Genomic DNA, 226,145 nt, shown 5'->3' with positions numbered 1-226,145 from the left:
TAAGCTCGTTTCGTTATAATCCTAATTAAATATTTAGGTTTACTCTATGGCTGTATTTACTTTTTTGCTTCCTCCTCTATCTCTATCACCACCTCAAACTCCATCTCAATCTCTTTCCACTTCTGAGTACGCCGCCATCCTTATCACACTTCCCGTGCACCTAATTCTGGGCTTCAGATAAGCGTTGGGGTCACTTGCCAAGGGTTAATTGCATTAAAGTTATGACAATTGCCGACAAATTTGATGCTTTTGGCCGAAAGCGAATAATGTACAAGAGGACAAAATCAACTCAACGGATTCTCTATTGTGCTGTCGCGAAACTAATTAGCGAAATACGCAAGCTTTATCTATTATCATATCGAAGTGCAGTATGAAAGTTAGAGAGAGGATACGCAATGAAATGGAATTAAATATTAAAAGTAACACAGCTCTTAGCAAACTGAGTTTAAAGGGTGCTCTTTGTTATCTTCAATAAGATATACGCTAACGAGAGATACACTACCTCATTAAAATTCAGATATTTGTGCATGTTTTTATGTTTTTTTTATACACGTTGCTTTTGGTTGACTATTTTGTATATAACATACTATTGTACTCTACTGTATAATATATTTTAAATTTAATATTATATTAATATGCCAAATATAGCCTTTCGCATAATTTAGTAATTTTTGGTGTGTCAATTTATTATAAATTATATTCTATATTATATTATTTAGAATATTTTTGTATTTTTCTGTGTACTAAAGACTAATAAGATGGACTAATAACAAATTAAATGTCATATTGTTCTGCAATAAATATACTAAATCATCAAGTACGCTCATTTGTTCTTAACGGTTTCTTTTATTATTTCAAAGAATGCTTTCTAAGGATATTTCAGAATATGAAGTATTTTAAATATAAGTGTTTCGTTTGAAACCATGACAATTATAGCAACTACGTTCAATGAACAAATTTAGTAATTTTGTCTGATACTTAAAGCGGTTTCGGATTTATTAATTTTAGTAATTAAAGGACAGAGAACATCAGCGGCACCTCGACAGTCTGGTCCCAGCTAGTTGTGTAATAAAACCAATTTAATCTGGACACCCTGAGCAGTGGCTTGGTATTGCAACTGCTACGCTGTGGCATGTTGTCTAGCATGCTTCTCATTTTTCCCTATCTCCTCCTTGCTTGCTGGCTAGAGCTTTGCTTTGTTGAGCTGAGCGTCTGCCGCACTTGAAGCAGCGCGCAATTTGTTTTAATCAACAAAGTCAAAAAGGGGCACGTAGAGCGGGGGCACTGCACAAAAATTAAATAAACTTTGTGTTGGCCCAACAATTTGCCCAGCGTCTAGGACCAGCAGAAGCAGCAGCAGCAACAGTAGCAACAGCAGCAGTGGCAACCACCGCTCCAAATGTCTGCGGCTTCATTCGGTCGCAGACAAAACGCTGACAGGCAGCTAAAACCTGAAGAGCGGAGGCAGCAGCAGAAGGACGTGACTGTCCGAGAACATCCACTGGCAGCTCCATCAGCTTCCCTAGGATGCCGACAAACAGTTGCAATCAGTTTCACTGCGAAATCCTTTAACTGTTTAATATTGCAACAAAATGAGAAAAAAATTATTCTGTGCTTGCTTTATCCCTTTGGACCATTGTCAGCAATGCAAACAAATTAAGCGAAATGAACTCAAATGCTATGCGTAAGTTGGCAAATAATTAGCGACTATCCACACAAATACATTCACACACCAGTTATATTTAGTCACTGTGAAGCGAGGCGAATAAAGCCATTCAAGCCCCGAAGGCCAATAAATGAGAAATTCCTAAGTTGTCCATAAATTTTCACAGCCACTTTGATATATGTCCACTGACCACAATCTGATAAAGGCCACAGAGATGTGTTGTGTTGCTTTTTCTTTTTGAAATGTTCAGCACATTGTTATTACACTACAATGGGGCATATCTAATTCATACTTGAAAATAATTACCAAAATTGTAATTGAAATTAATTTATAAAGTAAACGAAAAATGGAAAAATAAATAAATGACTTTAGTATTACAATAATATTTAAATAAATTGAATACCTGTCTTACTTTGTATAGTAACATATAATGATGAACTGTAATTTACGAAAAAAGCTCTAAAGCTGCTAAAGAGCATCAACTAGTCGCCGTAGATTCACATTTATAGATCTGTTGCCCGGCTGTTGTTATTATTGTGTTATATTGCCTTTCATTGTGTGTTATCAATAAAGCAAATTGAATTTGGAGCAGTACAAAAAGTGTCACTCAGGTCGATCAAGATAAATACCAACTGAGAAGAACAGAGCAGCGGGGGTGTAAAGAGTGTACCTTAGAAAGTAAAGAGAGAGACAGAGAGAGAGAGAGAGAGAAAAAGAGAAAAAGCAAACTTCAGGCTTTGTCTGATGCTTGATGAGCATGTGTCGAAATTGGGATGTTGGGAATTGTGGGCACATTAAATTAATGTATTTGATTGTCTGTTTGGCCCTTTGCATTGATAAATGAAAAGGTTAAGTCACAGGTCAAACTAACAGACACCCAAAGGACCCCTCCACACATCCTTCCACCCTCTTACGCACAAACGCACAAAGTTCATTGTTAATTTGTTTTGTTTCGTCTTTTTTTTTAAATGTAGACTGCGCACAGGAATCTGTGATTGTTACTGTCAGGCTTTTGTTGCTTATTATTTATCATCCAGTTTATTTCTGTGAGAATAGTCCTCTCCCTCTGCCCCTCCTGACAACTGACCTGCTACCAATGCAATGAATCACAGTAGCTGCGGCTCCAGCTCGTATTAATGTGTGTGTGTGTGTGTGGGAAGAAGCTTCCAGGAATAAACGTTGCTTGTTTCAATAGGTTTCAAACTACATGATTTATTATCCGCCCCCTATTGGCAGTGGGTGTGAGAACGGTGGGCGTGGCACCGCCCGAAGCCAACATTCGCCTGCTTGTACCAATAGACTAATGGCTGGCAAAAAAAGCGAGTGAGCATAAAAAACATTCAATCGATTGTTAACAAACTCATAAAACAAAGCACATGAAAAATTGAGGCCTCTTGTAATCAAAATGATGTAAACATGCCAATACACATACGAACATTGTATGAAATTATAATAAAAATTGTAAAATATTCATTCGGAAATGTGCATAACTATTTATGATATTAAATGTACAACAAAAAAATCATTTTCAATTGTAATAATCTTTAAAATATTGGAATTCGTGTTTGTGCGTAAGCTTTAATATTATATTATATTTTATATTATTATTTTCGAGTCGAATGCCTCAGTACTCTCTTTTTTCTAAAAATTAAATGCTGTATTAAATACTATATTTAATATAGTAAATAAATAAATAAATATTATTATTTATGTATAAGCGTTGATATTATTATTATATATTAATAAATTATAGTTTGTATATAGTTTACAACTTGCTAAATGTGTGTGATTTTGTTTTGATACTCGCTATCTATAGGGTAATACGAGTATAACTTTGTGCCGTCCGGAAATCTATTTAACAGGCAGAAGTAGGCATCTCCGACCCTATAAATAAATTATATAGATCAGCTTCACCAGCTGATTAGCCATGTCAAGTACTATAAGAGCTAAAAATATAATTTTTCGACAGCACTTGTTATGTTTGCCAGCGTGTCGATAAAAATCGAATAACAAACGTAATTGTGAAGCTAAAGTCAAGAGACAATAATAACATAAATATAGTATTTATGATTTCTAAGAATTTTATTGCGATTGGTTAAAAATTGTAAATGTTTTTTTAAAAATATTTCAGCATTACACCTACTGCAATGGGGCCTTAGCTGCGTTGCCTAACAATCTGGTATATTTTAATTTCTATGGTATATGTTGAATGTTATACTTTATCGATATACCATATAGTACTTTGTGGATCATCAGGTTGGTATATTTTAAAGATAATACCGCACTGTTTTGCTTTAGATATTTCACTGAATTCCAAATATACTATATAGAGTAAAATATACCAAATTGTCACCAAAATCAAATAACACCCTCATGCGGTTTTCGCCATATAAAATTATTTCTTAAATGACGTTTACAATTTTTACCTTTTCGCAACCAAATTTTTAGGCATCTTAAAAACTTATTATTGTATGTACCAACAATTACGCTTGCGGGTGATGATATGCGTGCAAATGCTTTAGAAAAGAAAATGTTGGCTCTATCTCTGATAATCTCTGAGATTCAGTGTTTCATACGGACAGATGGAAAGTCAGACTGAAATGGCTAGATCGTCTCGGCTGTGGACGCCGATCAAGTATATATGTACATATATACTTTATAGATTCAGAGATGCCTGCAGGCACAAAGTTATATCTTTTATTTACAAATTATAAATTGTATTAAGAAAAAACAGCTTTACTATATGTTAATCGTAATTTACTTAAGTACTTACATTCTATTGAATCCCTCCTGCTTTTCAGCTAACTTCCCTATGAACTTCCAATTTAAATCAAATCCAATTCAAATTAAAAAAAATCATTAAAATGGAGTGATGGAAATGTGGTCAAGTTGCTCTCTAAATACCGCAGATACTTGAGCACGCCCCAGAGCGGAGTCTTAATTAATTATTTTGATTACTTTTGCATTAATGAAAATGCAGTTCCCTCAACTCTCGTTTGACTTGCTCCGCTCAGCAGGCTCTTCAGTCAGTCTCTGTGCTGCTCGCGTAATAAATGCCAAAATGAAATTGCTCGTGAAACAATGCATTTCCGGTTGTCCAGAAGCCATTCCCGTTCACATTCACATTCGCATTCACACACTCGTACTCGTACTCGTACTCGCATTCGTATTCGTATTCGTATTCACATTGGCGTTGCTTCCGCTTCATCTTTTTTTTTCGCACCCAAGCTTCGATAAGCATTCACACGCCCCAGCTGCATTGGGGAGCGGGACGCAGCCGGGGAAGGGAGGAAGAGACGCCTAACGTCTGAGCATTGAAAACCCGTTGAAATTGTTGCCTGCTTTATGTTGTCATTCCATTAATTATCGTTCGTTATTTTAACTTTTAGCATAGAGCAGCCGAGCTTTTCTCTTTTTCTCTCCCACTCTCTGTCTCCTTTTTTTTGTTTCTTTGTGGCCATTGTGCGCCGTCTGCACTTTACAAATACTTCATAACATTGGACAAGCATTTCACATCTCTCACTCTCTCTCTCTCTCTCTCTCTCTCTCTCTCACTCTCCCATTTATTTTTTCCTATTTTTTTCGTATTTTGTGTTGCCAACGCCTTTTGTTTGCACATTAAATGGCGTCGGCGGCCATGTGCAATTGCCCTGCGTGTGTTAGTGCATAAATATATCTGTATATGTATCTGTGTCTCTGTGTGTGTATATGTGTGTGTGGCAGTTGGGGTAATGAATTACTAGCCACATGGTTTTTGTGTGCACCGCCCGCTGTCTCGCAACAATGACATTGCAATTTTTAGCCAACGCCAACAATGTCAGGGACAAAGCGCGAAAGGAAGGGAAGGGTAAAGAGAGAGAGAGAGAGAGATAGAGCGACTCAGACACGTCTAGAGCCCAAACTATGCGATGTTTGGGCAGCCAGAAATTATGCGACTTTAATTGCTCACAAATTGTTGAATGGCCCAAAATATATTCAAGGCATTCAAAAATCATTTTATAATAATTACAAAGTGCTGTCGAAATCTGTTATTATATTTCTACTGTTATTATACTCTTCACAATTAAAGAGTAAGTCAAAAGCAGTTAATAAATATTTTTTACAACACATGTTTTTTTATTTACTGCAATCATATATTATATTTGCATTTGTGTATTTTTTGTGTATTGCTAAGTAAAGCAACATTAAAATTCTATCTAGTTATGACAAAGGAAATTATTTTAAATGTAATAGTATATCGATATACCATATATATCATTTGGTATATTTTAGTATGTAGAATTTATTTTAAGAATAATACCGCACTGTTTTGCTTTTATTGAAAATGTTTAGCGGGTATCTCACAGTCGAGCAAACTCGATTAAATCTTTCGTATTATTTATTGCAATCAGTATTATTTGTGTATCGTTAGAGAGAGAGAGAGAGAGAGAAAAAGAGAGAGAGAGAGCATTAGTGCTCTCTTTAATTTTTTATTTATGTGACCGACAAAGGAAATTATCCCGCTTTATGAATTTTGATAATGACTGAGGGTGTTGAACTGAAACGAATTAATGTGAGTTTTAGATATTCTGTGTTATTGCACGTCTAGGATAATAAAATATTATGCAAATCAAAAATTGGAATTTAAATTGAATACATTGCATGCAACAGCATTTTGCTGATTTTTGTTAAATTCCTAGTTAGTAGGCAAATTTTGAGATAAACGCACAACAGAGTGTTCAAAAATATTGAGTTACCGATGTTTTTATGAAAAGTTGCATATTCATTGCAGTTGTATTTAAACTACGAAAAATGCAGATATATTTTTGAATAAAATTTACATATGAACGAGCATATTGAATCCTAGCAGCATATACATATTTTATATATATATCATTGATATAATCAATCACCATTTAAAGTAAAAAACTCGAAAATATTGTTATTTTTATTGCCATTATAAGTAATTGCGTTATTTTTTTTTTGAATAAAAGTTTCTTAAGTTTATGAGCATAATTTTTGTGCGGGTATCATAAATACATATTTTATATAACTCATACGCACAGTTGACATGATCAGTCAAGATTTCATCACACTTAAGTGTTTCTCCAGCGAGTGTTATTAATTATTTAAATTTGTCGCTGAATCGAAAGCTGCATCGCTGATTTTGCATTTATTAGGCGAGCATCATTAGGCGGAAGTAACAACAACCACAACAAAACAAACGAAAAAAACAGCTGCAACAGCTGCGTGGCAATATCGTTTAGCAACTTAGCAGACATCTTCTCCTTTGGCCGCAGAGCAGTTTCAATTTGCTGTTGAGGGCAGGTGTTTTCAACAGGATGCGAATATTGCACTGCCGAGGGAAGCAGATATGGTAAAAAGGAAAGGAATGGGGATGGTGGCAGGTTGGGGGGAAGGGGGAAACGTGGTTGAGCGCACAAGAAGCGCCGCGAGCAACGAAACCAAAACACGGCAACGAGATGACGATGATGTTGACGATGTGGTTGCACTTATGTATTCTTCATGTTTTCATTTTTTTCCATCTCTTTTTTGTTGCTGTTGTGTTTTGTAGTTGTTGTTCTCGCAGTTGGTGCGGTTATTGTCGTTGTTGTTGTTGCAACTGATGAGGAAATTGTTTTGAAAATTACAAATAGCAATAAAACAAGCAGCAAACATATTCACCCGAGGCATCCACTACATTATACCTAGGTACATTAACGTAGTGTATCATGTAAAAGAAAAGTTTTCAAAAGTAGTTAAACAACATAAAATATATTACAGAGGTTTGAGCTATTGTCGTGAGAATTTTGTTCAAATTTGCGCTCATTAACAATTTTATTATTCCATCCACATTAAGTCCTCTTAATGAAAGAAATGTATTACATATCTTCGGTCATAGCTTCGATCATATATGTACATAGTCATTAAGGAAAAACAAATTATATCAAGCAAGAAGGCTAAAAAAAGTGCAGTTTTATTTAAAATATCAAATACCAAAAATACTTATATTATATAATAAATACTATTTATTGCATTTTTATATAGTACTATATTTAAAATATACCATACAGTGCAAAATATACCATATCCCATATAAGTCCCGTAGTATGTATGCATTTATGCCCATGCAAAAGTTTTTCTTAAATAACTTTTACAATTTTATCTGATCGCCACAAAATTTCGAGAAAGCAGTTAAGCTATAGTTGCTATTGTATGTACATAGCTTCAAAATTACGCTTCTTATTAAAATATATACTAAGTAATATACTAAAATATACCAAATGTCATTTCTATATGCTACTACATATAAAATACAACACTGAATATAAATGAATGAATATAAATAAAATTGTAGTTATTGTTGAAATAAGAGTGAATGAAAATTTATAGCAATAAGTTGGCTGAAAGTTTAGTACAATAAGAAACAAGTAAATTATATTATTCCGCATGACGCAAGATTATTGATTTGTATTGATTGATTGTATTTAAATTAAAAATAATTATACTGTATATAAATATTATAAAAATTATAGTAAAGTTGACTTCTAAACTTCATTCAAAAGTGAATGGAATTTCTTCTGCCTTTAAGCATTTCCAAGACTTGGGAGATTTTTGCAGGACTTCTAAATAGTCGATAAAATGCTTGTAGGTGAAATCACCGAGGGATTTATCGTCGTGGTGCCTGTGATAGGTGCACAAGTCATGGCAGATGAACAATCGCCGAGATGGCTTTGATTTAAGGGACCCGCAGTGCTGCTTATAGATTTCAGTGTCATTATTACAGCAAATATTACAGAAGTCAGAGCTGTGGATTCAGAATAATTAGTGTTAGCAAAAAGATAAAATTTAGTGGCAATTACAGTCCATGTCGTCTAACCCTCTGAAACTCGGGATGTGCGATAACCAGATTGAGAACTTGATCATCTGTTGGCCGGCGTAATTCTATAATACCATTTCTTAGTAGAAGCGGAAAGCGAATGACCTGCATGACGGCACCAATATGCTCAGCCCTGGATGGCCAATCATGGGTTAGCCAACGAACGGCAGCAAATAAAACCTCCTTCTCACTGTTGACCGCCAGTTCATCAGAGTTGAGGAGATCACAGACATGCTCAGCGCATAATTCAATAAACTGAATACTAGAAACGAGGGTCAAAAAAAAGCAACGGATGCGATGAAGCATAATAGTGTCCAGTCCCTGTAAGCACTTGATTGAGCGCAAATCTAGCACGTCTTGAGACACGATATAAGCCCGATCATCATGGAATTCTTCGGGCAATTCCAGGCAATACCAAATCTGTCTGACCAAATGTTCGATTTCCAGAAATATTGCAGTTGACAGCAGATACGCAATGTTGCGAAGCTCCAGCAATTCGTTTGACTTTTTCATCCATTCACAAGTGACTTTTAAGCCTTTCCACGAAACTCGATCCTCGGGTAAAACAAGTTCGCATCGTCCCTTTGCGAGCTCCCTCAAAGCATATTTCGAGTGGCACAAAAACATGAAGCGATTGCATCGTAACTTTCTTGAGCCCAATATTAAGGTTAAATCATCTACAGCATTCTCTTTCCAACTCGATAGCATCAATGACAACAGCGATAAACGTTTCTCGCGTATACACTCGCTATTTATATCCCAAGTGGGACGTTGATTTCCGCCTTCGAACTCAGACAAAGCCAACAACGGAATGCTAGGTTCTTGTGGTAATTCTCCCACTTGGCTCGATGACTCTAAATCAATCATTTCGCGCTAGAACTGATAATTTTGATAGTAAGTATCTTAATATTATTGTTGTATTTTCATCAAATTAGGGCTACTAAGCAAAGTAGAAAAAGTGTGTGGAAAACAACAACTTTTGAGTAATATATGTCGAAAACTATTTTCCTTCACAAAACATTAAAACACTAGTATAGTTTATAATTCTAATGGCTAAACTGTTAATAAAATAGTCAGCAGCAGTGTATGCATGCTTGAAACTATGGGCTTGTGAATATCACAAATCTCCAAACGCACGTCTAAGTGGTCGTAAACATAATATTATATATAAACATAATAAAAATAATTTTGTTCATGTTTCTTAAAATGTTTAGAACCTAATAAGTAGAAAAACTCTAGTTGGTTCGTATATAAAAAGGGGTAAGTGCTATAATTGTAAACTAATATTAAAACAAGTAAGAAAGCTACAGTCGAGTGTGCTCGACTGTAAGATACCCGCTACCCATTTTTAGTAAAGGCAAAATATTGCGGTATCAAAATATACCATAGACGGCACAATGTACCAGATTGTCGGCCAAAGCAACTCAGACCCTAGTAAGTAGACGCTTTTGCCCATACAAAAGTATTTCTTTAATAACTTCCACAATTTTTATCTGATCGTAACCAAAACCTCTAGCTTTAAAAATAGGCTTGTTATTCGATTTTTTTGATTTGCGGGGGCGGAAGTGGGCGTGGCAAAAATTTTAAACAAGCTTGATCTGCGTGCAAATATAACAAATGCTGTCAAAAAAAAATTATAGCTCTATCTCTTATAGTCTCTGAGATCCAGTGTTTCATACGGACAGACGGACAGACACACAGACACACAGACTGACAGACGGACATGGCTATATCGTCTCGGCTGTTGACGCTGATCACGAATATATATACTTTATAGGGTCGGAGATGCCTCTTTCTACCTGTTACATACATTTCCTGTTGGCACAAAGTTATAATACCCTTCTACCCTATGGGTAGCGGGTATAAAAAGTAAACAACTGCCTTCTTGGCTTAAGATTTTTCCATTCTTGAAACAAGATTATAATCTTAAATTTCAAGAATACGCAATCTAGATTTTCGATCTTGATTTAAGAATAAGCTGCTTTGTTCTATTTTGACATACAAACAATCTTGATTAAAGATTTTATTCTTGATTTTAGCACGTTCTTTCTTTCTATATAAAGTGGGTAACTGATGTATCCACTGTAGCTCGCTACTCTGCATACATTTATAGATATTTGTTAACTATAATTCTATATTCATTTATCTGCACCATATCGCAAGCAACATATATTTAAACCTAAATTATATCTGTCTGATCTTTGTATGCTTTTGTATATATCAGAGCTTGTTATACATAAGGACTCTACAACTTATTCGAAATAAAAAAAATATAAATTTTGAAGACAATAATTATGTCAATGGGTACATTCTTTTTATTGTCATCTAAAAGTAAAATTGGAAGCTGTTCAATAAACTTTTTCATTAAATAAAAATGATATGGCCTACCTTGCTTTCACAATTATTTTAGAATTTGTAATTGTTTAACATAAAGTACTCCTTGTTATCATATAAAGTACTCCTTACTCATAGCTTGCTACTAAATCGTTACTCGTTAGTCAAGCACTCTACGCTATCGTAGTAAGTCCTTGTTACTCGTTTCAACATCACTTTATTTATTTAAATTTATTTGATTGATGAGAATCTTTTCTTATTTAATAACTCATGCAACTAAACCCATTCTTCAAAGGTAACCAAAACTCGAATATGTATGAATGTCTACGACATCTTATGTCTAAGCAACTCCATTCATACAAATGTATATACTATGTACTCGTTGACGAGCACATAACATAAATGGACAACTCCACGTTGGTCGCTCACATTTCGGCCAATTAGACGCACAATGGGCTCCAAATTATGCAACATGGCGCGACAAATTCAATTTGCTATGCCCCAAACACGTGCCCAACAACAACCAGATCAATGGCAACAAAAGCAACATCAACAAGAACAACAACAAAAGCAAGAACCAGCTTCGCACACAGACAGCAGCAGCAAAACAGCAGCCGAGCGACACATTGAAACTTGTTCAAAAATCCCTGGAGAAATTAGTTTGATTTATGTTGAGTTTCCGGTGCAAATAAATTGCCAAGTTTACAGCACTCGGACACGGGACTCGCAATGCCAACGCAACACATAATTGATAATTCGAGCGGCGTAGAGAGCGCAGACATTCGCTGGTGGTGAGTGCGAAAGAGAAAGCGATAGAGAAAGAAAAAAGAGAAGAGGTGGCGTATAGACAGAGAGGCAGACAACTAGACAAGCTTGACATCAAATTGACACTGAATGGAGTCATAATCGTGTCTCACTGAGCTTTAATGTCGTTCAAAGTAAATAAAAAAGTTGGCAAAACTTCATGTAGAATATTTAAATAAAAAAGTTAAAATAATATTAAATTGCGATAAATAAAAAAATAAAAATAACATATGCATTCAATGGAAATCCCATATTCTTCATTTCAATGCCGAGCATTGGTAACATTTCAAATATCAATATTCGTTTATCCCACATAAAGCACTTTTACGATATTGGATAAGCAAAATCACTTTAATCTATTGGCCAAACCTGTCTGTCAAACACGGTAAATGGTTGAGGCAAAAATCAAAATCGATCGACACACGGCAAATGGAAAAACCTCAAAATCAATTAATTTTATTGGATGCCCTGTTTTTTTTCTCGACAGCACAAACTGAAATGTCATTGCGGTGGAAACTATTTCCCAATACGAATGAGCATTCGCCTTGCAAATTGCAAATGTCACCCGAAATTTATATTCAGCTAAATACGTAGTAAGTTGGGAATAAAGTGAAATATTGTTAATGTTTAAAAGGAATATTATTATTTTAATAAACAATTTTAAAATATTTCGAAGTGTAAAGAACTACAATATTTGATACCAGCTAAGTCCAACAATCTGAATTATATACATAAAGTATATTATATCACAAGGTCCAATCTGGACATCTGGTAAGGGCATATAAACATTGACTTCCGTTCTGTTGGCATTTTTCATGTTTTGGTTTTTCTACTTCGTTTTCGTGTTTGTCATTGACCATCTCGTCTGACATTGACAAAAGTGCAAAGGATTAAAAGTTGTGCTCAGGCGGCCAGGCCGGAAGGTGGAAGGACAAAAGCGGGCCGGCAAAAACTAACCAAAAAACACACTTACACAGACACACACACATAAAAGCACACAATACATAGGATACACAGATACACCTTTGTGGCCAGTCGACGTTACGAGCAAACTGCGGCTGAGTGAGAAATTGAAGTCACGTAGTTCTGTGCAAATTTTTTGTCCCGTTGACACTAAGAGTTCTTTTTTTTTGCTAAATATCCTACAATCGAAAAGCAATAAGGTATAATAAGCAGAATAATATGCATCTGATCGGATACAAGAAATTGTTTTATAGCAATACGAATTGAAAGATTATAAGATACTTATTTTTGCTCAACCTTCAAAATGAAATTTACAACAAATATTCTAAATGCATTTAACATTTTAATTCTTAAATACATTTTGAATATTTTTATCATAAATATATTTTGAACATTTGTTTTAATAAAATTCAAGAAATTTTATAGTTTTTAATTTAAATTAACAGATTATTAGAAACTTACTTTAATTCAGCATTTACAATGAAGTTAAATAAGTTCAAAATTACAATTAAACTAACAAATTAAAACTATATTGAAATAATCTCTCATTCGCTATATTCACACTTCTTAGCATATGTTTGAGCAAATTTTATTATAATCATTATAACTAATTTGTATGGTATCCAACATATAAATTAAATTCAAATTAAGTAGTCGTAAATAATAAATCCAAAAATATAAATAGACATTTGACTACTCAGGGTATCTAATGGTCGAGTTAGTCATTGTGAGGTCTTCTTCTCTTCATATCGTTTTTTTTTGTTGGCTGCCTTTATTTGGTTATGTTGATAAATTTAATTTTTGTTTAGTGGCCGCACAGTGATGTTATGCTGATTAAATTTGCCAACATTTACGTGATTTCAATGCGTAATTTATGCCATCTTTCTAGAATGCTGCGAGTCGAACCCATTGCCATATGGGTTAGCCTGGGTCTGGGCCGAAAACTTTTAATTAGTTTAGTGTCATCCGCCGTCATGAGGCGGAATCCAAAGCGTTGCCAGGATACGCTGGCCCACTTCAATGCCCAATATGGGATACCAAGCTTAGATACCATTTTATTTCACCCCCAATTTTTCTCTTTTTTTCTGTACTGCTGCCACTCAGTGGCTTGCATTTATTTACAGATGCTGTGATAAGAAGCGTGTGGGGTGTTAAACCATGTTTGCATAGCATAAAGCTGTTGCATACCATTAGGCGCTGGCTATTGAGGTTACACCAGAGTCTGCATCCGCATGGTTTACATTGAGATGTTATCTCAGATTTGCTGTTGGCGTTGCCATTTCCGTTGCCTTAGCCACACGCGGTCACTCCCATCCAATTAACAAGACGCCGTCGAAGGCCTGTCAACGGCGTGCAAAAGGTGAAAAGTTGCAGCGATATCGAAATGTGCCAAACCATGGCCAAATCGCGTGACTGTCAACCAGTAAAATTTCTACCAAGCATACTCTACAATTGGGTTCGCTACACTTTTAGGTGCATTATATCCTTTAAACAAAACAATTAATGTGATTGTCTAGTTGTCTGTACAACTTATATTTAAATAGTAGAGTATATAAACATCGACTTGTCTTTAGATTGGAAACTGCATTTCTTTTAGTATTTTTGCGTCTGGCTGGCTGAGAGCCCAATTTAATAGTTTTTCGATTTGTTGAAAGCAAACGCCAGAGCATAGAATATAAATTGTCACAAAATGCTGGCCAAGTTGAGAGGCGACGCACAGCAACCGCAAAAGGCTGACAAAGTTTGCTTGGAGACCGCTTGCAGAGCACTCAACTCCTTGGTCTTATCTTTATCAGTTGAAGGAAAAGCGCAGCCATCGCCGTTCTCTGTTCATAGTGTTGTTGTTGTTTTTGTTGCTGCTGTCGTCGTCACATATCGAGTGCTTAGGGCCTGCAAAAAGTTCGACGACTTGCACTTCTAGTTGGAGTTGTGGACTTCGACTTCGTCTTCGTCTTCGTCTTCGTCTTGGTCTTGGCGACTGGTCCAAGAACTATTGAAAGTCTCACGAATACAAACAACCGGAATACTTCCGTTTTTGCCGATAGCCCACGTCCCTATCCTCCCCCAACACTTTATCGATGCTTGAATCGGAGTTGTAAATAAGTTGGCATTGGGAGGAAAATGAAAAAATAATGTTCAATTGAATTCATTCGATTGCCAATGCGAAACGTCAGCAAGTGCGCCTTTAGCTCAAAAGCAGACCAAGAACATAATTATTAAGGCATTTTGAGTCAAACGCAGCGACTGACATTTTAAAATGCTCCATAAAATCTCATAAAAGCGCATAAAGTGTCTTTTAACAGCACTTGCTCTTATTATTGCAGTTCTTGTTGTTGTTCTTGTTGTTGGCCTTTAACTAGTTGTAAATATGCTCAACATGCACTCAATGAATGAAATGTGTGCACAATGTTGAAAATAGTTGTAACACCCCCCAAAAAAATAAAGAAGCAAAAAGTGGCGCCCACAAAAGGTCACCCCATTTCTGTTCATATACAGTAAGTACATATGTATGTATAAGTGTAGTTGCAATTCTTGTTGTCGTTGTGCATACGCCTGGTTGGCCCTGAGCAGGCAACTTGTACTACAACTTCCGCTTATATGGACACCACTTCAGCATGATAAATTGATGTTGCCGGTTGGTTTTAAAAACGTAAAGAAAATAAAGTACAACCAGTGCGGTTCGGCTTGAGCAGCAACAGCCATCCCTTGAGCTGAAATTCCTCGACCCTCCGCTTTATTATATTCGCACAAAAATATGCCTAACTATGATATTTGGCTGTCAATTATTTATTATTATTATTTTATTTGTGCTCAAAGCTGAGCATACCCGCATCAAGCAACGTGTCCGGTTACTAGTAATAACGCTGTGTTTGCTGGGCTTATGAGCATATGTAATTGCAACACAGAACTATCAACTATAGCACATCAACTTTCGCTAATAACTGTTTCCTTTATTTATTATTTCAAATGGTTCTGTCGAAATGCGCCTTTTTTGAGTTGTATATCAGTGAGCTTCTCATTATACCAATCAGCTCTTGTCCGCATGCTCACAAATCTAGTATTCTTTTGAATACAACCCATGTTATTTTCACTGCTACCCAAATACAGTCACACTGAAGTCTATCAAAACAAAAAAATGCATGGAAATGCAAAATTATTTATATTCTTAATATTTGGTAAGCATAATAATGTAATCCAAAAGGAATTGTATATATATTTTATGTATAATAGGACTTTGCGCCACATTGGCCAGCGCAGAGCTGTCCGGCTTGTTTAACGCTCTACAATATCTGGGGCTCAAAATACACTCAAATGGCACAGGATCGTCAGCTGCTCCCAGTGCAGCTCAAGGTCAAGGGTTGCGCGGTGGATGTCGTTACTCATTTGACTCGTACGCTTTGATGAGTGAGCGCCATACCTGTGCGCCCGGTGACGAGCACATTTTGCATCTGACAGAGCTGCCACAACAGCGCAAACCTCCCTTGTTGATAAGATGCCTGCAACAGGAATTAACTCCACAGTTGCATAACATCACTGGGCTTCCATTGGAGAAATTGCTGATCATGAAATCGGCCAAGGACATTGTCAATCTGCTGAAACCCATTGGTAATGCGACCAAGCGGCACGAATACGGCAGCTGTGTTGTCGTCCACTTCTGCACACGCACCAGCCTGGAGTGCGCTCGTGTGGCACCCGCCGTCAATCTCTTGCCTCATTTGTTTCCCACGCTGAAGGTGGCCTACATCGATGCCTTTCAGTTTACTCGTTTCAATGCAGAGTTCGGCATTGTTTCGCTGCCCACTTTGATGATCTTCCATCAAGGGCGACCGTTGATCAAATACGATCCGCCATGGCAGGATCCGGGCAACATAAGCTATGCCAAGTTCATAATGCGTCACACCAACATCAAATACGTGAATCCCAGGAGCATAGTGCCCGCGTTACTGCAGTACACCCAATACGGTCCACTGATCAATGTGCCCGATCGGCAGACCGATTTCTATGTGGGACTCTCATGGCTCTTCATTCTGATCTGTCTGGGAAACTATATGCGACGCACTTTGCTGTGGAAGCAGCTGGTGGAAATGGTGCAGCGCAATTGGCGTGAATCGGAGGAGACGCAAATGGAGATGGTTGATTAGCGCAAATGATAATTAAATAAATTAGATTATATATATTAAACTACGATTAAAATTTACTCTATATGCGTATTTTCGTTTAATTAAATTCACATAAACATTTACTTATATCTTAATTATTACATAGTATTTATGTTTGTATACATATTTATGTATTTATTGAATTTTTAATGTATTTGCGGTTGGAGAGGGGAGAGTGGTGGCTTCAGCTCTTCATCAAATTGATTTCAATCGCTGCAAAATTGATTGCTTATATTCTACTAAGTAATAGTTAACTAAAAGAATCTTGAGAATATTTGCAAAACGCCCAAATCCATATTGGTGCCGTTGCTTTAAATATTGTTTTAATATTGAATACAACTTAAAATTTCCATTAACATTGTATTGGTGTCGCTGTGTGTGATTGTGTGTGATGTCAGGGGAAAAACAAAGGATATCAAAAAGTGTTGACTGCCTGTTGCCGGCAGAAACTATTTCAATTTCTTACAAAATATTATAATTTCAAATGAGTTTTGTTTGGAAATTATATATATATGTATATACGATTTATGGATTGGTCAAGCCAAAAATTGTAAAGATCGCAATGCAGAATGTAATAATAAGTGTGAAATAATGTCTGTATGAATGTTTTATCAGATTTGTTTTTTTTTTTTATGTGACCAATTTGAAGTTTGGGGCTAAATTAACCGTGTGTTTGGGGGTGTAATGTTGCATAGGTATGCGTTATTCTATTATGCTGGTTGCTTCAAATAGCTTATTATTGAGGTTTGTTGCTCCGCTTCGCCGATTTGATGCGGGGCTCAGTTGCTTCTTCTGTTGTTCCTCCATTGCCATTGCCTTGATGATGATGGTGATGGTGCTTCAGACGCTGTTGACGGCGTGCGGCTGCGTGATTTGCAGCATAGGGATGTGGATGTATACTGCAGATGCAGAATTGCAAATTGACGAAAAGAGAGCAAAATATGAGCACATTAATAATTGGATTATACGCCACAAATAATGAAGAATATGCAAAACAAATTATGACAACGTAAGAGTTTTATAGAATAATAATACATCATATATATAATACTATATAAACATTCGTACACAGGCCAATTCGAACGTAAATTGTAAATGGTAAAATGATGAAAGAGAGCGAGCGCGAGGGAGCAAAGAGTGTTTTGTTATTCGGATGCGAGAGGATGTTTGTGATTGGTTGTGATCAAATGACTTTCGAGAGTGGCAAAAGCTGATTGATATGAGAGAGGTACGCAGTAAATGTGTTGTTGCAGTCCCTCGACAGACAACAAAATCGCAGCGGCAGCAGCAACAACAGCAACAACGTTTTAATTTTGATAGCGTCATTTTCGTAATCACGTTAAACGTTATAGTGGTGGTAGTCGTAGCGTAGAGATAATGTGCGTTACATTGACCAATTATGCGTTGCGTTGAGTTGGGTTGACTGGGTTGTATTGTGACGTAGCGTAGCGTAACGTAACGGAACGATGATTAGATGCGCAAGTTAAACGAACGAAAAACGTAATGGAATTTTTCAAAAGGCAACCAAAAATGCATAAGTGACAACTGAGATCTTCCATACATGTGTTGCTCTTTCAACTGGAACTAAAAGTATTGTTGTATAAACGATTCATAGGGGATCAGACTCTTAGGCTTACGTTATACACAAATAAGGCAATTGTGACACATGCTGATCACGTGTTCTCGTCGCCTCATTTGGTCATTTAAAAGTTACTTTACAAAGAATTTGTGTAGTAGTAGAGGTGGTAGTAGTAGTAGTAGTATTAAGTAGAGTAGGAGTAGTAGAATTTTTATGTACATAGCTGGGATTTGCTGGCGGCCTTACACGTAACATGAGGCGTCGCTTTGCTTTGCGTTGCGCTGCGGTGACGTAACGATGATGTGTGTTTAGCGTCGCAGGCGTTGATAATCTAGTCTACGATGCAGGCGAAGAAGACATAGTTGTGGATGTGGAATCGTCGCATAACGCCGTTACGGGTTAGTATTGGATGTGATAGCGTTGACGGTTTATCGCGTCTAACGGCACTGATCGTTGTTCAATTACGTTGTGGTTTGGTAGTAGTATATCATATATTTATATATAGGTTTATTTTATGTGTATTTGATTATTAATTGTGATATCGGTAGTAGAGTATGTGTAATTTGTCTCTACTTGCGATAGAAACGCGAATTATATAAACGCCAATCTCTGCATTTTAATTGAAATACATTATTATATAGAGAGAGGAGGAAGAAATAGAGCGAGAATTGTTAATTAAGATATAAATTTCAAAAACGTATTGTTTATCATAAATCTACGGCAATTATTATTTTTTTTTTTTTGTGATTGTTTTGATTTTGTAAATGTTTTTGAAGAAAAAGCGCAATTATGATTAGAGCCAAATAAAGTGCCGTATTAGGAAATAAACGTATAAACAGAGAGCAACAATTCTTTAATGTAGGAATTGTTGAAGTCGTTGGATCTTAACGGTTCTCAGTTTGGACTGATTTACAAATTAGTGTTTGCGGAAGCTAGGCAAGTCTCTGGGGCCTATTCGTGGGATAGTTTTAGATCATTTTGTTGTTGCTGGCTGCTGTTGATGTTGATGTTGTCTTGTTTTGCTTATGCGAACAAACCTTGGCGAGCCGGCAATGCTGTGACTAGCGCTGGAAACTGTGGCCAACGGTGATGACGAAGGTGTTCGCAGTGGGCGACGGGGCGTGGCCAAATGTTGTGCGTTACGCAGGTAGGCGCGACGCGACGACGACGATGCATTTCCGTTTCCGCCCAAATAGTTATTATTTGTAACGCCGTAGACTGTGGGTGATGACGGCGCTGGACTTGTGATAATTGCGGCGTTGCGATGAGGCGAAGATGTTGTTGCTGCTGTGTCGCTGTTGTTGTCGTCGTTGTATGGAATCGATTCGAAGAAAATTTAAAAGAGATTACAACAATACATTTGGCGAGTGTCGAGGATCACATTAATTGTGTGTTACTATTTGGTAGTAATAGAAGCTCCTTATGTATTACGTAGCATCGCAAAAGTATCGAAACGCGATTAGGATCTTACGCAGGACTGCAGTCTACGTAACGTAACGAATGCTTATGAATGTATGTGCATGAATCAAAAATTAAAATACTCAAATAATTTGTACATTGGTTGATAAAAAATGGAAAAAGTTGCAAATCAAGGTATATGTAGTAATTACAAATTGCTTGCCGCCTACCTCAAATTGTTCTCTTTTTTGATTATCTTTTTTGTCATTAGTTATTAACGTTGTTAGAATGTAAAAGCAGAAATTTATATTTATAAATATGCAATTGTTCTGTATTAGCTTGGACTCTGATATATATGCATTATGTTTATATATATTTATATAGATATATCTGTCTGATATAAATATATTTATTTGTATTCGATAGTAAAATATACTGTATGTACTTTTTGCTTGATTTAGTAATTAGTATATCTGCAAGTAAATACAAACGTTTAATTTAGAGAGGGTACAAAAAAGGGAACAGCCTACCTATAGCACCTAGATTTGTCTGCAATGGACGCCATATATCGATTAAGTCAACTAATTCAATGTATTAACTTCATCTAAATAACAATGTTCAAAAGGCCACAGCAGACAAATCCAGAATACCAGATCTGTTAATTAGTTATAAGGTTAACATACGTGTCAAGTGTCAAACGGAAGCTAAGCAGCTCACTAATTACCGACCCCCAAACACCTGTTAAGAACATTCATGCGTTTTCTGGTCGTGTCGAGTCGACTCACCTGCCGTGTGGAGCTGTTGGCGGCGCTGGCAATGCGGGTCGACCCGAGTGCGATGGCTCTTGGATCACACAATCATCATCATCATCATCATCCAGTGGCTCAATAGTTACAGTCGAACCGCTCGATACTGGAGCCTGTATAGCGCGCATGCCACCGCGATGACCACCATGTGGCATGACTCCACGATTGGCACGCGTTGTGAACTCGCGATCAAATTGCTCGGCCTCCTCCTCATCCAGATTGATGAATTCCTGACGCTCCTCCAACTGGCCAGAGCGTAGATCCTGCTCCTTTTCGATAATATGCGAACGCTCGCCAATATGATGGCCAATGGCCATTTTCTTCACACCTGTACGCGAATCCTGAACGGTCTTGCGTGTCTCTCGCACTCCGCCTGGCCCAGTTTTGGTGCTGCTACTAGCCTGATAGATCTGAGGACGTCCGTCCGGACCAGTTGATACGGTCATGACGTTGCTTTGGCAAAATGAAGCGCCATTAGTGGCGCCCATATCTAAATCATGAAAAAATCATCAGTTATATCACAATTCTAAAGCTTGCAGTTCCAAGTTATACGAACCAGCACCATTAAGCAAGCGATTGAAACTAGGCATTGGTGGAAAACCAAAGAGTCCTCCGCCCATAGGAGCCATGGCCTGTTGACTGCGTTCCATAAGGGCGCCCTGCTGGAATCCCGGATCAAATGGGGATGGAGCGAGCATACTGAACGGATCGGGCATAAAGGAATTCATCAAGCGATTCATTGACCGCATTTGCATATTCATTGCGTTCATGTGATGGTTCATGTGATTGCTAAAGGGGTAGAAGTAAATACTTAATTAGTGAGTCTACCAATGCCAATTTTTTTAGAAGTATTAACTTAGGATTCATTTCTTGATTCTCGTTTATCGATTTCCTGCGAAGAGAATTTCCCTTTCGTTTCATAACGAATGTATGCCAAATATATTTAATAAACTATGGTGAATATTCCAAATATTGAAAACAGACAAACAAACATTACTTACAACATTGACATGGCACTGTTGACTACGATAAAATAAAAGACGTGATACCATCAAATGAATAATAGCGCTAAGCTACCTTGTTTATAAAAGCAAACAGCTGTTTTTCAATTATAGTTAGGTGGCAGCTCTGTTACAATAAGCTGCAATGGATGCGGTCGATAAAACTGCGAAGCAAAGTCATGTTTATAAAGAACAATCATCCGCCTTTCAATTTAATTTAAATAACCCTAACTGTATATATATAGTTGCATTTATTGTACTATGCTTTAATATTAAACATAGCATTGTCCTTAAAATAAGATTAGCAATCGAAATAATCGATTAATTCCGTGCACTTCTTTTTACGCTGGCATGCTGCGCACCCATACAAACACACATATACACATACACACACACTCGCACATAACAGCTAACGAAAATCTAATTTGTATGTATTGTGTAAACGCAAACGCACATAGCCATGTATATTAAGATTTACTTTTCATTGCCTAACGGAGCACCCTCACAAATAGCATGCATTTTGCAATTTCAACCGCACTATCAACACTTTTCAATGAACTTTAGTACTTGCACATAAGCACTAAGTACTCTTTACACGAAACTTTTCCACACCCACAGCACTCAACAGCGCATATTTTAACTTACTTCATGAATCCGAGATCATCATCAAAATCGCCCATTAACGCTCCAAACAATGACATATTTATTTAAAGTTATTTACTGTGTTGGCAATAATTAAATTGTAGTTTTCTGCTTGTTTTTACAATTTCACGAGTTTTCTCGAAGTCAATGTGACCGTTTGACAATGCCAGAAATTTGTAGAATTTGCGTCAAAAAAAATGCAACAAATACCATACCAAAAACATAAATGAGAATTCCGTAAAAATACTAAAACTCAAACTCAAGAGTTTAATTATTTTGCTACTGGAAATGAAACGTTTTAATTGATATTTAAAATTATTTTTATGAGCAAATTAATATAATTTGAACTAATATGAGCTCTTACACATCATTTTCGAAGCATGTTCTCTTAAACGACTTATCGATACGACTATCTAAATAAATGAGTATCGAATTTGAGTGATCCCAACCACGAATTTTAAAACAAATGATTGTAATGCTCAATTAGATATATTTATATCGAATAAAAGTAGATTTAATTTTTTGTAAAATAATTTGTTCGTTTGCTTTCTTCGATTGCAGCTATTAATCAACCCATTGAAGTTAATTCTTTATAGGTATGGTGCTGCCTGTTCTTCAATCCAAGCAGTGTGAGGCAATACACTGGTGTACACTCCGGGAAAACCTTCGCGGGCACAGCCAACGCCCCAGGACACGATACCAACTAAAATGCCATCTACAGTCAGTGGTCCTCCCGAATCTCCTTGGCAAGCATCCTTGCCTCCCTCCTCAACGCCAGCACACAACATTTCTTCCGTAATAGTGTAATCCTTGGTCGAATACTGCGCTCCACAGGTATTCGTGTCCATAATTTCCACTTGAACCGCACGTAGTAGGGATGGAAGTGCTTCATCGTCCTCTGTGCGCTTACCCCAACCACTAACGATGGCATATGTGCCCGCCTTGGTGGAGTCGACAGCCAAGGCAATGGGCTGTATGAGGCTGGAGTATGTTAGTGGCACAGTGGTTATAATTAAGCCAACGTCATTCACATGGGTCTTTTTATTATAACCCGTATGATAAATCAATTTGGTAACTTTCACACCCTGCTCCTCCAGATCGGCAATGGAATTCTGACCGGCCACGATGCGGATGTATGAAGCGAATCGTCCTTTGATACAATGAGCAGCCGTTAGGACCACTCGAGGAGCGTAGATGCTACCGCCACAAATGTGCAGCAACATATAAGTCTCCAGACGCACCGACACCTGGTACGGATAGTTACCTATATCCGCCTCAGTACCACCTACAATATGAGTACTTATGGCGGCACCATTAATGAAAACAACTAAGGACAGCAGCCCCAAAACGATTAATCCAAGACGCGACATTTCGCTGAACGAGTAAACTCAAAATGGCTGGATAGCGAATGACATAGGGTTTATATAGTCGAGGGCTTATCGCACCTCGCAAAACCCGAAATCGCGACAAATCCACGAATGGTTTCGGATATCAATAAAGGAATGGTATGATATTATAAAGTTTATGTGACCAACTCCATAAACAGGTTTTTGTCGGTAGTCTTTTAAAGAGAAATTCTTACCCATAATTAAACCATAGAACCATAAGCTCTTCGATAAGTCTTTTACGATACAAAAAACCTTAAACTGAAAAGTCACATAATTTGCACAAGTGGATTATCAGTAAGCTGATTCATATTATTTCAGTTACAATGAACTTTGATATTCTACCGAGATGTCTGTGTTGTACGCAATCTAATATTCAAAGCCTTAAACTTCCCAATAGATTAAAATCGTCGACGTTCCACTTAACACTGCAGAGATTTGTAATCTATAGTCTACCGGTGCGTGCCAACTTAGCACAATGATAAGGCATAATAACCCAGATTATTTATGTTTCCAATAAACAATCGATATAAACAAATAATGTGCCATTATATCGTAATTTTATATGGTAGCTAATTCTAAAAAGATTTCTCGTATGAAAACATAAAGATTACGTGGAACTCGTTCAACCGAACTTATAAAAATTATGAATCACAATCAAGTTAATGTTTGATTGACAACTATTTGAAGAGGTGGAATTATCATTAAATGATGTATGAGCTAAACAAAAAGTCGAAGGCTACACTGTTCAAAAAAATATTATAGCCAATAAGTTTTAACGAAATTCTCTATCTGAAATCAATAAACAATTTTACCTTCAGTGAGATAGATACGATATTAACCTGTTCACACAATTTAAATTAAAATATATGGACACTCCCATATTAACTATTCTTGCTGATATGACCTAAAATATATATTTTTATATTTTATGTAATTGCAGTTGATATTTCAAGATGCACACTAACATTCATAATTCTTTAGATACAATTGCTACTATTTTTAAAATTATTTACAAATACAAGATAAATTTTCTCAAATACAGTAAAAATCTCTTTGCCCGACATTAAGTGTCCTATTATTTTCATGCCAGAAATTCTCTTTAAAAATAAGTTAGTTTCAGGATTATGCGAATTTTACTTTGTTTTATTTTACGAAAGTTTTCTTCTTAAATTTAATTTATTCTGTGCAAATCAACAAACAACCATTTCTGCTAAATTATATTTATATTATAGTCAAGTTTATCGTTTTTAAATTTAGGAAACCGTTATATTGTCCATTCCGATCACATCCATATTAATCGAATACAAAAAAAATTTTTAGCAGTAAGCTTTATAGGTAAAGCTTTTTGGGCGATCCCCCTACAATTGTCAGATGTCGATAAGGCTAAGATAATGCAACCATAAAACTCAACGCGCCTTAGAAAGATTTATAAAGTTTCCATTATCTCTATTAATCAAGTTAATTGGATTGGCATTAACCTCTATAAAAAGCCCGATCTCCAACAATGTCATGTTAGTTTGTAAAAATGATTCGCATATTGATCGGGCTTTTCATAATCGGTTCATCGCTGGCAAACACCGTCCTCCGCAGCGATATTCCGATGCCAGACGGACGAATTGTTGGCGGCGAAACAACTAACATTCGCGAGTATCCTCATCAGATTTCCATGCGTTACCGAGGCAATCACAGATGTGGCGGATCAATTTATAACAGAAATACCATTGTGAGCGCAGCTCATTGTGTGAATACTCTAGCTGATGCTTCAAACCTGACGATCTACATTGGCACCAACAATATCTTCTTCCCTACTGGTTAGAAGCTTGCTGCACGGAAATTCGTCATTCATGAAAATTACAGGAAACTAAATAATGACTACGATGTAGCGCTTCTGTTCCTAGACGGAGAGATTGAATATAATGTGAATGCTCAGCCAATTGAATTGGCAACGGAACGTCCTGAGAACGATACTCCTGTCCTTGTAACTGGTTGGGGAACAACTACTGAAGATGGCAATTTGGCTAGCGACCTTCAAAAGGTGGAAGTAAACATTATCGAGAACTCAGCTTGCAAGTCCGCCTATTCCATTATGTTGACCAGTCGTATGTTATGTGCAGGAGTCACTGGCGGTGGCAAGGATGCCTGCCAGGGTGACTCTGGTGGCCCCTTGATCTACGAGAATAAGCTGCTGGGTATTGTGTCATGGGGCACAGGATGTGCTCGTCCAAATAAACCAGGCGTTTATGCATCTGTTCCTGAGTTGCGCTCTTGGATCGAGGAGAAAGCCCGGCAGAGTGAAAATTTGGGTATAATTGAGTTTCTGTGAAGAATTCTAAGGAAAAATAGAGCATACTAATTTACAATAAATACTTCTTAAATCATAAAGTTTTACTTTTAAATGTATCTACTATTTAATTGTAATCGGGTAATTTCCAAATATTGATATCTATTCGAATAACATTCCGCTTCGGGGGGGGAATTCACAAAATATTAAAATGTTAACGCTTATATAATATTGTTTATTGCATCTGTGAATTATAGACAATCTTAAAACTTGCATTGGTAAATACATTTTCAGACTTGAGGGATTGAAAGACTAATGGGCAAAATTCAAATGAAATACAGTAGAATCCGGTTATAACGACTCTGTTTATAGTGTCCGTCCGGTTATTGCGACGAAAACTCGATGGCTTGGTTGGTCCCCATACAAACTTATATGAAAGAGCCTCCGCTTAGTACGTCTACGCTTTTAGCGATAAAACGCTTATACCGACGACATTTTTCACAATTCAACTGGATATTGCGACGAAAAAAAATACAGCGAAATAATGCCAACAAATTTAAGTATTAAACGACGCTGTTAGAAATTTATGCATTTATCAGGGATCGGCACTCTTGCTTGTGTGCCTAGCAGCGACACGAAGGTTCTTACATTCTCACTACTCTCTGTTAGTTTTAGCTGACGCCTTAGCTTATGCTAAGGAGCAACCAGATATACGATTTGTTATGGAAAACCACGCTATTGAATTAAATTTATAAATTTGTATACCCGCTACTCATAGGGTAGAAGGGTATTATAACTTTGTGCCGCCAGGAAATGTATGTAACAGGTAGAAGGAGGCATCTCCGACCCTATAAAGTATATATATTCTTGATCAGCATCAACAGCTGAGACGATCTAGCCATAACAAGAGCAATTTTAAAGCTACAGCTGTGATTGTCAGCCGCAACAACTAAGAACCCTAGTAAGTAGGCGTTTTTGCCCATACAAAAGTATTTATTAAATAACTTGGACAACTTTCATCTGATCGCAACCAAATTTTGAGGAATCAAAAAGACTATACGATAAAATATACTAAAATTCTGTCTATTATAGCTTTAAAATTTCGCTTGTTATTCGTTATTATTTTTGCGAAGGCGGAAGTTGGCGTGGCAAAAATGGAAAAAACAAACTTGATCTGCGTACAAGCATAACAAATGCTGTCGAAAAAAAAAAATTATATAATAGCTCTATATCTTATAGTCTCTGAGATCTACGTGTTCATACGGGCACATGACACATCGGCTCGGCTGTTGACGCTGATCAATAATATATACATATGTACATATATACTTTATAGGGTCGGAGATGCCTCTTATGCCTGTTACATACATTCCTGCCGGCACAAAGTTATAATAGGGTAGAACTATTGGTAACTTTATTTATAACAATATAATGTATTCGATCAAATTTTCAAAAAAGTATAAGTATGTCGGAGAGTAAGTAATGCAGATTCGACACACTGACGTCATTGCGCAGCTGTGCGTGCGTCTCGGCACATTGCGTCGAGACGCTGTCGCCGAGTGTGGTTCGATGGCTATGGCGTAGACAGTAAAAGGATCGAGCGGGCAGTGTGCTCGTAGAATCGCCTGTGAGAGCATCGAAACTCGCTTCGCGATAATGAATAAACAGACTTCGGTAGAACAGACTCCGACATCAGAAGTGGGATTCGGTCCTGACCAAAATACTTCAAGGGATGTCTTCGCGTTGATAGAGCAACAAAATCGGAATTTTTTGGCACTGATTAGAATGCCAGCGAGCGAGTTGTGACAGAGTAATGAGATCTGTTTGCCGAATGTAGTCCAGACATTGCTGGTGTGGATGCCATGCAGTAGTCTGCAGCGGTCAACATAAATTTGCGAGAAAAAGTTATTAAGTGACAGTGCTCTTATAGTGGTGTTGAGTGAAGCTTTGGAGGGCTTGGCGGTCCAGTGGTTGTGTCAAATATGTTACCCTGGCAACAGTTTCGGCAATCGTTTGTGCAGCGGTATGAGACATCTGAGACGCCAGCCGCCGTCATTGTGAATCTTTTAACAGTCGTCCAAGCAATAGTGAAAGTTAGCCTGTTCTTGTGAGTTGTTGTGTGACAATACTGTGCACAAAGCTGCGAAATTTAAATTTCGATCAATTGCCATCGCGTTGGTTCTTGGACAGATGGCTAATTTCGATCGGCGTCTGCGGCGAATGGTACATACAACGCATGTAACCAATCGACGTGAATTGCAAGCGGAGTTGCAAGTGGTCTCAGCGCTAAGAAAAGTCGTTTTATATCAAACGGGGAACTAAAGGCCAAGCGTGCTAAAAGTGTGGGAATTAAATGTTATCAGTGTGAAAAACTTGGTCATGAAAAGCAAGACTGTAAAACTGAAATGAGTGTACAAATTCCGGCAACTGGAAAGGAGTAGCGATCAGAGCAGTCTCGTCATGGAAAGGCGAATGTAACTTGCTACAGATGTGAGGAGCCAGGACACATTGCCACTAATTGTCTCAAAGAAGTGGGAGTACTATCGGCAAATGGAGTAGAGCTGTGAGCTATGGTGTAGCCTCAATCGAGTATGCGGGTGAGAGATTTCCAATTACATTTCATTTGGAGCTGAGCGCTCATTATTTGAAGAAAGCGTTTTTTGTAAGTTAGTTGGTAAGAGGCGTTTTTCCTTGATAGAGGATGGGTAGCGCCAGTACTTACAGTGCCGCACAGGCTGAATTGGTATCATGTTTAAGGTTGGTTCTTTGGTTGTTTTGTTTTATTAATACCAGTGGAAAAAAGTGAAATGACACTAGTATGAAAAATAATATTGTAATTGGTAGAGAAATATTGGATCAAGGATTATTAGTGGAAGTTTCTTATGATAATTTGAAAATCGTTAAAACTAAAGTTGTGAACGTGTGTGAAACCGTTCTACATGCTAATTCTGATAAGATTGAGACAGAAATGCTCGGAAATTAAAAAAAATAAATAAAAAAGAAGTTTCAATATTACTAAAGCAATAGTCAATATTTTATATTGAAGCATATTAGCGGTTGCAATTTGTATTGGATGTTCTAGTCAAGGCAGATTCTCATTTAACATTCAAAATGTTTTTTCTTGAGATTGCATTGGTTATGGGATGAAGGCAGAGGAGATGCATTCAAGGTTGGAGAAGGTAGAGTTGCTAGTGTCGTTGATCGTAGGAACATGGTGGAGGTCGCTAGATGCGAGAAGACAGAGTTTGATAAGGGTAAGACTAAGATAATTTGCTTCTGTGTTGCTTAAAAACAGTGAGAGACAGCAAACAAAATTAGACCCACAGTTCAGAGGACCTTTTTTTGATGGTCGAGGTATTGGACGGAGACTGGTGCATTTTAAAGTCTACACAGAACAATAGACGTTACAAGTACCTACACGAAAGTTTGCGAAAGCTACCGGATGTGCAAATCACAGAAGAGTTAGATGTAAATCATAAAAAGAAGTCTATTGGAAAAATCTATTGGAAAAGTCTGTTGAAACAAAAGAGAATTCGTGAAGTCATGTGATTGGCGATGGACGAGAGTTGCTTTAGAAATGCGATTGTTGATTTCGTGAAGCCAAGAATTGGGCGATGGACGAGAAATATGGTTGATGAATTCGTGAAGCCAAGTATTGGGCGATGGACGAGAAATATGGTTGATGAATTCGTGAAGCCAAGTATTGGGCGATGGACGAGAAATATGGTTGATGAATTTGAGAAGCCAAGAGTTGGGCGATGTACGAGAAATATGGTTGATGAATTTGAGAAGCCAAGAGTTGGGCGATGTAAGAGAAATATGGTTGATGAATTCGTGAAGCCAAGTTTTGGGCGATGGACGAGCATTGTGGTTGTTGGATTTCGTGAAGCCAAGTTTTGGGCGATGGACGAGTAATGTGGTTGTTGGATTTCGTGAAGCCAAGTTTTGGGCGATGGACGAGCATTGTGGTTGTTGGATTTCGTGAAGCCAAGTTTTGGGCGATGGACGAGTAATGTGGTTGTTGGATTTCGTGAAGCCAAGTTTTGGGCGATGGACGAGCATAATAAGAGAAGAGAAGTCAATGTTTTTGGCGATTGACAATTTAATTTGTTTGTATTTAAAAGTTGGCTAATAAAAGCCTGGTTATGTATGTACTTTGGATTAGGAACTTATTAATGTAAAATTTGAAAATGTTTAAATGGAATGGAAATTAAAGAAATGGCTTATAAGAGAATATAACCTGAGATATGTTAAAGTAAAGTTATGTTATGGAAGACTACATGGATTTGAGATTATTTGACTGGGTTTTTCTGAGGAATTGAAATTGGAGGAAAGTGAGATTGAAATTGAGATAGTTATTATAGACACGAGGACGTGTATATGTCAGAATGGCCGTGTCGGAGAGTAAGTAATGCAGATTCGACACACTGACGTCATTGCGCAGCTGTGCGTGCGTCTCGGCACATTGCTGCGTAGTTGTAGGTGCACTTTGGCATTTTGGCAATGCGTAGTTGCTTGTGCGTTTCGGCACATTGTCAATGCGTAATTAAGAGTGTGCATGTTAGATTGCATCATTCTTCATTTGCGCTTTGTCGGTTGTCCGCATTTTGTCGCTTTGCCAAGTACAGTTATTGCGGGGCGACAGCGTCGAGACGCTGTCGCCGAGTGTGGTTCGATGGCTATGGCGTAGACAGTAAAAGGATCGAGCGGGCAGTGTGCTCGTAGAATCGCCTGTGAGAGCATCGAAACTCGCTTCGCGATAATGAATAAACAGACTTCGGTAGAACAGACTCCGACAAGTATATGAAATATCCTTGCTGATATGATCTTAAAAATAAAGTTTTATATTTGATGTAATTACAGTTCAAATTGCAACATGTACATTAGGATTAGTCTTGACATGACTACAGTCACCCAACATTTCACTTGAAACCGTCGCATTCTTACTAATTTGTGTTGTACATATTTACAATTTGTTTTATTTTTAGCATCCGAAAAAAAAAGTTTGGCCCAATATTAAGGACCTATGGCAGTACTCCAATTGATTTTTAACCGCTCAATAGAGTTTTAGTTGTAATATAAAAAAGAGCAAATAGAAATGATAATTTAATAAATAATTTATTTTCAAAGAAAAATTAGTTTTATCAAAATTTAATCAAATTTTCTTTTATTAAGTCGCTGACGACAAAATGATTTTTGTCCTTATTATTTTTTCTGCGTGCTTTGATTCACACGAAAACATCTATTTGAAATATCCATTGAAAACTTTACTCAATTTGCATTTCTGAAAATTTCTTCCGAAAAATTAGTTTCCGGTAATAAATTTCAGCTGAAAATTCTATCAAAGGGCAATAAAGAATATCTTAGAAAAAGTTTAGATAAAAGAAATGCTTTTTGAGCGAATTTTGAACGTCCTTATTTTATAAAAATTTCCTTGTTGCAAGCGAAGAAAAATTCTCTGGTACAAATAAATAACTAACTACATCTGTTTTTTAAAATATAATATTTATAGTAAAACTATTATCCTATCAATTTAAATTTAAAGAAACTTTTATATTGGCTATTCCGATGATATCGATATTAATCGAATACGACCCAGGTAAAAGCTTTGCAGCTAAAGCCTTTTGGGCGATCTCATTAAAATCGTCAACTGTCGATAAGGATAAGATAAGGCAAACATTAAACTTAAAGCGGTTTAGATAGATTTATAACGTTTTCATTATCGCTTTTAATCAAGTTAGTTGAATAATCATTAACTTCTATAAAAACCGTGAGCTCCAAGAATTTCATGTTAGTTTGTAAAAATGTTTCGCATCTTGATCGGGCTTTTCATAATCGGTTCATCGTTGGCAAACACCGTCTTCCACAGCGGTGTGCCGATGCCAGACGGACGAATTGTTGGCGGCGAAACAACTAACATTCGCGAATATCCTCATCAGATTTCCATGCGTTACCGAGGCAATCACAGATGTGGCGGATCAATTTATAACAGAAATACCATTGTGAGCGCAGCTCATTGTGTGAATACTCTAGCTGATGCTTCAAACCTGACGATCTACATTGGCACCAACAATATCTTCTTCCCTACTGGCCAGGAGCTTGCTGTCCGGAAATTTGTCATTCATGACAACTACAGGACCATTAATAATGACTACGATGCAGCGCTTCTATTCCTAGACGGAGACATTGAGTATAATGAGAATGCTCAGCCAATTGAATTGGCAACGGAACGTCCTGAGAACGATACTCCTGTCCTTGTAACTGGTTGGGGAACAACTACTGAAGGTGGCAATTTGGCCAGCGAGCTGCAAAAGGTGGAAGTAAACATTGTCGAGAACTCAGCTTGCAAGTCCGCCTATTCCATTATGCTGACCAGTCGTATGTTATGTGCAGGCGTCACTGGCGGTGGCAAGGATGCCTGCCAGGGTGACTCTGGTGGCCCCTTGATCTACGAGAATAAGCTGCTGGGTATTGTGTCATGGGGCACAGGATGTGCTCGTCCAAATTATCCAGGCGTTTATGCATCCGTTCCTGATGTGCGCTCTTGGATCGAAGAGACCGCCAAACAGAGTGAAAATTTGGGTAAAATTGAATTTCTGTGAAGAATTCTGAGAATAAATAGAGCATGTGAATTTACAATAAATACTTCTCAAATCATAAAGTTCTACTTTTAATTGTATCATAATTTACAAAATAACACGTGTTAATCGGGTAATTTGCAAATATTGTTATCTATTCCAATTATAGTCGACTATGCACAATCGAGGGATACCCTAAGGGGTATAAACAAAATATCAAAATGTCAACGCTCCTAAAAAATTTGTATTGCTTTGTGATTTATTGATTAGCATAAAACAATGGTAATTACATTTTAAAATTTGTAATGTAATATAAAATGTTGCAGTTGTCTCTTTATAATAATACCGGGTATAACGGGTATAAGTAAAGACCCTACATATCAACTGTTAATTCGATTAAAGTAATCGCTTAAGCTGTTATTTTCAAAAGTACCAGTAATCGCAATAAAGATTATTTTGTTATGTATAAACAGAAAAAAGTCACTTATAGCAGTTGTGAGAAAGCGTGATCTATGTCATAATTTTTATTTAAGGTACAACTATGCAATTCCACAATGATTTGTAGATTTAAAAATCCTGTTTTATGATAAAAAAAACTAATACATAATTTATATTGATTCATTTATGATATGAAAAACATGTAATAATCATTATTGATAAGCTGAAAAAAATATGAAAACACACTACCGATAAGGTAAAAGGTATAATAACTTTGTACCTTCAACAAATGTAAATAACAATCAGAATGAGTCATCTCTGATCCCATAAAGTATACATATATTCTATATATATATATATATATATATATAGCCGATGCAGCAGGTATCTTACAGTCCAGCACACTCGACTGTAGCTTTCTTACTTAATATTATAACACCTGATTAAAACACTAATGATTACAGTGCCTAAAATAAAGCTCTTTATTCCAATACAACTAGCTTTTGTCAGAGAACAGAAGCTTTTCTAGTTGCTCTCTCATTGTCAACAGATAATGGTAAACACAATTCGACAGCGGACAATAAACTAATGGTTTTATTATAGAATCGTTAGAAGTTCGGTAAAAACATATAATTATCGCTCAATAATCGTATACAGCTACTTGATGATAAAGCTGTTGCCGCTTATAGGATAGTTTAACGCATTTTTATAGCGCGCCAGCGACTTGTAGAGTTTCATTGATCCATGATTTGAAGCTGGCGACATATGTATAAACAGTTGGATAACCAGGGCGACCACAGCCACGTCCCCAGGAAACTAGACCCACAAGTTCCTCGTCAATAATCAATGGACCGCCAGTATCTCCTTGACATGCATCATTTCCACCTTGTGCAACATTTCCGGCGCAAATCATGCGTTCGGTCACCTCACCCGCTCCATAGATGCTATTACATTCATCAGAGCCAACGATGGGTACACTTGTTTGTTCCAGATGGGGGCTAGAAGGACCCCATTCCTCTCGATAGCCCCAACCAATCACCAGGGCGTTTCTTCCAGTCGCAGGACGTTCTTCGCGTACTCCAATCTGGCGAATTCCATAATAGGAGAAATCGAAAGGGGTATCCAAGATGACAACTCCTATATCGTAGTCAGCCGTATAATAATTGAACTGTGGATGGTATGTCCAGTTTGCGGCGGGATACACTACTCCATCTGTCCCATTTCGCTTATTCGCAGCACCAACTACAATTAATTTCGTGTCCTCCGTCAGATCAGCCAAACATTGTGCGGCTGTCACCACGGCTCGCTCAGAATAAATGATTCCAGCACATTCGTGAAGGTAAGCCGAGTCGTTACTTCGTCGATATCGCAGTGATACACAATACGGATGTCGTGCTATGTCCACCTGGGATCCATTCACAATGCGTCCCTCCGGTTTAACTTCAGTAAGCCAAACAAAAGTTGGCAATGTTGAAATAAACACAATCAGGCTAATCCGAAGAATGTCCATGTCTCGTATGGTGATTCGCATCTGAACAAGCGACCACCTCGTTTTGAACTAATTACAAATGCTGTATTTTTAATATTTTGCAGTTTTCTTGAGGCATTTTGTGCGATTATCTTAATTGCGGGTATTTCAGATAGTCCCGTGTACAGGGTCCGCAAGATAACATGTTGCAATACTGAATTAAAGTTAACTGAATGGCTTGTCCAAAAGAGATTAAAAATATTACGTTAAAAGAGTAACATCTAATGCACAAACTTTAAGACTTTTAGACTTACAACTTTGGCTCATAACATTAGAAATTGTAACAACTCCGTTAAATTCTAATTTGCAACAATTTACCTTTACCAACTGGCTTCTTAATCCATGTCATTGATACTTTAACATTTCAAACTAATCAAATCGCTTCGAGGCTTATCATTTGCACATAGCTCATATTATCGACCATTTGAAATAACCATAAGTAATAGAAGTTATAGCCAAGTATAGACAGTACCAGACCGTGGATTTTTTACACACAAACAAATAATAAAGCTCTGTTATTAATTCTTATATACTGTTGTGAAAATAAATGCAAATATCTTTAAAGGTATTTTGCCGATCTAATTTTGCAATATTCTTTTACAATCGTTACTGAATTTTAAGCTATAGAAAATAATATTTTTTGATCATTAGTAATTCTTTGGGTTTGATCATCGATTATAATGTATGGTTCTTGCTTTCGATATAATATTAAATATTCTTAGCCTTCAGCTATTGTCGGCTTAAATTTAATATTATAAAGTTATAATTTTTGATGTAGCACACAGTACGAAATATTAATATACAAACACAGAGATGAATTATTTTAAAATTATTTGGACGCGCATTGTTTACTAAATTATAATGTATGTATATATTAATTTACAAATGTAATTAATTATTTTGAGTTGAATAGATGCTCGTAATTTATTATTTTATTTATTTCTCCAATAATAAATATGGATTTAAAAATATTTCGATCGAGCAATCACCAATGAAATAATTTAAGTAAATAACAAAAAGACAATTAAGAAAGCTATGGTCGAGTGTACTCGGCTGTGAGATACCCGCTACCCATTTTAAATAAACGCAAAACAGCGCGGCTTTTTTAATACTACAATATATCAAATGATATATTTGGCATATATAGAACACATATAGAACATTCAAAATATACTATCGAGTTCAAAATATACAAGATTGTCAGCCAAAGCAATTAAGTTCCGTAGTAAGTAGGCGTACAAAAGTATTTCTTTACTAACTTCGAATATTTTTGTCTGATCGCAACCAAGATTTTAGGAATTACCACAGCTATAGATATTATGGTATATACTAATATTCGTGACACTAGCTTTAAAATTACGCTTGTTATTCGAGATTTGATCTGCCTGCAAACACAATAACTGAAAAATATTAATTAATATTATTATTAAATGTATCTCTTATATTCTCTAAGATCTAGGTGTTCATACAGATGGGCAGACAGACGGACAGAGTCTCGGCTGCTGACGCTGATCGAGAATATATACATATATATTGTAGATGACTCTCCCTCTTTGTCACATACCATTGCTGCAGTCACTAAGTACCCTATGGGTAGCGGGCATATGAATGAATGAACGTTTCATTATGAAGTTCACGACTTATCAATCTTCATCAAAGTAATCACAAATAATGAAATATTAGTGCATACTTTTAGGACTCGCAAGAAAGGTCTCTAAATAGCGTGTTGTCAAATAATTGATTAAAATTTTAGTTAGCTTGTATTGACCAGATTGTTAACTGTTGAGTTAATAATCTAAATTGGGTCCAAATGATGTCTTACACAATCACAATCCGTATCGATTTAGAATTCCCCCGTAATCGAAGAACCAGATAAGAGCCGTGTAGTAAATCTGAACGCAACTAATGGGCGCGAATTTGGCCATTTATTTGGATGACATGTGACAAATGGGAATTTTTTTTTACTACATATGTATTTCATGATTTAAGAGCAAGTGACCTTGGAGTCGAGCCATTCACGCAGATAAGAGACTCGAGCATACACTCCGGGATATTCGGGATGAGCACATCCATAGCCCCAGGAGACGACGCCATGCAGCTTATTGTCCACAATCAAAGGGCCACCAGAGTCACCCTGGCAGGCATCCTTGCCGCCCACACCTCGCACTCCAGCACACAACATGGAATCAGTGATAAGCCCGGCATAATCTTCGTTGCACACCTCGTTACTCACAATTGGCACATCGACAGCCAGCAGTTGATCGGAAGCTGTGCCACCTGAGCTAGTCGTGCCCCAGCCGGTGATGGTGCTTATTGATCCCGCCTCGACATCCTCACTTGCCAGCTCAATGGCCTTGATGGTAAAGTTATTGACGGGAAACGGTGAACTCAACACGAGCACCGCAATGTCATGGTCGTAGGTGCCAGGATTGTACTTCTCGTGCATGATGATCTCGGATACGGAGACAATGACTCCGTCGCTACCATTGCGACGACTGGTGCCGGCCACAACCTTGTACTGACTTGGAACGGAGGCAATGATGCAGTGCGCCGCCGTAACAACATACTTGCCACCACAAATTACAGAGCCTCCACAGATGTGCGTGAATGCATTTTGTGGGGAGTTGATGGCCTTGCGACGCAACGAAATCTGATGCGGATGCACAGCCACATGGGTCGCATAGCCACCCACAATGCGTCCATTGGGTGAGCTGCGGTCCTGTTGCTGGGCAGGATGCGCCCAAGCAGAGACCAGCAAAAGCGCGGTGGCCAGGCAGATGAAGAGCGGCGCGTGCATTATGTTTAACAACGGCTGAAAGACTGAAATATGCCAAATAGCCCCTAATCGATGGATTGTAAATGAAACTTATCAAGCGGTCATCGACGATTAGAACACTCTCTTGGTCATAAATTTTACTGGATACATTTGGTTGGTCATACAACAGAGCGATAGGGCCGAATGGCCGCCATCAGCTGGGTTAATTTATGGGTTCGCCGCTAGCTGTTCGTCTATCCAGCTCTGGTAATGAGGAACGGCTGCATACACACCGGGATAATCGGGCCTGGCACAACCCTCTCCCCAGGAAACAATGCCCAGCAATTGATTGTCAACTACCAGCGGTCCGCCAGAGTCTCCTTGGCAGGCGTCTTTTCCACCTCCGGGCACGGCAGCGCAGAGCATGCCATCGGTGATGGGTCGCCAAGTGTAGGGTGCCTGACATTCAGCGTTGTCCACCAGCGACACCTGAACCTGTTGCAGTTGCATGGAGGCAAGTCCGCCCTCTGTGGTTGTGCCCCAGCCAGAGACCGTGGCCACTGCGCCCGCAACCGGTCGCTCCTTGGCCACCTGAATGGTAGCTATCTTCTGATGTGTGCCCACCGGGAATGGCGGTGAGACAAAGATTAAGGCTATGTCGTTATCGGTTATCGATGCATTATATTGCTCATGGGGCAATAACTTTTCTGCACGTGCCACTACACCGCCATCCATTCCAGAGCGCACCTCAGTACCGGCAACAATCAGGAAATTCTCTGCCAAGCGATTGTAGACACAATGTGCCGCAGTTAGAATCGCACGATCGCTGATCAAGCAACCTCCACAGGTGTGTGCATAAGCGCTGCTGCTGCTAGTCCTTCTCCGTAGGGACACCTGGTAGGGCACGTAGTAGGTTGAGGTAACTTCGCCTCCAATGATGCGAGATTCCACATCCTGGCTGTAGCTGGAGTCGCAAATAAGCAGCAGTAGGGCGATAACAATACCCAACAATTTGTTGTCCATTTCAATGTTTGGTCATTGACTAACTGGACTCGTATTTTTGTATACATCTGCATTCGCAGTTTTACCGTCAGCTGCTATCAGCGCAGCAATAAATGTCTCTATAAATGACAGATAAGGCATTTGATTGCCAAGAATACGAGTGAACGGGTTTTGTAAGCAACATGTATCGCATATTGGCAGTATCAGCCGTGATAAAGAATTGATCTAAACTTCTGAATCATATGCGTGTATAAACAAGGTCTCACACCTGATCAAATGAGACATTAAGTGTATAGTATATTATATATATAAATATCATTTAATTTTAATTAACATTTGAGTCATATAACGGGATCTAATGTGATCTTCAAACATTATATTATTGAAACAATTGTATTATATTATATTGGTTTTTTACTTCCTTAAATATTGATAACAAAAAAAATTTAATTTTTAAGCGTTATCAATTATATTTCACAATTTATAAAATATACCATTTTAAAAAGTAATCTTCTTTTATGTACAAAATAGAATATATGAATGTGCCCACTGTGGTTACTAGAAGCTTTTCATTAATGATAACAGCAAACAAAGCTTTTGCAACAATGCTTTGGCGGGAAACAAACCATCAATCAACTCAATAACTTATTATTAAACTTATTTTTCCCTTATAAGCTTATAAAAGCTTACCGTACATTAAGTAATTAGTTAGTTTTATTATATAATAATGTTAGAGACAGTTCGTGAATTGTTATATCTGCTATCCATAGAAGGGTATTATAACTTTGTATGTATGTATGAAATGTATGGAACAGGCAGAAGGAGTTATCTCTGACCCCATAAACTTTATATATTCTTGATCAGCGTCAACAATCGAGACGATATAGCCAAGTCTGTCTGTCCGTATGAAACACTGAATCTCAAGGACTACATATAAGAGATAGAGTTATGCTTTTTTTCGACAGCAGTTTGTTTCAAATTTTTGCATTCTCACGTCCGCCTCACAAATCGACAAAAATCGAATAACAAGCGTAATTTTGAAGCTAGAGCGACGATTTTTGATAAACACAATAGCTATGAAATTCTTTTGTATAGGGAAAAACGCCTGTTGCAATAAAGTCTCACTTGCTTTGGCTGACAATCTGGTATATTTTGCACTCAATGGTATATTTTGAATTAAGTAGTCCAGTAATATACCAAATATAGCCTTTGGTATATTTTCAGTGATTTTGAGATATATTCATTTAGTATACTTTATAATTAATACCAATACCACAATGGGTAGCGCGTATCTCACAGTCCAGCATAGTCGACACTGGCTTTCTTACTTGTCTTCTTGGGCATTCGTTTATTTTAATAGATTTCTACAATTTTTCAGTGTACTCAATTATCCAATCCCGTAGGGTTGCAACATCGGCATAGACACCCGGCGTCAATGTTTGAGCACATCCGTATCCCCAGGAAACAATACCAACCAATTGATTGTTGGCAACCAATGGACCTCCCGAATCACCCTGGCAAGCATCCTTCTTCTTTTCATAGGCGCAAACCATTGTGTCCAATACGATGTCACCATATTTGTAAGTATCTGAAGCACATTCCTTCCACTGAACGATATAAACGACTACTGATTGCAGTACCTTGGGCAAAGTCATACACCAGAAGTAACACTTAGAGCCCCAACCAGTGACAACGGCAGCAGTTCCTGTCGGTGGCGTTTCCTTGGCCAGCTCGATGTAACGTATATCCTCTGTCTCGGCAACACTCTCGGCAAGCCTGAGTAGTCCAACATCGTACTGCAGGGTCTGGCTGCTGTACTTATCATTGTAGATTAGGCTCTCGACGGCAACACGCAATCCGCCTTCATTGTAGGTCGTTGAACCCAAACGCACCCAAATCTTGGATGCCTTCTGACCCTGTAAACAGTGAGCTGCAGTCACTACAGTATTGTGGTTAATCAAACTACCTCCACAGAAGTGGCTACCGCTTTTCTTTTGCAGGGAGACTTGGTAGGGATGAGCTCTAATTGTAGTGTCCTCGCCGCCAACAATACGTCCCTCACGCTCAAAAGGATTAGGTGCTACGCCAATAGTACCAGCCCAGGCACCAACTGCCAAGCAGACCTATATTGCTACCACTCGAAACATTATGTCAAACACTGAAAATTTAAAACTAAAGTGCTCATATTTATAGGTATTTCCATATAAATGGATTGTGAGTTCCACTTGACCATTTGATCTAGAGATGGAAGCATATGTTTTACATTGTTTTTAAAATTGTAAAAACTAGGAAAACTTATCCAATTAATTTTATAAGTACATACATCTTTTAAGATAATGATAACAACTAAGAAGTCACAATTTTCCGCATTTTTATATAACATGAATATTATACCCACCAAATCTTCACATGATCACGTTGCAAAATATCGTCAGCACTCGTGTCACGCACTCATCGTAAGTAATCTCTCAAGTAGAGTGTCCAGACAATAAATATTTTGACAGTATCAAAAAAAGTATAATAACTTAAGTTATGGCATTAGCATATATAGTATACGGTCTTAATTCTTGACTTCGACTATAATTTATTTGAAGAGCCCAACCCAATGCCTTATAACTCATTTCTGACTTGACTATCTTTCCCATACAACATTGTTATCTGCCAAAGGCACTATTTCAAATCGAAATTCGTATTTATTGTCTTTTGCTAAATCTCGGTACCTAAATATTTTATGGTCTATTGTTATAATGCCGCTATCTATTATAGCTCATTGAGTAAAACCTTTGAGTAATAGCTGGCTTTTACGCCAACGCCCATTCAGGCCGATTCGTAATAATATTCGTAATTTATTTATGATGGTGTCTGTCGAAGATACTACACATGGCATCAAGTACAAAAGTCCAATTGAGGTTACGATTTTGAGTTCCGTGTTTATCTTTAAAATGTACTCAAGTGATCATTCTTAGTTAAATGCGCACATCGAACCTTTATCTCATATTTAATTGTGCAAAAATTTAATTAAAAATATCAATTATCAGTTCGATTCTTCCGAATAATTGAAAAACAACCATGCCAATCTGTATATCAGTGTAAATTCGTAGAATAGTATAGTTGCTTAACTCTATAAGCGAATGAACTTAGGGATCATCGGTTCCATGTTTTAAGTCAAAAATCGCGTGATTTTGATATAACTGGATAATGGATTGGTCACTGAAGAACAAAAATAAAATATTTCTTCCACATGCCTAATTAGTTAACCTTAAAGGAAAGTTTAGATAAAGAATTCAAACCATTAGAACTGAATGAACTTTATGAATGTAACATAAATACAATGAAAACTATCTAGAAGTGTGAAATTTTCTTCGACTTAATAAATAGGAGTACTTGAGCAATGAACAATTAATCTTCGTCTGTCCAAGTCAGGAGCTAGCACATGCTCCCTATCAATAGTTGATTAGAATTTTAGTCAAACTGAATAGTCATTTAAAAACAAACATTTCTTATTTTGGGCGTGTGTCGCACTCGAAATTGATTAGATTAGCTCACCACGTAATGGTGGACATCATTTCATCATATCATATCAATAAGACTGAAGAGTTTTCGGTAACACGTTTGGAGAGTCCTCATAACAAATCACGTTGATATCTCTCGACCCTTTAAAACATGCCTGATGCTTCCCCTAGATTAGACAAAACTTAGACGTCATTGTCTCGGCATGTGACTCTGAACAAAAACAACAAATCATTTGCATGATAATCGTTTTATTTTAATATTATAATAATTTCATTAGATCAAATTAGATTGAATTGGCTGCACTGATAACCCATGAACGGAGAACAGCAACATCGGCATAGACACCTGGATAATTTGAGTAGGCGCAGCCAATACCCCAGGAGACAACACCAACGAGATTGCCACCAGATACCAATGGACCACCGGAATCACCCTGGCAGGCATCCTTGCCGCTGGCAGCAGCGCAGATCATGGTTGAGCGGATTGAGCTACCGTACTTGTAGGCAGAAGATCCACAAACGGATTGACTGACGATGTTTACGTTGACAAACTGCAGCTGGGCTGGGATGGAGCTGGAGCCAGAGGACAGAGTTCCCCAGCCAGAGACGGCAGCAGCCGCACCGTTCACAGGAGCATAAGTCGCCAGACTTATAGCCTTAATGTTTGAACTAAAGGACAGGGAAGAACTCAAACGAATGATGGCGATGTCGTTCACCATGGTGTTCGAGTTGTATCCCTCGTGATTTCTGAAAGCGGCAACCTTGCTGACAACACCACCAGAGCTCCAGTAGCTGGAGCCGGCACGAACCTGAAGGGTGGAGGCAGAGACGGATTGCAGGCAGTGGGCAGCAGTCACGATAATGTTGGCCGAGAAGATGGAACCACCGCAGGAGTGGCTGCCACTACGCTGGAGTGAGATTTGCCAGGGGAAGCTTCCGATGGTGGTGGCAGTACCTCCAACGATGCGTCCATCCACCTGAGGCAGGAGACCCTCAGGGACAGCAGCGCCAAAGGCGCAAGCAACCACTGACAACAAGATCACGAACTTGAACATTACGAACTTAGCCGGAAAGTGAATAGGTGTACATTGTAAATTGCGTGTTTTTATAGGAAACCAACCCAACAGTTATCAGTAGACAGTCTTTGGCGGGGATTACACACATTCTAGGAATGACAAATGAAAGACATTGAAGTTGTTTACATTGCAATTTAATGAAATAATTTCAAGGGCTGGTGACGGTGCTTAGATATCACGTGCGGTATCCTCGATCCATGAGTGGAAATGGGCAACGTCAGCGTAGACACCTGGGTATCTGGTGTCAGCGCAGCCATAGCCCCAGGACACAACACCTACAAGACGGTTGCCAGAGACCAATGGGCCACCAGAATCACCCTGGCAGGCATCCTTATGTTCGGCGTAGGCGCAGATCATGGTATCCTTGATCTTGCTGCCGTAGCTGAAGTCCCGAGAAGCGCATTCCTCACGATCGACGATTCTCAAGTTGACAGCCAGCAAATGGTCGGGAATATCGCTGCTACCAGAAGCAGTAGTGCCCCAGCCGGAGACGACAGCCTCAGCGCCGTTGCGAGGATTAGAATCAGCGATGCTAATAGCCCTGATGGTAGAACGGAAGCTCAAGGAAGATTCAATGCGAATGATGGCAATGTCGTTGATCATGGTTCTGGAATTGTAACCCTCATGGTTTCTGAAGGCACGCACCGAGTGCACGCTGCCACCTGAACGCCAGTAAGTTGTTCCCACACGCACCTTCAGTTGCTCAGCGGAGATTGACTGCAGACAGTGGGCAGCGGTGATCACAATGTCGTGCGAGTAGATCGAACCCCCACAGAAGTGAGATCCACTGCGCTGCAAGGACACCTGGTAAGGATGATCATCAATGCTCGTCTCGTATCCGCCAACAATGCGTCCATCCAACTGAGGAATCAGACCCTCGGGTACGGTACCAGCCAGGGCACAAGCGGCTACCGAAAGAAGAACCAAAAATTTCAACATGTTTTTTCTTTGTAGTCTACATAATCCCATGCCCACGCTTTATATACCAAAAATCTGTTCTCCCATGATACAATTGAGAACTAGATAAGTGCGTCTGTCAATCATATTTCATGAATTGAAAAACCTTGACCACTTCAAATATCGTAGGGGAATTTTTTCTCGGTTAACATGAAATCAATTGCAAACTTGAGATAATTCACAAGTTCTTTAGATAATAGACACCTCCGATTCGTATATAAGCGCAATCAGAATATCAAAATCACATTATACTTAACAAAATGTTCAAGTTCGTGATCTTGTTGTCGGTTGTTGCCTGCGCCTTTGGAGCCGCTATCCCTGAGGGTCTCCTCCCCCAGTTGGATGGACGCATCGTTGGAGGTACTGCCACCACCATCGGAAGCTTCCCCTGGCAAATCTCCCTACAGCGTAGTGGCAGCCACTCCTGCGGTGGTTCCATCTACTCTGCCAACATCATCGTGACTGCTGCTCACTGCCTGCAATCCGTCTCCGCCTCCTCCCTTCAAGTTCGCGCCGGCTCTAGCTACTGGAGCTCCGGTGGTGTTACCAGCAAGGTTGCCGCCTTTAGAAACCACGAGGGCTACAACGCCAACACCATGGTCAACGACATTGCTGTCATCCGTCTGAGCTCTTCCCTGTCCTTCAGCTCCAACATTAAGGCTATCGGTCTGGCTTCTTCCAACCCAAGCAACGGTGCTTCTGCCTCCGTCTCTGGCTGGGGTACTCAGTCTTCCGGCGCTAGCTCTATTCCCACCCAATTGCAGTACATCAACACGAAAATCGTCAGCCGTTCTGTCTGCGCTTCTTCTTCCTACAGCTATGGTAGCCAAATCCGTGCAACCATGATCTGCGCTGCTGCCAGCGGCAAGGATTCCTGCCAGGGTGATTCCGGTGGCCCATTGGTCTCCGGTGGTCAGCTTGTTGGTGTTGTCTCCTGGGGTATTGGTTGCGCTTACTCCAACTATCCTGGTGTGTATTCCTCTGTTGCTGACCTTCGCTCCTGGGTGGTCAGCGCTGCCGGCAACGTCTAATAACTTGAACGAATAAAAAAATGTTTTTCAAATTTATGATTCCTATTGTTTCAATTTACTTATAAAATTCGTCTTAAATCTCTCATATGTACGGCGTGAGCTCGTAAAGCATTTGCTTATTATTAAGATCTCATACATATTACATCTAGAGTCAATTGTTTAATTTTTAAACAACACTTTAATGGTGATATGAATTAAGTTTTAATAATATTTGTCTATTAGAGTAATATGTGTACGAGGGTTAATATGTATAATATAAGCCTGTAAGTTTTCAATTTAATTTATTTTTTTAATTTTTTAAGTCTTAGGTTATTTAATTTATTTTTAAATTTTCTGAAAATTAACAAAAATGTAAAGTAGTTTTTTAGTGAAGATAGCAGTAGTCTTTGCCACATATATTTATACCCGCTACCCATAGGATCGAATGGTACTGAAACTGTGTGCCGGCAGGAAATTTATGTAATAGGCAGAAGCGTCAACAGCCGAGACGATATTGCCATGTCCGTCTGTCCGTATTAACACCAATATCTCACAGACTATAAGAGATAGATTTATTACAGGACTTGTTATGTTTTCAGGCAGATGAAGTTTGTTTCAATTTTTTGTAACGCCCACATCCGTCCCACAAATCGATTAAAATAGAATAACAAGAGTGATTTTAAAGCTAGAGTCACGAATTTTGGTACATACAATAATATCGATAGTCTTTATCATTCCTGATTGGGTTGCGATCAGATAAAATATGTCGAAGATATTAAAGAAAAACTTTTGCATGGGAAAAACGCCTAGTTACTTGGTTTATCTGACAATCTGGCATATTTTGCACTCAATGGTATATTTTGAATCTATCAATATACCTAAAATATTTTTTAGTATCTTTTTATCTTTTGCCGGTATATTAAATTGGTACATTTCAAAATGAATACCGTACTATTTTGCTTTTATTCAAAATGGGTAGCAGGTGTCTCATAGTCGAGTAGCTTTCTTACTTGTTTTAGGATGATTGCAAAAGTTAATGTGAGTTAAGTTAAGTTAATTAAAAAAAACAACTTATACAAATCTATAATTTTTTATTGTATTGAAAATAAAAACTTGTAAACCTAAATAATTAATAAAGTATGTTCATAAAAAATATTTTATTATGAAAATACGCTATCTAATATGTAGTATATATATATGTATATATGTATCATATATCACTAGGAGCTGCAAGTTTTATAAATTTAATTTGTCTATTACAATTTTCTAGCAAAGTTCCTCTTCTTAATATTTTTATAAACACATAATCAAGTTTTTATGAAGATGCTTAACCACTATCATATATGTCATTCTCAATTTTGTAAGAAGGTACTTTGTGGGCAACATCGACTTTTATAGGTGCTAGCTTATTTTATTACCATCGGCTCCTCTGCATGTCGTAAACATAGAAGTCACAGCAAGGAGTCAAAGCGTTACTTCGATCTACAGATCCATTTAACCTTATTATAACAAGAAAACTTTGTTCTCCAAAGAAATATATCTCAAAATTGATTTCAAAAACAAGGTTGTTATTTATTTTGCAAAGTTCTTAGATATTGTTGGCGGTGTTGACAACCCAAGAGCGGAGGTCGGCAACAGAGGCGTAGACACCGGGATAGTTGGAGTAGGCACAGCCAATACCCCAGGAAACAACACCGACGAGCTGACCACCGGAGACCAATGGGCCACCGGAATCACCCTGGCAGGCATCCTTGCCGCTGGCAGCAGCGCAGATCATGGTCGAGCGGATTTGGCTACCATAGCTGTAGGCAGAGGAAGCACACACAGACTGGCTAACGATGTTCACGTTGACGTACTGCAGCTGGGAGGGGATGGAGCTAGAGCCGGAGGACTGAGTACCCCAGCCAGAGACGGAGGCAGAAGCACCGTTGCTTGGGTTGGAGGAAGCCAGACCAATAGACCTAATGTTGGAGCTGAAGGACAGGGAAGAGCTCAGACGGATGACAGCAATATCGTTGACCATGGTGTTGGAGTTGTAACCCTCGTGGTTCCTGAAAGCGGCAACCTTGCTGGTAACACCACCGGAGCTCCAGTAGCTAGAGCCGGCACGAACCTGAAGGGTGGAGGCAGAGACGGATTGCAGGCAGTGAGCAGCAGTCACGATGATGTTGGCAGAGTAGATGGAACCACCGCAGGAGTGGCTGCCACTACGCTGGAGGGAGATTTGCCAGGGGAAGCTTCCGATGGTGGTGGCGGTACCTCCAACGATGCGTCCATCCAACTGGGGGAGGAGACCCTCAGGGATAGCGGCTCCAAAGGCGCAGGCAACAACCGACAACAAGATCACGAACTTGAACATTTTGCAAATGTAATATTATTATGGCTCCCTGCAGGTGCTTTTATACTAAAACTAAGGTATTCACTATCTATTTAATTGCTGATTAGCTATGTATTTTATATCAAGAGAGAGATTAAAATTGTCAAGTTTCGAGCGTAGTCATGAAATACGTTAGTATATATGTATTTGTATATCAAAATTACAATAGGGAGATCATGATTATTAGACCTTTTTGGTAAGGGTAATTGTATGTAAAAGGCGGAAGGAAGCATCTCTTACCCCATTAAGTATACATATATGGGTAATTCTCTGGCAGATGTCACGTGCGACCATCTTTACAATGAAAAGAAAACATAAACTGAAACAGTTTTAAAAATTAGAATAAGTTATTCTTATAGCTCTGGATAAGTACTTAAATTGGATATAAGAATGGTTATTGATTTTTTTCTGTTTTGTTTTCTGTTCTGATAATTGCAAAAATTAACCGTCCATCTGTCCGCATTAACATCTATGTATATCTCAGCGAGCTGCTTTTTTAACAGTAGTCATTTGTGTTGTAGGCAGATTAGCTTGTTTTAAATTTTTACCATCTCCATCACAAATCGAAAAAATACGAATAGCAAGTATAATTTTAAAGGTAGAGTCAATTTTTCATAAATATAAAAATTACAACAGTTATGATTCCTGAAAATTTGGTCAAATATATCTAAGATATTATTTAAGAAGAAATCATTTTATAAACTACTTTTGCCGTCGTGTCTTCAATCATTTATTTATTTGAAATAATTCGAGTAATGGTATAGTCGAGGCAGCAAATGTGGCAAATTGCCACATATAACAAACATTAAAAATTCTTATATATTTCAGCGGATGTAGTTCTCAAGTACTACCAACTCTTACCTTCACTATTTTGATTCGTATACAAACTAAAGTATTATACAACAGTACCCGAGGCATGATATTTCGGATTAGAACTACTTGATAGAAAACACATACCTGTATCAGTATATCAAATAGATAATGAGCACCTAAATTTTAGTATAAAAGCACCTGCAGAGAACCATTATAATATTACATTTGCAAAATGTTCAAGTTCGTGATCTTGTTGTCGGTTGTTGCCTGCGCCTTTGGAGCCGCTATCCCTGAGGGTCTCCTCCCCCAGTTGGATGGACGCATCGTTGGAGGTACTGCCACCACCATCGGAAGCTTCCCCTGGCAAATCTCCCTCCAGCGTAGTGGCAGCCACTCCTGCGGTGGTTCCATCTACTCTGCCAACATCATCGTGACTGCTGCTCACTGCCTGCAATCCGTCTCTGCCTCCACCCTTCAGGTTCGTGCCGGCTCTAGCTACTGGAGCTCCGGTGGTGTTACCAGCAAGGTTGCCGCTTTCAGGAACCACGAGGGTTACAACTCCAACACCATGGTCAACGATATTGCTGTCATCCGTCTGAGCTCTTCCCTGTCCTTCAGCTCCAACATTAGGTCCATTGGTCTGGCTTCCTCCAACCCAAGCAACGGTGCTTCTGCCTCCGTCTCTGGCTGGGGTACTCAGTCCTCCGGCTCCAGCTCCATCCCCTCCCAGCTGCAGTACGTCAACGTGAACATCGTTAGCCAGTCTGTGTGTGCTTCCTCTGCCTACAGCTATGGTAGCCAAATCCGCTCGACCATGATCTGCGCTGCTGCCAGCGGCAAGGATGCCTGCCAGGGTGATTCCGGTGGCCCATTGGTCTCTGGTGGTCAGCTCGTCGGTGTTGTCTCCTGGGGTATTGGCTGTGCCTACTCTAACTATCCCGGTGTCTACGCCTCTGTTGCCGATCTCCGCTCCTGGGTGGTCAGCGCTGCCGGCAACGTCTAAAAACTTGAACTAAAAATAAATACGTTGCAAATATAAGTTCCAAATGTGTTATATTTTTATTCCTGACTGACAGACACATATACTGACAAAACGATCAACTCACATCCCAAACGGTAGATGCTAGGAGATTTTAATTTTTAAACAAAATACATTTTGGCTACCTTATTCCCTATTATCCAATTTTAAAGGGAATATGAAATAAGCAAAACCCTTCTACCTATAGGTAGCGGGCATATAAACTACACACTTGTACATAGTTAAACAATATTTACAAAAAAAAAACGTTTTTTATTAAATTTTTTACACAGGGATACACTCAAGCTAATAATTTTTGTGTGAGTGTTCTGACGCACAGTAAAACAAATAATCTGATCAATTTTATACTATGCGTATTGTTTTTGTTTGATTTACTATCAATTCTGATATAACAGATTTTAAAGAATTGATTGAAAAGTGGAAGCGATATGGCCTAGGCACAACAAGTATATAAACCCAATGATTTTCTATTTTCAACAGATCGTTTTGCGATATGTTCAAACTCGTGATCGTTTTGTCTATGGTTGTCTACGTTTTCGGCAACTCTATTCCTCATGGGCTTCAGGAACTATCAGTTGGCCGAATCATTGGAGGCACGGCCACCACCATTAGCAACTTTCCCTGGCAAGTATCCTTACAGCGTAGCGGCAGTCATTCATGTGGAGGCTCCGTTTACTCCGTTAGCATTATTGTGACTAGTGCCCGGTGTCTGCAATTCGTGCCCGCTTCCATCGTCCAGGTTCGTGCCGGATCTACTTACTGGAATTCTGGGGGTATCCTGCTGCAGGTTTCCGCTTTCCGAAACCATGAGGGCTACGATGCCAACACCATGGCTAACGATATTGCTGTCGTCCGTCTGAGCTCATCCCTGTCCTTTAGCTCCACCATTAAAGCAATTGATTTGGCCAATTATGCACCCGCTAACGGAGATGCCGCGTCAGTTTCTGGGTGGGGAACAGAGTCTTATGGATCCAGCTCTATTCCTTCTCAGCTACTGTACGCTAACGTAAATATCATCAGCCAATCCATATGCGCTTCCTCTAGCTACGATTATGGTAGCCAAATCAAGAACACCATGATCTGCGCTGCTGCCAGCGGCAAGGATGCCTGTCAGGGTGATTCCGGTGGCCCATTGGTCTCTGGCGGTGTGCTAGTTGGTGTAGTCTCCTGGAATTATGGCTGTGCCGCCTCAAACTACCCAGGTGTCTACTCTAATGTAGCTATCCTTCGATCATGGGTGATTAATGCAGCCAGTAATATCTAACAAGTTGTTTCAATAAAAAAATTTTTGCAAATAGTGAATTGATTATTTTAATAATTTTGAAATTATTATCATCCATTCTTTAGAGGTCCCCTGCAGTTGTGAGCACTAGCTCCCAGCTCGTAAATTAAGTATTTACTAAGAAAGCAGACCTACTTACACCACTAACCCTCGAGAAACTGTCATATCTTTTTAAGCTTGTCTTCATATTTTACCCGTTGCTATTTAGGTAATCTTATATATTCTCCACAAATTATTGTTGTACATCTTGATTTCAATTGATTATGTTGTCAGTTTTTATTTATACCTAGCTCTGCTCCATTCCTGTAACTGCCATACTTTCATAGCACTAAGAATGTTCTAGAAAAAAATTTTTTGTTTTTTAATTATGGAATAGCGAAATATTAAAATTCGTCTACGTATTTGTTGTTTTCGCGAGCTTACGCTTTGTTCCTAAATTATTTCGGCGATCTCTTACACTCTACCCATACTCATATGTTAAGAGACCTAGAAAAGTAAATAGATAGTTTTAGCTTGACCAATAGTCCCCCCTGCAGAACTGGAGGTATCGATTGGCCATGGAAAAGTGCTTACCTCGCCGATCACTACATGGGTTTTTACTAAAGTGACCCTATAGTAAACGAACGTCGAACCACCTAGTTAATAAATGTACGCGTTTTAAAGCATAAGTACAAAATAACGGCAAGCATCGCTTTTGTTTTTGTTATTTTGTGGAAAGGGCATACACAAGATTAAAGACAAAACTTCGATTACGCTTTACATCGCTGTTTGTTTACGCGTCTTTGTTTTATTTTGTGCTACTCTTTTGTTCAAACGTAGCTGTGTTTCCTGGCTGATGAAATTTTTGCAAGCATTTGAGTTGAGAAGTGCAAAGCGGATCCGTGATCAACTATTTGGTGAGTTGCTTAAAAAAAATATATGTATGTATTATATGTTTAATGTGTGAAATATTAAATAGTGGAAGTGGAAATTATGACAGAAACGTTATGGATGGGGTCCATTGGGTCTAATGTAAGTAGTTTCTTTAAAGACCCTAATATGTTGCACTATTTCACTAGTTCGTGGGTAATGGAGGCAGTGGCGATTGACCCTATTTGCGGACATTTCATACAAAAACGAAAATTAAAAAACGCATTGCTAGACGCCACTTTGTAAGTAGTGGTGGTCTGCTGGTAAGTGCTTATTTCACTAGCAACAAACTAGCGCTCAGAACTGCAGGGCCACTACCCATCTACAACATAAGTTAAGCATCGCGAATATTATATCTTATAATAATGCATGTAAATACTTATTGCCTTGACAATATGAAAAATAGCAGTAAGGACAAATTCAAACAATTTTTTATTTACAATATGTATAATACCCTTCTATTCTATGGTTTGCGAGTGTAAGCAATCGCAATTTATTATCAAATTATACTTCAGACATTTCTGAATGGTTCTTATATATTTCAGCGGATGTGATTTGTCAAGTACCGTCAACTTGTGCGTTTCTATTTTGATTCGTATATGTTTGTATGCATAAACCTTTGTATTTTTAGACTACGCCTGATGCTTGATATATTTAATTAGACCCTCTTGATATAAATACATAACTAATCAATAATCAAAAAGATAATAAACACCTAAGTTTTAGTATAAAAGCACCAGCAGGTAACCATAATAATATTACATTTTGAAAATGTTCAAGTTCGTGATCTTGTTGTCGGTTGTTGCCTGCGCCTTTGGTGCTTCTATCCCTGAGGGTCTCCTCCCCCAGTTGGATGGACGCATCGTTGGAGGTACTGCCACCACCATCGGAAGCTTCCCCTGGCAAATCTCCCTCCAGCGTAGTGGCAGCCACTCCTGCGGTGGTTCCATCTACTCTGCCAACATCATTGTGACTGCTGCTCACTGCCTGCAATCCGTCTCTGCCTCCACCCTTCAGGTTCGCGCCGGCTCTACCTACTGGAGCTCCGGTGGTGTTACCAGCAAGGTTGCCGCTTTCAGGAACCACGAGGGTTACAACTCCAACACCATGGTCAACGATATTGCTGTCATCCGTCTGAGCTCTTCCCTGTCCTTCAGCTCCAACATTAGGTCCATTGGTCTGGCTTCCTCCAACCCAAGCAACGGTGCTTCTGCCTCCGTCTCTGGCTGGGGTACTCAGTCCTCCGGCTCCAGCTCCATCCCCTCCCAGCTGCAGTACGTCAACGTGAACATCGTTAGCCAGTCTGTGTGTGCTTCCTCTGCCTACAGCTATGGTAGCCAAATCCGCTCGACCATGATCTGCGCTGCTGCCAGCGGCAAGGATGCCTGCCAGGGTGATTCCGGTGGCCCATTGGTCTCTGGTGGTCAGCTCGTCGGTGTTGTCTCCTGGGGTATTGGCTGCGCCTACTCTAACTATCCCGGTGTCTACGCCTCTGTTGCCGATCTCCGCTCCTGGGTGGTCAGCGCTGCCGGCAACGTCTAAGAACTTGAACTAAAAATAAATGCTTTGTTGAATTTTAACTTTCAATTGTTTTTTTGTATCCATTCTAAATCATATTTAGCTTTCAAACCTCCACTAGTTACTACTACTGATTTTTGATTTCAGAGTCACTTTTTATTTCTTATTTTTAAAGAAATATTCCCAAATAGGTAACATGGTAAACATTATTTATCTCAAATTAGTATTGCTGAAAAGAAAAGGTTCTAATATAGATACTCAGAACAAATTTATAGATTTCATTTTTAACTTTAGTTAGTTTTGCATTTAAAAGTGTGTTTTAAATACACTTTGCTCGCAGCTATAAATAAAATTCTACGCTTTTTGTCGCTTACGCCCCTTCATTTTGATGCTGAGCGATTCGACGATCAATTACGAGAGGGTCACTCTAGTAGGTACCCATTTAAGAAGTAGCGTAGCTTACAGTTCTAGCAAAATCAATAGTTATCTTTTAAACAAGAGTAATTACATCATTATATAAATTTAATGTTAATAAACATCACGTACATAAGTGTAACAAATTTAAAAATGGACTGGTTACTCAATTTTGTCTTTATGCTATAATCAGAAAGGAAAAACTAGGAAACGAGATTCTTTAAAATTTAATATGGTTTATATTTGTTTGCATATTATTCATAAGATGTGTTTCCACCATTCAACTTGGTCCTGAAAGGGTAAAGAAAATTCTGAAATATAAGTGATTACCTTGAACATTTATAGGGGGAAATCGGAACACATTAGAAATAATATAATGTTCAAATAAACAATGTTCATCTTACCCTTAAAATAGCTAAAGCATTTATAAAAATAACTTTTAGAATTAAAAAATATAGCAAATCTATAATATTTTGCATTATGTAATGTTCAACCTTTAATTATTAAAATAATTTTTCACTATTATTATCTGATCGTAAATAAATTGATAGATTTCATTTTTAAATTATTTCTAAAATGCGAGGTAGAAGAGCATATAGTAAAATTTAACATTAAACTTATTTACATAAAGGAAGCCGTTTTGTCTTAGAGCTTCAGAAGTAAATTGACGGTCACTTACGTAAGTATATACAGTACTGATACTTGTCTGTTGACACAAATATATAATACGCTTTTATACAAATATGTGGGTATGTATGAATATATATGTTAGAGTATAAACAATCGTTATTTAGTATCAATCATATTTACCAAATTTCTGAATGGTTCAAGTACCGTCTGCGCATGAATTCCTTTGTATTATTCTTATGTACATATGCTTATGTATTTCTAGACTACGGCCGATGCGTGATATATTTAATTAGACCCTCTTGATATAAAATATATAACCAATCAGTACCTCTAGAAAGATAGTGAACACCTGAATTTTAGTATAAAAGCACCTGCAGGGAAGCATAATAATATTACATTTGCAAAATGTTCAAGTTTGTGATCTTGTTGTCGGTTGTTGCCTGCGCCTTTGGTGCCGCTATCCCTGAGGGTCTCCTCCCCCAGTTGGATGGACGCATCGTTGGAGGTACCGCCACCACCATCGGAAGCTTCCCCTGGCAAATCTCCCTCCAGCGTAGTGGCAGCCACTCCTGCGGTGGTTCCATCTACTCTGCCAACATCATCGTGACTGCTGCTCACTGCCTGCAATCCGTCTCTGCCTCCACCCTTCAGGTTCGTGCCGGCTCTAGCTACTGGAGCTCCGGTGGTGTTACCAGCAAGGTTGCCGCTTTCAGGAACCACGAGGGTTACAACTCCAACACCATGGTCAACGATATTGCTGTCATCCGTCTGAGCTCTTCCCTCTCCTTCAGCTCCAACATTAAGTCCATTGGTCTGGCTTCCTCCAACCCAAGCAACGGTGCTTCTGCCTCCGTCTCTGGCTGGGGTACTCAGTCCTCCGGCTCAAGCTCCATCCCCTCCCAGCTGCAGTACGTCAACGTGAACATCGTCAGCCAGTCCGCGTGCGCTTCTTCTTCCTACAGCTATGGTAGCCAAATCCGTGCAACCATGATCTGCGCTGCTGCCAGCGGCAAGGATGCCTGCCAGGGTGATTCCGGTGGCCCATTGGTCTCCGGTGGCCAGCTCGTCGGTGTTGTTTCCTGGGGTATTGGCTGTGCCTACTCTAACTATCCCGGCGTCTACGCCTCTGTTGCCGATCTCCGCTCCTGGGTGGTCAGCGCCGCCAACAATATCTAAGAACATTGCGAAATAAATATCAACCTTGAAAATTTATATGCATTTGAGGTAGCTTTCAATATTCCCAAAAGTAAGTCATATCAAATTGAAAACAAGTAAGAAAGCTACAGTTGAGTGTACTCGACTGTGAGATATCCGCTACCCATTTTAATTAAAAGCAATATATTTTGCAATATTATTTTCAAAATATACCAAATATACTGCAAAATACTAAAAATATACCAAATGGTATATGTGGTATATCGGTGTAGTGCCGCATTCAAAATATACCATAGACGGCACAATATACCAGATTGTCAGCCAAAGCAACTAAGACCCTTAGTAAGTAGGCGTTTTTGCCCATACAAAAGTATTTCTTTAATAACTTCCAAAATTTTTATCTGAATGCAACCAAATTCTCAGGAATCTACTATAGTTATTACTGTACATACCAAAATTCGCAACTCTAGCTTTAAAATTACGCTTGTTATTCGATTTTTTTGATTTGCGGGGGCGGAAGTGGGCGTGACAAAAATTTGAAACAAACTTGATCTGCGTGCAAACATAACAAATGCTGTCGAAAAAAAATTATAGCTCTATCTCTTATAGTCTCTGAGATCCAGTGATTCATACGGACGGACGGACAGGCACACAGACACACAGACGGACAGACGGACATGGCTATATGTATGTCTCGGCTGTTGACGTTGATCAAGAATATATACTTTATAGGGTCGGAGATGCCTCGTTCTATCTGTTACATACATTTCCTGCCGGCACAAAGTTATAATACCCTTCTACCCTATGGGTAGCGGGTATAAAAATCATAAGCAAATTTTTTTATTTATTTTATTATTTCTTGCATAGACTAACAACATACACGTATTTATCTGAAAAGAAATGATTTCATATTTTGCTATATATAAAAAATAAATTATATAATTATATAAATTCTTTACAGCATAGAATATGTTGAATTTATCTATTTTTTCTTGTGAAATTTTCTGAAATAGGTATAAATAAATTAAATACAACATATAAAAGGAAAGACTTAAGCGTATACTAGGACTTTTAAAATCAAACAAAAAAGACAGACCGTTAAAAAAACGGTTCTCTTTTCCAGCTATACAATTGAAGTGATAAGATAAATGTGAATAATATTTCTATTTGAGCGTAATAAGAATGAAATATAAAGTTAGTATAAATAGATTCTGTTATTGAACTCTTTTAATTTTAGGCAGGTTTTCCCATCTTTCTATAGTATGTCAAGTCTCGTTCTTACTTCACAATCGCTGTTGCATTTCTCATGATAAAAAGATTTGAAAGCTTTTGATTACAATTAACCATGTAGATAATAGGACACCGAGTGCCCCTATAAAAGACCCACGCTTTGCAACTTAGAACTCATTGTACTTAGCAATATGTTCAAGTTCGTGATCTTGTTGTCGGTTGTTGCCTGCGCCTTTGGCGCTTCTATCCCTGAGGGTCTCCTCCCCCAGTTGGATGGACGCATCGTTGGAGGTACCGCCACCACCATCGCCAGCTTCCCCTGGCAAATCTCCCTCCAGCGTAGTGGCAGCCACTCCTGCGGTGGTTCCATCTACTCTGCCAACATCATCGTGACTGCTGCTCACTGCCTGCAATCCGTCTCCGCCTCCACCCTTCAGGTTCGCGCCGGCTCTACCTACTGGAGCTCCGGTGGTGTCACCAGCGCTGTTGCTGCCTTCAGGAACCACGAGGGTTACAACTCCAACACTATGGTCAACGATATTGCTGTCATCCGTCTGAGCTCTTCCCTGTCCTTCAGCTCCAACATTAAGGCTATCGGTCTGGCTTCCTCCAACCCAAGCAACGGTGCTTCTGCTTCTGTCTCCGGCTGGGGTACTCTGTCCTATGGATCCAGCTCCATCCCCTCCCAGTTGCAGTACGTCAACGTGAACATCGTCAGCCAGTCCGTGTGCGCTTCTTCTTCCTACAGCTACGGTAGCTCGATCCGCTCAACCATGATCTGCGCTGCTGCCAGCGGCAAGGATGCCTGCCAGGGTGATTCCGGTGGCCCATTGGTCTCCGGTGGTGTTCTCGTCGGTGTTGTCTCCTGGGGTATTGGCTGCGCCTACTCCAACTATCCCGGTGTCTACGCCTCTGTTGCTGATCTCCGCTCCTGGGTTGTCAGCGCCGCCGGCAATGTTTAAGAACTTGTTCAAATAAAAGAATACAATGATATAACAAATTAACTTGTTGAATTAATGAATGGCATGGCGTTTATTAGGGGTTGCATAGCACAAACCTCGCTTCTTGTGGATAACTGAAGTATAGTTCCATGATTTTTAGTCTTTTAGTACAACAACTTTGCGATTGGTTTGTACTTTTTAAAGGAAAAATTGGAAAGATCAACATAATGCACAATGGTCAATCTTCGTCTCATCTTTTCTTTGACAATATTTACATTTTGCGTAAATAAAGACGTAAAATAAACGAACACATTATGAATTCTTCCTATTGAATCATTTAAACAATATTTTGAAATTTATTTCTGTTGCAAAAGTTCCATTTTGGTTAAAACATTAAAATGTAAGTGTGCATTTTCACTTTCAAAGATAAATTATTTGTGTTTCATTTCGGAACAATATTGAAACAAGTAAGAAAGTTACAGTAAAATGAGAGATACCCGTCACCTATTTTCAATAAATGCTAAACATTGCGGTATTGTTGTTTATATATACCAAGCTAATATACTAAAATATATCTATTTAAAATTACTCGTGTTCTTTCAGTTTTTCGAATTGCGGGGAGGAATCTACGTACAAACATAACAAATACCATCAAAAAAAATTGTAGCTCTATTTTTTATAGTGTCTGAGATCTTGGTGCTCATACGGACAGACGGACATGGCTAGATCGTTTTGGCTGTTGACGCTGATCAAGAATATATATACTTTATAGGGTCGGAGATGCCTCCTTATGCCTGTTACATACATATTCTGCCGGCACAAAGTTATAATACCCTTCTACCCTATGGGTAGCGGGTATAAAAATGTGCATATTAATGTGTGATAAGATAAATGTGTTTCTATTTGAGCGTAATATGAATGAAATATAAAGTTATTATAAATAGATTCTGTTATTGAACTCTTTTCATTTTAGGCAGGTTTTCCCATTTTTCTATAGTATGCCCAGTGTCATTCTTACTTCACAATCGCTTCTGCCATTTTTAATGCTAAAAAGATTTGAAAGCTTTTGATTACAATTAACCATGTAGATAATAGGACACCGAGAGCTCCTATAAAAGACCCACGCTTTGCAACTTAGAACTCATTGTACTTAGCAATATGTTCAAGTTCGTGATCTTGTTGTCGGTTGTTGCCTGCGCCTTTGGCGCTTCTATCCCTGAGGGTCTCCTCCCCCAGTTGGATGGACGCATCGTTGGAGGTACCGCCACCACCATCGCCAGCTTCCCCTGGCAAATCTCCCTCCAGCGTAGTGGCAGCCACTCTTGCGGTGGCTCCATCTACTCTGCCAACATCATCGTGACTGCTGCTCACTGCCTGCAATCCGTCTCTGCCTCCACCCTTCAGGTTCGCGCCGGCTCTACCTACTGGAGCTCCGGTGGTGTCACCAGCGCTGTTGCTGCCTTCAGGAACCACGAGGGTTACAACTCCAACACCATGGTCAACGATATTGCTGTCATCCGTCTGAGCTCTTCCCTGTCCTTCAGCTCCAACATTAAGGCTATCGGTCTGGCTTCCTCCAACCCAAGCAACGGTGCTTCTGCCTCCGTCTCTGGCTGGGGTACTCAGTCTTACGGATCCAGCTCCATCCCCTCCCAGCTTCAGTATGTTAACACCAACATCGTCAGCCAGTCCGTTTGCGCTTCGTCTGCCTACAGCTATGGTAGCTCGATCCGCTCAACCATGATCTGCGCTGCTGCCAGCGGCAAGGATGCCTGCCAGGGTGATTCTGGTGGCCCATTGGTCTCCGGTGGTGTTCTCGTCGGTGTTGTCTCCTGGGGTATTGGCTGCGCCTACTCCAACTATCCCGGTGTCTACGCCTCTGTTGCTGATCTCCGCTCCTGGGTTGTCAGCGCCGCCAGCAATGTTTAAGAACTTGTTCAAATAAAAGAATACAATTTTATAGAGAATTAACTTTTTGATTTACTATATATGGTACTCATAGAAAGAATTTAAATACTCATGAACTGCACGTTTATGTGCTATAGGCTTATATTTGTATGACTCCTCGGATAACCTTTGCAATGTGTCATGCATGTTTCAGAATGGTTAATTTGAGGAGATCGATCTGAAGGCACAGTAATTATACCAATGAAGAACTTATTCTCGTTGCTCATTGGACAAAGTGGCTATTGATCTGCCGTTTTATTTGTAATAGAGGAAACTAAACATATTATTTATTAATCATCATTATAGTAAGATTTTATTTCGGTTGGCATTTTATGACTACCATATGTTTATTTTTTTACTTTAATTATACCCGCTACCCATAGGGTAGTAGGGTATTATAACTTTGTGCCGACAGGAAATCTATGTAACAGGTAGAAAGCGGCATCTCCGACCCTATAAAGTATATGTACTCTTGATAAGCGTCAACAGCCAAGAAGATCTAGGCTGTCCGTCTGTCCGTTTGAAACACTAGATCTCTGGGACTACAAGAGATAGAGCTATAATTTCTTTTATGGCATTATTTATGCTTGCACGGAGATCAAGTTTGTTTTAAATTTTTGCCACGCCCACTTCCGCCCCGCAAATCAAAAAAATCGAATAACAAGCGTAATTTTAAAGCTAGAGCTGCGAGTTTTGGTGTAACAATAATAACTATAGTATAATATTTAAGATTTCGGAAAATTTGATTGCGATCAGATAAAAACAATTAGAAAGTTACAGTTGAGTGTGCTCGACTGTGAGATACCCGCTACCCATTTTTAATAAAGGCAAAATATTGCGGTAATACTTTCAAAATATACCAAAAATACTTAAAAATACTAAAAATATACCAAATGGTATGTTTGGTATATCGATATAGTACCGCGCTCAAAATATACCATAGACGGCACAATATACCAGATTGTCGGCCAAAGCAACTAAGACCCCTAGTAAGTAGGCGTTTTTGCCCATACAAAAGTATTTCTTTAATAACTTCCACAGTTTTTATCTGATCGCAACCAAATCATAACATCATAAGGAATTACGACTACTATAGTAATTATTATATATACCAAAATTCCCAACTCTAGCTTTAAAATTAGGCTTGTTTTTCGATTATTTGATTTGCAGGGGCGGAAGTGGGCGTGGCAAAAATTGGAATCAAACTTGATCTGCGTGCAAACATAACAAATGCTGTCGAAAAAAATTATAGCTCTATTTCTTATAATCTCTGAGATCCAGTGTTTCAAACGGACGGACGGACAGACGGACATGGCTAGATCGGCTGTTGACGCTGATCAAGAATATATACTTTATAGGGCCGGAGATGCCTCGTTCTACCTGTTACATACATTTCCTGCCGGCACAAAGTTATAACACCCTTCTATCCTATGGGTAGCGGGTTTAAAAATACCGCAATATTTTACTTTTTTTCAAAATGGGTAGCGGGTATCTCACAGTCGAGCTCACTCGACTGTAGCTTTCTTACTTGTTAATATGCACTTTCCAAGTTAAATTATCTGTTTTTAATTTCGGAAAAATATTGATACAATTAAGAAAACTACAGCGAAGTGTCCTTAAGTGTGAGATACCCGTCACCTATTTTCAATAAATACTAAACATTGCGGTATTGTTGTTCAAATATAAAACCCTTATATTTTTTATGAAGTATTCTATATTCTAAGAATACTGTTAAATATACCAAATGTACGAGATTGTCAAGCAAAACAATTAAGCTGCAATTAGTATTTGGCACATATAATTATTTGTTGAATAACTTCAGGAATAATAAAAATATATGTATTATTGTGCATCCTGTTTAGCTTTCAAAAAACATACACTAGCTATTCGCGTTTGGATTTGCGTAGGCGAAAGTGAACTTGACTAATATCAAAAAAACCAAGCCAAGCATTAAAGCCTGTGCGCATTTAGACAATTAGATAACTAACGTTACAATGTCGAAGAAGCTTCTCGCTGGCTCTCTCAATTGTGGTAGCATTCTTTACTACGGCTATAAGCAATTTTTAAGTAATATTTTAGTTGGCAATTTTTTTTTTATTCAAATTTACTATTTTTATAGTCTGCCGCTTTCAAGACTAGAACAGTAACCCATGGGAAGATTGCAAAGACCGAGTCCAAGGGTTTTTCATAATAAACTATTGTGAGTGAAAACTTCAGCCTCCCAGCTCTTTCCGCTTGGCCTATGACAAATAATTATATATATTGTAAATAGATAATTGTAGTTTTCCTTTTCTTTATTTTTTGTGGGTTTTCCCATTAGTGCGTTGAGTGACGTGGTTACTTCACACTCGTCGTAGTCACTTCGAACGATAAAATGGATTGAAAGCTTTTGATTACAGACACTTATGCAGATAATAAGACACCAAGAACTACTATAAAAGTCTCACGCTCTAGCACTAGAAACTCATTGTACTTAGCAATATGTTCAAGTTCGTGATCTTGTTGTCGGTTGTTGCCTGCGCCTTTGGTGCTGCTATCCCTGAGGGTCTCCTCCCCCAGTTGGATGGACGCATCGTTGGAGGTACCGCCACCACCATCGCCAGCTTCCCCTGGCAAATCTCCCTCCAGCGTAGTGGCAGCCACTCCTGCGGTGGTTCCATCTACTCTGCCAACATCATCGTGACTGCTGCTCACTGCCTGCAATCCGTCTCCGCCTCCACCCTTCAGGTTCGCGCCGGCTCTACCTACTGGAGCTCCGGTGGTGTCACCAGCGCTGTTGCTGCCTTCAGGAACCACGAGGGTTACAACTCCAACACCATGGTCAACGATATTGCTGTCATCCGTCTGAGCTCTTCCCTGTCCTTCAGCTCCAACATTAAGGCTATCGGTCTGGCTTCCTCCAACCCAAGCAACGGTGCTTCTGCCTCCGTCTCTGGCTGGGGTACTCAGTCTTACGGATCCAGCTCCATCCCCTCCCAGCTTCAGTATGTTAACACCAACATCGTCAGCCAGTCCGTTTGCGCTTCGTCTGCCTACAGCTATGGTAGCTCCATCCGCTCAACCATGATCTGCGCTGCTGCCAGCGGCAAGGATGCCTGCCAGGGTGATTCCGGTGGCCCATTGGTCTCCGGTGGTGTTCTCGTCGGTGTTGTCTCCTGGGGTATTGGCTGCGCCTACTCCAACTATCCCGGTGTCTACGCCTCTGTTGCTGATCTCCGCTCCTGGGTTGTCAGCGCCGCCAGCAATGTTTAAGAACTTGTTCAAATAAAAGAATACAATTTTATAGCGAATTAACTTTTTGATTTATTTTATTTTTTTTATGGTACTCATAGAAAGAATTTAAATTCTCATGAACTGCACGTTTATGTGCTATAGGCTTATATTGATTGATCAGATAAAAATTGTAGAAGGTCCAATCGTTGCAGATAGGCCACGTACAAAAAACTACGAAACACCGAGGAGGAAATGTCATGGTCTGGAGCTGTTTTACTTGGTGGAGCATTGGACCAATTAAGAAAATATATGGAACTATTCAAAAGGAAGTCTTTCTAGATATTTTACAGACCCATCATTTAAGGTAAAGGAGTGTCCAGCACAGAGTCCTGATCCTAATTCGATCGAAAATTTGTGGTCGATAATGAGAAGATGATTGGGACTCTATGAATCAGTACCAGCAAGCTAGCGCGAGATGCAGCAACGAGTCCAGCACGAATGGAGATCTATTCTAAAAAAAATAATACAAAATTTGGTAGAAAATATACCAGAATGAATCAATATCATAATTACAAATAAGGGTTTTTGGACCAAGTATTAAAAAAAATAGCTTTTGTTGAAAAGTGTTCAAAATGAGCACAACTGAGTACAAGCGAGTTTTTTTTTGGTTTTTATTTCTTAATTAGTTTTTTTTGTTATATTTTTTATACGATTTTGTTCATAAATATTCAAAGAATAAACGCAAAAAATTTGGTTTCATTTACTTTACTAATAACTTTTGAATGCGAACCCAAAGTCAGTAGTTGCAAACATGTACTCAGATTTACACGCCAGGTAATTTGTACCTCACGAGTACAGTTGGGGACATTCGACTTTAGCTCTACTATAGCAAACGTATTTAATAAACATATCTCAATTTTTCAAATTGTTATCATTTGATAGAATGAATAACTTGTGGAAATACCTTTTGATTATGCCACATGAAATGACAAATGTCATTCGTGTTTAGTGAAAAGACCTTTAATGATAACATGTATTATAAAAATACTTTTTTTAAAGCGAAGTCAGTTATTTTTTGTAGCATAATTTAGGAATGTGCTCGTAGATTATCTAATTGATTTGATAACCGAAATGTTATTATCGAAAGTCCTCGATTATGAGATATATATTTTATTCTTATTCATAAAAATAATTATATAATAGAATAATACATAATTATATAATAATATTTTCTAATTATTTAAAGAAAAAATTTAAATTATACCGAAGGCTTTATGTGGTATGTCGATATACTACTATGTACATTCAAAATATACCATATAGTACAACCAAAGCAACTAAGACCCGATTGCAGCAGCTGTTCTTGCCATATCATTATTTCTAAAATAACTTTATTTAGTTTTAGCTAATAGCAAGCAAATTTTCAGGACCATAGTTATAAAAAAAATCATATTGCCATAAAGAAAAAAACAGTTTTTGGTTTAATATACCCGCTACCCATGGGGTAGAGTACTATAACTTTGTGCCGGCAGGCAGAAGGAGACATCTCCGACCCTGTAAAATATATATATTCTTGACCAGTATCAACAGCCAAGACATATATAGACAGATATCCGTCTGTCTGTCCATATGAAACACTATATCTCAGAGACTATAAAAGATAGAGCCATACTTTTTTTCGACAGCATTTGTTAAGTTTGCGCGCATATCAAGTTTTTTTTGTCACGCCCACTTCCGACCCCGGAAATTGATAAAAATCATATATAGCAATTATAATTCCTGAAAATGTGGTGGTTAAAATTAATACCGCACTGTTTTGCTTTTATTCAAAATGTATAGCGGGTATCTCACATTCGAGCACACTCGACCGTAGCTTTGTAACTTTTTTATACCCGTTACCCATAGGGTAGAAGGGTATTATAACTTTGTGCCGACAGGAAATGTATGTAAAAGGTAGAAGGAGGCATCTCCGACCCTATAAAGTATATATATACTTAATCAGCGGCAACAGCAGAGACGATCTAGCCATGTCCGTCTGTCCGTCTGTGTGTCTGTCCGTCCGTCCGTATGAATCACTGGATCTCAGAGACTATAAGAGATAGAGCTATAATTTTTCGACAGCATTTGTTATGTTTGCACGCAGATCAAGTTTGTTTCAAATTTTTGCCACGCCCACTTCCGCCCCCGCAAATCAAAAAAATCGAATAACAAGCGTAATTTTAAAGCTAGATTTTAAAGTTTAGAGTTTATTTAAAGAAATACTTTTGTGTGGACAAAAAACGCCTACTTACTAGGGGTCTTAGTTGCTTTGGCTAACAATCTGGTATATTGTGCCGTCTATGGTATATTTTGAATGCGGCACTACACCGATATACCACATATACCATTTGGTATATTTTTAGTATTTTGCAGTATATATGGTATATTTTGAAAATAATAACGCAAAATATATTGCTTTTAATTAAAATGGGTAGCGGGTATCTCACAGTCGAGTACACTCGACTGTAGCTTTCTTACTTGTTTGTATTTAAACGGATACTTTCTATAACTTGTCAATCTGAACAAATACATTACTTTCAGTGAGGCGTTAAAGTAGCTCTTGTGCGACTAATTTTATTTGTATAATTATTTAAGTAATTATTATTATGTGGCATTTCAATAAAAATATATCATTGGAAATTATGTAATAATCCCAAATGTACAATTAATTCATTTAATTGAAAAAACTTGTGACCATAAACGGTTTTTATGACTTGTATATTATTTTATACAAAGATATAAAGATATGGAATTAAATTTAGGTGCAATTCTCCATATTAATTTGTCATCAAGATAATCTGTCTCTTCTCGCAATTTTTATCTAAATTTCAATCAAAAAACATTTTAATTCAATAACTATAGTAATTAAGAAATAAGAATAACTCTTCATTCCCGGCGGTAATTTACTTACTTCATTTTGGTTTTGTGTGCCCTTTAGTATTCATGGTAAAAAAACTTTTTCTGGCTCTTATAGTCAGATCTTTGTGTTTATATTAAAATAAGATACCCATAGAGTACACATACAATATTATAAATACACAAAACCATAAACAACTTCACTATTAATCAAAAATATATAAACGGAATCAATTATTGAGCTATTTTGTTTTTCTGTGGGTTTTACCAGCATTATGTCGAGTGTCGAGTGCCACGCTTACTTTAAATTCACCATGACCACTTTGTATGATAAAATGGATTGAAAGCTTTTGATTACAGCCACTATGGAGATAATAAGACACCGAGAACCACTATAAAAGTCCCACGCTTTGACAATAGGAACTCATTGTACTTAGCAATATGTTCAAGTTCGTGATCTTGTTGTCGGTTGTTGCCTGCGCCTTTGGTGCTGCTATCCCTGAGGGTCTCCTGCCCCAGTTGGATGGACGCATCGTTGGAGGTACCGCCACCACCATCGCCAGCTTCCCCCTGGCAAATCTCCCTCCAGCGTAGTGGCAGCCACTCCTGCGGTGGTTCCATCTACTCTGCCAACATCATCGTGACTGCTGCTCACTGCCTGCAATCCGTCTCCGCCTCCACCCTTCAGGTTCGCGCCGGCTCTACCTACTGGAGCTCCGGTGGTGTCACCAGCGCTGTTGCTGCCTTCAGGAACCACGAGGGTTACAACTCCAACACCATGGTCAACGATATTGCTGTCATCCGTCTGAGCTCTTCCCTGTCCTTCAGCTCCAACATTAAGGCTATCGGTCTGGCTTCCTCCAACCCAAGCAACGGTGCTTCTGCCTCCGTCTCTGGCTGGGGTACTCAGTCTTACGGATCCAGCTCCATCCCCCTCCCAGCTTCAGTATGTTAACACCAACATCGTCAGCCAGTCCGTTTGCGCTTCGTCTGCCTACAGCTATGGTAGCTCCATCCGCTCAACCATGATCTGCGCTGCTGCCAGCGGCAAGGATGCCTGCCAGGGTGATTCCGGTGGCCCATTGGTCTCCGGTGGTGTTCTCGTCGGTGTTGTCTCCTGGGGTATTGGCTGCGCCTACTCCAACTATCCCGGTGTCTACGCCTCTGTGGCTGACCTCCGCTCCTGGGTGGTTAGCAACGCCGCTTCCGTTTAAGAACATTTGCAAATAAAAAGATACAATGTACATCCGAATTACAATAGTTTTATTAACTTTATTAAATTGTATCAGACTGCTCAGAGGCAGCCGAGTTCCACAAGCGATTCTTGGTCTTGGCATTAGCTTTGTCTTGCCTTGTCACTGGTCGCAGGTGAGCTGCATCCACAATGTCCCTGTAAGCAGAAAATCCGCACGTTACTAAACATCACAAGGTTGGGGGTCTAAAATATATTCACTTGAACTCCTCATAGTTTTGGGTATTATTAACTGCCCGCAGTTTGGCATCATTACGGAGATAATAAATTTCGTCATCTCGCAAACGCTGCAAGCAATCATCACGCAAGCGAAGAAGCTCCTCTAAAGTTATTATACCTGGTTCCGACATTATAGTAGAATAGTTAAGAGAACTAAATATTTTTGTTTTTATTTGTGTATTTTTGTACTCTGTTCGACAACTATTCCAAATGAGTTTGTTTATCAATAGTTGCCTGGGTTGCCGGGGTAACCCACTCGAAGGCGACTTTGCAAGCTAATCAATTAGCTGGCGATTAACATTTACAGCCCTTAAGCAGAGCGATAAGTCTTGCAACGTGCTGCGACCAAGGTGCGATCAGTTGATTTCTCAGCTTTGGTACGTGCACATCGTCGACATGGTTTATCGTTTCATCGTCCTGTTTATACTCCTTTGGTGCAGTTGCAGCAATGCGATTCCTGCAAGTACTGGCAATGGTCGTATTATGGGCGGCAGTGAAGAGAGCATATATAATGCCCCCTGGCAGGTGTCCATACAAGTCAGTGCACGTCATGTCTGCGGTGGCGCCATCTACAGCAAGGATATTATCATCACAGCAGCCCACTGCGTTCAGGACAAATCTGTGACATTAATGCAGGTGCGGGTGGGTGCCAATTACCACAACACCGGTGGCCGTCTGATTCCTGTTGGTGCCTACATGATTCATGAGCAGTACAACAAACAGTTCAAGTACTACGACATTGCTCTCATACGTCTGGCCACTCAACTCACCTACAGCTTGTCTGTAAAAGCAATTGGTCTGGCCACCGTAAGTCCTACAGCTGGAGCTAGTGTCTCGGTCAGCGGTTGGGGCTACCTACAGCCGAACGGCGCCGATGGCTTTGCCAGCAGTCTGCAAGTGGTGCAACTTAATGTTATAGAGCGGAATGAGTGCGCCTCGGCTAAATACGGTTACGGATGGGACTTTGTTGGTGACGAAATGATTTGTGCAGCAGCTCCGAATAAAGACGCCTGCACTGGGGACTCTGGTGGTCCGATGGTTTCCGAGAAATTGCTGGCGGGCATTATCGCCTGGGGATATGGCTGTGGTCAGCTCAATTATCCAGGCGTATATGTTGATGTGGCAGTTCTTCGACCTTGGATAATTAAGGCTGCAAATTCGATTTGATATATGTATTTTTAATCAAGATGGTTCAAAATTATGTTGATGTGGCAGTTCTTCGACCTTGGATAATTAAGGCTGCAAATTCGATTTGATATATGTATTTTTAATCAAGATGGTTCAAAATTATTGTAAAATAAAGTCCAATTTGTGAATGTATTTGAACTAAAATTTGAATTGGGTACAAAGGATAAAACATATTTGAATATTTAAAATATGTTGTGGAAAGTGTAAAAGTATTGCATTCTCAAACTACTTTTTATATTGAAATATTTATAAGAAAATATGTAAAACTCAATATGAAACCCTACAGAACATATCTGCACCTATGTATGTATGTTATGTATGTACATTTAAATGTTCATTCAAAATAATCAATTGCAGAAATTCCAAAATACAAAATCTTTAAATAGTTTTATAGACTGCATATCGCCCCACAGGTGGAATCGAACCACTTCGATTATTAGTCGACTACGGATTTGAAGTCCGCACCCCGGACCACCGAAGCTCAGCGGGGCACTCTAAATTCGTAAATAACAATATTTAAAAGCGCATCTTGCTTAATAAGCACTTGGGAATTACAAGCAATTCTCATAAAACGGGAAACAATTTTTTGAAAACCTTTTAACTTTTATTTAATTTAAGAACTTGGTGACAAATGCATTTGGAATGATAAACTATGTTAAACAAAAGTATCAAAATATATGGGAGTAGCAAAATACAAGGCATATTTAAAATTAATCTCGCTTATGAAAGCAATCGAAAACAGTTACAAGTCATCTTTAGTGTGACCCGATCCTGACTCGACCAAAAATTCAAACTCATTTGCGGGGCTGCTGTATGTGTGGCTGTGGCTTCTGTTGAACGGCGGCTGGTGGCTTATGCGAGTGAGCCACCTGCGCGGATGCCGGTGTAAAATCTGTGTTACCCTTCACTGGAGCACCGCTCACTGAAGCCGAATTTACATTGACTGGTTGCTAAAGTGGACGAAAAGCATTGTCGTTAGATCAATTCAAACTTGAATGATTGTTAACTGTTTACCGTTAGACCCGTGCAGTCTTCAGCATCCTTGGCCGGACGCTCGGACGCTGGTGCCTTGTGCTGCACAATACGCATTCCACCGGCCTTCACTGTAAGCAGAAAATATGACGTCAGCTAAAAATCAAAAATATTTGGACAGCGAACGCAATAGCTGCATACATATGTATATGCATATGTATGTATGAGTTTGTGTGTGTTTATCAGCAATTGGTTTTGAGGTGCTGCAAACTGATAAGATCGAATATACATACATATTGCCGATAACTTAAAATAGACCAATTAATTGATGCCAACGCAGAAATTAGGAATTAATGAATGAGTTAATTGCTGGACAGTCGATCAAAACAAATAACAACAGCAAAAGCTTCAACAGTTCATATACAAACTCATACATACAATGTAAAAAATAGCCGCTATTGCACTTACAAGCAGGTGGGTGTCCAGCCACTAGATTAGGTTGTTCATCAGCCATTGCTTCAAGTAATATGTACTAAAATAAATTAAAACTTTGATACAGCTCGAATAAGACTTTAAAAAAAAAAATCACCTCTTATAAGAAAAATATACGGCAGCCTGTTTTTTTGCGTTCTAATATATGACACGAATGCAGTTTTGTTAGTGATGTGTAGGTCCAAGCGCGATTAAGGAAAATATAGACGGTATGGCAACGCTACAAAATATAAACAAAGCTTAAGGGCTGCCAACTCACCATTAACTTTTTCGATACGACTACCAAAAATAACGGAAAGGACACAAGTATTAAACAAAAATTTTGACCTCATCTGAATGTATAATTCATTTAATTTTAAACATTTCACATTAATTAAATTACATCTTTGTTGATAGCCACTGTCAAAAACATCGATACATAAATTGTGCTATCAACGTTTTCCCATCTCTGATCCAACGATACAAGTTTCGCTGAATTCACCAAATATTTACATCAAAATCTGCAGTGTTAAATAAGAAAATTATTGTTCTTTGAATTAAAGACACAACTAAATTTAAAAATTTAGAATGAAAGATACTAAGGTAAGTAGTGGTATATTGTAATGTCCCAATCTAGAATTACATCACAGCTTTGCTCCAATTAAATCAATGAAGACTCTTGGACTTCGATTGACATTGTGGTTGTTGTTGCTGCTGATCGATAGAATGACAATTGCTTCTTATAACAATAGACCACTCAACCACTTACAGCCCTTCCCGCCGCTCAAGAATGACAATTTGTTGCGTGCTGCACGCGGCGAAGTTGTCGATCGTGTTCCCGTTTGGGTGATGCGTCAAGCTGGACGTTATTTGCCTGAATTTCAGGAATTGCGCAAGCAACATGACTTCTTTACGGTTTGCCGCACGCCGGAGTTGGCCTGCGAAGTGACCATGCAGCCACTGCGACGTTTTGACCTAGATGCCTCCATTATATTTTCGGATATTCTGGTTATTCCCCAAGCTTTGGGCCTAACCGTAGAAATGCATGCAGGCGTTGGCCCTGTTTTGCCTCAGCCAATTGTAACACCCGAGGATCTGAAGCGTTTGACTCCGGACGGAGCTCTGTCACGTCTCACGTATGTGGGCGATGCCATTACCATGATGCGACATAAGCTGGAAGGCCGTGTGCCATTGATCGGCTTCACTGGCGCACCCTGGACACTCTTGGGCTATATGATTGAGGGTGGCGGCAGCAAGACCATGTCCAAGGCAAAGGCCTGGCTGGCCAACTATCCCGAGGACACCAAACTCTTCTTGAATCTATTAACCGATGTGATTGTGGATTATTTGGAGATGCAGGTTGAGGCTGGCGCTCAAATGCTGCAAATATTCGAATCTTCGGCCGAGCACTTGAGCAAAGAGGAGTTCCTTACATGGTGCGCTCCCTACTTGAAACGCATACGCGACGATCTTGTGGAGCGGCTTACCAAGAAAGTGATTCCCTTGGTTCCACTTGTATGTGCTAGAATCTCTAAAGCTTTTATCACAACAGTTAATTGTATTTGGTTTTTTAGACACTTTTTGCCAAGGGTGCCGGACATTCGCTGAAGGAACAAAGCGAGCTGGGCTATGATGTCTTAGGTCTGGATTGGACTGTAGATCCGGTAGAAGCAAGACGTCTCGTTGGCCCCAACATTACATTGCAGGGCAATCTGGATCCACAAGATATGTACCGAGATGCCGGTGAGCTGCGAACTCTGACCACTGAAATGGTGCATAAATTTGGAAAGTCACGCTACATTGCAAATTTGGGACACGGAATTACGCCACAAACGCCAATTGTTAGCATGGAAGTGCTTGTGGAGGCGGTGCATCAGGCGTTGTAGATAACGAATAATGTTGAATGGCATGTTTTCTATTTTGTATTTATATAATAAACACATTTTGGCCTTGGGTTAGTATACAATCTTTAAAAGAATCGAACATGGAACATTCTATTCTGCCGGTCATTCGCTTAATGTGTTATCGATAACACTTGAACAGCGTTGAATGAATACTATAAAAAATGCTATATGAATAACATTAATAACACATTTTGAATCGTGTTTAAAATGTTAATTTAAACTATTGATAAAATGGAATAATAATAATAATCTATATCTGTTGTTCATGCTGAATCTTGTCACATATCATCAATGTGCTGCCGAAACAGATGAGTAGTGTGCCAATTATTATGTCTACAACAAAAAGAGTAAATTAAAAAAAGAATATTTTTTATGGATTAGTTCACTCACTTTTGCCGGGTTGTTGTTCGCCTAGCAAATATCCAGTTATAGCGGTAAAAACAAAACTTAACGAGTTGGCGACTGGCACGGCTACAGTAATATTAGCACTTTGCAAAGTCCACACATACAATAAACTTCCACACTGATTTAATCCAAATGGTATCCAGTAACTTAGACGTGATCCAATCATTCGCAGCTCTGCGAGGAAATTTCTATATCTAGAACCAGTGTCTACGATAGTTTCGATTCCCTGGCTCCCTAGTCGAATAAACGGGTTTGTCACACCCCAAAGCAAGCCAACGCTCAACAGTTGCACTATAATTCAAATTATAATTTAAATTAAATATATATAGAAGAAAACATTTTTTACCCGCAGTTACTAGCATTGTTTATTTATTTACATTGCGGCACATCAGCTGTTAGTTGTCAAAATCAGCTGTGAACTACAGGGCTGCATGTGGCATTGTTGACCAACACTACTTGTTCCAACTGACGTTGCCAGCACTTATCCAATGACAGATTCTTTTACGTCAAACTTTCATTTCCTATAGGTGGGTTTTTTGTCTATTACCCGAAATATAATCAGAAAACATCGCAATTTACGCCTTTAAAAATGAATTGAAATGTATGAAAATCAATGTTACACATACACGTGCAGAGTTGGCTGCCTCAATATAATGGGGATATCAACTCTTATTACGATTAACCGGCGTCCAAAAGTTGCTCTTGTGTTTTGATATTTCATTTTGTGTATTGTATTGAACGGACTTAAAATGAATGTGTATTGTTTATTGAAAACAGGATATTGAATTTGCACTAGCGAAATGGCAAAGACAAAGGGTGAGAAACGCAACAAGTCGGCGATCAACGAAGTCGTCACCCGCGAGTGCACAATTCACTTGGCCAAGCGTGTGCACAACATTGGCTTCAAGAAGCGTGCGCCCCGCGCCATCAAGGAGATCCGCAAGTTTGCCGAGCGTGAGATGGGCACCAACGATGTTCGCATCGACACCCGCCTCAACAAGCACATCTGGTCCAAGGGTATCAGGTAAATATATCACGAACTATCCCCTCTTATACCCCGAAAATAACATTTGTGTTTTCAAACAGATCGACGCCATTCCGCGTTCGTGTGCGTCTTGCCCGTCGCCGCAACGACGATGAGGACTCACCCAACAAACTGTACACCCTGGTGACATACGTGCCGGTGTCCACTTTCAAGAATTTGCAGACGGAGAACGTGGAGTCAACTAGCGACGATTAAGCAGGAAAACAGATTACACCCATAACGCCGCTAACGAAAAACGTTAATAAAAAGTAATTTTTATTTAGAAATAATTGCAAGTTTTGACAACCAATTTTGTGGCTTAGAGCCTAGTGAACTGTGGAGCCACCACATAGATGCCATGCTCATCATTGACCAGCATCAGTAACAACTGCTGATGCCGTTTCGAATGCATCTCAATTGGCTTCATAAATTTTGCCACTGGCAAAGTGGTATCTCCAAGAATCTGCTGGAAACCGGCAATGCCATTGTACTGATAGATGCGCAACGAATGCATCGGCGACGCATTGGATAAGCACAGCAGGAGATCCTGCGATTGCTGTAGCTGCATAAAACTCAGGTGACGCTGTTGTTCAGACGTTGCATCCAAATCAAAGACTTGTTCCAACTGGAAATCGATGAAGTTGTCAGACCTAGGAAGAGTTGGACATTTACTATTTGCGATTGCATATTTCGATTGTTTAGATTCACCTGTAAATATGAATGCCGGCTGCTGGTGATGCAGTAAGAATGGCCAAGTAATTTTGCTTCTGGTGTCGAGCAACGGCTATCTGCTTAGCTTGCGTCAATGGCAATCTTTGCTGCAACTCGCTGCTGCCATTTGTGCATAGTCGCCATAATTCCACAGCATTGTATGTATGCAGCGCCACAATCGAATCCTTGTTATTAGCGACCGTTACCAACTGTTTCACTTTCCGTGTTGAGATCACATGCTGGGACTCGATACTGTCATCGTTTCCGAGACATTGGATGACAAGTGATTCGTTGGCGCTTTGGGTGGCCAGACAATCTAGCGACTGCATCTGCAAGAGGCAGATGTATGTCGAGTTATCCGCCAGATGCCCAAAGCGTTGTCTCCATTTCTCCTGTGCTGTCAATAATTTTAGTTGTGAGGCGTCTGCAAAGTAATAACAGCAATTATATTGCGGGTGTTATGGGAACAACAACACTAATGTTTTCGCATCAGTGTTGCCGAGTCTAGCTGTTTTTAACGGAAGAAAAATGTACTTTCCTTTCTCTGAAAGTGTTAACATGAAGTTGATTTTGTTGCTTGTATTGTAAACAATAACAATATCTACAGCTTTAATGGAATAAAGCAAATATATGTTTAGTTCAAGTTTAAATTTTGTTTTATAAATCTAGTCAAATTTAACGAATTGCTGAAAACAAAAATTTTCACTTTCTTTTTAAAAACATAAAGTTAAAAAATATTGCGTTGAACAATAGATAATTATAATATTAAACATATTATAACCTAACGTAAATAATATACATTGCGATGATAAAAACAAGTAAGAAAGTTACAGTCGAGTGTGCTCGGCTGTGAGATACCCGCTACCCATTTTGAATAAAAGCAAAATATTGTGGTATTTTTCAAAAATATACCAAAAATACTAAAAATATACCAAATGGTATATTTGTTATATCGATATAGTACCAGATTCAAAATATACCATAGACGGCATAATATACCAGATTGTCGGCGAAAGCAACTAAAACGCCTAGTAAATAGGTAAATAGTAGGCGTTTTTGCCCATGCAAAAGTATTTCTTTAATACCTTCCACAATTTTTATCTGATCGCAACCACAGGAATCACAATTACTATAGTTATTATTGTATATACCAAAATTCGCGACTCTAGCTTTAAAATTACGCTTGTTATTCGATTTTTGGCAAAAAATTGAAACAAATTTGATCTGCGCAATTAGTTCTTGCTTCTGCCAGTAAGCTTGAAAGGGAATGAAAATATATATAACTAATATGAAAATATATAAAAAAAATATAAATCACATTACAAAAAAAAAACAGTATGCATGTATTCCTCGATTGAGATTTGAACTCGCGCACCACAATATGTTGTGCTTGCAACCTATTGATAGAGCCAACGCAGTCCTTATGCAGGCGCTATGTATTTAACTCTAAACATCTAAGACACGAGCCATTGTTGTCGTGTTCATCTTTAAACTTCACATGCATACACATACCAATACAGGCGAGCATGTATGTAGATACGTATACGAATACACTCAAAAGAAAACATAGCGGTCTTTTTGCTCACACAAAAGTATTTCTTTAATAACTTGGACAATTATCTGATCGCAACCAAATTTTCACGAATCACAATTACTATAGGTATTATTGTATACACAAATTTCGAAGCTCTAGCTCTAAAATTACGCTTGTTATTTGATTTTTGTTTATTTTCGGGGGCGTAAGTGGGCGTGGCAAAAATTGGAAATCTCTTATAGTCTTTAAGATCTACATACATATGTGTTCATACCCTTCTAAACTATGGGTAGCGGGAATAAAAAAGCCTAAAAAAGCTTTGGGTTTTCGATAGAGTTGAAAAATGTTATCGAATATTTTGTTGGACAATAGATTAATTTCCCTTTGTATTCCGTTAAAAATAATTGTACATCAATGATTCAAATGTTCAATTGATCAAAACAGATGATATTGACATATATATTATAATTAATCTATAATCTTGCGAAGTAACATAAAATCAAGCAGATTACCGCTTTCAATTACCGCATGATAGCAACAGGGCAGATAAGACGAAATTAAAGTTGGATTAGTTAATCTTCACCATCCAAAAGCAGCTGCATTTAGTGAGTGAGCAACAAAGAAGGTAGATTTAAAATGCTACGTCTTTTTATCGGACTGCTCTGCTGGGCAGCAATCACAACAGTAGCTCCCTCATCCTCTTTCGGCTGGGGATATCCTTATAGAAGGAGCTCTAGCTCAACAGCATGTCCCGCACAGAAATGGGGATTCAACAACAATCCAAATTATGTTGTGCTTGCGACCAGCAATCCCAGCAAAAAAAGCCAATTGCTGCCCATGGTGATAAACACCTGGAACTTCACGGATGCCAATGCCTTTGCCTGGCGCATTCTCCAGCAATCAGAGGGCGGATTGGGACAGACTCGCAATGCTGTAGTCGAAGGCTGCACCAAGTGCGAGCAGCTGCAATGCGATTTCGCCGTGGGCTATGGCGGCTCCCCGAATGAACTGGGCGACACCACGCTGGATGCCCTCGTCATGGATGGCGCCACAATGAATGTTGGCGCTGTGGCTGGATTGCAAGGGATTAAGGATGCAATTCAGGTGGCGCGTCATGTTCTGGAGCACACCACCCATACATTGCTAGTTGGCAACTCCGCTTCGGAGTTTGCCAAGTCAATGGGATTCCGGTCGGAGTCATTGGTCACTCCCGAATCGAAGCTCAAGTGGCAGAATTGGAAGGTTGGCAATTGTCAACCAAATTTCTGGCACGATGTGCATCCAGATCCCAGGATTTCGTGTGGTCCCTACGAGCCGCAGGCAAAGCCCATCACCAGCTTTAAGGAAGATCAAGCACGCACCGAATATCAAATGGATTACAAGAATCACGACACCATCGGCATGATTGCTATCGATGTGCAGCAGCAAATTCATGTAGGCACCTCTACCAATGGGCTAGACTTCAAAATACCTGGCCGTGTAGGTGATTCACCGATTCCCGGTGCAGGCGGCTATGCAGACAACGAAGCTGGAGCTGCAGTTGCCACTGGTGATGGGGACATTATGATGCGTTTTCTGCCCACTTTTATGGCTGTTGAGGCCATGCGCAGTGGCAAAACTCCGGGACAGGCGGCGGAGGCAAGCGTACAACGCATCCTCAAGCATTACACGGACTTTTCAGGGGCTGTGATTGCCGTTAACCGGCTGGGAGAATATGCGGTTGTATGTTATGGGATGCCTGAATTTTCCATTGTGGTGAGCAACCCGCTGCAAGGTACTCAAGTGGAGACAGTTAAGTGTTTGGCATAATTGGTGAATGTTACTGTGTGATGTTACCAAATATCCGCGTCCACTTTCAAGAATTTGAAGGCGGAGAACGTGGAGTCTACTAGCGACGATAAAGCAGGAAAACAGATTACACCCATAACGCCGCTAACGAAAAACGTTAATAAAAAGTAATTTTTATTTAGAAATAATTGCAAGTTTTAACCAAGTTTAACAATATCGTTTTGTTTTTAAGAACATAAAGTTAAAAAATATTGTGTTGAACAATAGATAATTATAATATTAAACATATTATAACCTAACGTAAGTAATATACATTGCGATGATAAAAACGAGTAAGAAAGTTACAGTCGAGTGTGCTCGACTGTGCGATACCCGCTACCCATTTTGAGTAAAGGCAAAATATTGCGGTAGTATTCTCAAAATCTACCACAACAATATATCACAAAATACTAAAAAACATGTCAAATTGTATATTTGGTATATTGATGTGGTACTACATTCAAGATATATTATAGAGTACAAAATATACCAGATTGTCAGCCAAAGTATAAAAGACCCCCCGAAAGTAGGCGTTTTTGCGCATACAAAAGTATTTCTTTAATAACTTCGACAATTTTTATCTGAACGCAACTAAATCAGGAATCACAATTACTATAGTTATTATTGTATATACCGAAATTCGCGACTCTAGCTTTAAAATTAAGCTTGTTATTCGATTTTTGGCAAAAATTTTAATTTGCGTACAAATATAACAAATGCTGTTGATCTGAGATCCAGTGTTTCATACGGACATGGCTAGATCGTCTCGGCTGTTGACTTTGATCAAGAATATATAACTTTATAAGCTCGGAAGGAACTATAAGGAGGCATTCCTTCTACCTGTTACATACATTTCCTGCCGACACAAATTTCTAATGTGTAGCGGGTATACAAACGCCTAAAAAAGCTTCGGGTTTTCGATAGAAAGAGTTGAAAAATGTTATCTAAAAAGTTATTTACATATGTATGTATATAATTAATCTATAATCTTGCGAAGTAATATGAACACTTTTCCGATAAAAGGAAATATTAAAATTTTTGACATTTAGATCAAAATTTAAATCTACCGCAATAACAATTCCATGAATTTGTGGATATTTTTTGACATTTTTTTTTTTGCAATTTAGCATATAGAAATATACCCATTTTCGCATCGCGAATATACCAACAAGGCAGATAAGACGAAATAAAAGTTGGGTTAGTTTATTTGCGCTTTATTCAAAAGCAGCTGCATTCAGTAAATGAGCAACAAAGAAGGTAGATTTAAAATGCTACGCCTTTTTATCGGACTGCTCTGCTGGGCAGCAATCATAACAGTAGCTTCCTCATCCTACTCCTATAGAAGAAGCTTTAACTCAACAGCAAGTCCCGCCCACAAATGGGGATTCAGCAGCAATCCAACTTATGTTGTGCTTGCGACAACAAAACCCCAGCAGAAGGAGCCAATTGCTGCCCATGGTGATAAACACTTGGAACTTCATGGATGCCAATGCCTTTGCCTGGCGCATTCTGCAGCAATCAGAGGGCGGATTGGGACAGACGCGCAATGCTGTAGTCGAAGGCTGCACCAAGTGCGAGCAGCTGCAATGCGATGGCACCGTGGGCTATGGCGGCTCGCCGGATGAACTGGGCGACACCACGCTGGATGCCCTTGTCATGGATGGCGCCACGATGAATGTTGGCGCTGTGGCTGGATTGCAAGGGATTAAGGATGCCATTCAGGTGGCGCGTCATGTTCTGGAGCGCACTTCCCATACGTTGCTGGTGGGCAACGCGGCTTCAGAGTTTGCCAAGTCAATGGGATTCCGGCCGGAATCATTGGTCACCCCCGAATCGAAGCTCATGTGGCAGCACTGGAAGGCTGCCAATTGTCAACCGAATTTCTGGCATGATGTGCATCCAGATCCCAGGATTTCGTGTGGTCCCTACAAACCGCAGGTAACACCCCTCACCACCCACTGGAAGGAAGATCGAGCACGCACCGAATATCAAATGGGTCACAAGAATCACGACACCATCGGCATGATTGCTATCGATGTGCAGCAGCAAATTCATGTAGGCACCTCTACCAATGGGGCTCGCTTCAAAATACCTGGTCGTGTAGGTGATTCACCGATTCCCGGCGCTGGCGGCTATGCCGACAACGAAGCTGGAGCTGCAGTTGCCACTGGTGATGGGGACATTATGATGCGTTTTCTGCCCACTTTGCTGGCCGTCGAGGCCATGCGCAGTGGCAAGACTCCGGCACAGGCGGCGGAGGCAAGCGTACAACGCATCCTCAAGCATCACAAAGACTTTTCGGGAGCTGTGATTGCTGTCAATCGGCTGGGAGAATATGCGGCTGCATGTTATGGGATGTCTGAATTTCCTTTTATGGTGAGCAACCCGCTGCAAGGTGCTCAAATGGAGACAGTTAAGTGTTTGGCACCATTGGTGGATGTTACTGTGGTGCCCTTAGCTTAAATGTGCAAAATCATATTAAAAAATTCATTATTTTTATGCTTATTGTTGTGCTAGTCATTTGTTTGGTTTTCAGTGTTGCACAACGATTTTTTGTTGTTGCAGGTTTCGCTTTCCCGTGATGCGGTCGAAAGAATGTAGCAAATATCCGTTTTTAAACAGATATTTTGTTTGTATTTTGAAAACATCCAATGTAATTGTAATTTATTTTAGGCGATGAAAGCAGTATAAGTATAATTTCCTTTAAATATTATTTGTAATAAAAGCACATAATTATTAAACATGGCGTTATTGTCGAGTTTGTTTTGCTCTTTTGTTAGTTTTTTAGTGTTGCACAATGTCGTAAAGTTTTTGCATTCGGCTTTGAACCGGTTTCGCTTTTGAAGACACGTTCCAATCGCATGATGAGTGAAATTTAAAATACTTATACATTTTGAAAAATATACTAGACATTTATCAATAATTACTATTAATAATAAAACATGCAATACGTTGAAATATTCAATTGGTGGCAGGTATCAATTTTGCAATATTAGCCATGTAGTGTGTGCGCATAATATTCATACAGAAAAAAGGTAGTCGTAGCCATCTTGTCGTTTGCACTTAAACGTGTCTAGACCTCCCAATTATTTTTCCGCCAAATCAGCGTCGCGGCAGCAGCGAACACGCCGCATACGTGAAAAAAGCGAAGTTGCAAAACGAAGCAGAAACGGCGCAAACGCTACAACAGAGTGTGAAGTTGTGCGAAAAGTGGTTAATAAAAAGCCGTCAAAATTATTAAAAACACACAAAAAACAGGTCGCAAGTCGTTGACTAATATGGCTATACAGCTGGATAAGATCCTGGCCGATATTGCCAAGGAGAAAGCGCTGCACCCAAACAATCCGGGCTCAACCAAACAAGAGCAAGATGAGGCTTGGGCGCGCATTGGACGTCTCAATAAATTGACGGTGCACGAGTCGCGTTCCATATTCATTGTGCTGCAAAAGAAATATGAGCAGGAGAAGTTGAAAGGCAACTCTGGCTGGAAGCTGTTTGGCCTAATGCAAAAGATTCACCAGGAGCACAAGGCGGCGCCAAAAACAGAAGAGTGAGTAAACAATGTGAAATTAAATAGAATATATTAATATGTTGTTACTCTGCATGTAAAGAGAACCATTGCCCATGGAGGAGGTGGAGGAGTACGAGATGTTAGAAGTGCAGGAGCCAGAGGATGATGAGGATTGTTCGCCGAGAGCGACACCACCACGCTACGGTCAGCCTTCGAATTCGACTGGTTCCGCCAGCTCAGATGGCGACAGTCCAATTAAATCGAATAGCACCGGTGGCACACCGGAAAAAGATGAACACAAATCGTATGCGAAACCCATTGTGGATACGCCGCGACCAGCATTCGAGGAAAAGAAGCTACTCAACACAATGGCCAGTAATCCGCAACGCTCCAGCGCTACTAACAGCAGCTCACAGTCATCCGCAGTCTCAGCGGCAGCAGCTGCACTCCAAAAGAAAGGAATCACTTTGAAAAAAACGCCCAGCTCGAGCGTCTCAGGTGCTGGACAAAAGTCTACGGGCGCACAACAGCAGCCCAGCAACAAGGTTTCGGCAGGCGGACGCACAACAATCCAACTGCCGGAGGCAGTTAAACGTAAGCTGTCGGATGAATGCGCCAGCTCGACGGTACACAAGAAGGTGATGAAGACAAACTCCAGTATTAAACAGGCAGTTGGCAACAGCAACAGCAGTGCAAATCCAGATCCAGCAACTGCAGCAGCAGGCGGTGCCACAGCTAGTGTGGTCCACACGACCACCGCCCAATTGCTGCAGGTTAAGAAGGAACGCGAGAGCAACCAATCTCCACCGCCAGGCATTAATATCATAACTATACCTGCCGCACAGCAGCTCAATGGCAACATGATTGGTGGCGGAACAGGCGGAGGTGCCAACTCATCGACAGCGGCAACTGTGGCATCCACATCGGTGGCCAGTACCAATGGCTTCTCGCCGCACATTGAGGAGTTGGAATTTAAGAACGAAATTATTTTCGATTCCGGCAAAGGAAACGCTGCCACGCATGCCACACCAGAGATTATTAATTTGGGCAACTTTGATAACTCGCTGCCGCCCACATTCTTTAAGAATCTATGCAACTCGGGTCGCCACGAGGCACTCGGTCTGTATGTGGCCAATGTGATGAACCGAATCTCACGACGCGCTGCTGCCAAATTGGAACTGGGCATTCTGCGTGCCATTGTTGATGTGCAAAGCGATGAACTGGAGCAGTAACCCCACACAATTGATCGATTAGACTCCCTACTCCCTACACAGCTTAGAAGTTAGACAACGTAGTCATGTAGTGAGCTGAATTTTAATTTAATTCGATGACATTTTATGACGATTTGTAAGCATTAATTCAACAATTTTGAAGAATTGTTCCCTATTTAAGCATATGTTATGTGTAAGATTCATCCATCGATCCATTGTCACCCACATTCATAATTATCGAAAATACGCTAAGCATTTGATTACGTTTTGATTTACAACTTTGTAATTGTAAGTCGAATATGTACACAGGTATTTTGATTTGTAACTTTGTAATTGGAGATCAAATGTAGTGTTAAGAGATCGGTTTTAAAAAGTTGTACCGCGTTTGAACTCATCGCGTTTATTAATGTCCCATTTTGGTTGTCATGCCCTCTCATCGAATTCATGTCATTTTAGTTTGTAAGTTGCAACATATTTTCATTGCGTTTACATAAATACATAAATTATATGATAAATATAATAATAAATCAATAAAGATGCATCATAGCCCACTTACTTGGATTGTGCCTAAATCTTCCATCTGTTTCGTGCCACTCAAAGCTATCGACTTGCTGCACTCCTTTACTGTTTGTGTGCCAAATGGCCAATGTATTCTGGCTCATTACCTCCACTTGGGTCGCATTCAGCGGTATCTGTTGCAACAACTTAAAGTTCTCCAACACAAACGATGGTTCTGAAGAGCATGGATTATTATTGTCTTTATTATATGTGTATGTATATATGGAATTTGTTTTACCTTTGAGGCGCTGATGCACTGCTGCCACGTGCTGACCGAGCTGCTGCCAATCCTCGACAGCATTTGAGCTTGCACCACGTTTCCACTTGTTGCCATTAGCAGCCATCTCGCCCAGCTCATAGTTTGCAACGGCAAGTGGCTTTGTGAAAATCAGTTGACCAGCAACATGGAGATTGGGTCGATTATGCGCCTTGTTCTTTAGCAGCTCTTCGACCATCAGTCCATTGATCTGATCTACCCAGAGTTCTTTAATGTTATTGCTCAGTATTCGATTGTCATGGGGTAGCGTGTTATCGATCAGCAATGAGCCTGCTATTTGCTGTGCCTGATCACAAAGCAGCAGCTCGTCCGATTGCCAGCGAATGCCATTAACAGTTCCCCTTGCTTCCAGATCATTATAGAGGTTCAGTGTGTATATCATCGTTTTACCAGGTATGCTATGATTTCCATATATATACACAGAATCATTGATCCACTGTGCAACGGGCACTTTGGCAACAGTGCTTGCATTTGTCGCAAAAAGCCGTTGGATGGTGGCGGTTTCAACAGTTTTGGGTGCACCGATCACAGACACTTCGTTTGTATCATTACGCAGAACATCATCGACTAAATTTAATTGATTTATTAACACATTATTCAAATCACCCAGGACTATCGCATCCGGTATATTCCATTTTCTTGTTATATTGTGTAGTCCGGCAGTTTTTAATGTGTTTGACACGAAATCATTCAAATCTAGCGAGCCGTTGCTGTTGAAAGTCAAACTATTTTTATTATCGATACTTATTTTTGTTGATAATTTGGTTAACGTATTTAACGTAACGTATTTTGTTGTTATCGGCTGCAGGCTATCGACCAAACTCTGCATACTCGAGATGCTTTATATTTATAGGATATATAAAATATATATATTCTCTCTGAATCAAAATCAAATTATTCCAATTATATATATTTTGTTATATATATGTATATGCAAAATAATTTTCCCAAATTGCGAAGCTTCTTTCGGAATTTTCGTTAGCCCTGAAATCGACACTAATGCAATATGCATCAAACTGTTCGACTTTTAAAAGTTCCTTTACTTGTTTTTGTTACCTTATTTCTTGCAGAAATTGTACTATTAAATGATCAATCTATTAGTTTAAAAGTGAAGTTAATTATGTTTCTTCGCAAACTCAACTATTACCCTTGAAAATAATCAAATATTAAACAGCACTTGTTTTCGCGCTCAGCAGAACAATTGAATAATTTAGTATATGCTAAGTCATGAATTTGTGTGTTTTAAAAACTAACCTTTGGTCACATCGCACCTTTCCCACTATTGTTTTTCTTGACCTGAAGTGTGTTGTTGAACAGTTTTGGAAGCTACTGCCTGCCAGTAGAAAGTGCATTTAAATTAAATTAAACTGCAGCAAACATAAGGTAAAATGTAGATTATACCTAAAGTGAATGTGTCGTTTAATCGGTATGTTCAATTGCAATTGCAACGTGTACAGAAATTTCACCTGCCTATATTAGCGCGCACAGCTGATTTTTACCTTGTGCGTGTGTGTGTGCGTTACTGTTTCGAGTGTGCATGTGTATGTGTCTATGTAGTTGCTCAATGCTTGCAAAACCGTTTTTAGCGCGTAAACAAATGCAGTGAAATTTGATACCGCATTACAACAAATCGCTTTTACGACCACTTACCCTATGCCCTCAACAAGTGCGCCATCTTTGACACGTAGTAGCTGTACTTGTTTCACTGCCAGCGGTTGTGCAAAAGTGACGTCATGCTCGAAACTTATTGGCACATCGAGGCGCTGACTGCGCGTTCGACTGAAATAATTTTGCCCGATATGCTCCACATGCAGACCATTAAGAGTGCCCTATAACAATGAGATGTGTGCTTAAAACTGCGCTTTTACATTCTGCTGACTCACCTCAAACTCCAACAGTCCCTCGAAGCTAGCATTGTCCAATTGTACGCCCTTCAATTCCACATGTTCGTTGTTCAGCCATATCTCATTCAACACATTTTCTAATCGTCGACCATTCAGCGTCTCATAATGGGGAATCCCGCCAAACTGCGCCTGCTCGACGTGCAGCGTATTCAAGGCTGCATCGCCGCTTAAATAACGCGATAGGGCCGGCAGATGAAAGCCATTCAGGTTGCTCACGTTGCATAGTTGCGAGGAGGCAACAAGATTGCCGTTAATCTGGACGGGAACTGGCAGGAAGCCTCCAACTTGTGTGTACATCATGTCTTCTGGTATTTGTAGTCCGTTGACACGCTTCACATTAATTGAATGCGAAAGCACAATTGGATTCACTACATAATAAATAAGTATATTGCATTTCATAATCAGCTTTGTTAATTAATCAACTGCTTACTGACCAAACTTCACAGCTTTCAGTTGCTCCGAGCCATTCAATCTATAAGTATCGCCGACCAACTGTTCCAACGTGTAGTTGTTCAGTTTGCCCTGTAGCACAACGTTCTGCTCACTTGCCACACCAGCCACAGTCTGCCTTGCTGTGAACTGCTGATCGCCACTTGTCTCCAACCAGCAATGTCCAAAACGCTGTGCCTGAATACCATTTAAAGAGCCACTAAAGCTCAGTTCGCTAATGTTGACAGGATGGCGAAAGGTGAAGTCCCCGACGTATTTAATGTTGCCTGCCAGTTGCTGCAGCTGCTGCTCTAGTTGGGTAATGCTCACATTATTGATGTGCCCCTTCAACCACACGTTACGTGCATGGATAGTGCCATTGAAGTTGCTTGGCAGTTGCCAACTACGCAGTCGTTGTGCTCCCTGCTCGTAGAGCTCTTCCAGGTGGTGGCCAAAGAGCGTGCCATGCATGTGAAGTTGTTGCACATTCACCTGGTCAGCGTGTAGTTCATTCACATACAAGTTGCTATTGATGTGCTGGTCGCCAGTGCGTCGCATGTAATCGTCAAATTTCAGTTGATTCAACTGTAGTTCTGTGGCATTCAGCTGAGGCACGTCTATGCTGGAAAGTTGCATGGGAAATCTGAGGCTCTGATTGCTACTCTTGAGCAGCAGCTGCTGTGACAGCTGATCCACAGCAATGCCATTCAATATGTTAACCTCGCCAAAGCCTTTCAGTATTGTTAAACTCTGTGGCCATAGCTTGGCACCCTCGACTACTTGCACTTCATCCACATTCAGCTGCACTAGCTGCTGCAAGTCCAGCGCATTGATGAAGCTCAGTTGCGTATCATTGGCATTTATCTGTTTCTCGAAACGCAGATTAATATCATCCAGTTGTTGGTCAACTCGCAACGCCTGCTGCAATGTCATGGCTGTGGATGGACCCACGCTGTTCGATGCCTCGAGTAAATCCTGCACTTGAAGCAGCTGCCCAATGGTCACATCTGCATTGATTACAAAGTCACCCTGCAGCTGAACTGTCTGATGTGTAACTTTCATGGGCGACATGGCACGCAGCTCAGCTCCAAGTAATTGACCCTGTAGACGAGAAAATTTGATAAGATGGGGAATCCCCGATTATGTAACTTCTTGCTTACCGCAATGGTGATGGGTTCCAGTACTTGGATATTCTCGAATTGTTTGGCACCCTCAATAATCTGCGTATGATTCGCTTCATGGAGCAGCACATCAAAGGTTTGCTTGTTCACATGTATTTGATTCAGACGCTGATTGATCTGCAGCTTGTTCACTTCAATGGGCTGAGCGAATTGCACATCTTGTTGCACAATATAATCACCCCCATCGATGGATATCAGCTGACTGACTGGACGATCGTTAATCTCATTGCTATTGACCATAATCGCCTCCGCCTTTAGGTTGCTAATGTCCACGTGAGCTTTTATGAACTGCACTTCACTGCCCCGACGCTTAAGCGTTTGTTCCAACAGCTGCGTCCAGTTGAGGCCATTGAGACTGCCATGAATTTGGAGTTCCTGCAAGTTCAGCTCTCCTATGACAGGACGTTGCTGTTCCTCTCCGGTCGCTTCCATTAAGTTCTCACTAACGTAAACATTGTCCGCTTTAACTAGCTCATATGTGGGATTTTTTGGGTTGACTCCATTAATGCGTTTTGCTTGCAACTTTTCGTGCACCAACAGAGTGCCCACTGTTATCTCATCGAATTTGTGTTCCGTCTTCTGCTGCGACTTGACAGATCGCTTTACTGTTTGATGTTGAGCCTCAGCTACATGCTGATCTAGTAGATCTAGAGCCCGTTTTGCATAGCGCAAGGCATCCCAATAGTTTGTTGAAAGGTGCTGTTTCACATCTACGAACTGTGTAAGGGATTCACATACGTAAGGTATTAAAAGCGAAATCAAAAAGAAATTATGTTCAATATATTTTACAGCATTTTAAAAATTGAGGCTCTTTTGTAGCGCATGTCTCCTGATAATGTTATAGTAATTGGATAATAAACTTGATAGATTGTCATTTGATCATATTCATATTGTTCGGGGGTAGTTAACACTATGTTGCTAGCTTTCTTTAAGTTTGTAGCTCGTTTGATTTCCAACCTCGTTTATGCTCTAAGATTTTTAGTTCTATTTGCTTAACCTTATCTGATTGGGTAATATGCATTTAAAAACTAGTTAGATTACTTACAGATTTCGTGTTCACACGTTTCACATGCATATCTCGCACTTTCTGTTTCCGATCCTTGAGCTTTTTCTGAGTAATCAATATTGATCAATGTAATTCGCATTAAAAACTCGAATTTACCTGCAAAGCTTTAAATAATCGATCCACATTCAAGTTCTCCAATCGCTTTGTTTGCTCGCGTGCCCAGTCGATGATTTCCTGTCGCAGGACATTGGCATGTTCGTCCTGCTTGTAGAGTGGCTGAAATATGTTTGTTTCGTTGGCGGCCATATTTTCATTGGCAATAACTGCAAGCAGAAATGTTTATCATATATAGTAAGATATCGCTTACACAATGAAGTGAAAAAACATACCCAGGTAACTTTGCTCATTCTCCACGTAGCTGCGCATGCGTGCCACGCCTCGACTTAAGGCGCCCTCGGTAAACTGCACCGTCGATTCTTCGAATTTCCAATCGTTAAGGTTATAGATTTTTACATCCTGCTTATTGCAGGCCACCAAAAGCAGAAATTTCTCTGAAATTACATGCTGTACACAAAGACAAAATATGAGTTGTAATAAGACTTTTTGATTCATTGATAAAATAGTTAAATGACTGAACTATTAAGAAGACTATAAATTGAGGTTCCTAATATTCAACTATTAAGAATAGAAAGAAGGATTTATTTAGAAGTAACCAAATTTGAGTATTATTTTGCAAATTAGCCACACATGTTTCCTAAATTACAAAAATAGATAAATACGTGCTTTAAGTTTAACATAAACAATAACCATTGTTTTATACTTTCTGACAGTTTAGTTATAATTGAATAATTAAACTTGCAATATAATAACAATTTGTAGCGTATATTTCAGGTGCAGCTGCACTTCCCCAGTTGCTTTGTCACATCTAATTATGTTTTGTTCTCTGAAAATTAAGAGCGGGTGTTCCACAATTATTTCACAATCACTCGATGCGATGCGGGGTTGAATATTGCTTTTGAAAAATAGAACTGACGTCTCACAGTTTGACAGTCACTGTATTGTACTCACCGTGACGGGTAGGAAGCGTTCCAAAGCATAGAAACTCAAGCGCTGATAGGGCACAAATTGTCCTTTGTCATAGACATAGATCACAGTGTCCGCTTCCTCAGGTGTTCCACTTTTGGCCCGGCCAATTCCGTTGCCACCACCTGCCACCGTATTGCCAAGTATTAAAAAGTGTCGTCGACTCACTTCGTTCACCGGGAGGCTAAAGTACTTGACATCGACGGCGCCATTGGAGCGCAGTCGTTGAAAGAGTTCAAATCGTCGTGCACTAACATCGTACTTGTAGATTTCCGAGTATGTCGAGGTGCGTCCATTGGCGTTCGCATAGTTGCCCACCGCCACAAAGTCAGCAAAGTCAATGCCAAATGCCTCCAGGCGTCGGGCGTTGTTGCAGGGAATAGAGCCGAGGCGTCGGAATGTGCCGCCGTTCCACTTAAAGTAGGGGCAACGCTGCTGCCTCTTGCTGCTGCTGTCAGCTTCATAAGCCTGCAGCAGCGTCAACTCCTGGCTGCTAATCCTCAGGTACATGCCACGCAATCGCAACTCAGCAAAGTATTGAACTGTTCGCATGCTTCTGTCCGGCGACAACTCGTAGATGGGGGGACCCATCACTGGCCTGGTCCACATGCTCGGTGTGATTGTAGCTGAGTGCCACATAGCCGAGACCGGCATAGCTAAGGCAGTCCAATGCCACAGCCTTTGGTGCCGCCTGCTGATGCAGCAATGCGTAATCCTTCTCTGCCTCACGCCACACATAAACGGCAAAATGTCGCTCACCCGTCGCATCTTTGTGCAACGCTGTCGCATACTTGACCGTGGGCAGTTGCAACATGCAAATGTCCAGGGGGAAAGGGCACCGGCACCGAGGCAATGCGCACTAGACCATTGAAGCTATAGCTGGCTAGAAGATTGGGGATACGTTAGGATTTAGTAAAAGCCGATTCGTGAGAGGTCTGAGACTAAAGCAAACAACTCTTTCTCAATTTTCGCCAGCCTTGGCCTGCCATGGAGCTGGCAAGCTATCGACGTTGCATTGGCCAGCAACTGGAGGAACTCGAGCTGCTTAGCTCCATTTACTGCGGCGCCGGCGAGCTGCAGTTGCTCGACGCCGGCGTCGTTGCGGATTTCAATGAGTTTATGGCCTCAGATGCTGTTGTGCTGCGCTCTCACCTCGAGTACATCATCAAGCTGTCCATTTCGGGCAGAGCTTGTGTGGACGTGCGTATTGAGTTGCCACACTTGTATCCCCAGCTGGAGCTGGCTAGGATTACTGTGCACACCACTTTGCTGGGCAAACTGAAGGAGCAGCGTCTCAAGGCCGACATTGACGCACATTTGGCGGAGCAGCGTGACGCTGAGGAAGCATATATTTTCCAACTTCTTACTTGGCTGCAGGAGCACATTGAGACTTTAATGCTGCGACCGGAGAGTGAACTAGAGAATCAGCAGCTGGAAGAGGAGCAGCCAAAGGCTGGAAACTTGGAAAGGCTTTGGATCTACTCGCATCACATTAAGTCGAGCACCAAGAGACAGGAGATAGTGCGACAAGCCCGCCAGTTGGATCTCAGCGGATTTAGCCGACCCGGCAAACCCGGCATCATCTGCGTTGAGGGTCAGCCGGAGCAAGTGCAGCAATACTGGCGGGATATCAAGTCGCTGCGCTGGCAGAGGATTACCTTGGTTAAAACGGAACAGCATCAGCGGAAACGTTTCTTCGACAAGTTCAGTGAGCAGCTCTTTAATGCCAGCGATGATGGCAACGACGAAGGCGTTATGAACATGGGCCAATTCATTAAGTTTTTGGAGGCCCACGGCACTGGCTACATGAAATCCGAGTTGTTTGGCTTAGTCTGATAGTTTCATTCTTAATAAATTGTTATTGTTAAAAAAAAAATCAAAAAACCTTTATCGAAGAATTGCTGCATATCACGTTTGTGGAGTCGCATCGATTCCGCATCCAAGTCCGAACTCAGTCGGTAACTGGGATAACTTTCCTGGAAGTGCACTGCAAAGGGGGTGATCCATATCCATAGCGTACAATGGAATATTAATATAAATAATAAACGACACATTTTAATGGAAAACACAAAGAATACACTTAACACGTGCTGCGCGCTCTTAAAGAACAAACGCAAACTAAATAAAACTTGCGACGGGATGATAGAGAGAGGGAGAATATTTTTCATAGGTAACGGTTCATACATACTGGGTATTAGCAGCGTCAATGGTGTATATTAGATTTGTAACAGTTTAAAAGTTAAGTTGCGTTTTTTACAATTTTGTTCTTGTTTTGAAAAATAAGTCAAAATAGGAATCGTTTTTTTTTAAATTGCTTAACTTATTAATTTCCATTATATATATTTTATTTAAAAAACTTTTTACTTATATACACTGAAATAAATGTATATAATATGTAAATAATTAGAAACATATTAAATGTATTTTTAAGATCGCAAAATTAACTGCAGACCAGGTATTTTATTGTCGACAGAAGAAAACTTGCATAGCCTAAATGAAACCTTCTCCATCGATTTGCTGATCTAATGAATGATCGGAATTTTCGTAAAGTTGGCATGATGTTTGCTCTAGTCTTTTAGTTGCCTTTGTCGTCGTCTCCGTTACCTCTATTCTTGGTTCCCGTTCAACATTTGTTTTTGACTGAACATTCTTGCGCTTTATGAAATCACAGTAGAAACAACGATGCTCCCGATTCACTTTCCTTCTTTTGACCCATGATAGTTGATAGTATGCCTTCCTGAAGTTCTCATTGCTGTAGCCATAGATAATGGGATTGACGGCTGCATTTACAAATATAAGATACTGCGCGATGTATGAAAAGAGTTGTATGCCATTATCAACCGTTGTCTCGGTACTGTAATACTTGGCACGGAGCACCACCAAAATGGTGAACGGCAAGCGAAGCACCACAAAGACAATGACCACAATGAAAAGGGTTTTGGCTACGCTGCGTTTGTAGCTCACAGTCAGCGGATGCTCACGACTTAGGACGCGTTTCTCGTAGCGATCCAGCTGGGAAAGAATTCAGTTTCTTAAGTGCTAATAATGTGTATTGAAGAGTTCTCACCTTGATGAATATGGCCGTGTAGCAGATTAGCATAATGCCAAGAGGCAGCCAGACTAAGACTGTGATGAGCACATACCAATACTTGGGCAATATCTTGGTGTTCTCCTTGCAATAACATTCCGTAAAGTTGCGCCACACACGCACCTTGTAGATCCTGTAGATGGCCAGCGGCAATGAAAGCAGTATTCCCGCCAGCCAAGTTGAAATGATCACGATGCGAGCACCTCGAAGTGTTAGACGAGACTCTCGCGGTAGCACGATGGCAGTCAGACGATCGTAGCTAACAGCCGAGAGGTTTAGGACAGCTGTGATTAAGAATACAACCACCAAGAAGCCCTCCATCTTGCAGCCAATGCTGCCCAGCTGATAGTTCTGATAGAAGTCGTTGATCATGAACATAATCGGGCAGATGAGCAGGGTGAAAAAATCAGCGGTCGCCATATTGGCTATGATTAAATTAGTTGGTGATCGCAGCGATCGCGTTGTGGCAATCAGATAGATAAGAATAAAGTTGCCATATAATCCGAAAACAATTAATGGCACAAATGCGCAAATCTTCCAGGCAATATTAACGATTGATTTGTGCAACCAAATGCGGTCTTCTGGAAAATCCCATTGGCTAAAGTCAAACTGCTGAGAAATATTAGATTGATGTAAAGCTAGATAATCATTAATAGCCTCGGATTTTGCATATGTTCATACTTTTTTAAGTATCAAAGTAAATACAAATAAAAAAAATAGTTTAAAATGTAGTGAATAAATACGTCTAACTCTAACTCATCAGTTGATGAAAACATGACAATCTGCTAAATCCGAGGAATTATCATTAGAAGTACGCACCGTAAAGTCCGTGTAATTTGTCGACATTTTAGATCTGTTCTAGGAGGAATCTGAGAAACAACTGAAACAGGTGCCATTCGCTTGTGAGTAACATGCAAATTAACATGACAATTTATTGATCCTGTCTAATTCACTTAACTGATAGATAAGGCTATTAACATCTATCACTGATAATGCACACTAAAAGCTTGCTATATTTGACGTTTCCACTGCGTGGGCGTTTGTTTGTTTATTCATATTGTGATTTAACTTTCTGGTAAAACTCGCTTCACTTTGCGCTTCTCACGAAATTATGAAAACGCTTGAGTACTCATTCATATCCAAGTTGTTATATTTACATTGAATTCTTCTTTACCATACATAAACGTTATAGGTAATTCCTTTTAGGCAATGCACTCGTTACTTTCGCTAAATATCCTAGAAATCCTTCGAGTTTGATACCATCCAATGGCTGTTTGACTTTGAGATGCACTTTAATTTAGTTTTTTTTTGATACATTTGCTATTAAAGCTAAACCGTGCAATGGTTTTTTCCATAAAATTTCAGTTTGATTAATTTGGCGCTAATCTAATCGATGTCCAATTTGCGAAAGGATCCTTCAATGCCGAACAAGGTGTCGGCATTCAACCTCTTGCCGGGACGCAGCTGTTCATTAACTCCGTATTGGTTATCTTCCTTCAGGTATTCGTTATACTCGAGCATCTGCTTCTCCATATTGACTATTATATCAGATATGCGTCCATTACTTCCACCATACTCCTCTGGCAAATATTCTCGTGGAATAACCTCGTTCAGCTTCTCTAGATTCTTGTAGACGAAGAACTAGAAAACATTTTCAAGTGTAGAGCATGTTATTAGTTTTTCTAGAAGATAAACTTAATATTTAATCAAAATCAGAACTAAAATCAGAACCCCATTAGTTAGTTTATTATGTCTGAAAATAGTGAGTCTAACTATTATTGATATTATGTTTGCTATGAAATCTTTTGAAGTGCCTTTTAGCGTTATCGAAACAAATCAACTGATAAGCGATAATACGTGACGAATGCAGAAGCAGTGGGCTGGATTATTGGCTTTCAAATGGATTAGAGCTATTTATACTGCAATTTTTCCCTAATCGGTTAATTTATCGGATGTCTTCTACTTTGTAATGCAACGATAACATAAAAGTCGAACTGTTTATTGTACTTACTCGAGATTGTAGCTTGGCGGGCATTAAACTCTTGCACATGTTGAGCAGTGCAGCCGCCTCCTTGGGGCAGTTGATGAAATGAACTCCCTTGATTCGTGCTGGTGCTGCTTTCTCGCCAAAAACGCCCATCTTCTTGATGAGCGGAAGATCGATTTGAGCTAGGAAACTGAGGCTCATGCTGCCCATATCTAGAATTTCAATATAGCCACTGATGACACTATTATCATCCTCGCGTATTTGACGCTCCATGAGCAGCGTCTGGTACCGAAAGAGATCGATTAACTTGAAGACCTTGGGATCAAACTTGGAATAATCTGTGAGCTGAATTCTAGGTCCGCCTGGTCCAAAGGGCTTGGGTAGTTGCACATATGTTCTGTGGATATATTGGGAATGATGTTCAATATGTTCGTTGATCGATTTTATAAACTTACCCCGTGCGGCACAAGGCAATATTGCGTTCGTCCATTTGGCGATTCGCAAACAGCTCCGGCATCATGGTTTTAATGGTGAGGAAGCTATCCAACTTGGACTTGGCCTTCTCCAAGCTGAATTTGCAGCCCCGCAAAAAAGGCGATAAGGAATTGATCATCCTGTCGACACTTTAGATGCGGCTGTTTGGCAATCCCAATCCCGTAGTGCCTGCAAATCAGCTGGCACTCGCTCCTCCACCTCGTTTAGCTCCGTTACGGCAATGTGGCGCAATTCAGCGCTGAGAGGACGTAGCTCGGCCATAATCTGTATCTGAACTGTGCGTCGTGGCAACTCTCCGACTACTAAACTGGCCTACTACAGCTGCTGCTGTTGCCTACAATCAGTTGGCGCTAATCTACTGCCTTTATGACCAATCACACGCCTGATAATAGTGGGTTATTCGGCCAGAATCCGGGTACTAACGCACTCTCATTGCTCTCAGCTCAGTTTACTAATGTCTTGCGATGAGTGTCAAACTACACGCCGATTAGATTGACGCAACTCAAGTCGAAGAATCATGGTTATTAACTGTTAATGGTAGCCCAACTGCAGCTGTTCAGAGATAAGACGATGGTGTGCCAAGGGAGGGGAGGGGCTTTAGCATCGATGTCGCGTCGTCGCAAAATGCAGGTGAAAAAGAGGCGCAAAAATAGAACCGTTTCGTTTTTTTTTGTTTTCATTTTTGTTGATATCGTCTGTTAATCGAACCGCGTAACCGTTATATGTGCCTTAAGTGTTATCTTATCGAAAACAGCGCTGCACAGTGACCGCAAACCTATGAGTAGAATCGATTAAATTCCATATATGTGCGATAGTTTCAACTGGGCAGAAATTTATGATTAACAACTTAAAAATGTAAAATTGTATTTAAAATTTTTATTTTATTTATTCATTCATGTCAATTATCAGAATCAGATCAGAATACTTGAATTTCCGAATAAAAAAAACACGAAATATGTACATTTTTTAAACTGAATTTCCATCCATTAAAGAAATGCTTGATTTTTTTATTCTAAATCCTAATACTAAAAATAAATACTCTACGAACCAAAAAATTAAAGATGGATTTTTCAAATACAGATGTTAAACTATAAATTATTTAACCCAGTGTCAATGCATATGTAGGTTATATTTTGTATATGGCTATATTTTTAGATAAGAAATCGGTTAAATTCATGAACGGTAACAATTTGAACAGTTATATATTGTTATATATTCTATCTAATTTAACCGATTAAAAACACATAAACTATGTAAATTATTAGGAATTTCATTTAAATCTCACTAAGATTTAAGGATGGAAAGTTCTTAAACACAGAAATCGTGTTTAAAATACGGAACCTACATTTTAAACTCTTTGAAAGTCAGTGCCAATCAGCCGATGGTTTTCTTTGAAATGGTTGTGAATATTGCCTTCTGATTGCTTATCGATTTACAGTCTTGAGGCTCTTAAAACAACTTGCTAATCTCTCGATTGCACATTTCATCAGCTACCTGTGGTTTGACAGCATACAAATTAAGGTGGCGACAGTGTGCGTTAGCAACGATAGCTGCTCCTCCTATCCTCTTATTGCCACACTGAGTGCGTGTACACCAAGTACACTTGTACACTTGTCTGGGAAGCTCGAAGTTGGCGCCGACTTTACTGTTAGTCGTGCACCAGCCTAGATAGAGTACACAAGTCTTTTTTTTTGGACAGTCTATACACACAATACACACACACACACAGCAATCTTTTAAGTTTCGATATAAAAAATTCGCAGTTATCCTAGACTATGGCCAAATTACGAGAGCTGGCGCCAGAGTTGGCAGACGTAGCGCGCTCTCAGCTCAACGAGGATGCAGCGAGTAGGGATGCAATCATTGTGGCATTCCGCACATGGATTAACGAACAGAACTACCTGGAGGCTCGCACCGACGATCAGTTCTTGGTTGCATTTCTGCGATTCTGCCTGTGGGACTTGGAAGAAGCCAAGAAACGCATTGTGTTCTTCTACAACTACAAGTCCAAAGAGCGTGGACTGCTCAAAAGTCGATCCGTAGACGACAAGTTGCTTGAACTGGTCAGATCGGGGTAAGCATGAACTCATTAATCACTCAAAATTGATTGCAATTGATTGATTGGGAGTTTCTTCATTTTATGTTCTGCAGCATATTTGCTACGTTGCCAAATCCGATTGGACCTGGTGGCCCTCGTATTCACTATACACGCATGGGACGCATAGAGACTTCCAAGCACAGTGTCACTGACATCTTTCGCTTCCATGCCTTCCGCTCCGAAATCGAGATCAATACAGACGACAATTGGAACATTGCTGGCGTTGTTGAGATTATTGATTTCACTAAAATACCATATTCATTGCTGCTGCAGTTCGATCCAAGTCTGTTTCGACGCATGAACGCCTTCCTGGAGCATGGTATTCCCACGAATTTAGTGGCCACGCACATTGTGAACGCCTCGCGTGAAACGCAATTTGTACTCACCATAATCCGAAATGTGATGAAGCAGAAGGAACTGGTGAGTGTTACGCTTCTATAACTATGGTGTATGACTAATGGCATGGTTTTTTTTTTTTTAGCTGCATATACATCCCAATATCGAGTCGCTGCAGAAAGCCATTGGCAAGGAGTACTTACCAGGGGGAGCTAGGTGGCGATAATGGTACGGTCATCGATGCTGTGTCCCGCTACGAGGCACAGTTCAACAGCTTTGCTTCCTACTTCATTGATGACGAGCGTTTCGGTGTCGATGAGAAGCTGCGCGCGGCCAACGAGAAGGAGCAGCAACGCAATGCGCAGCTGGTGTCTGGTGTCACCGGAGAAGAGGGCTCCTTTCGCAAGTTGAACTTCGATTGAGGCTATTGTTGTGGATAGGGCAGTTAATTGTATATTCAAATGCACATACTATATACACACTCCTCCTCACACCACCCTCCATCTCTCTCTCTCTCTAGATACATATATATATATATATATCCCATTTAAGTATCTGTATAGCGTACATACCCTATACATACATATATGTACGAGTACTACTGCGCTATAGCGAACTTTGGTCATAGCAGAACCTGATATTTTATAACAATTCATAGAAAAAATAACATCGAAACTAAAAGCAAATTGATCAATGTTACAAAAAAAACAAAAACAGTAAAACAAAAAAAATGTACACTAAAAAAACAACAACAAAAACGCCATCAAATGGCAAAAACCTCATGAATGTCGATTATAATTTATTGTCGTTCTTATCAAAGTATGTATGTAGTACATGTCCCGTCCATGTCTATGGACGGTTCGGAGGTTGGATAGTCGCCCAAATTTTTATTATCGCCACATTTCGCTCACTATGAACGTCTTCTACTTATACTTAAACTATTCTAAGTTTTTGGCTTTTATTTTAAACATAAACATGCGCGAACGCACATAAAACAGAATGCATATATATAATTTTTCGATGATTTTTGCATTAGTTAAGTGTCGTTTTTACTAATTTTTGATACTAGTTTACACATATACATATATATATTAATATATATATGTACATACATATATATTGAGTATATACATACTACAGATATAATTGACACGAGTATTGTAGCGCGACCCATGTTGAGTACGTTAATAAATTAAAACGAATTTGTTTAAATGTCAAAACAAAAACATCTGAAACCAAACAAATGACACCTCTTTGATTTCTAGTAATTTATAAGCTTTATCTTCTGTAACTGATAGCAAGCTGATAAGCTCCTATATGACGTATCGCAGCCTTGGCTATATGTTTCGATATTATCTGTGCTTTGTATAGATACACGTTTGGATTATGTGCTTTTTGGCGCAACAAGGTTACTGATTAATTGATAAAGGGACCCTTCACAAGCCTATTTATCATTTAGGAAACGGCAAAAAGACATATGCCTTATGCGATAAGAAGTATTTATTTTTGGCCACTTCAATAGAAATTTTCGCGCTTGCAAAGTATTTGGCGATCAACCTCAAAACCTAGAGCTTGAAAAATGTATCGATTTCAAAGAGATTTACAATTTTCGGCCATATAATTTTGAGTAATTTTAAAATAGTTTTTGAATTTTTGTTTGTATTGTATGTTTTTACTAGATGATTATGAGCTCTACATAATTGGTTTATGTGTATATAAATGGGGTTTGGTGTTGTACGGTAGCTGATAAAAATGTCAAAATTTCAATTAATCATTAAGGTTGTCAAATTGACACTTAAAATTCTGCTGTGTCATTTTCTGCCTGAAATTAAGAAATATATGTTTTGAACTGATACTTTTTATTATCAGTTTAAATTGAGTTCTTAGCGCGCCTAATTCTCTATACGGTAAACTATAAGTTAGAGAGGGACAACAGCTTGATTGCATACCACAAGTGTTTAAACGAGTGTCAGTGTTGTAAAGCAGTTAAATTTGTTTGCCAGCTGATTTCATTAGAGCTCAACAAATTGTTGCATTAATTTCATAAGCATGTCTAAAGCAATTAAATACTATTACGATTTATTGTCCCCACCATCGCGTGCTCTTTGGATTGCGCTAAAATTGGCGAAAACGCCATTCGAAGATTGTCCCGTGGCTTTGCGCAAAAGTAAGTTTATTATTTGTTTACTGGTGTCGGCAATTCAAAGTCCATTCTCTCCATAGAGGAACAACTGACTGATGAGTACAAGCGCATCAACCGTTTCCAGAAAGTTCCTGCCTTGGTCGATGGAAACTTTCACCTCTCCGAGAGCGTGGCCATGGTGCGGTAAGTTACCGATACCCTAAAATTATTGGACAGTTAATCATTTATAAACTCTGAAGCTATCTGGCCGATTCAAAGAAGCTTACAGAGCAGCTGTATCCCACTTCCTTAGAAGAACGCGGTCGTATTGATGAATATTTGGAATGGCAGCACTTGAACTTGCGTTTACCCTGTAGCCTATACTTTCGGGAGGGCTGGCTCTTCCCCGCAAACGGAATTAAGCCCAAGCCAAAACAGGAGCAAATCGACAAATTAGTTAAACATGTGGAGGCCGGTTTTGGTCAGTTGGAACGCCTATGGTTGGAAAAAGACTACTTACTTGGCCCGAACTTAACGGTTGCTGATTTGTTCAGCTCCTCCGACATTGAACAACTGAGTTAGTAGACTTAAGCAAGCTACATATGAACCATTTTCCAATGAATCCTCATTATTTACAGAGCTCTGCCAGTACACTGTCAGTGAGAAGAAGTTCCCAAAGGTGGCAAAATGGTTAGATCGTGTTCGTGAAGCAAGTCAACCACATCATGAGCTGGCTCATGCATTTCTTAACAAGAAGCCTCAGCAAGCTGCTCAAAGCAAGGCTTAGAATCTAAGATTCAGAGTCCGAGTAGATGCCATGCCCAGTCCTCATGTTAGACAAAATGGTTTATCCGTAGAAATTTTGGAACCTGCATTTATGTTTGATTTTGTAATCAGTTCAGCTTAGTTTTGTTATTTTAAATTACATTCTATTTAGTTTTGTGTTTTAAACTGATTTTGTTCTTTTCAGCAGCTATACATAATCGTTGTATTTGTTGTATAAATATGTGCTAATATTAGGAAATGCAATTAATCAATGTCAAGTTTCCGAAATGATCCCTCAATGCCAAAGAGCGTCTCCGAGTTAATTGGCTGACCGCGGCGCAGTTTCTCATTTGTACCATATACCACATCCTGTTCAAAGAATTCCGTGTAGTCGGTCAGTTTTTGTGTCCAAGTGTCTACAACATTCTGTATGCTTCCATTTGTGCCTCCGTATTCAACGGGAAGACACTCCTTGGGCACGTGTTGATACAGTGTCTCCAGCTTGGAGTGTATATGGAACTTTGAAAAACAAAAAGTATTTCATATCAGTATGATATCTCAACAGTGTTTTATGCTGAAACTTACTCGCTTGCGAATTTTGTCACTCATCAAGCTCTTTGCAATGGACATTGCCTTTTCGGCTGTGGAAGGTGCGTTGATAAAGTGGAAACCTTTGGGTCTGTACGGCAAAGCCTTGTCACCCAGCACGGCGAGTTTCTTGATCAGCACCACATCGAACTGGAACATGTGACCGGCTGTCACGCCTTTCATATCAATAATCTCCACGAATCCAGATACCATAGCATTGTCATCTTCACGTATTTGAATTTCCCCCAGCATAGTGTTAACCTGCATTACCTCAGCTATGGAATACTTGTTGGAATCGTACTGGGCATATCGTGAAATGTGAATGCGTGGTCCATCCGGTTGCAAAGGTTGCGACAATCGTAACAGGCAGCTTTTAAGAGGAAATAGACAAATAAATGGAAAATTTACATATTTTAAAGCGCTATAGTATTTACCCCGTCTTGAGTATGTTCAACTGTTTTTCACCCACAAAACGATTTTTGTAGAGCTCAGGAACTGCACCTCGCATCGCATAGAAATTGTCTAGCTTCAATTTGGTCTTCTCCAAGCTGTACTTACACCCGCGCAGAAAGGCAACCAGAAACTGGGCATCTTCGCGTGCTTTCAAGTGGGGCTGCTTTGCAATCCATGTGCGAAGTGCTTCGATGTCCTCGGGAATGCGATCGGGCACCTCGCCCAATTCCTGTTGAGCCTTCAATGCCAATTCAGCGCTGAGTGGTCGAATGACATTATCATCGATGGATTGATTGGACGACATGGTTTAGGTACAAGTTCGGTTATCTGCATAGATATGATTATACATAGAACTTTGATTTATTAAAGTTTGTCTTTCAATAGTCAACTTCCGGAGCCATTTGCCATGCCGTGTCGTGTCGTGTCGATTAGATATGGTCTAAGGCTACCAGTTAACGCAAATGCACCATTTGGCAAATGATTTGTCATAGATTTGAGCAAACCCTTGGGCAAATACCAAACACTGATAGATAACAATAACAGTATAACTATCTCAGGGCTTGGGTACGGCTAAGTCACTGTGACAAATGGCTGGTAATGTGTAAACCGCTATCAACCGTATAAGGTGGGCCTTGGCTTGACTTTAGAATGTGGCACAATGCTTAGTTTAATTCTCGTGCCGCTCGACCTCTACTCACAATTGTCTTCAATTTAATATGATATATATAGAGCAGATAGAGGCAAGTAGTATATTTTTGTTGTATATATGCACATATAATTGGGTAAGCGTAATATTCACGTCGGATTTCGCTACGTATTTAAATATCGAACCACTAACTACTGAACTCGCCTGTGGTCTGTACGCGACTGTCACCGGTTCGGCATGGTCGTTACCGTTTTTGGATCTCTGCTGTGTGGGTACTCGTACTGACACTCGCACTCAGAATCGGATTCATTTTCGGACTGGCGACTGGGACTGAGGGCGGCGGACTCTTTCGTTTCGTCACTGCGAGCTATGACGCATAGACTAATGACAGTTGTTGTCACTGCAAGAGTCAGTCGAAGAGCAGCAAACCGTATGCGAGAATTGAACTTGTTGGTCTATACGGAAGCGATTGTAATGAGTGCTTAACTCCAGATAAGATAAGACAATGTAAGAAATACTAAAAACGTTCATTACTCAGCCATCAATTCAATGGGTGACTTCTCAGTTAATATATTCAAACTGACTGTTAAACTTAACATCTGTTCTCACTCCTCAGCACTATCAATACTGTCTCTGGGCCCATTTATCAGCTAGAGGCAGATATCTAAAGTATTTCCATTTACCTGTCTATATAGCCAGATAAGGGCATTATCGTTAAACATGATACATCTGTGTTGTGTTGTTTTTTTTTTAGTATTCACTCGGGGTTTCGCTTTTTACATAGCACAACAAATTATCATTACTTATCGCTATATTTTATGTTAGATATTTGCACAAATAAAGCAAACGAAATCGCACGTATTTTGGTTTGATCGGGTTTTGACACGTCATTGTGGAAAAAGAACCGTATTAATTATTTTATAACCCCAAAATGATTTGAATCACTTAGATAAACGACCTATTTTATATCTGCATATGCAGAATGTTCTTTGTATTGAGAACTACAATAATTTTGAATTTGGAATATAAATGTAATCTTAATGTTTCCTGGAAATTCGATAAATATTACATCATAAATGTTGAAAGATGCTATGAAGAAATTTTAGTAGACCAAAGAGTAGCTGTTAAGTTTAGTTCTTATGATTATACTAAATCGTTTTTTATTATGGAAAATTAGGTAATGGATATCTCACAATCAAGCATACTCAATTATATCTATTCACTTATAATTCACATTCAAAAGTTGCTTTTTACTTTTACTTCATTGAAAGAAACCGGATTTGCCAAATCTTCAATGATATTCTGGTCACCGGTTTTAGAGAAATGTGACATATAGAATTTGCACAATGAACTCTAGTGTCTCATTTGACATGCGGTTGATTTCGACAAGCTAGCTTAATATTTAGACTTGATAATTGTCAAATTTTCTCGGTATCTAATTTGTATATTATATACTATACTTCGTTTTAAGCTTATTGTTTTTTGGTCAGTCCCAAAACTGCGAAGCAAAAAATGAAATGCATGTAGATTTAAGAACAGACATCTGCGGTGAATAAGTGGAACTAACTTCATGGTGTACTATGTATATAATTAACGATATCACCAATTTTATGTATTAAATATAATTACATTACGTTACCAGTAAGGCACACACAATGATTTGTGGTTTTAATGCAGATTAGTCACAAATAAAACATTATGTGTGTTTTTTAAAGATTTTTTAGTCAACCATCAGATTTGGAAATGAAGAGGATTTAAAGAAAAACTAATGACAACTTTAAAAAGTGAAATAAAACCGCCAGTTTTTACTTTCGCAAATTTTATTTTATTTTATAAAAATTTATAAAAAGATATTGCCAACTTAAATGTGTTCTTTTTTTTAAGTATTTGTATATTTATACTTAAAAACAAAAGTATTTATATAGCTAATACTAACGCAAAATATTTATAATAATTGTTATATTTCAAATTGTGGATTGTGGATTTTCTTGAGTTCTTGAATTTTTATTATTACAATCGCACACAAACAAATTTATGATAATATCACATTATTTAAATATAAACAATTAGAAATGTTTATGTTCAAATCAAATACAAAATGCGGGCAGCTCATAGTTGCTTAGACTCGGGCCAATCTGTTCGTCCTTATGAAGCAATACTGTACTTAATTATAAGGCAGTTGCGGCTAAGAAGTTCTCAATTGTTTTCTTTTATGTACTTATGTATGGCTAAATAACTAATAGGTTTATATTTTATGTATCTTGTTTATATGCATTTTATAAAGTTTATTATAAAAAAGGTAGATGCAGTTAAACAATCCTGCTATTCGGCCAAATAGATGGTGTCTGCATGCACGATTGGCAAGTTATATTTGAAAGCAAACAATTCTCGAAAGAAAATTCAAAGTTTTGGTCCTTGAAGGGTTTGTAAGGCCGCTTTGTGGGTTCTGCTGTCTGACAGTCGTGGCTCGATATCGAGTTCGTTCTAAATTCCAATAGAATTCAGCGTAGACATTTTCTAGCCAGTTCGCATTTGAATGAGAGGAGGAAGGAAATTATAAGCATTCAGTTGAAGCTTGGCTACAGCTAAGCTTAAAGCTAGATCTTAACTAAGCCAGGCTCGCCATGTGAGCAGCAGCAGCAGCACAGAGACAATTAGACTGTGCTTTCGTCTTGGGCTGTTTGCAGAGTTGTTTTCTGAGGTTTCATTGGTGCCCGACACTAACGGCGATGTCCAACGCTGCTCCTCGTCCACATCGTTGATACTGCGGGCGCACTGCATCCACATCCGAGACGACAATTTGGGTCGGGCATGCGCCACTTTCATGCGGTCGTCATTGAACTCCCAGTAGCCCAAGTTCTTGAAGAAATACGTCTTGCCGTTCTTATACTGGAAGGCGGCATCGATATTATAGCCGACGCCCGCCCAGATGGACATATCTCTGGGATAGTCGAGTTCCACCTTGCCAGTGTTTTCATCTATGCGCCAGTATAAGGTGCCACTCGTCAGATATGTGCGATTGTTGTGACCCCAGACGAATGCCGCATCGATTTGGTTGAGTGTCGGAGGCAAGCCCAATGTGGTCAACGGTTGCGGATAACCTGGCACCAAGGTGACCGAATCAAAGACGTAGTACTGTTTGCCTGTGAAAAAATATATCTAGTTAGATATAGCTAATAAACATATGTATATTATTTCGCTTACCGATAAAGAAGACAATCTGTCGCTGCTGATTCTCAAAGACAGCGTCAACTTTGTTAAAGTCCTCAGGAAGTGCGGCCCAGTGACGACGTGTTTCCGTTGGGTATCCATTGTACAAGCCGTTGGCACCAATACGCCAGAGGAACTGTTAATAGAGAAAGGTGGTTAGGTTACGACACTGCATCATCTATTCGCTACTCGACGCTTACTTGTCCTCTGAAGATGAATAATTCACTGCGAATCATGGAAATCGCATCGTAGCTGGTCATACAACTGTCCGGCTTCGGTTTTCGTGGTTTATGGGGTTTGTGTGGCTTGTTCGGTTGCTGGGCGTTCGGATAGTTGTAAGGTCTATACGGCTGTCCTGACCACGCTCTTCTCGTTGGCATTGTTGCTCTCGTTGTTGCTCTTGTTGTTGTTGTTGTTGGTCGTACAGTTGTTGTTGTCATGCGTTCGCGGTCTCGTTCCCGCTCTCTTTCGCGTTGAATTCGCTCCCTCTCTCGTTGTTCGCGCTCTCGTTCCCGTGCTCGATTCCATTCGATTTCCCGGTTTCTCTCCCGCTCCCGCTCACGTTCGCGCTCCCGTTCTCGTTCACGGTCACGTTCCCATTCCCGTTCTCGCGTGCGATCACGATTCGGATAATTGTTGGGATAGTAATTGGGATAGTATGTGAGAGTGCGTGCTGTTGTCGTCGTTGTTGTTGGCGTCGTTTGTGGCCGATAAGGACCCCAAACCTTTTCCTTGGCCCCATAAAGTTCCTGTATGCCATTACGATCATCATCAGGCAACTTGCCATCCACCTCGTTGTTCTGATACCAGGGAAACATGACCGCATTCTGGTCCGAGGAGTGGCCCAAGCCCAGGGAATGACCCAGTTCGTGGAGGGCCACGTTCAGAAAGTTGGTGCCTGAAAAACGCAATGAAAATGCGACTGGTTAATGGCAAGAGTGACTGACACAAAGGCATCGCCGTCGCCTTGACGACTTTGTAAGTGGCATAAAAATGGCGTCGCTGCAACATTTTGCAGCAAGAAAAAACAAGTAGTAAGAGGGCATTTCACCGCAGTGCTCGACTTAGAGTTAACCTGGACCAAGAAGCAAATATTAAAACTGCAATAATTTTAACTATTTTCTTCGCAAATTTCCGTAATTTTTAACTAAAAACTATTCCTTAGCATGTCTTTGTTCTATTTCTCATGTAGAACAACAGTGAATCAACTAGAGTTCGCTCATATCGTACAAATTCAGTATATACCCTCCACGCTCGCTTTATGGCTAGAGGGTATGGAAAATGCTTATTGCTGCGTTGCCAAAGTCGCGCGTCATGCTGACAATTTTTTATTGGCATTAAAAACCATTAAAAACGTCGACATTGGGTTGAGCTTGTCGATAGGAGTGCGGTTCAGGGGTTTGTCTTTCACATTGGGGAGTGGGGGTTGAGAGTTTGGGAGAGCTTTTTACTGTTGCTGTTGCTGTTGCTAGGGTCACGATTTATAGCGGTAAATTACAAAACACATGCAGGCCGCCAGGCTACATGGCAAACAGACAAACTGCGACTACGGCTGCGACTGCGACTGTGACTGTGAGTCCGTCGGCGCCAGTTGCTCATTTGTTGTTCTGAGGTTCCGGCAATGCGCCGCTGCGTATGCAACGTTTATTGATTTTCCCCCTTCGGGCTGCCTGCGGTTTTGGCGCCTGCAATTTACCCGCAGCTTTTTAGCCGCGATGTGACCGCAGTAGCAGCAGCAGCAGCATCAACAGCAGCAGCAGCTGGTCGTGATTATTATTATCTATTACTATTATTATTATCTAATGTAATTAAATTATGCATTCATTTACTGAGCTGACCGCACAAACACATTCACACACACACAGCCAGACTCACCTCGACTATCATCACTGCTGGCATCGAATTCCCAGATCTCCTCTGCATCGAAATGCGCATCGCCGCCACGCCCAACGCCGGGATAGAAGGCGTGTGCCAGCACCTGGCCAGGTCCATCAAATTTATAGCCATCGCCGTGATCGCGTCTGCAGAATAGAATGGAATGAAATCTCGTTATGTTTATAGAGTTAACTGACTACAGGCCGTTGATTAGTCAATGCAATGGCATTGAAATTACGAGCTGTCTATGTGCACACACGCGGTACTTATATACTCATCTACTGGCATATAAAAACAGCATAAACTCTTTGATTTGAAATTGGTTATGGCATAGCAGAAAAAACACCCACGCACACCCTGGAACATGGGTAACATGCAGCACTTTCTCTCTCTCTCTCTCTTACTCGGTTGTCGTCATCGTCATCATCATCGGTTTCATGGTTTAATACTTGGATTATTTATCGTTGCCTGGTTTTAAGTGCAATTTTATGTGTTTGCCCATGGTGCACAAGGTTTATGGCACTACATAACGATTTTTCTTTTTATGATTTACCCCACCTCCCATCCAATCCCCCTTACATTCCCTGTTTGTGTATATACGCACCGTGCAAAAAGAACCTGGATATCCGCCTGATCGCTGTACACTTCACGAAATGTCAACTTTGAATTGTTCTCCCACACTTTCAATGCTCGGGCCAAATTCATGCGAATTTTGTCAGCATCGGGCATTGACTGATTCACCAAACTGTAAAGAGAAAGAAAATGTTCAAGTTAATAGATGTTTTAAAACTGTTATTTATGTGCTTTGATTGTCCTGATAGATTTAATAAATGGACACAAAACGTTATTAAATTATTTACAATCTGTGTAATTTGCTAAATAATTATGAAATTGTTCATTTCAATTGAATTGCAGCCTTTTATTGATTTGGAATTCAATTGACACTATGTCACAAAAGGATAATATATTGAAGCAAGACTCCTTTAAGTTGAAATGAAGTGAAAATCAAATTTCAAAGTGCATGCCAAGACTCCTCCAGCAAGCTAGATACACAGCTCACACTGTATAACATTCTATCTTTGCACATTGTTCGCTGACATTTTGGCCTACAACTTTGTCTCAACATGGTCATGTTGCAAAAGATACAAACCGCTAATATGAGGCGACTACAGTCCTTACCCCAAGCAACGAACTCTCTCTCACACACACACACACACACACATAACTTTCACTTTGTGATGCAAAAATACACTATTTTGTTTGCTACATATACAAGTAAGGAGGAAAATGGGGAGTAAAACTGTCACTTAGTTTACTATTTTTGGAAATTTTGTGCCAAAGTTGGCTGCAAATTTACCTGAAAGGCAAACACAGGCCGAGAGACGAGAGCCCCGAACTGAAACCCAACCCAACTTGTACCGCAACTCTTCACTTACGACTTTTACTCGATTTCCGCTTGGACAGAAGTTTTTAGACCCGGTCTGTTACCTATCTTGCCATGTTGCTATCCCTAGCATATTTGCCGTGCAGCGCAGAGCACACTTCTCATGTTGTTTGTTCCAACGTGTTTCAACATTTTATGCAAATTAGTTATGTTTCTTTTATGCCATTGTAGCCAGGGCCACGTCTGTTGCTCTTTACTAAAGCAAAAAGTTTTCTCCTCTTTTTTTTTCCTCTTCTTTTTTTTTCTATGTATGTGTGGTTTACATAAAATCCCCAGGCCTGGACAGCTGCTGCTGGCTAGTGCCCTGGGTTTCTTAATTTCACATCCATTTTTTTTTTGCTTTGCCTTTCCCATTTTTTTTTGTGTGCACTCCTTTTTGTCATAGCTGTACTGCCTGTGACTGTTTGACTTGACTTTTTCTATTTTTTCTAGTTTTTTTTTATATATTTGCCTTGTTCCAGGCAAATGTCCTGTTGCTCATAGTTTCTCATTTGCGGCTGGCTTACAGTGCGTATGCGTGTTTTGTCAACATGCATTGAGGCATTTAACCACTTGCGAACCACACCCACATGATCGTTTCACTTAAGTGGACTTTCTTATTTTTTTTGGTGGGGGGAGCGTTTTTCGTTTTTCGTTTTGTAGTTTTCCAATCAATTGGACCATTGGCTGCTGACACGTCGCCGAGAGTCAAAGACAGAATCCGAAACTGAATCCCAATCTGCATCTGAAGGCAAAGTGGCCTGAGGCTGAGGCTGAGTCTCAATCTGAATCTGACTGCAACATCATTAGCCACACGTATGGCACAAATGATTGGAGTCTGCCGCATAGCCACTTGACCTGACCTATACATGCGTGTTGTGTGCACACAAGTGTGTTGTTCTGTTTCGTCTCGTCCAGTTTCGTTTGCGACTCTGTTCTGTTTTTCCATGCCGCAGTTCATTTCCATGGGCTGCTCTACGACTTTCGACTGTGATTCCGGCGCTTTGCCCAAAACGTGCTCAATTGCAACGCCATTTGTTTGCTTAGTTGTTGATCCGTTTGTCCTTACAGTGAGACTGTCGCAGCAGCAGCAGCAGCAGCAGGAGAAGTGGCGACGGGGCACGAAGGCTCAGCTTTGCTCAGTGCTCTATGCTTGCGATGTGGCTCGTTTGTTATTTGCTCAAAGCTTGTTGTTGCTTCGCAATGGCAAATTAACTGCACTACTACAACCAGTTTTACTTTGCGACCCCTTCAACTCTTTGTCTCCGTCCGTTCATCATGCTGCTGCTTCTCTTGCCACCTTGCTGACGAGTCCCTTTGTCGTGCTAATTTTGTTGCTACTGCGCTTGGATTTAAATGCGACCCATTGCACTGTGTCCTGTCACGTAGCCATTTCCAGCTGCAACAGCAGCAACAACTACAGGAGGCAGGAGCCTCTCGGTTTGACCTCTGTTTGTCTTTGCCATGTCACTTTGTGTGCCGAGCATTTAAATTATTATGAACCCGCCTCGCTAACTGCAAACGAGAGGCCATACTGAGGACACGTCATTGCCAATGGGAGTCACAACTACCTCGACGTCTAGTACGACAACTGTGCTGTGCTTGGCTGTTGGCAAACGTGTGTTTTGGCCAATTTGTTGCCTTACACGTAAAACAAACCGAACAATTAGCCAAATGGCTGCGCGACTCCATTTGCTACATTTCATAGGCTGAGCTATGTGAAAGGGGCAAGGATAATATGTTGCTATGTACTACAACTGCAGTAGAGAATTTGCAACTGTTTTTATTATTTTCATCATGGCAACGAATTCAAGGCAAAGTCATATTATAATTAATATCTTTACAAATTTATATATTCTTTGTTGCTAGTATATAATTATTGAAACTGGTTTAGTGCCACCTATTCAGGGGCTTAAGATGAACAACAGTAACAAGTAACTTATACATTAAATATATATAACAATAACAATACAAATCACCGTTGAGTTGTTTTTTTTCAAGCGAAGTTTTTTTTAATAGATCTTGCGGATGACATTTTTATACCCTATACCATCATCATTACATTGTGCCTCTAGGATAAGTAAGTATCGAATAGAATGTGTAATCTCTGACTCCACAAAGTACATTTATTCTAGATCAGCGCCAATAGCCAAGACGATATAATCATGTCCGTCTGTCTGTCTGTATGAAACACTGCATCTCAGAGACTATAATATATGTATACAGTTTTTTTTTTTAAAGCAGTTGTACGCTGACTTCCACTTCCACAAATCGAAAATAATTGAATAGAAAGCGTCCTTTTGAGTCTCGATTTGTAATACACATTCAAATTTAAGAAGGATTTTAAGAAATAATTGTATATGGCAAAAAACGGCGACTGCAGTAGGGTCTCAATTGCTGTGACTATTGACTCAATTATTGTTGATTATTTGGTATATTTTTTATTCTCTATGGTAATATTTTAAAAGTAAAGTATATCGATATACTTAATATAGTATATATAGTATTTTTCAGTATGTTAATTTTGTTTTTCTTTTATTAAAAATGTGTATGCAACTGTACTTTAATTTTGTAGGTTTAATGCTCCAATATTGGATTTTGATTATTGTTTTTGATTATCTTTCAAATTGTTTCTAAAATCTAATTAACTCATTGACACTTCTATAATTTAAAAGCAATTTAAAATTGAGGCACTTTTCTATCTAAAACTATTTTTTTTCAACAAATTGTAAAAATTGTAAATGAATATATCATATTTTACTCATTAAAATATAAATACAATAAACCGAATATCGTAATTCGAATCATTGTTGACTTCCTAGAAATCGGCTCACTTTACACTTTTTTTTAAGTCTAGACATAAGGAATAAAGACTTTGCCAACTCATTGAATGTCTTATAAGCCATGTTCAGTTCTTGAAATTGACTTTTAAGAAATGGCCATACGATATATAGCAAAAGTCTTAATAACAAAAATGATGTAATTTACACAAACACACACCTACACAGTACACACACACACACATACATGTGCTGGGAGTATTTATAGCCAGCATACAGTGCTGTTAAAAAGTTTTCGCCACGGCGACGACGAAAAATTGCTGTTTCCAGGCAAACGCACGCATCTTCAACTTTTTCTTATATTCTTTTTGCGCATTTTTTTCAATTCTCGTGATATTTTTGGAGCCGTTACTGAGCCGGAATCGACGTTTTTAATTTGTGCGAAATTAAGCAAAAAATAAACTCATTTTGTTAGTTCGCTACGCTCATGGGCAAACATTGCACAAAACTTTTTCGATAGCTGTCTGACAACAAAACCAAAAACCAAAAGCATAAGAATAAAATGAAAATGAAAATAAAAAACCCCAGAGAAACTTTCGACGGAAGTTTATAGGAAAAAATCCCAGCGAAAATGTGCACGAAATTGTCTCTTACTCTCCGGCAAGAAGAAAAATCTATGCGATTCGGGGAAAAATTGCAAAATGCGCCGCAGTCAACGCCACCGATGCCACGGATGCCACCATTGCCACCGATGCTATAGTTGTCTTCGCTTGCAACAGAGCGGCCAGTGGCATTTTCTATTACGCCATCTTCCACAATACTCTACATTCTTGAGCCTCAGTAGGTAGTTGAAGCTTTAACTTGACTTAAAACAGAATAAGACACTAAGTCCAATATTTATGAATGTTGTTCTCTCATAAAAAACGTCTAAATATATTCTATATGCAGCAACATATAAAGTATAATATAATATAATTTTAGGACCTTTAAAATAAATCGTATTACTGGCAAATACGTGGTATCCTCTAGTTGCATACAATTGTATATTCAAATAACATTTTAAGAGTTTTTGCTTTTTTGGAAGGCAATGACTTGGCTGACGTTTTCCTTAGACTGAAAAAACATGCAAAAGCTGCCAACGGTGATTTAGTTGTTAGCCGTCGGGCAAACATTTCATGGCTCGATGTGCTCAATTCAATCAATTGGTAACGAAGGGCGAACAAATCGTTGCTGCCAGACAACCAAACCAGGCAGCAGTTGTTACACACATTCGCACACTTACACACACATCACTCACATGGCGCACACACCTCACAACCTGCAATTTTAATCAAAAATACGTGTGCGGGATACTTTGTGACATGACTGAGATAGGCTGTCAGAGATTGGCATAATGTTGACATTCGGGCAACCGAAGAGAGGCAGACGACGGCTTTTGATTTCTCGATACCAAAAAAAAAAGGGTCAACATAGATTCAACGGTATTATTACTTCCATGAAAAGTGTATTCAAATTGAGATATATTCGAGAGAGAAAAAGTTGTCAAATTTGCTGTAAATTATTAAGAATGCAGTACATTAACTAGCATAATTTAGCTGACATATTCTTAGTGTAGTAATGTTTATCCTTTAAGTTCTGTTTAGAAGCGCTTTAACTAGAATTTATCGCAGCTTTAGCCAACTGGGAGCCTGGAGCTGGGAGCTGAACACCTGGCTTCTCCGTCGTACATAACTCGCAACTGTCCAGAAACGACAGGAGATAATTACGCTTGAGCTACCAAGTGGGCACATAAAATATTTAGGTGCTGGCCAGAAGGACCCAAGACCCAAAGGTGGAAAAAAAGAGCAGAAAATAAACGAAAAGGGTATGAATAAAGTCCATAAAATGCTTTAAAAAATACTCATACGCAGCAAAGCTTAGGTCTCAGGTCTAAGTCGACAAATAATAGGCCAGAGCTATGTATTGTGTGTGCGTGTGTGTGTGTGTGGACTGAACATAGTATGCACCATGGCAAACCATAAGCCCAGAACACAAAGCCAAAAGCCACAAAACCCAACACACAAACACAAGCACACACACGACAAAAACAAACGAATTTGCTTTAGCTGCTGTCTCATGGCAAATTTAATTAATAAATAATCACAATGTAGCCACAAGAGTAATAACCAGCCAAAAACAACAACAAAAAAATGAGTATAGAAATGAAAATTGTCATTAGTGTGAGCCAAAAATGACAGACACTCATACCCAGACACCCACACCCGCACACACATGAGTATTGATGGTGCTGAAAAATTACCAAGCAGCTGGCGACAAGTCTCAAGTGTTTAAAATTGCAAATGTTATTTTCACATGCCCCCAAAAGGTAAATATTTGCCACAAGACTCTTTGCCACTGCCTAGAAGTATGCTACAGCTTCAACTTGAGTGCTTGCCCCAAGGGCACACACACACACAAACAGTCACAGACAGCCACAGAGACGAGGAGGCCATGAGCAGGGGAAGGAAGCACGAACGCAGCCTCGTCATATTGCTTGGGATGTGCTTATAAATTTATTACCAAAAATGATTTTTGCCATTAAGCATTATTAAATTGGCATTTCAAAATTTTATTATGCATACGCAGTTTGACTTTTGTCCCGAGGCCTTTGCCGACGTTGAGCCTGAGATGAAACTGGCAATTCGATGGCAAGAATGAGCAACTGTGAGTTTCGAAAACATTTTACTGTGGAGTACTTGCGATTATAGTAGCAACTCGAGATTTGATTCCATTAGTAAGATTGAGTAAACACTTAAGCGTTCGTTATATAAAATCACATTTCCATTTAAGATAATTCCATTATTACCAAAATATAATCCTCTAAATATATATTTATAGAAATTTGAAGATTTATTGTTTGTGATTTTTATGTTATTTTAAAGTATATATCATTATATTATTAACTTCTAATTTGTTTATTCACATACTTCTTTTCCTCTAGAATTCATTTTCAATATAGCTTCTGAACAAACAATTATTCTTGTTTAATTTAATTTATAATATCATTACATTAAAGTTCTTTTTAATTCTAAATTAATTTTGTAAAAGGTATTTTGTCTTAAGCAATCTTTACTTAAAATTTAAATGTTTTTGGTAAAAGTTTTGTTGCATAATTCGCGGTTGATTAGCTTAGTGGATATTCTATCCTGCTATCGCTCACTCAAGGAGGTTGTGATGGATACCAAATCGAAATAACATCACACCCAGGTTGAGTGAGTCAAAGCAAGACAAAATGCGTACTTCTCTTTTAGTTAACTTTTGCACTTTTCACTAACTTTAACACTTCATTTGCATAAAGTTTGATGGGTTCTACACTGTCAAATACTCGGTCTCTCCTTCTATCCATATCTCTGCATCTATCTCAAACTCGATTCAGTCTCTCTCTATGTCTCTCTCTCTCTCTCTCTTGCTTTTGTCCCTGGAGAAGTTTGGGTCGTAAGCTACGCGTGACTTTTGGCAAACAAATTGCATGTTTTATACATTTTGATTTGTAACTCTTGGCACTTCGGCAGTGCCACGCCCACACACTGCACCTCACGCCCCCACCGCCTAAGTCCATTTGGGTTCATAGTCTGCAAACAGGGTTCCTAATTGAGTGGCAGGTGCATGTTTTATTTATGAGCGAAATGGCAATAAAAAAAAGGGACGCTTAAATTAAAAATCCGCACTAATTTGACACTTGATTGAATTTAAATTTTTAAATGTTTCATTCAGTCTTGTGTTTCTATTTTTTGTCAGCATTTTACAGAGGGAATATTCATTGTTATAGTAAAGTATTTTGTATACTTTCTTTTAAATAAGTGCTATAAATTAATTGGATTTGACGACAACAGTTTAGTGTGCAAGTAAAAAAAGAACAACAGTTGAAATGTTTTTCTATACTTTGAATTAAAAGAGTTTTGTGTGTAAGGACTTAAAGTGAGGTTCGATCGTTAATGAAAACATGTTTTTCTCTGTTTGTTGTTTTAATGGATTTCCGCATGGAAAATCGCAATTGCCAAATGATTTGCAAGTGTTAACAATGTGACAAACAAATTCCGAGTATATATATTCATAAACAGCGACGCCTACAAACGACATGCGACGCACTTAGTTATATAGATACATATGACTGTTGTGTATGTATAGTAAATCCATGGCTGCGAATACAATGAGTGTAAGCAATAAATCATAAAATAAATCGCTTACATTCATCGTTGTCAGTTTGCTGCACAATGCTTTGCCAGTGCCACTTCCCCGTCGTCGCCATCTGCATCCCCATCCCTATCCCCATTCCCATCCCCATCTCCAACTTCATCCTCAGCATTCGCATCCCTTTCCCGTGGCAAACTAGAATACACGCCACGTCTAACAAGCTGTCACAAAAACTCACAAAGGCTGCCCTGGGTTAGTGTTGTTCGTCGAGGAACGGCGGAGGAAGTTTGGCAGGGACAGAATCTATACAAAACCATTTGACAAGATGAGACGCAATGCGCCTTTCCACAAGACGTGTGGCAAAGTAAGCAGTGAAGCACTGGGCGCCAAATGATGCGCACCGTTCAACGTTATCTAAACTGCAGACGAAATCGACGAAAAGGTGAAAGCAGCGAGCACTTGCGTGTGGGTGAGGAGAAAAAGGGACATGCAGGGTGGAGCATCAAAAGGATGCGAGAGAGGGTCAGGTAAAAAGGAGCAGCCTCGAGCTGGGCGCCGTTGTGTCACATGCTATTCAATCAAATTCAAATTTACTCAGCACATACACATATAAAGAGAGAGTGGGAGAGAGAGAGAAAGGCGCATAACAAATTCAACTGTAAAAATTTAACACATTGCGGCGCCACGTGGCTCAGTCTAAGGTTGAAGCAGAGGCTGAGACTGAGGCTGAGGCTGAGCCTGAGGTTGAGGTTAGGGTTGAGGTTGTGCAAGGGAGCATTATGAAATAAAAAGTATAGCATACAAATGGGCGCACGCTGCAAATTTTATGGAGTCTGCGAGTGTGTGTGTGTGCGTGTGTTTGTGGGGAAGCCAAGTGAACCAAGCTAATGCATATTTAATATTTATATGTATCTGCGTAGGCAGACAATTGCTTAATTCGCACTGCATGCATACCGAATGTTGAATTTTGATTATAGTCAATAATAATTGTTATGGCGTTTACACAAATATTTGCCATCCATCTATAAATTGCATAACCCCAATAATCACATTGTGTGCTAGAGCAGCAAATTTATGCTCGTTACCGTAAAGATTAGTTGCTCTCATGTATTATTAAACAAGTGTCAAGCGCACAAATTCAATTTGAATATTGAACGCACAACAAATCCCACAGCGATTGGAATGCAAAAGGAAAGTAATTGAGGCTTTACTGAATTATTAAAGAAGAAGCCAATTCCTCTATGCTTGGCCTTTGACATGATTGATACTATTTGAACATTGCTTTTGCGATAATTTCATTTAAAATGCATAATCAAATCACTTTTAAGCCTTTAATCTTGCCAATTGTACATGATTTCAACTGTTATGCATTATAATTAAAAACGAGCAAAGCACTTCTTTATGCACTCACTCGCTCTCTCTCTCTCTGTCCCTCTCTCTGTCTCTCTCTCTCTCTCTCTCTCTCTCTCTCTCTCTTTCTGCCACGTATCATATTTAAAATAAAGTCCAAGCTTATTTGCGATTTAGAAATAATTTAAATATTTGTGTGCAACAAAGTTAGTTTGTGCATTTTTTTTGGACAAAAGTTCTGCACAAACTGCTGCTGAAATCATTTTCCAACTGTTTGCACATTGCGGTTGTCCACATAGAACTCTTCCTTCTGTCCACACTCGTTCACTCTTTATACAGATGAACCGTTGACTCGTTTGTTTTGACATTTTTAAGCGCACTTTGTCGGCTTTGATGGCTTCAAAATAAAATACCAAAAACAGAGGAAAAAGAGGAAAACAGCCAAAACAAAAACAAAAAAAAAAAAAAAAAAAAAGAGGAGAGAAAATCTCAACTTTGTGTGCTGGCATTTTGCATGTGACTCATTGAGCGCCTGTTTTGCGGTGTTTAATCTACTTTGCTTATGTGCCAACATCCTGCTTCGCTTTTCCGCCTCTTACTCCAGACTCGCTGTATGTATGTGTGTGTGTGTGCTGTTGTACATGTGTGTTTATCCCGATTTTGTGTTAGCCCCACTCCGGTTTTCCATTCTGTTCCCTCCCCTGCACTTGGTAACCAGTGTAAAAAAGCTTAAGTTGCGTTTCACTGACTTTGAATTTTTTATGCGACCCTTTTTGGTTGTTGTTTCTGCTGCTGCTGCTGTTCGGATCCCTCTCTCCCCTTTGCCCTCCCTCTTGCTCTCTGCAGTTGGCCCCTGGAGCTAAGCTGCTTTTTGCGCTGCTTTTCTGGTTAACTGCATGCCGAAACTCAGAGTTAGCTACTGTTACTGTTACTGCTGCTGTTGCACCCCCGCATTGCCGCCGCACCCTGCTCCCCCTCGGACTGTTTGTTTGCTTAAATTGAATTGCACATTTGAGCGCATTCAACCTAAACCTAAATGCAAATCGGATAATGGAGGTTACCTTTGTCAGGCGACACCAGCAGCTACTGCACTAAATTGTTTGGCATTATAGAGACCCCGATGGGGTCGCCGCCTCGCTTATTCCACATATTCCCATAGCCCCCACTACCCCCATTCTTTGGAATATTGCTATCATAACAACTGCAGCTGCTGGGCAAGACCATAACGCTGGGTATTATCAAACCGTTTTGCATAGCTGAAAGGACCAATGCAAGGACTGAGAATTGCCAATGGCAACGACTGCTCAGGCGACTGGCCTCAAGGTAAAGTCAAAGGCAAAAGTATCTTGGCAGTGGGCGAGAAAGGGGGAGGGACGGTAAGGGAAGAGAACCGAAGCGAATTGAGAAGTGGAGAGAAAGAAAAAGAAATAAAGACATATTGTAAACATTAAACAGCTATCAGCAGGATACGTTTGACTTTATTGATTTCATCTCACTACCTCAGACGTCTCTAATAGCGCCATTGTTGGCACTGTGTGTGTGTTTGCTTGAGTATGTGTGCGTATGTGTATGTGTATGTATGGCCGCGAGTTGGTGTCAAAAAAGAAGTACGTACTTTGATTTTATAACCAAACGAGCAAGCGTCTTAGAAGCTTCAAACATCGATTGCGACTTACCTGGAAGAGAAAAAGAGGAAAATAAAGAAATTGAAATTGTAGTCAATCTAATATATATACGAGGAATACACGACTATGGTACGCCAGCCATGGTTTACTGCATACTTATGTAAGCCCCAATATTCACTATGCGCTATATAGAATTTTATTTATATTTATTTAGCTGACAGCGTAAGCTCACAAAATGCTCGGTTGCTGTGACAACTACTTTGCTTAGTTAGTTTTTTTTTTCGTTTTCATTTTCGTTTTTTCTGGGTGTGTCCTGTTACGGTTACGGTTACGGTTACCCGCTGTTGTGTTTATATTGCCCATACCCGACAAGTCCATATCTATCGTAATATATACGCTGACTTTTGCAGTATATTGTCACAGTGTGTGTGTGTGTGTGTGTGTGTCTCTATCGATTGGTGACGTCCGACGGCGCAAACAAAACAATTTGTCAAACAAATGTGCCAAAAACTTGACGCAAAGATGGAAAGTTATAGCTTGATGGAAAAAAAGTAAAACAGCAGCAGCAGCAAAACACTTGCTAACTAGCAGCAGCAGCAACAAAGTACAGTTGTGCACACTATGACGTAAGCACTTACGTTAACTTGCCAACCGCTTGGGAGATGTGTCAAATGTAGTTGCACTTTAGCAACTAAGTAATTTGTCTTACTGAGACGATTTACGTTTCCGTGGCAAGTTTGCGTTTATTTCGAATTGTACTTGTATTACATTTTTCTGCATTCTTGAGGTTTAGCAACTTTATTTTCCTTTTCTTCCCAATCTGCTTAAGAACAAAAACTTCAATTATTCTTGACATTTTTCTATGTATAATTCAATTACTTTTTTTAGATTATTGTAATAAAATGTTATGTTGACTTATTTTTGTATCAATTTAGTTGGAATATCTTAGATAATTTACATTACGTAGTTAACGTAGTAAGTTATACGTAATGATCATTTGTGTTGTGGTAAGTTTTACTATTTTGATGAGTTTTTTGTATAAAATGTTCGATTTTTTGTTGTTTTTGAATTTGCTAAAGTATACAAACCTAAATTAATTAGTTTTTCTTTTAGCACGTTAAAACTTATTCAGTTCTGAATGTATTGCTTTTTATTCTAATAAAGTGTTGCAATAATAAGAATTATAAATTATATTTTTAAACTAAAATTTTTGATATACCGTAAATTATTGAATACTAGACTACGATAATATACCAAAACAGAATTTTGTATATTTTAGTATTCTGTCGATATATTGATTTGTTAAGTTTTAAAGATCGTAATGCCTTCGCATTGTTTTGTCTTTATTAAAAATGTTTAGCGGGTATCTCACAGTCGAGTACACTCGATTGAAGCTTTCTGACTTGCTTTGAATCAATTATGTTGAAATATAGGCAGTATCAAAAGTGTTCATTCGTGTACACTTTCAACAAAAACACGAAAAATCAATTAGTTTACGTCATGTCGCATTTAATTACCAATAATTTAGTATGTTATAAAAATGGTTAAGTTTGGTGTGTTACGTCATGGTTGTGTTCTTATCATTGCGCAGACAGGCTAACTATCAAGTTATTAGCTTTGCGCTGAGTTGCACATAAAACCGTATGATGTCCTTTATGTAATTTGCAATCGAACCGAAGGCGACAAAAATATGGTTCGATGAGTAATATGCGTTTAATAGCGCCCACAGAAGGCGCTCAAAACGATGGGACATATGGCCAGAATCTGAGTGAGAGTCTGAGTCTGGCCTGGCCTGAACTTGGCTATAAAATCGAAGTGTGTGTCCCCTCGTTCTCAGTTCTCAGTGTACTTTCGGGCCATCAACTTAATGATGCATAATGATATGAGCCACAAGACGCGGCCCATTACCCACACAATATACATAATAAATAGAGAGACTGTCGAGAGGAGAAGGAATGACTGAGGATTACAAACGATGCTGGCTGGACTTTGAAATAATTTATTTTTATTGGCATTATAATGTTCGCTCTCTCTCTCTCTGTGTTGGTCTTATTGATACAGATTCGAGTATGCGACATCAGATCAAATGTCCTTCGTCGTTCGTTTCAATTGTATTTATTTTAATTTCATCAAAATATTTAAGCAGCTGCCAACCCATATAGCCAACTACAATTTGGACCTGGTTGATATGTTGAGTGGCTTTTGAAGTGCAGCCAATCTAGTTGTCTGTCTGCATTTGTCTGTGTCTTTTTACGTGCATGTCCATGTGTGTGTGGATATTTGTCATGTACACACTTAATGCTGAAAGAGTGTCACTAACAATATCATCGCTCTACTCTCGACTGGGTTGGGTCGGTCGCTCGTTCGCTTGTTCGCTCTGTGTGCGATCCTTTGCACAGGTATTTGTTTAGTGCAGGTGACATTTAAATTAAGCTGCCATCGTTGGTAACGCTAAAAGTGCTTTCATGTCACCCCTTTGCACTCTGCACCACATGCTACATATGCGACTACACGGAGAGCTCGTTAAATCCAATAAACGTTTGCACTTTTTATTTATATGAATCTCTGTGTTCGTCCATCTCTGTGTGTGTGTGTGTGTGTGCAGCAATTGTTCCTTGCTTGATTAAATTTCTTTGTTTTTTTTTTCCATCTATTTTTCTATTTTAGTATTTTTTCATTTGCTGACAATTAAACTAGCCAATTAAACTTTAGCCTGGACGCAGAGCAGAGCAAGAATAGCATTCCCCATTGCCGTTGCCTCGCCATGATGTTCACGGGGTCCTGTCCTGTCCTGTCCTATTCTGTTCTTCTGCTCCTGCTGCTCCTGCTGCTCTTCAGTTGTTCCTCTAACTGCCAAAGTGTTAATACACAAATACCCAAATGTGTAGTTAACACGAGTTTCTGCAGTGCCTTCGTTTTGTTAGCTGCTGCCCCAGACCCAAACCACTCACTCACCGAGTTCTCCAGCTGCTCCTTCTACTTCTCCCTCTGCTTGTCCTTCTCACCACTAGTCATTTTATTCTGTTTGTTTTTTGTTTTGCTCTGTTTTCGGTTTGGCAATTTATGTGAACGAGGAATTTTCTTGCCGTGCATTTCGACTTTATTTGGGTTGTTGTTCGTTTTTCTCTTATCTATTCACCTCTATCTCCACCTTTGCACTCTTATTTATTGAAGTTCTAAATGCTTTCTCAAACTGCAATGCCGTGTGGTCACGCTAGCCTATCGAAAAATCAAAACTAGTTTTCTTTCTAGTCACGATATTAGGCAATGAGCAAAAGCAATAAATAAATAAATAAATAATATAAAAGCAAGGTAAATCAATGCGCAATTGACATAAATTCTTAAGGTGAGAATAACAACCAACCACATAGAATTTTAGATGCCTTTTCAATAAGTATTTGAGTTGAAGTCAATTCACACCTGCAATTCATTTATTTCAAATTACAATCGACAAAGCAGAATGCTGCTAATAAATAAATTGCATGATATACTTCTCGATTATTTTATTTATTCACTCGATCATTTAAGAATACACTTGACTTACGTTTGCCTTTTTTATTAAACACAATCACTTTTATTTTCATATTATTGTATTAGAAAAACTTGCTTGCTATTACGCTCATATATTATCAAGTGTCCAGCTGGTGAAGTCCCAGATAAATCACGACAAAATCAAATTACTCTTTCATCTGCAGGGCAAATAAATTGTACTGCATATTACGTATACGTCGATTTGTACTACGAATGGATGGCAAAAGGTATAAATTCATTGATTATTTATTTATGGCAACCAACAACAAAAAAAGAAAGGTATGTTCGACTATTGTGTGCCATAGTTGATTGTCTCGACCCCTTCCTCAAAACATGCTGTGTGCATGTGCGTGAGTTATTTTCGTTTTATATTGACTCGAAAATGTCAAATGCATAACGAGAACAATTCACAATTTTGATGTAATTGACAGGCAAAAGGGCTGTGTGTGGTGATGGGTTTTGTTGCCTGGTGGGTTGGTGGGCTGAGGGGTTGAGGGTGGCTCAGTTGAGTTGATGATGGTGGTTGGAATTGTGCTGGGAGGCCACTGTAACTGTGGTCCCATCATAAAATGTCAAACTTTGTTGGGTTGTTGTCGCAACGGTAACATTTGGACAAACTGTTTTCTTATTTGACAGGCCATTTGGCAATGACATGAGGCAACCACTGAACAGATGCAACCACAGTGACGCTGACTGCGGCGTTGCTGCCACCGACTGCGATGCTGGGCGTCGTCTAATTTAATATGCATAGCGCTTTAATTAGACTTTGAGTATGTTCCTTGTTGATGTGCATGTGTGTGTGTGTGTACATGCTGTTTGCGCTTGCTCGGACTCGCATAATAAATAAACAATGTGCGGTTAAAACAATTAGCCGCAGTTACAGATACAGCCACAAGTCAAGCCGCAGCTGCTTCGATTGATTGGGTCGCGAGGGAAGCGAAGACTTTTTGGCTGTGTAGCTTTAAGTGCAGCAGCAACGACGGTAACGGCATCATCGGTATGTGGGCGAGTGGCGTGTGGCATGTGTCATGTGGCAAGTGGCAGATGGTATATGCAAAATGAAGTTGACATCTGCTTAAGTGGCTGGGGTTTTGGGCAATCCACATGGCTTTTACGAGGCAATGCAATGCACCAGTTTCATTTGCAGCTGCTACTGCTGCATGGCTGCCTGCTTGATTGGACATGAAATTGATAGCTCACACACACACACACACACACACATACACACTTACATACGTCCACATGCATATGCATGCTTCAAAAGTGTGGATGTGTGTGTGTGTTCTTCTTAAGCAAGTTAATTGAATTTTGCACTCAAGTCGTTGACGCTGTCGTTTTGGGCGCTGCAGCGCTGGGCTCTGGGCGTGACTATTGCAATTGCCGCCACAGTCGAAACATTTAAACATTGACAAGACATTTGTGAAGTTTTAAGTGCATTAGCTGTCAGCCAAGCTAAGCGATAATTTCAAATTCCACTCAACTGCAACAGCAACAGCAACTAGCAAAATTGCAGGCAACTGCAATGAAATTTCACTCCGGTTGCCCCTAAAAGCAGACAGATTCGCATGAAAACAAAGCAAACATGAAGTCAATACATAGATGATTTAAGTGAAGGGCTTACACAATCAAAGATTAATAAACAGTTAAACAATGCGAAGAAGCCATATTCTCGAACAGTTCAGTTGCCCCTAAAAGCACGCAATGCCTTTTTTCTTCGAAGAAGCGCGTGATAAAGCAAACATTATTATTCTGAATAAAAATTTCAATTACGTGCATTTATTTTGACATGTTGAACTGCGAAAAATGCAAATACATTTTATTTAACCATTTGGTTTTCTAAAAGTCAAATCAAGTATCCAATATGTTTACAAAAAAGATCAAGTAAATTGTAATCAAATGATTGCACATTTTTTTTTGTACTGACAAATTAAAACGAAAAGCAATCCAAAGATTACTTGCAACAGTTCAAAGTATTATATTCCTCAGAGTTTGCGAAAATTTCAATTCGTCCGAAAAAAATAAAGAAAAGGAGTATGAGAAAAAAACGAGAATCGCTAGAGCCATTAGTCAACGCTTTGTAGTTGGAACCATTAATGGATTAAGCTGAAATGTGGAGCACAATGAATAAATTGTCAGATTGTGTTGCACACTGTCAAAAGCCACATAGCTTTATGGGGTTAACCAGAAAGGGTAGAACCATTCGTCTGACCAGAGAGCGAGAGAGGGAGAGAGAGAAAGAGAGATAGTATGATAAAAGGAGACAGAAAAGCAGAAGCGGAAGCAACTGGCACATTGCTTACATTTCAATATGTTTGTGCTCTTGACATTTTGTTTAACTGTTAAACTGTTGCAAATGCCAGCTGTCAACTTTTTCCCAACTAGAAGGGGTTGGAGTTGGGGTTTTGGCTCAAAGTTGACCGTAAAGCCGCAAGCAGGCCAAAAAACAGCAAAACATTTTACGGCTCTTCTACCATAGCCTTTAAGCTGAGCTAAAAGTTTAAGCTTTAAGCACGCTAATAGTCAAGTGTGTGTGTGTGTGTGTTGTTGTGTGTTGGCCATTTTGTAAATCAGCGTGCAATTACCCGAACCGAGTTCCGTGTAGTTTGCAAGTGTATTAAGTTCATTTTTCATTTGCTCTCATGCATTAAGCAGCCCCAAAAGTAAGTTGCCTGACTTTGCAGAAGAATAAGAATGAAAAGCATAACGCAGAATCACTTTTTCACTTAGCTTCTCTCTGTATATGTATGCGTGTGTGCTTGCGTGCGTGTGTGTGTGTATTTTTTGCCTTTTGGCATGCAAATAAAACGCCAAAAATGGCCCGCGGACCGTTGCAGAAGACAAACAGTAAAACCTAAACCCAACCCAAACCCAACCGAGACCAGAAAACCAAGCCAACTTAAGCCAAACACGTTAGAGAACAGCGCGCACAATTTGGTTCTACCAAAAATTCCAACAGTCCCCCGCTCTCTATTCCCCTTAACTCAACACAACTCAACTGTGCCTGCTACAAAACCAGACTCGGCTCTGGCTCCTTTGGTCGGAGTACAATAAGAAAAATGTTCAAGTGCCAGAATGTGTGCAAAGAACTCAACTTTGGCACACACTTCGCGTTGTTCTTGTTGTTGCTGTTGCTGTTGTTGTAGCTGCTGCCTTTTCCCTTTATTTTGCCTTGCAGATAATTTGAATTTTTTCCATTTGTTTGGTTTGGCTGCCAGTCTCTGCCTCTGCCTCTGTCTCTCTTCTTCCTCCTCTCTGCAGGTCAGTTGCATGCCTCAGTCTGCCTCCTGTTTTAGGAACTGTAAATTGCTTTAGTTGGCTCGCAGTTTCAGCGCGAACGCAACAATAAGAAGGAGGCAAGAGAAAGAGATGGGGGCGTGGTGTTATATTTATGAATGCGCGAATAGTAATGCACTGCTTATAGCTCTGGAACTTCAACTTCACTCAGCATTCTTATCTATGCAATGCAATTGCAGCTACTTTTTGCAAATTCGAGTTTTCCTTTGATATTTCCAACATTTTTGGGGGAAATACAACAGCGAGCTCTGTGCCATGCAGATTATTTCTATTGTGTGTGCAGCAAATAAATGCAATCCAATAGATAATATTAGCGCTCAATTGAAAATAGTATGCCAACTTAGCTCTTTACTATGAGTGTGAAGGTATTTCCTTTCTCATATGCGATTTATTAAGGAGCATTTATGAATTAGATATTCCTTCTTGAATTTGCATTTCGTGGAGTTAAGTAATTTCTTTCTATTTACTCTAAATGAAACTTCATAATTTGAAATAAGTTGACTACTTTAGTTAATAGGTGATAAGGTGATAAGTAACAAGTTTCTTAAATAGTAAAATAAATATTTCAGTTAGTTGCAAGTTTTGAAACACATCACCAGCCTTGAACCCATTCCCATGTTATATGCAAAATATCTGCATGGATATGTTGTATTCAGAATATTACTTTGCAGATAGCAAGCACACAATATTGAATACTTTTTTTCAATTACGGCAAAAGTGGCAAAACAGTTGTCAACATTTCAAGACAAAACAGCAAAAACAGCAGCAGCAGCAACAGCAACAGCAATAGCAACAGCTACGCTACGCTTCGGACTCGGAAGCTACAAAACACAACGAACAGAAGAAAAAGAAGAACAAGTGGGAGGGAGGCAGAGACAGGGTAAGCAACTGAGACAGTACATAGAAGAAGAAGCAGCAGCTGCAGTTGCAGAAAAGCAAAAGCAACCATGACGCTCTGTCAGTTGCAGAAAGAAAGATGTCAGTTGTCAACAACAATGCCCCAAGTTGCAACAATAAAATTCTGACACATTGAAAAATGTCATTGTGTAACTTAAGTAGCCAACACACACACATATACATACTTTGCACATATGTGTGTGTGTGTTGTAGGGGTTGATTATGTAAAACAAGGCGCAGCTCTGTACAACACTGCCAACACACATCCCGAACTCTTCTATACCCTTTTTCCTACTCATGTTTTGCCAGCTTTGTGCCGCCTTCATATGCCCTGCCTGTTAATTTACTTGCAGTTCCGTTCCATTTTTATGGACTGCCGCCATCACGCTTTTCCCCATGTGTGTGTGTGTGTGTGTGTGTGTGTGAATGTGTGTAGCTTAGGTCGGACATTTGTTATGCAGTGATATAGCGGCTGTTCGCATACCCAGCGCTTTATGCTTTACATCTTTATTGGAGATGAGCTCGTGAGTTTCTTTTTCCCAACTATTTGCCAAATTAAAATTAAAAACAAAGAAAAACAATTAAATAATTATATTCTAGAATACAGTAAACTAAGAAGAGAGCTTGAATTTGAAGTCTATTTTTCCCATAATAAGAATAGGTAAAGTATAAGAACAATTTCAAAATAACGAAGTAAAAATATCTATATTTTTCTATTCAAATAAAGTGAAGAAAATACAACATTTTTCCTATCACAATTATTAAATATTTATAAAATACACTTTCAAACAAATCAAATAACACTATTCAAATAAATATTACTTTTCACAGTCAATAAATATTTATTTCACTCTTCAAATAAAGTCATGTAAAATTAAATATGTTTCGCTTTCGATCAGACATTACAATATGATTATATTTATCTATTCTTATCTCTTAATAAAAATCGTTATATTTACCTTTGACAGATAGGAAAAATAAACATGTTTTGCTTCCGTTTAGACAACACTGCAAATTTCACACTCACGTGCTCATCTCTAAGTCAAGTACATACTCATATTTGTTGTTTGAACGAGTGTGTGTGTGTTGCTTATGCAAGCGAGAAATTTGTTATAATGTGCAGGGCATAGAAATGGGAACGGTAGAGAGAATATCGTAGATATTATGTATGCTTTTGATAAACGCATAGGAAACCAGCGAGGCGTACACTTGGCCCAGGCCTAGACTGTGTAGGATGTCATTGAGGAGGGCGGAGGAGGGACGGAGTCTAGGGGCGTGAGAGTCGCGTGAGAGTGGCAACCCTAGCCAAAGTCATTTGTGGCGTCGATCAAGTGTACTGAGCCGTTTTATGGCTGCGCTTAACAAACCTCGACGAGAGGCCGAGTAGCAATTGTTGTTCCCGTGGAGTACTCCCATTTTTTGTGATATTCTTTTTTCCTTTACTCTGTTTTTTTTTTTTTTTGGTTTTGCTGGTTTGTTGGTTGTATTGCTGTCACAAGTTGTTCGAGGTGACAAAGTTAGCCCCCAGGAATAAAAACACAACTGCGGATTGTCCGTGCCAGCGGCGTCTGTTACAAATGCGGAGAGGAGGAAAAACAAACGGCATAATTTAATTTCCAACACAACTCAGCGCAACACAGCGCAAAATGCCGACAGATCCGGCTGGCTGTTATCAGTCTCTTGGCATCATTATTACGTTTAATGGAAAATAATTACTTTTGGATAAGGCAAAGTGAAAGAAATAACAAGAGAAAACAGGAAAAAACAGCAAACAGCAAAGCGTTCCCCAGAGGCAAAACAACGGCAACGCTAAAGTGTTTTCCTTGACAGTTTTCCCAGGCAGTTGTTGTTGTTGCTGCTGATTTTCGACTCGGATTTTAAGTGGAGCTTAACGAAATATGCAGAAGTGTTGAGCTTATTAGCCTGCAAGCCGAAACTCAAGACAAGCCAGGAAAGTGCAGTTCCAGTTCTAGTTAAAGAAACTCGGATAGAGCTAAGCTTTATTGCATAAGATGGTATAAGATGCTATAGTCGAGGCTTAGACGATAATTGTCAGACTTAAATTAAAAGGTTTTAGGCACACGAATATTTAGTAAATAAAACTCATGTCGAAAGTATACCCGAGAGGCAAAGGATGATTCAAAACTTAAATGAAGTGCCAAATATCATTTGCAATTACCATAAATTAATGCAAACTACAATACAAGCAAGACAAGCACACAAGAGACACGAGAATTTACTCATTGACAGCTAATTTCGAAAGATGAAATCGTGTTTAAGCTTAAATTTCGTTTGCCGAAAGAACATCAGTTGTCCGCTGGGGGGCAAATTTCCTGTACAAGCAGCAACTAATTAAGTAAAACTGTCAGTTTTTAATTAAATATACACGTGCAACATTCATAATAAGCCACTGAGTGAATGCTGTTCAAATTCTGGCATTTCACTGGCATTTCGTTAATACCCTGTAAGTGGTAAATGCGATTAAATTAAAGTTAAAGTTAATGCTTATCGCATAAAGCTGGCCTCGCAATAAAATATATTTTTTGAGTGGCATCCACTCTGGAAACAGGTCATTTTTTATTCCATCACTCGACTGATTACATCAATTTCACTTGCTTCATTTATGCTGTGTAAGTGACACAGGGAAAAAGAAAAATTATGGAAACTGAATTCGCAGCTTTATGTTGAATTTCATTGAGACGCAATTTATTTTTAATACCGACAATATATATGGCCTGAAGTTAAGGCGCTTAAATAAAAAAAATCTTGTATAAGTAAAAGTATATGTACATATCGTACATACATATATGTAAGTAGAAAGTCGGCGGGAAATGTATATGATGTAATCATATGCATAACTTACATTAACTGGCAACTTATGAGCTTCTCTGTGTGACCCGTCTGCTGCCTTCGTGCCTGCTGCAGTCTTGCCCGCTTTAATGAGCAAAAATGTGCTCGCACTGAGCGCGTTACATAACCCACTTAAATATGTCATATGCATACGAGTGCGGGACTAATCATACGACTAAAGAGCTCAGCATTTGAATTTCCAATGGCAGCCACCCTCAACGTATGCTGTGAATTATTTTGCGCATGAATGTCAGCAACAGCAACAGCAGCAGCAGCACCAACAGCAGCAGCAACAACAGCTTAAATGTCAGCATCAGCCTCAGCCTCAGTCGGAGTCTCAGTTGCAGGGGCTCGTTGCTTGGCGTTGGGTGTCGCTGTCAAAGCACTTTATGTCACAATAATTTGCAGCGCGCTTTTGTGTATGCGAGTGTGCATGTGTGTGCATGTGTATCAGCATTCGCAATGTGCGCGTGCTTCTGTGTGTGTGTGTGTGTGAGTATTATATATGCATTCATTTCACGTGCCAGCAGCTAACATCTTCACATTTGTAGGCAGCTTACAATTGGAGTCCGTGGTGGAGACAATACATATGCGTGTGAGTGAATGCGTGTGTGTTTTTTAAACAAGGACGTTGACGCACCGCGGTACGTACAAGTGGCCCCTGCGAAACCAGGACTATGCCTGTTTAAACTCCTGTCTACTTCTCCGCCGGAACGACCGTTAAGTATTACTTCGGCGGAGAGTATGGCCTTATCGCCCGTCTTCATTTCTCCGGGATCTTTCTTCCCGCCGTAGCTCCTTCATGACTACGTTCGCCATTTCATCTGCAGCCTCCCAGTTGTCCATGTTTGCCAGCATGTGGTATACCAAATTCGATGGCGTCACCGGTTCCCCATACTTCCGTTCCACTCTTTCACGCTCTGTTCTGAATCTCGGACAGTTAAAAAAACACGTGCTCAGCGTCTTCCGGGTACCCTATCCCGCATCTGGGACAGAGTGGGTCTGCCTCATGCCCAAAACGGAAGAGGTAGTCTTTAAAACAGCCGTGTCCGCTCAGAAGTTGCGTCAGGTAGTAGTTCACCTGTCCGTGTTTCCTGTTCACCCACTCACTCACTCCTGGGATGAGGGTACGCGTCCATGCGCCTTTGTTGGATGAACTCCACCTGCGCTGCCACTCGCTTAGGGGGAAATCTGCCTGTTCGCTGCTCTGCTTCCGCTGTGGGTGTTACTGTTCAGCACGAGTTCTCGGACGTGGATATCGAAGGGCATCAGCCCTGCCAGTACTTCGGCGGCTTGGCCCGACACAGTGCGAAACGCACTTGTGATTCTGAGCGCGCACGTCCTGTATACCGCTTGTATATCCCTTGTGTACGTCCTGCATTCGATTGCACCTACCCAGATTGATGCTGCGTATGTGGTTATCGAACGCACTACACCACTGATGAGTCTGCGGCGCAACTCCTTCGGACCTCTAGTATTTGGCATTATGCGGGCCAATGCAGAACATGCCACTGATGCCTTGTCGGCTGCTAGCTTCAGATGTACCTTGAAGGACAATCTGTGGTCGAGTATAACCCCCAGGTACTTGATGTACGGTCGGGAAGTTATGACTGTACGACCTACCGTGAGGTTCGCGGTTTCCACGGTCTTCCTCGAGCTTATGAGTACCGCCTCCGTTTTGTGCTCTGCTAGGCTCAATCCTGCATTGGTTAGCCATTCTTGGGCCTGTACAATTGCCCTGTTGGTGGCTATCTCCAGATCACGTAGGTGTTTGCCTACTGCCACGATCGCCACATCGTCCGCAAACCCGATCATTTTCACGCCTGGTGGAAGTCTCAGCCGTAGAATCCCATCGTACATGAGATTCCAGAGGGTCGGGCCGAGGACCGATCCCCTGTGGGACTCCTCCTGTGACTTCGTACGTTTTCGTTCCTTCACTGGTTTGGTAGCGAAGAATTCTGCCATTTAGGTAGCTTCCTATTATGCCTGTCAGGTGTGGGTTTATGCTCAGGTTGTTCAGACTTTGCATAATCTTGTCCCAGTTCGCTGAATTGAACGCATTCCTGACGTCTAGGGTTACTACCAGGCAGTACTCTTTTCCCCACAGCCAGCGTTTGCCTTCTATGGCCTTTTTTGCCAGGTCCGTCACCTCCTGGATTGCGTGCCTTGTTGATCGGGCCTTCCGGAAGCCAAACTGCGACTCGGAGAGACCCCCAACTCTGTCAATCTCTGCATTGAGTCGCGTGCAGATTACTCTCTCGAGAGCCTTGCCTACCGAGTCGAGCAGACAAATGGGTCTGTACCCGGAAGGGTCTTCAGGTGGCTTGTTCCCTTTTGGTATTAGGACCAGGTCCTGTCTCTTCCAGACATTAGGAAACACTCCTTCCAGCATGCATTTGCTAAAGGTGGAGGCAAAACATCTTGGTTGGATCTCGAGGGCCTTTCTAGCCACTGCACTCGGTATTCCGTCTGGGCCTGGAGCTTTCCCTGGCTTAATCAAACGTGCTGCCGACAGGACTTCATCCTCTGTCACTTGGGCGAACGTCGAATCGGTAGTCAACCCATATATCGATCTCGGCTGGCTCGGGAATAGGTGTGTTACTGTTTTCGCCAATAATTCTGGGCATGATGGGCAGGCTGGTCTGAACGCGTGGAGTTTTTTTCATAGCCAGCTTGTAGGCTGAACCCCAGGGGTCGGCGTCGGCTTCGTCGCAAAGCTCTAGGAACAGCTTCCTCTTGCTGCTTTTAATTAGCGATTTCAGTACGCGCCTTTTTTCCCGCAGTGCCTGGTGATGGGCGTCTGCTCTGTGCGATCCAAGTGTAAGGGTCCTCTGGTACCTTCGTCGTGCCTGAAAGCAATCCTTGCGGGCCTTGGCGATATCCTGGTTCCACCAGTATACAGGTTGGTGCTTAGTACCTCGTCCTGCTTTACGCATTGATGCATCGCATGCCTGGGTTAGCCTGGACATGAGCTGCCTCGTGCTGTTTGCTGCCGAGCCGTTGACCTCCAGTCCATGGAGCATGGATTCGAAAATCTCTTTATCGAACGTTTCTGCTCTGTATCGGATTGGCCTGTTGGGTACCGAGGGGTAGGGGCGTCCGTGGATTTCGGTAACTATGGCTTGGTGGTCACTATGGGTGTATTCACTGCTAAGACTCCAGGAGGCTCTCGGGGCTAGTGAGCTACTCACAAAGGTCAGATCAATCACTGAACCTGCCGTTCCTCTACTGAATGTGTTTGCACCCCCCCCCCCGATTTAGGAGTACTACATCTAGTAGAGCAACAGAGTCCAGGACTGCCCTACCTCTTGAGTTGGTGCATGTGCTTCCCCATTCGGTCGCCCAAGCATTGAAGTCTCCAGCAATGATGCACGGGGTTTTACTTCTCGCATCGTTGACCAGCTTGTCGAGTATGCTGTTGTAGTCCGCCTGGCTGAGTGACGGGGCAAGATAGCAACTGTAGATGTACAGACCCTGTACCTTGGCACGGATAAAGCCGTTTTGGGCCATGACCTCGGTAGCTGGTGGGGCCTGCTGCCCACAACTCCAGACGGCTGCCTTACGCGATTTATCTCCAACCCAAGTGTTGGAGGATTTAATGCGATAGGGTTCGCTCAATATAGCCACGTCTGTCCTTGACTCTCTAACTTTTTGCGTAAGCAGGTCCTGTGCTGCCTCGCAGTGGTTCAGGTTCAGTGTGTGTGTGTGTGTGTGTGTGTGTGTGTGTGCGTGTTTGCGTGGAAGGGGGGTGTTGGCCAATATGCATATGTAAAATATTTATGAGGGCGTGCAAATTCATTTCATTGCTTCAACGCTTTTGCCTTTTGCACTGCTTGTAATGCTAACTTACAAAGCTTACTTGACTCACACATCAACTTGGCTGAGGAACACAACTTTTCAGAAGGCTGACTTTAAAGTGAGTTGAAAAATTTCGCAATTGATAATTCCATCATTCTGCATACTATAAAATCAGATTAAATTTCAAGATAGATTTCAATTGGATTTAACAAGGTTGCTTAACAGATCAACCCAATTTGATATTTTGTTTTTATTTATTATTATACTTTTAAAATATCTTTATATTCCCCTTATAAACTTCGATTTTATTTGCTTCCCTTAGTGAGCCTTGATTAAGCTGATTTTTTTATCATTCTATATGCACTAGTATTATATAAGGAAGAAAAAGAAGTAGATTGAATAAGCCTTTTTAAATAAAGCAACACAATTCAATGTATACTATATTTTAATAAAGAATAATATTTAAATACAAATCGTTACAAAGATACTTTTAAAGCATTCAAAGCTTGATCTTCTGCAAACTCGTACAATTTCCTTAGCTCTTTCTTTTTAAGCATGATTTTAAGCTTCAATTCAATAATCAAGAAAATTGAATACTTATGTACTCCTATTTCTTAAAATATGGAATATTTTATAAAATAAAAAATAAGTTTTTAGAGTATCTAAACTTCGATCTCCTACACACCCATACTATTGCCTCAGAGTTCTATTTTATTGTTATATATATTTGCAGTCATTTCGGCATGTGCTGCTGCTGTGTTGTTGCGTGCTGGTGTTGGTGTTGCACATGAATTTAATGCAGCGCATAACAAATTTTCACAGCACATTTTCATGGTCTGGAGGGCTTATGGCCTAACTGGCTAAATGGGAGGCTGACAAATTGTCAACCCCTTTGCTGTTCTGTTGCCATCCATGTTCATAGCAAATAAATACAACGCTGTACAATGTGCAATATGCGCGACACGCGTTTATTTCAATTGTATTTATGTTTCGCGCTGCGACGCTTTACCAGCTGCCAGCAGGGGGAGGAGGAGGAGGAGGTTGCGACCGGGTGGCGGAAATCGCAAAAATATTTTGTGCACACCACGGAAATGAGAAAAATAATTTTTTGGCCAATGGCAGTGGGATTCCAGCTGCTGTTGCTGTTTCTGCTGCTACTACAATTTTGATGCGCGAATATTATTTGTGTATCTGCAGCTGTATTTGGCTTTTAAACTAATTTAAGTAGCAACAGCAAATGGCAAGCAGTTAACATTTGTAATTCGTTTATGCAATATTCACGCGCATTTACGCATTACATTTTATGTTCTTTGTCTGCTTATTTACGATCTCAAGCGGGCCACGCGGCGTATGCTTAATATCAAGCTGCGTCACTGTATTCATATATTGGCATTGCCATTTGCTATTGGCATTTGTGTGTTTGGGTTAGCTTCAGTGTTTGTTGTTGTTCCGTTGCTGTTGTTGCTGTTGCTGTTTGTGTGGCAATTTCAAAGGATTAGGCGCCTGAGTGCCCAAGGACCTGACAGCAACGACATTCACCACAGTGTCAGCCACAGCGACATCGAAACATTGGGAAACAGCAACAACAAGGACGCCGCCTGCAACGATTCTGCAACAAGCTGCCCGCTTTGCATTGACTTTGCATACAAATTAAAGTTTTCAAACGCTCGCTGGCTGGTTTATGTAATTGAATTAAACCAACGGATCCGCTCGCCTCCAACTGTAACTGCACTCCCGCAGGAGTTGCTTGCTGTGTTTCATGTATTTATTGCACATGCAAACAAGCACTTTGATCTATTGGTCCGCGAATAAAGCTTTAATTTTGCGTCCTTTATTTGTCCTCTATTTCAATGGCTTTTAATGCTTTTGTATATTCGCAATTGAAAGTAAGTGTAATTAAGTTTATTGTGTTGCAAATATAATATTACTTTTTAAACTAATATATATATACAATTATTTTGTTATATTCATTATATATTTAAATATAGTTTATCCTTTTCATTTTGACTTAACATCACACCATAAGTACATATATTCGTTGGAGATCAAACGCAAAGTGTGACCAATTTGTAGAAACACAAGTATACTAATGTATAAAATGAAATGGTATTTTTCATGGTTGAATAGGGATATTCTAGCATACACATAAAATAATTAGCCAGCTGTGTTTTGTGCATTGATTTATCTATTTAATATTGAGTCAACATTTTTGACTCAACGCCACGAAGATCAAACGCAGTGTGACCAATTTGTAGAAACACAAATATGCTAATGTATAAAATGAAATGGTATTTTTCATGGTTGAATAGGGATAATCCAACATATTTAAATACAAACATAATAATTAAGCTGTATATTGTGAATTGATTTATGAAATATTTTAAGTATTTTATAGCGAGATATATTTCAACACTTATTGTGCATGAAATATGAGTATCTAACATATTACTCTTCACTGTTGTTCTGCAGTTCATTCATCAGTTTTGTGTTCCCAGTTTTTGCTGTCTGACTAAATCTATTACTTTGCTTGGGGTTTGACCTATGCGAGGGAAACGTGCATTGAACTGGTCGCGTGTCAGGTTGCGTTCAGTCGCCTTTAGCCACTACATCGCACAGCACACACACACACACACACACACACACACACACACACACACACACACACACACACACACACACACAACTGCAGCATAACACCGTTTGTGTCCCCAAAAGCTACTCTCTGGGGTACCATAGCGATTGATTGGCTCTGGGGCGGCGCGATGCGTCGCATTTGTCCTTTTGTTTATTGGCCATGTGCCATGTGCCATGTATGTATATTTCTCTCTGATCGTTTTTCCGTGTGTGTGTGTGTGTGTGTGTTTCTGTGTGTTGAAGCGATTCATTGTATTTAGTGAAGAGGAGAGCCAAACTCCCCTTCCCTCCCGTCCTCTCCCAATCTTGTGCAGCAGCTGCATTAATCGGATTTTGGGGTCCATTGTTGCTGAGCTGCTCTGCTCTGCTCTGCATCGACGCTGTGCACTTTAAGTTGCAAGTTGCATAATATCATTGTTTGTTGCATATTTACTTTTTGACGGCATTCTCTACTGTCTCTCTCTCTCTCTCTCCCCACTACTGGGCTAAAGTTTTGCCTTTTGTGCCATTTCAGCCAATCTGCCAATCTGCCGCACAGCACGTATGTCGTTTATGTCGTTAGCTCTACGGTGCTTCGATTCGTTCAATTCTATTCTATTCTATTCAGCTTGATCCACATTCGATGTGTCTGTGAGTTTGTGTGTTCTCGTGTGGTCTGTGAGTGGGAAACTTGGCTGATGTAACTAAGTAATATTGGCAGTTGCATTTGGGTTATTGTCTTCTCTCTGACTGTGCTCTGCCTCTGTGTGTGTGTGTGTGTGTCTGTCTATCTGTCTGTCTGTCTGTCTGCCTGCCTGCCTGCCGTTGAGCTAGGAAATCTGGCAGCCATTGAGCAGTAACTAGGAGCATGTGAGCACTTCCTAGTTTCGTGTTGCAAGTTTGCTGTCTGCTTGCCATAGTCAATTGGCCGGCAATTGAGTAGAACAAAATAGTTAAGTACATGAGCAGAAATCGCATTAAAATCAGCCACATTTACATTGTTCAAGAGCTGCAACATATGTTATCGATTTCGTTTACTACAATGCGATGCCAACACGTATACGCCCCATCGCCTGGGCTTTCAAGAGATATGAACATATGTTACTCAAAGACGCTTACGATGACAGGTAGAAATTATAGTTGACAGCACAGTTCGAACAAATCATATTAAATTAAACGATTTTAATGCAAACTAAGTTTGCTAATTTAGTTCTTGAAGTATTTAAAATCAGTTCTTCAGTGTTCACACATTTATTGTGTGATTTAAAAAGCACAATAAAATCGAATACGTTAACACTTGAAAATGAAACAGTGGCCAACGTCCGTTTTGGTTTATAAAGCAACCTCCGTTCTGCATTTAACGTTATCCGTGTGTGTCTGTTGCTTTTGCTTTTGCTCTTGGTTTGCCTGCAGCATTTTTGCAGCGTGTTCAACGTTCAACGTTTCGTTCGATTCAACCTCAACAAATTTCAACTTGATTTTCCTACTATTTGTTCGCATTTTGTTGTCCCACTGTTTGTCGGTGGGAGGTGTGAGGTGAGGAGTGAGGTTCGAGTATTTTAGATTTTTTTCCATGTTTTGTTAGTTGGCAACATTTACGGGCATACTATAGTTGAAAAAAGGAAAAGTTTCGTTTGGTCGGTTAGTTGCATTTTCCATGTTGCCCCCTTCTTTCCATTTTTCAGCTGCATTTTCATCGTGCGTTCGTGTTTCTGACCATGTCCCGATCCGTCACCGTCACCGTCTCCATCTCCATCTCCAACTACAACTGCAACTCCAACTCTTCGTGTTCAGTATACATTTGGTCCATTGGCAGGCACGTGCGTGCCGGGACAGCCGTTGGCCATTATTACACCTCTTTGGATGCGGGAGATGCGGCATCGCGAAGTGGAAGCTGGAGCTGGAGCTGCATGTAGTTTGGTTTGCTCTCGGGGCTCACGTAAAGTTCGTTGTGGCTGGGGCAATGTTTGTTGCTGTATAAAGTGCATTTTGTTGCCACTTTTGCCGGCGTTGGCTTATTTCGTTTGATTTTATGCGGTTACGTGAATTCATTGGCCACTGGCTGCTGGCTTCTGGTTGCTCTGACTGCTCTGGCTACTGCTTGGCAGCCCTGGTGCTAGGTCTGTTTGTTGGCAGTCATCAGATGGCGCTGCAGCTTTTTAGCGTAAGCGATTTTTTATGTTCGCCTGTGGTTTTAATTTCAATCATTTTACTGGTTAGTTGGCTGCCTCGGTGCAGAAAGTTCAAAGGACGCGCTCCCGAAATCAACGTTAATAAATATGCAAATGCAATTGCGATGCGATGCGCTCACTCGCTCGCATTTTCCACAAATGCGATTAGTGTTGCACAGCTTGGGGGCGCTTAATTTCAGCATATGCCATAACACTAACACTAACACACACACACACACACTTACACACCCACACGAACTGAGAGCAGACATTACTAATTGCTATATCATTAGACGCGTGTGCGTGGATTTCGTTAGTTGGCTTTAATGCTTTAATGGCCACTTGAGTCTGCATTGCAAAAACTTTGCGACTAGTTCGGCACTTTTTTCTATATTACCTGTCCTCTAATCTCGCCACTCTTCCTCTTTCTCTCTCTCTCTCTCTCTCCCACTCATACTTGTCTGTCCCCTTACATATGCCGCAAATTAGTTATAATTAAGTTGAGCACACGTTGCCAGGCGGCTGCTCCTGCATAACACTTAAGGAGCTACAGTTACAGTCGCAGTCAAAGTCACAGCTGTCTGAGCTACGTGCTTCGCCAGCAAGTGCCTATACCCTGTAAATGTCAAGGAGTAGGACATTATCTGTTTTCACTGCAGATTAGTCAAAGAGCAAAAATTGTCTATTCGGTAAAGTAAAGGAACTGAATAAGTTCCTAAACATAGTTCTTCTTTGTTCAGTTGTTCACTTTTGATCTTTAGTTAGTTCTTGTTCAAATGTTCGATTAGTTTCTTTATTGAATTGTTGTCTTTGATGATGTGTCAACTTTAACTTTTGTGTTTTCACTTTGATTTAAATGAGCAAGATAAATTTATTTTGTGTCTTTCATATTTAAAGTTACTACACAAAGACATTTATGAAATATTATGTCACAATATTAGCTCTAAACGACTAAAAGGAATTGTTATCGAAAAGTGACAATGAAATCGAACAACATTGGGAACAAAATCGAATGATCAAAACGAACGAGCGAAACGAAACGAACGAATGAAAACAACGAACTAACGAAACGAATGATCAAACGAACTAGTTCACTGATTAAAAAGTGAACGAATGAAGTTTTTCAATAAACTGAACGATGTTTGCACAATATTAATGTAGATCACAATGTTTTTCTAGTGTTTCCAGGATATTTGCAGAGTCTCAGTGGCTTGTTTTCTTAGTTGTTTAATAAGCGTTAGTCATCTATCCACACTTTGGAGTTGCTTAGTCGACACATTAAATGTAATTAGCTGCGCTAAGGTTAGCACAAAACTATGGCCGAGAGACACTCGCCTGGCTCGCCTTTCGTCTAATTAGTTATCTAAAGTTTGTTGACGACATTAATGCCAAATGGTAGGAGGGCAAAAGAAACAGCAAATTGTATGGCATACACATCTGCATTAGCATTAGCCTGTCCGTCCGTCTGTCCGTCCGTCCGTCTGTCTGTCGCTGTCTGTGCAAAGTTTGCAACACAAATCATTCTCAGCAACAGCAGCAACAAACACAAAAAATGCGAAAATTGCGCTGCGTTTTTTCTTGTTTTTATTATTATTATTTTTGTGTTTTATGTGTTCCTATTGTTTCTTCAGTTTTTTTGTTGCCGCTTGCTGCTTGCTGCTTTCGCTGTAAATCACTCAAAACATAATGCGCTGTATTTAAAATATGCGCACAAATGTTCCATGTACTACAAAATTGTAGGAAGTGTTTTTCCTTGGCTTTTCCATATCGTGCATTTTCTTGTCTTTTTTACTACCCAAAATTTTCTTTTCTTTTCGTTTTTATTTCTGCGGTCTAGCTTATTGAGCACACAAACACACAAACACACATACATATATATATGTGTGTGTAGTATGATATAGTATGTTGGAGGCATAAATGGCTTTATGCTGAAGGAGCCAAGAAAGTTCTCAGCCTCTTAAGAAAATAAAGTATACGCATAGTAGGACTACTCGGCGTATGCCCATTATTAAACACAATATTTGTGCTTGTGCTTGTCAGTTTTAGCTACGAAAATATGAAAAATGTGTACAGCACAAAATAGTGTAAATACTCTCTAAGTTAATAAAGTTTCACACTCGTATTCGTATGAAGTTGAAAGCTGAAGTTCACTTAACTTTCGAAATAGTTGCTGAGTAGAAGCATATAACGTTTTTAAAGTATTTATCCATTTCATTCTTGAAGGTAGTCGACGAATTCAGCAGGTAATACTGATCAGTTCTTATTCTTTCAAGTTACTCTTCAAACAGCTAATAAATATCAACTTTTATCTAAATATGGTCACATTTTTCGAAATAACAATAATCATAATAGAAAAACACATTTGTGATAACAAAATTTGGCGTTTCTGATTGTCACATTATTTCTGCTGAATGCAAAAAGCGGTGATCAGTTATAATGATTATCTACTGATGTTTTCATATATAGTTTGTGCATTTAATTATTGAAACAACACTACAGCCGAGTTAACGTTAGTAGTTGATGCGTTTTATAGTCAGAAATACTATCATAGCACACTTCAGAAAATATACAAGCTTTCGAAAAAAAAATGTCCTGGCAATTCATATGTCGCATTCATATCATATCGCTTTATAGAAACGCGTTGAGTTGCCTGTGGCCAGTGAAAATTTTGTGCTGCTTGTGTTTTAAATGCGAATATATTAAACAGATAGCATTCATTTTTATTTCGCTCTCATACATATTTTTTGATTCAGCGCTTTGTTTACGTTGTTAAACCGAAAAAATATGCAAATAAACTACGGGGGCGACAAGGACTGTCGAAAAAAAAGACGAGACGAGATGAGTCGAGTTGAGAGAGTGTTGTTGGGCCATGGGCCAATTTCGATGGAGACGAAGTCAACGCATTTTAAATTGCTGAATTTGCAAAAATGGAAAATCATAATAAATAAATACAAATTTATATTGCACATTGTAGATGATGCTTCAGTTTGAGCATCAGCATCAGAATCAGCTTCAGCTTTTGTTTTGCTTTATGTTTTTTGTTTCGTACACATTGATGTTGATGTTGCTGTTGTTATTGTTGTTGTTGCTGTGTTGCGTTGTCAACAAGCTTTTATGAGGGGAGCCAACATTTTCAATTTATTTTCAATGTTTCTCTCGCTCTGGAAAAATGGAAAAGAAAAAGAAAGCAAACGTAAATTGAACATTTTAGCGCGCTTTTAAGCAATGTCGTACACAACACACATCGAAGCACCCTTCGCACACCTGTCCAACAATAACAGCAACAATAACAGCAACAGCAACAACAACAACAACAACAACAGGAATGGCAAAAAACATTGCACTTAGAACTTCCGCACGATAAAATTAAATGACGGCTGCTTTGGGGGGTGTAGCCAAGGGAAAAAAGTAAACTGTACGAACTCTGCGAACTCTGTGCACAACAATATATATCAAAGTGGAGCAGATGAACGATAGCAACAGCAACAACAACAGCAACAACATCCACTATAACAACAACATCATCAGAGAAGCAAATCACTTATGCTGCCATTTAACGTTGGGCGACTGTTTGTTTGAAGTGGCGCTGAAATTATGTTAACGTAACAAGGTGAAAGCGCAAAATGAAAAATCACTTAAACAATTTGATTTTTTGATTTGTCCCCAACACTCTCTCACTCTGTTTCTCTCTCCCTCTCTCTCTCTCTTTCTATGTTGATGTGGTCCCTCTTGTGGCAGCACTTAGTAGAGCCAGTGTAAATGTCAGACTGTTTAAAGATTTATGGAGTTCCTTTCCATGCTTTGCCTGCCGCGCCTGAACAGCTCATAAATACGCATAAACATAAAACCACTTGATTTTGGCCGGGCTCATAACAAATCTTGTGCCAGTTACAGTCAACAGCACGTAGCAACGTAGCGATGAGGCATATCGAGCTGAAATAGGGCTCCGCGGTACAAACTTTATTGATAAAGGCATAATTTATTTGAACAATCGACAAAACGCTATTGTCAATAAAGCCAGATAAATATCTGGCATTGTAGCAGTTTTATGCCATATATAAATACACTCTACTATACTATATATGCACACTTATTTTATATAGTCTATATTCTGCGGCTTTCGTGACAATGCCGCCAGAAATGGGAATAAGCAAAGCTGTGTGCATAAACGAAGAGACAGTGATATAAACAGTGGCATGCTTTATTACCAAGTACAGTAGGTAGAATAGTTTGAATGAAGTAACTAAAAATAGTAAAGTGTTGAAATGTATAAATTATGAAATGAAATTTCCTTTCAGCTTTTGATTTTGCAGTATTTAAATCTCATCTTTAGTCGAACAAAACAAGAGGTGAATATATTAAATATATATTCGAAATTTCTGTTCGCTTTTATTAAACGCAGCCCATTGTAACTTATTGAATTGAATGGTCTATGGAGGCAAAGACCATAACTGAATACTGCGGGTCGCGTAATAAAGTCAATATTTAATTGAATCGTAGTGCTATTTATGCTTGTGTCTCTCTGTATGTGTGTGTGTGTGTGCTCTGGATATGCACATAAAGGTCAGTTTAATGAACAAATTGGTTAATTATATTGGACGCGCATGAAAAATGTATTGCATACACACAGGCGCGTCACGTTCATAAATTATTTGTACAACGAGCGACACAACGAGGAGTATATTGAAAAGTAGAGGCGGCGCAATATGACGATGATGATGATCAAAATGGTTAGATAAACAGTGTGTACACACTCATCTAATATAATACGATAAGTGCTGCTCGAAAGGAGAGGCAGACAGACAGACAGATAGACAGACGTTTAGGCTGCGACCGCCTCATGTTCTGCTCAACGCCACGCCACGCCACGTCGCACTATTTTGCACTTTTTAAGGACTAGCAGCTGCTGTTGCTACTTTCCATCTCCATCTCCATCTCGTTGGTCTTCGTCATCTTGTGAACAACATTTCCGCTCCCCGACTACTTCGTATACAAACTGTGGCTGCCCCCAGCTTCTTCTTGAGCTCACTTGGCAGGCAAACATTATCGCCTACGTGAGCAGTAAGCATAAGTGGCTAAAACGAAGCCAGCAACAAATTTGTTGCTGCCTTTTGACGCCTTCAAGTATGTGTGTTTGCCTCTGTGCATGTGTGTGTTGTTGTGTGTGTTATGTTGCGTGTGGCAAATGTCAATTTGTTGAGCATTTACACGTGGCACTGATAATTTTATTTGATTTTTATTTAATGCTACAAATTAGTTGTTGATTGGACCCCAGTCAACAGCAGACTTTTATAACGCCTTTAAAGTTATCATTATTATTATTATTATTCTATTTATTTGGCATGATTATTTTAGCGTTTTGTCGCCAAAGCTCTTTAATTACATTAGAAAGCAACACTTGAAACTTTGTCCGCAAAACTTACCGCAAAAGCACAAAAATAAATGTCGAAGAAATTAGCGGGCCGAGTGGGGGAAAAGGCGAACAAGAGCGCAAACAAAATGGCGGAAATGGCAAAGTGGGCGGTAAGTGGGCAATGCGGAGGCGATGGCGAAGGCAAAAGCGAAGGATATCACAAAGTGTCGCCTGGCCATAATGACAGCGTGTTATAAACTTTTGCAACAGCAGCAGCCACCATCAACCAGATGAAAAGTTAAAAAACTGCTGCATTAAAGCAGACGCCGGAAGTTGCCATTCCCATTCCCATTCCCATCGCTTCCATTCTCCCACTCTCCTTCTCCCATCGCCCATTTCCCGTTGGCCGATGTCAGCCAAATGGCGTTTACATGTAAAAGTCAAGCCAAGTCATCAATAGATACATACCTGCAAAGAGACAGAGTAAAAAGATGTATACAAATTAATAAGGGATCGGCTCTAAATCACTCAAATGTCATCTATGAATACCAAAAGACTTTTCGTTAATTACTAACGTTTAAATGTCACGCCTTAAAGCAGGCTTTACTCGAGCGTTTCTATGATGTATTTATAGCAGCAGACAATGACGAGAAACCGAGCAGAACGGAAAACAAAATGCAATTTGGTAAGTTTGTTGTGTTAACACAGCACACAGCACTCATGACCGGCTAATCAATTTTTTAATACCCTTTAAACGGGCATTGCTAGGGTAGAAACAAATAGTACACAGTGAATACTAAAAGTTCTAGTATATACTACAAATGGTAATATATACCAGAAATAGTACTATATACCATATGTAATATATACTAAAAGAAGAAGGTTACTAGGTAATTACTAAAAGTGGTGGTATATTTAAAACCCAGTATATACTAAAAGTAGAAGTTTATACTGATAGTCGAAGTGTTTACTAAAGTACTTACTAGTATATACTACAAGTGGCGATATAAACCCAAAATAGTACTATATACCAAAGGTAGTATATATTAAAAGTAGAAGTTTATTCTAATAGTCGAAGTATTTAAGTATATCTAACAATGCTGATATATACCAAAAGCAGTATATACTAAAAGTCGAAGTTTATACTAATAGTTGAAGTGTTTACTAAAGCAGTGGCATATACCAAAAGTAGCAGTTTATACTAAAAGAATACCAATAGTTATTCATTTATGAAAGAATAACATTTTCATTTAAATTGATAAAACGTTGACTTCTAGATACTTTGATACAGTCAATTCTTTAGCAATATCTTAATAACCAGCTGGTTTGTTGAGGTGTTCTCCTAGTCGACCAATATTAAAAGGTTTACTGGGAACTTCAGCCAGGGTGTGCGTGTTCTACAACTATCGTCACCATTGCGGCAACACCACAAATAAATAAGAAAGCAAGAAAGAAAGGAAAAAAATAATAAACTGCGACACAGCGACAGCAAACAAACATTAAAAATGCACAACACCGAGGCCAGAAGCAGCAAAGGGACAAACACAAACTGAGCCACAACTGAACTACGATGTTAACTGGTTTGCGTGTCTAACATTGCCGACGCTAAGGCCTGAGGCCATATCGACCCAGACGGACCAGAAAGAACTTCAATCATGATAAGGTCGAGATGTTTCATTTCCCGGAGAGTCAACTTAAAGTTGAATACTGAAAATGCAAAAGTTATTCGAAATTCACAAATTGAAAGTTTGTTTCATGAACTGCAACAAAAAATCTGTATAGTATTCTGCGTATTTCCCCAAGACTTTTCAGTTTGACCACAAGCATGTTTTCACAGCTGAATGCATGACTAACTTTCTAAGAAGCACTGCGCCAGAAAGCACTATTCGAACAATGTACATTAATCTATATATCTTTGGCATAGTAAGTGTTCTTGTCTTGTATATTTCAATAACAATCAAAGCATAATCTGTGCAGCATTTTTATAAGGATAAACTCATTTGAAGTTAGCAAGCGGAATCAAGTTAATTATAACTTTGTTGTATTCATTACACAAATATAACTTTACTATATGTGTTTCAGATAGATTCATATTTGTTTTCTGCCTTTTTTCATATTCAATCAAATTATCTGTTCATCTTTCCTGCACATTTGCATGGAGTTCTTTGTCTCCGACTCGGAGTGTGTGTTTGAGAATAAATCGCAGACAATTGCCTTAGCTGGTTGTAAAGGCTGTCAAGTGAAGCACACAGATACTCAGATGCAAGGATACAAATGAATAGATAAGGCCAACTCAATGGAATATTGTTATTTTAATTGCCAGCTTTGGACCCTCGACGCAACTTGCACAACTCAGAACTCACAACTCACAACTCAAGAGATGGCGAGACAGAGTTCAACAAAGGACGACATTTGTAGCTGGCGAAAATAAAATTAATTTAAAAGTTTCGAAACAAGTTTTCCATTATATGAAGGGGGAACTCTACCGAGTATACGCAGTGCAGTGCAGTTCAGTGCAGCGCAGCAAAACTGACAACTTGCGCTGCAGTAGTTAGAAACATTAAAAGTTCTGCCCGATTGCCACCGACTGGCGCTCATATTTCTGGTTTTTCGGCATTTGGCAACACTGGTAGCTGGACCATTAAGAAAAAAGAATGGGAGAAAAAAGTGCAGGCAGCGATTTAACAGACTTTCCACGTTTGCCTTTGGCCTTTGGTCTTTCGCTATTTAATTATAATTATTGAATTTTAAATGTCGCCAAAGTGCGCGACTTGCGATTCCTTTGCCTGTGGCCAGATTGTGTGTATGTGTGTGTGTGTGTGTGTGTGTGTGTTTGTGTGTGTGCTAGGCTGTTAGCTGGTCACCTGCTTTTCACCTGCCCACTTTGTAATTGTTTAAAAGCTTTGCGCTACTTCCGCTTTTCGGCATGAATAATAAATAAATAAATAAATAAGCCGCGTTGGAATTTCGTTTTCCTTATTTTTCTGTTGCGTAATGAAATTGCACCTGACGCTGAAATTAATGGCCAACGACGTTGATTTTGCCCCTCTCTCTCTCCCTCTCTTCTCCTCTCTCTCCTATTGCTTTTGTCGTAGCCAAAAGCATAAAAATGTTTGCGCTATAAACAAAATTATTTCAACTATGAGTGTAGCTGCACGTTTTTTAGCGTGTGGCAACTGCCACACGGTGCTGCAGGCTGCGCGCAAGAAAAACACTAAAAGCGGCAACTGCATAAATCCCTAATATAAATTCATATAAAACGTAGAGTGGAAAAAAAGCAGGCACAAACTTTTGAAGTTTGCGCAATTAAATAAAAATCTGATTCGCATACGATAATATTGCTTTAAATTCACCAAATTTGGTTAGTTAAGTCTACAATACATATTTGTAATGCAAAAATAATATTTTATGTCATTTTTTATTTTGGGCCCCAACGTTTGTTGTTTTTATAAAAATTTCTGCTATAATGAATATTTTTGCATACAATGTTTGCTTAACATGTTTATTCAACATTTTATTGAATATGTTTTAGCTATTAAATAATATTTAATCTTGATATTTGTATTTTTGTATTTCCTACATTTCAAATAACAAGTTTTCTTTTTACCTCAAAATTATTCAGAGAAGGAATTTTCCTTTTAAATTATTAATAATATATTGTCTAATAACAATTTCTCTGTGACTGTCTCTTTTTACTATTTAAAACAAAAAGTATTCTGAAACGTCACAATTACAAAAAAATAAGCATTTTCGCTCAAAGACTGTAAAATCTTTAAGAGATCGTTAAAATAAATTGTAAACTCAACATTAACAAACCAGTTTAAGAAATGTTCTTTTTACAATTACAATTTTCATTTTAAATTATGATTTGAATGCTTCGCAGTTAATTATCGCTTGTAATTAATTCAGTCTTCACCCTGCCTCAGGTTCAGTTTTTTAACCTGTAAATCTGAGTTATAGGTCTTCAGCCTTTATGAGTGCTTTATGCTTCGTTACTCACTCCCAACTTGACGTTTGTTGTTTGTTTATGTATTACTTTCTTATATTTTTTGTTCAGCAATTTTTTGGGTGTGTGAGTGTGTTTTTTTTTTTCTTGGTGTGCTGTCAACGTAAATTGTTAAGCCGCCTTGACGCCCGTCACTTAACTTCATTATAGCTTCGATGCTGAGCGATGTCCTGAACGGGATAAGGGATAAGGGATAACAAGAGGGACTGGTGTTAAGGCTAAGCTTTATGGCGTGCGTAATGCCAAGGCGCATTGGCCAACAGCATCGCAAAATGAGCGAACGTTAGCCAAGAACGTGCTAAAATTTAATGTTTTAGGTTCAGTTCAGTTGGGTTTCGGTTCAGTTTGGTTTGGTTTGGTTTCAGCTCACTTTGAAAGACTCGTCGTAATGTAAGCGGGCGCAAAATGAATGATAAACGAGCACACGTCAAATTGAAGCCAGTGCCGGGGCGAGCCTATGGGATGAAGGGGAAATGAGTGGCGGGGAGAAGGGGAGTGGTAGCCAATGTTGGAGCCGGAACAGCTGCCAGGGCAGACGTTGCTTGGTCTGGTTATATAAATGGTGCATGAAAAAGCCAAAACAACAAAACGACGTGAGTTGCACGTTTACATTAGTGCGGGGGCAGAGAGTGAGCAAGAGAGAGAGAGAGAGAGAGAGAGCTGGGGAGTTGAGTGAAATGACAGCCTGTGTGTAGAGAGTGTGCGGGGAGTCCCCTTCACTCCCTGCTGCCACCCGCTGTCTGTGCCTTTGTTTACATTTGGCAAACATTCAGTGGCCAGAGGAGTGGCAGCAACAGCAGAAGCAGCAGTAGGTGTTGCCAGCTTTTGTTAGCCCTCAACAGGCAAAGCAAAGTTTTTGTCATTCGGCAATATTTTTGTTGTCGCTGTCGTCCTCATTGTTGTTGTTGTTGTTGTTGTTGTTGTTGTTAAAATTAGAATTATTGAAATTTACTTAACTTAGGAGTCAGCTGTTTTTATAGCTTTTTATGCATGAATAATAAATCCACAGCATTAGCCTTAGTCCCCACGTTTTTTTCGCTCTGATTAAGCTGAGGCATTCTCCACTTTTGTGCGTGACAGCAAGGTGTACGATGGAACAAAGAGGGGCAGAAGGGTTAAGCCATTCAGTAAACAACTGTGCAACTGGAGGCCAACTGTCAAGCAGCTAAACGTCATCATGCTACTTGCTGTCTCCGCTCTTCCATCCTGTCTGATGGCTTCTGCTTGCAACTTGTCTCGTTGTAGGCTGAGCCTGCTGACAGCTCAGCTGGCCAAACTTTTTTGACTGTCTATGCGTGATTTTTATTCAGCATTTTTGTGTATCTTTTTTGTGATCTTCTTGAGCCCCGTTAACGCGGCGGCATATGTTTACACAAATGCACAGAGGCTGCATCAAAACGGAAGATAAATTTCGCAAACACTCACGAAATAGACACAGCACCGAATAGAACAAAAAGATGCCAGACACAATCTGCATACGTCACCATGTTGCACATGCGAAGCACACAAAAAAAGTACCGAATATGATTTCTGTTACACGTTGCAACTTTAGCCAGATTGATGACAGTTTTGAAGTCAACATTTTGCACTGAAATGCGAGTTATTGATGCACAATACATGCAGAAATAAAAGAAGCTAGAAGCGAGCTGCACTCGTCTCGAAGTCGAACATATGCTACAATTTTCAGCACATCTGATACGCAACATTAAGTATTTTGTAATACTGAATGCGGCGTAATTCTCACTTTACCAATCCCAATTATTTTTACTTTGTTTTTGCATGAACGTGCTATGTAAATTATAATATTAAACATAATTACACACGTTTTATTTATCGACATTAACAGGCGTAAGGTTTTCAATAGGTTTTTAATTTTTAAACAAGGCAAAATTGAATAAAAACAGTAAACGGCGACTATGAGATACCCAGTTAAAGATTATATGAAAATTTTACAAATATGACAACACATTCTCATGGGTTTTTTTTATAAAATTGCAAATGATTCATATCTATCTTTTAGACCAAAACTACCGAATGCAAAACATATTGCAAAATAATAAATTGAATTAAGTATTCACGTATTCAAGTAAAAACCATAAAAAATGTAAATGACTTTTGTCAATATATCAATCAATAATGTGAAATAAGTATTTTTTTTATAAAATATTGGCTTATTAATAACATGAAAAAACGTGAAAATCATTATTAATATGCCATTTATAATAGACGAACGTAAATCAATGGGAAAAAGTCATTTAATAAACTGTAAAAAACAGAAACAACAAGGAAACGTGTAACATATGATATAATTTTTTGTTGTTTTTCTGGCATATATCACAATTAAAATGTGTTGCAGCATGTGAGTGTAGATGAGTGACGCTTGAACACGATCCAATTGATTTTCGTATACAAAAGAGAGGAGTAAAAAAAAAAACATTTGCAATAATTACCAAAAGCTGCCGTTCACAAAATGTTGAGCATTGTTTTGTCTGTTCACCTGTCTGACAATTGGCTAGACAACAACAAAAAATTAAGACAAAAAGTTGGCTATCAATGCTGACCACTCGCTGTTTGGCAATCAGCGAACGTTGCCACGAACCTAGTTCTCTCTCTCCCTCCCTCTCTTCCCTCTCTCTCTCTCTCTCTCTCTCTCTGATTTCATCACCCAGAGATGACTTCAGCCGCCTGCTGGCGTTGAGTAATTTTTCATTTGCAGCCCCAACACCTTTTTCAATTTCAGCAATACAAATGTTTGAATTTGTGCAGCTTGACTGCATGCCCCTTACCCATGGCCATAGTCCAATATGTAGCTCCAATGCCTGTCGCTTCCCTTTGCCAGTAAATGCAATAAAATTTCAATATGCAGCCTGACACAGTGTGTGGCAAGAAGAGCGAGAGAGCGAGAAAGAGAGGCAGGTAAATGGTTTTCGGGACGTGTGACTGCTAAATGAAAACACGTTCAATTTTTGAGCCAAGTTTTGCTGCCATTTTCATTTTGCATTTTGCTTTCTTGTTGTTGCTGTATGTTTTTGAGCAGAGCTTAGCAATCAATATGAGCGACAGCCACTTGTTTGGCTTGCCACACTTAAACTTGCCCCAAAGTAGCTGCTTATTTGAGGCTGACTTGCAGTGGGAGTTGCGACAGTTGAGTGCCTGCAGTCTCTTCATCTCTCCTTACGTATCCTTAAGTGCGTTTGTATAAGAGTATGAGTGTGTGTGTGTGTGTGTGTGTGTGTGTATTTTCAGACTTGTCTGCGTCTTTTTGGCACTCAGTGTGAGGCAGCAATATTGCAGTTTTTGGCTCAAGTTGACTCGCTTCTTGTTATTTATAACTTTTTCTTTAGCAAAAGCGGCGCGTGCAAAAATATCAATTGAACACGTTTCAAGACACACACAGAGACACAATTCTTGTCTCTACACTCGCTTGCCACACACAAAGTACACTCAAGTGTTGATGAGGACAACGACGACAACGACAACGGTGACTGCGACTGCGACGCCATTGCAACGGAAGTTGCTTGTGGCAGCGTTGAATATTCCTCATTTTTTCTGTATTTCTTTTTTGTATCTTTCTCTCTTGGCACTTTCTCATATATAAGTATATTTAGTTGGAGATAGAGACGTTTCTGCTTTGCTGTGTGCTCTGTTGCTGTGTTGCAGGACAAGCATGCCATTGTTAAAGTTTGCTTAATTGCAACGTTTTGTAACATAATTGCGACTGTATTTGTAGTTGTAGCTGTAGCTGTATAACTGTATCCGTCAGATACATTGCTCTCCTATTGTTTGGCTCAAGTGACGCACTAAACGCTGCCACGCCTCACGCCTTGCACACACACACACCGATGTAGATTGCGCACAAAGTTTCGAGTGCGTTTCGACTCGCCCACCTAACAATAGTCCTATTGATTGCGTTCTCCCCCCAAAAAGCGAGAGAAAAAATGCCAGCGCCTGAAAGTAGGCAACGCTTTTTCTCACTTCCGTTGCTGCTTGGCAACAAATCATAATTAGGCTGGGACACTGCATAATTAACGCTATCGGGGCCCACATAATTATACCGGTGTGCGAATGTAGGTGTCTGTCTCTCCGTCTCTGTGTATGTGTGTGTGTGTATTTATTATTATTATCAGCATGAGGCATAAAAACTCGCTTAGTATGCCAGTCAGCGTGAATTTCTTGTGCTCCTCTTTTTTTTGCAGGCATCAATAAAAAGTGCAGAGCAGTAAAAATTCAACCCCCGCGTATGTGTCGTGTCGCGTATGCAAATGACTTTGGCGCCTGGTGCGTCATTTTTGTCTCACTCCAATCGCCAAGCAACGCAACGAGTCGGCTGTTGGCCAAATGAAGCTAATGGTGTCAAATTCAAATCGCGTCTCATATGTTTTACTTTTCAGCGCTAATTTTATGATCATTTTGGCATTGCCAAAGCGTGGAATGTAAACTCCATCACCATCACCATCGTCATCATCATCATCACGTCACGTGTAATTTACAGCAACCTTTTTTGGGGCTCGACCTCAACCATCCCACAATCATCCCCTCGCTGTCACTTCCTCTCTTTCTCTCTCTTTTTTCTCTCTTGCTCTTTGCTTGAAACCATTCTCAATGTGCTAACGACCAATTTGGGTTTTCGTTTCGAGCCATAGCGAAACGATGGCAGTTAATTTTTTCTTGTACTTTGTGCGTTGCTTAGAAATGTGAATATTAAATTAGATCTAAGTATTTAAGTGTACGCAATTTTGCTTCATATTTGCTTTCATTTCGCAGCTTCTTTCGCTCTGGCATCGTTGAAAATGAAATACATCATCAAACCAGGTCGAAAAATCAAATTAAATGTGAAATAATTACGAACTTAAGCCGATTTCTCTAATAATATTTACAAGGGCTTAGGTCATTTTCCTAGTATTCATTTTGATTATTAGCACACAATTATTTACAAAATGAGTTAAAATACTTCTTTTAAATAATATGCGTGAATTTCTAATCTAAACTATTCTATGATACATTTCGAATGTGGAAGTAAGTATATTAAAATGTCAAAGCTTTTTCTACATTTAAGTATTTTCTCGGTACATTAATTTGGTATTTTTCAAGGATAATATCGCTATCGCACTGTTTTCATTTTATTGAATATGGGACATTTAAAAATATTTGATTTTAATAATAAGAGTGAATTTCTAATTGCAACTATTCTATGGTATATTTTGAGTGTAGTAGTATATCAATATACCAAGCTTTTTCTATATTTCAGTATTAAATTGGTATCTTTTAAAGATAATACTGCTATCGCACTGTTTTGCCTTTATACGGGTCGATTGACAATATTTCATTCTAACAATATGAGTGAATTTCTAACCGGAACTACTCTATGGTATTTTTTTGAATGTAGTAGTATATCAGTATGTCAAGGCTTTTGGTACACTTATGTATTTTGTGGGTAAATGTTAAGAACAATACTGCTTTCGCACAGAGTGAATTTCTTATCTCAACTATTCTATGGTATATTTTTTATGGATTAGTATATCAAAGTATTCAAGCCAAAGCCTTTTTTATATTTTGTACTCTATTTTGAATGTAGTACCTTCGGTATATTTTGTATTTTTTTAATATATTAATTTGGTATATTTTTACTATAGCTGTCTGATTTGTTTCACTTTGTATCACTTTACTATACTTTATGATTTACTTAACTGCACAGCATAGATAAACAGAATTTGGTATCAACATGCATAAAATCAGAATTACATTTAAGTTAACAACCCATCGAATTTTGTTATCTTTTTATGAACACAACACAATAAATTTCGCTTTCTTTGTGCATTTTCCGTGACGTGATGCAACTGTATAAATTTTAGTCCGGATTGCGCTCAACTATTCAAGCAGCTGCCAACTTAAAGATTTATAAAGCCCTCAACGCAATCAGCTAGCTGCTGGATCGCAATGCATATACGAGCATAGTAGAAGCACTTACCGCCACGTATGCAAACAAAGGACAAAAACTGCACTTCAATCATCCCGGATTATATGCTTGCAAGTTTGGAGTGAAGTGCGAGTATATCATTTTTCCCAATGCATCGGAAAGTTTTTCCCAGCACGTTTTCCCCTGGATTTCGGTGAAACGAAATTGGCTGGCAAAAATTTTCCGACGACCATAAAAACGCAAAAAAACGAAAACGAAAACTTTGTGAGTAATCAATAGAGATATAGATAACGACGTTGATGGTGCTATCAATGCAGATATCCGGAGACCGAAAGCCAAATCAAAATGAGCTGATTATTGTGCATAAATCAGTTGTGTATCTTTAGTTACGCAATAGATTCAAATTTAAATATGAGAAGTGTGTGTGTGTGTGTGTGGGCATAAATTAATAACTGAGCGCAGAACAAGGGATGGACTGAGGAGAGGGGTGAATGCGGTTACAAAAGTGCGCGACAGTTTTAAACAATGCTAAACCCCATCTCAGCAGAGAACTCATCGCCTGCCTCATCTCTTCCCCATTGCAAACACTTGAGTACTTAGACAGGCAGGCACTTAAAAAAAATGAGGGGGAAAAAAAAGAATGTGAAAAACCGTTACAATTGCTGACTAAAAGATGAAAATTCTACATTTTTAATGCGGCTCACCTGACGAGCCGCACGTCGAGCACTTCAAGCACAGGACACACACACACACACACACACATATGAGAAGTTATAACAATGGCGTCAGGCAAAAAGGGTTGTGTGCCAGGTGGGTGAGTGGCTGGGTGGTTGGGTGGTTAGGTGGTTGGGTGGGTTCGAGGAGGGGTCTGGGACTGGTGGGCTTGTTAATTTCAAGTGGCATGTTAACTTTCTGACATTAAGTTGGCATTTCATGTCAACTATGCAGCGCGTATGCCAGGACACTCAAGTGTCCTTTGTGTGTGAGTATGTGTGCTTGTGTCTCTGCGTCTGTGTGTGTGTGTGCGTGTGTGTGAGTTTTTGTTACATGTGTAACAGCAGCGTCGTGCGGAAAACGCTGTTTAGCAAAATGCCATCATTATGTTAATTATAAATGCGCCTTGCGCTCAAAAAGAGTTGACTCGCACTCACACTCACACACTCACACTCACACTCACACACACATTGTAGACAGACAGAAAAGCATTTAACACACACACCAACACACACACATACACAGATAGCACTTGGGTTTTGTATGTGTTTCGCTGCGGCATTTACACTTCCGTTTCCGTTTGAATTGGCCGCACTGCGAGCGGATATGCTAAATGCAGTCTCGTTTTTATACGTTTGCCTGATGACAGCAATTATCATGCAGTGATATAACTTTACACAATGCCAACAAATTGCTAATCAAAAGCACAAACTCTCCATCTCCATCTCTGTTAAATGCCAGCGCCATTCGCGCCAAATCATCTGCCAGGCTTCCACACAACAAATCCGACAACCCGCTCCCCTTCCCCTCATTTGCAGCTGCCTCATTTGCGTATCGCATATTGAAGCTGTGTGTCACATGAGTTGACACTTTCAGTTGAACTCAATTAAGTTCATACATAAACAACATTCGATGACAAATCTCTAGCCTTCTCTCTCTCTCTCTCGCTCTCTCTATCACTCTCTCACTATCCACCTTTCTCGCTCTATCTATTGGAATTCAGTTCTTAATGAAAATTGTATTTGATTGTTGCTATGCGTCAAATGTTTCGCTCAATTTGATGTTTGTTTGTCGCATGTTGCAAGCAAAGTGGCACAAGGCAGAGTAGGCAGTAACTATGCGATTTATTTGAGTTTTTTCCCGAATCAAGTGCTTCCACTCAATGACTGATATTGAATGAGTATTTTAATCAGCAAAGTTATGAAATGATGCTTGAATTTTGCTTTCAACGATTCAATATTCTTTGAGTTGTGTGATAAAGTTGCGATGATAATTCGTGATGAGTTTGTTGAGAGTGATCAGTCAAAGGATTATCATATCACGATACCACCGAAAAGTTTATACATCTATTAGTACTCATATTAATAATAGTGATTACCAACAAAAATTATCTACTCAGTAAAGAGAACGAAATGGATAAGTTCTCTTTAAGCGTTCAGTTGTTCAATTTACTGCTTTATTTCTTTCTTATTCACTTGTTTCATTATTGATTAGTCGTTCTTTTAGAGTCTGCAATCTTCAAATATCTTTAACTGATGAGGCTACTTTTATTTTTGTATTTTCAAAGTTCATATTTGATTAAAAAGATTCATTTAAATTTCTTTTGTGCCTTGCTTTAAGGAAGAATTAAATAATATTTATAAAACTGAAAAGTTCACTATTTACTATGAATATGGTATACTTAAAACGAAGCGGGTTTAAAATCAACAAACTAAGAACATGAAAAAGAGAAACAGATCGAAAACGAAAGATGAACGAAAAATAACGGGAACCAAAGCGAACGAACGACACGAACGAACTAGTTCTCTTATCAGCAATGAACGAACGAACTTATTTAGTAACTCATTTAACACTAATTATTAATTGTAAATTCATTATACGAAACCTCTTTTTAACACCGTAATTATAGTTTTGTGGGTCAAATACAGCCTGAAATATTTAACAATTGCTTAATCTGCATTTAGTTTATAATTTATTTGAAGCAGGATTGAAATCCGATTTTAAGTGTAGTGAAAAGCAATTGCATTTTGCAGTTGAAATAACTGTTGGACGACATACTGCACTTGATAAATAAGTCAATTATGTTTGGTGTCTCCGGAGAAATAAACAGCAGGGGAAGACAGAGAAATAACTAGATAGACGAAGCGATAGAACACTAGAGAAAGAGAGAGAGAGAGAGAAAATAGGAAAACAAATCAAATATGCTTGCCACTAACATATTTCGTTGGCTTTTCTAAACGCAAATTTAGTACAACAAGCAAAGTTTGGGGGGGAAACTCAACCAAGTGCAAAACTTGTAGCTAGCATCTTCAATCTTATCCCCACCCAAGCCTCATTCATCTCTGGTCTTCTGGTCTGCTGGTCTGCCTCCCATTCTCAATCTTCTTCATGCCTCGTCTTTCATCTTCATTTGGCCATTTCCATTTCCACTTTCATTTCCATTTTACTTTTCCAGCAGCTGCTTAACCACAGTGACTTTTTGGCTTGGCTCATAATCTGTGTCTGTCATCGCTTAAAAGTGAAGCTCTTTGGCCAGCCAGCAGTTTCTCTCCATCTCTAGCTCTTCCCTCCTTCCCTCTCTCTCTCTCTCTCTCGCCTTGGCAGTGGAGCAATGGCTAAAGAAATCTCATTAAAAATGTCCTTGCGGCTGCAGCGAGCATAAATCTGAAAATTAAAGCTCACAAATAAAAAAGTAAATAGCAGCAACAGCAGCGGCAGCAACTTGGCCTCTGGGCGTTTATCTAGTAGGCGTGGCAAGTGGCGAGTGGCGAGTTCTGTGAAGCGACAGCTAGAATTTATGAGCGCGTCTCCATATCGCATAAAAACCCATTTAAAAAGCAATTATTTTGCGTTGATTCAATATGGTGGCGTTTGATGAATGTTGCCAGCCAACTGGCGAAGGAGTTGTTCAAGGATCACGACTAAAGAGCAGCTCTTGTGTATCAGGTAATAGCAGCACTTTCCCTTGTTGTTGTTGTTGCTTTGGTCAACATGTTTCACTTCGTGTGGAGCCCCGCCTATTGCAGCAGACGGACAGACAGACAGACAGACAGACAGTGCAGCAGCTGCTTGCCACGTTGCATGCTGCATTTTTATGGCCAACTGCTTGTCTCAGCACAAATCTCTGTCCTGTGCTGTGCTGTGCTGTGTGCCATGCGGCTGCCTATCAACACTTTGCGCCTTAATGCATAAAACAGCTTCCTAGCCCCGAGACTCTTCTGCTGCGTGTCCTTTGCACTATCTCTGCCCAGTTTTGCTGACAGCAGAAGGCAAAGCATAGAGAGCGAGGGAAAGCTGGCAGGCAACAGGCAAACATGGCTGGCCAAACGCCAACTCGGTCAACAGTTCGATGACGTATGCAGACGACTCAACAACTGCGGCGATGTCCTTTTTTGTGCCATCCAAAACATCCCAACAGTTTACAGCTGACTGCCAGCATAGGGCCATTTGAAATAAATATTAAAAAATTTTCGTCGTGCGGACATGCAAGAATTTTGAGCGCACATTAAAATTCAAATTAAACGAAGGCTCCGCATTGTGCATTTTATGACTTTAAACGCCAACGAACTGACGTTTAATTGTAGTTTTCTACTGGGCTAAAATAATCAAAAAGTTGAAGCATTCAACGTTCGGATTTAGACTTCATAATTAACCACCCAAATTTGTTTTTATTCGCAGTAGAAGTATTTCAAAGTAACTAAATGTCAGAGATAATCTTTCACAATGCCAAACACTTCAATTCAATAATTACTTTTGCAATTTAATTAATTAGTTCTTATCACTTTTTTTTATCATTTTTCTCGCTAATCTATTGTAATACCTATTGAAAATGATTTTTCTTGACTTTTTTTCTTTTCCCATTTCGTCGTCCTATCAATTTATCAAATAATTCGCTTGCCAACTTCATTTTGAATCTGCCGCCGTCAAAATGCTGTAATAATCTTTTCTCTCGCTGCGCATTTGCTTTCACAATCTTTCATTAGCGCATTTGACTTTACGCTCCAGTAAACTGCAACCCATTTATAGGAGCACATATTTCAATTTTCTTGGCTCTGGCCGTGACTCTGCTTTGTTGTCGCCGAGCTGGGATACAGGATACTGAAACGACTCGAAAATATTTAGGCCGCATTTGATTTCATTACGTTTTTATCTTTTGGCTACTAATTTCATTTCGTGCATATTTCAAACATGCTTTGGCTTCCTAAAGGGGGAAAAAGGGAAAGGAAGAAGGGAGAAGAGAGTGGGGGGGCAGTTCCATTTTCCATTCTCCACTGCGCTATCGCTGCCCTGTGTTAGGGCTTAATTAATTCCCAAAAATATTTATAACTTTTAGGAGCTCGACCAACATTTTGGGTTCCAGAAATTGTGGCACAATATTGTTTTGTCGTTTCTTGTTTTGTTTTTCTATAGTGGTGTGTAAGCGTGTGCTTGTGTGTGTGAGTGTGGATATTGGTTGCTTTGTCAATGGGCAAATCTAACAAATTTATGCATGACTGCAACAGGGTCAAGTTGCTGCAAAATCCTTTAATGCGCCGCAGCTGGTTTCAGTCCTCCCAAAATCTAAACGAATCTGGCCACATACAAAAAAAAGTACAAAACTTAAAAGCAGCAACGGTGTGCAAGATTTATGCGACTTGAAAATACCCTAACTTTTTTCTAATAAATAGTAATTAAAATACTTTAAGTTTTGGTTGATATTCAAGAGTGTGAAATATTTGAGAGCTTTCAATTTTGGTTTGTTGTCAATTTCGTAGTGTGGTATTTTTCAGTGTTTCTTTTTAGTGTGCACATAATACTACAAATACTAAATAATAACAATCGATAGAAATTTAAGATCGATAAACGTGTGCCGCATAAATTCATCGCTTAGTTGTTTTCTTGGTTTAGCTGCGACAAAAACTAACAATATTCGCTTTGGCTCAACTCTTTTTAATTACAGGGTATTGAGAGCGAAAAGTAGATGCCAAAAGGCATTGGTTTAAGGCGGTGCGCAAGCAATGCGACGACTCGCCAGATAAGCAGATTTATGAGCTAAACAACAAACTGAAATAACTGGAGACAATTCGGGCACTGGCCAGCAACTGGAACGGGCGACAAGGATATTTTGCCGAAGGCTGAGGCTGAGGCAGAGGCTGAAGCTGCAGCAGTGGCAGGACCATCAGCTCGGAAGCGTAAAAGCAAGATAAAACATAAAGTCGCCACACGCACACACACACACACACACATGTATGCACATATACAGACAGTTTTGAAATCGAAATAACGCCACACTACAGCAAAAGAGACAATGTGTGAGCGGGGTGTCGAGATTGGGTGAGGTTGGAGGGGGGGGGGAGAGCTATGAGAAGATTTATGAGCATTTCTCTGGCCGCACACGCAGAATGTCAACGGGGATGGCACAGGCAGGAAGTGCCAGGCAACAGCAATGGTGGAAGGACATGGTCCCTCTCCCTCCCCTTCTCCTGCTCCCTGCTTCCTTCTCCCGCCTGGTTTGCCAACTTCCTGGCTGGTGTGTTTCAACTATTGACACGCACTGTACTCATCATCGACATTCACGTAACTTCAGACGTGCGTATAATTTTACTTCAAGCTCTGTGGTCAGCAGCAAACAACACAAAAAAAAAAAAAATAAAAAAAGAGGAAAAAGAGGAAAAAATCGTCAACGATGGGGGAGAGAACGGAATGCCTGCTTATAAGCAGGGTCGCCGTAGCCGTAGGTAGAGGTGTCAATTTCATTTTCATTAAGTTCATTTTGGTTGAATGGACACGGAGGGGTCGCTGCAGTCGACTCTGTGCTTTGCTCCCTCAACGGTTTTCGGGATCTTAATTTGCGTCACGCTCTCAAATTTCAAAAACTGCAAAGCGCTGCTCATTTGTAAAACAAGAACCAACAGCAGAAGCCCTACTTAAGTTCGAGTTCTTCATTTTTGCATTAATTAATACTTACTTATTATGAAAACAAAACAGCAGCAACAAAAAAAAAAACACGACGACACCAGAAAATAAAGAAGGCAACAAAAAAAGAAAAAAAAACTTGGGGCAAGCGGCAGCAAGTGGCAACAGTAACAGGGCAGTTCTACCTAGAGGTAAGTAAAATTTTAATCACTTCCTTGCGCTACATTTTCTGCGTGCTCTTTTTTTTTTTTGTTTCGACTTGGTAATTTGAGACTGTTAACATTTTGGTTTGGTTTGGTTTGGCTTGGCTCCTAGACGGCAAGGACTGGTTGTAGTTACTGCAGCCTTTTGTGGTCGCGTCTGGACTTCGGACTTAATTAAAAGTAATTCCATTTAAATATTATTAAAAAAGATTTTTCCTAGCCGAAAAAAGAAGTTGGCGCAAAGGCAAGGCAAACGCTTTTGGCAATTTTTACTTAGTTTATTTTTTTTTAATTGAATTTGCCATTGAAGAGAAAAGTGTTTGAGGCAAATATTTACATAGGTTGAATAAAGGCTGCAATTTAATTGACTGCGAATTAGCTAATATTGTTCTTGATATTGTTGTGAGAGCTAAGAAATCTTAATTAACATGACTAAAATCGTTTGATGCCGCTGGAATTATTACTAGAATTTGCAAATGGGTTAATTAACCGTTGAATAAATATTCCTTCAGGGCATTAACTAATATTCAAAAGTTTCTTATGTGTGATTTCAAAGATTTTGAGGTCATAGAACTTTCTGCGCCCAAAAGTAGGCAACATTAAATTTGTGCTAAAGCAAACTTAAATAGGTAAATAAGCGTAAAATCAATAGTAAATAACTATGATTTTAAGTAATGCAGATGTTAAGCTCTAAAAGTTAAAGTAAAACACGCCAGATGTTAATTTTTTGTATTTCCCAAATACAAAAAAATAACAGTTAAATTGAATACTTTTTTGTTGTACGTAAAGCAAACTTTTGAAATGAACAACGTTCAAAAAAGGGGAAAAAACTGTTTTAATATGGCACGTAATTATATAAAACACAAACAAATAAACAATCAAACACGCACAAAGCCACCACAGAGAGTACAACAAAACGACCACAGTAAAAAAAATGGGATCAGAGCAATAAAATAATACCTCTGCTTTGGTCCTATTTTAAAGTGCAATATGTTAAACAATTGATTGCTGATTGCCAGGCAACAACAGGCCATAAAAAATGAGGAGACAAAACAAACAAATTTGCATTTGGATTTTGTGTGTGTGTGTGTCTCTCTAATTTGCAAATTGACAGCAGCAAACGATTTGCCATATTATTTGTTACCATATGGTCGACTGGCGTTATGTAATTTAGTGCCTGGCGCCCGATTGGCTATGCAACACTAAATTACAAGCCAGGCTAATTTGCCATAAACTAGTGAATGAGAAACTAGAGTGGGAAAGAGGGAGAGATATAGCACTAATGTGCTAAGGCAGAGAAATAGAGAGAGAGAGTGAGAGAACGAAAGCGAGCAAGAGTTGAAGCAGTTGCAATATTAATGCGCCCGTTTCGTGCATTTATTGGCATATAAATCACTTCGAACTTGCCACCAAAATACAACAGATACAACACACTTACACAATCACACTTTCACACACACTCTCTCACACATTTGCACTCATACAGTCAAGCATACACAATCACACAGACAGTAGACTTAGGCTTAAGCCAGCGCACTTACCTAGCTGAAGTGAGCTTGCCGAGTCAGAGCAGCACAGCGAAAGCCAAAGCTAAAGCCAAAGGACAGTTCACGTCTAGGCAAACTTGCAGAGGTTCTCATTCTTCTTTTCATTTCTTCTATTTTTTTTTTTTGCTTCTTCATTTCTTGTTGCCTCTTCTGCTTCTTGTATTCTGACTTTCATGTCAATTAATGCGGCGCACTCTTCAAATATTAGCAGACATTATATGACGACAACGGAGCTGCAGCACTAAGCTGGCGCCGTTTTTGTTGTCCCATTCGTCGTCATCCTTCGAGCTAGATCCTCCACAATGAACGCACAAATGACTTGGCCAACACTTGAGCACTTCAGCGCTTGGCTTTTTTGTTTTTTAATCGGGCCATTGTAAAAGCCCAGCACCATGGAGCTGCTGACTTTCTTTCAGTCAAGTTGCCGTTCTCTTTCTCGTTGCCGTTCTCGTTGTCGCTGTCGTTACCGTTGTCGTTTCCGTTGTTGTCAAGTGGCAGGGATTACGCTGACGTTGAATGCGCTGCTGATTCGAGTGTTTCGCCAACGTTCCCATTGTCGATCGCTTCTTCGCCACCGTTGCCACAACATATTAATTTAACAGCAATTTAACTTTTGATTGCCACCACACACAAAATTCTGGTGCTGTTGTTGATGATGTTGTTGCGGCTGCTCCAGAATATTTCTGTACCACTCACACCGACAACTTGCCAGCAACTGAGGGCTCAGCCAGCTGTGCTGCCGTATTTGAATGAATTCGACGCGACGCTTCGTATAAGACTTTCGTGCTGGGCTTTCGCATGTGCGCTGTGCTTTGTTCTGATCCCAAAGCTCACCACGAAAGCTTTATAAGAGTTCGCGCTCTCTCTCTTTTCACTGCATTCTCTGGCAAAGCGCAGGCGCATCCTCTAATTAATTCGTTTTGCCTGCCTTCGGGTTTGGCTTCGGTTTCGGTTTCGTTTTCGGCAACCGTTGGAATTTCGGCTGTACTTTTTTTTCGTTGCTTTGCTTTGCATGGTGTCATTGTGGCATTTAACCTGCTGCTTGTTGTTGTTCATGTTTGCTGTCGTTGTTGGTGTTGTTGTAACATATGAAAATTAAAACGCTTAACTACAATTAACAATTGGTGACACTAGGCTCGCTACAAATGACAAACAGAGAGCCGAGCAACAACAACAACAAAAGCATTAATCAACTTGCTGCTGACACTAAAACCCACAATAATTAATCAAGCCACAAAATAACGGTAAAGGTAGTGAAAGCAGCAACGGTTACTGCCATGGAAAATGTACATATATTTTTTTCGGGATAGTATTATATTTTGCAAGCCTGCATTGCATTAACTGATTGTTGTGGGCAAGCTTTTGGGGTTGCGGCAACAGAGCCAAACTTTATGTCAGTTCGCATAAAAGTTGCACGAAAAATATCAAATCTAATCAAAGTTCGATTTGACAGCCAGACAGGACGAAAGGCAAGCTCGAATTGATGTTTATCTTTTAGCTTGCGACTTTTAACAACTTGAACTTCAAGTGTGTATGCACACCCAACACACACACACACACGCTCGCACAACAACTACGGGCAAACAAGTCATAAAGTCAGCTCAGTTCAGTTCATAACTCTGTTCGTCTTTGGTATTCTACCCCTAGCTCTTTTGGCCAGCCTAACGCCTATCTGCCCTCTGGCATTGTCCAGCCAATATCAATTTATCAATTAATGTGCCTAATGAGCAAGCCAACTGATTTGCTGTGTCATTTAATGCACACCAATATACACACACACACACTACAAAATTAATTAGGATTCGCTCATCATCAACTGTGACAGTATATTAATATGCTATATATAGTATATAGTACATATATACCAAATAGTATATGGTGTATACCCTGTATAAGGCGCACACACTAACGAGATTTTCCCCACTGCAAATTTGTTGCTGTGCTTTAATTGACAATCAAAGCAACTAATCACATTTGCAGCTCGACATTTTTCATTAGAATTATTACGTAGTTATAGCCCAGTTCCACTTTCCACTTTCCGCACAGTTACAGTTCTAGTTTGTCGGCTGGCAAAGTCATCAGTATTCAGCGCCCACATCAAAGGAATAAAACAGCATCTGAACTCTGAACTCTTGTGCCTATTTAAATACGTTTATGCGTGCTGTAAAACGTGATTAAGTTATCAACATAAAGTTGTATTAGTCATCGCCATAATATCTAGTGTTTGGCGTGGACATTAATACTTACTTAAATACTAAGAATATCTTTACATACTAAACTTTTAATAAGAATAGATAAAGTTGGGCACACTTAAGAATAGATAGTTGGATACAATTTAGTATAAAACATAAGTATACAGTATATTTAATAGTGAATCTGAAGTAAAGGATCGAAAATGTGAAATAACATTCTGGACACCGATTGACATCCTCAAAGCTTTGAATATGTTAAAAGTACATTCAGCTAAAATGTTCACGAAGGTGATTAATGCAAATGAAGGACTTTAAATAAACCAATATAAGTTTCGTTCAGTAGGTAAGCGGTGTCAAGTAAATGCTGTGATTGATTTCTATTCAACAAATTCGCTGTGTATTCGTTGCCGACAAATCTCTAATTAAAATAGCTTAAAAACCCCACTGCACACTACACGTCGAATTGCAGTCGATTTCAGATTGATTAACTTTGTTTATTTGCGGTGTGGAAAGAGTTTGAACAAATGGCTGCCACACCGCACCGCACCACACCGCATCGAGGGATGCCATTGGAATGAAGACAACCTTCCTGCCATATACAAAATATTTTCGGGAAGAAGTCAGATCGATCGATAAAAGCGCAAACCGGGCAGCAGTTAGTTGACCAGTGGAAAATTAGAGCGGCGAAAAAAGAAGCCACAAAATGGCACTAAGGTGACAGAGGGCAGGGAGTTGGAAGATTGGATGGTTGGGCGGCGTTCGCTTGTCATTTAATATCCGCAATTAAAGTGGTCATCAATCAAAATGTACAACAAGAAAACCTAAATGAATTAAAAGTAAACGAAAGAACAAAGCAAAGGATGAATGCACAAGCCAAAATGAAAGCTGTAATAAATAGAATAAAGCGCAGCAAACGAAACGAAAACCACAAAAAAAAAGCGGGAAAAAAACCAAATTCGAGAAAAGAAAAGCGTTACCAGAGCCCAAGTGGAAGTTCCGGGAATGGGAATGGGAACGAGGACCAGAGCCAGAGCCAGGACCGGGGCCAGGACCAGGACTAGAGCCAGCACGATAAACAAGTGCTATACAAACAAAACGGCGTAGTACGCTGAACCTATTGATGATTGAGCAGGACATTAATCTAACAAAATGCAGACTGGCTGGGGCGCTGCCAAACAGTTCAGGACTACAGACTACAGCACAGGACGAGGGCAAGGACAAGGACGAGGATGACAACGAGGGTGAAACGCAGAGTCCAGAGAGGCCATGGCGGGCAAGCGAGCAAATCAACTGACCAACTGTGAAAGTGTCAAATTTCAAGCCACATTGTTGGTGTTGTCCACATAGCTGACATCCTTGTTGTTGCTGACGACACTGTTCACGTAAGCAAACATAATTACGTCGATGCCAACCTACATAGTATAAAGCACAGACATACGTACATACATTCAGACATACAGACATATGTAGCATATATTCTATATATGCAAGTTGGTACATGCTTCATTCCTGTCTGTTGCCTGTGCGTCACGATGTCCTGAATTCAAAGTGGCTGCGTTCACGGATTACGACGACAGTGCTATAATCGTCTAATTACTTAAACAACTATTGTCAGACTCAACAGTTAATTATCAACAACTAAATATGTATGTAGAGTTTCATTAAAGGGCTGAATGTTAGTTAACAGCTAGTGAATGGTTAAACTCTTAACTAACTGTGCTTTTCAGATAAGTATATACTTTAACGCAACTACAAAAATGTGAACAACAATTGTCAGACTCAACGGTTTATTATCAACATTGAAGGGTAAATCGATGACATCGATGTTGAGTAGGAAAAGATTGTTCAAGCACTGAACTAAGTAAGAGTGAACTAAAATTACCTTTACATTAAAGTGAACGAAAACAAACAAGTTCACCTTCATCGTGCAGTTTGCTCTTCATTTTGTTCATGCTCTGTTGTTCACTCCTTGTCTTTCGTTCGTTCATGTTCACAACTTCCATTTTCGTTTATTCGTTCTTTGGCGATCTGGTGCCTTTCACTATCATTCAGCAATTTGAACTGATGTGGCAACTCTTATTTTGGATTTATTATGTGTACTCCAAAATACAAGAATTTTGTGAAACCAATAAAAATAATGGTATACTTCAAATAAAGCAAAGCGGGTTGAAATAAGCAAACTTCGATCGAATACAAATAATGAACGAAATAGAACGATGAACAAGGTTGGCTACAAAATCAAAAGAACGAATTGAACGAGCTAGTTCACTGATCAAGAATGAACAAACGAACTTATTCAGCAAATTCAATTTCGTTCACTTTACACCAGATGGCTAAATAGTTGAAAGCAACGTCACAATCCCAACATTAAACGCTAAATTGAGCTGTGAACTGGCATCAATTGAAGCCAAAACAACTCATTTGTATGTGTGTACTATATCTTGTTGCATAGCTAAGCAATAGTTCAGTCAAATGAAGCTGCATATGAGGCATTAATGAGGTTTGTTGTGGGTTGCGAGGCGTGCAAAAATTCGTCGCCTCTCTTTTGCTGGCGTCAACTTATTTCGTATGGTTTGAAAGTTGAAAGCATATTCAAAATGCGAGCACAACAGAAAAGCAAATTCAGCAGCTATAGCAAGCGGCAGGCTGCAACATTGCACTTGCAACATCAGATGGCAACAGTTGAAAGTTGCTCATTTGCTGTCCATGCTGCAAATTAGATGCCAAATTAGCACGCAAAACTGCAGCAGCAACACTGAAAACTGATGCGAAATGTGCAAGCAGCAAAAGGCAAAGGCTGCTGTGGCAGTTGCACTAACAGTTGCCTCTGCCACTGCCACTGCCACTGCCACTGCCGTTGCAATTGCAATGACAGGGAGCAGAGCAGAGCAGCTGTTGTGAGTGTTAAGTTGCTACCGACCAAAAACCGTTAGGATGCCCAATTGCATCAGTCACCCGAAGTGTGTGTGTGTGTGTGTGTATGTGTGTTAGCTGCTGCTGCTGCGGTGCTTTGACTGATGTGGCTTAAAAACCAAAAAGGCCGGCAAAAGAAAACTGGGCACACAAACTTTGCTTACTGCATTGACACGTACCGAGAGGCCGGGCGAAGCTGCTGGAAGCTGGAAGTCTGAGAACTGGTTACTCTTAACCCCCATCAGCCTTTCTCCCACTCTTCACTCTCCATCCTCCTCCTCCTCCTACCCAATTCCCTGGCTGCTGAGCACCCCACGTTTTCTGTATGAAGGCCTGCGGGCTATACTAAATGGTTTTTCAATGGGTTTTTTCGGGCATCAGGTTCGAGTTTTTGGATTTGCCCGCAGCTTGCCACAGCAGCTTATAAAATTTTTTGCGGTAGGTATACTTCAAGTAGTAGTTGTTATTGTTGTTATTGTTATTGTTGTAGCTACTGCTGTTGCCGATGTGGTGGGTTATTAAATTTGAAATGCTACACCTTGGCCCTGTATCAGATTGCCGTAAGAGCGTTAAGACAAAAGGATCTCTGCCTATCGGAATTCATGTAAAATGCAAAACCTTAGCCAGCATAAGGAAATATGCCATGTCATAAATTTTATACGAATACGAATGCGAATGCGAATATGAATATGAATATAAATACAAAAGTGTGTGTGTGTCTAAGTTCAGACAGTGAGCTCAACTCAGTCGGCCGTGTAAGAATAAACAATCCTTTACACACACACAGACACACACTCAAACAAACACACACACTATACACACATGTTTTACATTTTGATATGTTGACACAGTTTTGGTTGCCTTCTTCACCTTTTTGGTCAAAGTCAGCAGAAAAATGTTCTATTTTCTCTTTCTCTCTGTCTCTGTCTCTCTCTCTCTCTCTCTCTCTTTTTCATTTCTATTTTCCATTTTCCATTTTAATATGAGCCTAAATTGAGCTTGTTATTTATGTATAGTTTACAATACCTTATGGCCCGACGTTTTGCTTTTGTTGTGTTGTTTTAAGGTTTTTACTCGTTTTCTGCTGCTCAACGTCTGCTCTGTATAATATTGTAAAAAACAAAGTCGAGTAGCGCGGGAGAGATGGGAAAGTGTGGGAGCAACGGTTGGGCATAGAGCACAAGAGTAAAAATATAAAAAAAAAAAAAACGAAAATATAACTACAAGAACTGTCGTAATAAAAATGCCCTGCAGTTAAAATAATTGTCACTGTAATAAAGTGATGCAGAAAATTATATACAAGAGGGCAGCCAGAAAAGTTTTTAAATAAAATTACATATTATTATAACATTGCAGTTTATAAAAATATTCCAGTTGAGATTTATTTTCTTATTAAATAGCAGATATATTCATTTTGGTTTATATATGTATGTTAAGACATTTTAAAAGTCCATTCAAATAACAGAGCTTTTTGTAAGCTTTCGACAAAAGTTGATAACTAATTGTAACTAAAATTAAAAATTTATAATATTTGCAATTCATAATATTGTTTAATGTGTAAATTAACTAATCTTATTTATACCTGATAATGAATTTTAAAAGTCCATTAATTAATCAGAGCTTTGGTCAAGCTTTCTGGCAAAAGCTACCCTCGACTTTGCGCTGTCATTTCAAGTTCTTGACTTGCGGGGCAAAGGCGAGAAGCAGTGGAGTGAAGTGGAGAAAGCTGTGGAGGATTGGGATTGGATAACGCCGCTCGGTGGGATCCACTTGGTACACTTCCATTTTATAGCAGCAGCCAAAACATTATAGCCATGATTAATGGCAGATAATAATTTCGAGTGCGAGCACTTGACAGCATACAAAAAGTCAGAAAACTATGGCCAATGACGTCCATTAGACTGGCCAAAAGCAAAGTGAAGAGCGGAGCAGACCAGAGAGAGAGAGAGAGAGAGAGAGAGATTGGGTCGAAAGTGTGAGCAGACAGGGCAGACAAAGTGCAACAGCAACTGCAAATGACTGCTGAAAAATAAGCAACAACAGAAGCAGCAGCAACAGCAGCAATTCGGATATAAAACTATTGCCATATTCTGTTTGCGGCATTTAACGAGCTTTCTCTCTCTCACACACGCACTTTCTACTCAGCAGTCTGTGCATGTGATTTACTTTATTTTGTGCATAAATTATTATAAACGCGTTGTTCAAAAAAATATTAACAAATTTAACAAAAAACAAGTAAGAAAGCTACAGTCGAGTGTACTCGACTGTGAGATACCCGCTACCCATTTTGAATAAAATAAATATAATTTGCGGTATTTTCTCAAAATATACCGAATATACTGCAAAAATACTAAAAATATACCAAATGGTATATTTGGTATATCGACATAGTACCGCATTCAAAATATACCATAGACGGCACAATATACCAGATTGTCAGCCAAAGCAACTAAGACCCCTAGTAAGTAGGCGTTTTTGCCCATACAAAAATATTTCTTTTATAACTTCGACAATTTTTATCTGATCGCAACCAAATTTTCAGAAATCATAACTACTATAGTAGTTATTATATATACCAAAATTCGGAACTCTAGCTTTAAAATTACGCTTGTTATTCGATTTTTTTGTTTTGCGGGGGCGGAAGTGGGCGTGGCAAAAATTTGAAACAAACTTGATCTGCGTGCAAACATAACAAATGTTGTCGAAAAAAAATTATAGCTCTATCTCTTATAGTCTCTGAGATCTAGGTGTTCATACGGACGGACGGACAGACACACAGACGGACAGACGGACATGGCTATATCGTCTCGGCTGTTGACGCTGATCAAGAATATATATACTTTATAGGGTCGGAGATGCCTCCTTCTACCTGTTACATACATTTCCTGCCGGCACAAAGTTATAATACCCTTCTACCCTATGGGTAGCGGGTATAAAAAAGAGAGCAAAAAAAGCCAGGCGCAAATTAAAAACAAAAGCTAGCAGCAGGAGCGGAAACGGAAGTAGCGCACACGACAGCCATTTGGCGGCCACTGCGGCGTGTTGCAGCTGCAGTCAGTATGACACTTGCCACATGTTGGTTTTTCGGGTGCTGCCCAAAACCCAAAACCCAAAACGAAATTGATTTAAGCGCCGCTTTTCTCTTAACCCTTTTGCCGCTCGTTTTTGGTTTTTGTGGCAATTTGCTTTAGATTCGCGTTGTTGTTGTTGTTGTTGCCGTTGCGCTGCGCTGCTGGCAACAGCTGCAGCAAATGACATTAAAATCCAGTCAGCAGCGCCTCAAAACGATTTTAGAATTTTTCGCCATTTTTATTTCGGGGCAAATTTACGAGTTGTCTTTAAGCTAAGCGAGGAGAGGCGAATGACGAAGAGAGTGAGGAACTTTAGAGGTTTCAAGTTACACGCCCCCGTGTCCGTGCAGAGTGCACTTTGCCTTTTATGCCAGCTAGAAACATTACAAAAGGATGGATACTCAGGATGTGTGCGTCTGCCAAAGACAATGAACGCTTTCGAACCAATAAGTGCAGTCTGGAGGTCTCGCTGTGTGAGTGAGTGCGTCATAAAATTACTTTTTATCATTGTAACATGACAGAAGACGAGTGAGCGACTGGTCCCTGGATGATGTACGCAGTCGTTTTTATGAGCTCCACACACACACACACACACTCACACACACAGAGCCAATGCCGAAGACATTCATACACGTTTTCTTTATGTTGTAACTAAAAGGATGGCGCTGCTTCCTGCGCTTCACTCCTTCAGCTACAGCAACAGCATCAGCTTCAGCATCAGCTTCAGCTTGAGCTGCTGCATTGTATTAATGGCTCGCATGCACGACAGCCCAGCGCTGCTTGCTAATAAGCATAAACGCAAACTTGGCCATGTGACTCGATTGCCACTTCCTTCCGTCTTCCGTGTGGTCTGCCTTAGCTCGTCCTGTGCGTGCCGAGAGCCTGGACATGAGCATGGACATCGACATCGACATGGACATGGAACATAGCGTGCGCCCAGCACTTTGACTTCTTTGTGCACTTTATTAATGTTATTAAAAATCTAACAAATGCGCACTACTTGCGTTCAACTTGCGTTGCAAGTTACGCTTTATTAATGCCACAGCCCTGCTGCACATACAAAAGTGTCAATTAATGCGGCTGCTCAGCGTGGACAGCGAGCAACTTTGTTGTTTCATTGTCAATTGTTGGCAGTATGAAAGTTTAATGCGACAACAGGTCGTATGAGTAACAAAAATCTCTTTAATTCTTCAATTCAGCCGATTTGGCATTTAATTTTATTTGTTAATGCATCCAAAAACATAATTCAATAGCCGCCTAAAAGCATGCAACGCTTTTTAGAACCAATTAAGCAATAGTCATCAATTATGCCCCAAATTAATTTATTAGAAAATAATAATAACACGGTAAATAAATTCAATAAATTATTTAGGTTTTTACATGCCGTTTTGTATAATTTGTAATGTGAAAACTTATCAACAAAGCTGCTGCGTAATGCATAATTATATTTCTGCTGCAGCCTAAAAGTATGCAGCAGAATATTGTTGATTGACCGCATAGAAATTGATTAAGCAACAATTGAAACGAAATTCGCAAAATGTGAGAATTGCATTTATCAACATTTTAGCCAGTGTTGTTGCCAAATGTAGCTGAGAAAAACAAGCGTATTGTGGACCATTTTTGGTTGGACAATTGTTTGCCGATGCATTAAACTGGCAGCTTCATTTGATAACAATTTGAACAATGGAAAATGCTATCTTACTTTTTTCTCGTTCTCTTTCCTTTTATTTTTCCCTCTCTCCACTCTCTCGCCTTTTTCTCTTTGTCAATGCGAAACAGAAAAGAGTCAAAAAGGCTAACGACAAATAAAAGTGTGGCAAGGAGAGTGCAGCAATTGTTGACTTTTTGCGTAGTTAACAAGTTTAATTAAGACTCATTGAAGTCCTTTTTTTTGTGCGAGAGCGAATGCAAGTGCGAATGCGAGTGGAAGGCAGGGGGAAACTTTTGCTCAACACCTTACAAAGTGGCAACAGTTGATAAACAAATGCTCCCCCACTGCATAAACTGTACTCTAGTGGCAACTTGCAGGACTTCATTTGCAGTTTGTCGGCTGCAGTATTCTACCCTCTATTGCAAAACAATTGCCAATTTGGCTTAAACATTTTGGCCAAAGCACAAGTTAAGTTTTTGGGCGCTTCCGTTAGTTGCGGTTGCTGCTGTCACTTGATTTGTGTCTCTCTTTCTTGCTCTCTCTCGCTCTTGTCTCCTTCTGTCTCGCTCGGCAATTTTGTGTTTTCAGTCCATACTCGCATCTCAAGGCATTTGCAATGGCACGCGGCAACTTTGTCCCTGGTCAGGATGTTGTCACTCGTCACTGCAAATGTGTGTGTGTGGTTGTATGTTCGTGTGGCTGTGTGTGTGTGTGTGTATGTGCGCGAAAACAAAATGAGTACAAAATACTAAAAACGACTTCCGCTTGGCAATTTGCATGCTGCGCACTCCGCCGGAAATGGAAAAACACTTGCTGCGTTCCTGTGCTGAACATTCCCTTTCACACTCTGTGGCAGCTGCCTTTGTTCGCAATTAAGCGAGAGCTCATGCAGCTAGCCAGGCAAAAAAGCAGGTCACTCAATACATATTGACTAGAGAGAGTGTGGTGCAGACAAGAGACTGCGAGACAGAGACGCGACTTACTGTTTTTATATGTATATTTCATGTAAAGTCAATTTGATGTGCGTTGACCAACCGCTGCTAACCATTGCGCGCCCTCTCCTTCGTCCTTCGCTCTTCGCTCTTCGTCCTTCGCTCTTCGCCCTCTGGAGCCATAGCCTTAATGGCCAATTAAGCGTAGACGACACAAGAAATAATTAAAGCGCTGCATGTGGGTTTTCTATGCTGTTAAAAGCTGCTTTTGTTTTTTTACTTTAGCTGCCTTCTTCAAGTCGTCACTCGTCTGCAACATGCGCCGTATGTGTAATCTCATTTTAGCGTGCCACCCAAAAGTATGCAGCACTTTTTTTTAGTGTTTTGCTAATTAAACTTCGGCTGCTGCTACTCCAGCTTCAGCTTCAGCTTCAGTTGCAATGAAGTTTGGACTCTGGATTCATTGTCTGTTGCATATTTGACGCGCAATTATGCAGCTGCAACATTAAAAATCAAATACAACATTAAAAGTGACAGCTGCAATCAGGACGCAACGCCAAGGAAGACACGCCAGCAATCTGCCAACGCTTTTTGGCCATCATAAAATTCAATTTGGCGCAAAGTGTTTAATGAATGCGCCAACTTGGCGACCCGCCACTCGCCGGCATCTAACAGCTCGACCCTCAATCCCAGTTCCGATCCGACACAGCAGGCCAACTTAGCCATTAACAATTCACGCAGACGTCGCTACGCATGGCTAAGAACCAAATAGCAACAACGAAATACACACAACAACAACAACAGTAACAACAAAAATAGCGACTTGTTTTACATAAAAACACACTTTAGACATCAAATTATGCAACTCAGGGCGTGCCACCCTCAGGGGGTGGGGGGAGGGGAGTGTGGGCGGATTTCAGTTTTTTGCGCACTGACAAAATGCAATGACTGTAATAAAAATTAACAAGCTACGCTACGTTTGAGTTTTGAATTAATTGAACGCGCGTATGCGCAGGACATATTCTTAAAAGGAGTGAGCGAGATAGAGACATGACAAGATAGAAATTTCCAATGCTGGAGAGCGGGAGCGGGGAAGCGAACCGATTGCACAGTAGCTGCTGTCAGGATACCAGGATACACAGCTTGCCTTATAAAATTATAAATTCCCGTCTAAATGAGCGTTGCAAAATTAATGAACTGCATGCAGTTTAATTGAAATGCGCATCCACAGGAGGGCACAGGGATCGAGGGGAATTAAGGGATCGAGGGGGAGAGGAACTTTGGCAACAACTGTGTGAGAAAATGCATAATGAAAACCAATTTTATCTACTCAAAATGCAGCAGTTTGATTAAAGTATCAAACAGTCGATTAACACCAAAGGTTGGCCAAGCTTTAAGCCAATTATTTTGACAGCAAATACATATTAATGGCACGACAAATTCAAAAGTTGTCTTATAAAAACAAAAATATTAAGAAACTTTTTAAGTTCAAAATATAGAATGAGTGAACTGCAAAAGTGGATACAGTGATAGATAAATTTTGATTAATAATATCAATGAACTTGATTTCTTTTGTCTAATTTAAATGTTTTACTTTATTATTAACAACAGTATTAACAAAATCTGTAATTTAAAAAGAACAAGTAAGAAAGTAAAAGTCGAGTGTGCTCGACTATGAAATTCCTGCTACCCATATTCAATAAAAGCAAAACAGTGCGGTATTATTCTTAAAATATACCAAATATAAGAAAACATACTGAATGCTGTATTTGGCATTTCAATATACTAAAATAATGAATATTTTGAAATTATACCAAATTAATATATATTAAGAAAACATACTGAATGCTGTGTTTGGCATATCAATATACTAAAATAATGAATATTTTGAAATTATACCAAATTAATATATATTAAGAAAACATACTGAATGCTGTATTTGGCATTTCAATATACTAAAATAATGAATATTTTGAAATTATACCAAATTAATATATATTAAGAAAACATACTGAATGCTGTGTTTGGCATATCAATATACTAAAATAATGAATATTTTGAAATTATACCAAATTAATATATATTAAGAAAACATACTGAATGCTGTATTTGGCAAATCATTATACTAAAACAATAAATATTTTGAAATTTTAGAGTTGTGTAACTTTCATAGTGTCTGTATACCATATTATTTCATTATTTCATTACCTACAAAATTTGTCTTAATTTTCTAAAATATCATTTTGTTGGGTAAACTCACCTCCATGTTAAATCTGTTTTATCCCATTTGGCTCCCTGTAGAACATAGCGACGCACACGTGAGCTAAAGCTACGTCCATTGCCATGATCCAGATTATCCGGTGAGAAATTATACGCATGCTTATTGTCACCCACACCGCAGCGGGGCTGTTGTATCAGCTTGGTCGTAGCCGGGTCGATTTTGCCCGTAACTGGAATGTTGCCAAAAGCCTGACAGGCAGCAACAGCAACAGCATCGGCATCGGCATCGGCAAGAGGAAATAACAAAATGTTAGTTGTGAAATTGTGCATAATACATGTGGCAGAGAGTAGCAGCATCTGGTTGGCAGCACCTACCTGGAGATTACGTATTGCATCTATCAGCTGCTCCTCGGAGCGCAGAGCGCCAGTTTCCAGGTCTGACTTGGGCAGATAATCAAACTGCATGAGGTAATTGTGCTGCAAGTGGAAAGCAAAGATGGAAATATTTGTAAGTAAGTAGAAAAAGAGCCGAAAATAAAAACGATGCAGGGGATGCAGAGTGTGGCCCATAAGCAAAGCAAACACAGATGCATTAGGGAAGTGTGCCAACTGAAATGGCTGCCAGTTTGTTGTTAGCCCAAAACTATTTGTTGGCTTAATGTAGGCGCGTCGGCAAATGATGCCAGCATAAAAAACTTTATGCATAAAGTTAATGATAAAAGCAACAGTCACAGCAACAGCAACAACAGCAGAAACAGCCGCAACAACAACACCAAAGTTTAACGTTACATTAATAAGCCAAAAAGTATGCCACAAAAAAGTAGATAGTCCTTTAAAGTTAAGGACTTGTGCCTTTTAAGTTAGAGCTGAATGTATTCCATTAAATATTAGACCCTAATTCCATTACTTACAAAATATCGAAAAATGTTTGAGTAATAAGCTAAAGAAATAAAGTGGATCATGGATTCATTATAACTGGGAATCATTATAACTGGTCAAAATAAGATAGGTATTCAATTTATTTAGGGCTTCATTTAGTTTTGTAGTTTCAACAGAAAATGTGAAATATATACATTTGTGTATTTTTCAAAATCCCTTGTATATTCAAAGTTATGCTAATAGGCAAGCACTACATATACTATTCGCTCAAAACAAGCAACAGGGTATTCTATCCAGAGTATGCATCGGGCCTTTTTTTTCAGTTTCAGCCTCAACCAGAGTCTGGTCACAATCGATGGGCATATTTTTATTTTTGCGGGTGTTTTTTTTGTTTTTGTTTTTTTGGGGCATGACCCGCAACCAAATAAACAGTCATAACTGTAAAGTGTGCGACATCGACATCAACGACGACGACGACAAAACAGACTTCTGGCCATATGTGTTGACTGGATTTGCATATTTTTACATGTAACAAACGAACACACGCTCAGCAACCGGACAAATTTATTTACTAACACATACGCATGTAGAAAAGGGAGCGGAGGCGTGGCACACACACACAGATATACAGTGACACACACACCAGCAAATTACGTGACCTGCAAATTAAATTTTCTCTTTCATTTCGGATATGTGAGAAAATTGTCACACACTCCATGCCACGCCTCTTCGCCCACACACACACACACACGCAACCCATTGAAAACATGTGAAAAACAACATGAAAACAACTTGGAAAAATTTCAATATTTGGCTCACTTTATTGTTGTCAACTTGTACCCAAAATTCACCACAAAAGGATAAAAAAAAAATGGGGTACAAAAGCGAAATAGCAAAAATTAACATTTTCACCATTGAAATCAGAGCCAAGTAAAGTCGATTCACAAAAATTCTTCGACACGAAAATAATGTTAACAAGTTTAGATTTCATTGGCAATACGTTAAGAACGTGATGTGTGACGATTAGCTGAATTTATTGGGGAATCGATTGATGAATGGTGCGACTGACTAGATCGTGTAAAGCATATAAAACTAGAAGACAAATACGTGGATTTACAGAAAAGAGAGACAACAAAAGTCGCCAGACTTCTTCCAAGAATATTTAGCCAAATGTCAATGAGAATTAAAACAGGTAAAGAATGTGTTAACAATATTAAGTGATTAAGTTAATTGTTAATTACCTTTGGCTCATTTATTTTATATTTTATGGTTAATTAGCAATCGTGTCATAAAAATATTAGCAAGTCTTTAACATTCATAATGAGAGGTAGCAGCTCATAAGTTAATACAAATAACGAAGTGCATTAAAATTATTGTATGTAATAGGAATTTTGGTTTTCATTTGTGGCTTGTGATTTAGTATATTTTGTTGTCTATGGTATATATTTTGAAAATTCTATATACAAAAGTCGTTAATTAAGTATACGTATACTTAAGTATAGTAAAGTTTATCATATTTTGTAGAAACGTAAAATAAGTTTAATATTTCCTTTTCTATACGAAATATAAGAAAAATATCTACTTTTTTTATCGTTCTAGTTTAATATTAAAAAACCTTTTACATCAAAAGTTGTTAAACTTTTTCTACAGATTTTGATAGTAAAGAAATAATATTGAAATAGCGAAACAGAATCACATTTGAGACCAATATATAACCAGCATGTGCCCTCGTCTATATCCCAGTTAAATTGGCATGGTGTAGATGTCTTTGACTATAAAATAGTCTTCGTCTTTTGGGTGAAGCAGTGGCCTTGGTTACATGCCACATGACTTACGCTTCTTTGCATTCATTCCTTTCATGACTTTAAAGCATGTTTTCCCTTCTTTTTTATATAACTGCATAGCCCTTATAGCAATGGAAGTGCAACAGAACGGAAAACTTGTTGTCAGCAACAACAACAATAGCAACAAAAAGAAGTGAGAAAAACAGGAAGAAATGTCAATGGCGGCAGTTGGTCACAAAGTGCGTCATAGTCATAAAAGTTGTCACGTTGTTGCAACACGTCAGCCATCAGGATCAGCTTCAGCTTCAGCTGCAGTTCGAGCTTCAGCTTCATCGTTCAGCGTCAGCGTCAGCGTCGACGTTGGCGTCATTCGGTTACGTTAACGTTACGCTGCTTTTGTGTTACGTTTGCCGTAACTCCACGACTCGGTTGACGAAGAAAACCCGCGCACAATCACATACAATGGCACATTGAAATTCATATAACGTCTCCAGTCAGGGGAACCGACTATAACTACCATAGCCATTGGCCACCTACAGAACAGCAGCAGCAGAGGCAGCAACATGCAATATACATGCAAACAATATCAATTAAAATATGTACAAGTTTCTTAACTGAGAAATCGGACAACGGCAAACGGAAACTGTGTGTCTGTGTTGTTTGAGACCCTAGCGACGCGACGCTTGATTCATTTTTATAAACTCAAAAGTTTGTCCATTGAGTTCGGGAAAAGAAAGAAAGAAAGAGACGTTAAAGAGAAAGGCAGCAAAGAGTGAAGAACCTAACCATAAAGAAAGAGTTTATCGAACTAATAAGTTGTAAAGCATTACATTACCGTATAAGTGCAACTATTAAAATAGTGTTTGCTTCGAATTCATAATCAGCTAAAGCGTCAAATTTGTCATTAATTTAATTTAAAACAACACAAGTAGGAAAGCTGAGTACGCTAAACTGTGAGACCCACTTCCTATTTCAATGAAAAACAAAACATTTTATGGTAAAATATGCCAAGTTAATATACCGAAAACATACTGAATAATGCCAAAAGATATATTTCGTTGGTCTATACAGTACAACATTCAAAATATACCATATAATACCAAATCTTCTATTGTATTTTGATACAAAATTATTTCTTCAATAAGTTTTACGTTAAACTATTGCAACCAAAGCTTTATGAATCACACAGACTGTAGTTATTAACACACACTATTAGCTTTAAATCTACGCTTGTCATTCGTTTCGTTTCATTTGATAAATAGATAAGAAAAGAAATAATTATACTTTTATCAACATTGTAGGTAATTTAATGAAAGACTTTATACCGGGTAAACACTCGAATTTAATTTCAATTTCACTTGTAGATGCACCTTTTTTACACCCGCTACCCATAGGGTAGAAGGGTATTATAACTTTGTGCCGGCAGGAAATGTATGTAACAGGTAGAAGGAGGCATCTCCGACCCTATAAAGTATATATATTTTTGATCAGCGTCAACAGCCGAGACGATATGGCGTTGTCCGCCTGTCTGTCCGTCTGTCCGTCCGTCCGTATGAAACACTGGATCTCAGACACTATAAGAGATAGAGCTATAATTTTTTTTCGACAGCATTTGTTATGTTTGCACGCAGGTCAAGTTTGTTTCAAATTTTTGCCACGCCCACTTCCGCCCCCCCAAATCAAAATAATAACAAGCGTAATTTTAAAGCTAGAGTTACGAATTTTGGTATATACAATAATTACTATAGTAGTTATGATAAAAATTGTGGAAGTTATTAAAGAAAAACTTTTGTATGGGCAAAAACGCCTACTTACTAGGGGTCTGAGTCGCTTTGGCCGACAATCTGGCACATTGTGCCGTTTATGGTATATTTTTAATGGTGTACTATATCGATATACCAAACATACCATTTGGTATATTTTTAGTATTTTTGTAGTATTTTCGGTATATTTTGAAAATGATACCGCAATATTTTGCCTTTATTAAAAGTGGATAGCGGGTATCTCATAGTCGAGCACACTCGACTGTAACTTTCTTACTTGTTACTGTTGTTTCAAAACCACATACTAATATTTTGAATTTCGCTTGTTGAAATGTTGAAGCGGAAAAAGATGTTTATTGGCCAACTTATCAATACCCAACACCAGTCTAAAGTCGAGGAAGCGGCTTCGCGAGAGAGCGGCATAAAAGGTTAGTCAATTTGGTTAATCGAATGCTTGGCCATAAATTTGACTTAAACAAGGAGTGTCAAGGATACGCAACACGAGCCCAGTCAGAGATACAAATACGGATACAGATACGGACACTGCCGATGCAGATGTATATGGAGATGGAGATGAGGATTGTGTATATACGATGACAAGCGATGTTTTTATGACCACACGCTGTGACGCCAGTATTGACGTCGACGTTGTCGATAATAAACTACAATAGTTGTTGATAGTGGCATGAATGAATCAAACGAGTGAGTGTGAGTATGAGTGTGTGAATGAGTGAGTAAGTGAATGAATTGCAGCTCGCAAGGCTCGCAAAAGCGTCACGTTACTTTACTTCAGTTCCCATTTCGACGGCTAAAAGCCGTGAACAGTGTACAAAGTACAGGAATCGGGGCAGAGGGAAGAGGGTAGAGGACAGAGGACAGAAGAGGGATCAATCATTTATGCATTGGCCTTTTGCGTTTTTAATGGGAAATTTGCTGGCACTACGTGTTTGAAAATCGAAAAATGGCTGCGGGGGTTGAGGCGGGGGGATTGCCCCCAACACAGTGCAGCATGTCGTACGTGGTCAAGCCAGGTTTCACTCTAATAGAAAAGCGACAAAACAAAAGTAAATAGAAAAAAAGCAGGTGAGTAGTGAAAGAAGAAGCAAAATAGAAAAAAAATAGTAAAAAGTGCGACGTGCTACGTGAGCATTTGGCGTGTAAACAAAATCATGATACAGAAAATAATAATAATAATAACAACCACGAGCACAGAAACCAATAACGAATCCAATATAAGCAATGGATTAAAGTAAATTGAAATGGACGAGAGAATACCCAATATTTATTATGAAATTTATTACAAAAGAATGAATATATATAACTACAGAAAGTTATTCAATTAACTTTTAAAGAGCTGTCTAATATCTTTCAAACTCTTACTTTTAATATACCCCATTGGCTGTGCACAATTAATGGGTATCCAAGTAATTGCAAGCGTGGGGAGGAGTTTTGGCTATAAATGTTTAGCTTAATTTAGTTAAGTTTGCGTGACAAAAAGTTCTGCAGCAAAGTGGAAACGAAAGTGTGTGAAAGTAAATTGAACGATGCGATATGTTTATTATTTTATTGGATTATAATTATGAATGGATAGCAACAATAACAATTACAGCAATAGCAACAACAACAGCAGTAGCGATAACAATAAATGAAAGGGCTCAGTGCGTCACTTAACTCAATTACTTGGACAAATAGCTGCATCTGTGTGGGCGGTGCACATGTATGTTTTAATCAACTGTCGCTCAAGCGAAGAGGTGGAGGGAGGTGGGAGGTGGGAGGTGGAGGAGACAAACAAATCAAATTGTTTTCGCTGTCGGAATGAGGCTGCAATGGCCCATTGGCCATTGACGGCCATAATTCTTGGCAAGCGCAACAGAGGCGACGACAGGCGGCAACTAATAAAGGGAGACTGGAGACCAATAACCAATAAGGGTTGCACTAACAACATCCACACATCCACCACCGGAGAGCAAGCCGCAAACAAACCTATAAAAATGACAAGCAACTGCAACAAACGAGCGCATCTAACTCAAACGCTAACCAGATGCCTGAATCCTATCTAGAGGCGACACATTGTCCTTGGCTTGGCTTAGCTTGGCAACAAGCCTTCTCCTGCTCCTCTTCCTCTTCAGTAGTTTGCCTGCCAACTTCAGTCAAGTCAAATGCCAAACTCGAACCGAAACCATTCGCTTCACACACACACACACACCGAACCGAGGCGCAACAAATTGTGAGAAATGCGCAAAAAACGAAAATGCAGCAGCCACACAAGCAGTTGCAGCATGTGGCAAGAAGGATGCGGAAGGGGTTGCAGTTGGGGGCAAATTGACAGGATATGGCCATGATATGCTCGCCTGGCCCCACACAACAACAGGTTTTCCCTGCCACAAAATTTATGGTCTCCATATGCAACTAGAGGTATTCCGTTCCAAATAGAACGGGGGGCAGGAGCAGAGGAAGGAGGAAGGAGGAGGCAAGCAGTCGATGGAATTTTACGTGTTAGCAGCGCCGCAGGGACAACAAAACATAACTCAATCATATAATGGTCACATTGCTTCTGTGGTTCGTTGCAAACATAAAAAATGCTCACTGATGTCTGCTCCTGCATTGAATGAGATGTTTCAAAAACTCGATTGAGAAACTCGAATATGCACTCTCCTTGCTGTTCTCAAGCATGACAAATGATAATGGCCTTGCATCTGGCATTTGTCCTGATAACTAACAATAAACGTGAGCGAACACTCTTGAGCAGATAAAAGATAATCCACTTAGGAGGCAAGCATAACAAGTGAATCGAGTAAAAAAGAAAACTTCAATAGTTTTCTAATAATTTGCATCCTGCTGGCTCAACTTAGAAAATTGTAATACTTTTATCAAGTATATCGAGATATGTTTCTTCAGTATATCAATATATTTTAAATACTTTGGATTGGATAGGATTGCTTTAGTTTTAAAGCCATTCTTACAACTCTCTCGATCTTATCTGCCTAATATTCATCCATCTTTTTATTTATTTAATAATCCACTTGGAGACAAGCATAACAAATAAATCGAGGAAATAAAATAACTTCAATATTTTTTAATCATTTGTAATTTGTAATTTGTTTGTAAAGCCCAAACAAGTATATCCCGTATTATTCTTTTTTTTTTTTTAAGTTTGGACTTGATTAGTATAATTTATTCTAATATTCACCTTTCTATATAATAATCCTCTTCCAAGGTAAGCAAAACAAAAACATATATCGAAGAATTTCTAAAGAAAATTTCTATATTTTGTATGTTTTGAATTTAGTTAATTTCAGTATATTTTAAATATGTTGGATTTAATGGTATAACTTAAATTACAAATTAAATCTTACAACTCTATTTAGCATGAATATATTTATATTTAACATATTACAGCAGGCATAAAAACGTATCTCAAGGAATTTATTCCTTGATATAGGGAAAATATAAATAAAGAGCACTTCAATATTTTATGAGTATTTGCCGCTTAGAAACTTGTACATCCATTAGTATATAAAGGCATTATTTTTAAAGAACGAAACTTAACTTTACTTCAATATTTTTTTTCGAAACTTTGCCTGCGATGGCAAATGAAGTTCGATGTAACAACTCTTTGTCTAATTTATGCGTCTATAATTTCTATTTCTAGTCACATATAATTTCAATTTCAACGGATATCCGTTGCCGACCTATAAAGCCATAAAATACGTATACACAACTGAGGAAACATGTGTGCCACAACTACGCTCTAAGCACATGTTGTGCAAGTCCCTTCAGCTGACTCCCTCTGTCCGCCAATCTGTGGCCTAACCCAAGGTAACACCTCTTGGAAATTTATAGACTGCAAATTTTAATAAAAGACGCGCATAGACACCAACTGAATGATGGGCGTACGTCATCAACCCACATTGTAGGAGCTTCTCTCTACGTCCATGTTTTCTTTTCTTTTCTTTTCTTTCAGTTTGCTTAGTTTTTTTTTTTTTCTTTCTGTATTATTGGTTTAATAAAAAGGCAGTGGCAGGACGCCTGGCCACAATGACTGGCAAGTGAAGAGATGGTTAAATTAATTGAAATCAACATTGATTAATGTGGGATGCGAGAAAAATGAAGCCGGGCAAAAGACAACGGCAACTCTACACAGACTGAGTACGAGAATGAGACCGAGAGACTGAAGATGGGTTGCATGGACAGACTACGATTAAAAGGGTCAGACGCCCCCGTATATTTAGTATATTAAAACAGTGTTTGGCTTGTGGGCTTAGCTGCAGTTTAAGCCCAGCAACAGCAAATGAACTGACCACAAAATAACGAACACGCAATGTTCAATGACTCTCCTACTCGATCCGAGGCCCTTCGTCTTGCCTAGTCGAACCTGGCCGCAAGTTCAGTTGTTGTACTTGCACTTTAATTAGACCACAGAACGTAAATTGCAATATCGCCAACTTCGCACTCGAACATATGTATGTATGTATGTCTACCCCAAGCTGAACGGTTTGAATGTTTATGGGAAACTGATGAGATACTCTGGCACTGGCCAGCAACGAATTTGCGCCATAGACAGAAAGAGTTTGAGGGGTAGAGAGTGGGAGAAAAAGCGAAAGGATGAGAAAAACTAAGCTAGAGATGCTAAAAACTAATCACGATAAATTTGATGTCACTTAAATTAGTTAATGTCAAATAATAAATAAATTTAATTGAGTTATGACATCTGAATTATAATTTCTTTTATATTTTATAAGAATACTATTATTTAATAAAACTTAAATAAATTCATATGTAATTATTATTGTAAATGCATATAAAATTAAATATAAATTTATAAAATCATTTACAATAAATCAAATTCTTAGCCTTCTTCTCAAAGAACTTCCTTATAATTACACATTTATTTATTTATTTTTTCTATTACTATATTATTTATGGTGCCAGCATATATTAATATGAAACTAATATGCAACATACAACTAAATATTGTCACCATTTCCTAGGAATCTCGAAACTCACAAAACTAAGCCCATCCTAGTAGCGATGTATTAGCTTAATGGATTCACAGATCAGCGTATTCGATAGCAGTAATTGTTTTGCTATAAATATCACGAACAACTCACGTCAGCGGTCGTGCGTGTCACGCGCTCAACTCTAACCTAAGCAACAAGTCATCATGGCCCACAGCTGGCTGTTGTTTTTGCTTTTGCAGTAGCTGTTGCTGTTGGGCTAGCTGCTCCCAGGCTACTGACTGCGTGTCCCCGTGCAACATGAGGAAATAGAAAATGTTGGAGGAAAATGGGAAAATGGCATGCATAAAATGAATCGAACGAGACTGCAGTCCAAGGTTTTTCCTGGCCATGCGGTCGGTCACTTAAAGGCAAGTAAAATTGATTAACTCCGCTTTGTTGCGCTTTTGCAATAAACAAATAAATCATTATTTATGTATATGAACAATCTGGCTGACGGTTCTTTCTTATTATTTCTGTTTTCATTTTTACTCGTATTTATTTACTTATTTTTTCCATTATGTTGTTCTCGGTCTTGTTCATGTTCTTGTTCTTGTTCTTGATTTTCATTAAAACAAAGCGGCAAAAGTTTGCGTTCAATGACTTGCATGACAGTTAAATAAACACTGAAATCACTGACAACATCTCTTTAATCATCCGATCCCCGGTCGCGGAATTTGAAGCTAAGAATCGTTCACTGAAATGCACCATATGGTTGCAAAGCTACGGTCTCCGGACAGTGGAAATCAAGTTGAGCTGACTGTCATCTCATTCCATTCCGGCATTCGGTCCAATTATATGCAAATTCTACATCTGTAGAAATCCGAGTAAACGACGCCGATGTCGATGTCGAGTCGATGTCAACGGCAAGCAAAGAACGTTGCTCGGATAAAAGGTTTCGTCTTAACTTATGACATTAATACCATTTGCAGGCGCACATTAAGCTGCAGCTACCCGATATGGTCATTGATATATTGTGCGTTGTGTTTATGGCCATCAAGTGCTGAGACCTCGTGACTACCAACTGTGCAACTCGGGTTGGGGGTAGAGGGGAATGGGACAACTGTTGCCGCGCCTCTTGGGGGACTCGAGGCTTCCAACGGTGACTACTGATGCCTTCAGTAGACTAGCGCTATAGCACAATTTATTTAATAATTCAATTTAGTTGCCCATATATTCAGCTAGTTTATCTACGGAAAGGCCAACGCTTTGAAATGTTAATCATATCCAAGGGGCGCGTGCTCTCTCAGTTTAGTTAGAAAGTATTGCGAATCGTACAAGTAGCTAAAGAATCCAATAAACAAACTGCTGCTTACTTTTTTATTTCGCTTTATAAATCTAAGCATAATAAGCTTATTGGATTCTCATAGCAGCAAAGCGCATTCCATTGGGGAGCGGCATTAACAAACAGAGGACTTTTTAAATCCAGCTCATAACATAAAAATAAATGTATAACAATTTTCTTTTTTTCTTCTGATTGCTTTTCTCTTTTGGTTCTAATTTAAAGTTTTAATTTTTTCACCTTTTCAAAACATTCAAGAAATGTTCCATATGAACAAAACTTATCGAGTTAAATAATTTAATAAAAGGCGTTTAAGGCTTTTCCCTTTGCGATGATTTTATTAGGAAATACCATTCGTAATTCCAATAGTGATTTTATAGAATTCACACAATCAGGTATTTCAACTTTTCCAGCAATGTAGCAAACATCATCTTCAGAGCACTGAGATTCTTTCTTCAACTTTTAAGCTCTCTTTTTAACTCCCTGATCACAAATTTCCTAATGCGTAACTGTGTTTAAAACGCTTTTCCACAGCGAATTGTCGACTGTTGCATAAAAAACTCGAAACCTGCTGTGCTATTTGGCCAACCAGCTAATAGAGCTGGATTTTGTTTAGGCGCCAGCAAAGTGTGCTGCTCAGATGGCAAAGCGTTGATAACAACGGGCCAATAAACCCGTTTCTTGGCAAGTTTGCATGACTACTGTCTGTGGCCAAGCGAAATAAGCCGAGTCACACTGATCACTGATCAGTCAGTGTGTGTTAACTGATTGGGGTTCCTTTTTTCCAAGACGCAAGCGGCAAAACCCAAAAGACGCATTTATGAGTGGGCAAATATTTGTGCACTTTGAACCGCACAGCTTATAGGGAAAAGAGAGAGAGAGAGAATGAGAATGAGTGTCCAAGTGAAAAGTGATTCAGACAACGTTGCGCTGCCGCAGATGATTAAAGCAAAACAGGTAAACAGCGAACTGCAAAAAACTGAAAGATGTGTGTGATGGGCTAGGAAATACTTTATGCGTCATAGGAAATTAAAGCACATTTAAGTTAAGACAAATCCAGGGATGCCCAGCTCATTTCTCTCGCTACTCATATGATAGTAAGTTTTACAGAAGTAATGATTTTTACATGTATTGCTTTCACATTCACATTAACAAGGCAAAATACAAAAACACTTTTGCTGCTCATTGCTTTGACAAAGCAAAATACAAAAACAATTTTGCATATTCCGTCTTATGCTCTGCCTATGCGTCGAATTCTCAGCAACAACACTTTCAAAGACTTCACCGTTACGTTGCTAATCCGAATGTATTTTGTTGTTGGGTTTTCGAAAAATCTACATTGATAGAAATCACATGTTCTTTTCATTGCTCACAGAAGAATGTTCGACATAGCAAAGACAACAGTGTTGTGAGGAGTTATATGAAGTAGAATCCTAATTTTGTTCAGTGCAGCGAAGCAACATTTTTACGTATGTATATGTATTAATGTATTTTACAATGTGTATTGGTGCTGGCTCTTCCTTAAGTAGGTATAGGTCTAATATTAAGACTTCTACTGCTTTAGACTTGGGTTTCTTTTTAATTCCTGTGCTGTCAATATACCCCACTTCGTTAGGTAACTGCTGAGTATAAAAACATTGACGGTTTGGCTGCCACTCAGAAAACTGCAAACTGACTACACACCTACGTGTTGGCTGTTGTTCATGTGTCTTTTGCTGGCGCGCACCTTCTTTGGCTGCCAGCTGCCACATGCAACACATGGACAACAACGATGAAGCTTGTGGCAGAGATTCAAGACGCTGGGGACGACGATGAGGATGAAGTTGAGGATGAGGTTGAGGCTGAGGCTGGGCAACATGCCGCATAATTGATGGCAAAGCCAACGACAGCAAGCGACACTTAAAAAGGAAACTTGCTGCATCCACAGCGGACCCAAAAAGGCGTTGTCGGTGTCGGAGTTGCTGTCGTTGTTGTTGACGGTGATGTTGTTGTTGTTGTTGTTGTTGTTGTTGTTGTTATTGATGTGTGCTGTGGCAACTTATTGCAAGAATGCTGTGGCTGCGGCATTTCATTGGAAAAGGCCAGTGATGCATTTTGCACTGCGGCGGCTGATGTTGCATGTGCATCATTAAAATCAAGTCTGACTTTTTGAGGTTGCCTTTTGGCAAACGTCAAATATTTCGTTGACCGTTCTCTCTCTCTCTCTCTTTCGCTCTCAGGCACTCTGACTCCCGTTAGCTCGCGTGTCGCGTTGCATCGCCCCGAAAATAAATCGAATAAAAATTGGTTTGTCGCCGTTGTTCTTGTTTGTGGCTGGTGCTACAATCAGAGGCACCCGAAATGTGATAATTAATACAAAAAAGCACAAAACAAAACCAAAAAAAACAAAAAACGAGCAAGCAGCAGCTGATGATGCTGAGACTGATTTCGATGCTGATGTCGATGCCTTGTTGCTGGAGCTGGAGCTGGGGTCTTGAAACTGGGTCAAATTCAATTGCTCTGCATTTTGTTTATAATTCTTTATACAGCATAAAGAACAGCAGCAACAGTGGCAACAACAACAACAACGACAACAACAACAAACACCGCACGCTTTACACATTACATCCCGATTGTTGTTGCTCTATAGCAAATTGTTGTGTGCGTTGTTGTTGTTTTTGCTTCTTTTTTTTCTACACGCTTTATATTTATTTATGTTCCCTCCAGAATTTATTGCACTTTTATTCTTCACACACACTCCCGCTGATGTTGCCATTAGCTATTCCAGCAAGAAAAAGTGCCAACTGAGAAAATTTGCATACTGCAAAGCGCTTTTATGCATCTTTTTGCTAATGTTGGGTCCAGTGAGGATTCGAGTTTCCCTTTGCCACTTTTGCCACCAGTCCGTCTGTCGCCTTCTTCTAGATAAAACGAAAATTTTTACCCCACAATAACAATAACGATTGTGCAATTTCAATAATGCATTTTTTGTGGCTAAAAAGATTTTCTCTCTTCTGCAAATGTTCCAGAGAGAGAGAGAGAGAGAGAGAAGGAGAAGAGCGAAATTTGAATGCCCTTCTATCTATGTATGTAAATATTATACATATAGAGAATATTATATATAGCGACCACTCGGGAAACGTTTTCCAAAACTAAATGGATCAGTTGTTAATTAGCGATATTTACATAGTTGTACATCAATAATTGGTATTGAAAATGGAAGCGTTACTTTTAGCAATAGTTGCGAATTATAACTACACAACTAAAAAACGTGATAAATTCAAGAAATTGAACTTAAAAAATCAAGATAACAATTCTCCAATACTTATAGATTTAACATTCCAAAGATAATATTTTGTAAATCAATAAGGTACCACATTCGAAATATACCATAGAGGCCCAAATATACCATATTTTCAGTCAAAGTAATTGAGACCCGATTTCAGTAATAACTATGTTAATTATCGTCTGTATCAAACTTCTCAATTCACGCTTTAAAATTTCACTTGATCGCATTATCATACAAATGCTGTCTTAAAAAATTATATCTGTTACTCTTATAGTGTCTGAGATTTGGGAACCACATACATGGCTATATCGTCTCTATCGACGACGATCAAGAATGTCTCCTTTTGCCTGTTACATACATTTCTCGTCGGGATAAAGCTATAATACTCTTCTTTCCTATGAGAAAAAGAATAAAATTGAGTTTTTCGATTTTAAACAAGATTTTTAAAAATTGATAATTGTTGTTTCAACACATTACCCAACTTCACTCTTGTTCTCTCTGTGTAATCATTTTTCACAACTTTTTAATCCACTCAAGTAATGCACTCAATATGCAACTCTCTCATTGATTAATTCGTTATCGACTATTCTATTCCATGCATTTATCAGTTTGCATTGCCTTCAGCTATTAAATCTCTTGCCTTTAGCCAACATGTCATTATCATCGACAATTTCCCGTCGTATTGTTGCACACACACTCACACACACACACACACACAGACACACGTATACACAAAAGTGTTCGATGCAATGAAACCACATATTTTGCATAGGTGCCGAGGCTCGATGGCTGCCATCCAATGTATGTTATGTAGGCGCAGCCACACCCAACAATTGCCGTATCAAAACCCCTCTTGGCCTCGCTTCCTGCATGAATCATTGTCATTGCTAACCAAAATTGTGCACATGACCGATGGACGAAGGCTGGATTGGAAGGCTGAAAAGGAAACCGAGACGGGACTTGAGCAGGGCACTCAGACTGAGGCCAGAGACTTGGGGACCTGCAACTGAAACTGCAAATGGCTAATGTGCATGGCACATTGACTGTCAAAATTTGTATGCACAACAAATTTCTCATATTTAAGTACGCAGCCATAATGATGAATGCGGATACGCAAAATGCATAAATGCAACGGCAACAACAACAACAGCAACAACAACAAACTGCGGTTGAGTGTAGCTGCTTTGCTTGATGCATCAATCATACGCCACGAGGGCTGCCAGATGATGATACTGCTGATGGTGGCGCTGATGGCTGATGATAATGCTACAGAGTGTGTATGTGTATGTGTGTGTGTGTGTGTTCGTTTCGTGTGGCACCCTCTAATGCTATTAAAAAATCAATCAATGGCGCATAAAACAAATGAAAAATGCATCGAAATTCGCTTCGCTCTCCTTCTCCTGCTTATCGCCTTCTGCTTCTGCTTTTGCTTCTGCGTGTTGCATTTATTGCTCTTATCAGCTTTTAATTAAGTTTCCTTTTGTGTTTTGTATTTCGTATTTTGTTTTATATAAAACCTCTGACCGTCCATCTGGCACATATAGTAAATACTTCCTATTTACTTGCCAGTCTGCCATATTAGCTGTGCACAACACGTACTCTTTGCTTTCTCTCTTTTGTTTCTTTGTACAGCGCGAGAATTTGTTTACGTTTTTTATTTAATATTTTTTTAGTGCATAAATTTTGTAGCGCCGCGTCCGTCGGTCGGATTTCCATTCGAAAAATTCGCTGAATACCATTCTCAATGCAAATTGGGCATTATTTGTTCCTGTGCGACTGTGTTGAACATTTTTCCGCTCCTTGCATTTCAATGTGCACCGTTTTTATGCAGCATGCTGCAAGCAAGAACACAAACTCCATGAGTGCCATACACTCTAACATACTATACTATACACTCTCGTGTGGCCAGATTTTGTGCCAAAGCTAAAAAGGCAGCAGCAGGATTTTCAATGGTCGTATGTAGTTTTCTACGTGACACAATTAAAAAACTAAATAGAAAATGGAAAATGGAAAACGCGTCGCATTTTGTATTGAAAGCGAAATTTAATAAAAAGGCCCAGCCAACAGACTGCATGCTCCGTCGACAGGGGCGCCAACATGTTTACTATATACATATATAACATAAGTCTGGCATAGACCGCTGTAAATGCTTTTAACCAGGTGACAAGAATTGCAGGTTGCCCAGCAATTAGTATGCGAATCACACCAAAGGAATTCCATAAAGGGATTTAATAAACTTTTTTCATATGACGACATTTGTTATGTCGTTTAAATTATGAAAAAAACGTATACTCTATGGGGCAATAAACCAAAGTCTACTTTTACCCAATATTTTTTTTCAATTTCAAATAGAGCAGTATATTTGAAGAATTCCACAAAATTAATTTTAAATTATATTAAAACTCGATTGGCAAAAATTAATTTAAGAATATATAAAAAAAAAAAATTATATATTCCACATTATGTAACCTAGATATATGCATATTCTTAAATTTGTAGAAATGTATACCCTGAATAAAAATAACAGGTTCTTAACTCTTCTTCTTCTTATACTTATGTGTTCTCAAAAGAATTTAAAAAACTTGTTCATAGTTCCCACATTATGTGTCCCAATTGTTACAATCTATATTTTTTATAATCTTTTCAAAATTAAATCGAACTGCAAAAGGAAATTTTATAAATGCACATAAGATCTTGAAACAGAAATAAATATTTGTTACGCCAATTGAAAACTCTAAACATATTTAATAAACACAATACTAAATTAAATATTTTTCCCACAAACAGCTCAACTTTAAAATGTTAAATGAAATTTCTAAAGCGAATTTTTTATAAATTGATTTTTTCTTTATTGAGTATTAAAGTAATTTAATAACCCCTTTTCATAGTCATCAGATTATACATCCTTACATTCTACTTCAATCTAAATATTTCGTTTAATCTTATTTTTCAGAATCCCACATTACGTATCCCAATCTACAATTTTTATAATCTTTTCAATCTTAAGTGGAATTGAAAAAGTATATTTCAGTTAGTTAATCTTCAAACAAGAACAAAATATATTGAAAACTTTAAATATACTAAATATACCAAATATACTAAATTTAGATAAACACATTTGCAAAAGTATATTTCAGTAAGTCAATCTTCAAAGAGGAACAAAATATACCGAAAACTTTAAATGTACTAAATATACCAAATATACTAAATTTAATATATTTAATATAAACAGTTCTGCTTAACAATGTTAGATGAAGTTGCTTAAGGGAATTTAGATAAATACATTTGCAAAAGTATATTTCAGTTAGTTAATCTTCAAACAAGAACAAAATATATTGAAAACTTGAAATATACTAAATATACCAAATATACTAAATTTAATATATTTACAATAAACAGTTCTGCTTATCAATGTTAAATGAAGTTGCTTAAGGGAATTTAGATAAACACATTTGCAAAAGTATATTTCAGTAAGTCAATCTTCAAAGAGGAACAAAATATACTGAAAACTTGAAATATATCAAATATACTAAATTTTATATTTTCAAACAGTACTGCTTAACAATCTTAAATGAAGTCTCTTAAGGGAATTTAGATAAATACATTTGCAAAAGTATATTTCAGTAAGTCAATCTTCAAAGAGGATCAAAATATACTGAAAACTTTAAATATACTAAATATACTAAATTTAATATTTTTAATATAAACAGTTCTGCTTAATAATGTTAAATGAAGTTGCTTAAGGGAATTTAGATAAACATATTTACAAAAACATTATTTCAGAAAATCAATCTTCAAAGAGGAATACTGAAAACTGTAAATATACAAAATATACCAAATATACTAAATTTAGATAAACACATTTGCAAAGGTATATTTCAGTAAGTCAATCTTCAAGGAGGAACAAAATATACTGAAAACTTTAAATATACTAAATATACCAAATATACTAAATTTAATATTTTTAATATAAACAGTTCTGCTTAACAATGTTAAATGAAGTTGCCTAAGGAAATTTAGATAAACACATTTGTATGCCAGCAAACTCTCAATGAAATTTCTTTTTCCTTTATTGAGTCACGATGATAAATAACTGCGTTTGGTTATCTCTTTCAAATCTTCGCGTACTCGTAGTCGGACCTGACTGCCAACAGTTTGTCTCATTAGCACATTTCCCATAAGTGTTGCGTGAATTTGTCATACACCTGAGTGTGCATGGATTGACAAATTATTTCAGCTGAATAATGTAAATTTATTCAAAAAATCTCTCCTTCTCTCCGTCAATGTGGACTGAGTGTCAACAATGGAAACGGAAATATTTTATTGTAATTTATAATTTCATTTAACTGATACTTGATTTATTTAACTCAAACAGAGACAAAAACGCACTGAATCACCCGAGCTGAGCTCGTATTAAACTTAAATTAACTCGACTCGACATGAGTTGACTTGCAATCGTCGTCACTTAATTAATAGCCGCACATTTAATCTGTTTCAAAGTGCCCCCACTCGGTGTTTTTCCCTTTGTCACTCTCTCTCGCTCTCTCTCTCTCTCTCTTTCTGGTTATAGAGAACGACATCTGTGCATCTCTTTCTCATTATCGTATATGGAGTTGGCGTGGCCTTATAAAAATTATACGATCATTTGTAGCCATCTATACGAGGGGTCTTAGTGCATTCAACTGGCGCTCAAGAATTGTCATAAGCCTATTAAGCGAGGCTTTATTTATAATTATTATTGTTCTTCCCTCTTGCTTCTTGCTTCTTTTTATTGTTTGTTGTTGTTAAAGTGAAACGCTGTAAATGTGCTTCAAGTGTGCCATAAAAGTAAACAGTGGCCGAGAATCGTCCAGGGAAGCTCTACCAGGAAGCTATAAAATGATCAACTAATTAAAGATGTCATGCATCAGCTGGACTCATTAATATATATGCATACATCTTCTTTTTTTTGGACATCAGCAAAGACAATGAAGAGAGTCATCGAAATAATTCCATATTTCAAATGGAGAAAACAAATGTTGGCGATGATTAACAATTCAAAAGATTTACTCATAATTCCCCCATTAATTGGTTAAATGGTTTTAACATTTTTAAAGATTTCAATCTGAGTACAAATACTTTTCTCTTATGCGGGTTTTTAAGTGTATGATGAGTCAATTTCATAATGTTTTTGCAGTTTTTAATACATAATTAAATACCACATTAACTCTATCATTATTAAGTCCTTAGGTATTATGTGATTTTATAATACCATAAGAATGTTTCAGAGGTTTGCTCTATTTATTTTAACTTTAGAAAGCAAAGTCTATTGTGTAAAAAAGTTTAATAAAAATAAAATCACATACAAATTTATTTTTATATTTTGGTATGTGATGATCTTTAGTTTATATCATCATTTTTCTGTAAATGATTTTATATTGAGTTGTACTATATGTTATAATCTTGTAATGAAAAATATCATGAGAAGCATTAAGAATGTTTTTTTTATGCTTTATAGCGAATAAATGACGAAAGGTGAGAAATAATTTCAATCAAAATAAACTCCAATTTTTTGTAATGCTTTAAATATTCTGTAATGTGATTGTCTTGAGTTGATTATCGTATTAATTATTGTTTATTATTTACTTCAACTTTATAGCGAATATAGTGGGAAATCATTTTAATCATATCACTGCTGTTCACTTACAATAATTTATAAAGTATTGCAATACTGATTTGTATATATGGCGAATAAATGAAATATATTAAAAAATTCTTTCATTGCAAATAAAATTGCAATTTTTGTAAATATTTTGTAATGCGATTTTCTTCAATTAATATCTTTATTAATCCATCGCTGTTGACGGGGAAATGGTTTATTAAAGACGCGTGGTGCAAAATGTGCAATTTATGAAACAAATTGCAACTGCAGTCAGTCTACATGCATTATTAACAATTATTAATGTGCAATGAAAATACTGGCAAACAAAATACGAATACGAATTCCCAACTCGCTGCGTGTCCACAAATAGAAGAACACGAAATGCGTGCCGCCGGAGGTCAGCAACAACAACAACAACAACAGCAACAACAACAACAACAACAACAGCAACTTCAACTATAACAACTGAAAATAAAATCAACACATATAAAGCACATGCATAGCGTAGTTCGTTGCACATTTGCATACACTGCCAATGACTTTGTGACTGTATGGGCGTGTGCATGTGTGAGTGTGTGTGTGTGCGTATGCATACATATATGGGGCGACGCCATACACAGTTGCATGCATTTTCCAAGCGAGGCAGCAGCATCAAGATAACGCGTCCGTCCATTCGACTCTCTCTCTGTGTTGTGGAGCGTCGCGTGCCTATGACCCCAAAATCCCAAAACGAACTGCACACACACTAAGTTACCCTTTACATATATATATGCATATATTATATACTCTATATATATGTAACCCAATGTGTGTGTGTGTGTGTGTGTGTGATCTGGGAGCTGTGTTGCCGGCACAATGCACGCTTATTGTTTTGGCTGCATCTCGGAGGGTTTAATGCATTTTGTCTGCCCGCTAGGATACGCATTCAGAGTTCGGCTCGTTATTCCCACTAAAAACATAATCGGGTATTCGTTTCATTATTATTAACTGGGGACTGGGGACTGGGGCGTCATCGGTGGTCCTCATTAAGCGTGGTGCGGGAAGAGAGAGCAGGGAACGAACGTCTTGGCATGGTCTATGCGAACAAATTTTTTAATCAAAAATATGAGCAATTTATTCGCGCCAAGGAGTCAGGCGAAAAGCGGCAAAGAGTGCAAAGTGTTCTTAAGGACATTGAACCAACCAAGCAGTCGATGAGTCAGAGACACAAGCGCCACACAGCCAGACAGACAGACAGACAGACGGACAGACAGACAGCCAGTTAGCCAGACACGACGCGACTTGGAAAACTACTTGGAACTACTCCTACAACTACCGCATGTCCATTGGATTGGCATGCAAAATACACACAAGTATGGTAAAGTATGATGAACAAGAAGCAGAAGTAACAGCAACAGAAAAAATAGAAGACAAATTTTCACATTTATTAAAGGCCCAAAGCGCAAAGAGTGAGAAAATTATAATTGAGCCCCGTTCAACGTTGTCGTCGAGTGTCGACCAGCTGAAATAAAAACTACTTGCTTGTAGTAATATATACGAAGAGAACACACACACACACACTCGCACACCGAAGGAGGGCGGCCCTCGAACTGAGCCCGCATATTGTTTATTTAGCAAGGATATCGAAACCCGAGGCACAGACATATGTCGTACATACACACGCTATATAGTGTCAACGTATGGGTTCAAGAGGGCAGTTAATGGACAAATCAATCTAGACGAAAATATTTCTATTTGGTTTTCAATAGAAACTATAATTTGTCTATGAATTGTAGAAAACTAGATTCTTTTAGAAAATTAAAGATATCTGCAATAGTTTTTCAAAATTAATATTTTAGAATGTATATGCAAACAAGAAAGAGAAAGTAAGTATATATTTATGCTAATGGTTGACAATTACTGATAAATTTTTTAAGATAGCTGGTAACTTAAAAGTAACAACACATTCGCAAACTCTTCCACTAAGAAAATTTCGCTATAATATTATATATTATTTCTTAATTGTCTTTTGTGACTCCAAGGTAATACTAAAATATAAATACAATATCCGATTCAGGAATAGATATCATTAGTTACCAGATCGAAAAATAAGTGGCGAGACATACGGCTGTAATTATTCTAAAATTTAATCACAAAAAGTCTATTCAGATCTGTTTTTCTATTCAAAGTTCAAAGTTCTTTAAAGTTTCTGATAAGAAAATCAATCCAAAGTTATGGAAATATTCTTTGGTATATTCAACTCTTTTCATTCTAAAATACTATTTAAGAATATTCATGCTTTATAAACATACTTAAAAAACGATAATTTATGAAATTATTTATATATATGTTAATAGTTTTCATTTCTCTATATTTACAAGCAATAGTAACATAAATATAAATATAGCTAATACATTCGACTCCTTTCAACAGCTTGTGATAAGCAAATCAATTGGAATTTATGGAGCCACCCTCGATTGTGCTTATGCGAGTATACGAACAGTACATAGTACAGTAGATATATGGCACAAGAGCGACAGAGGCACAGTGTCGCCAGCCTGACGCTGCTGCTCCCGGTTCAATAAACGCACTTGCACACACACACACACAGAGACAAAGGCACGTACATGGTACAGACACATTCACAGTGGCATACACTCGCATGGCAGTGAATATATTCACATACACTCACGCACTCGCGCTTATGAGGCTCTCATAATCAAATGAACGACAAACGGCGAACGGCGAACAGTGAGCAGCGAATGGAGAACGAAGAACGGAGAACGGCGTGGTCGAAGACCAAGACAAGATGATAGGGGTGGAGTTGAGTACTTGTAGAGAGCTGGAGACGAAGATGGAGATGGAGTGTTGCATCGGGGGCAAAGGCGAATGCGGTTGCAAACGGAAGTTGCCCGGAAAATGTACATAGAAAGTGAACTTAAGTTAAGTTATCTACACACTCACGCACAACAACACGCAGTCATCAGACAGACGGACGGACGGACGGACAGACAGCCAGACGGATGGACAGACGGACGGACGGACGGACAGACAGACATGCACACTGCACGATACGAGTTGCTGCCGTTGCTGTGAGTTGTTTATAAAGTTGCCAGTGTGACACTGTCGAGCAACTGATGCAATTTGCTTTCAACTTTTCCAAATTCTAATTGGCAAAAGTACAGCGAAGAAAATGTCATTCACAGACATAGAAGTCAATTCGTTGTTGTTGTTGTTGTTGTTGTTGTTGTTCCTGCAACTGTTCCTTGTCTGTTGTCTCTGATGCGTTGGCTTTGTGTTTGTGGTCTTCCTTAGTCAAGTTTGTCCTTTTTTTTAGTTTAGTTGTTATTGGTGGTAGTTTTCTAATGAATTCGAATAAAAAGGAAGCGCATGATTGGATGTGCAACTAACAGGTGTCGGATTTCCCCAATAAGAAGGGCATTCAATGCAACCAACAACAACTAATGACTCACCAAGACGAAGGCGAAGACTTGCAGAACACCAGATTACGGGAATAAACAAAACCATCCCCAATTGCACAGAGAGAAATTTCAATAAACTTCACAATTCCAAGAACAGATTTCCATATAATGAATGTGAAGTGAAGAATGACATTAAATGGTTGCAGTTTTTAATTCCAATTTCGAATGGGGTAATTAAAAAATACAGGTTCCACTTGCTAATTATTTTACATAAATTTGTACGTACTTAAAATTTATAAATACGAAAGCAAAAATTAAATTCTTAAGTGAAATCCACTTTATGTACAATTCAGACAAAAATAAAATCAAATGAAGATATTTTACGTTTTAATTTGTTAAAATTATGATTATTATTGGATATGGTATCTGTATTATTTTAGAACATATTGATGAACATAGAATTCAGTCTTCTCTGATTGCATTTTATTCTATTTTTTGAAAATCAATATAGCCATATCCACTTAAAACTACTAAATATCATCAAGGTATATATTGAAAGGTAGTGTTTAATTCTTAGTAAACTAGTAACTTAGAAGTATTTAACTAAACATACTATTTTTAATAGCAAGCTAGACATTAGCAAAATATATAGTTTACTCGAAAAAAAACGAACTGGTTCCTTAAATTAAGTTCCAGTTCTTCTTCTTCATCATCTCTCAATTAACTATATATTTAGATTAAGGTGCTTGTAGAATCATTAAGTAAACTTCCGGAACTCTTACATTATGTTCCTTTAAGCACATTTTTCGTAAAATTTCTTTGACTATTGTCCTAATACAGTATTCAAGTTATTAAAATACAAGAATCCAATTTAAGCACAAAGTTCAAGTTTGATTTGTAAGGATTAACCTTAGGGCAATTATAGCTTACCATAATATCCTCAGAGACGAGTTTATTCGCTTTGCTGGGCAGCACCTTCTGCTCACCGGGCTGCATATTCTCAATATTATGATTGTGATGATGATTGTGGTGGCTGTGGCTGTGATGCATCAGCTGCTGATGCATATTTGCTGATGTTGCTGGCATTGCTGTTGCAGCTGTTACATCTATAACGGCCATTGCTGTCGCTGATGTTGGCGACGTCGACAGCCAGACGAGGGCAACCAGAGGCAGGCCAAACAAGAATCCATATGTGTAACACATTTCTTTCGTTTTCTTCGTGTTTGCGACGAACCGAGAAACTGAGAAACTTTGCCAGGTTAGTTTTGCTGCTCTCAACTATATGTTATATGTATGTATATTTCACCGTATGAATATTTGTAATATATTTCTGTGTATTTGTGTATATGCTCGCATGTACATGTTTTTTAGTCACACCAAACACTCAAAACTTGCACTTTTATTCACAATTCTTCGTTGATGCTGCCGCTGCACTTCCGATATTTGGCAGTCGACGTCGGCGTCAGCGTCAGCGTGAGCGTCAACGTCGGCGTCGTCTGAAGCTTTGCTGCTTTACTAATTTCTGCAATTTCTCCGTTTGCAATTGTGAACTTTTCACTTTTATTTTAATGCTCCTTATTTCTATGTTGTCGCTGTCGCTGATGATGTTTGCGTTGCTATTGTTGTTGTTGTTATTTTTAGCGCGGGCGGTTAAACACCACACATGCGCACTGACTGACAGAGGAACAGCAGCAGAAGCAGCAGCAGTCCACAACCGGGGGAAACGGCGACAGTTCTGTGTGTTTTGTTCTGTTTTGTTTTTGTTTCTGTTGTGGCAACTGCTTTGCTTGGCTGGTGGGCTTTGTTGGCTATGGCTTGGCCCTTTTTCCGTTTTTTCTCTTTCACATATGACGCATACAAAAAAGGTGGGCGCGGTTGGGGAGGCGGAGGGAAGCCGTTTTCGTAATAAATTAAATTTGAATTTCGAAACTAAGACACACGACACCGACACTATTAAACACACATTAGCTGCTGTTGTAATGCGGTTGTTTGTTTTCGTTGTTGCTTTTGTGTGCTGTGCTTCTTCCTTTTTTTCTTTCGTTTAAATGCAACGACACAATTAATTAGCACGCGCGTTTCGTATACAAAGGAGCTGCTGCATTTGTTGATGCAAATCCCACGCTCTCACACATAAACACACACACACGCACGGATACAGACACAGACGCGTCGCGTCGCCTGCTCTTCTGTTGTCGTTGTTGTTGTTGGCTTTTGTGCGCGCCTTATTACAAAAGAAGTAGGCGGCCGCGCAGTAACAACAACAACCACAATATTCACTCACGCAACTCTCTTGCAAAGCAATAGCAATGCGTCCTCTTTAATGCGTTTCCTCTGCTTTGGGTCTTATTCGTTTTCAATATTAAAATAATTCTTTAAATTTTTATTTTTACTCGTAGTATGGAGACACACAGAAAATCTCGTTTTACCGCCTGTGCCTTGTGTTGGCTTTGGCAGACGGGCCGGTACTGAGAATTCGAGAAACGGTCGCGGACAAAGCCATTTGCTTGCTCTGACTCTTGACTTAGTCAATTGGGAAAACAACAAAGAGCACAAAAGAGAGGCAGAAAAGAGTACAAGCGATCACGATAGCACGCAAGAGCGTGACACGCTCAGCGTGTAGACAGTTGAATCAAATGCGCTCCCAACACAAAGTGTGACTTACTGAATGAACCGTAAAGCTTCCGACTGATTTAACCAATTCTGCAGAATTGATATTGAAATAAAATGAAGATCTGACTGCAGACGATTAATTTGATTTATTATGAAGAAACGAAAATGGTGCTGCAGCTGTTTTGTATTTCAGCAGTTACCTATTTGAAAAGAGCAAATAGTAAAAAGTAAAGAGAAGATTAAATTCAGAAGGTAGTGATTACTATATTCACATTTGACCCCATTAAGTAATTTTTTTTGATCACTCAGACTAAGAACTGAAATTCTAACATGTAATTTTAGCTTTATTTATTTGTATTACAATTTTTTTTTAAATATAAATTGCTCACGTTATTCATGTAACATAAATTTAGTTTATTGATCTTCAATCATCCCCATACGTAAAGTGATTGACCTAGACCTGAGTCTAATTTCAAGTGATATACATATGTACATATGTACATATGTATGTATCTTACTATATCCACGCCCAAATTGCCAACGAAGCCGGCAAATGTGAGCAAGACTCAGTCATAAGGTCTTGGTGGTTCAATCGTCAATTGAACATTAAATTAAATGCGTACCGATGACAATAACCAGTCAACTGACCTAAAAACAATACCTATGACTGTATATTAAATAAAATATGTTTCTTATCTGGAAATTAGACATGAGCTATGTTACGTCTTTTTGGACGTCGTGAAGTAACTTCCGATCGATGAATAGTCACACTTATCGACGCCATTGTCAAGATCGGACGCCTTATAGCATATCAAACTGAATTCTCAGTATCGAACCCACATTGTCAACGCATCCGCTCTAAGTCAGATATTATTTATACTTTTTAATTTTGATCACTCTTCTCGGAATCTTTATGTATTATATATATAATATTGAGGTTTTCAAATAATTTTTTTTGGATCTATAAAAATCTATTTATAAAATATAAGATTTTAAAAACTAAACTTGAAATTAACTAACTATATTAAATATATATATATCATACATTTGTAATAGAACTTTTAAGTAGCTTATTTATGTTTCAATTGATAAGAGCATTTTTAATTCGATAATCCGAAGACAATTTTATTTCTTATAATAATTATTGATAGTGCGTTCGAAGCAAAATGAAATGCTTTTAGCCTGGACTAAGGTTAATATCTGGCGATGTCAATGACTCAGGGGCATTATCTGTCTGCTCGTTGTTGTTGTTGTTGTTTGTGTGGATGTAAGTATAATACAATATTGCGTTGCATTTGATAAATACGTTGTATCTTTGCGCTTTGAACGGCTGGCAAATAATACTACATACATATACGAGCATACGAGTATCTTGACTGATGCAAGTTCGTGTCATATGCAAATGAAGCGGAGTGTGCGAACAGTTCAACTACTTAGCAACATTAGCAACTACTATCTCCTTATAGTCGTCGTGTGAGAGCGTGTGTGTGGGCGCCACATGAGCGCCTAGCCTATATGGATTGTTCCTGTCGCAAGTCGCGAGTCGCGACTTCCTATTGTGCAATGTTTTTATGACTCAATTTAAATATTTACATACAATTTGGTTTCATAAATGGACACTCAGCAGTGTTCGTATGATTTACATGTTTCTAGCTTTCAATTTTTATTTAGGAGGTGCGCAAAATCGAACACGTCTCATTTCCACAGACGACATGGTGTCCAAAGTGAGGCAGGAAATTAAAACCATTTCAAATTGTGTTAACTGTCCCACAACACAACCGAAAGCTAGAACACCTTCTCATTCCTATAGATACCCTGTAAACTACAAATAAAATATTTATAGATAAATAAGTGTGTAAACCAACATTTATAGTATATTTACAGGAGATCATATCAAAAAACATATTATGTACTTCATTTATTTTCGCACTTTTTGTTTTCTATTTAAAATAAATGAAAAACAAACGAAAAAAACGCTTATTTCCGCCAGTATTTTATTGTATATTTAGGGTGAGCCACATAGGAACCATCGATTTTATTTGATCAGCACTTACAAAATTATAATTATGGGTTAATCATATGAATCTAATCAAATATTGTTTAGTATTTATTTATTGCAAAAAATCCCCACGCAAATTATGAATGAAATTGGTAAGAAATGACGTCGAACCTGTTCGTCATTCACTTACTCAAAAATAAAATGGTTGTAATACACCTCTTAGATTGAGTGATAACCAAACGTTTAATATCAACACCAACACATATTTATAGTTATGAGTTTGGCAGCGGATGACGCACTTTTCGGCCAAATGTATGATCAACACGATCGCCAAAGTAAAAGTTTTTTCTGATCAGACAGGAAATGCCAACCTAATTGTAAGCATTGGCGTCCCCCAGTTAGCCAATCTGTAGGCAATTAATTAAGCGAATAAATTATAAATATTTTGTCATAACAATTGCAGTTTCCCCTTGAACGTCCCCCGTACAATGCACCATCTTACCTTGCCACTTGTCCGTGTCCATCAGTTATCCCACCTTGGCGGCTTCAATCCAATGTGCTCATTAATCAGGTTTCGACGTACATGCGTAGCCCCCTTTCTCCGTTCGCCTCATTATCGCAAAAAGTGTCACAGTCAGTGAAAATTTATTGAATGAATTAATTATAACAAAAACAACGCGAATATTATTATACGCAACATGAAAATTCCATATTTTAATTTCGTCATAAAATTATTTCAGGCATTTAATGCACTTCTATTTGGACATATTTTGGATAATAGCCAACAGGTTGGCAACCGGACAATGAAGATATAAAAAAAAATGTTTTAAAATATCAACAAAGAAACAAGATACAAAAGATTGAAATTGACGAAGAGTATAGAAGAATCTCAGATACTCTATAAATGAATTCGAATACCTCAGTTTGTTATGATATAATGATATTTATTTACCTACCGATTCATGATACAATTAATTAATCCACATTTGATTTACTTTGAACCGTAAAATAAGTCGTTAGTATAGATCAGGTTTTTCGGGATTATTCCAAATTTCGGTCCCAGTGAGTTCGAATTTCGTAATTCTTTTAAAGGTATGGTTGGATGCTTTTATCTGATGATTCTCATGACTCAACGGATTTTTGTTGGAACCACACACCGAAGATGACGCATTATGAGAGAGAGTTTCCAGTTCTTGACAATCTGTATATCTGCGGACTTTCTGGTTTAGTGGTTCGTAACATTACTCAGAAAAAAAATATATATCCAATGCGTATAAGCTGTCCCAATGCAAAAAGTTTTGATACTCATATATCTTTTATCGTAAAGAAGAAAACTTGCTGAATTAAATAAAACGAAGGAAATTTCAAAAGTTTACTCACGATTTCTGGAATTGTTTCAAAAATAATGTCCAGAAATTGTTTTGCTTTCAAATGTACTACGTGAGTAATCTAAAGGTCTAAATCGAATGCAATTATGCTCATGCTAAAATTTAATGTAGGATCAGTATCCACGCTTTTCTTAGGATGAGAATTCACTTAGCGTTTGTTTCATTAACTGCATAATTCGAGGGAAAAGTTTTGCAGGCCGCAACGCAGGAAAGAAGCTGCATAACTTTGGTATACTTCAGTTGCATTGCGTGTAATATTTAATTATAGCACGCCCACAACTTTACGATGTACAAGGAGTGCGTTAGAAAGAGAGTCGGAGCGGAATGCGTTTCACTTGCCAATTGCACTTTAGTGGCAGCGACTGCCACCGACACGGCATAAACGTCTTGGGGCATAAAATATTTAATTGTGTCACGTAACTTTTTACTAACTGACTGCGAGTGCAAGTGCAGCAAACAGAGATGGAGCACTGGATAGAGATAGACTTGGATGGAATCGCATGACACTGATGGGGGTCGCAATATAAGCTTAAGCTCCGGGGAACCGCGGTTTTATGCAAAAGACGTTAAGGAACCAAATGAGATTACAGATCCAGCAAGATAGATGACAAAAGGAGGAAGAACAAGTCGAGGAGGATGATTCAACGCACTGACTGATTACCATATGAAATATACAGCTTTATTCAGTTGCTTCGCCTTTTAATACATTTTGAATTTAATTTTACGTTTATATCGAATTAAAAAAAATTATTAACGAGATGAACAGTTTCAAATGCGCTTCCGTTTGTATGATTTGATAAGAATGTTTTTTTGCTTTTCATTTTATTGTTTAACCTATGCTGAGCAGACAGATTTTTCGATTCATTTCTTTTAGTTTTTAAGTCGAGTCTTTGTTTTTTTTTTTGTGTAACGCAAATTCAATAGTTGCCTTTCCTTATAGGATTACACATACATTTGTAATTTAAAATTTATAATTCCAATTAGATGGATGTACATGTGAATGTGAGTGTGAAGGGTGTTTAATATAATTGTGTGTATGTGTGGTGGTGATTGGTGTTGTTGTTAATTGAAATGCAATACGCGCAACACACAGTTCAAATTTCCAGGCGCATAACTTCAAACGCGACGACAAAATGTTTGTTTCTTTAAATAATAATTTAACCGTTACAATTAAGATTAGGGGGCGTGGACGTAGTCGCAACCTTCGTTTAGGGCAACGTGTAACGAACATAGGGCACCTCCACATCCTCACCGCTGTCATCGTTGCAGCAGATTTCAAAGACCAGCGAGCGCTCATAAGGCTCAATGCGACGCTTAGACACCCGACGCACCACCTCAGACATGAGCAGTGGCAAGCGCTCCGCGCACTTGGCCTTGGGCATAAAGAATGAGTAGAGCATTGAGACGCCCTGCGACAGCATAGTTATCTTTAGTTTCTCCTTTTCGTCAAAGTAATTTAGGAACTCCTGCAGCGTCATTTCGCCATTGACTTCAAAGCGATCCCACAAAGTCCATTCCTTGTCGTAGTACTTATTCTTGTTCGCCCCCAATGGCTCTGAGAATGCCAGAAGGGGTAGCGCCAAATTGGCGAATCCATTCTTGAACTGGCTCAACTCCTTGTGACCGCCAATTAGTTTTATCACTTCCAGCACAGCCAGACCGGACAGTACCGATGTGGTGGTGGCAATAGCCGGAATAATTTTACCAGCAATCAGCTTTGATTTATGGCGGTCGGCCGGTGAAATTTTGTAATTGGTCGCACGCAAATTGGAGCAGGCAACGATGTAATCCATATGCAGATTGTTATCATCATCCTTTTCGAACTCTAAAGGCGTAATCTTGGAGCCCTTGTCGGCATTCTTGATCAGCTCATTGATGATCTTATCCACACGATCCTGATCCACCTCACCATCGTCAAAGTTATTAGCTGCCGCAGCAGCAGCTGCCTCATTTGTTTCAATTTTCACACCAGAACGTGGTTTAAATTCGGGAACCTGCAAGAGAATAAAGTTAGTATCATATAGAAGTATTCTATACAATTCTAGATACATACCTTAACTTGTTGCACCAGCTCAGCTATCTTCTGACGATCACGAACTTGGGGTATGCCATAAACTTCTGCACGCAGGTTGGCCGCTGCGTAGATATAATCCAAATGCATCGAGTCCTCTACATCAAAAACAAGTGGTTCAGGGCAGCGTTTTGGACCTGACCAAAAGGGATGACCACTTGATGTCACCTGATCCGGTGGGAAATTAAAGAGCAGCTGTTTAATTTGATTGGCATACTGATCTTCCCAGTGGAGACGGGCCCACTCCACACAATCCGCAAAACTTTTTGGCTTGTCATCCAGCAATGCTTTCTGTAAACATACGAATCGATTAGTGCAACTGTTTTCACGATTAGCTAACTCTGACTGCTCACCTTGACTGATTCGAGAATCTCCAACGGCTGGATGCCAGGCAATTTGAGTATGCGTTCGGTGAACTGCGGATCTGCAATGTATTGTGCAGCATTCTCAGCAGCCTGTTTGAACACACCTTCGAAGGAGTCGCGTGCCCATTGCAGAGTATGCTCGATGGCATTAGGGAAGTTTTTCAACGTACAGATGGGTATGCTCTTTTCTGGGGGATCCTGTGAGGAGCTGTACGATTCGGTGGCAAATGGCACAATGACCTGAACATTGCCCATGGTACCCAGTGTGCCAGTCTCGACAAGTGGTATGCGATTGAAGATGCACTTGCGATCCATGTAGATGCGAGCATCAACATTATCCAGAGCATTGGCCACGCCATTTAGATTACCGAAAAAGTCCTCGGAGAAGACCTTCTCTGTCTCGGCTCCAACGCGCAGCTCATGTGCAGTAACCTTAACATCAGGATTCATACGCTTAATCGCTGTGGCGGCAGTCAAAGCCTTTGCCTTCTGAACGTCATGAGGACGGAACAAGAATTGACGATTCAAATTCGATTTCTCAATGAGATCCATATCGGTAACGAAAATCTGACCATCGCCAACGCCCAAACCAAGCATACCAAAGTTCTTAAGTAGCTCACATCCAATGGCGCCAGCGCCCACAATGAACCATTTGGAACTAGCCAATTTCTCCTGGAACTTGCGGCCAAAGATTGCAATCTGTGCATCGTAACGTGTTCCCAAAGGCTGTGCATCATCTTCAGTTACAGGATCAGCTGGCAAGCTCTCGAGAGAGTCGAAGTACAACCACTGATAGATGGGTGTGAATTTGCCGCTGCAGGCCTTGAGCACCTCTTGGGCAACAATACCGCCAATGGCGGCATCAATAGGGCACGTATTGCCGGCACAAATTTTGGCAAACTGCAGCACCAACTTCTCATCTACGTCGGCGTTCAAGCCCTTAGTGATATCCAGAAACTGAGCAGCATCCTCATCGTTCCAGGGACGCGGTAACCTGCCATTCTTGGTCACATAGTTGCCAAGAGCGCTAAACGCCGCATGTAGCGTAGCTGGCGCCTCCAGCTTGGCAAAATCGGATATCATGAACTCGGGATTTGCAGCTGCCTCGGCCAGCGACTTGAAGCTAATGGTTTTCGGCATTTTCACCTGCGTGGCCACGCCGCCGGACTTGTAGGCATCAAACTTGCTAGTGTCACCAATGCTGAAAGTGTACGGACCCAGGACGCTGATCTTAATGGGCTGGCTATTATTCAACTGTTGCATTCCCTGCACCTCTGAGAAGGTGACATAGTCACCATCATTGAATCCATGGCGAGTCTCATCCAGGCAGGTGACCACTCCCTGCGCATCGTGGGTAACACTAGCGATCATTGTCGAGATGGGCTGAGCACCATCCTGATCATAGATGGTGAAATTCTCGCCAAAGTCACAGAACACCTTGGCAAACAAGCCGCGGGTCTCAGCAATGATGAGGGCAATGTTATTGTCGTGGGCAAATTTGCCAATGCGCTCCTGTTCCGCAACATTCGAGTTGGTCAACACAATCACACGGTACTTAGCCAGCTCGTCATCCGACAGGGGGCCAGTGTAGGATACAGTTCGCACATAGTTGTTGAGCTCCGCCAATTGGGCGCATGATGCCTCCGCGCGATTCTTGCCAATGTCCGATTGGGACAGATAGAACTGCGATGACAAGTCGTTGAGCTGCAGAGAAGAGACAAAAGATTAAGAAAAAGGTTCAGCAAACGCAGCAACAAATAAAACAACATTGTGAAATTCAGCAAAAGTCAGCGACTCTTTCGCATTGGTGGCGAAGGGGGGAATGACGCATCATGAATGGGACAACGAACGGGAATGGGAAACGGAACGGGAAGAAGGGAAACGGCCGAAGCTGCTTTCGTGACCCGTTTGTTGGAACTGGAACTACTACAAATATTTCTATTGCGATTGACTGTCTGGCAACTCTGTGCGATGTTCTGCAAATTCATAAAATTTGCAAAATGGTGGGCAACATTCCTGGAATGGCCATACAAAACGTTAGCAATTGAAGTAACTTAAAAGTACGCAGTAGTTTTATCTCTTTGTGCATCATTTGAATGAAGCATTTTTTGCTTGCCTGGACAAAGTAAAACAAAAACGAATGTGCACACAAAGCGCACAGCGAAAACAATTACATACGGCACACAACACACTGGTTGTCTCACTCGCACACTTTTTTTGCGAGTTGCGAGAACAAAAAGCTATCGCAGATAGAAATAAAAAAGAATAACACAAAAAGTAAAATTTTTGTTCTTTCTCAGGCGCTCTTTTTTTTGCCGTTTGCCAATCTAGTGGCGTTGAAAACTAGAAAGAGAGATAACATAACCTACAAAAATGCCGCTGTGTACAGCTGAAAATCGAAGTTGCGAAAAACTGTATTGTTGTTGCTTCTGCCGAATTATGAATCATGGGGTATATATTTTATTCTTTCTTCATGTCGAAAACCAGGTTGCAATTTAAAATTGTCTAATTTTTGTTCTTTCGCGCGCGCGGCAATTAATAGAAGCACATCAGAATGCAAATTATTGATTTTTATCCAAAGTCTGTCTGTCCCGCTCGTTACGAAAAAGCTAGGCGCACTTACCGTACAAGTTGCTGTGTCATGCAGGGTGATCGATTTAACGCCGCCCAAAATCACGTTCTTTGCTATCTCCAGACCCAATCCTCCCAAGCCAGAAATCAGAATGTCCGACTTGGCCATGCGTCGCATCGCATCGTGTCCAAGCACATAAAGTTGGCGCGAATATAGCGATTCATCGATGTCTCCGCCAGCGGCAGCGCTGTTGCTGTTGTTGGCAGCCATAACTGCTGCACTGCTGTTACTGTTATTGTTGTTACTGGTACAGTGAGAGTTGTTGGTGGAGCTGACGTTGGAGTTGGTTGAGCTGACAGTGCGCGCAGCGGCTGATTCCGATTCCGTGTCCAGTGAATTAATAATTTTCGATGAGGACGATGCAGCACAATTGTTAACGCCACTACTTTCCTTATTCACTGCTGACGATGTACTAACGTCCCCGCCACCGGCAGCTGCTGCTTGCTTTGACGTATTGCCTGCATACGAGTCAGAAGTAGACGACGATACACACAAGTCTGTTTCGACAGCAGACGCAACACTAGCTGTCTCTGTCACATTCAACATGTCAACGTCGTCTGCTGCTTTGCCGTGATTTTCGCAGTTGTTGTTGCTGCTGCTGCTATTCGCAGCGAGCTTGCGCCGACTGCTGCTGTCGCTGCTACTTGATGATGCTTCTGGCAGCGTAGAGGCTCCACCACCACCGGCTTCGCCATCATCGCCGGCTTCATTTAATTTCATCCGCTTGCACAATGGAGCCTCCGAGCTATTGGCTCTGTTGCTCGTCGTGCAGGATGCTGACTCAGAGAGGGACATGCCTGCTGCTGTTGTTGTTTATTCCTATTCCTAAAATAGCGTGTCGTGGTCACGCCGACAACGGCGACGAAATAATATGCACGAGTATTGGTCCGGCTACGGCGACGACTTCTGTTTCTTTGAATGCTTTTGATTTTGAGCCGTGTCCGTGGCACTCACACTGTTAATGCGCAACACAAATAGCAATTAACTAATTACACACACTTTACACTTAAACGTACAGCGAATTGCAATTTTAGAAGCAGCACTATTGCTATATTTCTTTCTTTTTTGACTTTTGTTTCTTAAAAAAAGAGCTTTCTTAAAGCTGTTTTATTTGTCGGTATGTGACCATAGGTAACTTTGCGAAAATATACTTTCCGCTGATGAGATATACTAAAATACGGAAACGTCGAGAATGGCTATCTGGTGTCATTTTATTGGAGATTGCACACAATTTTGACAACGTGAAAAAAGGCGCAATATTTTAAAAAGATTGTTATTCTGATAATAATTTAAAAATCTTTACATTATCTAAAACATTCTTGAGAGCCATTTGCGTCTACTGTTTTCATAAAAAATTTAATTTTTCTCGATAATACTCCTTTATACGAATGAAGGCTCTGACATATGTACATACATACATACATTGATAATTGGCAGCAATTTGATACTCGGAAAATATAAAAAAACTTATTCCAGTATTTTTATTACGTGTTATATAAAAAAATTATTATATATTATTATTAAATACATGATTATTTTGTAGAAGAATTCTGTTCAATTAAAAATATGTATATTTGTTTAACACATGTTAATTGTTAGTGGAAAACATGATTGGGTGGACTTCATGAGGTATAGAACGAAGCTATTTTTAAACAGTGTGGTATCCCACTGGAAAATTTTTTTCTCATCCCGCTAATGCGCGCCAAAAAATTTGTTTCTTTAAAAAAATATTTATGGGAACTTTGCAAACATCAATGGAATTCTAGTATGGAAAATAGAAAAATACCAAAAAAATATTTGGTACTAAATATGGTACATGTTCACAATGGATATGAAACTGCCATTACTCGAAATGTGAAAATATCGATAAACGATAAGTGCCGTGCTTATAGCGTTGCCAGATGGTCAGAATAAGGACAGTTTTACCAGACTGCTAGTAGTTAAAAAACTATCTTTGGCGGGTTTGCCGCGTTTTTGAATGGAAGAAATAGATAAATATAATATAATATAATATTGTTTTTAAAATGGGTTTAGGTTTAGGTTGGAGCGGCCTGTAGAGGTCCGTAGCTGTACTGGTGGAGGGTGTCTTCGTCTCAGAAGTCGTACAGTATGGATGCATTTTTGGCAAAGGCCAAATAACTTGACAATAATTCCATTGCTTACAGAATAAATACATATTTACAATAAGATTCATAATATATGATGTTAAATAAAGTGATGCAACTATTTTTAGCCTTTAAGTATAAATTCAATCAAATCCTTGCTGTATCAGGGCACGCGCCTGTCATCAACTGCTCGACAAGTAAGGCTATAAGTGACCCATAGCCAGCGCTGCTGTCCCTTTTTTTTGTGTTTTTCGGTTGAGTTCAATATCCTTTGAGTGCAGCTAATCTATTTTCGGCACAGTCAAAACGGTAGTCGAGCATGAAAATGCGTAATTTTCCTCGAAAAACAAAACATCCTAGATCCTAACAATGGCCCGCAACTCGTCGAGTGTGTATGTGTGTGTGTGTGTGTGTGTGTGTGGGGGTGTCCTTTTGAAGTGCTAAGTGCGTGCCATTAGAACAGCTGGCGTTGCAGTTGCGTAAAATGCATTTTAATTTACAGTTTTAACAGCTGCTGGCTGCATTCTAAATTTAGTCGAGATCCTCGGCGATCCTCTGCGCGAACTTTATCGCGTGCGGTATGTTTTGTGGCGCGTGGGCAGGATAAATTAGCATATGTATATGGAATGGAATGGAATGTGGTCGGGTGGCAAACAGCCAGAGCTGGACAGGAGCAGGGAGGATTGTAGGGAGCGCAGCTGTCGAGCTTCGTTTGCTCAATGATCGCGTGTCCCCTTAATTAAGGTCGCATCCCATATGGCCATTCCCATCGTCTGCTCTGGCCTGGTGCCTTATGCAAATTATTTTGATATCATTAATCTACGTTGAATGACAGCGAAATTTGAATAAGCATATTTATCAACGGACTATGAAAAATGACTCCAAGATTCGGGAATCGCAGAGTATTGAGTATCGTGAATTGTTTTGCGCAGAATATTCAAATTTCTGTGCATTAATTACAAACGCAATATTTACAAAACAAATGTGTTGCATTGTCAGACAGCAGCAAAAGGTGTGAGCAGCAATAAGGCTAGGGGTAGGGGAAGGAGAAGGAGAAGGGGTTGGGGTAGGGGTGACAGCTGTCAACCCCTTTAAGACATAAGTGCCAAAATTTACAAAGATTACAACTTAATTTCAAGTCGCGCATTTCCATTTTAGCTGCATAAATCTCCGCCTCGGGTGAAATGCTCGCACACACACACAAACAGACAAAAAGACACTCGAAAATGTTGGAAAATATTTTGTCGTGCCCCGAAGGACACAGTTATTGTTGGCCCAGGACCAGGACAAAACCCCTTTTGTGTCTCACCGGCATCGGGCAACTGACATTTGCATCCTTCAGCTGTGGCTGCGGCATCTTATCGTGTCGCTACCACCATTTGAATACTTCTCTCGGGCTGTGTGACTTTTGCGGGCATATTGTCCTTTCACACCTTCATTCTCAGCGTGGAATATCCTTACACTCGAATGACTCGATGCATGCGCATCTTTCATTGGATGCCTGTAAATATTTTGATTGCATTCATTGCACTCTTAATTCCGACTAAAACGCCCCGCGGAATTCAACTGATGACTGCCAATTAACAGCGCCCTGCTTAGCTGTTCATACCCCAAGCACAACTACCAACAATCAACAATCAACTACTGACTACCAACTGCCTTAAATGCGAGCTACCATTTAGCAGTTACCTGTTTCCGCTGGCAGACGCACTCACCTGTGGCCAGTTTACCCTGCGGGCCCAAATCAAAATTGCATCGGGGCAGAGACACTTCCTACTGCCTTCGTCTTTCACACGTTACTCACTAAGCATAAAGCAAGAAAACAACGACGACGACAGCAAACAATCATTATTTCGAAAGCGACTCTTAAATACTCTTACAAAACAAGTGCGCTTAACCTTTTTGTTAAATAGGCTAAGAAGGAAACTCTGTGAACATATTTTACTTAATTTTACAAAACATATCTTTTTGACTTTGTACTTAAATAATTTTAATATTGTTAAAAGGTAATATCTTTTATATTTTCACCTTTCTTCTTTTACTCAACTCTCTAGCATTTTGATTTAATGTCAATTTAATATTATAATTTCAACTGGAAGTGCATATTATTGCTTAGTTTTTCTTTTATTTTTATTTACATCTGTCTCAAGATATAATAATAAGCAAAGTTTAAAATAATATGTTATTAAGAAGTGGCAATTATAAAGGTGGCCATATTAATTTAATAGCAATGTTAGTTAGTATTATAGTTTACATTTTGGATTTTTGGTACATTTTTTTATATTTCCAATCTCAATCATAATAAAAAGAAAAGGTACTTTTTTTGTGTTACATATTTTTATTAAGTAATAATTATTAAGTTGTAGTACTTTTTAAAATAATCATATCATATTTATTCTCCTTTACACTTTCCAACACATTAAATAGGCAAATTACCCGATGTATAGAGTATTATGCAGGGGCGCGAAAATAGGGCGACATCAGAAAGTCTCAGCGAGTTCACAGCACTTGACCAACAAAGCGGAGCTAACCCGGAGCAGAGCTAACTGTGAGTTCGCCAGCGTCCAGCGAAGCGTTCTATTCGTAACGTATTTTTCATGAATTTTCTGAGCTCAGTAAACAGAAAAAACATTTAATGCCTTCATATCTTGAGGTGCGTCTTCAACCATCAATTCCTTTTGCTTATAGATCTCGCTTTGATGATAAAATCCATTTTTTCCCAGACAATTAAAAGATGGTCATAAAAGGCATTTTGGCCGTTTTTTCAGTTTCTCTCTTCAGCGATTGTCTGATGTGTCTAAGATGTGTCTTGGTGTCTGTGATGCGTGTGATATCCTCGATGTGTGGCAGTGGGTTAGTAGTTGATTCTCTAGCAGTTTAACTGAGGCCTAAAAAGGACGTTAAAACTGAGTGATGAGTGAAAGCTACTTTAGTTTATAGCTTTGCATCGCACTCGTTAAAAAAATTTAAAAAATAGCTTTTCAAGTCGTAAATGATGCTTAATACGACTATATAAACGAAAGATGCACAAATCTTTCTATATAGTGAAATTTAGTCATCATAGAGTTTACAAATCACTCTATTATTAGTATTAGTATATACTGGTCTAAAAAATATAGATGTATAATCGAAATATACAGGATATGTTTTGGTAATAACATTTATATTAGTACAAGTAATTTATAGCTTTTTTCGCTTTTAAAAATTGTAATTCTTAGTTTTACTTTTCTGAACCATGTTCTTCATTAATCCTCATAATGATTACAGCTCATTGCGAGGTGTGAAAGTCCTCTTCCTCTTCTGTTATGCAAAGTTTAACAGAGTCATCAAGATATTCGCGAATTTTTCCCACCCTTAAGCCTGCAATAAATCAATTGCGAATGCAAAATCATTTGCAAAAATTTGTAAACATTTTATTACAATGTGTGCGATGGGCATGCAATCCCATTCTCCTCAGAGAGCTACTTAACATGCAGCAGAGGAGAACAAAAGGAATTTGCAAAATGTGTCGATCCTTTTTCAACTGACAAGACTCTATCAAAAGAGCATGTAACCCTTTACAACCCTCCCCCCCACCATCGTTGTAAGAAACCATCCCTGATATACGATATGAGTGATCAGACCTAACCTAACTGTTCAGACCTAACCTAACTCACATCTGGGAAACGACGATGCTTTGCATACTCGCATGTTGCAACTGCATAACTTTGACTTTGACCATTTATTGGCCGTGGATAATCCCGTTAATGTGCTTACTGCGGCCGCCATTTAAATAATCTACAGTTCTCGCTTTAATGTGCTTAAGCTACACATCCGCAATTCCTTTTCGGTGTTTGTCATCTCTCGTTCTTGTCGGGACACCTTTTAACATCTTTGTAACGTGATTTTGATTTTCCGGCGCTTTTACTTTATGTCTGTTTCTGTTCCCTCCCGATCCGATGCGAGCGAGTATCGCTTACATTATTCGTTATCCGTTATTTGGTATTCGTTATTCGTTATGCGCGAAGCGAATCCATCAATTTTAGCACAAAGCATTTTGTGGTTTATCCTTTCAGCAATAAAAGTATCCGATTACTAACTGCACTTTTTCACATCGACTTCAGACTCCGTTCTTCATTCTTCATTCTTCATCCTTCGTCCTTCACTCTGGAATACCGGGAACACTGTGTCAACGTGTAGATCAAATGCTAACGAGGAGCCGCTCACACAGGACACAGGATGCACAGCTGTGCTTCCTTTTGCTCTGCTCTTTCACATTTCGCATTTCACTTTTTAATTAAAGCTTAAGTCCTTTTAAATACCCTAGAAAGCATTAACAAAACCAGGTTATCCCAAGTTAAATGCCACTCAAAGAGCGTTGACATGATATGCATTGTCCGTAAATTGAAACCAACAACTGCTTTTTTGTGTGTCAGCTGTGCCAATGACATGTTTAAGGAGTGCTAAACGTCCTTAAAAGGGTAAATAATACTTGTAACTCTGCGCAAACTTAAAGCGAGCAATTCAAGATTTATGCGAAGAGAACTATTGAAAAGTAGAAATAATTTAAAAAAAACACCTTATTACTATTATTAAATCTTCAAAAATTTGATCGGCACTTGGCGAAGGTAATGAGGAAATTAATAAAGAAGACACTTAAACTTGAAGGTTAATTTCTTTTCTAAGTTATAGTTAACCCTTTTCACTTTTATTTTAAGAAAAGTATTAATAAGAAATTATATATAAGATACTAAAAACTATATGGTTTTTTAATGAGGGCTCTATATAGTTAATAATTATAAATACAAATATAGAAAAGGATTCGAGAAGATACTAAATCTGAAAAGGTTTTTCGTATAGATCCCTTTCAGATTTTTTGAAAAAACGAAGGAAAAAATGTAATTATTGAAAATACAAAAGAATATGAAATAATATGAATGAAAAATTATCTAAGTTGTATTTAAACTATATACTTGTATTACTTTTCTACATCAACAAATATTCTAGTGAACCAAGATCCGAAAAGTTATTAATTATGTATATATTTAAAATGTAGCAATACAATAGCGATACTAAGGCCTGTGAAACACCTTTTAATAAACAAATATACATACATTTTATAAAAACAAATTTACAACTTTGTTAGTTAAATTATATATTGCGTATTTACCTTAACTAATAAACAGCGCAGATTTGATTTTATTTATTAATTTAAATGGTTGGTTATAGAGAGCACGCAGATGCTAACAATTTAAAGAAAATATATGTAAATTATTAAACTGAGGCATAAAATAATTACACTACATATATTCATGACTGCCTCTAGCTGGGCAAGTATTTAGTTTCCATCACTATAAAATATTCAATTACAATTTCGAGTGGATGTGATTTAATAATGTTTCGAATGTGTAGTTTAATGTTTACCTGAAGCGCAGACAGTTATCTTTCTGAGCCCTCAACCCTGTGGAAAGCATCATCATCTCAAATGACCATCGTAAGGAAGAGAGAAGAGAAGTCGAGACCCATTCACATAAATTTTGTAGCCAAAAGTTATGACAACTCTGAGAGAGGCAACAAAAGGACGAACTTGTAATCAGAGGAAAGCACAAAAACAAGAACCAAGTGCTGTGTGTCGAGTGAAAACCCCTTTTGTTTTTCCCACATGCAACATAAATATGAAAATGAATACGGAAGCAGAGACACAGACAGAGACAGAGAAAGAAGGAGAGAGCGAGAGAGCCAATGGTCAGCTGGCTGCGTTAATTGAATCATTACGTGAAAAACCCAACAACAATGCAACATAATCATTATGAGTGATTGCAGCCAAGTCAGGGAAAGTACGTTATATGTTATGCAAAGGGGTAGACAGACTCGCCCTTAAAACAATAGGGCTGTTGAGGCTGCCTTTTAAAATTGAATTCAATAAGTCAGACGAAGAAGAAGAAAGCATCACCTCGACAGCTGCCCAGTTGACAGTGCAGTGTCTCTCCCTCCCCCCCCACCACTCCTTAAACTGGTCGCCATGCACTCGCTCTAGAGAAGAGCTGGAACCGACAGCCTCTTTTAGCCATACTACAGAAACACAATCCTCATGTAATCCCTGACAGTTTGAAGCAAGAGAAAGCGTATGGTAGTCGATAGTCAAAAGGGTTGCTCCCTCTCTCTGGTCGGAAAACCACTTGAGCGAGTTTTTCCTTCCATTGGTTCCTCTTCCCCCTTTTTGGCATTCTCTTACTCAACTCTGCGCTGTGGCGGCGTCTTCCAAGTGAGCCTCGTATCTGTCATATCCATACGATGTTCTTTCTGTCTGACTTGAGGATTTTCCAAACTGCTTCACTTCAATGCCCAGCACGGGTCAATAATTTTTTTTGCCGAAATGCCTTAGTTTCCCGAAGCATTTTCTTCCACTTTCCTCACCAGACCAACTCCATTCAAGTATGTGCAGAGTGCATAAGGTCGTGGGCTGTATTTTGAACTCTACAAAATGGGCTAAACACATTATTTATTATCAACACAAATGTGAAATGACTCAGCAAAGGAAATGACTTCCTTAGAAAGAATTGTACGAATTTGGGCTACAAATTAAGTTCACTTTTCTAGTTTTGGGACCTTATCTTATTTTCATAGTAGTTGTATTTCTCCAACCCTTGTCAATATGTTAGATCCTCTTGGTTTTGAAATTTCGATTTTATTTTAAAAGTAAAAAACTTAAAGAATTATATACCTAATGAGTTATTATATTACTTTAATAAAAACATATATTTTTATATTACAAAATCTGAGGTATATAAAATATATCTTAATAAATGCGGAGATAACATTTTTAAAATTATTTAAATGTGTAATAAATCCTAATGTAACTTATCAAAGGCAATAGTAGTTATCATTATTGTATTTTAGGAGCAAACTGCTTTTTATATATAAATTAATGTCATTTTTATTTTTATTATTTATATGTTATTTATTTAAATAAATATTAAAGCATTAACTCTAACTGACTTTATATTAAAATTCTGAAATATACATATTCTGTAATGCAAATCCAAAAAACTTTTTCTATTTCTAGGGAGCGCAATTCCTTTAAACATTTATACACAATACAAATTAATGAATCTTATCCTATGGAAATTCAAATGGCATGCAAAATTCGCTTTTTGAAATATAATCAAAGATCCTTGCTTTCGACATTAGAATGCTATTAACTAGCCGCCGCAAATTTGAGTCAACAAATTGCAATGGGAAATGGAAAATGGGAAATGGGAAACGTGGACAGACAGACGCGAGGCATTTGTTAGAGCAAATCAATTAGTCACAATGGGCCCAGGGGACAGTTTTTGTCTGGCCGAGTGTTGAAGCAGACACAGCCGGACGTAGCTCATTGTTGAATGATATTCCTTGTATTTCCCTCCGTTTTATGTCATTTCTTGTGGCAGTAGTTCCGACTGGATGAGAAGAAGAGCGAAGTCCTTCATACATAGAAGCGTTAATTATCGGGCAGACGTTTAATGAATGCGCCCGGAGCGACGCGCACGTAATTTAAATTTGCTTAGTTAGATTGCGTTGTGTGTAGATGTGTTGTCTTGTGTGTGTGTGTTGTGTGTGTTTGCTGCGTGTTGTGACACTGCCATCGGCTTGTTGCTTAGTTAGAGGCGCATCCAAGCGACCACTTTAGTTTCCGCTTCCTGTTTAGCATTGTTATCCTGTGCGTAATTAGTTCTGCGACAGGAAGCGATTGCATGCGACAACGGCGGCGTCTTCTCTGTTGTCTTACCTAACCATCATCCAATCATAACTCTGCGGAGGCTTACTCACAAAATGCCAAGTTATTTGACATGTGAAAACAGCTGGACAACTTTTAATATCACAATTCTCTATGGCCATAAACAGCGATTTCGATTGCTCCAAACTATAAATTTTGCCATTCTGTGCAGCTGCCTCAGCGTTTTAATGGTCATTGCTCTATTATAAAATCATCATCAAATGGCCATACCGTATTGACAATTGATTGATATACGATGGCAACGGCAACTACTTTATTCGATGGGTAATTTTTGCCATTTAATTCGCTCAAATTGAGGGCTAGTTTCGCAAAATAGCTTCATTAGATCTACAATAAAAGTATTTCTAAAGCAGAATATATTCTGGCAGCTGTAACGTATAGTCAAACTATCCCTCAATCAACCCAAAATCAGGTTCAACCTTTAACGTCAAAAGTATCAGATAACAGAATTTAATTAAACTATGCTAAATTCACTTTTTTTCTTAATTGAAAAAAGAGAAAAACTACAATTTTTTGTGTTTAACAAAATTATGTAAAAGGTGTCGTCTTTCATGAAAACATAAAATCTATGATTGATGTGCTGACAGCAGTTAGAAAATTCCATAAAAAATAACCGTAAACTTTTAAACAGTTTTTCCCGTAAAGTCTGCACTAGTTTTTCCAACCACCTTTGCTATAGTATGTTACATCTGCCGTTAAAGCAAAAGTCGCATCGCTATGCAAATCAGTTGAAACGACAAGACGCGACGAGTCGTTCCATCTTTCCATCTTTCCGACATCATTCCATCATGCTTGCAATTTGAGTAAGCGAGTGACATAATTCCCGACGCTGTGACGAACTTTGATTGATATGTGCGTGTCCTGGAGGATCTGTGAAAGTTCCTTGAGTTGCAACAACCGTGGCGAATTCTTCACTCTCTCTGTCAAAAATGGTATTTTGGGAATTGATCACTTGAAAGTTGCTCCTAACACGATAGACAGCATGTTCTCTCCTTTATTTTTGTTGCATAATTTAGTATGGGTTTACAAGAGTTTTACAAGGGATCAACAGTGAAGTGAGTGAGGCTAGTAATGGGAAAAACTAAGATTGAGAATTCCTTTTTACCTCAGTTTCTTAACGGAAAAGTAGGACAGAGTACAGCAGATCATTTCGCTGTTTTAATCGAATTAAGACAACCTTAGTGAGAACTTAAAATCTGCAATTGATTTCATTGAGGATATTCTAAAGCCTAATCTGTTCAATTTTGTAAATTTATATGTTTAAATTTTTCACTATATGATTTTTAAAAGTTTTTATTATTATCTTATTTTAAATTAGAAAAGTAATTTTTGTTCTTTTTTCAAATAGAGTATATAAGTTTAGGATTAAATTTCATAAAATCGTAGATCTGTTTGATCAACGCCTCGCTTACTTCCCACGTTGCCAGCCTAATGTTTACCTCCAAAAAACCTTACTCAGTTTGCCTATGACGAAAGACTAATTCAAAGACCTTATCAATAGTTCAATAATTATTTCGGTAGAGTCATTTATGAAAGCATTAATAATAATTAGTAGACCAACGAGAGAACATGGAACTCGAAACGAACGTTACTCCAAATAGCGCAACTCATGCTTTTAATGATAGTTATTTCATTTATTTTGTTCACTTCACTTTTTCACTTTTATTGAAATCGTGAGTGAATTGAAAATGGGGCGTAGCGCAAAACGGTTGAGGGACACTTGAAACGGAAGCGTTGAACGTTCGCTGCGGAAGCGAAGGAAAAAGTAAGAGGAATATCATCATTGTCATTGGCAGCCATCACCACGATAATGATATACGGTCTGAAATATTGGCTATCGTCAGCGGAAATTCAACGAATTCAACGAATTTTTAGCGTTCGCCTATCAAAATATTTACAGGGCTCATAAAGTTGTACACTTTATGAGGCCCAGTGAGCATTTTAACTCACAGATAAAAGTCCTCGTAGACTCGAAATTTTGCTTTGTATGTAATTGCATATAATTTTTATAGAACATTGCAAAATCAGCAAGGGGTAAGCAAGGAAGAACGTAACTGGCCGAATTACACCCATTTGATCATATAGACAGGAAGGAAATAAATGAAAGTGGCGCAGGAGAAAATCTCAATACCCAATTCCCAGTTGAGGAATATTTTCGCTATGCGAATGTGTCAAGACAAATCAATAAACTTCTAATTTTATTACGGTGTGAGCAGCCCAGCAGACGTTACAGATACCGATCTGTCAATTTCTATTGTCAATTTGACAATTGATATCTCACACATCATTTGATTCGAGTGCACACAATAAGATTGTTTATGTCGCTTTACGGGGCAAGACGTCGAGCGTTTTCAGATACTACCCCATTCCAATGCTCCTTATCGAGGGGTTCGCCATCAGGTATCGGCTTTCTTTTCGCAACTGAAAATCTCTCTTTTCTCATTTCTTTTCTTCTCCTGTCTTCCTGGAGAGGAGGGTTGTCAGAGTGTGTGTGTGTGTGCACATCTTGCGGTTATTTTTGGCCAACAAAAATTGGCATCTTTTTGCTGGCATTTTGTCCATTTAACACTGATCTGGTCAGAGTTCAAATATGGGTGCATTCATCTCCGCTTAACTAATGACATTTGTGCACAATGTTTGCATAATCCCCATACTCATCTTGTGGGTCAATGCATTTCGTAATGGTCGAGTCTGTGGTTTCAAACTCGAGAGGTTAGATGCTGGTAATGATGTATTCGTTAGAGGTTAATCTTCCAATTGACTCGAATGGTAAAGTATAATTCATAAATAGCAGCACATGAGTATATATAGACATTTGTTTATCCCACATGCCAAAGCGTTCTAACTAGAATATTTGATATGTTAAGCAGCATGAAGCTTATCAAGAAGGTTCCTATTAAAATTTTAAGGAATTTGATAATATAAATTAAATCAAACAAAAATAATGTAAATCAAATGGGATTTTTCAACCAATTCAAAGATATAAGAGACTATTCATTTTAACACTTAAAGTATATATAAAAAAAACTGAAGGATTTAATCTCTTTTACCTAAAATATTTTAATATTTAAAATTTAAAATTCGTTGTTTCATTTATATTATTCAAAAGCAATTTCGGTAATAGAACCCTCTATTCCCTTCAAATTTTAGTATCATTGTCATCTAATAAATTCGAATAGGATATACAAGAAAAACATTCTTTAAAACCAATTCTTGATGAAGCAAAAAGTTGGCATATGTATGCGCAAACGCAAAAATGTGGACTTTATATTAGTTATATCGTTCATTATGAAACGAAATATAGATAATTATTCATCAAATGCCAGCGCAATTCTATCTTTTAACTAAAAAAAATAGAATATGTTCAACTTTTATTAACATTTGATGCCTTCAGTATTTCCCTTACTTTGTTATCGGCTTTACAGCCATAACTTGTCTCTTCTCTTTACCTCTTTTACGCATTGCAAACATGAATCAGCCTAATCTGAAGCATAAAACCAACAGCTAACCGAAACTGTCAACTGCCAGCTCGATAAGGCTTTAGCTATCTAAGGCTTTATATACTTGTACACTCACACACACATATACACGCATCCCTTCACATCCAAACTTACTCCCATTTTAATTTAATAAAAAGCACACAGCTCATGGCATTCCTTTGGAGCATCCTCGCTGAATTCCGTATCAGTCATCACTTGTTAATCTGAGTTAAACGTTTCGGCGGATATTGTACTGCGCACACATTTTCATTTTGCTCGTCTTTTTTCATGTCGTTTTTTTTTTGTGCTCTGGCCAAAAAGCTGAATGCAAACTACTTGCTGACGGCAAAGTTGGCTTTGGCAGCAGGAAGCCGAATTGCGTTGGCACCAGGATATTAACAAGGTGAGTTAAAGTTGCCGCCGGAGAAGCTGGAGCTGGAGCTGGAGCTGGGAGAACGTAACACAAAAGCGTAATGTATATTAAATGCACTCAAGAAGATTCAATTCATATTTCAGAACGTTTTGCTTTCATTAGGAGGCCAACAAAAGGAGGCGCTGCCTTCTGCCACTCAGAGACTCACTCAGAGTAGCTCCTTGCCACTTTCCGAGGTCCTTTGCTCGGCGCCCCCGAGGCGGCAACATGTGAGGAATTTAGGAAGCGCGTGCGCTGCCTTTAAGTGGTTTACACCAACAAGGTTTCCTTACCCCAAGGATGATGACACCTGTGCACACACACACACTCATACAAACAGCGAGACAATGTCTCTGAGTCTGCCACAGTCTGAGTCTGAGGTTGAGTCTGCTGTCATCAGCATCACCTTTGCAATAGTATCTGCTAACCTTTACCTGCTCCCGAGTCTCACTTGGACGTGTGCAGTAGCTGGAGAAACCGCAAGACTAACAAAAACACGCCCACAATTGACTCGATTTCACTTTCACACAGTTCACTACTAAGCCGAGCTGAAATCCTTTGTCCTGTCGAAATATTTGTGCCAAACTCAACTCAAATTGCCTTTGCTGCTGGCTGCTGCTCGAAATTAAACGGATTTCCCAAATTCCTGCACACAATGTAGTCTCGAGTGCAGTATAACTGGATTGCAGGATATTTGGTGAAGTCATCCTTTATGCTAATTAGCTTGTCTTCAACACACTAAACTCTTGGATAAGCACAGAAATAGAGAAGACAGACAGAGATTGCAACTGCAAGAATTTTCCAACTTGCTGCAAGAAGAAATTCGCAAGTAATTGATGTGCAAAGCAAAGGAAATTTAACTAGTGTAAGCAGAATGTGTCAGGATTCATATCAGTTCTTTCTTTGCACTTTGGCAAGTCACACAAATTATGGAATAAAGGATTGCTAGTAGCTAGTAAAATTAATTAAGTCTACGTTACCAGTTCTTATCGTAGATCTCTACGGATTTATGTGCAAAAACTAGTAAGAGAATATATTCAATTATATATAAAATATTAAATAAACGAAGTCAAGATCTATAGTTATTTTTCAATTTAATTTACAGTACAGAAATATATTTTTCGTGGTTTTAAAAAAAATATTTTGATGAGAGAGTATATTCAATTACATATTAGATAAACTAATTAAAAGTCAACAGTTTTTTTAAAATTAAATTTAAAATACAGAAATGTATTTATTTGGTATTACAAAAATAGTATAAGGAATATGCATTATCTTTGTTAGTATATACTGAAAATAGTTGAATATTTTACTTTCTGGTTAAAGTAGGCCATGTATTGTTTATTATAGAAAAAATAAACTTAATCGTTGGCAATCTTACAATCAAAACATAAAACTTCGCAAGTCGTACTAAGGTGTTTACATTGTTACAATTCTTTCAGTGAACTTCAAAAAGTCAAAAGTCGATCGCGAGAATGTCGCAAGTGCCGGTTAATTGTTTGGGCCACATGGGAAATGTGGTGAGCTTGGCTTATAGCAAAGTCTGCACTTCTGGCTATTATTTGGCCTCTGCCTGCGACGATGGGCAGTCGATGCTGCGTCATGGCGACACCGGAGACTGGGTTGGCAACTTTGCAACGGAGGGCGATGCAATGCTCAGCGTCGACATCAATCGGGATGCAACGCTATTGGCAACTGGTGGCGTCGATTGCTCAGCTCGCATTTGGAATGCTATCGATGGGAATCATTTGATGAATGTTATGCTGCAATCCCCGGTGCGGAGTGTGGCACTTTCCAAGGACTCAACGTTGCTGGCTGTGGGTTGTGCGGATCGCCAATTTGACCATACTTGCGATAAAATTCTATATGTCTACAATCTGGCCAATGAGTTGGTATATCCCAGAGTCCTATCGGGACTGACGCGAGGTGTGCGCGATTTGGTGTTCTGTCGGGATGATCGAATGGTGCTCTCCTCCTCGCATGATCGCACCGTGCGTCTGTGGGATCTCATTAGTGACCGGAAAACCCATTCCATGGTGCTGCCTCATCATGCCAAATCATTGGAGCTATGCGGCGATGGACGCACTCTAACTATTGCCTATGGTCGCAGCATTGTCTTCCTCGATGTGGATCGCTTCGAGGTGCTGAAAAAATTTAAACTGCCTGCTCGATTGATGAGCGCTTCGTTGCATCCGGAGAGGAAGACGTTTGTCTGTGCGGGCAGCAATAGGGTTATCTACAAATGCGACTACGCAACTGGCGAAATACTAGAGAGCTTTGTGGCGCATGATAGCAAAGTGCGGTGCATCAGGTACAGTCCCGATGGTGAGGTATTTGCCACATGCGCGAACAATGGCGGACTTCGTTTGTGGCAGCAAAATGTGGGCAAGACGTACGCATTGTGGGGCACTCGATCTGACGATGTGGAAGACTATGATAATATATCCGTCCGCACAATTTGAACACACAAAAACAAAACTCTGATCAAATTAACTCCAGTTGTACACGTGTTGTGTTTCTTTCGTTTCTTCAGTTTTTGGTTCCAATAGACACGAAATAAAAAAATAAAACTAAAGAAAATCAAATAAAAGGAAAAGGGTCACGCTCTGATCCCTCTAATAAATTTGTCTGCGATTCCGCGGCGTTGTTGTGATTGACTGCCCCAATCTTTCTACCTGCTTGCTGGCCTGACTGGAATCCCTAACTGGTTACCTAACTACGTTTTTCTTTTGGTGTCACAACCTGTTTTCGTTACGCATTTGGGAAGGTTCCTCAAGGATTTTTAAGACGCTCGTCTACTTGCAGCTCCAATAGTATTTCTGTTGCTTCTCACCAATCGGGAGTCATAAATGCATTTTACGATTATTTATACAGTCGCCAGAATGCATGATGGAATCATTTCAGTATGCACTTTGTATCCAATGATTTTTTTGGGGTAGGTGCAGAGTCACAGCTTGACTTCTAGCCACTGATAGACTGGGCAAACAGTCAAAAGTAAAGATACAAAGATACAGCGAGACTGAGATTCATCTACTCGCCAAGATTCAACTGGGAGCTCAGGGAGTGTTTGCTCTTTCTTTTTTCAGCCCGAGATTCCTTTGGGTTTTCTGCTTTCTGCTATTTGTTTGTGTTTTTTTTTCTTAACTTTTTAAACATTTCCATAAATATTTATAATTTCCACTTTAGATAAAACGAGTTTTTCCTTGCACGCGTTTACCAGGAAAACACGCCACCTTTTTCCCTAGACGACTGTCCCTCTATTTTCCTCCGTATGTTTGTCTAGAAGTAGTTGTTCCAATAAAGTGGATTGTCATGGCCAGTTATCTAACTATATGTATGCATATCCAAGTATATTCTGAGGTCGGCACAAGTGTGTGTGTGTGTGCCCCCTTTGATTGATGATTGTCCGAGTCATTAGCCAAAACTCGTAGCACAGTAGCCAAAGGATTACGAGTTGTATTTGTTTGCATAAATATTTGCATAAATATATTATTGGACGATAGTTGTTTGTTTTGTATTTTAACATCCATCAATAATGTACTTTATATTTCTCCCCAATGTGCTCAAAACTATTGGACGAACATCCGACTTGACCGCAAACAATTTGTCTAAATAACAGAGATGAGCCAAAGTCATTTATAAATGTCCTCAACGGAGATTTGGCTACAATATTAATGATTGGTCATTTACCATGGGTTGGAAGTTCACAGATAAAGGAGATTGCGTTTAGATAGGGATCACACTTCGTGAAGTGTAAGATCTGTGAGGGACATTAAAAAACTACTTTCGAATTCAACTGTACTTATAAATAAGCTGATAGAAATAATATCTTCTTATAGGCAGAACTAATATTAAAATAAAATCTTTTTAATATGATTTCAACTATAGTTTAAGGAGTTTTAGACAAAAATTATTCTCAATTTATTGAATTGAACTGAACAAAATAATTTTGCGTATTACTTAGTGCCTTTCCCAGGTTTCCCAATAAGTCGCAACATTGAATTGCAGATAATTTAGAATTTTTTCCCATAGGTTACTTCACTTGCATACGCCCTATCGAGAGCACTTCCGCTACGTTATGGACAAGGCAATAAATGTAAAATATCCTGAACCATAGCGCACCTGCCCCGAATAGGTATCTCAGTTTAAATTGAGCTTGCGGTTACAGTTCGTGAGTTGAACAATTTTATGCCAATTTCCTTAGTGGAACAGACCGCTATATGGAATATGTCTTATACAATTTGGTACGTTACTTGGTCTGTCACGCTAAGCTGAACATTTCGTAGAACACGTGTCTATACTGAGTCGCGTTTTAGTAGCATATCATATCTTGGTTCGGGGGGGTGTTTGTTGATTTTATGTTCCGCTCTGCGCGATAAGGCGCGTCGCATTTGAAATGAGTGTAACGTATATTTTATGCAGAATGGAAACTGGCCGTTGGGGTTTTCCAGAGCCTTACAGATAATAAATACTAAGTATGTTTGTACTCACAATGGCGACCTTCAACTTGAGATCTTATCATGACTCTCTAAGGTTGAGCTATAAAATTATGCCTTCAGCTCTTATCTCTCTGAATACTCTATTGCGGTCTAAGCGTCTAATTATTGTCATATCGTCTTTGATAAGTCCAAGTTTGTGTTTCGTGGTTGTATAACCAGCATTATAGGCTTATATCGATGGATAAACAAATACGCATCAAAATACCCGCACGTTCCAATGTTGGGCAATCCTTTTATGGGTATGCCCTTATAAAGGATTAGGAGCACCACTTGAAGAACACCCCATTGTTAGCAACCGTATTTTTCCTCCTCAATTCGACGCCTTTTTTTCCGTGTGTTTTCACAGCAAAATTCAACCCATATACATTTTCACGACATTCTCAACTTGAGGAAATTACTTAAAGGGATCACGAACTCGCTACCCCCCACATGAATCGATGATATGATGCCTATGTGCAGGATCTCTTGAGTTGTTTATGTTTCAGGCATGACTGCCGGCAGAATTTTTCAAATTTGTTAAAAAGTGTGTAAATTTACGTTTCTTTTTTGTTCTTCAGTTTTCTGTTTCAGAGGGGTGTGTCCCATAAACAGTCTCTGCGGTGTGTCTGCTTGAAAATAGGGAAGGAGTCGAGTCAGAAATCGAGACTTGGCTGCCTAATCGATCGGTAGATCGCTTCCTGGCTGCCTTTTTGGGGTGATTGCACTCGAGGCATGGTTTTAATTATTTTCTTTTTTATAGGAAAACCAAAGTATTTTTTCTTGTATTCTTTCTATTATTTGTTGAAGTCCAAATGATGTCTTTAGTTTTGAACCGATCTATGACTTTTTTTATTCGCTTTTTGTGCACTTTAATTGCATTTGTGCAAACAGCATAAATCGTATTTTATTACCTTTACTCTATGTAATTTAATTTTTTACGATTTTGCACATTTATAATGCTGAACATAAAGCTTGGGAAATTTCTATATTTTAAATTTATACTGCAAGTAACGGTATTAAGCTAAATGACTAGAAAGATTTTTGTTATCTCTACACTCTATTTCGTATGTCCTACTGCACTTTTCCGAGTTTCCCATCTAGCCCCAAGACACAATAGGAAAGTGAAAATGTATGTCTGCATTGCCCCAAATTCAATTTCAACTCGCTTTGCGTGGCAGCAACACAAAAAAAATCCAGTTTCAGGTTAAACAAACCGAAGCCAAAACATTTTTATCTACTCATCGCATGCACCAAAAGTACAGCTCCAACCGGGCCAGCAACAA

General features: G+C 39.1%; 34 protein-coding genes, 2 long non-coding RNA genes, 1 other non-coding gene and 2 pseudogenes across 46 annotated transcripts; 20 read left to right on the top strand and 19 right to left on the bottom strand.

Annotated features, from left to right (window-relative positions):
- Positions 1–8,162: 8,162 nt before the first annotated feature.
- LOC132789991 (kelch-like protein 2) lies at positions 8,163–9,502 on the bottom strand. Its single transcript, XM_060798374.1, has 2 exons — positions 8,509–9,502; positions 8,163–8,453 (listed from the first exon to the last, which is right to left on the bottom strand). Exons 1-2 carry the CDS (start codon positions 9,390–9,392, stop codon positions 8,201–8,203), a joined length of 1,137 nt encoding a protein of 378 aa, XP_060654357.1. The 5' UTR covers positions 9,393–9,502; the 3' UTR covers positions 8,163–8,200.
- Positions 9,503–15,713: 6,211 nt separating this feature from the next.
- On the top strand, positions 15,714–16,824 carry LOC132788911 (uncharacterized). Its single transcript, XM_060796589.1, has 2 exons — positions 15,714–15,802; positions 15,858–16,824. Exons 1-2 carry the CDS (start codon positions 15,763–15,765, stop codon positions 16,766–16,768), a joined length of 951 nt encoding a protein of 316 aa, XP_060652572.1. The 5' UTR covers positions 15,714–15,762; the 3' UTR covers positions 16,769–16,824.
- Positions 16,825–17,402: 578 nt separating this feature from the next.
- LOC132788910 (myeloid leukemia factor) lies at positions 17,403–22,377 on the bottom strand. Of its 7 annotated transcripts, none has more exons than XM_060796588.1 (6): positions 22,216–22,377; positions 21,126–21,358; positions 20,549–21,059; positions 19,403–19,660; positions 18,612–18,974; positions 17,548–17,685 (listed from the first exon to the last, which is right to left on the bottom strand). In XM_060796588.1, the coding sequence occupies exons 1-5, from the start codon at positions 22,269–22,271 to the stop codon at positions 18,935–18,937; spliced, it is 1,098 nt and encodes a 365-aa protein (XP_060652571.1). In that variant the 5' UTR covers positions 22,272–22,377; the 3' UTR covers positions 17,548–17,685; positions 18,612–18,934. The 7 variants fall into 7 exon arrangements, with proteins under 7 accessions (XP_060652565.1, XP_060652564.1, XP_060652569.1 ...); XM_060796584.1 differs by lacking the exon at positions 22,216–22,377 and adding an exon at positions 21,426–21,583; XM_060796582.1 differs by lacking the exon at positions 18,612–18,974 and having other exon boundaries at positions 17,403–17,685.
- Positions 22,378–22,672: 295 nt separating this feature from the next.
- Positions 22,673–23,608, bottom strand: LOC132788913 (trypsin alpha-3). The gene has a single exon (XM_060796590.1). It carries the CDS (start codon positions 23,580–23,582, stop codon positions 22,803–22,805), a length of 780 nt encoding a protein of 259 aa, XP_060652573.1. The 5' UTR covers positions 23,583–23,608; the 3' UTR covers positions 22,673–22,802.
- Positions 23,609–24,691: 1,083 nt separating this feature from the next.
- Positions 24,692–25,962, top strand: LOC132788912 (trypsin delta-like; annotated as a pseudogene).
- Positions 25,963–31,667: 5,705 nt separating this feature from the next.
- Positions 31,668–32,542, top strand: LOC132791936 (trypsin alpha). The gene has a single exon (XM_060801069.1). The coding sequence runs from the start codon at positions 31,686–31,688 to the stop codon at positions 32,481–32,483; it is 798 nt and encodes a 265-aa protein (XP_060657052.1). The 5' UTR covers positions 31,668–31,685; the 3' UTR covers positions 32,484–32,542.
- Positions 32,543–33,463: 921 nt separating this feature from the next.
- LOC132791935 (trypsin eta) lies at positions 33,464–34,449 on the bottom strand. The gene has a single exon (XM_060801068.1). It carries the CDS (start codon positions 34,426–34,428, stop codon positions 33,604–33,606), a length of 825 nt encoding a protein of 274 aa, XP_060657051.1. The 5' UTR covers positions 34,429–34,449; the 3' UTR covers positions 33,464–33,603.
- A 1,867-nt stretch (positions 34,450–36,316) lies between these two features.
- LOC132791708 (trypsin zeta-like) lies at positions 36,317–37,258 on the bottom strand. The gene has a single exon (XM_060800738.1). It carries the CDS (start codon positions 37,220–37,222, stop codon positions 36,410–36,412), a length of 813 nt encoding a protein of 270 aa, XP_060656721.1. The 5' UTR covers positions 37,223–37,258; the 3' UTR covers positions 36,317–36,409.
- A 49-nt stretch (positions 37,259–37,307) lies between these two features.
- On the bottom strand, positions 37,308–38,249 carry LOC132791709 (trypsin eta). The gene has a single exon (XM_060800739.1). It carries the CDS (start codon positions 38,201–38,203, stop codon positions 37,409–37,411), a length of 795 nt encoding a protein of 264 aa, XP_060656722.1. The 5' UTR covers positions 38,204–38,249; the 3' UTR covers positions 37,308–37,408.
- Positions 38,250–39,502: 1,253 nt separating this feature from the next.
- LOC132792629 (trypsin theta) lies at positions 39,503–40,329 on the bottom strand. The gene is given in 1 exon segment (XM_060802064.1): positions 39,503–40,329. A coding segment is annotated over 1 exon segment (783 nt). The 3' UTR covers positions 39,503–39,546.
- A 1,597-nt stretch (positions 40,330–41,926) lies between these two features.
- LOC132793352 (transmembrane protease serine 9-like) lies at positions 41,927–43,736 on the bottom strand. The gene is made up of 2 exons (XM_060803234.1): positions 42,941–43,736; positions 41,927–42,814 (listed from the first exon to the last, which is right to left on the bottom strand). Exons 1-2 carry the CDS (start codon positions 43,707–43,709, stop codon positions 41,979–41,981), a joined length of 1,605 nt encoding a protein of 534 aa, XP_060659217.1. The 5' UTR covers positions 43,710–43,736; the 3' UTR covers positions 41,927–41,978.
- Positions 43,737–43,964: 228 nt separating this feature from the next.
- LOC132793349 (uncharacterized) lies at positions 43,965–54,931 on the top strand. Its single transcript, XM_060803207.1, has 7 exons — positions 43,965–44,752; positions 46,323–47,105; positions 48,145–48,928; positions 49,004–49,043; positions 49,447–50,168; positions 51,915–52,696; positions 54,110–54,931. The coding sequence occupies exons 1-7, from the start codon at positions 43,988–43,990 to the stop codon at positions 54,893–54,895; spliced, it is 4,662 nt and encodes a 1,553-aa protein (XP_060659190.1). The 5' UTR covers positions 43,965–43,987; the 3' UTR covers positions 54,896–54,931.
- On the top strand, positions 49,447–50,255 carry LOC132794095 (trypsin alpha-like). The gene has a single exon (XM_060804344.1). The coding sequence runs from the start codon at positions 49,460–49,462 to the stop codon at positions 50,228–50,230; it is 771 nt and encodes a 256-aa protein (XP_060660327.1). The 5' UTR covers positions 49,447–49,459; the 3' UTR covers positions 50,231–50,255.
- Positions 54,932–56,268: 1,337 nt separating the features above from the next.
- LOC132789827 (trypsin delta) lies at positions 56,269–57,104 on the top strand. The gene has a single exon (XM_060798111.1). The coding sequence runs from the start codon at positions 56,296–56,298 to the stop codon at positions 57,064–57,066; it is 771 nt and encodes a 256-aa protein (XP_060654094.1). The 5' UTR covers positions 56,269–56,295; the 3' UTR covers positions 57,067–57,104.
- Positions 57,105–58,202: 1,098 nt separating this feature from the next.
- Positions 58,203–59,012, top strand: LOC132789909 (trypsin alpha-like). The gene has a single exon (XM_060798240.1). It carries the CDS (start codon positions 58,204–58,206, stop codon positions 58,972–58,974), a length of 771 nt encoding a protein of 256 aa, XP_060654223.1. The 5' UTR covers position 58,203; the 3' UTR covers positions 58,975–59,012.
- Positions 59,013–61,452: 2,440 nt separating this feature from the next.
- LOC132792569 (trypsin alpha-like) lies at positions 61,453–62,282 on the top strand. Its single transcript, XM_060801995.1, has one exon. The coding sequence runs from the start codon at positions 61,474–61,476 to the stop codon at positions 62,242–62,244; it is 771 nt and encodes a 256-aa protein (XP_060657978.1). The 5' UTR covers positions 61,453–61,473; the 3' UTR covers positions 62,245–62,282.
- A 3,259-nt stretch (positions 62,283–65,541) lies between these two features.
- On the top strand, positions 65,542–66,358 carry LOC132791764 (trypsin beta-like; annotated as a pseudogene).
- LOC132791766 (coiled-coil domain-containing protein 103) lies at positions 66,343–66,786 on the bottom strand. The gene is made up of 2 exons (XM_060800816.1): positions 66,554–66,786; positions 66,343–66,490 (listed from the first exon to the last, which is right to left on the bottom strand). Exons 1-2 carry the CDS (start codon positions 66,700–66,702, stop codon positions 66,376–66,378), a joined length of 264 nt encoding a protein of 87 aa, XP_060656799.1. The 5' UTR covers positions 66,703–66,786; the 3' UTR covers positions 66,343–66,375.
- A 135-nt stretch (positions 66,787–66,921) lies between these two features.
- Positions 66,922–67,858, top strand: LOC132791765 (trypsin iota). The gene has a single exon (XM_060800815.1). It carries the CDS (start codon positions 66,968–66,970, stop codon positions 67,736–67,738), a length of 771 nt encoding a protein of 256 aa, XP_060656798.1. The 5' UTR covers positions 66,922–66,967; the 3' UTR covers positions 67,739–67,858.
- Positions 67,859–68,162: 304 nt separating this feature from the next.
- Trnastop-uca (transfer RNA opal suppressor (anticodon UCA)) lies at positions 68,163–68,250 on the bottom strand. The gene has a single exon. It is a non-coding gene; the product is annotated as a tRNA-Sec (tRNA).
- A 91-nt stretch (positions 68,251–68,341) lies between these two features.
- LOC132789596 (death-associated protein 1) lies at positions 68,342–69,426 on the bottom strand. The gene is made up of 4 exons (XM_060797698.1): positions 69,321–69,426; positions 69,200–69,263; positions 68,774–68,862; positions 68,342–68,709 (listed from the first exon to the last, which is right to left on the bottom strand). Exons 2-4 carry the CDS (start codon positions 69,243–69,245, stop codon positions 68,554–68,556), a joined length of 291 nt encoding a protein of 96 aa, XP_060653681.1. The 5' UTR covers positions 69,246–69,263; positions 69,321–69,426; the 3' UTR covers positions 68,342–68,553.
- A 235-nt stretch (positions 69,427–69,661) lies between these two features.
- LOC132789590 (uroporphyrinogen decarboxylase) lies at positions 69,662–71,160 on the top strand. Its single transcript, XM_060797690.1, has 3 exons — positions 69,662–69,805; positions 69,974–70,717; positions 70,777–71,160. The coding sequence occupies exons 1-3, from the start codon at positions 69,791–69,793 to the stop codon at positions 71,086–71,088; spliced, it is 1,071 nt and encodes a 356-aa protein (XP_060653673.1). The 5' UTR covers positions 69,662–69,790; the 3' UTR covers positions 71,089–71,160.
- Positions 71,123–71,953, bottom strand: LOC132789594 (transmembrane protein 234 homolog). Its single transcript, XM_060797696.1, has 3 exons — positions 71,858–71,953; positions 71,497–71,802; positions 71,123–71,439 (listed from the first exon to the last, which is right to left on the bottom strand). The coding sequence occupies exons 1-3, from the start codon at positions 71,871–71,873 to the stop codon at positions 71,357–71,359; spliced, it is 405 nt and encodes a 134-aa protein (XP_060653679.1). The 5' UTR covers positions 71,874–71,953; the 3' UTR covers positions 71,123–71,356.
- Positions 71,946–72,825, top strand: LOC132789595 (large ribosomal subunit protein eL31). Its single transcript, XM_060797697.1, has 3 exons — positions 71,946–72,038; positions 72,289–72,535; positions 72,598–72,825. Exons 2-3 carry the CDS (start codon positions 72,312–72,314, stop codon positions 72,749–72,751), a joined length of 378 nt encoding a protein of 125 aa, XP_060653680.1. The 5' UTR covers positions 71,946–72,038; positions 72,289–72,311; the 3' UTR covers positions 72,752–72,825.
- Positions 72,791–89,821, bottom strand: LOC132789585 (uncharacterized). Its single transcript, XM_060797686.1, is given in 15 exon segments — positions 72,791–73,185; positions 73,244–73,670; positions 81,886–82,062; positions 82,126–82,874; positions 83,815–83,993; positions 84,048–84,436; positions 84,503–85,598; positions 85,658–86,395; positions 86,724–86,789; positions 86,841–87,007; positions 87,074–87,248; positions 87,753–88,349; positions 88,351–88,602; positions 88,604–88,650; positions 89,653–89,821. Coding segments are annotated over 15 exon segments (5,559 nt in total). The 3' UTR covers positions 72,791–72,854.
- Positions 75,331–76,756, top strand: LOC132789589 (putative N(4)-(beta-N-acetylglucosaminyl)-L-asparaginase GA14866). Its single transcript, XM_060797689.1, has one exon. It carries the CDS (start codon positions 75,417–75,419, stop codon positions 76,587–76,589), a length of 1,173 nt encoding a protein of 390 aa, XP_060653672.1. The 5' UTR covers positions 75,331–75,416; the 3' UTR covers positions 76,590–76,756.
- On the top strand, positions 77,774–79,143 carry LOC132789591 (putative N(4)-(beta-N-acetylglucosaminyl)-L-asparaginase GD10667). Its single transcript, XM_060797691.1, has one exon. The coding sequence runs from the start codon at positions 78,012–78,014 to the stop codon at positions 79,068–79,070; it is 1,059 nt and encodes a 352-aa protein (XP_060653674.1). The 5' UTR covers positions 77,774–78,011; the 3' UTR covers positions 79,071–79,143.
- Positions 79,743–81,861, top strand: LOC132789587 (uncharacterized). Its single transcript, XM_060797688.1, has 2 exons — positions 79,743–80,157; positions 80,219–81,861. Exons 1-2 carry the CDS (start codon positions 79,886–79,888, stop codon positions 81,348–81,350), a joined length of 1,404 nt encoding a protein of 467 aa, XP_060653671.1. The 5' UTR covers positions 79,743–79,885; the 3' UTR covers positions 81,351–81,861.
- LOC132789593 (RWD domain-containing protein 2A) lies at positions 83,433–89,618 on the top strand. The gene is made up of 2 exons (XM_060797695.1): positions 83,433–83,547; positions 88,743–89,618. Exon 2 carries the CDS (start codon positions 88,755–88,757, stop codon positions 89,601–89,603), a length of 849 nt encoding a protein of 282 aa, XP_060653678.1. The 5' UTR covers positions 83,433–83,547; positions 88,743–88,754; the 3' UTR covers positions 89,604–89,618.
- Positions 89,822–90,206: 385 nt separating the features above from the next.
- On the bottom strand, positions 90,207–91,746 carry LOC132791544 (galanin receptor type 1). Its single transcript, XM_060800507.1, has 3 exons — positions 91,675–91,746; positions 90,835–91,464; positions 90,207–90,779 (listed from the first exon to the last, which is right to left on the bottom strand). Exons 1-3 carry the CDS (start codon positions 91,699–91,701, stop codon positions 90,258–90,260), a joined length of 1,179 nt encoding a protein of 392 aa, XP_060656490.1. The 5' UTR covers positions 91,702–91,746; the 3' UTR covers positions 90,207–90,257.
- A 117-nt stretch (positions 91,747–91,863) lies between these two features.
- On the bottom strand, positions 91,864–94,065 carry LOC132791545 (alpha-tocopherol transfer protein-like). The gene is given in 5 exon segments (XM_060800508.1): positions 91,864–92,496; positions 92,867–93,239; positions 93,298–93,434; positions 93,436–93,489; positions 93,491–94,065. Coding segments are annotated over 5 exon segments (927 nt in total). The 5' UTR covers positions 93,599–94,065; the 3' UTR covers positions 91,864–92,241.
- Positions 94,066–94,993: 928 nt separating this feature from the next.
- On the top strand, positions 94,994–96,553 carry LOC132789592 (uncharacterized). Its single transcript, XM_060797694.1, is given in 4 exon segments — positions 94,994–95,411; positions 95,489–95,855; positions 95,917–95,976; positions 95,978–96,553. Coding segments are annotated over 4 exon segments (942 nt in total). The 5' UTR covers positions 94,994–95,112; the 3' UTR covers positions 96,194–96,553.
- A 1,081-nt stretch (positions 96,554–97,634) lies between these two features.
- On the top strand, positions 97,635–98,844 carry LOC132791275 (glutathione S-transferase theta-1). The gene is made up of 4 exons (XM_060800132.1): positions 97,635–97,938; positions 97,995–98,097; positions 98,154–98,470; positions 98,532–98,844. Exons 1-4 carry the CDS (start codon positions 97,821–97,823, stop codon positions 98,678–98,680), a joined length of 687 nt encoding a protein of 228 aa, XP_060656115.1. The 5' UTR covers positions 97,635–97,820; the 3' UTR covers positions 98,681–98,844.
- Positions 98,845–98,922: 78 nt separating this feature from the next.
- On the bottom strand, positions 98,923–100,003 carry LOC132791274 (alpha-tocopherol transfer protein). The gene is made up of 3 exons (XM_060800131.1): positions 99,681–100,003; positions 99,244–99,616; positions 98,923–99,177 (listed from the first exon to the last, which is right to left on the bottom strand). Exons 1-3 carry the CDS (start codon positions 100,001–100,003, stop codon positions 98,923–98,925), a joined length of 951 nt encoding a protein of 316 aa, XP_060656114.1.
- Positions 100,004–102,227: 2,224 nt separating this feature from the next.
- On the bottom strand, positions 102,228–198,031 carry LOC132789586 (matrix metalloproteinase-2). The gene is given in 11 exon segments (XM_060797687.1): positions 102,228–103,488; positions 103,550–103,691; positions 103,756–103,895; positions 103,898–103,991; positions 103,993–104,453; positions 105,431–105,576; positions 106,035–106,175; positions 172,590–172,798; positions 172,925–173,026; positions 196,495–196,805; positions 197,846–198,031. Coding segments are annotated over 10 exon segments (2,247 nt in total). The 5' UTR covers positions 196,768–196,805; positions 197,846–198,031; the 3' UTR covers positions 102,228–102,949.
- Positions 111,156–112,178, top strand: LOC132789597 (uncharacterized). Of its 4 annotated transcripts, none has more exons than XR_009632720.1 (4): positions 111,156–111,247; positions 111,304–111,497; positions 111,554–111,998; positions 112,095–112,173. It is a non-coding gene; the product is annotated as an uncharacterized LOC132789597 (long non-coding RNA). The 4 variants fall into 4 exon arrangements; XR_009632721.1 differs by having other exon boundaries at positions 112,074–112,169; XR_009632719.1 differs by having other exon boundaries at positions 111,554–112,178.
- LOC132789598 (uncharacterized) lies at positions 111,993–116,969 on the bottom strand. Its single transcript, XR_009632722.1, has 3 exons — positions 116,938–116,969; positions 116,772–116,832; positions 111,993–112,492 (listed from the first exon to the last, which is right to left on the bottom strand). It is a non-coding gene; the product is annotated as an uncharacterized LOC132789598 (long non-coding RNA).
- Positions 198,032–202,198: 4,167 nt separating the features above from the next.
- On the bottom strand, positions 202,199–207,706 carry LOC132788832 (ubiquitin-like modifier-activating enzyme 1). The gene is made up of 4 exons (XM_060796460.1): positions 206,621–207,706; positions 203,986–205,701; positions 203,615–203,923; positions 202,199–203,555 (listed from the first exon to the last, which is right to left on the bottom strand). The coding sequence occupies exons 1-4, from the start codon at positions 207,422–207,424 to the stop codon at positions 202,770–202,772; spliced, it is 3,615 nt and encodes a 1,204-aa protein (XP_060652443.1). The 5' UTR covers positions 207,425–207,706; the 3' UTR covers positions 202,199–202,769.
- A 14,153-nt stretch (positions 207,707–221,859) lies between these two features.
- LOC132793348 (serine-threonine kinase receptor-associated protein) lies at positions 221,860–222,846 on the top strand. Its single transcript, XM_060803206.1, has one exon. The coding sequence runs from the start codon at positions 221,860–221,862 to the stop codon at positions 222,844–222,846; it is 987 nt and encodes a 328-aa protein (XP_060659189.1).
- Positions 222,847–226,145: the final 3,299 nt, after the last annotated feature.

Source organism: Drosophila nasuta, chromosome 3 (genome assembly GCF_023558535.2).
Source record: "Drosophila nasuta strain 15112-1781.00 chromosome 3, ASM2355853v1, whole genome shotgun sequence".
Lineage (NCBI taxonomy): Eukaryota > Metazoa > Arthropoda > Insecta > Diptera > Drosophilidae > Drosophila > Drosophila nasuta.
This window is presented reverse-complemented; position numbering and strand designations above follow the sequence as displayed.

Bases quoted from the DNA above. Each gene is read 5' to 3' on its own strand.
- LOC132789595 (XM_060797697.1), top strand. From the start codon at position 72,312: ATGGCAAAGACAAAGGGTGAGAAACGCAACAAGTCGGCGATCAACGAA. The intron at 72,536-72,597 runs GTAAATATATCA...GTTTTCAAACAG, and splicing joins ATCTGGTCCAAGGGTATCAG to ATCGACGCCATTCCGCGTTC.
- LOC132793348 (XM_060803206.1), top strand. From the start codon at position 221,860: ATGTCGCAAGTGCCGGTTAATTGTTTGGGCCACATGGGAAATGTGGTG.
- LOC132793352 (XM_060803234.1), bottom strand. From the start codon at position 43,709: ATGTTGAAATTTTTGGTTCTTCTTTCGGTAGCCGCTTGTGCCCTGGCT. The intron at 42,815-42,940 runs AAGCACCGTCAC...GATAACTGTTGG, and splicing joins GGATACCGCACGTGATATCT to GTTGGTTTCCTATAAAAACA.
- LOC132788911 (XM_060796589.1), top strand. From the start codon at position 15,763: ATGCATGGAAATGCAAAATTATTTATATTCTTAATATTTG. The intron at 15,803-15,857 runs GTAAGCATAATA...TATGTATAATAG, and splicing joins ATTTATATTCTTAATATTTG to GACTTTGCGCCACATTGGCC.
- LOC132791766 (XM_060800816.1), bottom strand. From the start codon at position 66,702: ATGTCGGAACCAGGTATAATAACTTTAGAGGAGCTTCTTCGCTTGCGT. The intron at 66,491-66,553 runs GTGAATATATTT...TTCTGCTTACAG, and splicing joins CAAAACTATGAGGAGTTCAA to GGACATTGTGGATGCAGCTC.
- LOC132791935 (XM_060801068.1), bottom strand. From the start codon at position 34,428: ATGCGAATCACCATACGAGACATGGACATTCTTCGGATTAGCCTGATT.
- LOC132789827 (XM_060798111.1), top strand. From the start codon at position 56,296: ATGTTCAAGTTCGTGATCTTGTTGTCGGTTGTTGCCTGCGCCTTTGGC.
- LOC132789589 (XM_060797689.1), top strand. From the start codon at position 75,417: ATGCTACGTCTTTTTATCGGACTGCTCTGCTGGGCAGCAATCACAACA.
- LOC132789587 (XM_060797688.1), top strand. From the start codon at position 79,886: ATGGCTATACAGCTGGATAAGATCCTGGCCGATATTGCCAAGGAGAAA. The intron at 80,158-80,218 runs GTGAGTAAACAA...CTGCATGTAAAG, and splicing joins GCGGCGCCAAAAACAGAAGA to AGAACCATTGCCCATGGAGG.
- LOC132791936 (XM_060801069.1), top strand. From the start codon at position 31,686: ATGTTTCGCATCTTGATCGGGCTTTTCATAATCGGTTCATCGTTGGCA.
- LOC132789596 (XM_060797698.1), bottom strand. From the start codon at position 69,245: ATGGCTGATGAACAACCTAATCTAGTGGCTGGACACCCACCTGCTT. The intron at 68,863-69,199 runs GTAAGTGCAATA...TTCTGCTTACAG, and splicing joins GGCTGGACACCCACCTGCTT to TGAAGGCCGGTGGAATGCGT. The intron at 68,710-68,773 runs GTAAACAGTTAA...CGTCCACTTTAG, and splicing joins AAGACTGCACGGGTCTAACG to CAACCAGTCAATGTAAATTC.
- LOC132791274 (XM_060800131.1), bottom strand. From the start codon at position 100,003: ATGTCGTCCAATCAATCCATCGATGATAATGTCATTCGACCACTCAGC. The intron at 99,617-99,680 runs GTAAATACTATA...TCCTCTTAAAAG, and splicing joins TTGAACATACTCAAGACGGG to CTGCCTGTTACGATTGTCGC. The intron at 99,178-99,243 runs GTAAGTTTCAGC...TGTTTTTCAAAG, and splicing joins GTGACAAAATTCGCAAGCGA to TTCCATATACACTCCAAGCT.
- LOC132789593 (XM_060797695.1), top strand. From the start codon at position 88,755: ATGGAGCTGGCAAGCTATCGACGTTGCATTGGCCAGCAACTGGAGGAA.
- LOC132791544 (XM_060800507.1), bottom strand. From the start codon at position 91,701: ATGTCGACAAATTACACGGACTTTACG. The intron at 91,465-91,674 runs GTGCGTACTTCT...ATTTCTCAGCAG, and splicing joins CAAATTACACGGACTTTACG to TTTGACTTTAGCCAATGGGA. The intron at 90,780-90,834 runs GTGAGAACTCTT...ATTCTTTCCCAG, and splicing joins ACACGGCCATATTCATCAAG to CTGGATCGCTACGAGAAACG.
- LOC132793349 (XM_060803207.1), top strand. From the start codon at position 43,988: ATGTTCAAGTTCGTGATCTTGTTGTCGGTTGTTGCCTGCGCCTTTGGA. The intron at 48,929-49,003 runs AAAAACTTGAAC...CCTGACTGACAG, and splicing joins CAGCGCTGCCGGCAACGTCT to ACACATATACTGACAAAACG. The intron at 52,697-54,109 runs TAAGAACTTGAA...GAAGCATAATAA, and splicing joins TCAGCGCTGCCGGCAACGTC to TATTACATTTGCAAAATGTT.
- LOC132791709 (XM_060800739.1), bottom strand. From the start codon at position 38,203: ATGGACAACAAATTGTTGGGTATTGTTATCGCCCTACTGCTGCTTATT.
- LOC132788913 (XM_060796590.1), bottom strand. From the start codon at position 23,582: ATGTCGCGTCTTGGATTAATCGTTTTGGGGCTGCTGTCCTTAGTTGTT.
- LOC132792569 (XM_060801995.1), top strand. From the start codon at position 61,474: ATGTTCAAGTTCGTGATCTTGTTGTCGGTTGTTGCCTGCGCCTTTGGT.
- LOC132789590 (XM_060797690.1), top strand. The intron at 70,718-70,776 runs GTATGTGCTAGA...TTGGTTTTTTAG, and splicing joins TGATTCCCTTGGTTCCACTT to ACACTTTTTGCCAAGGGTGC.
- LOC132791765 (XM_060800815.1), top strand. From the start codon at position 66,968: ATGGTTTATCGTTTCATCGTCCTGTTTATACTCCTTTGGTGCAGTTGC.
- LOC132789909 (XM_060798240.1), top strand. From the start codon at position 58,204: ATGTTCAAGTTCGTGATCTTGTTGTCGGTTGTTGCCTGCGCCTTTGGC.
- LOC132794095 (XM_060804344.1), top strand. From the start codon at position 49,460: ATGTTCAAACTCGTGATCGTTTTGTCTATGGTTGTCTACGTTTTCGGC.
- LOC132789991 (XM_060798374.1), bottom strand. From the start codon at position 9,392: ATGATTGATTTAGAGTCATCGAGCCAAGTGGGAGAATTACCACAAGAA. The intron at 8,454-8,508 runs GTAATTGCCACT...CTGAATCCACAG, and splicing joins AGGGTTAGACGACATGGACT to CTCTGACTTCTGTAATATTT.
- LOC132789591 (XM_060797691.1), top strand. From the start codon at position 78,012: ATGTTGTGCTTGCGACAACAAAACCCCAGCAGAAGGAGCCAATTGCTG.
- LOC132789594 (XM_060797696.1), bottom strand. The intron at 71,440-71,496 runs GTGAGTGAACTA...TTTTTGTTGTAG, and splicing joins CGAACAACAACCCGGCAAAA to ACATAATAATTGGCACACTA.
- LOC132788832 (XM_060796460.1), bottom strand. From the start codon at position 207,424: ATGTCCCTCTCTGAGTCAGCATCCTGCACGACGAGCAACAGAGCCAAT. The intron at 205,702-206,620 runs GTAAGTGCGCCT...TCTTCTCTGCAG, and splicing joins ATGACACAGCAACTTGTACG to CTCAACGACTTGTCATCGCA. The intron at 203,924-203,985 runs GTGAGCAGTCAG...GTATGTTTACAG, and splicing joins AGATTCTCGAATCAGTCAAG to AAAGCATTGCTGGATGACAA.
- LOC132788910 (XM_060796581.1), bottom strand. From the start codon at position 21,490: ATGAAACGAAAGGGAAATTCTCTTCGCAGGAAATCGATAAACGAGAAT. The intron at 21,060-21,125 runs GTTCGTATAACT...TTCATGATTTAG, and splicing joins TCGCTTGCTTAATGGTGCTG to ATATGGGCGCCACTAATGGC. The intron at 17,686-19,402 runs GTTTGTTCGCAT...CTGCATCTGCAG, and splicing joins AGCATTGCCGGCTCGCCAAG to TATACATCCACATCCCTATG.
- LOC132791275 (XM_060800132.1), top strand. From the start codon at position 97,821: ATGTCTAAAGCAATTAAATACTATTACGATTTATTGTCCCCACCATCG. The intron at 98,098-98,153 runs GTAAGTTACCGA...TAAACTCTGAAG, and splicing joins GAGAGCGTGGCCATGGTGCG to CTATCTGGCCGATTCAAAGA. The intron at 98,471-98,531 runs GTTAGTAGACTT...CATTATTTACAG, and splicing joins CTCCGACATTGAACAACTGA to AGCTCTGCCAGTACACTGTC.
- LOC132791708 (XM_060800738.1), bottom strand. From the start codon at position 37,222: ATGCACGCGCCGCTCTTCATCTGCCTGGCCACCGCGCTTTTGCTGGTC.